Source organism: Rosa chinensis, chromosome 5 (assembly GCF_002994745.2).
Source record: "Rosa chinensis cultivar Old Blush chromosome 5, RchiOBHm-V2, whole genome shotgun sequence".
Lineage (NCBI taxonomy): Eukaryota > Viridiplantae > Streptophyta > Magnoliopsida > Rosales > Rosaceae > Rosa > Rosa chinensis.
Genome location: NC_037092.1, coordinates 22,366,133 through 22,646,806, shown reverse-complemented (window position 1 = coordinate 22,646,806; position 280,674 = coordinate 22,366,133). Strand labels below are relative to the sequence as shown.

The following is a 280,674-nucleotide window of genomic DNA, read 5'->3' as shown; positions in this document are numbered from 1 at the left end:
TAACTACTGTGAAGTAGAGGTCATAAAGCCCTATATCACTTTAACGCTCTGGATGAGGTTATGAGTAAAAGATCCATATTCTCTAAATAAGTTCATCCATGCGATATGACTGCCCTGTAAGAGATACAAGTCTATTGAGAAATGATGAAAACCCCATAAGAGGAATGGGTACCTAATTAATATTAATAAGCTATATGGATAGCTAATGCATGCATATGAGAATAGTGGGATCACAAAATGGATGATCATCGATGATTGATATTATCTATGGTAGCTACCAAATTATCAAGGGCTATGATGACATTGAATCACGTTCTTATACAAAATTTGACATTATTCTTGGCCAAACTGGAAAGAGGCAATTCCAATGAATTTGAAACGTGATGAAATACTTGGACCTTTAACCCTACATGGTACAAAAGGGTATTTATCAAAAGTGAAGATAAATCACTATGACACAATGTCTATTTATAGAGATATGAGATTATGAATATCTTTCCCTATACGAATGACAATTTTCTATAAGTACAGTGTTACATATAGCTGTTATATTGACGAGAGATTTATGGCACGTTGTCATTGTATATTATGAAGATTTTAAAGACACATTGCTAAAAGCAAAATCTCAAAAGTAAAGTGTCATTATAAGCGTATTGCTTATCAAATCCTCAAGGGATTCAAATACATAAATGATTCAAATGCAAGTCCATGAAAGGTTGAAAGAGCCTGAAGCTCACTCATGAAATCAAAGAGTCTAAAGCTAGCTCATATGTATTCATTTCGTTCTAGTCAACGAGATCTAAATTGCCTTAATGAGTACTATGACGAGACTATTATTGAATTCAAATTATGATTATAATGTTGCAACATATTCTAACTTTCGCAAAGTTATGAATTATTTAGAGCTCTTGAAGAGCTTATATGAGACATATCAATACACAAAGATATTGATGTGTATGGCTAGGTATGGCTTGATGATTTTTCAATGTTTTAAACTATACAAAGTTAAATGTATCAATTTCTTTATATTGTCTAGCTTTGTTAGTATTGCTTTAACTTTGCAGGTATGAAAATTTATGATGAGCCCCTATATGCAAAGCACACATGGTCTCACTTCAGTGATAGACACATCAAACTACTATACATGGTACATGTAGCTTATCGCATACATAATTAAGTCTTGCAACAATCAGAGGGAGATTTTCATCAAGGGGAGCATCCGGAAGTATGCTACCTGAGACATATGCGCGTTGTGCTCTTTTTGTCCTTCGACTAGGGTTATTTTTGTCCCACTGGGTTTTTGTTACCTGGCAAGTTTTTAACGAGGCAACAATAAGCGCGTCCAATACCATTATTCATTAGTGGACATCCAAGGGGGAGTGTTGTAAATATTATTATCTATATGGCTGTCCACGTAAATACTCATTAGTTGTGTACTTTGATGTAAACCCTACCTCTATTTAAAGGAGGCTAATGAGACTGAATGAGAACACTTCTACTTCCTCCCTACTATGCTCGCTCCATATTCTCTCTACTTTATAACACTTTAAGCCTTTTAATTGTACTGCAGGATAAAAATGAGCTCTGGTTTCATAGTGCTAAGCCTATCATCCGAGAATTCCAGGACCACCAAGTATGGGTGATACGCCCAAAATAGACGCTCAACTTAACCATGCAAAATGTAGTCGTTAGCAATATAGAGTAAGCAGGGATCGTTCAAGCCGGGGATTGAGGGTAACTTTATAATTCACACAAAAGAAAACAAAACAAAACTAACACTAAAGAAAACGTCACACACAAAAAGAAAAGAGAAAAAGATGGAGGGACAGAGAGGAGGATTGCAGAGGCGTTGCAATCCTGAAACACACTAAACTGGGGGTTTTTGGGTTTTTAACGAAAATAAACAGAAAATAAAGAAAAGAACACAATTTTGAATTTAAGGTTTGAAAGATATGGATGAAGATATTAGGAACTCGGAAATCCACCACCAAAATATGCTTGAGACAAATTTATCATTCTAGTTTCAATTACTAAGTAGTGAAAAAGGTTTCAATCAAGAACAAACCATGAAGCATGCGTAAGTTCTTATTACTTCCCTAGATTACTTAAGCAAGATGAACGCACCATTACTAAGCCTTTAGAATAAACAATCAAGGTATAGAACGCTATCCTATCAACAATTTATTCTAAGCATTAATCACATATGGAAGTTTGATTGAACAAGTATGCAAAACTAGTGTGGAACGCCTACCTAGCATGCAATCCTTTTTATTTGGTTTCACCTATTGTCCTATAGATTTTACTACCATTGAAACAAGCATTATTAACCGTTTAGGAGATTAAAATACCTATTTCTAGCCCCACTCACGTGATCATAATATTTTATGTGCGCATTCATAAAACATAAACATGCAAGAGTTATCTGTAAACCAAAACCAAATAAACAATTTCACCACAAAGCAATCACGAAACTAGGAATGACAAAACACATCTTAGGGGCTTCAAACCTCGCCCCTAACAAAAGTAGATTAGCCACACATTGTCTCAAAATTCACAACTAGAAACATATAAGTTCGAATTACAAGAAAATAAAAACCGTAAAGGGCAGAAGATGAGAGCCACAAATTCACTTTTAGGCAGCCTTGAACGCAAGAACCCCCCTCAAGATGGTACACGGCAAGGCTTGATGAAGATGGATGATGGTGTGCACGGTTTTTGCTCTTGGAGGACTTGGGAATTTCAAGACTTTGTGTGCTAGGGTTCATGGCAGAAGATGGCGCTGTAGGGTTGTAATTTTCAACGTTTGCAGAAGCCCTATGTGTATGTGGAGCACCCTCAAGTTTCCTTTTCCAATTATGCTTTGAAAACCTCCCCTAGTTGCTTGAGGATTACTCTAATTGGTGCACAATTAAATGATTTCCAAGCCTTAATAATCTTCTAAAAATCTTGAGGAATCCTTATAGGACTCTCCTTCATATTTGTAGCAGCAATAACCTTCCAAAAATGCACCCAAAATTCGTCCACAAAAGATTTCTGCCAAACAGTCCTGTTTCGACTAGGATTCGATTTCTGACTCTGAAGCTTCCTTCTTGGACAAGAAACGACTTCGTCTTGACAAGTTTCTGGATGGTTCTTGACTCCCACGTGTTCTATGACATCATACATTCTATATTGATCAACAACCTTCTGGAAAAACTCCATGTAAATCGCCGGAAAAGATCTCCCAAATAGCTTCGTGAAAACCTGACAGTTTCTGCCTTGTCGGGAAGCCTACTTTGCATTTGATTTCCTGCTGCCTCGTTGACACTTCTGACCAGTTCTTTGGCTCTTGTTTAAGTATAACATCATGTCTTCAAGGATCACTGGCCCTTTATTCGAAGGTACATCTGGAAGGGTGCAAGAATTTCTCCTCAAAACCGTTCCCAGAAAGCTGATTCTGAAACTGCAGTTTTCTGCTTTGCAGCAACTGTTTTGCACAATGAATTCCGTGGACTTCCCTAGTAATTTCTGGCCAAAAGGTTTATCAAACTTGGTCCTTTGCATCAGTACTTCATTATCCATGGATTCTTTGCTCCCTTTCAGCTCTTATTTCTCTTGAGCTACTTCACGAACTACCTAAAAGAAAAACAAAGTTAAAACAGACTTTTTAAAGGAAATAGCTAAGAAAAGTGTAGTGGATTGCACATTATATTCGTCGCATTTATGCTCCTATCAATGGGTTTATTATGCGGAGCAAACATAGACCCCAAAATTTCAACCACAAACCCCAAATGGCCAAACCCATAAATCCAAAATCCAGCAACAATTTAGCAACGACAAACAAAACCCACAACAATCCGAGCAGTATCGAACCAAGGCTCAAATAAGTTTCATATTTTTCATTCATTAACTTACAGCAGGCCTCTACCTAGTCGAGCCCAAAGCGCCTTTACCACAGCCTTACAACTCAAGCACCCATCGATTTCAACGTGAAACTGAAAGAACTCGAAACAAGAATATATTGTCATGCATAGGGATGCCACTTGGTTTGATAATTACCAAACTGACCGAATACCAATCGATATTTTAGGTTTGGTAAACCGACTTTTTGGTAACCGAGACCGATAAAACTGAAATCGAAAATTACCGAAAAAGTTAGTTTGGTTTTGGTAAATACCGAATCTACCGATTGTCTAAATATTAGCTTTATATACTACTAGCCTCTTAACACACGCTAACGCGTGTGTCAATTTGCCTTTTCTTTTTGTTATATATTTATATAATATTAATCTGATTTTTTTTTTTTCAAATAAGAATACTCTTTTCAAACTGCAATTGCAGTTCTAATGTAGTTGGGAAAAAACTACTCCCAGCCTCTCACGTTATTATTATTTTTTTTTTCATTTTCTGTTTTTTATTCTTATCAAGTTACTATTATAGCCTATATACATTAAACTACAAGTTTTAAAATTTAATAAAAGAAGGACAATTTCAGGTATTTTGAAAATTTAACCTTAAGGGTTGTTTGCTTAATTAATACTGATGGTTCTCAATACACATACATGTATATTAAGAAATAAACATAAAAGTTTTCATAATAGTATGAACATTACTCAATATACTACATAATTAATAGTATATGTATTTTGAGTAACCTAGTCCAAGATGGTTAACTAACCTAGTTTTATTGAAAATAGATAAAATTTGATGTCATATATACAAAAGGAAGCTATGAGTAGTAGATGAATATGAAGTTTACGGTTATAAAATTGAAAAACCTAATTTTGTTCATTCGAATTTATATTACAAAGAATTAGTTATTTTAAAGTTGGTAATACCGAAAACTGAAATACTAAATTTGGTACATATGATTAAAAACCGAAAATTTTGGTTGGTAATTGGTAGCTCAATTTTGAAACCAAAAGCTTTGGTTTTGAAGTTGGTAATACCTATAACCGATTCGAACTTACCGAGTGACAGCCCTAGTCATGCACCTATACTGGAATGTAAATACTTTGCAGGGTATTCGTTGCATGTATATACCATTTGCTCTTTTAGGTGTTCAAAGTCTCAAAAGTATATATCCAACCTCTTTTTTTTTTTTTTTTTTTATAACTATTATCTAAAATAGAAAATTTAAGGAAAAAAAAATTTATATTTTAAGTTTATTTATTTAGAGCATCCCGTAAAAATCATGTTTTATCAATGGTTAGATCTTGACACAACAAAGTTTAAAGGTTTTAACATGGTTTGGCACTTACGACATGCCATAGTGGCACCCAAAGCATGTCATGACAAATCTAAAACATACAACCCTTTTTGTTAAAATTTTCATGTGCCATAGGTGAAACATGATTTTAAGAGATTTTCCAAGTGACGGACCGCAAAGATCTCGACCAAATTTATTTTTATGATTTTCTCGATTGTTTGACATTGAAAAATCATAAATAAAAAAATTGGGTTGGGATTTTGAGTTCTTTTAGTTATAGAATTCTTAAAAAATAATGATTTATACATAAAAATATTATGGTGAGAAAATAAAAACATGATATTTTGACAAGAAAAAAATGTGTGCTATAATTCACAATTTTTGGTAAGAACTGTGGTCTAGGATTTTTTTTTTCTTGAGAAAAAAAAAATCTACAGTTAAAAAAGCACGTGACATCTTTTGATGTATGTAGAGTAGTTTGAGGAGGGACTGTTAACCTCTTTTACAGAAGTACGTCAGCATAAATCACCGTTAGCCTCAAACACCGCTTAGTCATGAACATATATTTACTTGGTGCAAAAGCGGTCACTTAATAGTTAAGATTTTGGGTCCTTGACCCAATGCACAAAAATTGACCAAAATTAACTCACTTAGCTCAACAACAGATTATTATTTAACAAATTACATTTAAGTTATTGACAAAAGATGACTTAAGAAATACATCTATTAAAGATTGAATTAAACATATAAGGATTAAATCTTACAAATAAAAACAATGTGCCCTCCACTTGTCATATGTCATGAGTTAATTTACTTTTTTACCCTTAACTACTTTTTTTGACTTATAATCTCTTTACAATGATTAAATCTTACAAATAAGGACAATCTGCTCTCCACTTGTCGTATGTCATGATTTAATTTATTTTTTTTATCTTTAACTACTTTTTTTGACTTTTAATCCCTTTATGTTACTTTTTTTTTCTCTGAATAATTCCTTTATGTTACTTTTTTTTTCTTCCCGAGAACAATCCGTTTATGTTACTTTTTTTTTTCTCTGAATAATTCCTTTATGTTACTTTTTTTTTCTTCCCGAGAACAATCCGTTTATGTTACTTTTTTTCTTCTTCTAAGAATAATCCCTTTATGTTACTTTTTTTTTTCTTCTCAGATCAATCCGTTTATGTTACTCTTTTTTTTTTTTTTTTTCTTGAGAATAATTCTTTTGTTACTTCACAAAACCTCACTCTCCTACTACTCTCATCTCATTGCATAATCCTGCTACTGCACTACTCCAATCTTGCTACTGCAATCACTGCACTCATACTCGTCCAGTTTTGCTACTGCACTTGTACTCGTGTTCTGCTATTGCACTTGTGACCGCTTAATCCTGCTATTGCACTCGTCCAATCTTGCTACTGCACTCGCTGCACTCATACTCGTCTAGTTCTGCTACTCTTGTTTTGCTACTGCACTCATCATCGTCTAATCCTGCTACTACACTCGTCCAATCCTGCTACTGTACTTGTCCAATCCTACTACTGCACTCGCTGCACTCATACTCGTCCAGTTCTGCTACTGCACTCGTCATTGCCTAATCCTGCTACTGCATTAGTCCAATCCTACTACTGCACTCGCTGCACTCATACTCGTCCAGTTCTGTTACTGCACTTGTACTCGTGTTCTGCTACTGCACTCCTCATCGCTTAATCCTGCTACTTCACTCATACTCATCCAGTTCTGCTACTGCACTTGTACTCATGTTCTGCTACATTTTCTTTTTCTTAATAACAGTTCTGCATGTGGTATCCAAGAGCTTAATAATAGTTTTTAGTTTGCCAAATGAAGTAGCAATGGGATATTGGGTGCAGACACGCACAATGATACATAAAAACTCGGTTCACCAAACAAAAGCTAGTCATAGATCTTATGTAATATCCAGCTATGATTTTCGCAACGGAAATAAATCCACCATAGTTACTAATACTAGGACAAATTACGGCTACGAAATCACGAATTGAAAATCTCAAACAAGCACAAAGCCAAATCACTAACTACTAAAATCACCTACCTAATCATCAACATCAGAGAACCCAACAACCATCAAGACCTCTACAAATTTAGCAATGCTAACAAAACTTCAAATCAATCAAAACCTAACAAGCAAATAAATCCAAAATAAAATAAAATGAAATCAAGATAAGGCAGTGGAGAATCAGAGCCAGAGCACTCCCTCTCTCCCTCCCTGACGGATCGCTGATTTCTGTTGATGACTTGTTCCAGGACGGCCAGATCCGGCCAATATATCCGATTTTCAACTGAGACCTCCTCTTCGCCGACGCCTACGACGGATATTCTTCCCGCCAAAAATAGGCTTTTTCTTCTTTGTCTCTAAGGCCACCACTAAAGAAGCTCTTCTTCAAAGACCGCAATGCACCGTCGATGTTGGCCTCTAAATTCGATAGGGATAATGACCATTTATACAATTTTTGGGTTAATTAACCCTACTTACCCAAACACTCTAAGAGATTGCCCACTTACACAATATTATATATATATATATATTTTGCCCTAATACCCAATTTAAGTTATTTTTTTATGCTTTTTTGTTTATTTTTAGGACAATTTTGCCCTCTCTACCTTTGTCACTTAGAGAGAGACTTTGCCGGACTCCCGTAGGCTGTCCTGGGATTCCGGTGATCGGCCGCCGGACTCTGGTGATCGGACCTGTGAACGGAATCAGGCGTCCAACTTTATTGCCCCTCAATAATCTTATTATTACCCAACAATAATCTTTTTATTGGCCCCCAATAATCTTATTATTGCCTTCCAATAATTGTTTTTTTGCCCCCTCCCCAAATAATCTTATTATTATCCCCCAATAATCGTTTTTTCTCCCCCCAATAATATTATTATTGCCCAACCAAATCATAAAAAAAATCACTACTAGCAAAATCCCATATTGAAATCGGGGGGAGGGAGAACAAAAAAAAAAAAAAAGAAGATGAAGAAGAAGAAGAGAAGTGGGATGATGACGAAGCCCGACTGACGCAATAGGGGGATGATTTTCTATATTGATCACCAACCCACCTCTACAGCTCAGCCGTAAAGTTCCCGATAAAATCCAACCCTAGAACAGCTACGGGTCCTGGAAGCCCGTGCTTGTGGTAACGCGCCGCCGTTTCGAGGCGTGCTGCTTCTTGATCAATATGCCTTTATGGATCTGGTGCGGGGAAGCCGAAATCTCCATCCCCGACCACCTCATGCGTCAATCATCGTCCATTCCTCATCCTGCATATTCGAGGCTGACGGAGGTTGGTGAACTTTGCATCTTCGTGGCTGACGGTGGTCACTGAGTCGACTCTGTCGGGAGGGAAGAGAGAGAGTCTGAGACGAGTTGAGAGAAAGGGAGAGAGAAATCAATGAGGGGGGAGGAGGGAGAGAATAGATCGAAGAGAGGAGGGGAGAGAGAGAGATGAGTGTAATTTATTAATTAAAATGAGGGCAATACTATTAATAGATGTTAGATTGAGTAAATGGGAGTAAAAAACTCTTAGTGGAGTAAGTGGGCAATTTTAGGCTAAAATTGTGTAAATGGTCATTATCCTAATTCGATAAGCACGAAGCTCCCGGAGGAACCTAATGTGAGTGGTCCAAAAGCGCCAAGGAGGGAAATTATGATTTTACAACAACAGGGATTTGAAGAAGGAGAAGGGTGCTTCTGGGTCTAGGTCAAAGTCTTCTTCTTGGGATCTGGCTGATCCTGAGTTATAGAGGAAGAAGAAAAGGCCCGTAAATAGGAGTCAATGGCAATGTCTGCAAATTGTGATGAAACTCGAGCATTTTGGTCATTTTGTATTAAATTTGGGAGTCAGGCTTGCATCATTTGGCTTTTGGGCCTGGGCTCCTGTCCTTATTTGTATAAATCTATTTGAAGGTGGGTTTTTTGTATTTACATCTTTGGTCATGTGTTACTATGTAATTTTCTATTTTTTATTCTCACTAATCCAATTTAAAGTAAAATGTCATTTTTAGGCACAAAAGCATTATAAAATTACACACTGCCACACACACACACACACTCTCTCTCTCTCTCTCTCTCTCTCCCTCCCTCCCTCCCTCTCTCCCCTACCTTCATGGCGACACAGTACGTCATCTCTCTCTCGCTGCAAGGACGTCGAGGATCTCAGCTTCCTCGAAGAGCTGACCATGATCTCGATCCAGAGCAACCGGTAGGAGAATTTATTGTGCCGGCGAAGGTAAAATCAGTGTCCGTCAATGTCATCACTGTGCCGGCGAACCCTGACCCAATCATTCCCGCGATTGAAAGTTCTATTGGGGGGCAATAAAAGTCTATTGAGGGGTAATAAACCTTTCTGGCAACCTATGAAATCTTCGACGACCTTTGAGGACATTCGGCGAGGTTTTTAGAGAAGTTTGGTGGTGGCGACCGGTGACCAAATATCCGGCGACCGGTGACCGAACTCTGGCAAAGTCTCTTATAGTTTCTCTCTCGTCCATACTCTCTCTCTCTCTTTCTTTATGTAACAAAGGAGTGAGAGTAAAATAGTCTCAAAAAAAAAAAAACATAATTGGGTATTAGGGAATACTTTATTAGAGTCTTCACGGGTAAGGGAGAATTAAATAATAGAAAATTACATACAAGTAACAGACCAAATTTACAAAAACAAAAACCCCATCTTGTATTAGATTTATACAATTAAGGATACAAAGCCCAAACCCAAAGAGAATGGAGTAAACTTAACCTCTGAAATTTCATGCGTAATTATGAATTAATACAATTTTTCGTTAAAATTACTGCAATGCCATTATCAGACCAAAACTTCTCTCATCTCTCATAAGATTTTCTTTGATTTTTAATGGAAGACATGAATATCAAGAAGCAAGTTGGGAGCTACGAGTTCGACTAGGAGACTCGGTCGAAGTTAAGCGACTTAGAGAAAACCTATTGGACTTCCTCGACGATTCTGATCGCATTCCGGCAACATACTCGTTCTTGAAAGGCTTTGAGGAAGAGATCTCCAATTCTTGTTCAATGTTGCCTTGTCCAACTCCGGAAACTGCCACAGCTCCGGTGCCAGTGGTCGATCTCACGTCAGATTTCACGTCCAACTCGAAGCTCTGGAAAATGCAAAACCCGTCGGAGCAGCTATACTCTTTCTGGTGTTCGATTCTCTGTCCATGGTGCACAATCAGACGAAGCGCATCTACAGGCGTGACGATGACGGTGTGAAGAACCGAACGCGACAGGTTTCTAGGCCGGAGGTGGTCGGAGCGAAGAATTCCGGTCGGATCTTGATTCTGGCCGTCGATCGGGGTCGAAGAAGGTTGAAGCTTCTGGTAAAATCTGGTGTGCTCGGTCTTATTCCAGCCATTATATTCTTGATCTCAATAGTTGATATCAAGCGATGGAGATAATGCATGGACCAGATTGGGCCACAATTTTTTTTTATTTTCTGAAATAATTTCTTTAATACCAAAACTGGTAAAATTTAAAAAAAATTAGTTTGGGTATTAGAAAAATTCCCCGAAAATTCCCACAAACTCGTCTTGTCGCGTCCTTTATTAGCGAACTCTTAAATCAAGGTCAGTTTGAGTGCAATAGCAGAACTAGACAAGTATGAGTGCAATAGCAGGATTAGATGATGAAGAGTGTAGTAGCAGGATTACACGACGACGAGTGTAGTAGTAGAACATAAGTACAAGTGCCGTAAAAGAACTGGACGAGTATGAGTTAGCGAGTGCAGTAGCGGGATTGGACAAGTGCAGTAGCAAGATTAGGTGATGATGAGTGCAGTAGAAAAACAAGAGTACAAGTGCAGTAGCAGAATTAGATGAGTATGAGTGCAGCGAGTGTAATAGCAGGATTAGACGATGACAAGTGCAGTAGCAGAACACGAGTTCAAGTATAATAGCAAAACTGGACGAGTATGAGTGCAATAGCAGGATTGGACGAGTGCAGTAGCAAGATTTAGAAGATGACGAGTGCAGTAGCATAACATGAGTAGCAAAACTAGACGAGTATCAGTGCAGTAGCATAATTAGACGAGTGTAGTAGCAGGATTAGACGATGAGATAAGAGTAGTAGGAGAGTGAGGTTTTGTGAAGTAACATAAATGGATTATTCTCAAGGAAGAAAAAAAGAGTAGCATAAACAGATTATTCTCAGAAAAAAAAAAAAAAAAAAAAAGTAATATCCAACCAAGTTAATGAAATTCTACTTTACAATAAAAAAAAAGTAACATAAAAGGATTATTCTTAAAAAAAAAAAAGTAACATAAAGAATTATTCTTAGAAAAAAAAAAGTAACATAAGAGGATTAGAAGTCAAAAGAAGTAGTTAAGGGTAAAAAAGTAAATTAACTTATGACATGTGGCAAGTGGAGAGCAGATTGTCCTTATTTATAAGATTTGATCATTATAAAGGGATTAGAAGTCAAAAGAAGTAGTTAAAAGTAAAAAAGTAAATTAACTCATAACATGTGGCAAGTGGAGAGCACATTGTCCTATTTGTCCTTATGGCCGCGTTTGGTACATATGACAAGATTGGATTGGTTAACATATCTGAATATGATTGGATTTCAATAGGTTAAGATAACTAATCTTAATCTTATCAATTGTTTGATGCAAGATTGGATAACAAACTGGATAGTGATAAAATTTTAAAAAATTAAAATTAGATAGAGATCGGCCACAGACATCACCACCAGCAGTCCTAGTCGCCACTGCTCTCTCATCGTCCGTCAACAACCCAGACCCATACAATCTCTCTGTCTCTCTTTCTGTCTCTGTCTCTGTCTCTGTCTCTCTCTCTCTGTCTCTGTATCTCTCTCTCTCTCTGTCTCTCTCTCTCTCTGTCTCTCTCTCTGTCTCTCTCTCTCTCTCTCTCTCTCTCTCTCTCTCTCTCTCTCTCTCTCTGTGTTCTTAGAGAAAATGCCCGCCATCGCACTTGGCCTCCACAGCTCACCGGTGCCTAACCATCGTTTTCGTTCATCGTCGGCCATCTCCATTCCTCTTCAAGTCCGAGAACTTGAAGATCTATCCAGTGGGCACGACCCATTAGATAGATCAATATGAAGCTTTGACAGAATTGGATCTAGAGCAACCATTCACATTGAGTGGTGAATCCAAACTCATCAGCTGCACAAATTCAATGATTCCGATGATCGGAATAAGTTGCATAACGGCGGTGGAATACATCGGAGACTGGATAAATCGGTGGAGGGCTACAAGAGAAGAAGAAAAAGAAGAAGAAGAAGAAGAGAATTGGAAACCGAGTTCAGTTTATCATGGTTGATGCTAGAGATGCAGAATTGGCAGCTTTCTTTGAAAAATCAGGCTGCAAATTATCTCGGCTTTCAAACATGATTAGTTCCGAGATTAGATTTAAATTTTCCTATCCAACTTGTATATCCGATGAAACAAACGAGGCCCATATGTTTAATTCAAACTTTAGAGGATGTATTTGTTAAGTCATCTTTTGTCAATAACTTATATGTAATTTGTTAATTAAATAAATTTAATAGGGTAAGTGGGAAAAAAATTCATAAAATTAGGGTAAATGGACAAAAACCCTAAGATTTTCTCCTCACAAGTTGATGTTGAGCTGAACCAAATTAAAGCCCAAAAGAGCACCGGACATCTAGTACAATCGCCATAATTCCCCTAATGATATGGATTAATGCACTCCTCGGTCCTATGCCCAAACTCTGGTGGGATCTGACGTTGGGATCCATAAAAAGTAGGGGCCGTGACCACTTATCCAATTTCAGCTTAAAAATTGTCCACTTACTCCACTAAGAGTTTTTTAACCCTATTTACCCACTTTAACATCTGCTGACAGTTTTGCCCCTATTAATTAAATTGAAACTCATCTCTTAGACTCTCTCTCTCTCTCTCTCTCTCTCTCTCTCTCTCTCTCTCTACCTCTGGCCGACTGCCAGACTCTCTCTCTCTCTCTTTCCTCTCAGAAAAGGCTCCTCCAAGTAGTCTTGCCACCTCCAGGCACGGTCAATCCGGACCAGTCCGAAATCCGTTGGGTAATCCTTGGCTAGATTTTTCCTATCGATCCAATCTGATCCCTCCGCCGACACACTCGATTTCAGATCCTCCCACTTCTTGTACTCGACAAATTGGACGACATAGTTTTGGGGACGAGGATCTAGGGTCGTGTTGGGCTCTAGGGTTGGGGGATTCTGGTGGGGTTTGAAAATGGAAGAGAGAGAGACATGGAGACGGAGATGTTGATGGAGACGATGATGAAGAGGAAGGAGAATGATGATGTGGCGGTCAGAGGAGTAGTCATAGTGGTCATAACAACTATACAAGTATTATTTTCATGGCTCTCTTTCTATCCATTGTGGCAACTATTATTTTATTTTTTTGGTAAATTTGGTAAAAGGCTTATAAGGAAAGAAGAAAGAAGAATGAAAAAAAAAAAAAAAAAGTTTTATTGAGTATACTTGTCTATTGCTGGGCAATAATAAGATTATTGGGAGGCAATAATATGAGTACTGGGGGCAATAATATGCATATAAATTGATCAATTGTGCCTGTAGTGTATTCATTTTGGTTTTGGAAGTTTATGCAATTCACTGGAGGGCAATAATATGATTATGGGAGGCAAAATTATGATTACTGGGGGGCAATAATATGGTTACTGGGTATTATTAGGGGACAATAAATTCAGACGCCGGAATCCGGTCACCAGTCCTGTAGCCGGATTCCGGTCACTGGTCACCGGTCGCCGGAGTCCGCGGCTGGCCACTGGTCACCGGAGCATAGCAAGGTGGATGATGACTTTTCTCTCTAAGTGAGAAAGAAGGAGAGGGCAAAAAAGTCCCAAAAATAAATAAAAAGAATTTAAAAAAATTAATTGGGTAGTAGGAAAATAATCCCTTAGAGTGTTTTGGGTAAATGAGGTTAAAAAACTGTTAATGGAGTAAGTGGGCAATTTTATTGTTGAAATTAGGTAAATGATCATTTCCCCTAAAAAGTAAAGATCTCGATGACTATGAGAATGACTATGCCTATCGACTAACTAGTTGGCATTATTTACTGCAAATCAACAAAACTTTAATAAAATTGAGCAAAGTAACAAACTTTTTGAGAAATATCGTACTACAAACGTTAAGTACATACTTTGAAAGTAAGATGCGTTGTTTGATACCATTTTGATTACAGTACTTTCCTCAACGTTTATGTAACATGATAGAAGCACCATACTGTGGTTGAAGGGTTATGATGTTAGAAGGAGCATGAACATAAGATGGAGAAAGCTCAAATGTGAAGTGTTGCAAGATCAATGCCAAGGCCAGTTTTGCTTCCGTCATAGCAAAATTTTGTCCAATGCAAATCCGAGGACCTCCTCCGAAAGGGAAGAATGAGAGCTGGCTCTTTGTTGCCTTGGAAACTCCTTCTGAAAACCTCTCGGGCTTGAACTCTTTTGCATCATCACCCCACATTTCCTTGTCATGATGAATTAGCAATGTTGGTAACCCGATTTCGACTCCAGCTGGTAGTGTGAATTTTCCAAGTTGTATTTTCTTATGAGTGGTTCGAGATAGCACAACTACTGCTGGGTATAATCGTAAAACTTCAAGTAAAATCATGGTTACCTGAGGCATCATACACAGGTGAGGTTAACTCATATCACAGAATACTTTACCCATTTGAAGTTCATCAACAATATATTCATTAAGAAACTAAAGTAATCAAGAACAATCATTGAAGCAGTAGAAATTTTTCAGAAGCGATAAAGCTCATGAATTACTGAAAGACACAATGCAAAGGTTAACTCGGTTTTGTATTTCTTATTCGCATGTCCATGTCTTGACCTAAACTGATTCTTTACTTTTTTTTATATGGTTCTCTTTTGGATAGAAGGAGGCTTAGCAAAAGAAAGAACTAGCCCACAGAGCTGACACAATTGAACTTAGCAACTTCACTCAACCTTATTCTAATCCTTAGTTCTTCACTACTCCAAAGTCATTTGTTATAAAATGTAAAATGATAAGCCCTAAGTGATGGTAAAATTGGTTTAGAGTAAAAGTAATATATTATATATACTTACAACTTTTAGGTGAGTTAGACCATCGAAGTCTGGCTTGTTCATTCCAAAGACTTGCAAAACCTCTTCTCTTGCTTGATCTTGCCAATTTTGATTTTGACAAAGTAGTACCATTGTCCAAACCAATAACACTGAAGTGGTCTCTTGCCCAGCAAAGTAAAAAAGCTTACATTCTTCAATTACATCTTCGATACTCATCCCAACATTTTTGTTGTTCTTCCCATGATCCTGAATGTCCTTCAGGTTCGATTCCATAAGTGCACCTAATAAGTCATCTTTGGTTGCTTCACCTGCCATAATGGCTTGCTCTCTTTTATTTATAATACCCTTGAGTAAACCTCTTATTTCTTCGTCAATTTGTTTCATCCTCTTGTTCATCTTAGTTGGTACAAACCTACAGAATAAAACAGCTTTAATGAGAAAGCGACCTTAAGGAATTTTGATGTATCTAAAGGAAGTCTAACTTTTACCTCCATCCTGGAATGTAAACACTTTGTAAGGTTTTTATTGCATATATTGCTTGCTCTTTTAGGAGTTCAAATATTTTTCTTCCTTCATGATAACTACTTCCAAATGCCGTCCTAGAAATCACATCAGCTGTTAAATTTTGGAGAGAAGGCCAAACATCAAATGCAGATGATGAACTCTGGTTGGACACCGCTGTCTCCCATTCCTTAATCATGTCATTACAACTTTGGTAAAATGCTGGCAACATACGCTGTTGCAAAAACCACAATTAATCAATATTAATTGAATAAGTAGAGAGTCGTAACTTCCTGACAAAAAGTCTTTATGCATTCCTTATCACTTTTTTCACGATTCCTAGTAAGATTTTGTTACAATTGTAAATGATTTCTGAAGAGATAAATTGAAACATATGGACTATATATTAAAGTATATATTTGTAAATGATTTCAACAAGGAAAAAGAGAAGAAGTAAATTTAATGAATATTACTGATAATTAGTATACAGTACAATTATATATACGTAATACCTTTAGCTTCTCAGAATGGAACGTTGGATTGATAATCCGTCTGTGTTTAGCCCACTTCTCCCCTTCATAGTTTGCAAGGCCTGTTGCTAGCAACTTCGTAAGTGGGTTTAATGCTGGCTTTTGAAAATCAGTATGTTTTGCGAAGATATCTTTCAAATCTTCTGGATTCATAATGTTCACCCTTGGCACGGGCCCAATCCACACAAAAGAGTTCTTACCTGAAAAAGTTGTAAGTTATCACCCTTATACGGCCTTAAGTAGGCACAAGTACAACTATAAGATATTTTTTTTTCCTTTTTAATTTTCTGGTTCAAGAGTAAAACAATTAAGTTTACAACTCATCTCATAATATCAAGTATGTGTATATAAAATCTCTTCTGTCGGTTCAGTTAAAGTTTCCATTCATTTATGTCAAGCTATCCATCGATCATATATATATCCTTATTGGCTAAAGACATCCTTACCTAAGTTTAGGTACGGATTTCCATTTTTTGACAACTTTTCGATCAAATATTCACATCTTAACCGTTCAGTCTTTAGGTCTTAATGTATAAATCATCTCTGCAAAATTTCAGCCAAATTGATGATCGTTAAGGCATTTAAAACTACAATTTACAACAATGAACACGAACAGTTCTGGTTTGACAGATTAGGTTCGGTTGTGTAAATTGCAGTTTTGAATGCCTTAACGATTATCAATTTGGTTGAAAATTTACAGAAGTGATCTATACATTAGGACCTAAAAACTAAACGATTAAGATTTGAATATGTGATAAAAAAAAGTGGCAAAAAACTGGAAATCCGTTTCATAAGCTTAGATAAGGATATCCTTACCTAAGAAAAATCCTATATATACATGGACTGCTAAGGACATCCTTACCTAATCTTAGGTACGGATTTCCAATTTTTGGCTACTTTTCAATCACATATTCACATCTTAACCGTTCAGTTTTTAGGTCCTAATGTATAGATCATCTCTACAAAATTTCAGCCAAATTGATGATCGTTAAGGCATTCAAAACTGCGATTTACAATAATATACACCAAAGGTTCATGTTCGACAGATTCGGTTCATACGTGTAAGTTGCAGTTTTGGATGCTTTAACGATCATCAATTTGGCTGAAATTTTGCAGAAGTGATCTATACGTTAGGACCTAAAAATTGAATGGTTAAGATATGAATATATGATCGAAAAATGGTAAAAAACTGGAAATCAGTTCCATAAGGTTAGGTAAAGATATCCTTACCTGAGAAGGCCTCTATATATATAAACATAACTCTCGTAAAAGATCTAAACATATATATGCACAAATTAATTACTCGCAAACTATATGTAAAGCTGTGAGTTTACAATGCTTCATGCCAAGTTGCTAACTCTGTTTAATCACAAATATAGCGAACGTACTTATAGCTGTCAATTATATTAAGCATGTGCATACCGTAAGTTTTCACAGTTTTATCCAGAAGAGGAGTGACTCGGGGTGCTATGTCATGGGAGGTTGAGAGGTTCATGGGTTTGGATTTTGCTTGTTTGAGCATGATAGCGTTCTCCTTCATGTCCCCATACAAAAGCCTGTAAGAATTGCCTTTAAAGCCTTGCTGCCTCAAACATCTTTCGAGCTTCTTCGGCTTAAGCCACACCCAATCCAGAAGACTCCATACCCATCTTACTATTATGCTAACAAAGACAAGGCTCAGGGCTACTCTAGTAGCCACTGTTACTTCCATATTTGATGTCTGTAGACTGTATCTTTAGAGCTCGAGCTAAGCTTTGAAACAAAAGAGAGAGAGAGAGAGGTTACGAGTTGTACAGTACTGAGTTTGAAGAACCAACTTTGGTTGAAAAAGGGGGAGGAGCAAAATGCCTTAAATAATGTGTGAAATTCGTCTCCCGTCCAGATGCGTCGAATTTTGCCTGTAACTTCAAAGTCTCATAAATAAAAGAAGTTGGAAATTTATTAAAAATCGACACCTAGAAATTTCTCATAAATGAAAATATAATTGTTTTCTTTTCCTTAAAAGCTAGGGTTTAAAATTACCAACTGAAGAAAAAGAAAAGCAAAAGAAATAAAAGGGCACATAAAACCGGGACCCTTGTCAGAATACATTGTAATTACGTGTGTCAATTGGTAACCCAAGTTACAAGAAATAAAAGAACTTTGACCATTTCAATAATTGATCTTTATGGGGAAAAAAAGTATGTTTGTCTAAAAGTTGTACAAGCCATGAAGATTACACGGCAAGTCCAGGAATTTCTTGACCACTTCTATTATTGATTTCGGTTTTCGTTGATTTAATTTTCACCATGATAATTTTAATAAATAGTTTGAATTATGAAATTACTATACGTCATTGAAAAAGAAAAAAATAGTTTGGAGACACCCATCTATTATATTATATTATAAGTGATTTTTTTAGAGGTAAATATATATAACCCTTCTAATGAGGGATTCATTTTTTGGCTATTTTAAGAGATCGCTTATTAGACCAACTTTTCTGTAACATATTAGGATCTCGACAATTCCATTTTTAAGTCTCTATGAGTAGATCACTTATGCAAATTTTTAGCTAAATTGATTATTATTAAGATACAGAGCCGGCCTTGGGATTTCTGGGGCTCTAGGCGAAAAAAAAAAATTGGGGCTCCCTCAGTCTCATTCTCATTCACATTCACATTCTCATGTACTCGTTCACTATGTGCATTAAAGTACTTGCGTAGAGACCCAGCTTGAAGCTTGACTAATGCATCTCTTTTTTGTTTCTCTTTTTTGTTTTTTAGCCCTAGAAGGATACTCACTGATTGGAGTCATGATAACAACCTGCAAAAGATAAAACACGTAGAATTTTTAATTGAAGCATATTGCCATATAATACAATCACCAATGTATCAAACCGACAAAACCATTTTCAATTCAAACTTACTACCATACAAATGATACAATACAATATTTGGAATATTAAACCCAAATGATGGTCAACAAAGTAGAACAATTTTCAATTGATACAACTATAAAAGACCATTATTATCTGATTATCCTAATATTAAACCCACTTTCAGTTGATAGTCAGCAAAGCAAAACAATTTTCAATTTGTTGATTAGTTCATTGTTTTGTAGTCTCAGTAGCACGGTAGCACAAATAATCAATTTGAGATTAAAGAATAAAAGAGAACCAAAGACTTGTGTTCTTCCTCTCCTATAGTCCTACCCGAACACAAATTAAAGAGCTCATCTCCCTTTCCTAGTGAACCTCAGACCCAGATACGAAAATTAAAGAAGAACCGAAGAACAAGATTAAGTCTTAACATAAAATTATCATTACCCAGAATCTCAGATACAGAAGATAAAATAAGACTGCAATAATGGATGAAGAACAAAAGGCCTTCAACCTTTTGTTTCTACCCAATTCAAGAAGAACTCGTTTCCTTCTTCCTCCTCGACAAGAGGAAAAGTCGAAGAGGCATGAAATTTGAGAAAGAGAGAATTACTTGGACAAGTTTTGTTTGAAAAGTGAGAAGGAGAGAGACCTTGAGACGGCAGTTCGGGGCAAGCCATGCGTCGTTGTTAAGGTAAATATATATAACCCTTCTAATGAGGGATTCATTTTTTGGCTATTTTAAGAGATCGCTTATTAGACCAACTTTTCGGTAACATATTAGGATCTCGACAATTCCATTTTTAAGTCTCTATGAGTAGATCACTTATGCAAATTTTTAGCTAAATTGATTATTATTAAGATACAGAGTCGGCCTTGGGATTTCTGGGGCTCTAGGCGAAGAAAAAAAATTGGGGCTCCCTCAGTCTCATTCTCATTCACATTCACATTCTCATGTACTCGTTCACTATGTGCATTAAAGTACTTGCGTAGAGACCTAGCTTGAAGCTTGACTAACGCATCTCTTTTTTGTTTCTCTTTTCTGTTTTTTAGCCCTAGAAGGATACTCACTAATTGGAGTCATGATAACAACCTGCAAAAGATAAAACACATAGAATTTTTAATTGAAGCATATTGCCATATAATACAATTACCAATGTATCAAACCGACAAAACCATTTTCAATTCAAACTTACTACCATAAAAATGATACAATACAATATTAGGAATATTAAACCCAAATGATGGTCAACAAAGTAGAACAATTTTCAATTGATACAACTATAAAAGACCATTATTATCTGATTATCCTAATATTAAACCCACTTTCAGTTGATAGTCAGCAAAGCAAAACAATTTTCAATTTGTTGATTAGTTCATTGTTTTGTAGTCTCAGTAGCACGGTAGCACAAATAATCTATTTGAGATTAAAGAATAAAAGAGAACCAAAGACTTGTGTTCTTCCTCTCCTATAGTCCTACCCGAACACAAATTAAAGAGCTCATCTCCCTTTCCTAGTGAACCTCAGACCCAGATACGAAAATTAAAGAAGAACCGAAGAACAAGATTAAGTCTTAACATAAAATTATCATCACCCAGAATCTCAGATACAGAAGATAAAATAAGACTGCAATAATGGATGAAGAACAAAAGGCCTTCAACCTTTTGTTTCTACCCAATTCAAGAAGAACTCGTTTCCTTCTTCCTCCTCGACAAGAGGAAAAGTCGAAGAGGCATGAAATTTGAGAAAGAGAGAATTACTTGGACAAGTTTTGTTTGAAAAGTGAGAAGGAGAGAGATCTTGAGACGGCAGTTCGGGGCAAGCCATGCGTCGTTGTTAAGGTGAGAAGAACTGAAGAACAGAAGTCGTTTAGAGACGATCAAACAATCAAATAAGTATCAGATATATATATATATATATATATATATATTTTTTTTTTACATATATATAAAAGGATTTTTTTTTTTTGGGGCCTATGAAACTGGGGGCCCTAGGCATAGGCCCAGGGCCGGCTCTATTAAGATACCAAATTAGATCAAATTAATGGACGAACCGAATCTGTCAAACCTAAACCGGTTATACTTATAATTATAAATCACGATTATAAATATCTAAACAATCATCAATTTAACTGAAAAATTTACATAAGTGATATACTTATGGAGACCTAAAAACTGAATTATCGAGATATTGAAAAGTTAGTCACACAAAAAATTCTTTAAAAACGGCAAAAAAAAAAAAAAAAAATCTCTTCCTAGAAGAACCATTTGTATGTGTGCATTAGACCAAAAAAAACAAGTATGTGTGTGTATATAATTATGCGATACATTTGTGTAATTAATGAAATGGCTTGTGTTTACTTCTGGGTGCATCAAATTTGCTGTCATTTGTTTGGAGTTTGTGATTGAATTGTGTCCATGTCACACGTGATACGCGACTTATCTGTTAGCGGCTGCAATTGTTGTGTAGTGTAAGCATGTTCACATCTGCAGCGATAAGAACTTTATCAAACAAGTGATCGAGTTCCGCTCTGAGCGTCTGACGTCTGGCAGCATCTGGATCACTATCTTCGTGGTGTTTTTGGTGCCATAAAAATATGCGGTTTTCGTGACATTTCTCCAGTTGTTTGTTCTCATACGTACTCATGGGCGGTCTTGTGATGGCCTCTATTGGGACATTTATTAAACCAAAAACAAACACAAACACAAACACAAACACGTGAGGGGGACCAGGGGTTGCAAAATAAGAGCAGCACAAAGATGAAACTAAAGGAAGCGGATTCTCGCCTGAGCAATAAAACTTCTTAAGCTTTCAATCGTATAATGATACGCGTAAAAACAACATCTAATGGTTTGAAATAGGCTACATAGTGGCTGACTTAAATTTTTTTTATTTTTTATCCTAGAAACCTGATTCTTCAAGATCGTGCTTGGAGTCTCTCTTTCTCTCACACGAAAATGTTCACCTGGTCAGTTATTGACCAAGAAAATAATGTTCAACAACCCTTGGATGTAAATCCAAGAGCAGAGAGAATTATTATTAAGTTAAGGTGTTTTGTTTTCTACCTTTGGATGTAAATCTAAGGGTTGTTGAGTATAAATTTTTTAATGCGAGAGAATTCTCGTCGACAGTAGCAGATCCACGCAAATAATACTCTCTCTCTCAAGTTCTTGACTCGTCCTTATGCAAGTTTTTCTTCTTTTTTTGTCATTTTTGCCCCTATCATTTCTTCTTCCCAGATCCCCTTCCTCTCTCTTCGTAAAAATAGCTTCGTTTTCTTCTCCTCTCTCATCAGTCTCATGTTTTTTGGGTAAATGATATAGAGAAATAGAATTGAAAGCGTGAAGAAATTAATGCAAGGGTTATCATAAGCCTCATATCAATTTTGTGAAATTTGAATAGTTGATTTTTAATCCAGTTTATAGTCCGATTGAGATTTTAGATTCTGGATTTCTATTGGATTGGAATTTTACCTCAGAAAATTCAGCAGCTTTTGAATTAATTGAACCAACGAGAATAAGGAGATGGGTGAAGTGACGGCAGCTAAGTCTTTTTCGTCGTCTTTAATCTTCACCAATGATCCTCTTCTCTCTGCTCAAATAGCTTTCGCTGTCGCCCAATTCATCAGGCTCTTCACCACCTGCTACTTATCTCTCTTTGTCGTTTGAACCCAGTTATGATCAATATCGGATCTGACCCATTTCATAGCTTTCAATTTGTAAAGTCATGTTTGATTGTTTAATAGACACGTGGTGGCGTGGTGTTTCACTCAGACACACTGTGCGTGTGTATCTAGCATTCCCCATAATCGGGAAATGGTTGATAGCTGAAAGGTGAGGAGCAGCTGGTGTAAAGTGCGCTCTTAGTCTCAGAGATTTCAATTGATGAGTTTGATTTTTTGAGGCTGGGTGTTTCACTGATAGGTTTCGTTCCCTATAAAATTTCATTAATTAATACTAGAGTTATGGGTCAACCTGCTTCCTCTCTTCAAGGACTATGGGATTCAACAACACCCATTAATTTGGGTTCTCTCTTCAAATTTCAAAAGTCAAATTTGTTCCATATCAAATTTCATTGAAACCCACTTGATTAGTTGTTGTATGCATTGGTGCTGAGTGAAGTAAAAGAAGAACAGAGAGAGAGAGAGAGAGAGAGTCCATGAATGATGCGATATCTTCATCTTTGTATATTCAAGCTACTGAGAGAGAGAGAGAGAGAGAGTCCATGAATGATGCGATATCTTCATCTTTGTATATTCAAGCTACTTCTCTCTTCTGGATAATTGGGAAAAGAAGAACATAAAGGGGAAGAGAGACGTGAACGATGAGAAGAAAAATACAGGGAAGAGAGAAGAAAAATAGAAAAAGACATAGACCGTTGGATTCATTATTTCCACGTGTCACTATCTAGTCAAAAGCTTACGTAGGTTAGGCAATTTTATAGCTTAGGAGAGGATTCTTTCCCACCTAAAAAATGTAACAAGGCAAAGAAATAAGAACAAGCGTGAACTAAGAGCAAGTGCAACGGTTGCTTCTTGACTGGTCACCAGCTAGGAAAAGCTGATGTGGTGACCATGGAGGAGAAAAACAAGTTTGCAGCGGTGGGTTTATGACCAGGCAAGAATCTGTCTTTCTTGACCGAAGCCAAGAAAAAAGGCAACGGGCTGACATTTTTCTTGACCCAGCCAAACCATCTGCCAGCTCGACATGATGACGTCACTCACGTTATCTACAGGAATGGAAGGAAGGCAATGGAGGACGAGACGCAGACCTCATCTGCCCCAGTCCCCGACAGGATGCCGGAAAACTGGAATTCTGGCCCGGTCATGTTGCACGGTTGTGGGAGGCCTTCGATCTCCTTCTGGGCTGCGTGGTGAGGACGAGCGAGCCGAGGCGAGCTGGTATGGCCCGGGTCCGCGGCCGGAGGACGCACGAAGGTGCCGGAAAACTCGGGTTGGGTCGATCAGGACCCGGCGGGTCTGAGGAGAAGCGGAGGAGAGAGAAGAGAGAGTTTTAGGGGTGAAAGTGAAGAAAAGAGGAAAAATCTGTCCTTAAGAAAAAGGACCAGAAATTTTTGCAATTTATAGAAAATTTTCAAATTTTCAAAAATTCATAACTAATTAATATGAACTCCGATTTTTGTGTTCCACACATGCACGAACTCGTATCGACTATCTCTATAACTTTCATGAAGGAAGTTTTCCCAAATTATGTATGTATAAAAAGTCAATTTTCGAGACCCCCCTAAATAAACAGTCTTGACTGGTCAAGAAAAAAAACTGGTGGAAACACATGTCCAGTGGCAGTGAACAGTAACTTGACTGGTCGACGCCTCGACTTTTCGGCCTTGACATTTCTTGACTACGGGTGCATTTGCTCTAAGAGAAGCGATAATTAACTCCAGAAGCCAAGTCTCTACCATACTCCGCAAGAAAGGAAAAAAGGAGTTTTCCTTCACCAAACTGCCTCAACATTCAAAGCATATAGCGAGCAAATATTTATCAGCCGATGCATTCCTTTCTCTGACAATATGCTCTATACGGAAGGTAATATGATTAATATTGTGTAAACAATCCATCCATGGGATACGCAATCTCCAAGGAATCAAACCAAGTTTATTGAAGTACCGCATAGCAAAGTCAATTTCCAACCAGATATGAGTCTAGCGTCTAACCATTGCAACATTAGTTCCTTCAATAATTGCTAGTACCTCGACATCAATAGCACTTGGCACCGAAGCACTATAAGAAAATCCACCCAAGAATAGAACATCTGCATCTCTAAACACACCTCCAAGACCAGCTTTTGTAGGGTCCAAAAGTGACTCATCAGTGTTCACCTTTATCCAGCCTGAAGGAGGTGACTCCCAAACCACTGGGGAAAATATAGGGCCAATGCTTTAAGAGGTGAAACTCCCAGCAAGGAATAAACCGGAGCTGCAGACCCAATTCTAGCACAAGGAACAAAATAGCACAATGCCGATTCCTTAAAGGAATTAATAAAGAACCATTTAAATCTCCAGGAGACATCAACCCTTCCATCAAACCTTATTTTGCTTCTTTCAGTCTAAATACACCAAAATAGATTGAAATGCCAAACAACCATGTCCATAAATCACCAAGCGCAAGACAATTAAGAAAAAGATGAGTGACAAATTTCACATCAGAACAACAGAAAGAGGAGCATTGGGAGCAAATGAACTTACCTCTCCACTACATTACCTCGTCAACCGAGATTTTAAGATGGAAAACCTCCCAACAGACAATGCTTTTCCGATGCTGCAAAGCTTTAAGTTTTTCATATTTATGATAATTTTGTTGTTTATTAATATTAAGTTCATTTATAAAAATTTCGGAGGCATGTTTAAAATCTTTGAGCTACCTATACAAAATAATTAACATTTTGTATATTTAAATTTTATTTCTTGACCCTCGCCTCTCCTAGTGCGCCAAACTTCAAACTCTGTGTTCTGCCTCTGTACTCATAAGAATTGCAAGTAAAATCATGGTTACCTAGGGGACACTCAAGGTTAATTCATACCATAGAAATTAATCTCTCATGTAAATGCAATTCATCTACAATGTAAGTACAAGCATCAAGTAACTATTACAATCAACAAAAAAGTGATCGAGATCAAGAGACCATCAGACCATTTTAATGTTCAGAATGGAGGCTTCCTGATGTTGTCTCTTAACTTTGTTCTCTTTGAGTTGGTTAATTTGCAACTCGGATTCCTACCCACGGTTTGTTTTGAGGCCTTTGCTTCTTTTTCTGCACTAAACGAATGTGACCGTTAATAGCTCCGCTTTGAAATTAAGGTGTGAAGTTCGAGTTTTCGTCACTTTTCGGTTGCATATCCACATCTCGACCGTTCAGTTTTTAGGTACTATTGTATAGATCATCTCTACAAATTTTCAGTCAAATTGATGATCGTTAAGGTATCTAACTTGCTTAAACCAATGGACGGACTGAATCTGTCAACTGAACCGTACTAGCTTTAAAGCAGTTATCAATGGCGTAACGATCATCAATTTGGCTGAAAATTTGTAGAGATGATCTATACACTAGTATCTAAAAACTGAACGGTCGAGATGTGGATATGCGACCGAAAAGTGACCCAAAACTCGAACTTCACATATTAATTTCAAAGCGGAACTCCGTTCTCGATAAGATCTATATATATATATATATATATATATATATATATATATATAAAACCAATAAGGGATTAGACGATATTATCCTCAGAGGTAGACGATGTAGGGAAAAATTCCCACCATCAATCTCAAAGGAGAATGGTCTACCATACTCTTGGAACCCACCACCCGTCCCTTTATCGAAAAATTTTATTAATGAAAAAGCTAAACATACATAAACATGGGACAAAAATGTACCCCCAAGTACAATGCAGAAAAATAAAAGAAGATGGAAAAACCGAATTCCACCGAGTAAAAAGGTTACAACACAACCATAAAAAATAGCTCATTTACCATAAACGTATGGTGCTGCAGTAGATCCTTTCTTCAATGGAACCATAAGTCCACCAACTTTTAGCTTGATGAAATAGATCCATAATTAGCATCAATACAGGAACCACCAGGCAGGTGTTTGTAATATAAATTAATAGGCATATTCCGGAGCAAAAACAATTATCCTTCACAATAATTATAATAGAAGACCAAAGCAATAGGCACACTAGCAACGTTGACATTACCTATCACGTTGATAAGGAAAACCCAAGTCATCAATTCGAAGAAAAAGAGAGAGAGAGAGAGAGCAAGTGGTGGAGCTTCATAACAGACCAATAAAGAAGAAGCCAAATCCGAGTTTGTCATTCTCTCTGCAACAATATTCCCTTCACGAAAAACATGAGAGCAATAAAAGGACATCGATTGGATGCATGATAAGCAATTTAACCATGCATTACGAAGAGGCCATGGTGGAGAAAAGAAAGAAGCAGAGATAATGCATGCAAGAACACTAGTAGAATCACTCTCAAGCCAAATGTAGTGCCAATCAAACTTAAAAGCATAGTCAATCCTAAGACTAACTCCCATTAATTCGGCTAAGAAAGCAGTTTGGTTACTGATTACGTGCATTTTTATATACATAATCGCTACTTAAACACTAGAAATAAGTGAATACTCAAGTTAATTAATATGTGATTAATATATTTTTATTTATGTGTAGGAAATAGGCGGAATTGGGGAAATCAAGATAAAATGGTGTAAAAGTGGAGTAAATTGGAGTCCCGACAAAGAGACGAAATGGTCAAGACCGGTCATCGACAAAAGTATGTTATCCAACATCATGACGGGTGCAAGGAATAATTACGGCTTATGGAAAAGAAAAGAAAAAAAAGGGTAAAAGAAGGAGAAGTAAAAAGTGATTGTTTGATTAATTAATCAATATTGATTGATTAATTAAACATGGTGCTGCACGTTTAGCCTAGTTAATGGGCTTAATTAAGATTCAATTTGTTATTGTGGTTTGGTTAAGATGGAACCCACGTGCCAACAACTATATCACTTTCTCTTCTTTCCCTTTTTCTCTCTAGCCAATCACACGCTGACACCTCACCATACCCTATCTATCATAGTATCATTCGCTCCTTTGCTGTATGCATATAAAAACAGACCATCCCATTCTGGGAAGGGGAAAGGTACACCACCAACAGTGCCGCACACCACAAAAACAGGGCAGCACTTTGGGCTGCTCTCCTCCTCCTCCTCCTCCATTTTCTACATTTTTTCTAATTTTATTTTAGGAATTTAAAAAATGACTCACTCAAGCCTCAAGGAATCATCATCAAGAGCACCACACCTCCATTTTGGGTAGTTGGGTGAAGAAGCTTGGTTTATACTAGCTCATAGCTAGAAGTGACCAAGCTAACTCTCCATTCTCTTCCTTACTATCTATTCCATAATTTTATTTGTTATTGATGATGTATTTGACTATGGATAGTGAGTAGTTTAATTTTGGGAGTTAAGGTTGTGAAGCTCTAACTCATCTTGTGTAAATATTGATGCTTTAAATGAAATAAATGCAATTTCCCTTGTGTATGCTTTAAATCCGAATTTATTGGTCCTTATAAGCATGTTTGTAGGCTTTGTCACCCTTTGAAATTATGTTGTGGGCAATTGTGATGAATAGATTGATAAATTGACAACTTATTAGTCTTGTGGCATCTAGGATTTAAGTGTGGTGATCATTAGCTAGCTTAATTGTAGCTAAGCTTACTTGAGTCTCTATTATCTTGCTCTCTAGGCCTTTAATTTTGGATATTACGGCCTTGACCGGCGTAATACCCAAATTAGAGAGTTGATTGTGGCCCTAACCGGCATAATCGATACATCAAAAGGATAATTGGTTTAGTAGCCTTAACCGGTACTAGATACAGGACTCGACACATATGGGAAATGCATGCATTTGTGAAGTTAGCATCGATATTTGACAGATAGTTAGTGTGAATCATCCGACATTCCCATGTTTCCATTAATTTGAAATCCGAATTTAATTTTCTTGTTCGTTAATTAGTTGTTTAGGTTACTTTTCGGTTGCGTTTAATTTAGTTAATTCACAATTCAAAACTTCCTAAAATTTTCGACTCATTTGTGCATATCCACCACTAGGCTCTTAGTTTTGATTAGGCTTTGGTGAAAACCAAAGCCGAGCATTGCTAAGGCTTGGTGCCTTAGAATATCATTTTTATTTATTTTCTTTTACTTTTTTCTTTATTTGCTTAGTGACTCTAGTTCCTACTATCCAAGGATTGTGGGTTAGCCACTAATCCTCGTGATACTATAATTTTGGAGTTAATACTTCCCTTACTTGACAACGATTCGTACGCTTGCGAGAATTTATGAGTCAAGTCAATTACCTAGTCCAAAATAGAAACCACCAATGTAATGGCCATTACTATCTCTAAACATACCACCACAAGCTGCAAGCCCAAGATTACCCTTAGCCTAGCTATCAATATTAAGCTTAATTAACCCATGTAAAGACTTAAATATAAGTTTGAACATGATATTTGCACCTTTTTTTTTTTTTTTTGGTAAGCTGGGCATTATTTGAAAAAGGAAGGAAATATGTATCATAAACAATATTTTCTTGCGCAAACCATAAACCTAGAGTACAAAAGGAAAGAAATCAAATATATGTAACCAAAAAAGAAGGAAAAAAAATCAAATATATGTGAATCTAAAGTAATTAACCAACCAGACTTCTATTATTTGTCAAAGAAATGGTTTGCTGTTTTTTATAGTATCTTACTAGAAATCTTGCCCACGCTTTGCCGCGGGATTTAGTGTCATCAATGAATTAGAAGCCTTGATTGAGCTAAAGAAGATCTTAGTACCATTAGTTTGAACTCCATTAAAATTAAAACTTACAACCAACTTATTTTCATTCACATGTTAATATACTAATACACAAAAGTTTGAAAGAAAAAACTCACTAAGGGCAGAATTTTAGATAACTGAATGAAACAGTTTTGGATCAAAACTTTAGCAGCCACTTCTTAAACAAAGCTAAACCTTCTTCCAAAAATTGACCAAAATCTTGGATCTTCCTAAGGTTTAGTGCATTATTGCCATTCTGAAGTTCTATCAATTTCAGTCCCTGCAAGGTAAAATGGTTGATCATTAAATTCCACAATGCATATTTGACAATTTTTTCTTAATCTAATATGGAATTATAGCAAGAGCTAGACTTCTAGAGAAGTTGATATTAAACACCAGAACTACTTCGAATTGATTTAATGCTACTACAAAATTACAAAGCGAGGGTATGAGATGAAGCAGTACATTACCATAAGTGGAATCCATGCACTACAGGTATCAACTTTTCTCGTCTTCTTACCAAAAATTAGGGATGACATTTGTACCCATTGAGTATTACCCACCCAATAATAATTCTCGGATAATACCCATCAAATAATTAGTGGGTGTGGGTATTTACCTACCCATTTCTAAATGGGTAAAATCCATACCCACCCATTTACCCATTTTTAATATGGGCAGTTTTTTTTTTTTTTTTTTTAAATACTTGCTACTAATTTTTTTTTTGACCAATACTTATTACTACTTTATTTTTTTTCTTTAATCTTAATATTTCTAATTTTCTACCACAACAAACATTCACCCTTTTTCAATATGGGCAATATTTTTTCTTTATACTTGCTACAAATATCTACCACTACATTATTGTTTTTTTTTTATCTGAATATTTTTATCTCATGGATAGCCTTTTGAATCGTCTTTTAACAATTATATGATGATCAAACGGTCGGATCACAGGTGATATTACAATCAATATATCAAATCTACAAGTCGATCGGACGGCTTGATCCTTACAGATCAAACCCCATTTATGCCAATATATCGAAACTACATTTCGTAACAATTGAAACTACATATTGAAATCCACCACGTTCTCAACCCTCTAGCCAGATTGCTGGGTAGAAAGGAGAGAGAAGAATCAGAGAGAGAGCAGAGAAGAATCGGAGAGAGAAGAGAAGTGAATAGAGTTTGGGTATTGGGTAAATTTTATATACCCGTGGGTATACTTATACCCACCCGTTTCTATAATGGGTATTTTATAAAATTCCCATACCCACCCAAACTTCATAAATGGGTACCCATACCCATAAAAAAAAATACCCATATGGAATAAATACCCACGGGTACCCATACCCATGGGTTAAAATGCCATCCCTACCAAAAATGATATAGAGAGAGAAAGGGAGATAGCCAAGAATAAATATGTTGTGTTTTAAATTAACGCAACACTACATGTGCACTGAGGTATATAAGACGTAATCTTGATACAAATAAGAGGCCCTTTTTGAATCAAAGGGTGTTATAAGAGTCTGCCTTTTGGCTGAAGTGGGGAAGCTAATATAAGAAATTTCTGCGAGTGACTCCTGACTTTGAAAATTCATAATTAATTCCAGAAAATTCTATTTTGGGTGATTCCAGTTCTACATGACTCTTTAAGATGTTTACTAAAACTCTTTAAAAGGAACAGACTTCAAATTCACAATAGATCAGTACAGTTTTGCAAAACTAAGTAACTAGGTCAAAATTTCAGAAAATTTGAAAATGGCTCAAATCCATTTCCTTCACCAAAACTTTTGCTCACCTAATGAAGCCACAACAAACAAAAGTACCATACAAAAACCCCAATATAAAAACAACAATCATCTTAGCAGCAGTTACTTTTGTAATTTATGAAAGCCATGCTTATATTCATTATTAGTAAATGAAAATGACATAAGTTGATCAATAAAACAAACATTGCTTACACTTGTTTTACAAAGTTTAGTTTCTATATGAGCATCACTTTCAGTTTTCAAGAGATTTGGACTTTTTATCTAAAGAATGTATTTCTTTGTTTTGTTTCTGAGTTTGGCATGACAACTTGAACATAACATTGATTGCTAACCCCCTTAATATATATTTAACTTTAAATCTATCAAATATACATCAACATGATGCTAATAAACATGTCAGTCAAGCTCTCAAATTCCCAATTAAAGAACAAATGCAAGCAATTGCAAGATAATGAAATATATAAGCTTGTAATATCCAGATAATATCTACCCCTATCATATGCAAAAATAGTTTGATAAATGTAGGCTAGAGTCGACCATCTCATTTTTTACTCATCCTATTCAAAATCAACATCTCCTATTTGTTTTCAGCCCAACCTTTGTATCTGAGAGTTTGATGGCTGCGAAATAGTGAAGATGGATATCGATCGAGGCTTCACGAAGAGGCTAAAATTCTACCTGAGAGTTCAAGGCTGCAAAACAGTTGGATGAACGTCCATAGAGGCTTCCGGAAGACACTGAAAATTTCTATAACCTTCTAATCCAGATTCACAATGGCAGACCGTAAATCACTAAAACTAAAGGGCAAAACCGTCCTTTCACTCAAATAGTGCTAAGAACAATGCTAGCTGTAGTGGCTTTAGTATATGTATAATTTGTTTACTATCTCATGTGGGCCAAGTTAAAGTGGTTAAGTGGTTCAGTAAGTGGGTTGAGAAGTCTAGACATTGTATTAAACATTTTGTAGGTTAATTGCATGGTCTTTTAACTACAAAAAATAGCTTCAACAAAAGATCCCCCAAAGGGGGGGGGGGGTCTGGACCCCTTCAAACCCAAACACTGGTATGCCCTTGATAGAACTAATCTTGAAGCAGTGCGAGACCTTGCGTAGGCTGAATACCCAAACCAATTAGGGCTTAGTTTGGGATTAATTTTGGAGCTGCTTTTGGGTTTACAGAATTGTGTTTGGTAAAGTTTTCTAAAAGTTGCTTTTGGGCCAAATAGCTTCTGCCAGAAACTGATATATCCTAGCTTTTAAAGATGCTTCTGTGAAAAACACGGAGCCACAGTGCATCTTTAATGAATTATACCAAGTTACCAATTCTGTCCATATCCTTTTTCTAAAAATTACATTCAGCCAGATAAAGTTAGCTTAGACAACAGACGCATCCATTCAGCCTCATTCTGTATTGCCGTCAAAAACATTTCGCACCTCTCCTTCTTCTTCCCTCTCCATGATAATTGACTGGTTCAAGCATCAATCATCCTCATCATAAAGTTGAAAGAGCAGCGTCTTCTCCAGATTGTAAAGGTAAAATCTCAATTTGTTTGGTAGATTTTGCGCAAGATTCACAAAGGGGTTCAATTGATAGATAATTTTTTGTTTCTGAAAATCCTATGGAAGATTTGGATTCCACGAACTAGAATCCTCCAAAGCAGAGCTCAATCCATTCTCACTTTTCCTAATCGCTATGCATTACTCCAAATCTCCATTATGCTACTGAACTGAACTTTAGTATCATCCCTACAAAAGATTGACATGTGTGCATCTTTGCGATAATTCGAGAGCTGAGGAATGAAATGGGCACCTTTGACTTCCTGAATTCTTCTCCTATTACCTCCAGTATATTTTTTCCCGGAATCTGAACCCCAATAGTTCGGAACTTTGATCAAACTAGTTTGATTGTAACAGTTCCCGTTTGCATATTGATGATGATTGTTGGAAACTGGTATTGGATGAAAGCAAGCACGTTTCTTGAGTTGGGTCGTAGTATGTGTCTTTAGATTTTGTCAATCATTATGAGCAAATTTGTTTTTCTTTTTGTTAATTTTGAAGCTAAATAGCCTTATGGGTATGTTCAGTACAATCTTCTGGGTAATCTTTTTCTGGTCTCTGCCTAGTATGTCCCTCCTATCAGTCCAGTTGGCCGTGGCACGTACGGGATTGTTTGGTAAATTTATCTTCTCTTTCTTTCTCTGTGTAATGTGTTTTTGTGTTCAAGAAATTGTGGACTTTTCTGGGTCAGAAATGGTATGTCAAATGAAAAGCTCATTTTGAAATGAATTTGGTAGGCTTTGCTTTTGTTTAGTGGGGTTTGGATTATCTGGGTAATGTCAAATTAGGGAATATGAGATGCAAAACCCTTTACTTCATTTTTTTAATTATGTCTATATCAGTTTTGGTTTTCGGAGTTAGGGAAGTTGTTTCTATAACAGTGGCATGCATAAATGCGAGTTCTTGCTGATACAATAATGTTCAAATTTTTTGTGGAGATAGTTGATACAAGTATTGCTTCTCACTGGTTTGATGAAAAATGAGAAATCTCTTGGTGAATATGTGTTTCTGTATATGGTGATTTTTACAAAAATTTGAGTAAAGGTGGTTGATATTTTCTTGCGGCAGCTGTGCAACAGACTCTAAGACAAAAGAAGAGGTTGCAATCAAGAAGATTGGGAATGCATTTGACAATAGGATTGATGCCAAGAGGACGTTCCGAGAGATAAAGCTCCTTTCCCATATGGCTCATGACAATGTAAAGTCTAAACCTTTTGCTTTCATCCACATATCTGATGTTACTTCCTTTGCCAAAGTTGGAAATATCCAGCTACTTGCCTCTTGAAAATAGTGATCCCTCTTGCTTGAATATGATTGATATTCTTTATATTTACAATCAGAGATATTATAGGTGCACTGAGTGAGAGGAACCAATCTAGCTGGTAGGGCACTCTGTGGGGTTAATATGATATTGAAATGTGATATGGTTTATTTAAGACCACCATATGTCCATATGACCATGATGTGTATGGCGTTGATGAAATCCTCAAATCTCAAAACCACTCCTCGCCTCATGCAGCAACATGATCACTGTTGCTTCATATTGTTTATTTTTTTAAATCAGGAGACTTTTATGTTTATTATATTGAGAGAAATCAATCTAGCTTGTAGGCTCCGTTGCTTAATATACATTTATATGTGATGTGTATTTAGGGCCATGATGGCATGACGTATGCCATTTGCGATCTTGTCTAATGCATGAAACCATTCAATGAAAAGTTGCTTTGTTTACATAGTAAATTTATACACAAATATAGGCTCATATGCAGGCAGAACAAATATCCAATGTGTTAATTCCTTTGGTTAATTGGTAATCAAAACTTTACTGCTTCCATCTAGTTCTTTCTCTTCTGATCCTCCGAAGACTGTGTGCTAGTCATGTTGCAGCAGCAGCATATGTGGTCAAGTTGTAGTATGAATTATGTAACCATGTAAACTTTGATGAGATCAAAGCGTAGATCACTTTAAGTAACACATAATGTTTTTTTGCAGTATTTTCTGTATCAATTGCTGCAGGGATTGAAGTACATACACTGCACATGTTTTACACCATGATCTGAAACCAAGCAATTAATATGCTTCTCAATGCAAATTATGACCTTAAGATTTATGACTCTGGGCTTGCAAGAAATACACCTGAGACAGATTTCATGACAGAATATGTTGTCACTCGTTGGTACCGAGCCCCAGAATTACTACTCAACCGTTCCGAATATACTGCGGCTATTGATATTTGGTCAAATGAACATGAAGGAGATGGTCCGGGAAGGCAAGAAATGGAGGTGTTAAGAAGTGCAATTGCACAAAGTCTAATGAATGCATCTACTTAGCGTTTAGTTGCAAATTTCAAGTAACTTTAGTATCTTTTGTGTAATGATTCCCGTTGAACTATGGTCGGGAAATTAATCCAAATATTCTAGACTTATTTTGTGTAATAGTAAAACATAATATGCATATTGAACAAGGTTCTAAAAAACGCTAGGCGCTAATCGGGCGGTGGGCTGGGGAGGAGCGCCCAGGCGGTTAGGTGGGTGCCTAGGCAGCGCCTAGGCGGTTTTGTATTTTTTAATTTTTAATTTAATTTTTAAAAAATATATAAACTTATAAAGACACAAAGTGTAATAAAATTGCACCTAGAATATTCAAATTTTAAATTTTTAAGAGAGTCCTAAATAAGCATACATAAAGAGTAGAAAGACTAAAGTGAAGATGCCATCAAGGAAGCCCTGTTAATAAACAAACAATGATTTAAGTTATTTAACAATACTACAAATCTTGAAATCTACAATAGTGGCACTGTGGCAACTCATGCCATTATGATTTGATTTCTTTCCTCACACTGCTATGACCTCAGGAAATGTTCAACTCAAAAGAAGAAAAAGATTAAAAATAACCTGTCCTGACTCCACCCTTATCTAATCGTACAATCGTTCACCTAAAAAAAAAGGGTGAAGTGTAAGGGCATTGTGATGAGGTGAAACAATAAGACATGGTCACAGAAACTCAAGTTGCTCATGCAAAGATGTTCCAGAAAATCTAGAATAGATTCCGGCAGGCCTCAATATCAGATGCTTGTGAATCCAGCATAGCTTGCCCGGAAGGTCTAGAACTAATAACCTGGAGTCCTGCATTGAATATGGCTTTCTGATAGTAGTCGTCATCCACCTCCTTCAAAACGTCTTCCACCACCTTAAAATCCAAAGCTCCAAATAAAATTAATTTTCCCATAACTTCACCAAAATAACTCGGTGCTTTAGGATAATCAATGCTGATATCACTCAGCAAAGATGCATAGAGCAAACATCCACTCCTTATGTCACTCGCTGTAATGACTTTCTTAGAGAATAAATGCTCGAGAAGCTTAAAAAGTGGTTCAACACAGGATGTACTCTTCTCCAGCACAAGGGAGATAGCTTCTTTGACAACCTTAGGGTGGTAAGCTGGAGATCTTAGCTCCTCCACACACAATAATGCTTCATCTAAAATTCACACACTGAAATATACCTCCAAAAGAGAGACTGTTTTTTTCCTAAGTTGATTGCTCTGTATTGCTCTCTATTGTAACCAACAAGAACAAGATTACAAGAAGTGAAGAAGATTATCAATTTCAGAATTGTAACTTTCCAGCAACAACTCAACAAGATGATTATCACTTTCCAGCAACAACTTAACTCAACAATTCGATTATCAATTCCAGCAACAAGAACAATAACTCAATAAGATTATCAATTTCCATTTTCCAGCAACAAGCCATCAACTCAAGTACTTAACAAGAACAAAGATTATCAATCTCCAGATTATGATTATCAATTCAAGAAAAGATTATCAATTTCTCAGAACTTACCGTGGAGAAGCTGAGGGGAGGAGTTGTGGAGCGGAGGGGCAAAGAAGCTTCTGATCTGCTTCAGAGTTCAGCCGCGCGCGCAGAGAGAAAGACCCAGAGAGACGAAGAAGCTTCTGATCCGATCTGCTTCAGAGTTTCGATCTGGTTCCGACCTCGTTCCAGAGTTCAGCCGCGTGCAGAGCCACAGAGAGAAAGACCCAGAGTGACGAAGAAGCTTCCGATCTGATCTGCTTCATAGTTCTGATCGGGTTCAGCCGTGCGCAGAGCCGCAGAGAGAAATACAGAGTGACAACAATGACGGAAAGAAGGTCTTAATCGTGAACTAAATAAAAAAAGATTGAAACGCCCGCCCAGCCGCCTAGGCCGCCTAGGCGCCCGCCTAAAATCCCAACGCCCAGAAGCTCCGATTATACATTACTCGCAGCGGAGAGGTGCTGCCCAACGCCTAGGCGCCGCCTAGGAGGGCTGGGCGGCCGCGTTTTAGAACAATGATATTGAAGGATTTAAAGTAAATTTTTTATTCGGTCCAAGCAAGGGAATAAAGATAATACATGAGAAAAAATTTTATTTGGTATGGTTACATAATCAAAAAACAAAATTATGTATTTTAGTAGCATATCTTAGAATGTATGACCATTTTGGTAATTATATCAAGCCAAAGTACTTTTGTCTTGCAACTTACCAAACATTTAGAAAGTGCTTTTCGTTCTCACAGCACTTTTAAAAACAGTTTATCAAACACCTTAGCTGCTTCTTCTCACAGCAAGTTCGGAAGTGCTTATTCTCACAGCACAGTAATCCCAAACTAAGCCTAGGTTTATTGACTGTTAATATATATATATATATATATATATATATATATATATTAACAAAATGTAATGAAATGTAAAGCAATAAAAAAAAAATGAAATGTAAACAATAAAAATGAGAATGTTAGGTGTTAGGGAGGTTCCTTCATCCAAATCTCATGTGTCGGAAGCTAATCTAATATAGATGCATGTTTCCTATTTTGGCGGTAGTCGTATCCAAGGCGGTTCAAGGCTCAAGGACCGAAATTCCCTTTCATGGTATTCCTACTCCGGTTCAAGGGCCGTAGGGACTCACTTGACATGAATTAGAGCCGGTTCAATGGTCACTAATTCACATCAAGAGGCGTAGAGATCGAGGAATTAGACTACTAAGCGACCCGCCCGCACAATCACGCAACGGGTGTAAATCACCATTCTTATAACCCCTCGAATACGAAATTGAAGGTTTCTAGCTTAGGAATTAGAGGGAGTCAAGCCCCTAACTCCATCCTAGACATGCTCAAAATACATACCCTAGAGTTGACTAGGCTCCTAGACATGCATTTTAACCCAACAAAAATAGATATAAGCATCCATCATATGAAAATTGCATCATTACATTAAATTAAACATCTTTTACACAAAATTTGGGTTAGGGACACAACCCTAAAACCCAACAAGAAAATTACTCACAACCCATAATCATAGACATCAAAATTACAAAATTCAAATAGAAAAGAGTAGAGAAGTGTAGGAGAAAACAAAAATAATCACAAATAGCTAAAAAGCTAGCATGACTAGTCTTGAATTACAACTCCCACAAAATACCCAAATATTGAATCTTGTAGAGGTTGAGCCCTTTTGATAGATCCTTGAAGCTTTGTGTGAGTAGTCCTTCAAATCTCAAAATAAAATAGAAAGAAATTAAAGAGGAAAAATGGAGGAGAAGGATGGAGAGGAGAGGGCAGCAGCCCTCCCCTTAGTTTGTTGTGCGGCGCTGTTGGTCTTCTCCGGTTCTCCGTTCCTTCTCTCATAAATATATATATATATAGTAGATATATATCAGTATATCACCATCTGAGGCTGAGATCGATTGGCCAAAGTGAAGGGAGTGGGGTTGCCACGTGTCAGTATGGGAGTGGACAAGAAGAAAGGAAGAAATGGTTTGGGCACGTGATGGCGGCAGACTTCTCAATTGAAACCAAAGCTTAATTAAGTGTAAAGCTTAATTAAACTAAGGTCTACTGCTGCATGTTAATGGCTGGAGGTATTAAATAATCAAGCTAATGATCAATTAATACAAAACCTTTTCTTTATTTTCTGTAATTTTCTTCTTCTTCTTTTCTATGTTTCTTTCTTCTCCACTTCCACAATCTTGAATATTTCCATATATATTCTCAAGAGACTAGTCAGGTTTCGCTCTCAAACTTGCATTGACCATGGTTGACAATTTTGTCGTTTTGTCGGAAAATTTCAATTTACTCCAATTTTGCACCACTTCTTCTGAAATTCACAACTCCGCTTATTTACTACAAGATAAATTAAAATGGATTAATTACAAAATAATTGACTTGAGGATTATCTTCATTATAGTGTTTTAGATACAATTACATGCATAAAAATGCGCGTAATCACCGATCAAGGTCGACTTCAAACTCTTCATCGACGAGTCCAGTGGCAAGCAAAGACTCGACATTGAGGCCTGATTCGGCATCGGCAACCGCAGCGCCCCGCCAACAATGCCTAAGGATGGACGTCCACACTTTTTCTCTTTTGCAGACGTCCACTTCTGAATGGATATATATATATATATATATATATATATATACAGATCTTATCCAGAGAGAGCCATCGCTTTGAAATTTCAGAGCAAGGTTAGGGTTTAGGGTCACTTTTCGGTCGCATATCCACATCTCAACCGTTCAGTTTTTAGGTACTAATGTATAGATCATCTCTGCAAAATTTCAACGAAATTGATGGTCTTTAAGGTATCTAATTCGCTTAAACCAATGGACGAACTGAATCTGTCCAACCTGAACCGTACTAGCTTTAAGGTAGTTATCAATGCCTTAATGACCATCAATTTAGCTGAAATTTTGCAGAGATGATCTATACATTAGTACCTAGAAACTGAACGGTTGAGATGTGGATATGCGACCGAAAAGTGACCCTAAACCCTAACCTCGCTCTGAAATTTCAAAGCAATGCCTCGCTCTGGATAGGATCTGTGTGTATATATATATATATATATACACACAGATCCTATCCAGAGCGGAGCTCCGCTTTGAAAATTAACGTGTGAAGTTTGAGCTTTGGGTCACTTTTCAGTTACACATCCACATCTCGACCGTTCAGTTTTTAGGTACTAGTATATAGATCGTCTCTGCAAATTTTCAGCCAAAATGATGATCGTTAAGGCATTCATAATAGGCTTAAAGATAGTACGGTTCAGGTTGATAGATTCAGTCCGTCCATTGGTTTAAGCGAGTTAGATACCTTAACGATCATCAATTTGGCTGAAAATTTGCAGAGATGATCTATACACTAGTACCTAAAAACTGAAAGGTCAAGATGTGGATATGCGACCAAAAAGTGACCCAAAACTCGAACTTCACACGTTAATTTCAAAGCGGAGCTCCGCTCTGGATGAAATCTGTATATATATATATATATATATATATATATATATATATATAGGCATCCCTCATCGGAAGGGGGCTATATATATATATATATATAAATAGCCCCCTTCCGATGAGGGATGCCTATTTTTTGCCAACTTGAGGGATAGGCTCGCAGCCCTTGGATATGTTCTAAAAAGGTTCGACGGCTGAGATTAAATCAAGATTCTGATCCCGTTCTGACCCCAATTCGCGAGCTCCCCAATTCTTTCTGCCTCTCTGGCGAGCATGGAACGCTCAGAGAATTCACTCAATTCGCATCTAATACACGTCTATTTCTTCAAATTCTCTAGAAATTAGGTGGGTTTTCTCTTTGTAGTGAGTATATGATTTTTTTAGGGAAATAATCCACTGCTGCCTCAGATTTCAATTCAATTGCAGCAATTGCAGAAATAGTCCTCTCTGCGCTTCTTTACCAATCCCCGAAAGCCTATGATTCTTGCCCAATGCAGGTAATCTTGTAGGTTACAATTCTTGTGGTATCTTCTTTTATGTATAATTTATCTGCGTTTTATCTGACTTGTTTAATTGGCTTTTTGCTGATTCCATTACTTGACCTCTTCCTTTTTCTCTCTACCGTGCAGACATTAATTATGGGTAATCGAGATGGAATTGATGACTTCTCCAGCACAAATGCTTCTGTTCTTCTTTCAGTTCTCAAGCTTATTGACGAACATGATTTGTACGGGCAAGTTGCATACCCCAAACACCACAAGCAGTCTGATGTTCCTGATATATATTGTTTTGCAGCAAAGACAAAGGTATTCATTATAGTTTATATGAGTAAAGACAAAGTTATTCATTATATAAGAAAAAGTGAAACCCTGTGGAAATCTTTCACTAAGATTATTTTGTGTAGCTTCAATTTATGTAATTACTTTTTCTGGTTGTGTATTCTTTCGCATGCAAGTGTTTTTCGACTTTGCTTATTTCTTTCTATTGCAAAGCATTTTCTTTTCCCCCTAAGCTGCCATTTCCACTGATGTCACTTTTGTTTTCTAGTGTTCCAACATTGTTTACATTCAGTCCTATTTTGTCCTATTGCATTAAACCCTGGTAAAAGTAATCCTCCTTTGGTTCTTACCTGAGCTAATGATGGGGAATTTCTAATAGCATATTTTTGATAACTGCTCCTGGTATTTAATTATATGAAACTATGGCTTTGGTTCGTTTAACGTCGAAGACTACATGATCGTGGTACCTGTCTTGGAAATGGGTTTTGTGAATAATGTTCCTTCTGATATCTCTGCCATAAGAAAGTTAACTTCTCACTTTAATGCAACTTTTGGAAAAAATGATCTATGTGTTTGCAGAAAGTTAAAATGTGTATGGGAGAACAAATGCTTTATTTCTAATCAAAGTTAGAAAGAAAGAAAATCTGTTGTTGCAATTGCAGATTTACATCATGTTGAAGGTATTCGTATATAAGAACTTGAAGGTATTTGTTTCATCATGTTGCTGTAGTTTGTTTCAATTTTCTTTTTTGAGGTTACCTTGTGGTGTATAATCAATATAGTCTTGTATAGTGTAAATTAAAATTCTGATTATACACCATTAATTGCATGGGAATTCATTGTTGATGCACTACCACTGATTTTGCTTTTTCAATTTTTATATATTCAAGTTATGGGGCAAGCTTTTTCAAAGATGACCAACTTTTGAGACACCAGCTCATGATAAGATGACCAACCTTGATAATAAATACAATTTATGTTATGTTGAGCAATGAGGAGAGATATGTTGGATGCCTGCTCAAGAGGATGGTGAAGCCAGGCCGAAGGAACGTGACCCTAGAGCCCTTACCATTGATGTGATCATTTTTCCTATTTGTTGTATAAATACAAGTCATGTTTCTTTATTGTGCAATGATAGTCTTTTGTTGGCCTCAGAATGGCCATTGATGCTCATTATCAAATGTTACTGTCTATTTGAGATTGTAAAGTAATGTTCTGTATGTATTCTATAGAACAAGTCTGAAAGAAAGAGCTCCAATTAAAAAGAGGCTCAAACATAGACAGGAGCTCCAATTAAAAAGAGGCACAAACATAGACAGAAGCAAATTACTCTGTCAATCAGACACAACTCCAGAATAATAACAATCAATTCTCATGCCATGTTGTATCAAATTAACAACGCATAATTCATACTTGATCAAACTTCATATCAAACTGCATTTAAATTGGTAGATAGTACACTTTACCAGAAGCACTAGAACAAGCTATATGTCTGAGCCATACTAGGCAACACCAGACTTGGATTCAAAACTAACAAAGTTAACCAAAGCAGGATTCAAAACTAACAAAGTTAACCAAAGCAGATAAGAAAACAAAGTATCGTTGGCAGCATCTAGAGGCAGCCAAATTTCGATAGTGCTTTGCCGACTACCAATCCATTGAAAAGGTGCTTTGCAGACAAGTTTTCAATAGCACGTCTCAGCAAAAGGATGATCCACATTGATAAATTTCAAGCCTTCATACTATGCCATCTCCACTAAAATTTTCATTTGTATCAACATCAGCAGATCTAAAAGGGCAAAATAACATATATGTAGTGACACACATTAGTTTCATTTTCCATGGGGACTACTAACATCCCATTAGGTACCATATCTTCAACTCCTCTAAGAACTATGTAATCTGTAATAGATGTTGATAATATCAATAACAAAATCCCACAAATCTCATCCTTAAAATAACAAGGCTGACAATAGTGCCGTGAGAGCAATGACCATTAGTTCTCACTTTTTTTAAATGAATGAATGCAAAGCCGTTAAACTAAACACATACAGCAAAACTGAAAAGCAGTCACTTACTTTATATGATGATCGGATCTAGGCTTAGTTAGCTCATCACCTTTTTATTCCTTGCTTATATAAAAAATTTATGCAATGAAATGTCTTGTTTCAAATTCTTCATTTCTACAAAGATTCCGAGTGCAAGTAATCAAAACTTTAGAAGGCTTTTTCCCCACATTACGCTAATAGCAAAGAATTTGACCCAAGACAGGAGCCTAAGAGTTGAAAGAATTTACAACTTTCAGGTCCTCCATATTAATCAAATCAAATTCCCATATAAACTCCAAAAGTATAATTCTTTCCAAAAAGACAAACAAACACAAAGAGTGAACAACCCAAAGAAATAGATGACATAAATTAGAACAACACAATAACAAATACGGATAAACCCATAGAATTGGGCGTCAAACATGTTTCAGAACAAAGGTCTCTCGTACACAAAATTGAAAAGACATACCATAAGAGAAGAAGCAACCTGCCTAATTTGAGGTCTCTGAGAGTTCCATACTCGCCAGAGAGGCAGAAAGAATTGGGGAGCTCGCGAATTGGGTTAGAAAGGGTTTGAGAATTGAGATCGCGAATTGGAAAGAAATACCATAAGAGAAGAAGAGCCATACCTGATTTGAGGTCTCTAAGCGTTCCATGCTCGCCAGAGAGGTAGAAAGAATTGGGGAGCTCGCGAATTGGGGTCAGAACGGGATCAGAATCTTGATTTAATCTCAGCTGTCGAACCTCATTAGAACATATCCAAGGATTGCGAGCCTATCCCTCAAGTTGGCAAAAAATAGGTATCCCTCATTGGAAGGGGGCTGTATGTGTGTGTGTGTATATATATATATATATATATATATATATATATTTTAGGGAAACGGTAATTGAGAAGAATTTGATGTATATTCTCATTGATAATAGGGGTATCTTTATATAGGAGATTACAATGCATAGAATCCAAATCATACAAGGAAAGTAATCATACATTGAATAGGAATCTAGATCCTTCTAATGTAACCCTATTACCACTAGGTCAAGTAACCTAGAGTTTGGGCCAAACACAGAATATAGATTTCCTTGAACACTCCCCATTGTGTTTCCCAAACGCGGTGCTTCTCTCGTTGCCTCGTTAAAAACCTTGCTGAGTAACAAAAACCCAGTGGGATAAAAATAACCTCGGTCGAAGGGGAAAAAGAGCACAACACACCTTCATGTTTCGAGATGAACATGTAGACATCCCCCCTGATGTCTGTGTCTCCTCCTGATGACTACGATCATGGGAGTTCAGATAATTTTCGCAAACGATGCTACTAACATGTTTCTCGAAAGTGGAATTTAGGCAATGACTTAGTGATTAAGTTTTCCATACTATCCTCAGATTTGAACCTAGTTCACTTTGATCTTGAGGAGAGTCTGTTATTGCTGATTATGCTTGGTGTTGTTGCTTTTGATGTAGCCTTGGTTCATTTGTTCAAAACAAGCAGCATTATCCTAAATGCTCGTAGGCTCATCTGTGGTAGACTTCAAACCACAATTGTTCGAACATGTGTAATTATGGATCCAATACATATACATTCACGAACCACTTCATGAAGAGAAATAATCTCTGCATTGTTCGAAGATATAGTGACTAGGGTCTGTTTTGTAGACCTCCAAGATATCATGGTCTTTTCCGATGGTGAACACTTAACCATTTTGGAAATGACCTTTGTGTGGGTCAGAGAGATACCCAACATCAGCAAAACCTTCCAAAAACATGTTGTTTTGGGATGGGGATAGAGGACGCAGGCCAATGTTGGCAGCGTTCCTGGTATGTGATGAGTCCGAATCTATCATCTCTCTGTAGGGATAAAGCATGCCCATATTAGTCGTACATCTAGTATCGAAAGATATCTTTTACACCAATCCAATGGCATCGCGTTGGCGCAGAGCTATACCTTAGCTAACAAGTTCATGAAAAATGAGATATCCGGTCTTGTGCATTGAGCTAAGTACAATAATGCGCCTATTGTACTTATGTGGGGCACTTTTGCCTCTAGCACATCTTCTCCATCATCCTCTGGACGAAGAAGATCCTTTTCAGGATCAAGACTACAAACTATCATGGGGGTGCTTGAAGGCTTGACCTTGTCAAAATACCTAAGCATCTATCAACACAATGCTCAAGTTCCAAACTGAGACATAATCGTGTTCTCCAAAATCCTTCATCTCAAACTCGGATTTCAATTGTTCAGCGGTTTCCCTTAACTCTTGAAGGGCTTCTAATGAAGATCATGCCCAACATGAACCGCGATAGAATCCGAAACTTGTTATGGAAACGCGTGCGCATGTCTCTTCCCAATCAAGTAGTCACTTTTAGCGAGCGTTTTAACCTCTTTGTAAAACGCGCTCCGTGGTCTAGAGCCACTTGACTTGGGTAAATGAAGTTCACTATAAACCTTCATGTATATTTCGTATCTAGATCCTCATAGAGATACGTAGTGACCACATTTGTAAGCTGCATAATCAGTTATTCGGAAACTACCAAACTGACAGGATAGTGGAGTGCAATGACATCCATTACGAGAGAATATGTTTTATCGTAGTCAATTCCAGGGCGTTTTGTGAGAAGCCTTGCGCCATAACCCGAGATTGCCATATCTTTTTCTCATCACGTTTTCTAACGAAGACCCATTTAGTCAACAGGTTTTATGATAGGAGGTGTTGGCATCACTGGCTTGAAAACCTTCCTCTTCGTTAGAGAATCCATCTTAACCTGGATCGCATCTTTCCATTTAGGCCAAATCTCTCTATGTTGGCATTCATTCATCAACGGAGCGTGGTTTGATATCATCTGACTCAACAAACTCATGCGCAACTACATCATCAATTATGATGGAGTTTCTATCCCACGTCTCATGTACACTAGTGCAATTTTCAAAGAGCTCTATATTCTTAGGAATAGGTTCTGACATTGAGGTGTTGCCCAACGATAACCATAACCCGGAAGATTCTCATGAGACAGATTTTGAGTCTTGATGATCAAAGGATTGGAATGTGCCAAAGTATCCTTCGAACGCACGGGCCTCCCATGCATCCTTGCTAGGGCCATGGCCTGTAACGCCAGAGTGCCACTTTCTTTGGTGTTGGCGCCATGCTTACCTCCATGTAGGGTGGCGCTACGTCCTCTTATAGGGACGTTCATCCTTGCAGGCATATTTGCAGCAGATATGTGTGATCTAGTCACTTTAGTGGGAATCGAGATGAGACATAGTGGGGACAGACCACGACATATCCTGTCATTTCTGTTGAACATCTGTGTTCTTATCTCCCCTTAACGACGGAAAGACTGTCTCATCAAAGTGACATTCGCAAATCTAGCGGTAAGGAGATCGCCTAGCAAGGGAATTAAGTGGCGGACAATTGTTGGAATCTCAAATCCAACGCAGTTGCCCAGTCGTTTATAAGGACCTATCATAGGGCGCTGTGGTGGCGCAATTGGCACATAAATAGCTCACTAAAATATGTGTAAGTACGATACTTGTACCCAATCACTAGCTGTAACGCAGAGGTAAATTGAGTGGCGGTGGGTTGTAGACAAACTAGCATAGCTGCATGCGATATTGCATCACCCCAAGCGGATATAAGGAGATTGGTGCGCATTACCAATGAACGGATTACCATCGTAGTCGTTTTCGCGAGACCATTTAGGTGTGTTCATGGGAATATGATGTCCAACATTAGTCCCAATGCAATAACCATCGAAAGTCTTCGATGTAAACTCTCTAGCATCGTCAAGTCCAATTAACGGAATAGGATGATCCGGGGAGTGAGCCCGTTGTTGTATGATATCTTCTAGGAGTGTAGCATAAGCAGCATTACAAGTGGACAATGGCACAACACGTGACCAGCGTGTTTGCGTGTCAACCAACATCATGAGATATTTAAACGTCCGCAAGTTGGTTGGATCAGTCCACAAAATTCCCACAGATTCTATGTAAGAACATAATGAATATTTTTATATCCTTTGCATAGGACGGTCTCAGTCCTAATTTCCCTAAGGAACGGGCTTTGCAAAATGAGCGAGGTGCCTTAGAAGCAACCAATGAGGAGTTTGGTTAGGCATGAGCGTCTGTAGCGCTATTAGAAGCAAAATATGTGACTACATCACCCATCATGGCCATGGTAAGGAACATTCATGGTGGAATGGCCATGGTTGGTGCCGTTTATGGCGTTGTCACAAAGGACTTTCGCTACCTTACGGCAGCAAAGGACAGAGGCAGCGCCGAATACGGAGGTAGCGGCAGTCACGCTAAGTCCGGAAATCAATTTTCGATTCTTGCTTGTTCTCACTCTGAAGAATGGATGTCTGTGTGAAGTCTTTAGTAGATGGATCATCATATTATAACTAGGATGATCTATCCTGTCGTTACGAAGCCAATATGTGTCTAAATCCAAGAGATCTTCTCTCATAACTTCATTGGATTTAATAGCACGAATAATGACATAGAGTCCACTAGAGGGACTCATAAACTTCTCTAAGATGCGCCTTTGTTCGCAATCGTTAGAGGTATTGCAAATGAACTCATTTCAATTCTCTACATGTGGTTTCGCACGGAATCCGTTGGCTATTCATAGGTGCGATTTTCCCTATGAGAGTAGAGAGTTTATGTGACAGTAATCAAGGTGCCATTTGGCAAGGGGAACTTGGGCTATTCCATGTCCTTGAATTAATACTAATGGCCAAACCATCGTAGTCACAAAGAATTATGCTCAAAATCAAAATGGAGTTATAATGAAAGGAACTCGAAATTGTATTCATAAGCCAACAGAGTACATCATTGTCTCTTAACCATTAGGGGAATCTAATCCAAATGCTAGCTAATGCAAAATGGCATTTTCCTATTACATCTCTTGGAAAAATAAAGACTTAAACAGAATTGGCGATCTATTGATCCCAGCCAAATTTGTTGTCTTCAACCCTTCACTCTAGATCATCTCTTTGATCTTCTTGTTCCACATAGTGAGCTTCTTTTGCTTCACAATATGCTTTGTAGGTAGTGACAATTTCTTCACGAGCTCTACAAATGTGTGCCCAATGATCAGATACTCCACATCGAGAACATACATCTCTGCACTCAGACTCCATTGATTGAGGCGCTTTGAAAGCGTCATTTAGGTGGCTCTTAGTGTTGGTGGCGCCACCAACATAGCCAGAGGCGTTGCCTCCCTCTCTCTTTCCACATTGACCTCTTCAGTTCCGTGTTCGCCTATTTTGGCTGTTACCTTCCCAAGTATAGCCATTATATGGACCAGTACGTCCAGAAGTATCCCGAAGATTAGGGTTTCGCTCTTGGCGCCCTCTCTTAGGGGAGTGACTATAATTGGATTCCGGAATAAGCTCTGTTTCTACGGATCTCGAATTATAGTTCTTCACAAGGATGTTGTCATGTTTTTCAGCGACATTCATAGCTCCAATAAGCTCATGAAACCTTGTGATCCATCCTACAGTAACATCGATTCGATAATTCTTAGCAACCATCAGTGCAGAGACGGGGAAGGTAGAGAGAGTCTTCTCAATCAACATCGCATATGTGTTCTCTTTACCATAGAATTCCATTAAGGATTTAATGTGAAGTGCTTTTGAGTTGTAATCAAGAACTAACTTGAAATCACAGAAGCGGAGGCTATGCCATCTCACTTCTAGGTCAGGAAGCAGGGAGTCACGGACGTTGCCAAATCTTTCTTCGAGTGAGACCCACAGCCTTCTGGGGTCTTCTTCATTCATACACTCGTACTGGAGCGAATCATCCATATGATGCGTCAGTAGGATGGTGGCTTTCGCCTTATTTGCCTCTAAGGCTACTCTATTTGCTTCCAAAGCTTGAGCTTGCTCAATAGTTAGCACGTCCTGTCTAGGCTCGAGAATCATATCCAAGATTCCATCGGCCTTGAGATGCTGGCAAACATCACGAACCCACCTATGATATCCAGAGCCAGTTATTCCCAATGGAGCGAAGTCTAGTTTGTTCAGGTTATTCATCCTGAAAGAGAACAAGAAATTAGGGTTAGTTTTGGAGCGAAAAGGCTACCACGAAAACAATAGAAATTTGTGAGCGTAGTCGCTTCCAAGAAATTTAGGGATTTTTGAGTGTAGTCGCTTCCAAGAAATCCGATTCCAAGAGGAATTGGATTAGATCGAAACAAAGATATGTTTGTGGTCGATCATAACATCTCAATAAACTCTAAGTTTGGAGGATTCTACATGCTCCAATCTTGGAGTGAGCATGAACCCCCATAGTTTGGCTATTGGTCTCCCCTATGAAGAAGAAAGGGGGGGAGGGGGGGGGGGGGGGGGGTAGAAAAAGGGAGTTTACAAGTCCCCGAGAAAAGAAGAGAAAAAGGAGAAAAACTCAAAAACGGGAACTTTAATCTCAAAGACTTACTTGTTGATTCAGGGCTTAAGAACACGCGCATGTTGGAAAACAGGCTGCGGGGATAGGCTGCTGGTGCTGCAGGGCCGCGGGGCAAGCAGATGCAGTGCGCGCAGGCGGGAGCAGCAAGCGTAGGGGCTTGTAGGAGCTGCTGGGGCAGCGGGTGAGCGTAGGGCTGCGGGGGAAGTAGATGCAGGGCGTGCTCACGGGGACAGCAAGCACAGGGGCGCGTAGGAGCTGCGGTGGTCGCACGGTCGCGGGTAAGTCAAGGGAATGCGGAGTCGCGGGGGTCGCTGCAGGTATGCTGCGGGAATGCCGAGAGACCGTTGTGGAGATGTCGCGGGGTCACAAGGAAGCTGCGGGGATGCCGCGAGGACGCTGCAGAGATGCCGCGGGGTGACTGGTGAGTGGCGGTGGAGAGAGCAGGCGAGCGCGCGCGAAGGTAGAAGGCAAGCAGGGCTTGTGGGCGCTACAGGGGCAGCGAGGCTAACCTGGTAGGGTTAGCGTTGAGTTGCGACGCGGGGCTGTGAGGGCAGTAGTAGCGCAGGCAAGGCTAATTCGGTGGAGCTTGATCAATTTCTGGGGTTTTGGTTTCTAAAGCTAGGGTTAGGGCTCGTGCTGATAACGTGTTTTAGGGAAACGGTAATTAAGAAGAATTTGATGTATATTCTCATTGATAATAGGGGTCTCTTTATATAGTGGATTACAATGCATAGAATCCAAATCATACAAGGAAAGTAATCATACATTGAATAGAAATCTAGATCCTTCTAATGTAACCCTATTACCACTAGGTCAAGTAACTTAGAGTTTGGGTCAAACACAGAATAGAGATTTCCTTGAACAAAATATATATATATATATATATATATATATATATTTTGTATATGAGCCTCAGTTTTTGAAGCTTTGGATCAAAACATAAATGAGGTGGCCAGCTATGGTAATAAATCGAGCACATCATGGTATGACAAATTCTAGTAGAGAATCCATGTACGATGAAGAAATACCACAAGATTCAACGTTCAAGAAGCATGTTGATGACTATGAATACGATTATGTCTATTCAACTTGGTAGTTGGAATTTATTACATATCAAATAAAAGCTAAATGAAATCGAGAGAAGAATAAAATGTGCTAGCTACAAGCTAGCTTATTATTAGTGCAAAATCGTTGATATTATTATTTTGGTACACAACTGCTTAACGTCGATGTAAAATAATAGGAGCACCATACTGTGGTTGAAGGGTTATAAGATTCGAAGGAGCGTGAGTATAAGATGGAGAAAGCTCAAACGTAAAGTGTTGCAAAATCAATGCTAAGGCCAATTTTGCTTCCGTCATAGCAAAGTTTTGTCCAATGCAAATTCTAGGACCGGCTCCGAAAGGGAAGAATGAGAGTTGGCTCTTAGTTGCCTGGGAAACTCCTTCTGAAAACCTATCTGGCTTGAACTCGTCTGCGTCATCACCCCATAGTTCCTTGTCGTGGTGAATGAGCAGTGTTGGTAAGCGGACTTCGACTCCTGCGGGTAGTGAGTACTTCCCAAGTTGAGTTTTCATGGGAATGGTTCGATTAAGTTCAACAACTGCTGGGTATAGTCGAAGAACTTCGTGTAAAATCATGGTTACCTGTAGGGGATTATAAAGTCAAGATTAATTAATTCATATCATCATAGAAATCCATTTCCCAAGTAAAACTTAATCTACAAAGAAAATACATCAAGCAACTATTAGAATCAGCAATGTGAAATCAAGAATTTTCGTGAAAATTAAATTTAAATTCAAATAGAACTATTTATATCCTGTATGTATACTCACAACTTTTAGGTGAGTTAGGCCGTTAAAGTCTGGCTTGTTGCTCCCAAAGACTTGCAAAACCTCTTCTCTTGCTCGATCTTGCCACTCCTGATTTTGACTAAGCAAAACCATTGTCCAAACCAGCAACACTGAAGTGGTCTCTTGCCCAGCAAAGTAAAATAACTTACACTCCTCAATTACATCATTAATACTCATCCCAAAATTTTTATTGTTCTTCCTATGACCCTGAATGTCCTTCAAGCTTGACTCCAGAAGTGCCCCTAATAGGTCATCTTTAGTGGCATCACCTGCTTTCATGGCCCGCTCTCTGTTCTCAATAATACCCTTGAGTATACCTTTTATTTCTTTGTTAATCTCGTTCATCCTCCTGTTCATCTTAGTTGGTAGAAACCTACAAAAATGGTTCTTAATGAGAAAACATAGGCATGAAGAAGATCCTGGAATGTAATGATCAAGTAAGTTTTTATGTAACATATATCTAAAGGGAACTTAAATTCTAAATTACCTCCATCCTGGAATGTAAATGCTTTGTGTGGCTTTTGTTACATGTACTGCTTGCTCCCTCAAGAGTTCAAATATTTTTCTTCCTTCTTTAGAACTACTTCCAAATGCTGTTCTAGAGATCGCATCTGCCGTCATATTTTCAAGAGAAGGCCAGACATCCAACTCAGCAGATGAACCCTCTTTTGACACTGAGCTCTCCCAGTCCTTGATCATCTCATCAAAACTTTGGTGGAACGCCGGTATCATAAGCTATTGTAAACACCAAAATATAAATCAATATTACTTTGACCAAGTATGAGGGAGAGACATGCATGTTTCCTGACGCTCCGTGGTGAGCCAGTAACATGTCCGTACGTAAACATAATCGCAAATTATCTCCATCAGAGAAAATGAAAAATATCAACAATATATAATTAGAGTATAATTATGTCATTATGTGTATTACCTTGAGCTTCTCGAAATGAAATGCTGGGTTGATAATCCTTCTGTGTTTTGCCCATTTATCACCTTCATAGAATACAAGACCTTTTGCTAGCAACATAAGAAGTGGGTTTGATACTGGCTTACAGAAATCATCTTTTCTTGTGAAGACATCTCTCAAATCTTCTGGATTCATTACGTTCACTCTTGGTATGGGGCCGATCCAAACAAAAGAGTTCTTTCCTGTAAAAGGTCAAAACGGATCCTGTGAGGGTTTGGTACAATTAAAATCCAAAACCTCATTTCATAATGGTACGTATGTACAATTCTTAAACGTCCCATGTCAGTTCGATCGGTTAATGTTTACCTTCAGTAAATTCAAAATTTTGATTGATCTGAAGTATTTAGAACAACACCGACCTGGCCTTGTCAAAAGTCTTCAGATATATGCACAAATTACTCATAAACCATATGTATGCATATGTATTACGTAGGCATACTTGCGTGCATATGCTTTTGCGTGTATGAACGAACTTAGAAATATCTTAATTAATTTACAATTTGGCTGTGCTCGTCTAAATTTACAATAATATTTGGGTGCATATATATATGCTTTTGCCTAGGGTGCTAAATTAATATCATCAAATTAATATTATGTCAATTGTACATACACATGCATACACATGCTACAAATTATATCATGAAAATCATCACAAAGTATTGTCATACCGTAAGTTTTCACTGTTTGATCAACGAAAGGGTCGACTTGCGGTGCTATGTCATGGGAGGTGGAGAGATTCATGGGTTTTGATTTTGCTTGGTTGAGCATGATAGAGTTCTCCTTCATGTCTCCATTAAGAAGTTTGTAGGAGTTGCCTTTGAGGCCTTGCTCCCTCAAACATCTTTCCAGCTTCTTCGGCTTCAGCCACACCCAATCCAATATATTCCATGCCCATCTTACTATTATGCTAACAAAAACAAGGCTCAGTGCTACCCAACTCGCCACCGTCACTTCCATATTTGACGATTGTATATGTCCAGCTAGCTAAGCTATGTAAGAAAGAAAGAAATGGAGGTTATGGCTTATGGGTTGTGTACTACAAAAAGTGAAGAACTAACTCGTTTAAATATATGCATACGATGATAAGCAGAAAAAGTTTTTTTTTTCAAGCAAATTTTCCATTCATTGGTGTTAAGGCATAGATGAAAGCTAGTCAACAAAGCCTACAAATCAAACTTTGCAAGCATCTCTACTGCCAAGACTTGCAGTAACACAGCTGCGCGCTCAAATAGTCAGTTTTTTCTTGTTGACCACGGATGCATGTATACTTGCTCATCACGCGAGGAATCAAGTAGTATTTTTGCCAATGAGGGTAATTAACCACCCGATGATCTCAGCTCAATGCCAGCACTCGTATAGATTCAACACGTGAAAAGAATCTAGAAGAAAACTGATGCAAAAGAAAAATAAAAATAAATAACGTATCGACAAGAAAGTTGGTCTATTTTCGTCTAGTGGGCGCAAATGTTGCATACATGTCACAAAGGAAAAGTAGAGCAAATGTTGCATACATGAATACGTTTGATTTCAAGGAAACTTTCCATCGATTGGATTTGTGGATTGTTTTTCTTTCTTTGAATACGTAGTACCTTGACAAGTCGTAGTCAGAGTTTCAAACTGCACCTCAACATTTTTCCATCTGCTTACGTATACGCTTAGCCTTAACTTAATTTATGACTGGTTTGTTTGTTGTTAATATCATGTATCAACCGTTACATGTAAATATAAATTAAAAAATTACATATCACTACCAAATCAAACATTTAAAAACAAAAAAATCATATGTGATAAGATTTAGACATAGAAGGACATGAAGCCCAGGCCCAGAATGAATTGGAGCAGGCTTGGCTCTGCATTTCAAGAGAAATTGACCAAAAGCCTCCATTTTTTGAAAATATTACAGCACTACCACTGAGTGGATCAAATAACCCCAAAACAGAGGCTTATCGTCGCCAAACATGAACACTGATACCAAAATGTTGAATATGAGAGATTCAGAAATCCTAATTGTCTTAATCTGATTAAATTCGATCATCGGCAGCTGAGGAAGTCGGGTCCATGGTGACGGCTCTGGAAAATGCAACTCGCAACTCCGGAAAATGCAAAACCCGCCGAAGTTGCTATAGGCTTTCCGGAGTTAGATTTTCTGTCCACGGTGCACAATTAGACGAACCAAAACCACAGGCATGACGACTATGGTGTGAAGGACCGAACCTAACAGGTTTCGCGGCCGGAGGTGGTCGGAGTGAAGAATTTCGGTCGGATCTTGATTCAGGTCAGCAGGTCGTTGATCCGGGTCGAAGAAGCTCGAAGCTACTGGAGAAATCTGTTATGCTTGGTCCTATTCCAGCCATTATATTTGATCTCAACGATTGATATCAAGCGATGGAGATAGTGCACGAACCAGATCGGACCAGGAAATTTCTATTTAATTTTCTGACTAATTGCTAGGAGAGTTAGGGTTTTTGCTTTTGATGATGATTGGGTGATTGATTTGACTAATTGCCACTGGGTTGGTAATTTTGCTGTGGGAATAATGTTATTTTCTATGTTTTAAATTGGGCTAAATACAAATTACTACCTTGTGGTTTAGATCCAAAATCAATTCAGTCCCTGAACTTCTAATTTCATCAAAAACACCCATGCACTTTCAATTTTGATCTAATAGGTCCAATTTGTTAGTTTTCCGATAATTGAGTTATTTAACTTGTTAATGTGGCTCATATATGGCCTATATTTTATGATGTGGTGTCAAGGTGGTCTGCATAGTCAATTTAGGAGTGAGTTCTACTATTAAAAATAAATAGTTTTTCAACAAATAATCCAACTATAACTTGAACCCATAATAGAATATTAACGAATTGGACCTATTAGATCAAAATTGAAAGTGCAGGGGTGTTTTTGATGAAATTAGAAGTCCAGGGACTGAATTGATTTTGGACCTAAACCACAGGGTACTAACTGGTATTTAGCCCTTTTAAATTTCATTCATGGATTGACAGATCTAATTGCTACTGCTCCTACTCCTGCTACTGCTATTACTCTTGCTCTTACTACTGCTACTGTTACTGCTACTACTACTACTGCTCCTAATACTGCTACTATTACTGCAAATGAAGCTACTACTGAACCAAGGACACGTTTAGCAATAAAGAAGAAAAAGAAGTTTGAAGAAGAGCTCTGAGATTCTCTCTCTTAGCAACATGTAAAATGAAGAGATTTTTTTTTTTTTTTTGCTTTTGAGAAGTAACATAAAGGGATCATTCTCAGGAAAAAAAAAAGTAACATAAAGGGATAAGAAGTCAAAATAAGTAGTTAATGGTAAAAAAATAAATTAATTCATGACATGTGGCAAGTGGAGAGCAGATTGTTCTTATTTGTAAGATTTAGTCTTTATAAAAGGATTAGAAGTCAAAAGAAGTAGTTAAGGGTAACAAAAGTAAATTAACTCATGACATGTGGCAAGTGGAGAGCAAATTGTCCTTATTTGTAAGATTTAGTCCTTATATGTTTAATTCAATCTTTAAAGGATGTATTTGTTAACTCATCTTTTGTCAATAACTTATATGTAATTTATTAAATAAAAATTGTCATATACTGTCTGTTTAAGGAAATAAGATGCAAGAGAAGATTGTAGAGAGAATGATTGTGTCTATTCATTGATAATAGGAGCCCTATATATAGGGATTACATAGTACAATTACTTGGAGTACAAGGATTCCTAATCTAACTTGATTTGGGAATCTAGAATCTTCTCTCCTATTACAACAATATAACTAACCCTAGTTTGACCGGCACACCAATAGGCAATAGTCAATATTCTTCAACACTGTCCTATATTTTAGGTTTATCCACATTTTCATTTATCATAAGCTACAAGTAGGGTTTTGAATAAGTTGATTAAATAACTAGACAAAATTGGTATTGGGAACGCGCCTGCACGCCCTTGAGAATAGAAATTAGGGTTTTCTTCCTGTCCGGTGGTGTGTTCTTTCACAGTTGTCGGACAGGTCACTACACCAATTTTTCAATCAGACGACAGTTTTTCATTGTCATCTGATTATAGGGGCTGCTGTTGTCTATCTCAATGTCGTCTGATACATGAATCAGACAATACCATAAAACTGTCGTCTGATAATATTTAGTACAACAACAGTTACTATCCTGTCTGTTGTCTGAACACCAAGAAGAACAACAGCGGCTTATATACTTACTATTGTCTTAAGGTGTTCCAGACAATAGGGGCTTATATGCTTGCTGTTGTCTGAAGGCTTGATCAGACACCAGGGACTTATATGATTGCTGTTGTCTGAAGGCTTAGTCAGACAACAGGGGCTTATATGCTTGCTGTTGTCTGAAGGCTTGGCAGACAATATGTACTTGCAAATCCCATTGTCCATCCATTATTGATACTATAGATTTCTCTAAAAAATTGTTGTTTGTTGTTTTGCTGGACAATGACTTTCTCGTTCTTTTAGTCCTTATAGTATTATAGTTAGATGACTCATACAAATGTTTTTGTTAGGCATTTTGTGATGATCAATTATTGGACAATAGTTTTTAGCTGGATTAAATGGTCTGATAGACATTCAAAATGACATCACGTCCAAAACACATTCATTTATATAAAAATCCAATACATTCATCCATATATCCAACAAAGTGATTACATCAACAGAACTAGTTTTCTAACAAACAATATTTAATAAAATGTTGAAGAAGAACACACTTTGTGATGACAACGAAGATGCCAGCAAAAGTTGCATCAACAACAGCCTTTACTTTCGCTATCACTCCCCTATGCCTTGATGCCTCTCCTTTATGTATGTATGAATGATGAGAAGTTAGATAAGCACTTTTTTCACCCTACATGGAAAGTCTCTTCTAGCATAACACTGCAAGATCCTTAGTACCTGGTTTGAATCCAATAGAATAGGACAGTGATATGAAGTAACCCTTGTAAGAGCTATTTGCTTGACAGGGAATTCCTCTTCCGATTTAGTTATACAGAATCATTACTTTGCTAGCACTCTCTACAAAACCATTACTCCATTTTCATTTTACAATAGATCATCCAACTATATTACAACTAGGTCAGTCCACTACAACAAATCAGCAGAAAAAGAAAAAATTAGCAGTGAACAATAGAACAAAGAATCAGTAAATGCGAGAATTGACGAATATGAGGTGAATACTATTTGGAAGCATTGACAATAAGTAGAACATTCCCCTTGTACACACTAAGATCCACATTGTTGCCATTAGCATCTTGCATTAACAAATTAACAAGTCAACCATCAAAGGGACTGCAAACTGATTGAATATGAAGCTTTACTTTGACAGTGAGATCATAAATTGAATATCACTAGTCACATCATTCCTCATTGTTTGATCCTAGAGTGGTCGCCGATCTTTCAGGTTCTCTCCTGCTCACAATTTGAGGAAAGTAAATAAATCAGATCAATTCGGGAATAAGAACCTAGTCTAAAAGAAACAAGCATAACTCGATAAAATGTCGCATCTAGACTTTTCTAACTCGATAAAAAACAGCGAAAAAAATAGAGATAATTGCGGTAGAGAGAGAGAGAGAGAGAGAAACGTGGTAGAAGCACTAATTACATCAGATGAGGCCTACATCCTAAGCTGATGATGCCATTATCCCATGAACAATAAAAATTTTGAATCCCAGATTCCCACGATTTTATAACCACTCTTACACACATGTTATTTAAGAGGAAAAGAGTGGTTGATCAACGGGGATAGAACAAAAGAAAGAAAGTTGGAGATGGAAAAGAGAGACACAGAAGCAAAAGGAGAAGGCATAAAGGGTGGTTGATTAACGGGGATAAAACAAATGAAAGAAAGTTGGAGATGGAAAAGAGAGACACATAAGCAAAAGGAGTAGGCATAAATTATGCAATTTTGTCAACCAAATGCTCATCACACGAATTATGACTTCTTCATACAACCAATTTAACCACGAGGTTAGCATTAGAGATCCAAGCACAATGAAGAGCTTAATATAAATAATAGACTATAATAAAGTGTTAGCATTAGAGTCTTCCCTAATAACCTAAACCTTATCACAAATAATGGACTACTAATGGCATGTGTTCTGACATACGAATAGCAGGGAGATGAATGTAGGTTTTTACAAATTGGGTGGGACTCAATGTCTTCATTACTTGGTACCCAATAAGATCTACAACTTCCCTAGCCCAACCCAATGCCACCTAGTTGACTAAGAGTTCATTTTAAAACAAGCTGACAGAAAATTAATACAAATCTCTTAACTTACGGTTATCACAAAGTTTACCACTTTCAATCTTTTGATGATGCTATCGAATTGAGTTATATAAAATTCCCTCTGGTTAGGCTTCTCTACACCAACACCTACACCAGATAATGATAATTTTATTGAGCTAGTAAACTGTAGGATGCTGTTTAAAGAAGACCCAAGAGACAAAACATGAACAACTTGGGCATAAAATTATTTCAGTTACCAAAATGGGATATAAGATGTTAAAGAAGTCTAATAGGAAATTTCAGCTATGCATTCAACAAACACCTTAGGCACAAGAAACCCAGTGTTCTATTTTCCAAGAAACTAAGATAGTTTAACACCCATAAAATATTTAATGTTTGTAGAAAATTATGCTGCAAGAATCCTAATGCATAGAGCTAACTTCGTGATGACATAAATCATTCGTACGAACTCCAAAAAGAGCAAGACTGATTTCATTTGAAGGATGGGAGTGGCTACTTTTCAAGTACTGGTGCTTTCAAGAAAGACTGGACGTAGAAAACTACTAAAGAGACCGAAATAAAAAGACAGTATTGTTGTGTACAGAAATTCCTGCAGCAGACCTGCAAATTTGAAAAATCATAAGTAATTCTAGAAAAATTGTTTTTAGGAGATTCAATTCTGAAACAATCTTTAAGATGTCTATTGCAATTTGGAAGAACATAATAATTTCAAGTTCCCAACTGAACTGTATAGTTTTCAGTAAAAGTTCAACTGGGTCAGAAACTCAGAAACACAAATTCAGATTTGCAGAACCTCTTTTCTACCTTCAGTTTTAACCAATGAATCCTAAATAGAAGAGCTGGAACTTAACAAAAACAAACCAAAAGACTCAAAATCAATTGAAAGATATCACCAGTTAGACAAACATAGCAAGGACTTTGGAAAAGAAGGAACTTATGGATCTCTCTTCCTTGCTCTACCAAACCATCCACCTTCATTCCCATATCAATCGATCTCTCTCCAACTTTCAACACCACAGAACACAAACTAGAATTGAAAACAAGATTGTTGTAACTGAATCCTTCTAAAAGCAAGGTAAATTAACAATTAATGGAAGTGCTTCCTAACTGAGGAGATGTCATTTGTGACTAGAGAAACTAGAGAAGAAGTTCAATTATAAAGCACGCACCTAGAGAAACAAGAAACCCCCAGAAGTGAAGACGACGCTACAGCTCCACCAAAAGCACACACCAGCTAAAACCAAAACACAACAAACCCAATTCTGATTTCAGCATAGTCAAAACAAGATGAACACCCAACACATAATTGAATATCCAAAACAAATAAAGGTAAACCTTCTCAATGTTCATAATCAATTCTCACTGTATTAATAACCTAACTTAGACGAAAGTGTAATCGCTGTCAAACACAACAATGAATGAGAACAAAGAGAGTGGATAGTTTGAAGGAGAAGGAAGACGAACCTTTGTATCTTATGAATTGGAGTTGACACCCGAAATTGGTTCTGAAGGTTTAGAGTTATTGCTTAGGCGGCGGCAGCGAAATTTGCATATTACCAAAACCGGCACATACTCTTAATAACATATTACAGATAGAGAAACAAAGCAGCATACCAAAAGTCCAAAACTGGCAGCACGCCAGCATACCAAAACATATGCTTGATTGATATTATTTTCATACCAAAACAGATGCAAATTTCATCTCAATTTATACAATGAACCATTTGTCAATTCTGTCAAACACTTAAACAACAAATAATATGTTCTGGGGCTTTGAATGCAACCATGATTTCAAATCAACTACTGATACACAGTTACACACACTCACACACAGATAGCAATAACAACATGAAGAAAACTGGAAAAAGCATAAATTATCGCCGCTTTAGAGCTCTGACATTGCAGAAAAGATATGAGATGGAGGTAGTAAAATAATGGTCATGTGGGATGCAAATCATGCAATTTGAATCAAGCTTGAAGAAAGCCGAAACAAGTAAGTGAGTAACCAAGCAAGTTACCGAGAAATCCCGAAATTGAACCTAGCTTGAAGAATTTGAAATCAAAAACTGAAATCGAAGTATCGAACCCACAAATCTGCTTGAGCCTTGAGGACATCTGCTTTGCTACTTGAATTCGAGGCTATTGAAGAATTGAAGACTGAAAATTGAAAATCCAGAAAGTATTCAAAGTAAGAAACCTATCAATTGATGGATTGAAGAGTGAAAAACAGAAACCCATAAACTCAAAGTAAGGGACCAGTAGCATCGCGGCTTAGAGGGTCACGTGCAGAGGCAAGAGTCGGTGCATGGCAGTGCTGGGCTTGAGTTTTGATCCTATTAAGGTGCTGGTTCGATTGGTATGTGGCAGTGTCGTGAATTGATGGCTAGAAATGGTGGTCTCCAGTGATGGTAGGGAGAAACGGAAGGGAGAGATAATAGAGAATTGGGCGTGCGGCCGAGTAAGAGAGAGTGTGTTGGGTTTCTAGGGTTAGTCACTATCAAAGTAAAATTTTGTTGAACTAATGGAGGGAAAGAGTGAAAATTAAAAATTTGGCCAAGTGTTCAATATAACTAGGGCGCGCAAACACATTTGAACTTTAAAACTCAGACACCAGCAATTTCAGTATATTGTCTGAAAGAGAGTTGCACAATAGACAACTGAAAAACTGTTGTGTGAATCAAAACAATCAGACGACATCTTTTTCAACCATTGTATAATGGTAATTGCACAACAGAGAAGTAATAATTGTTGTCTGATTAAAAACAATCAGACAACATCTTTTATCAACCATTGTATAAATGAACTTTGGACAACATCACGTAATAACTGTTGTCTGAATTGACTCATTCAGACAACATCAAAAAAATCAACCATTGTCTGAAATACTTTTGCACAAGAGCCAATAGGGGTGGGCTCGTGAAACCGAAAACCGAAAAAAACCGCACCGAAGCCGAACAAAACTGAACTGAAAAAAAACTGAACCGAACCGATTATATTCGATTAGGTTTTCGGTTTCAGCTAGGTGAAAACCGAACCAAACTTGAACCGAACCGAACCGAACCGAAATATTGTGAAATTTTATATCATAACTACCGTTGACCAATCCGATCGGGTTTGAAACTATTGTGAAATTTGTTAAATTTTTTACCACACGCATAATTTATTGTAATAATCGCATCCAACGGTCGGTTTTTTCATTTTCTTTGAATTTATAGAGATTTCTCTTTGGAGTGTTTATATATAAATATTGGTTTATAACAGTAACTAAGTTTGACCTAGTTGATCGAATTCGAAACGAGAACCAAATTGGCCCCATTTTTTACAACCATCATAAAACATTACAATCTCTTCATCGAGCGGTTGGTTCCTCCAAATTCATTTTCCACTTCATGGTTGCTTTAGAATGAACCTCAACAATTTAAATACAATATATAAGTCATACAACTTTAGGAGGTAAATTGGTATAGGCTAATATATTGGTAATTAAAATTGAAATTTTTATCTTATGTCAACGCCCATCCATCGATGAAATATTTACAAACATGATGTAAAAAAATAAGCACGTTTCGCGGTCGTCATGTCATTGGTCAACCAAGAAAACATACAAGTAATTATGGTTGACCAATCCGATCGGATTCAAAATTATTGTGAAATTGCCCTAATTTTTAAACACACTCATAATTTATTGTAATAATCGCATCCAACGGTAGGTTTTTTAATTTTCTTTGAATTTATAGAGGTTTCTTTTTGGAGTGTATGATATATAAATATAAGTTTATAAGAGTAACTAAATTTGACCTAGTTGATCGAATTCGAAACGAGAACCAAAGCCAACCATTTCATATAATGAAGCTTTGAAGTTTGATTATGATCTATGGAGTCTAGATTATTGTCTATTGAAGTATAAAGCATGAATTAGTGAATTTGTAAACTCAATTGTATCTTGTATGAATTATTATCCGCAATCTCACGCTCCGAGGCCTCAACTTCTTTTTGTCTAAAATAGTGATAAAAGTTACATTGTAAGGGATAACAGTACCTCACCAAATTAATATCCAGTATTGCAAGACAACTACAATTCAAAATTAAAATTTTCATAAGCGTGAAGACTCGCTCCTCCTTCTTGATCTTGATGGTAAAACCAGCCCTCGCCTTTCTCCTCTGCTTGGTCGTCTTCCTCCTTGTCGGAGCCATATCCTTTGATTCTAGTGCGAACAAACCCTAGATCTTGGCGGTACACAGTGGGAATATATTTAGAGTTTGTTTTTTATTGATAATTTTTGTTCTTATCTTTTAATACCTCAAAAAAAAAGAGAGAAAAAAAGAACTTCAAAAACAGTTTGAGAGAAATTCTTCCACGTTCAAGGAAGAACAACTCCCATGTTCATTGCTTTATTTTTTAAATTATGATTTTATCCTTTATATATGAAATTAATTATTTTTAGAGCCTTAATAAATTAAGGGCAATTACGAGGTTTTTGAAAATTTAACCATAAACACTATTTACTTAATTAATACTGATTAGGTTTGAAGTGAAAAAAACCGAACTAGTTAAAACTACGTCGTTTTGACTTTAGAAACCCTAAGGGTCCACGACTTCTATGCCTCTCGCGGCCTCGCCTCTCATTTTTCTCTCACCCTTTCATTTCTGTTTCTCTGTCTTCTCTGGCCTCTCGCCGTCTCTTTCTTCTCTTCATTAATCCTCTTGGTTTCCTCGTTGTTTGTCAAGAACTCGAGATCGCCAAGGAGTGGAAGGATCGCCAAGAACTCGAGATCTCTCAGTTTTCTCTTCGTCTTTGGTTTCCATTGCCGCTTTGACTGCATCCTTCTGCTTCTTCATACTCTATAGATCCAGAGCCTCTTTCTCTCTCTATCTCTTTTTGTATATGTATATATCTGTAGATCTCTCTCTCTCTGATTCTTATCGATATTGACAGTTTTGTATTTCGTGAAAACATAGATGAAGGTGAGAGTGTGAGACCTCAAGAACATCCTTGGCGCTGGTACGTTTTTGCTTTCTGTGATTTATTTGCTTATTGTTTGGTTAAACATAGGCCCAAAGTTTGGGCCTTTATGGTCGATTAGTGCTATTGATTTGTAAATTCATGCTCTGTATTCCTACTTTACCATGTGGGTTTTGAATTTTGAGTCTCTTTCTTCTTGATCTATGGATTTACATTATTATGTAGTGGTTATTTGCAACTGATGATATTATTTTGTGGGTTGTTGATAATGGTAGAAAAGATGGAGCTGCTGCTGCTCTGTCTACACTCTTCTTCTTCTTCTTCATAATCCGCAGATCCAAAGCCGTTCTCTCAAGTACTCTCTCTATTTCTCTCTATATTTGTATATATCTATAGATCTCTCTCTCTGTTGATTATGATTGATGTTAACAGTTTTGTGCAGTACCAAAATTGTCTGAGGATCAAATTGTTCAATTACTTGTGCGATCTAACTGAATTGATTGATCAGGTGATGTGGGCTTTTTCCATATATTTGGAAGCAGTCGTCAGTCGTCACACTTCCTCAACTGGTGCTGTTGTGAAGGACAAGAAATATTGACAACTTAACAGGGCAATATGTAGTCCTCCTCGGGTAATTACTCCGTTAAAATTTTTGTTTTTTGAATTCAAGAAGTATTGACAACTTAACAATCCAAAATCATTTTGCTAAAGACTAATCTAAGTTGGTAATTTGACAGCATAGAAGTAAATTGCTATTTCCCATTGTTTATCATATTGTATAAAATAAATCTCTACAAAAAATCTCTTCCCATTTGGTCGAGGAGCCTTCCCCTCCCGAGTACCACCCTTGGACCTTTTGACCTTGAAATCAATCTAGGAATAGCTGAATTGCCAGTGCTGGAAAGTGGGCTGATGAGCAGCAAAGCAGTTTAATAATCAGAAACTGGGTTTATATATTTATAATCATTTAGTTGCCATTCATGATCACCATTCCAACTTGATCTTAAAATGAGCTGTGTTGTGTTCAATCTAAAAGAGGTTCAGTGTGAAGTTACGTGATCTTTCTGACCTCTTTGATACTATAGTTAAAGATTGGAGTTCAACTTAATATCTAAGTATAGCTAAAAGAATCCTATTTAAATCTTCTTTTGAGGAAACAGACCTAATTAAAGAAAAAGATGTTTTGCTCTTCCATTGCCTTGGCTGTTTATCTATTGCATAAGTTGATCAATTTGTTGTACTTTGGACTTTGTCACAGCTTTTGGTACTTCTTGCGAGTGCTTTCCGTTAGGAAGGAGATGAATGTTACACACTTACAGTGGCAAAAAGAGAGCACTAGGCCAAAAAAGCTAACAGACAACGGACCAAATTCGTTGTGTGATTTGGACGATCTCCGTTGTGTATCGGAGAGTTGTGTGATGAAAAATGGCACAACAATGGAAACCCGTTATGTGAATCACAAACAGTAAACACTTATTTGGTTAAAACTGTTGTGCCTTCTCTCGGCAGATGACAGCCACAGTTGCCGCGCAGTCATGCTACACATGTCATTAGCATCATTCACACAACGAAAGTTGTTTCCGAGCCGTTGTATGAAAGGCGAATCAGACAACAGCATTTTATTATCTCTGTTGTATGAGTTATCTTCACACTTCACTTTTGGAAATTTTGTTGTTGTGCGTTAGTTTTTAGATAACGTATTCTAGTTATTACAGTTGTGTAATTGTAAATAAGACAACGTATGTTTGTTAGAACCGTTGCATGGTTATATAAGGATTCATTGTGTGAACATCCAAATTGTTACTTCAGACAACATTATTAACATTAGAAATTTTGTTGTGTGATAATCGTCTTTTCTAGATTTTGTGCATTGATAATAAAGCTCCATTTTACCTAATGAACAGTGACTAATTGTAAAGAAAAGACACTAGAATCTATGAAATGAGTAATCCAACTCATATTATTTGAAGAAAAGCATTCAAATGTTAAAAGGGAGGATTTCCCATTCATCCAAGCCAACATTGAAAGAAGAAAAGCATTCAACTGCATGCCCATCTATTTGGGACATCAAAAGCTGATATAAATACAAATTATTTGTTACAAAACATGCCACACAGTGCATGAATATTGTACCAGCAGAGAAGCACAAAAATGATGCTTTCCTTCAGCAACAACCTACTTCCTCTTATGCTTTCCTTTAGCTCCTACACATACGCCTTCACGACATACTTTGCCCATTCATTTCGCATCATGTCTATGTCTGCTTTGGTATATTGACTGTTGCCTCTCCTCTCCTACTGAATAAACAACTCATAATATCAGCAAATGCATTCCAGCTTCAACAAATGCATTCAACAAAACAGAGGCAAAGAGTAGCAGTCAAGCAACACTCACCAGTCAAGCTAGCTCCTTACAACTCCAGCAATAGCAGCACAGCCAACAATAACAGCTCTCCAACAAGAAAACTCTGTCTAACAATAGTCAGCTCCTTTAATATGTACTCCTAAACACAAGCCCATAAAGGTAATTAGAATTTAACATAGGAAAATTTACTTGTATGTACATATCCATCAGGACCATCACCATCTTCATTCAATCCACAAAAGAAAACCAAATACCAAACCCACAAGTAGTTAATTTTGGGAAGAAGCGAGGTGCTTGGGACTAATTTTTATAGCTTTGGGAGATATATATAGATGTGTCCCAGACCTGCCATACTTATTTCCCACTACATGAAAAGCACCATAGCTATAACCTAAATTTATAATATTTCAGATTTGAGTTTATTAATTGGTTAATGGAACCCCTGAAAGCTTAAGAATTAAGGTTCTATAATTTTGGTGGAAAAACTTGCCCAGTAAAGGTAGAGATCTGTAATACCGAGTAGAAGTTTCTCTTATCAATTTCAAGATACTATCAAATTTATAATGGCTGGAAAAGCTGCTATCCCTAATAAGAACTCTTCTCCAATATTCCATGTGACAACATGATGGTACATGCATCATTGAAAAACATATGAACCGGTAACATAAACCAAAGTCTATCATAAAAAAAACAGAAACCAAAGTCAAAAGCATATTTTGCTTATAAAGCTGCAACCATACAAAAGAATCATTCACAAGTAAAGCTATGTTTTCTGCATTTCACAAATTATGGTTGCAAAACATAGATGAAAGTCTTAACAGAGAAACTGAAAAGCAAAGTACATTTATAGAATACAATAAGAAACTAAAACAGAAATAGAAACGTAGGCCTTAGAGGAAAGAAGAAATGAGTTCTTACATCTTCTGCTTTTAATTTCAATCCCTAGATTTTTTGCTCAACTACCATTGCTTGGGCTTCCAGTTGGTCTTTTTTCTTATTCAGAAATATAATGATTTCCTCAACAACCTACCAGGAAACAGAAACATTACACATGCAAGAAGATAGAATATATAATTAAGACAATTGACAATCTATAAACGCAATGTGATCAAACATAGAATCCAAACTCCAATGCTCTTGCATTTAACTCTTTTACTTGAACACCCAATAACTGCTCACCCAACACAAGTGTGAATACTCTCCCCAAAGTTCTAGTACAATCATCATGAGTTTCCAAGGAAACAGATTACCATTACAAAAGGACAACAATATATCAACTTAAACCCAAAATCCATCACATCACAGCAAGACTTGTCATGTTTTATAAATGCATCAGATTTCATGGCACATATATTCTGAGAATTATGCATAGAATTATGCATTTAGTTGAAAGAAACTTTAATCAAAGAATTGCATATGTAGCATCACCAACAATGAACATAAAAGGGTTTCGGTTCTATTACATAAGCATTGTTTATGAACCCAAATCAGAAGCAAAACCAAAATAGAGATAGAAATTCTTCACCTCCTTTGCAAAAGCTCAACTCGTCCAAGCACCAAAGAGCATTAATAGAACACTGCAAAAATCACAAAGAGGGTCAATTTATTATAGCAATGTAACCCTGTTTCATCAAAAACAAAAATCCAAAAACTAACTTAACTACTATATCGTTTTTGGGATACAAAGTTGATAACAGCAACAAATCCCGCAGCAATGCGCGGGTGTCATTTCTAGTTATACATTTACTATATACTAAAGTAGCGTTGGTGTTCATTTCTCCTATTCCTCTACAATTTCATCTAAAATCTCTTATCAATGTTTTCAATCTGGTGGACTGAATCACCAGTTCCTGCTCAACCTGAAAATAGAGCTGCAAGGGAGATCTACACATAACTGACATAAGAGATAAAGAGAAAGAAGGCACGTTTGAATGGAAAACCAAAAAAGTAAATAATTACTACTATTGATTAATTACCTCAATCACCGAATTTATTTCAGATTTATTCTTGAAACTGGCATCTCTAATGAGGTGAGCAGAAATATATTTGAAAGCCTAATTGCTTCTTTTTTTGACATCTTTCCATGACAAAGGTCTTCAATATATAGTTGTGCACAGAGGCTGATGCTGAAGAAAGAAATTTCTTTTTGTGACAAAACAGCTTATTTTCAATTATCCATGGCTTTCTTTGTAACTGAACTAACAACTAACAGAAATATAATGAAGTCCTCATTTTCATAATTGTTTTACATATTCACCCATCCAAGCATAAATCTTTCAGAAATTCTGAAACTCAGTTTCATAATTATAACGCTCATCTCCATGTTCTTATGGAAGCCAAAAACAAAACAATCTAATAACCATCGATGCAAGTGCCCATATTCTAAATGTACAGTACAATGAGATATAAGCAAATGACTAACTATCATCTTATCAGAGACAGCACCTTATTTTGAATTCCAATATACAATGATATAGCATATAGCAACTATACAATTACATAGGCAAATAGCAGTTTACCAAATAGCAAGTTTCAGAAATTTTCAGAAAACTGGTAGCAAAAAAGAAAAATTCACCAACAATCATCCTTGTAGTGCTTTCAAGCACAACTCTCCAGATTTGAACTAGACATGTAAAGGCACAATTTCAGAAAATTTCAAGTTATTCGGAGTTCAAATGGATGGTCAAACAGAGATCCAAATTGATAGAAAATGTTGATTTCTGCAGAAATCCTGAAACACTGTGTTAACTTCAAAATATCATCAGTATCTCATTTCAAGTTCATTTTGCGTGAAACCAAGTTTAAAACGATCATTGAAAAATCTATTTTAAGATACCAAAAACTGAGATTAAAAGAAGAAGTACAGGTCTTTCGAAAACAACAGAACAACCCACTAGTTCGATCAGCTTGGTGGTTGTCTTTGAGGCATACTATCAAACACATGGTGTGCAATATTTGAACCTTAATCTATTTCAGTTCTAAGCATTCTAATGGAGTTACCAAAGCTAAGTAATGGTCAAAAGTGTATTCCATAACAACTTTGAACAGATGGACAGAAATTTTAACACATATAGGTCTCACTATAACACTCATATGGAAGAACAAAATCAATGATAAAATTATACATACAAGCTTACTGTCTTGCTGAGCTCACACTTTGATGGTGGGCTGATTTGAATCTTCCAACCAAGACACAATTTTGATCAACCCCAATGAAATTATTAAATGAAAGAAGAAGCAAAGAGAGTACTTACAAGACCACAATTTTTCCATCTAAGCATTCAACCCCAAACCAAGAGCAAGGGTCAATATCTCTGTCTTCATCATTCCAATTCGACAAACCACTAAATGGGTCAGTCACTACTCTCTCTAAAACTCCAAAGCTAAACCTGCACAAGATACAACCTTTAAGCATTTTCCTTCACTTGGTAAGGGAGGACTTGGAGGCGGCAGATCTGGCTTGGGCTAGGAGCTGGGAGCTTCGATAGTTTGAATGGATAGCAGATTTACTTGTGAGTGGGACGCGGAGGTTGGCGTGGACCCATGGACTTTATATTTCGGGGAGAGAAGAAGACTGAGAAAATTGTGTAACCAAGAGCAAGGGTCAATATCTCCGTCTTCATCATTCCAATTCGACAAAGAGCATTAATAGAACACTGCAAAAATCACAAAGAGGGTCAATTTCTTATAGCAATGTAACCCAGTTTCATCAAAAACAAAAACCCAAAAACCAACTTAATTACTATATCATTTATGGATTGATGAAATCACAAAGGGTTTCGGTTCTTCTTCTCACCTTCTGAACAACTGACGAAATCTATTATCAAACCTAATATTCAATAACTCAGAGGTATCCCAAGATATAAAGTACAAATAACCTTAACTGAAGAAGGCGAAAACCAACATACCAAATCAATTGCTTCGAGAAAGCCCTAAATCGAGTTGCTCAGAAATCCCCAAAATGAAGAACCCTAATCAAAACCCCTTTCTCCTCCACCTTCTTCCCAATACAAACTAAGCTGAACTCTAATCAAACTGAGGAGAATCGAACCCAAACCAATGAGTAGAATCGAACCGACATCGATGGGTAGAATCGAACCGTCCATACGCAAACTGAGGAGAGGTTGCAGGATGCCAGTGATGGTGTTTTGATGAGAGAATACGGTGGTGAGTTGAAAATGGTGACAGTTTACGGTGAGAGCTTGCGGGGCTAGTGAGAGATTGTGAGTTTTTGGTTTTGGTAGAGATTGTGAGTTCTTGGTTTTGGTAGAAGTTATTTCTCTCTGTGTCAGAAAAGGGTGTGTTATTCATTTGTCCAAGTCAAAACCCAACACTCCTTTTATTTTTTATTAATGCATCACACAACAAACACATCCCAATATGTTGTCTGATCGTCTACAACTTAAATTTCAGCTTAGGTTCCAAGGAGGGAAAGTTCCCGCGCAGCCGCGCTATGTACAATGGTTTTGGTGCTACGATAAACAAGTTTCATTCAGACAACAGAAATAAGGTTTTTACGTTGTAGGATCCTCAAACCATGACCTATATAAGTTCTCCAAAATTGTACGTTTTGGGGGAGAAGGAGTAGCATTTGGGGGCACATCCAGAATTGTCAATAATATATAATTTAATCATACAACACAAGTCTAAAACTGTTGTATGATAAATTGCAACCTAGTATCACACAACAGGTATAACCATGATGTTGTGCAATGTAGTACATATTTGGACCCAAATTTGTGTCAATCTAGGCGGGAATTCTACCACTCTTTTTTTAATCATTCACACAACAAAATATTCCTGCCAGTGTTGTGCAATCACCTTCTCCATGAAAACATCAAAATTTTTATGGCCTTATACAACGTATGGTTCTTAGTCATGTTGTGTGATTGACTTTCCATCATCACACAGCAATTTTTTTTTTTTCGTTGTGTAAAAAGTGTTGTATATTGAGGTTATTGGCCTAGTGGAGGTTGACACTTCATGAGAAAATCAAGGACAAACACAACAATGATGAAGAGCTCATCAAGATCTTCACTACCTAGAGTGAATATTTTTGTTTTTTGGGTCTTTTAATTGTTAATGGTTTGTTCTTTTTATTTTTATTTATTTTTATATCAGAAAGGCTCCAATGGCCTTCATTCCTAATTTCCTATTGATCAAGGGGCTTAAAAGGCCAACAAAAAGAGAGAGACTTAATTATTAAACAGGCCTAAGGAAAAAAACCGTTATTAAATAATTTTTGTATTTAAAAAAAAAAACTGGCCTAGGAAAAAAAATTATTAAAAAAAATTAATTATAAATTATTTTTAAATTATTAAGAATTATTTAATAATTTTTAATTAAAAAAAACCGAACTGGACCAGACCGAACCGAACCGAAGGGTCGGTTCGGTTTTCCGTTTTGAATTCTGAAAAATGGAAAACCGAACCAAGTACAAATTCGGTTCGGTTTTCGGTTTTGGCTCAAAACCGAACCGAAGTAAACCGAATCCACCCCTAAGAGCCAAGAAAAAGCTATTGTTGGATTCGAAAACTTAGACGACAGAATATTTCTTGCTGTCATTTGATTATTTCAGACGACAGTTAAAATGTTTGCTGTCTTCTGATATGTGTTGTCTGATTCCGAAATTGGTGTAGTGGGTCATTGTCGTCTCTGTTTTGAGGCTGGTGCGAGGTCGGATTCCTCAATCGACATTCTCATTTCAATCGAGGAGTTTGCTATGGATATCTGGGAGGTGAAGGAGGGGGAGTTCCCGACAGTTGGCTACAATTGGTTTGCTCCTCGATGGCTTGTTCGGTGGTTTGTATTGCAGGTTTAGAGGCCGCTGGGCAATGACGTTTTGGGGGTGGTGCGGCCTGGGTATGATTGGAATGACTCGATCTGCTTTTGATCGGACAATTCCGATCTAGGATCGGTGTTCTCCACGACACCTCTCTTTGGCTCGACGAAGCTTGTGCTTATCCATGGTTTGAATGCGATCTGCGTTACCGTTTCTCCAGAGTGCGAATGCTATGGCGGGTCGACTAAGGCGGTGTGGTGGAGAGGGCAGAGCGACGCGACGCGACGCGACGCGACGAAGGGTTTGGCGACGGGTGTAGTGGTAGGGCTAGGGCCAAGCATGGCTAGCTAGCAGTTGATGGGCCTTCTCTCTCCTAGTTTACTACTTGGGTTTGGGCCTTTTTGTTCAGCCTGGCCTGGGCTAGATGTTTTATTTATGTTTATTGTTTTATTTACCTTAGTTGCTTATTTTTGTCGCTTCTTTGGCGTGTAATAAGTCCCTGCATAGTTCTAATAGGGCTAGTAAGGCTGAATGTCTATGTGTGCACTCTAAGTGCGAGGCGGCGTTTGTCGGCGGCAACATAGTTGGAAAGCTATGTTTTTGGTAATTATGCTTCGTTGTAATCGAGTTATCTTTTCGGTATGCAACCACTATGTCAAAGCAAATGGAGTAACCAATAGTGCACTTTTTGCTAATTGGTGCTTATTTGAATACTTGTATTGTGTAGGGACTCATAATAACATTTCAGGATGTACTCTAGATGCTTATTGTAATCAGAGGTTCAGGCTCAATGTCCCCCCCTGTATTCAGTAGTTTAATTAATAGAGGCTTGAGGGCAGTGGCGGCACCAGCCCTTCTTTAAAAAAAAAAAAAAAAAACTACAAGTAGGATTGTGCCAAACAACTCTTTTTTTTTTTATAAAATCAAATCTTTTTCTTTTTGGCTGGAGATTGAGGAGGGTGTATTGTATTTGGATTTGTGCAAACTTTTTTTTAAATGACATACTTTTTAAAAAGTCCATAGACTCTTTAAAAAGTTGATAGACTGTTATGGATTTCTTAAAACCATTGATTTTAGCAACAGACTTTTATTGATTCATGGAAATCTATATACTTTATTATGAATGACTTCTACAAATTTCCTAAGATGTACAAAATATAAAAAAATAAAAATAAAACAAAAAAATAAAAATAAAACAAATGCAGCCCAAACACAAAACAAAATAATAACTTGTTCTCTCTTCAATGCTCTAGTATCTTCTAATAAAAATTGACTCAAATAAATGATTGTTAGTCTGTCTAGGAGTTTGTTCTCATTCCTAATCTCCCAACAACATAAATATACAATATAGATCACTTGATGTTTATGGTTAATTATTCTCATCAATTTTGTTTTCGCCGATTAACATATATTGTAGCAATATTGGTCAATGTCTTGATCTATAATCAATCAATTGAAATTCAATTGTTCAACCTTTTTTTGAACCATAATATAAATTTAAATTAATGAGAATAATTAATTAATAAGATAAAATTTAGTATGGTTCAAGGTCTTAGGGTTAGACCACAATATTTGAGTTTTAGGGTTTCATAAATCATTTTTATTTCTATTAGGGTTCGAAGTATCTCAATTGAAAACAAAAAAAACAAAAACAAAAATCACATTCTACAACTACAATGAACATGTTGGGTATCAAAAAAGGTTGATATCATAAAAGATTAGACAAAAGACAAAAAATTAAGAAAGAGATATGATGAGGGACAAACTTATTCGTGCGTAGAGAGAAGAACTTTGATAGACTTTTTTTTTTTTTTGAAGAGGAAACTTTGATAGATTTTTTGAAATTTTTGGTCTGGAGGCTGGAAAATTATTGGAGTTTGGTATGTATAGTTAACACTACAAAGTCCATGATTTTCTAATTCCATAAGTATGAATGATATTTTGAATACCTCTGTACTTTTATTCATTTTTAAAAGTCCTAATTGAATACTCTTAGATTTTGGTGGAATTCATGAAGTCTTTAAAAATCATAATTGAATACCTCAAGACTTTCATGGACTGTTAAAAGTCTATATTGAATACACTCAGACTTTTAAATTTCATAGATTTCTTAAAAGTTCCACTAATTCTATATACAATACTGAGTGTGGCAAAAAGCTCCTTAATTCAAAATTTGGAAAAAAAATTGCTAAATTAAAGAGGGTTCCAAACCAAACCTCCCAAGCAAAAAGCCAAAAACTAAACCAATCAACACCAACTACCGAAAACAAAATTTTGGTAGTCCTAGTCGATCGCTATCACAATGAGCATGAATAAAAGAGGGAGTCAAGTCCCATCAAATGAAACCAACAGATGAAGAACCCAACAATTTGCTAAAGCACTAGCAACTCGATTACTTTCTCGAAAAATATGAGGAGATCGGAATTGCATCTGCAAAATATAATGCAAACAATTTTTCCATTGAAATGTTAGTGATTGAAACGATGAAAGAGGCAAAATATAGGGACTAAACAGATTTTAACCCTGTATAAAATCGACAGAATTAAGAAATTTTTGACAAGATTTCGTGTAGACTTATAAGTATTATGGATAAATATGCTTACAATTACACACTTATGGATAAATTAGTACGCTTACAAGTAGAAACTTATAGGTGTGGATAATTAATAATTTTACAGGTGGAAACTTATAGTATGGATAAATATGTTGTTTAATATCATTTTCTTATAAGCAACTCGTTAACGCTTCTGTAGAATGATAGGAACACCATACTGTGGTTTAATCATAGGTGCAGAAGGAGCATGAGCATAAGATGGAGAAAGCACAAAGGTAAAGTGTTGCAAGATCAATGCTATGGCCAATTTTGCCTCTGTCAGCGCAAAGTTTTGTCCAATGCAAATTCGAGGACCGCCTCCGAAAGGGATGAATGAGAATGGGCTGTTTGTTGCCTTAGAAACTCCTTTTGAAAACCTCTCTGGCTTGAACTCATTTGCATCATCACCCCACAGTTCCTTGTCACGGTGAATGAGCAGTGTTGATAAGCCCACTTCGACTCCAGCTGGTAGTGAGAATTTCCCGAGTTGTATGGTCTTGTTAGTGGTTCGAGAAAGCACAACCAGTGCTGGGTACAATCGAAGAACTTCAAGTAAAATCATGGTTACCTAGGGGATTATGAAGTCAAGGTTAAACTATATCATACGTACAAATTCATTCCTCAAGTAAATTTCATGTAACATACATCAAGCAACCATATAATAAACAAAAATGCGAGATTATCAATCCTTTTTAGTTCAGAAAAATGTCCTCCCTTGTAGAGGATATGTATTTGATGTAATTTAGAGGAAAAATTGAATTGAATTATAGAAGCTAGTATACGTGTACTTACAACTTTAAGGTGAGTTAGGCCATCAAAGTCTGGCTTGTTGGTTCCAAAGACTTGCAGAACCTCTTGTCTTGCTCGATCTTGCCAAATCTGATTTTGACCAAGTAAAACCACTGTCCAAACCAGCAATACTGAAGTGGTCTCTTGCCCAGCATAGTAAAAGAGCTTACACTCCCCAATCACGTCTTCAGTACTCATCCCAGCATCTTTGTTGTTCTTCCCATGTTCCTGAATGTCGTTCAAGTTTGATTCCATAAGTGCACCTAATAAGTCATCTTTGGTTGCTTCACCTGCCTTAATGGCCTGCTCTCTTTTATTTATAATACCCTTGAGTAAACCTGTTATTTCTTTGTCAACTTGTGTCATCCTGTTGTTCATCTTAGTTGGTAGAAACCTATAAACAAAGACAATTGTAATGAGAAAGTGAAAGCATGAAGGAGACGAGTAAATTTTTGTGCTACTTCTAAAGAATTTGAAACTTTTACCTCCATCCTGGAATGTAAACACTTTGCAAGCTTTTTATTGTATATGCTGTTTGCTCTTTTAGGAGTTTAAATATTTTTCTACCTTCTTCATAGCTACTTCCAAACGCTGTTCGAGAAATCGCATCAGCCGTTAAATTTTGAAGAGAAGGCCAGACATCCAACTCCCATGATGAACCCTGTTTTGAGACCCAGCTCTCCCACTCCTTAATCATCTGATCACAACTTTGGTGAAATGCCGGTAACATACGCTATTGCGAACACCACAACAGAGATTAATACTAATTAGATGAGTGTAAGAGATAGCTGCACATTCCTGTCACTATTAGAAAGTTATTCAAAGATATAATCATAAATGTTACAATTGACACTTATGGCTCGGTTAAAGATTTGGGTATGCGAAGAAGGACGAGTAGGGGCGACGAGGTAGGTTGGGAGATTGGAGCTGTTGGTTTTCCACTCTTTAGTTTTTTCTTTTTTTCCTTTTCTCCTAGTGGCATTTCCATTAAATTGAATCAAGTAATGTCAAATGAGCAGATAACGGACATATCAGTGATTCATGTCATCGAACCAAAAAACCTATTCATGTCATGGGTATGAAATTGAAGCACCACCATAATTCGGGGGGTGAACTATAATTAATCCTATTTATATTTAGTAATCAGTACCTTTAGCTTCTCTGCATGGAACGTTGGGTTGATGATTCTTCTATGTTTAGCCCATTTCTTATCTTCATAGCTTGCAATACCTGTTATTAGCAACTTCATAAGTGGATTTGTTGCTGGCCTCCGGAAATCATCTAATTTTGTGAAGACATCTTTCACATCTTCAGGATCCATAATGTTCACCCTTGGTATGGGGCCAATCCAAACAAAAGAGTTTTTACCTATAAAAAATATATATATATAATTCATGTAACTCACATCACTGTAAATAAAGTTATATCATTTTTCTTTTTCGTTCAGAAAGATCTAATAAATCTAGTCCAAAACTTGAGTTTCTAACTACACTCATAATAATTTTACAAGTCGATGAAGTTCCCGTAACTTTTATCCTAAACAATATCTGGCATACCGTAAGTTTTCACAGTTTGATCGAGAAAAGGGATGAATCGTGATGCTATGTCATGGGAGCTTGAGAGGTTCATGGGTTTGGATTTTGCTTGTGCGAGCATGACAGAGTTTTCCTTCATGTCTCCATAAAAGAGCCTGTAGGAATTGCCTTTAAGGCCTTGCTCCCTCAAATATCTTTCAAGCTTCTTCGGCTTCAGCCATAACCAATCCAGCACACCCCATGCCCATCTTACTACTATGCTAACAAAAACAAGGCTCAGTGCTACCCAACTAGCCACTGCTACTTCCATATTTGACTGTCTAGCTAGCAAAGCTATATGAGAAAGACAGATGGACAGACAGAGGTTCTGGATTGTATAGTAGTAAAGCACCGAAATCGAACAGTTAATTGACCTTTTCCAAAGGAGGAAAATACCTTGCTCCTTCCTCTATCTCCATCTCTATCTCTAATTAACGCAACCAGCACAGAATTATGCACGTGTGTTAATAGATAATAGACAATTCATCCTTTTTCTTTTCGTTTTGACCAAATAAATAGACAAGTTTAAAAAAGTTCGAAATTACTTAAATATTCAATTATAAAATTGATTGTTTCAAATTTCGTCTGTTTAGTATAAAGAATCACAGGAACATCAAAGATGAGGTCTCCCTTTCAAAGTTCAAACTTATCACACTAGTCTACTTTTTTTAACAATTAGAAGCACACAATCGAAATGACTTAAATAGACCTTGTCTATTTTCATATTTTATAATTGGTATTTGCTGGGATTGAGTTGGCTATGGCGTTGAAGAATATAAATTGAAACGCAGCACAAGCCCAAAGAGCATCGGATACTATTCGCCCAATGATCCGCAACTATGAAATTACTGCTGTGACTCGCGGCTGCTATCGTGTAGTGCGGCATTTGTGATGGGGAGATCGGATATTGGGATCAATAGTAGATAGAAGACATCCACCATGAGAGTGATTGTGCGTATTCGACCTCGTTTTTGACGTTTACCACATATCCGCAAAAGATAAATATATAAAAGCGAGATGACAGAAGCAACATATTTCTGAGAAAACTTCATGCAGCATGCTTACAACTTAATTACAAGCACATACATAGGTGCCATTTTCGTAACATATCTCGTTAGCGCTTCTGTAAAATGATAGGAGCTCCATACTGTGGTCTAATCATAGGTGCAGAAGGAGCATGAGCATAAGATGGAGCGAGCTCAAAGTCAAAGTGTAGCAAGATCAATGACAAGGCCAACTTCGCTTCTATCATAGCAAAGTTTTGTCCAATGCAAATCCGAGGACCACCTCCGAAAGGGATAAATGAGAGTTGGCTCTTTGTCGCCTTGGAAACTCCTTCCGAAAACCTCTCAGGATTGAACTCGTTTGCATCATCACCCCACAGTTCTTTGTCACGGTGAATGAGCACTGTTGGTAAATGGACTTGGACTCCAGCTGGTAGTGAGAATTTCCCGAGTTGTGTTTTCTTGTGAGTGGTTCGAGAGATAAAATCCACAGGTGGGTACAATCGAAGAACTTCATATAAAATCATGGTTACCTACAGGATCATACAGTCAAGGTTAAGTCAATCACACAAATTCATTCCCCTGCCCAAGTAAATCATAAAGAGCATACATCAACTATTATAACCAACAAAAATGTAAGAACATCAATCCCTTTTCTTCCAGAAAAATTTCCTTATTTCTTGTAGTGGGTATTTCATGTAATTATAATTTAAAGATACTTGAAGTAGAAGTTAGAAGTATATATGTATTGTGTACTTACTACTTTTAGGTGAGATAGTCCATCAAAGTCTGGCTTGTTGCTTCCAAAGACATGAAAAACCTCTTGTCTTGCTCGATCTTGCCAATTCTGATTTTGACCAAGTAATATCATTGTCCAAACCAGCAATACTGAAGTGGTCTCTTGCCCAGCAAGGTAAAACAGTTTACATTCCTCAATTACATCTCCAGTACTCATCCCAACCTTCCCATCTCCCTGGATGTCCTTGAATTTTGACTCCATAAGTGTACCTAATAAGTCATGTTTAGAGGCTTCACCAGCCCCAGTGGCCCTCTCTCTTTATTTATTATACCCTTAAGTAAACCTTTTACCTCTTTGTCAATTTTCTTCATCCTCGTGTTCATCTTCGTTGGTAGAAACCTAGAAATAAAAACAGTTATGATGAGAAAGTAAAGGCATGAAGAAGATGAATAAATTTTCAAGTAACTTCTAAGGGAAATTTTGACTTTTACCTCCATCCTGGTATGTACACACTTTGTATGGCATTTCCTACAAGCATTACTTGCTCTTTGAGGAGTTCAAACATTTTCCTTCCTTCCTGATAGCTACTTCCAAATGCTGTTCAAGAAATGACGTCAGCCGTCAACTGTTGTAGAGATGGTCAAACATCCAACAGACATGATGAGCCCTCTTTGGAAGCCAAGCTCTCCCATTCCTTAATCATCTCATCACAACTTTTGTGAAAGGCGGGTGACATTTGCTGTTGCAAACACCACACGTACTAATTAACAGAATATTGGAAAGGCATAAAGAAGTTGTTACATTCCCAGAAAATATAATGATTCTGCACTACCAACCGGCTTAGATAAGAGCAACATGTACCTTATACAAATGAAACTCATGTCTTATTTTTCCTTCCTTTGTTTTCTCTACATGTAGCTCTTAATGAGGTTGATATGATTATTTCCACCGAAAAAATGAAAACTACGAAGTATAATTATCTGTACTACCTTTAGTTTCTCTACATGGAATGTTGGGTTGATGATCCTCCTGTGTTTAGCCCATTTTTCACCTTCATAGTTTGTAACACCCGTTGCTAGCAACTTGAAAAGTGGGTTTGAAACTGGCTTAAGAAAATCATCAAGTTTTGTGAAGACATCTTTCACATCTTCAGGATTCATAATGGTCACGGTTGGTACGGGGCCACTCCAAACAAAAGAGTTCTTACCTGTCGAAGATAGAACTTAAATGGATCAATATACTGTCTAATAGTTATGGATGTATCGCACCTAGATAAACAAAACCTTGTAAAACATCTTCAAATATGCACAAATTACAAGTACGTAGTACTACTCATGTACTTCTGCCTGTGACTGAAAACATTTGAGCTCAGGTCTAAGTTTACAAATCGCTCGTCTTCTTTATGGCAAGCATGCATATGGTACTGAACATCGTTAACTGTATTACACACATATATCACCATGCATATATTCATATATAAAAGGTAATGTGGCATACCATAAGTTTTTACGGTTTGATCGAGAAAAGGGATGAGTCGTGGTGCTATGTCATGGCAGGTGGAGAGGTTCATGGGTTTGGATTTTGCATGTTTTAGCAGGATAGAGTTCTCCTCCACATCCCCATACAAGAACTTGTAGGAATTTCCTTGAAGGCCTTGCTCCCTCAAACATCTTTCTAGTTTCTTCGGATTCAGCCAAACCCAATCCAGCACACTCCATGCCCATCTCAGTATTATGCTAACCAAAACAAGGCTCAGCGATACCCAACTAGCCAGTGTTACTTCCATATCTGACGCTCGTATATCTCAAAGTTAGCTAAGCTATGAAACAAGGCTGTGAGAGCGAGAGAGAGAGAGAGAGAGAGAGTTGCTTGGAAGGGAGGAAAATGTCTTGCTCCTCACCCCGTCTCCATCGATACTTACAGGAATATATGGCTAGGTTTTTTTCTTCGATGATAGACCTCATGTCTCAAGTCTTATCTCCGAGGCCATATGTATCCACAAAATATCTAATGTCTAATGTTGTCATGTCCTTTCTCTTCATAGGCGTTAATTCTGCACTACCCATTATCCCCAAGATAAAAAAATAAAAATACAAATTCTGTAGTGCCCCAGCGTAAAAGTGTGTTCCACAAACAATTGAAACTAATGACATATGGGATGACGGTGTTACATAAGCATCCAAAATAAGCACTGCATATCTGGGACAGAGTTCTCAACTTTTCAGTTAGAATCTCCCCCAGTGTACTAACCATGCTTTGTCTATTTATATTTTTCAAAAAATTGCTACTGTAACCAATGTCTGAACAAAAATGTATTACATTTCTATTCTGATAAGTAGACATTGACAATAAATTGCTATATCATTTTCTTACGATTTGGCCAACTGCAGTTGTAACAACAGCAGGTATGTTTTTGTAACATAGTCCAGGGGCTTCAACTACTCCTGACTACTTGATCCCCTGAAGATAATTTGCCAAAAAGAAGAAAAATATTAATCACAATTCACTGCAGACCTCCCTAGACCATAGGTATCAACTTTAACAAATAGCCATTATTTGGTCAATGTTTTGTGCAGACACTATTTTCAAGCCCATGATATGAAATTTCAAATGGAAAGAGAAAGCCTTACCAACAATCTTTGAAGACATCAATTATAATATAAGGCTATACCTGCTTGAAGATAGTGCTTGTTCCAGACCCTACAAACCCAAATTAATCCGAAATGCCCAACATATGACCCAAGGCAATTTAAGCTTCCAAATCCTTTGTAAGTCAAGCAACTGCTCTCAGATACCCAGAGATAATAGTTTGGGTGCTGAAAACACGTATACCTGCAATGAAGATGGTACCCTTGCCTGAACATAGATTTGAAACACCCAGAGATAATAAAACGTTTTGTAATGACAACAAAATTAAGGGATAGGATATATTACTGCTTTACAACATAACATTTCAACGAACAAAATTTCAATCAAAGAATGTCCTTTAAACAAACTGAGATTATGAAACTAAAACAAAAATCCGTTTATAGGAGTGTACACCATAACAATTGGTAACATATTAAATTAAAAATGTTGGTCTATGCTGGAATTCTATAATATAAACCGATATATATCATCTGAACACTAATGGTCATTCATTAGCTTTTAGTCAATTTGCATGTAAAATCATATTAAGTACTTATAGTATAATATTAATTGAGCAACAACATACCTCACCAAAAACACTCAAAGAAGTACCAGTTGGTAATACCCTCTCAATTCGTTTGACTCCAAGCATCTAACAGAAGTAGACACCACTTGATCAATACACCAACTGAAATACAATCAATTACTCACATGTTCAAAATATGATGGCTTGCTTCGATTACAGTAATGGATACATTATCAAATTGGTTCAAACAGAACTAAAGCACATGAAAATTCATAAAACAACAGCAGAAAAAGGTGAAAATTGAAGTGGAATGAGTGGGGAATACATGCATTCAACATGTAGAAGAATTCAGAATTAATCTTATCTTAAATGTATGTTAAATTGAATCTGAATTATGTAATCTAAATGTATGTTTAAATTCAATCTGAAATATGTAATTGAATGATTAAACCATAGGTATCCACTACTGAATATTTACAGATATGTATTGAACAATTTACTATCATGACGCACAGCAACTCACCTGAATCCCAATTCATTCAAAAAACAAATAAGCTGCTTCCTTTAAGAACATACTGACTGACCTGCAAAATCACAATTGAGAGCATCAATATAAATTTCACCACAAATTTCTTTGAGATTAAGTATATAAACACTTGGATTCAATTTTCTGCAAAAACCAAAATCACATACGGATAGATATGAAAATAAGAAATAGAAAGAAAGTCAAACCAAGTTGTACTTTTGATCTCTGCCTGTAAGTTATGATCAACTCAGGTGTATTCAAACAGAGATTGCAAAAACTAAGAAAAGAATAGTGTATAAGCAAAATGTATCTGGATCAAATCCCCCTCACTACCGTTTTTTACATTTGAATAGGTATAGTCAATTTAAAGATGATCAACGCTATTGGCATCCAGCATCAACAAAACCCCTAATAAATCAAAAACCCCAATCCGTTCAAAAGCAATAGAAACAGAAAGCAAAATCAAAGCCAACTCATTTGTTATTATAGCTCGAAGTCGGAACCGACAGATGGTAGCAAAACACAATAGTCACATTCATACTGAATCACTCCATGCTCAATTAGTAGCACCACAACATTTGACATTTACAAAAACCCCTAAATCAAAACAAAAAAACATAGAAATCTGGGAAACAATACCTTCAGCCCTCTTCTCTTGTTCTTTCTTGCCGATCTCTCTCCCACACACAGATGTGCCAAGGTCTGCAGCCTGTGGTGGTGATGGTCATGGTGCTTCTAAGATTTGGTAGCAGTTGAATCTCGACGGCGACCTGAAACTTCCTCCCCGGTCTTGGCATAATTAAGGCAACCTTGTTGCTATTGACGACGGCGTGGCAGAAGTGCGGCACTGCCAGGCTTGGGTGTCCAGATCAAATCTGCCCCAAGTCTTTGGGCCCAAATCAGAATCCATTTGTTGGGTTTACCTTCTCCCACCCTCGACTGATGGGCAAGGCAGATGTGTAGTTAATTTCTTGTGTAGGTGCTATGCCTATATGCTGTGTCTTAGAATTTTCGTAGTTGGAGGCTTGTTTTAATAAGTAAGCGATTAGTTCGAATAATAATAATAGTTATCCTATTAGGTGGTCTAGTCCTATGTATCATAATAGTTACCTACTGCAACTTCTTGATTTGTCTAGTTTGAAGGCAGCAGAATGATATATAATAGTCATCTTGGCATGTGTTTAATGAAATCCACATTTACTGAAAATAAAAAACAAAAAACAAAAACAACAAAACAAAAGCTAAATTCAATCCAGAGAAGCAACAAACAAGTTAAGAAATTATTGTACAACGTCTGTCCTATTGAATAAGGTGTTGTTATAAACATGCATGTCATGACAATTGGCAAACATTTTTTAAGCGTTATTTAGATAGGTAAACACTCTAAGCCCCAGATCATGTCACTAAAAAACTTCATGAAATGTTATTTGAGAATATTCGCCAAATCAGACTCTAGATTCATTTACGACACGCATGTATATTATCTACCAGAATGCATTGGCAAAATTCACCACATTAATCCCTGCATATAGTTTAGTTCAGGAAACTACATTAAAATCAATAAATAGAAATTATAGTAATCCCTGCATATAGCTTAGTTCATAAGATTATGTAAAAATCAATAATAGAAGTGAACAGGAAAGATAAATAAAGAAATCAAACAATAGAAATGGAAATGGAAAATAAATAAGGAAATCAGACAATAGAAATGAAAAAGGAAATTAATTTAAAAAAATCAACAATTCGTGCTAATGAATCCTTCCAAAACTCAACACATTTTACCAAAAAAACAATTACAAGTCACCCCGTAACAAAATCATAGGAAATGTTAACCTAACAAATCAATATGAAAATCCGTTCCAACCTGGACACGTTGGCAGATAGACTAGAGCTCTAACCAATCGTAACCACTCACCCAGCCAAAGTCGTGATTTCTGATATATTGCCTGAGGTCACAACCTGCGACTCCAGATCCGTAGATCAACCTGACCCTTAGATCAAAACATTTAAACGAGTCACACTTGACCCAAAATGTCACCCAAATCACAAAAAAAAAAAAAAAAAAAAAAAAAAATCACAACCTGTGATTCCCAATCTTCAAACACTTTTCAAAACAAAAGAAAATATCATTTCCCACAATATTTTGTTTTCCGAAAGTTATACCTCAAAATAAGAACGAACTCACTCGCAGACATTGCTTGTGTCACCACAAAAATCACCAATATATGTTGTATTTCCGCAAAAAATAAATGCTCGAAATAATAATCCAAATAAAATCACCATTATATTACTTTACTCAATGCCACACCATCCAGATATATATTTCACGTAAATATATATATATATATATATATATATATACGCAGTCATTCATTCAGGAATGCCTACTAATACCAACTATAGTTCACACATCACGAAAATCGAGAAATTTATTTTTATAATTAAAATCTCATTTTACTTACCCATGAACCATAGTCGAACAAGTTCATATAAATTTAAAACAAATATCTATTTTCATAAAATAATTTTCACAATTTAGTGATTAAATGTACGATAATGAAATTTGGTTCGTAAATTTACTCACCTCTAATTCCAGCTGCATCTTCTCTAACAATCAAGATCACACAATCAAAAAATGTTCGCCCAATATAATTCAGTCAAGCACCTAATCACATACGATCTAAACTTAGCACACAAATCACAAAAACACAATTATATGACGATCCAACGATCGGATCCTCACGAATCGAAAATTGAAACCATCGAAACGTAAAAATCGTAACATAATCATATGATCTCTAAAAAGTACGTACACTACAAGAGAAAATAGCAAAAGCGAGGAATTTCATTGTGACAACCCAAAATTAGTCGCAAAAGCTTGGCAAATATGAGGAAATTTCAGTTGTCGCACATGATCCCATTGGCGACAACCAATTTGTCGCATAAAGTAGGAATTTGCAAGAAATTGACAGTTGTCGCCCATATGACATTATGCGACATCCAATTCCTCGCAAAATGTTAATTAGGCGACAATTTCTACCAATTGTTGGTTAATGTTTATGTGACAACTTTAACTTCCTTGCAAAAGATTAATTAGGCGATGACTTCTGTGAATTGTTGCTTAATGTTTATGTGACAACTAGATTTTTGTCACTGAAGACTGATTTAGTGACCACTTATGTAACTTGTTAGTTAATAATTATGTGACAACTTTACCTTCCTTGTTGAAAATCAATGTGGCGACAACTTTATCAGGTTGTCACTTAATGTTTATGTTACAATTTGAATTTCCTCGCTGAAATTCAATTTGGCGACAACTTTATCGAGCTGTTGCTTAATGTTTATGTGACAATTTGAATTTCCTCACTGAAAACTAATTAAGCGAGGACTTGTACTAGTTGTCGGTTAATGTTTATGTGTCAACTTCAATTTCCTCACTGAAAACTAATTAAGCGATGACTTCTACTAGCTGTCAGTTAATGTTTATGTGACAACTTCAATTTCCTCGTAAAAGACCAATTAAACGACGACTTTTACAGGTTGTCGCTTGATGACTATGTGACAACCTGAACTTCCTCACTGAAAACTAATTAGGCCACAATTTCTACGAGTTGTCGGTTAATGTTAATATGACAACTTTAATTTTCTAGCAAAAGGCCAATTAGGCGACGAGCTCAATGGGTTGTTGCTTAATGTTTATGACAGGACCCGCCCCGAATTTCACCCTGAAACCCGATTACCAACAACTCCACTTTCACAAAACACAAAACTCAAAAATACTAATCCCAAAGGTTAATCAGAGCAATACTACTATACACAGGGATATAAAAAAAGAGTAAAGGATCAAGCGATCCTACACTGCGGAAGTAGTGACAACTATGCCATTTTTGGCAGAGTTACCTCTAAAATGGACCCCACAGGGCCACATCGGGTTTCAGGGTGAAATTCGGGGCGGGTCCTGTCAGTTTATGTGACAATTGAAATTCATCGCTAAAAACCAATTAGGCGACGACTTCTATCAATGGTCGATTAATGTTTATGTGACAACTTTAATTTTCTTGCAAACGATCAATTAAGTGACAACTTGTACAGGTTGTCGCTTAATATTTGTGTGGCAACTTGAACTTCCTCGCTGAAAATCAATTAGAGAACGACTTGTATGTGTTGTCAGTTAATTCTTATGTGATAACCTCTCACAAAAAAATAATTAGGCGACGACTTCTACAGATTGTTACTTAATAATTATGTGGCAGATTTGGGTGAGGTAGAATTCTCTTAAGGTGAATCTGAGTGAGGTGAAACCTCTCAAAGCGGATTTAGGTGAGGCGAAATCTCCTCAATGCGAATATGGGTGAAGTGAAACCTCTCAAAGAGCATTTGGGTGTGGCAAAATCTCCTGAAGGCGAATCTGAGTGAGGTGAAACCTCTCAAAGCGGATTTAGGTGAGGTGAAATCTCCTCAAGGCAAATCTGAGTGAGGTAAAACCTCTCAAGGTGGATTCGGGTAAGGCAAAATTCCCTTAAGGTGAATCTGTGTAAGTAGAAATCCCTACAAGATCAACATGGGAGAGGAATAATCCCCTCAAGGGGAAAATTTGGGTGAAGAAAATTCCCCTTGAGGCAATCTCAGTAAAGAGAAATCTCTTCAAGGCAAATCTGAGTTAGGCTAATAAATTAAATATTTCAAACGAAAATTCTTTTCTAAAATATTTTCAATATATCCCCGTATAAACTGATACTTTAATTCTTTGTATGAAATCCAATTGAGGAGAAATCCCTCAATTATATGAAGATTTCAAAGAAAAAAAAATATTTCATTTCCCCAAGCTGCTACTGCTTTTCATGATGATCTTTGTGAAGTTTCTATATCCAAATCTTTTGTTAGGTTTGTAAGCTGTAACTTAGTTTTTGCTTTTTGTTGTTTGATTCGTTTTAAGACCTCCTTGTAACTTAAAAAAAAGAAAAAGAATATGTAATACCAAGTCAAACAAAGAGACTAGTCCGTGGTTGATCAAACAGAGAGAGATAAAGTGTTGCTTCTATAAATTTTCATGGTAATGAAAAAGTGCCAGATCAAAATTTTAACCATAAGGAGGGGCGAACGAGCAAGTGAGCATAGTTAGATTTTTATTATTCACTATTTAATTTAGATCTAGTAGAGATTAACTACAATTGAGTAGGGAATCAAATGAATAGCGTAAGTAACAATCCATAACATAAACTGACCAAGAGACAAAGAAAATAGGTCGATCACATCACATCTTCTAATAGTTACAGTTCCCCATAAGTACACTTTTATTTCAATCTCTCAGATTTCTAAATGCTTTGACTATACTTATGAATTAATTTTGAGAACGCAGCCACATATGGCGGTGCTAAATTGGTGTGTTGCTCTTTAATGAAATTTGCTACATGATGCCTTGCCGTGGCAGTGTGTTTCCAGAGTCTAAAATTTTAAATTATTTTTTATATGCATTGGAGGGAAATTGAACCTTGAGCTAACCTAAGTAAAAAAATGAGTGGGCTTCTATCCCAAAATCAGCGGGATTCTATCCCAAAATCAAAGTGAAAAATCAAAATAAAAACCTAATCACTTCTGCCTCTTCCCATCCCCTTGCATCCTCAATTCCTCATCATAGCCGCTCAGGCTCACTTCTCTCTCGTCACCACCAAGCTTACCTCCACTCCCAACCTCACGCCGTCCATGACCGCCATCATGCTCCTCGCCATATGAAATGGCGTCCCGGGCGTCCCGGGCGTCTTCGCCTCCGTCACCACCGTCTACCGCAGCAACTACCGGACGTGGTTCTGCACGATCCTCTCTGGCTCTCTGCCGGGATGTTCGTCGCGGTCTACGGGGCCGGTTTCGCTCAACTTGGTGAGGAATGTCATGTTCTATTTGATTTCAGTTCTTGTTCTATAGGACCGGGTAATTTTTCTAGCCATCGCCTTCCGTGCATCACATCTCGAAGAAAAACAAAGGTGAGTTTCCTGCTTCCGGTATGGTTATAGCTTTCTATTGTTTAATTATACTCTTCATTGATTGATTCTATTTTGTAGGGTTTTTATCGAAGCAATCTGAGGCCGTCCCAGATAGACTTTTGAAATTGCGTAGAACTAAGAATGAGCAAACGGGGGATTCCCCCACCCCTGCCCCCGCCTCAAGTTTCCCCCGAGCTCCTGTTCCCCGTCTAGGGATATTTTCAAATGGGGGATTCCCCGCCCCCACCCCGCATTTGTCATTTTTTCTCTATATGAACTTTTTTGGTTTTCTATTTTGAAATTTTTTATTTTCTATCTTTTAAGATTTTTTTCCTTTCCTTTTTTTACAAAAAATAATTCACAAATCACAATTATAAGACGATCCAACAGTCAGATCCTCACAGATCACCTAGAGGATCATCTTTACGGATTTATACGATGATCCAACGATCGGATCCTCACGGATCGCTCTTAGGTTCATCCTCTCAAAATTATATAAAGATCCAACGGTTAGATCCTCACCGATCGCCCTTAGGTTTATCCTCTCAAAAATATACGAAGATCCAACGGTTGAATCGTCTCGGATCGCCCTTATAATCATCCTCACAAAATTATATGACGATCCAACAGGTAATGGATGGTAATTTCAGGTTGGGTCATGAGGCATGTGGTGGGCTCAAAGAGATCTTGTTGAGCAATGATCTGTGTTGGAAATAGAGGTTAGGGTTCTGAACGTTTTTGTGCTTCTTATGATAATTGGTTATGTTCCAAGGTTGGTTGTTGATGATTATGACAATGCATGAGTTTCTATGTTTCAAGATGTATCTGCGGGGAGCTGTGTTTGGTTATACTCTCCTCCCTTATAATTTATTTGAACTGTAATTATGAAGGTCTCTTTGGGGTAGGTAACAATATTTCTACTTTTCAGTTAGAGTGAATATGAAATTGTTTATTCTGAAATTTGTGACTTTAGTGATACAATTGGTCAAATGAAGCTTTTTGATGCACAATAGTCCACTTCTAGTGCTTTGGTTGGCACTGGAACTGAGGTGATTGTTTCTTGGCCAATTCATCATGTAATTTGGTCTATTTTCTATTTACTTAATAAAAAAAATTCAATTTTGGGGAGAATACTGAGTTAGTTGGAATTTGGGATTAGATTGAGCAACTTGCATACTTGCTGTTCTGATTATGCAGGCATGATGGAAAAGCTGTCTGGGCTGCAACGGAGTTTGGTGACTCCTAGGTTGGTAGATGCATTGAAGCTATCATTCAAATTACTTCTTGATCAGGAGAACTTGGTATCATAGTGGAGGTTAGTTTGCACTATGATCTTCTTTTTAAGCGAAGTTAGTCATTCATAGTCATGCACTTGTCATTTCTTAGAACTGAGTTATTGTTTTGCCCTGCAGGTGCCACAGGCCTTTACAAAACCTCTAAATAAGAACTTTTAGCGCTGCAGATGTGTCTCCACTCTATAGTGATGAGTTCAAAGTGCAAGAGCGAGTAGACAATAATTAAAGATTTGGGGAACTGATCAGGAGCATGCCAAAAAGATGAGGAGTTCATTGCAACACTTTCCAGCAAACCAACAACTAATAATTTGTTTACTAGTATGTTGGATTTAGTATACAAGTATCTCTAGACTGTTTTGAATTATTATTGATCTAAGTATTTTGAATTGGTATTGATTGTAACTTGTAAAGAATACTTTCGGTTGATATATTCTTATTTTGTCTGCTCATCTTTACTTTCTATCAATGCTAGGGCTGGGCGCGGTTCGGTGCGGATCGGTGTTAGGCTAAAACCGCAACCAAACCACTTCATTCGGTTGTGCTGTATTTAAAACCGCAACTGCATTTTAAAAACCTACACCGCTTACTTCGGTTACACCGTTTTGCGGTGCGGTGCGGATCGGTTTCGGTTATGTTCGACTTTCTTTTCTTTTTGGCATATTTTCAACCAAAGTCGACAAATTTAACTGTCCTAAAATGAGTAACCATTACTATCAAAATATCAACAAAATAAAGTATAAACCACTCATAATCTGTTCACTAAATCAAGTAATGAACATTACAAGTAACCTGTTCATGACATCAACATCTCAAGTTCTCAACTACACAAATAAGTAATAACATTAACCATCTGTCAAACCTGCAGATCAACTATCAAATTATTCAAATATCAACAATCTGCTCCAGCTGTTCCACATTTATAACCAAAAAGCAATTTCCAAAACTAAATCAAAGTTCCAACAGTCTAACAATCTGTTTACAAACCAAATATCTAACATGCAGCACAAACATAAATTAAAGTTCCAACTTCCAAGTTCCAGCAGTAAATCAAAGTTCCAGCAGCACAAACATAAAGTTCAAACTTCAAAGTACGAAACATTAAATTTAAAGTTATTACAAACTATAGTTAAAGAACTTAAAGGCTGCAACATCAAGTTCCAAGTACCAAACAGAAGTTAAAGTTATTAGTAACCAAAGTTAAAGCAGTTCATACTTGAATGAAACCGGAAAGGAAGAATAAAAAACAGAAAGTTGGGTCACGGAGAACTTGCTCCAGCAGTACAACAATTTATTTCAAAAAGTTGTTCCATTAGTCCGATTTCCAGCAGCTGCAACCTACTTCATCCCTCAGAGTCAGACACTTGGGTCACAACAGAGTCTAATAAAAAGTTAAAAACCAAAAACAACAATCACAAACCAACAACTTACCAATTAATTTATTCAAATTAACAATTAGTGTAAAGTCAAAAAATGTTAAAATACCTGATTCAAGCTTCTCAAGCTCACCATAAAGCTCCAACTCGATCTTCGTCGGCTCTTTGTACTCATTAAAAGCACCACCTCTTAACCAATCATTGAGACAAACCAGCCCTTCAACCATTGTCGATCGTCGGAGTCAATGAAGCTCTAAATGGGTCAACAACCCTTTTTCCTAGGCTAAAAGCAGCCTCCGAAGCCACCGTTGAAGCTGGAACAGCAAAGACATCCTTTGCAATTTTAGACAAAACTGGAAACCTAGGAGAATTCTCTTTCCACCAATCTAAAACATGAAATTTTGTATTGGCAGGGTCTTCGGCAGCTTCAAGCAAGTACTTGTCGACTTCATTCCTTATCTCAACCACATCTTTTTGCTTCCTAAGCCTCAAGAACTTGTTCATTGATGCAGCATGACTATCCTCCTCTCCGGCATTAGAAATTGATTGAGTAGGTGGCTGTGTAGCTTCAAATGACGCTTGTGCAGCCACAGGGTCAGAATTAACATACTCATGATAAAGCTGCATCAATTGACCCTTAACATCATCCATCATCTCCGAGACCAAGGACATGTCTTGCTGCAGCAGAGGGAAAAAGAACTCGAGATACAATATCTTGTATCTTGGATCTAATACCACAGCAAGCAGCAAAATAGGGTTCAAGTCCTCCAACTTCAACCAATACTTGTCGAATTTTTTCTTCATTGATGCCCCAATGTTTACCATCAAAGGATCGACACTTTGGCTGCATTTTTCCAATTCTTCAATGATGGTACACATCCACACAACAGGCTGGTTTGCAGTTACCACTTTAGTGCTGCTAAATGCCAAAGTTGCATCATAAAAAATCTTGAGAAATTTCACCAACCTAGCAGCCTTCTCCCAATCCTCTTTCTTAGGTGGCCCGACCCTTTTTCCTCCCCCAACCCTTTCCTGAAAGTAGTTTTCGTACTGCTGGTCCTCATCTTCCAACCTCACGAAGGCCTGCCTATACTTCACAGCTATGTCTAACATGAAATAGGTGGAGTTCCACCTTGTGCACACATCTAAAGGCACAATACCCCCCTTATGATCAACCTTCTCTCTAGATGCACACTTCCTAAATTTATCTAGCCTTGTAGGTGAACTCCTAATAAACTTAACAGCATTCCTAATTGCATCGATGGAGGAATCAAGCTCCTCCATCCCATCCCTCACAATAAGATTCAAAACATGGCAGCAACACCTAACATGCAGAAAACTCCCACCTAACACTAACTGCTTCCAATTCCCAATCTTCTCCTTCATATACTCTATTGCAACCTGATTACTCGATGCAGTGTCAACTACAATGCTGAAAACTCTCTCAATACCCCAATTAATGCAGCATGACTCCACCAATTTCCCTATTGTCTTACCCTTGTGATTCAGAATAACAGTGAAGTTTATTATTCTCTTATGTAGTGCCCAAGTCTCATCTATGAAATGAGCTGTCAAGACAAGGTAATTGATATTCTGGACCGAGGTCCAGGTATCGGTGGTAAGAGAAACCCTCAGATTGTTCCTAGCTAAAAACTCTCGAATATTTTCCTTCTCAAATTGGTAGATATCCCTGATATCTCTACCAATTGTCCTCCGAGAGGGAGGATCAAACCTTGGTGATGCTTTCATAAAGTGCCCCTCTACATGACTAAATGGCAGCTCATCCCTCACAATCATTTTAGCTAAAGCCCTTCTACATTCATTTGGGTCCCAACCCTAGCAAGTAACTTACCACCACTATCAGCAGAATCAAATGAAAGAAATTTTTGCTTCTTAGCTGGTTCGTATGCCGGACACTTCTTGCATTGGTAGAGCATATGAGTCCTCATGGATGTCATCCCATTTGATCTTGAGTCGCAAGCATACGTGGTGGGACAGTACTTGTACTTAGCTCTTGGTTTCGCCATCGGAGTACCATCCGGATTCTTCATCTTCTCAAAATGATCCCATGCTATAGACTGGTTCTTCCTCTTCACATAATCAGCTTCATTAATTGGAGCAGCAGCTGCAGAAGGTGGTGGGGGAGGAAGCATAAGCGGTGCAGCAGCTTCACTTGTAGCAGTTGGTGTTGTTCCGGTGCTTGACCCAGCTAGTGTCGCATTGGGAGTTTGCGAAGCTCCACTTCCCTGATAAGAAAGTAAGAAAAAATCAAATCAGACAATTACAAACAGAAACAATTTGGGATGCAAACAAAATAGATTACCATATTCCCAAAGAACTTAAAAACTCAATCTTTGACCAACTAAACCAGTTGGGATGAAAACGTAACAGATTATCATATTCCTAAACAACTTAAAAACTCAATCTTTGACCAACTAAACATAAACTTCCGATCAAAAATAACAACTTTCAACACAGTTCACACATTCAGAACTCATTCATCAACTCACAACAACATACCCACAAACCACAGAAAGAACCAAGCCTTGACTTGGGTATTGACAATCAAATTGATTCAAATCAAACAAAAGCGAAATCGAAATCTTTGACCAACTAAACATAAACTTCCCCCGATCAAAACTTTCAACTCACAACAACATACCGAGAAGTCCAGAACAACATTCAACTCAAAACAGTGAAAACACAACATTCAGAACTCAAAACACACCTAGAACAAACATACCCAGAACAACATTCAACTCAAAACACAACATTCAGAACTCAATCATCAACTCACAACAACATACCCAGAAACGAACAGAAAGAACCAAGCTTTGACTTGGGTATGCCCAATCAAATCAAACAAAATCGAAATTGAAATGAAAATCAAGCTGAACCCATATCGATTCCATCCAGAGATGAGTGGAGATGACGTCCTCGGTCGGCGTTAGTCCGAGTCGGTGTCTTCGGTCGGCGTTCGAAGGCTGTGAGTTGAGAGAGAGAAGCAGAGTCGTGAGTCGAGAGAGAGAAGTGGAGTCGTGAGTCGAGAGAGAAAACCGGAGTTCGAAGGCTGTGAGTCGAGAGAGAGAAGCAGCGTCGTGAGTAGAGAGAGAGAACCGGCGTTCGACGGCTGTGACTCTGTGAGTCGAGAGAGAGAAGCTGAGACTGAGAGTTGAGATAGAAAAGAGAGAGGCGGATTCAAAATGAGGGAATGAGATCCGGTCAAAACTAGGGTTTTCGTATATGAGAGGCTGAGACTGAGAGCAATCAGGTGCAACGCAATGTATGTGTAACCTCATGTAGACCAATCAAAATTCGACAACTATTAAAAATAATTTTTATATAAATAAAAATTATATTAATTAAATAATATTATTATCCGGGCCGGTTCGGTTTTTTTCGGCCGGTTCACTGGCTAAACCCGGTCCAGACCCGAAGCAATCCAGTCCGGTTCGGTCTACTCATTTTTTCCCGCCATTTTCATCCTGTTCCGTCACCAACCCGGTTTTCCGGCCCGGTTCGGTTTCTGCCCAGCCCTAATCAATGCTACGGAAATGAATTCTCTTGCTATAGATTAGAGAATCAAGAATGACAAAGTAACTTCCTCTTCACTTGGTACCTTTAGGGATAGCTGGTTTTCTCGCTAAAAGAACACATAGTGAAAATGCTACAGCGATGAAATGTTGTTTTTGATAGGGGTAATTCCCGCATACCCAAAAATCCTTGGTATTTTTCCCAACTGCCCAACACTTTGGTATTTTACTATTGACAAAAGACAAAGACTAACATGGATAGTTTTAACAAACGAATGCCCTCTGTATCCTATGTTGACCTTAGATTCTTCTACCGTTCTATTCAGTCAAAAGGAAACAATAAAAAAACATTAAAACAAAAACAAGACTAGCCTTCAACATGCCACATTTCGCCTAACGACTTCCTGTCTAAACGGCTACTCACAGGGCGGAATCACTGCTGCTTGTCCTAATTTTTCTGTTTTAAAACTGATTCTTTTGGCTGAACAGTAAAGCTTTAGAACTTTAGCTTTCCATGGGATGCATGCATTCGAATATTAAACTTTGACATAGTAACTTATGCATGATACGAAATGTAAAGATAATGACATAGATATTTTATAAGTTAAAGAAGTGGGTGAACATCCATCTGAATTTATTTATTCAAATCTACATACAAACTTTGAACAGTCAGAGCCTCATTCTCAGGTAAACAGCAAAAGCTGTTTAGCTATTCATAAGAATGAGACCAGTTACTTACTTGTAATGGGAGCACACTACTTCACACCTGGATAGGAAAGGAAGCACACTGCTATTCTACTATTTTTATTATCAGAGGAGTTTTTTCTGATCTAAACTTCCAATGCCTTCTAAGAGAAGCTGAAGCTCCTTATATAGGGAGCGGAACTCAAACTAGAATTCAAAATACAAAAATGTACAGGACAACTCCGTGACTTCTGCTTTTCGTAGTGCTCCTGCTGGTGGAGGTCGGTCAGGGAAAAGCAAAAGGAAAAAGTGAAATGTTTTTCACTTAACCTTTTCTTTTTGAAAAGGAAAAAGCAAAAGTAGCTTTAGAAAAGTCTAAAGTTCTACAGTTGCTATTTTGGTGCTGATTCTTCACCTGTAGCTTCACATGTTCTCATCCGTTTCAGAATGGTGGCCAAAGACAAAGGAGTTGTTGTCTGCCTGGGCCATGCGAGTTGTTGTTGCATTATCCTCGACGTCTGTATCAACATACATCTTGTAGTGGTTGTCATTTTCAAGCTTTTCCACCCAACGCATGCATGCCATTGTCGAGTCTATCTCTTTTCTGGTTAGAGATAGGAATATATCGCTGCTGACTACGTCAGGATGATCGTAAGCAGTGATAATTGTCTTTTCTCCTGCTGCCAGGAATGTGTTGTTGATGTCTTCAGAGATGATCTTTTTGATGTAGTCAAGAGCCATGGCCTTCATCCAGGGAATGCTAGAATTCGGTTGGCCGTTGTATGCTACACAGGCTGGTTGAAGATATCTTCTTTGAATAATTCTCACATAATGATACGGAGGAATATATTCAACTTCACCATCTGTCTTCTGGATCCATTCAGGAGGTGTGGATCTGAACTTCAGACGAAGCATACAGTTGTCTTTTCTGATGTTCTTGACCGTGTTGACAATAATAGGCGGCAAGCCTCTCAGATCATCATTAGTTTTAGTCCATAAATTATGGACAAAACCATTTTCAACAAGCCATAGCTTGTGTTCTTGAGGATGTTCACTCTGAACATTTACCAGGTATCTTCCAACATATGGTCCTGAGACAATAAAGAGGGTTGGAGGAACTAGGTTTTCAGGATTGTGCCTTCCTATCAGATTATGGAATTCATACCAGTCTGATTCATTGAGTGCTATGATAGGGACCCTAGCACTTTCTGGACTTTCAAGGAAGGATAGTTTTTCTTTCCTTACAGCACTCTGCTGTGTATGAAGTTCTTCACTTTGTGGTCTACCATTCTCGTAGAGTTCTTCAGCTAATGCAAACAGAGCTGGGAACATTAATCCACTGCTTCTTTCTTGAAAGGCAAATAAGAGATTGTCCAGGATTGCCTTCTGGTGATACGCTAGTCTCCTGCCAGTTCTGAACACAGGAGTATCAAAAGTTCTTAATTCGTAATTAAAAACATTTATAACTCCACTAGGAGTTGGTCTGCTTTTTGGCAAAGCAGCAGCCGTCAACGGTCTTGATGTGCCTTTACCGTCTGCCGTTTGAGACGGGCTAGCCAATCCTTTACCCTGGGATTGATCAGTTGGAGCCAAGCCTTTTGAGCTTAGCAGAAACCTTTTAAGGATTTTCTCCTTGGTTTCTTTTGGATCTTCTTCAGATTCCTGTTCTTTCCCAGTCCTTCTGCTTCTGGGATTACGACCTTCGTCGTCTTCTCTTTGGCTGAACATTGCCAGTTCTCTGGTCAATGCGTCTGGAAGATAGTTCTTGTTTCCTGCAATTAATTCAACAGTATAATCATATTGGTTAAGAAACAATTGCCAGTTGGCTAATCTTCCTCTATCAGCAGCTTTGTCAAGTTTAAAATTTTTAAAATTCTTTACTCTGGCACAATCGGTGCGGACAGTAAAGGTTTTTCCAAGATATGCTGGAGAATTTAAAATCGTTTTCTTGACAGCTAAAATTTCTTTTTCCCCTGTGGGATAATTCAGTTCTGCAGGGCTGAACTTGCCACTACAAAATTTGCAGATCTTTTCAATGTTAGTTCCAGGCGCTCTCGCCAGAACAACACCGGACCAGTAATTATCACTCGCATCTGTCTGGAGGATAATTTCATCATTCTCTTCTGGTTGTTGAAGAGGAGGGAGGTTCTTACAGAGGTCTTTTATCTGCTTCACGATCTTTTCATCATCTTCTGTGAAGTTCCATTTTCTTTTGGAACTTGTCTTAGGAGATAACATTGCTGTTAACCCTGAGATTCTAGGGATGAAATCTCTCCCATAATTTATGACACCAAGGAATCTCTCTAGACTCTTAGCATCAGGGATTTTGTCTGGGAACTTCCAGATCTTTTCAAGGATGTGAGGTTGGAGCTTTATGACTCCATTCTTGATGTTTATTCCTAGGAAATCAACTTCATCGAGGATAAAGAAGATTTTCTTCTCACCTAGGATAATTCCATGCTGGACTATCAGCTTTGTTACCTCGTGGAGGTGCTTCATGTGTTCTTCTCTGTTTTTGGAGAAGACCAGGATGTCATCTATGTAGACGACGCAGAACTCCGCTACATGCTTGAAGATGTTGTCCATCTTTCTTTGAAAGATTGAGGGAGCTTGCTTGAGACCAAAAGGCATTACTAGCCACTCGTAATGACCTTGTGGTGTTCCAAATGCAGTGAGAGGTACACTCTCAGGATGCATCTTGACCTGCCAGAAACCCGACTTTGCATCGAATTTCGAAAAGACTTTAGCTCCTCTGAGCTGGTTGATCAGGACTCTGACTTGAGCGATCTGATATCCGTCTTTGACAGTCTTCTTATTGACATCTCTATAGTCAATAACCATTCTAGCTTTTCCTCTTAGATTCTCTGCATGATTTCTCACGTAGAATGCTGGAGCATGATGAGGGCTAGTGGAAGGTTGAATTAATCTCTTCTTCAGGAGATCTTCAATATCACTTCTGAATTCTTTCTGATCTTCCTCTTTGTACTGAGGAATAGCTTTGACATGGCAGATAGCGTTCATGTCATGCAATCTTAATTCACAGACCACTGGGTCTTTTTCCCAAAACTTCTGAGGATTTGTATCCACATTCTGCTCGAGTAGTTTCTTGATTTTGTCAAGAGTGGGAGTTTGTTGAGACTCAAGCTTGTTCTGAAAGTGCTTGAGGTTGTGCTCATGGATGAAACTAGCTTCTTCTTCTTCTTCTGAAGATTCTTCAACAAGCAGTTCTTCTTGTTGTTTGATTTGGAGTATGGGTTGAAATTTGGGTTTGTAGGGGGTAAGATCACCACTATTCTGTTGCGATCTCTGATACTGAGTAGTAAAACCGGGACCGACTACACTGAATGCATGTGTGAGGCGGTCAGCCCAGAACACCCGTTCTCCTTTTCTGAAGCCTATCACTTCTTCATCCTGAATGAATCGTTGTTGGAGAATAAAATCATTGCCCAACAAGAAATCAGATCCTTGGCCTTCAGATTGCCAAACATTCTGGATGATAAATGTTCCTCCACCAATGGTGATATGAACATTTTTTGCTACTTTCTTCATGGTGAGATGGCTTCCATCGAATGTAACACCAGTAGCTGACTTTTTCTTGTCTTCGTTCCAGAGTTCTTCTGGAATTGCAAATCTCTTTGCAACAGTAAAGCCTGATCCATTATCTACAAAAGCATGTAGATGATATTTCTGGTGATCAGGGAACTTGAGTCCGACCTCTATGTAGTTGCTGTATCTACTTGTAGAGACGACTTTCGATTGGTGAAGCTCATTTTCTTGAGCTTGTTCCGTTGGAATGAATGGTTTACATTCTTCTGGAACATTTTCCTGAGTGGGTGATTTGTCATCATCATCCCAATCTGTAGGAGTTATCTCTTTGCTGTCTGGATTACTGAACCAGGGGGGAGGATCATATCTGACTTTGTAATCAAACTTGCCGGAAGGTTGGCCAAGTAGATCCCATGTATCAGTATCCGCAGCTATCTCTTGTCTTTCTAAGAGATGAACATTTTCTGGTATTTCAACCAGTTCAATATCTTCATCGATTGTTTCTTCACCGATGATTTCTTCCTTTATTTCTGAGGAAGAAGGTTGTTCAATAGTCGTTTCTTGGACTACAGTTGCTGCAACATTCTTTGCTTGTTCCATGGTTTCCTGGAACAGAGTTTCAACTTCTTTCGCCTTTTTCTCAGCAAAATACTCTGCATATTCTTGCTCAACCCATTGGCTGACAAGACCATTCTTGGTTTTTCTTCTTGCTTCAGCTATGAAGCATTCTTTGTGATAAGTCTTCTTAGACTCTTCGCAGAACATAGGGAGACCATTCTTCTCGTGACATAAACAGTAGTCACAGACGAATGAACCAGGGTTCACCTGATAAGAAGACATGAAGGATTCTGTCTTGCTTTCTTCCCAGTTTTTGACTTTCAAAACGTTCATTTGTCTGGATTCGAAGTACTCTACTTCAGAATCTATCTCAGACTCTTCTGATGAACTTTCTTCTTCTTCAGACCAGGCAGAATAGACTGACCTGTCGTCATCTTCATCATCAGAATAGGCTATTTCGTAGCCTTTCATGTTTGCTACCTCTACTATTTGCTCATATTCTTCAAAGAGAGCTTTAGTAGATCTGTTTCCCTTTTCCGGGCATTCATTGGCATAGTGCCCTTCAGCTTTACACAACCAACATCTGCAAGCTTTCTTGCTAGGTTGTTTATGCTGCTGAGTATTCTTCTTTTTCTTGAAGAATTTCTTTTTTGGATCTTCATCCTGTTGCTTCTTGTAATTGGAGCTCTTCTTGAATCTCCAATTCTTTCTCTGATTACTCTTTTTGAATTTTTTAGAGTAATATTTTTCTTTTTTCTTCTTTCTGTGGAATTTGGATTCATGACATCCCCAGTTTGTGGGCATATCCAGAATTCCGTAACAGAAATTTTCAACTCCTTTGAGTTGCTTCTTGGCCATCTTAGCTCTAAGATTGGCTTTGCATTGCTCTTTCAGTAGTTGCCGGATTCTGTCGGCAATTCCTCCAACTGAAAATCGTTCAATTGGTTTCTCAGCTATGCTTTCTCTCACAGCTGTTCTCCATGGTTCAGGGAGCTTTCTGTGCAACAGATTAACTAGATCGGTATTCTCTAGTTCACCAATTGTACAGTAATATTCCTGAAATTCATTCAGGTATTCTTCGAAATATCTCATGTCACAGATCTTGAGAGCATAGATATTCGACTTTGCCGTTTCTTTGGCTTTCTCACTCAGATTTGAGAGATCTCCACAGAATTGATCGTACAGGGGTACTGCAAAATCATACGGAGACTTTGAATTTTTTATCTCTTCAAGCCAGTCTCTTCCTCTGGTGGTTTCCTTGAAAGATAGGTAGTACTTTTTTGCTACTCCAGTGAGAGTGGTTTCATAGTACACCTGCAAATCTGGTGCTTCAAATTTTCCAAGGGTAAGTGCAGAAGCCATCATCAGGCTATCTACCCATTGGTCAATGGTTTTTCTTTTGTCTAGACTCTTGTCTAGATTCAACCAGATGCCATAGTTCGTGATCGGAACTCTTGGCAGATTGTCCTCGGGGACGAATCTTTGAGAATTTCTTTCTCCTTTTTTACCCGTGGGGGCTTTCTGAACTGGGAGTTTTATTTCCCTTGTTTCTTTTTTTATGAAAGTTCTGGAGCTTCCTCCTTCTTCCATTTCAACATCTTGGTAAGGAAAGACTTTTCTTGTCTTTCTGCATTTGAATTCTTTCATTTCCTCGATTAGTTTTTCTAATCGTTCAGGACTTTCACAATTCTCAGCTTCTTTGTAAAGATCATAGAGCTTCTCAGCTCTGAGCATATGGACTGGTCTGCATAGATCAGCTTCCAGATCTTCTTCTGATATTGGTTCTTCAACAGTGGGTTTTGTTCCACTGACACCGGCTTCTCTGGTGCTGTAGCTTCTTCTCAGAAGACTGCTGTTTATCCTGATGTTTTCAGGACAGACATCACTTTTCCTGTGATCTTCAAAGTTGAGGCTGATTTCTCCAATGCGTCTACTCTCGTAGATCTTTGCTTTTGCTCTTTCCGGCAGCTTTTTTGGACCGGACAGTTTCCATTCAAGAGGAAAAGTTACTTCATTCCAAGCAACCTTGTGAATCTGCTGTGAATGGTTCTTCTGGTTGGTGAGGAATCCAGTAGTGAGACCAGGGATGTTGGAGATCCTTGTCTTTGGTTCCACTGTGGTGCTCATCAGTTTATAGTACACTCTGTATACTATTGCCAATTCTTGCATTTCTTCTTTCATTGAGATCCCGTCTGTCTTGACTCTCAGTCTGAGGCAGTGGGCTGCATCTTTCAAGCTGGTTGAAAAGTTGGGGAAGCAGTTGAAATATGCTACCTGGTTGCATAATGATGCTTCTAAAGTCCCAAACAGACTAGCTTGGAAGTCTGTCAGTCTGTTGTCTTGCAGGACACATAGGACTGAACAGTTGATGCCTTCTCTTGCCAATAGTTTTATGCCCACTTGGACTGCTCCAATGTGCATAAATTGGTATTGCTTTGCTTGTGCTCTGGCAACTTCAGCAGGGGTGATCATCAAGAGATCTGTTTCTCCTGTTGTTGAGGGGGTTGTGAATTCAAGTATTTTGAAATGATGGCTGTCCATCAGGTCAAATGTTCCCCGTCGGTAGATCTGTTTGAAATCTAGCTTTGGAATTGAGGAGTTTTTTACCTCATGCTCGATTTCATTGTATTCAAATTCTTCAGAATTTAGGAGTTGAACTCCTTTCTTTTTTCCAAAGATGCTTAACATCTTCATTTCTCTTTTTTCTGTATTCTCCGGATTTTCATACCGGATACTAGTCTGACTAGTAGATGGTTCCAGAAAAATCATGTTAGGAACACGATTTGAGTCTGGTTTCTCTAATGGTTTGAACCCATTAGTCTTCTTTTTTACTGTAGGCAATTTCTTGTCCTTCAGTATAGATTCCAGCGTTTTTTGCTGTTCTTTGATTTTTCTACTGACACTTGTCAGTCTTTCTTCTTCCGTTTTTGGAAGATCTTTGATATAATCCAGTTTGTTTTCCAATCTTTCTAATTGGTGGATTATAGCAGGTATTGTTTCTAGTGTCGACTGACATCTAGATATTTCTAGTAACATCTTCTGATATTTCTCATCAGAAGCTTTTAGTAGAGAATTTATTTTCTCTAGTAACAATTCTGACATTGTCCCCATTAAGGAGGGGTTCTCCTTTGAGCCTTTTACAAGCTCTGATACCAGTAAGGTGCGGATCTAACCAATGCTCAAATAATTCAGAGGTTTTTGTTCCTCTTCCAGAACATATAGGAGATTTTCTATCTCTTCTTCTATCTTATAGATTCTAGTCTGAAGTCTATAAATAATATCCCAGTAATTGGGAGATTCTCTATCAAGGCTGTCCCGATAGGTTTTTAATTTTCTCAGTTTTTCTCTCTCTTTATGCAGTTCTTTAGTAGTATGTTTGCATATAGCAACAAGCTCAAGTCTGTCTACAATTGAAATTATGAATAGTAAATTGTACTGTTTACCTTTCGAATTAGAGGATGACTGTCAGCTTCATACATATATTCAAATGAAACAAACTCTGATGGGCCCACCACGTTTCTAAAACGACATATATAAATTTATGAAAGAGACATATGCAGATGCAGACTCTAACAAACCAAAACAACAAAGGGGTACTAATGGTAGGGATTTTGAAAAGACGGGTAGGTAGGAAAGAAAGTGAGAAAAAGTTGTGTAAAAGAGAACAAAAATAATACACTGGGGTGTATGAGAAGTATTTTCCCAAATTTGGGGTGTATGAGCATTAACCCTTTTTGATAACTATACCAATGTTGCATATCTTTATACGCGACAAACAAGAAGTCTCGCGTATAATTTTCTACAACAAATATTTAATCTTGTATTTTATATTTTCAACTACTATATCTTTATAAAGTCGTCGTAAAAAGTCTAAATTTCTCGTTTAGTTGAAAAGGCGATAACTTTGAGTTGTCGCAATCAGTTGTCGCCTAATGTGTTTTACTGATTGTCAAAAGCGATGAAATTACATGGTTGTCTCTCTTTCAATATGCAACACAGTTAGTTACTCGATGAAATTATAGGGGACAAACAAGAAGTCTCACATATAATTTTCTACAACCAATATATATGTGTCATATATTAACTTATATATGCAACAAAAATAAAACCTCACAGTTATTTGTTGCAACAAAAAAAAAGTCTCCCATATAAATTTTTGATCAAACATATAAGCCTTGTATACATTAGGAGATTTCTCTTTTTACGTATTGTATATCGAAATGCTCATATCGACGAGTATACGGTGGCCGGACGGCAGAGAAATCTCCTAATGAAGGGGAGGAGGCGATTCCGGATCGGGGAGAGAGCAAATAGGTCTGGTTTCCAAATTTGGAAATTTGGCTTTTTTGTAATTTTCAGAAAATTTCGTCATTTATACAAAAATGAAAAGTTTTTCTGAATATCATAAATTCTTCATACGAACTCCGATTTTCGTGTTCCATATATGCATGAACTTGTATCGACACACTTTACAACTTTCATGAAGGAAACTTTCACATAATCCTAACGTATAAAAGTCAACATTTGAATCGACGCATTTTGAGTGAAAATAATTGTTCGAAATTAATTTATATTTCTCGATTACTCAAAGAATACATTAACGAAACGTAAATTTTACCAAATGGGACTTTTATTAATTTACCATAAAATACACGAAATTAATATGAGAATTCGGGTTATTACAAGAATATTCGCCAAATCAGACGCTAGATTCATTTTATGACACGTATGTATATTATCTACCAGAATGCATTGGTAAAATTCACCACAGAGAAAGCTCCCCCCTTGAGGATTGAATTTAGATGTCAAGAAAGTACGACCATTACCATATCAAGGTCCGGGATTGCACAAGCTCATGTGCATGCAATCTTGAAAATGCCCCGCACGCCCAAGGTTTGGGTATGCGAGGAAGGAGGAGTAGGGGCAACGAGGCGGGTTGGGCCATTGGAGGATTTGGGTTTTTTTTTTTTTTTTCCTTAGGGAAATGGAAGACTGATCCATTGATATAAAATCATACGACCTCACTCGGTCAAGCTTGAAAGGTCGGAAGACCCTCGTATTACAAATCTATGCTCAGATAACACGCCTACAATCCAAAATGGAAACTTTAGAAAGACTAAAATTATAAAGGAACTGCAGAAAAAGAATATATAGAATTTGAAAAAAACTTCCTAACCCTACACTGTTGTAAAATGGAACCAATTTCCCAAACATCTTGATGCCTAAGACCTTCTTTGTATACGTCACAACATTAAACACCCACAGTAACATTCGAGGTACAGGTGCAGGACAGACTACCCCAAAAAATCCAAACTCGACCAAAGTGTGAGAGAATAGGGGAATTGGGCATTTAGGCCCAATTCACTAGACTACATCACTGCTGCCATAAATACAGAGACCTAAAGGCCTACTGCCTAAACCCTACGTCTCCCACACCTAGCAACTAAATCTGGCTCTTCCGAGGAGTCGTCGCCGACCACTGCCTAATTAATTCGGCGGCCTCCCCAGGCAGGAAGCCATGGCGACCAGCCCGCTGCCCACCAAACTTGTGCTTGACGTCATAACACTTTTCCAGATCACCCGTCATTCAGACCATGTCAAGTCATGTCGCTGAAGTCGCAAGTTGCGTTCCTGATGGTGACGACGCAAGCTTTCTACCCTTCGTTCTTTGCACGTCTCCTTCTTGCCTTTCGGTTGCCAATCGTCTAGTACTGTAGAGAATATCCTCCCTTACTACAGTTTACGTTGAACTTGACTTATATGGATAAGCAACCAAAAACAATGCTCAAAACTTCGTTTTGCAAATTTCCTAAGAAAAAGGAATTTGAGTTCTAGGAAATTCCAAATGATTTCCAATACCACAACTGTAAACTTCCAAGAAGGGAAGAGAAAGGAAGTGAAAATTTTTACCAAAACAACTTGCAACAGAGTTTCCAAGTTTTCCTTTCTCGTAAAGCAAATTTGGAAATATTGCCACGACTTCATGTCCAGTCGAAAAGAAGTGAAATTTTCCAGATCATTGGCAAAGATGCCAAACATTGTTGTGTTAAAATTTCAAAATTTCAGAGCTCTAGAAGTCATTAGAAATTGATTCCAAAGTTGCAATAACGGGGAAATCAGCAGAGCCTGAGGTTAAAAATCTCAGCTTTGAGACTGATTCGGAGGGTTAAAATTTATCACCTTTGGGTGAAATTTATTGGAATTGCAAACAATTCTAAAAATAACTTGAAATACTTTTGAACCCGAAAAACCTTTTCAAACACAAGATTTTCTAAACCTTGGACACAACTCAAATGGAGAAGTCTAAATGTTGAACTAGCATGATTACAACCACAACCAGAACGTCAGAGAATTGATAAACAAAATCAACCAAAGGAAGAAAATAAAAGTCAACGTAACTATTTACAAGGAAGAAATACTCGCAGTCCTTCTAGGATCCTTACCGGTAACACGTGTTGTTGTAAATGGCCAGAATCCCAGATAGTCGCCTGCCCTTCCTTGAAATACGTTTGACTTGATGACCTTTCACCTAGAGTCGAGCGGTTTGGTCCACGAAAGTAGCCTTATTTCCTCGTACGTACGCGAATCTCGACGTCCAAAAACTCGAGTCAACTATAGCCATAAGTGACATGGAGTTTCTCTTTTCCTTCTTTCCATGCTGAATATGCATTAACTTGCTAAAGCATTTCCGAGGAGGTCTACACACTACATAGGGTGACCTTAGTCAACCTATAAATTTTCTAATCGCGTAGCTTCCCCGACTATCCCTAAGCAACGCCTTATATGGTACCACTAGCCGAACCCCTGCTTTCATATTTTACAATCCTAAAATTTCACAAGCAAAGTCAAATGGCGAGTACTAAAGCACAATTAAATCCCTCTTACTTAATTTCAAAGTCGACAGGTCTAAGCGAGGAATTTCATTATGCTGTTTAGTAGATTAAGTAGTTGAAGATCCACTTTCCTTGACTCATACACCTGAGGCATAAGAAACGTCAACGAGTTGCACTCGACAGGATCTTCCCGAAATAATGATTCGAATTCCTCCAGAGTTGTCAAATGACATTTCAAGTCAAGTCTAACATGAAAGCAACAATCAACATCACTCAGACAACTAAAAGAAATTCACAAGACAGTTGTCCAAACATCCACTATGCTTATAGGGACCCAAAGTTTGTCGTTCACGTACCTTTCCCTTTTTACTTTTACCTCATACTAGGCCCACGTAATCTTTCTGGCGGTCTGTGCACTGTGAAGGAGCTTTGGGTGGCAATACTCATTCAGATTCAAAGAACAAATAAAAAGATGAACAGTAACTGGACTCGATAAAGATTACAAGACAGATGCAACATCGAGTCTTACCAACAATATTTCCATGAATAGGATTCACGTGACTATGCACAATTTGGAAGTGAATCCATAAACCAATTCAACACAGCGTATGAGCATACAACAGTTGGACTTGAAAAGATGATGAGACAAATCACGCAACCACAATTTCAATTTTAAAGACAAGTCGGAACATAAGTCAACCTTTCGAAGAAGGGATAACGATTTTCGGATTAAGGAATCCAAAAAGAAAACAAACAATAGTTCCGACTGACAACACGTCGAAGTTTCAGAGAATAACTATAGAGTCATTTATTTATCGCAAGTTGTATTCAGTAATTAACAACTTTCAACCGCGATATACATTAGGGGGATCCGGTGGCCAGTCGGGCCCTAAACCGCGTGAAGAGTTGTAATCATATGAACACACACTAGCAACAATCAGTTCTCACTACGAAGGAGTGAACCGGAATTTCATGGTAAAGAAATTCCTAAAATCTCCCACGTTAAGCTAAAACTTCCCTTATTCAGTCAAAAGCGTCTTTCCGACAAAACAAATTTCAAAGTCAGTACGGGTTTAAGCACGTAAATAGTAAACACCGAAAACCAACACTTTTGAACAGTAACGGGAAGTCAAACCTTTTTACCAAATCGCTTTTCAAAGCACTTTCGCTTTTGGCCCCTTTCTCGAAATCTCTTTTGGGAAACACCTTTAAAACCCGCCAGTGAACCGTTTTCAAAATCCTTTTTCCAACAACTTCGTCGAACGTTTTTGAAACTCGGTCTTAAGAACCGAAGTCAACCTTTTCAAACGTTAGGTAGAAATTCTAACAACTTTTCAAGTCAAAGGTTCCGACTTCCGCAACACGTTCTTGAACAACCATTTCTCAAGTCAAATTTTTACCAGAACTTGGAAATTTTCACGAGCCGACAGAAACTTTTTCGAGTATCAGAGGTTTTTAAATTGTTGAAATCGAAAACTCAGAAGCATTGCTCTGATACCACTTTCTGTAACGCCCCAAGCTGCACCTCACCAGCTTAAGCACGTCACATTGCCGCGAGCCTCTAAAACATAAACCGAACGCTCGATTTACATTCTAGAGAATCGCTAGGCATTTTGTTTGAAAACTTTTTGTATAAACACAGCGGAAGCTACATATATTTTTGAGGTGAAAAATCCTTGAGTTGCTAAAATTTATTTCATTCGTCGAGAACTTGAAATGAATTCTCACACACAAGGTATGAACTTCAAAAGAAACGAGAACTCAACCAAAATTTACACACGACTAACTATCAACAAGTCTCGGAATATGAAGTTCGAGAAATATAATTCAGAACAAGGTCTAAACAACAAAATTTACCGAACTTGTTCTGCACACCCAGCTCCTTCCACTATTGTCCCGTCACCAGTGCACAGTACCTGCATCCACACTGTTGTAGGGGTGAGCTTTCGTCATTGCTGCTCTTACAGGAACTCTACCACGACTAGGTTTGAAACCACTAAATATATATTTGGGATCCCAGTATGAAAACATGCTTAAATCAAACATTTTAAAGGAACGACAAACTTTAATGTTTTTCAACTTGAAAACCGATGCATGATGCTTAAATAAATACGGCACCAAAACCAAGTATTACCTGATGGCCGGTCCCATAGACCCACTACACGACCTTACCTCAAATTAAGTTATCACCAGGTAAGCGTAGCGAGAGCGTCCACTACCTAGCTACACACACGTACCGGGCCCGTTATTACTATCGGAATACCCGGACGACCGGCGTAACTAACCCTCCGGAGGTTAAGGGGATCGAACCCAAGGAAGTCAGAGCCACCCTTCGTTCTCAAGCCATCACACATTTTCTCACAGATTGGTTAGTATGCATTGCATTTTACATAACCAACCCATACCACTTATCATGCATCACATTAATAAAATATAAAAGAAAATCACAAACCGAGGAGAGTCCTGAATTCCCTACCTGGTTCCGATGCTTTCTCTCACGTATTCCGAGAGTCGCGAACCTTCCGTTCCTCGGGTAACTGGAGTCCTAGATTCCGACATTTCGACTGTTAATATCATATTAAACAATTATATGAAATATCGACGATTAATAAATCGTCTAAACCAACTGTTCCTGGTTGGACCAGGAGTTAACCAAGGTTTGACCAACCTTTCCTGGTTTGACCAGGATTGACCGTTTTGACCATTGTTTGACCAACGTTTGACCAATTGTAATAGATTCGATAATTAACCCAAATTACCGAACCTTTTACTTAAATCACGATATCGACCATATATATTAGGTGCACCCAAATTTTATCAAGGCCACCCGATATATACACATTTCTTTTCTCTACTCACTATCATTTTTTACAAAATGCTTAACAATTTTTCGAGTATCCTTAACAATTTCGTCACATAGTAATCGGAATTACTATGGACACCCAACCAAGCTTATTCCATTCTCAATTAAGGTGTGCCCAAAATACTAAGGACACCCAAGCTTCATAACTTGACCATTTTTTTTATTATTCCACAATCAATTCATAACTTCTGTACTTTTACTTCTTAATTAACAAAAGCCAAAATTCCGACCTAACAGCACAATTCAATTAACCCCTACATCACCAGTCAACCATCTCACAGTAAGCATACAACAAAGCAATCAACCCCAATCCAAAATTTCAATACCAGTAGCAGATTCATCAACACAAAATAAGAGGTTTCCCAATTTCACAAACACTTATTCTGAACATGCAAACCATACCGCACATCCAACCCAAATCTTCACTTTCAGGGATTAACATCTGATTATCACCAAGTACCAAACTTTGATTCAAGATCAGGATTATACCTTGGAAAATCAATTCCAACCAAATCAACTCACTGCCGAAACTCAACTGATGATGAACTAATGCTTCTGATGCAATTGACCCAGCAAGCTTCCCAGTTTCACTTCAATAGACGCAGTCAAGACGGAAACCGAGCCCAGAAGTGTCGGAGAAGTCGCCGACGGCAACCATGACGTCGAACCCGAAACAACCCAGAAACCAATTTGTCAAAACTTGATCGAATTGAAAAAACTAATTACACAGGCATGTAGACCATGACGAGGAGATGAAGTTTCATACCAACTACAGCCCATATGGTGGCTGGAATCGCCGGAGGAGTCTCCGAGCTTCCAATCGTTGTTTCTCCGTTCATCGTCGATGCATGGACAATCTGAGGATGCAGGGAGGTAGGCGACACAGAGGCGAAGGGAAAGGTAGCTGTGCGCTGTCGTGGGGTGGCCGGACGTCGTCCCTCCGGTCAGGTTTCTCTCTCGGGCCGTGCTGCGTCTCGAGCCGTGCTGCGTCTCGGGTCAGAGCACCAAGCTCTATCTCTCTCTCTCTCTCTCTCTCTCTCTCTTTCTGGTTTAATGTCACTGTTCACAGGCCTATAAAGTTGTCTAATAAATAATGGATGGCTAGGATCAAGAGGTGGAGGCGGTGGATGGCTGGGATGAAACGGTGGTGAGATCAACGGCTACGATTGCATCGCGGAAATCCTTTTTATTTAAATGAATTTCCATAATTTCCAAACTTCGGAAATTCATTATAAACACTTCGGGTGTCCGAAAAATACAACGAAAATTTCCACGAACTCGTCGTGTACTTTATCAACCAAACCCTCAAATTGAGGTTCTCATTTTTTGAAAATTTCTTAAAATTCCTCGAGCATCTTGACATTTATCGAGATCGTTGAATAATTTTGCGTACGATCTCCATTAAGCTCGATACATTTTTCCGGGGCTCACAAAAGAGTTCTTACCTATAAATAAAAATATAACTTATGTAACTCACATCACTATAAATAAGGTTGCACTATTTTTCTTTTTCGTTCAGAAAGATCCAACCATTCAAGTCAAAAACTTGAGTTTCTAACTACTCTCATAATAATTTTTACAAGTTCGATCAAGTTCCCATGTGGCCTGATTACATAAAGATAAACTGAATCCTCATAAAATACCTTTAGAAATGCAAAAGTTACTTTCAAACAGATTATACAGATCGAAACACATATACATACACAAATCTGCTTCAAACTTTATCAAAAAAAAGTATTTGTCATACCGTAAGTTTTCACGGTTTGATTGACAAAAGGGATTAATCATGATGCTATGTCATGGGAGCTCAAGAGGTTCATGGGTTTGGATTTTGCTTGTGAGGGCATGACAAAGTTTTCCTTCATGTCTCCATAAAAGAGCCTGTACGAATTGCCTTTAAGGCCTTGCTCCCTCAAACATCTTTCTACTTCGGCTTCAGCCATAACCAATCCAATACACTCCATGCCCATCTTACTACTATGCTAACAAAAACAAGGCTTAGTACTACCCAACTAGTCACTGTTACTTCCATATTTAACTATTTAGCTAGCAAAGCTACGTGAGCAAGATAGACAGATCTGGATTGTACAGTAGTTAATCCCCTCAGGCGAATATGGATGAGGAATAATCCTCTCAAAGTGAATTTAGGTATGACTATAGACAATCTTCTATAGATGGAGGATTGAATCAATTTACCTGTGAAAGAAATTTTGATCATGTCACCCAAGATAAAGACCATAGAGCTAGAACAGCTAGTCATGGTGCTCAAGAGAAGATTGTTTATGGGAGGAGGACTAGAGGTGCAACTGATGATCAAAGTATCTCAACTGATGTTGCTTTAGTTACCTTACGTTTTGATCTTTTAGTTTAGGGCACAGAGTGCAGTGAGATCTCAAATAAATCTCGTGAAGGCAACAATCAATCTGGCTATGATGCTTATGAATATAATTAATATGGAGAAATACATAATCAGTCATCTAGTTGGATTCATCATTATTATTCCCTTTATGAGAGAAACAGTTAGCAGCTATAAAGAAATCTATGATTATCATGTTCATTACTACAATTCGTACTATATAGGTCATATGTCTTGGTCTAATTATTGTACTTTTGTTGACCACCGAGTGAATTTTCAATCACCTAGATTTTCTTTTTGGATATAGATGAAGTTTACATTCATATTATGTATATGTAAATTCAATAAATTGACAAAATTTCTTTTCCAGAATATATTCGATAAAATGCCCGATATTTATGATAACTTTTTTTTTTCAAAATTTCGATAGATATGTAAAAGCTGGTATTTTAATCTGTGGCAACCTGAAGACCGAACTACCACAGTGCCACCTCCCCAAGGAACCCTACACCCGTGACACTTAGGGAGTAAGTGCTTTGTGCTTCAAATCCCTTAGAGAGACAAGGCCTTTAGGTTGAAACACAAGAAATCTATAAGCCCAAAATTCTTAGTGGGCTTGGCTCGTAACCACAAGGTTATGAGCGAGGCAAGGAAGAGAAAAGGAAGGTGTGAATTTAGAACCTATGTCATTTTTAATTCTTAGCCCAAGTTTACATTAGGTTCATTGAATAGAATTTAATGTGAGTCTTCTAAGTCTAGCCCACTATGACCTAAATTCAATAGGAGGTTCTAACCCTAATGTTCCACTTTGGTGGTAAGCAATCACACGCATCATCAACCTTACATGTTTTAACAAAATTTTAAGGAGATCAACATCTCAAATAAAGAGAGAAATAAACTTTAGAAAAAAAAATTTGTGGCCTCAAAAAATAATCCTCCTTACCCAAGCTTCAACAGCAACAGCAACAGCCTGCAAAACAAACTGAAGTATGGGTTAGGCTCCTATATCCAGTCATTGCCCATGCCCGCTCCCATATCTAAGTTTGAAAACAGAAGTTATATTTTTGATAAAAATGTAGTAGATAAAACTGGTTTGCAATCCCACGTGATTGTCACCACGTAAATAAAAATCCACAGCAATTGATCTCTTTCCACAACTTCCATTATAACCGTCAATCTAGCCAATCACTTTCCAGAATTCAATCATTATCACAAGGCTAGAGACAAAGGGGAAAATCAATAACAAGGATAGCATAGACGCATGACTCACTGTAGGTGCCCATCATACATTACCAGGATGTACCGGTGCCTTACACAACATATGTCAGCCGCGGGCCGTGCACGCCGCCCACCACCGGTGGTTTGGGATTTCCAACCCCAAGGAGGGTCAAACCGTCTCCATACATCCCCATCAATTGCCAACACAACATTCCAACCACACAAACCATTTCAAGTGTAAAAACAGATAATTTTTAAAACATGCAAGAGGCCTCATATAAAACAAGGTATATGCAAGAAAAGCATAGATAAAGTTATAGGTATCCTCTACCTGGAATCCGAGCTTTCTCTTGTAGTACTTGGCATCAATGCAACCTTGTAGTAGCCACCAACCTCACAAGATCCAACCAAGATGCCGAGCCTAGATCAAATAAGCGACACAAACAACGATAAATAAGGCTGGCAATTCATTTTAATACTCTCCTAAGGAAACCCCTCCTCTAATCTAATCCACTAGCTAATGAACCAGACTATTTGGGTTTCAAGAAGAAGTTTGTTGTAAACAAAAAGTGGTAAGGCCACTTTTAAAAGACAAGTTGCTAAAAGCTGAAAACAAAGCTTAAAAAGTTCAAGGGTCAAGGAAAATTGTTCACAATACTAGAGGTAAATTCTTGAGAAATTTTTTGAAAAGGATGGTTTAACAACCAACTCAGTAGGATTGAAATGGTTATTGAATTTCAAGTTAAGCCATTCAAAGAGTAAAGGACTTAAAGGCTAAAGTAAGACAATGTGCAGATCTTTCTAGAAATATAAGTTTCTGTATACATATTTCAAAATTCCAAAACTAATTCTGGAAAAATTCTTTTGGAGTGATTCAAATTCTAAAACGTTCATTTTTGTGTCTACCATCTTTGTCTAGAAGAAACTGATCCAAATTTCCAGCGGTTTAGCAACAGTTTTGAAATAAATAAAACTGGATCAGAATATATTGAAAACTGAAAAACTGCAGAAAGTTGTTCTTTTGTTCAAAGTTCTTTTGGTACTCAATATGGCCAGTCAAAAGGAACCCAAGGCACTTAAGAGATATATCTAATGCTTCTAAAGACCAAAAGCTTGAGTCATTTTCTGATACTAAATGGACAGGTGTTGTAGCTTAATGATATGATGTATTGAAACATGATGTTTGGAAAGCTATAAATACAAATAAACCTTTGAACCAAGTACGATTGTAATAGTCATGATATGGCCATGATCTAGAAAAATTCCTAGACATTAGGGTGAATGAGAAATCAAAGTTAAAGTAGCAAGATACCAACAATAGCAGTGACAAGTTTGTAATCTTCAAGAATTCGTAACAACAACCAAATTAAACATAGTGTTAAGGAAAGCATGATACTCACCAATGACCAACAAAAAAGGTGAGTTTTCCTAAGGGCTTCAACTGGAAAGAGAACTGAGAGAATTTGATTTGATCAAGCCCAGTTGCTAGCCAAGAAGTTTACTTGATCCAAACATGCAAAGTGAAACAGAAATTTCTCAATCTGTAGGAAAGGTGTTTAAATGTGTTGAGCCTAAAAATTAAGGAATGAGATAGGAACTTGATAGCACAATGCTCTTACCAATTATTGGAATCAATCTCAAACAAGATTTGGGGGATTCCGGTAGAATAAGAGGTGGAATACAACTAGAAGTCTGGAGCACACTACTACACAAAAGGCTTCACACGACGGTTTAAAACTGTCGTCTCACGTTTTACATTTCCGTGGTCTATCAAGGCGTCGTCTGATGAAATGCTGTCAGACGACGGTTTTCAACCGTCGTATACTGATCATTGGGTTGACGGTTTTCAGCTGACTCTGTCGTCTGATGGATCGGCAGATCTGCCAACATGCTATCAACAAGCTATCAACAGAAATATGTCGTGGTGTGACTTCTACTCATACCACGGTTTTTAGGATTCCACCCTTGTCTCTTTGTTGTTCAGAAGTCAATTTTTATTTTTAAGACGTGTGAATTGTATACACACGACAGTTCTTCCAGCATAAAATGTGGTGTGATGACCTAAAAGTTCAGTGTATGTGTGTCTTCACAAGACAGATATAACTCAAACCGTTGTATTGTGACATTTGAGACAATGGTTTTTGCTAATACTTGTTGTCTTTGTGTGCATCCAACAATGATATCGGTAAGAACCGTCGTGTAAATTGTTGAAAATTTGTTTGATTCAACCCTATAATCCTCATCAGACGACGTATTTTCCTTTTTTCCTACTGTTGTTTGATCTGGTAATGGCAAGATTTAGATTTAGCTTGAACCAAAAATTGACCAAATGAACAATAATTTTCTTATAATAAATAGCTGTTATAATCCCATAAATGGATCCGATAATGCTAATTGTATCCAAAAAATAGAAAAGATCACATCTATGGATCTCTCATACAAAAAAAAAAAAAAAAAAAAAAAACATCTACAAATGTGGCTACAATAGTCTTATCCGTACATGATCACATCTATAGAAGAAATGCAATTCAGGCCAACCCAAAAAGGACCAACATCTTGCCTAATGCACTTTAGACCTTGCATATACCCAAAAAGACCAACAATGATTCATCCCAGCACACTTCCCAACTTTAGCAGATTCTTCACCTCATAATTTGCGAGTTCATTACGCAGTTCATCAACTTCAGCGTTTGTTGCGAACTAAAGAGAGGTGGTGGATGAGCAGCCCACAGTTATCCTCATTGATGATTGAATGTGTGCCAGGCAAGTCTGCATAATGCAGATTCCCCCTAAAAATAAAAAGATGGAAACATCATATGCTGCTAAGGCTGTATGAGATATTACAGTAAACATGCTAACCTCAGGAACTATCCTATTGAGGAACGTCTCTGTATCAGTACGAACATAAGAGTCAGAGTTCTCATTGATCGAAAGAGGAGCACTTATGTGCGGTGCTCAAAGAATAATCCAAATAAAAAACCTCATGACCAATTTACCTGTCTAATTTTCTCAGTACCAGTTGCAGCAATGAAATCAGGTAGTTGAAACGGTTGTTTCTCGATACCATGTTTACCCTGCAAAATCAATCAAGTCTCGATGACATACCAGTAATGGTATAGTTCTTTACTCAAATCAGCAGTCTACTATATTAAAATTATAAATGAAGTCCAGAGCACTAAGCATTATGGGATGGCCTCTGAAAGTTCAAAGCAGATACATTGGTACCTTTAAAATGAATAAAATGTGTACAATATTCTAAGTATATCCCCAAATATGGCCTTAGTTATGCTTATATCCCCCAATCAACACTAGCAGATACATATGAAGATAAATCAATCAAGGGTGACTTTTGCCAAACCCCTATTACTAGTAAGAAATTCTTGGCTTTTCAATTTGTTTCACAGAATACCTAGAACTGCAGGTGAGCAGGTTTATGTTCTTTTGTTAAATAAAACTGGAAGAAAGTTAGTAGTAGAGGACGACCACGGCTTAGAGAAAGTGTTAAATGAGCATTCCTATATTCCCATATTATTTTACATTTTTAATTCTATACACTACATTTCGATGACTTCATGAACATGTTATGCACTCAGAATCTCATAATTCATGAACCACTGATTAATCTAAACCAGAGTAGAATTAGAAAAGCTAGGTGATCTAATTACCAGATTCAGTGTGTAAGAAATTCCTGTACGATTTCAAAAAGACCAGCAATTTAGGATCAGCGGTAGTTGCATCCCACACCTGGAAACATATTAATAGTTAAACAATCTTAATATCAAAGCTGTAGAAATGAGAGAAAAAAAAAAAACAACAGAGAGAAACATACATGAGCTATTTATCTTGCAGATAGTCCAAGTATTTACCAGGTCCCAATTATGCCTATATCCCCCAATCAACATACATATAGTCCAAGATTGTATTGAAACCATTTGAATTAGTTACACTACTACGTACTCACTACAACAAAACTGAGCTATAAATACCATTGTGAATGGTGTGGATTGAAGTAAAAGACAACCATGATTGGTGTGTAATGGCAATAGCTACCATCTTAGACACCAATTAAGGAAGGGTTGCCATTGCAGGCGTGACAAAGACTCAAAAAGTCACTATCACTTTTTTGGTGACTTTCAATCTGTGGGCCCCATCACCAGAAAACACACTTTTATTGCAATGGTGACTGCAATATTTCAAATTAAAAAAAAATAAAATTAATATACAAATTCAATAATTCTTATCAAAATATCAAATCACTTCTGTGAAAAGATAATTGGCAGCCTTAATTCTAGGCATCATATATGCAATTTCCTCTTCTCCTCCATGGATTACTACATAAGCAAGAAACATAAACATATATCACATTTGCAATTCATAAATCATACAGTTTTGACTGCAAGTGATATTCTCCAAGACTGAAAAAGATCAAGAGAAAGATGTTACCTTCAACCTGCCCAGAGGATTGCCATGTAGAATATCAGTTCCAGCATTATAGACCATCAACTCAAGAGCAAAATTATGAGCAGCAACCCAACATTCATATCAGGTTCTTGAGTCCACATGGAAGTACTTCTAATCAAATAAGTTATGCAACTACACAGTGTTTAGAAGAAAAACTATTGCTAAAGATTGTCAGATAGAACACGGCAGTACATGACTTCTAAGTATATACCTCAAGAGCTTCATCTTTCTCAAGTACTCGGTTGTTGTAGTGCCACTCTGTTTAAATTAAAAAAAAAAAAAAATAGGGATTATGTTACAGAAAGCCATGGACAAAACAACTACAATCTGATATGATGATGGGATAATGAAGGCTCACCGGCTCACCGCTACTTCAACCCTCTGATCAATAAATCTCCTTGCTTCATAATCCTAAAGAAGAGACCATTAAGGAAGAAAAGGCGTGATGATGAGGCCAATAGCATAATTGAAAACTTCAATAAGAAAACACTATAGATTGAGGCTGATCAATCAAAAAGAGCAAGAAGTAAATATGTAGTGAAACGGCAATAACGGGAGATAGTAGGGAAAGTTTGCCTTCTCTCTACCACAATGTCTAAAAAAGCCTGTCCTTACTAGCAGCAATCAAACTACTTAGCTATTAACAACTTGCATCTCAACACACACCATTGCATTAAGCAATAAAGTCTGCATTTTCTTAGGGAATACCCATTGCATGATGATGAGGTTTAAAACTTACAAATGGATATATTCCAGGGTTGTACATATCCAGGATATAGACTTGACATGTTATAAAAAAAAATAGAATTTAAGTACTTGTAAGAGATTAAGAGATGGTGATCAAGTCAAACAACGTTCTCAGGACAAAAAGGTAAACATACTATCATTGGCAAAATCTGTTTCATGGCCATTTCCTTGATGTGCATCAAGATTAATAATCATTACCCTACTTATACAGATAATGAGTGAAAGTTAGCTTTTGTACTAAATTCCAAACTTAACTTATAATGCAGCTATTCATCTGATGTGCAATAGTTAGTACCTTGAGTATGTTTAACGGCACTTGCAGAAAATGTATGCAAAGAGAAATATGAGTATAAGCACATAATCCACCTCCTTTCCCCTACAACAATTATAAAACCCAGTCCTCCCACATTGATGGCCCATCCTCGCTCTTTTGCAAGCTTTGTAGCCAAGATAGTTCCCCCACCTGCAGTATAATACAAGCACAGTAAATCCTTGTTCTCTTTTCTTCCCTTTTTAGTAGAAGAAAGCACTAAAAAAAAAATGTAAGATGGATGACGAATTGCCTGGTTGTGAAATGGAGGACTGAGAACTTTCTGTTGCACAAGGCAATTTGGAAACAGGGCAACATGAGGTACCTTAATCAAAGCAAATGAAACAAATAGGTCATGATCTTCATAGCATAATTCGAAACTAACAAATATCATCAGAAACCATTGATCCTTATCCTGAAGCTGTAAGTTATAAGTACAACTAAGAATGCATTGCCATAGTCTATTTGAAGGCATTTACCTGAATTATCATAGCCACACCTGCACTTTCCTTTAGATATTCAAGTATGCTTCTGTATGCAAATGCTCAAAGTTACCAATAGTAAGTAAATCTAGCTAAAGTTATTAATAAGCATCCACACACAAATCACAAATCAAAATTCACATGAATATATACCACAAGATCTTCCTTTGTAGCTTCCTTTGGCTCTACAATGCAATTCTTGTCCACAACATCATCCATGGACAAGAATCTACATACCCGATCCCATTTAGCCGAATCGAACGGATGCCTATATCGGTATCGAAGTCAATACCAATTCCATTCAAAAAATTCAATTCAAATTAAATTACGATCACTTACAGCTTCTCAATGCCGAGATGTAAACTTGGCGAAATGCTTATATTCCGAAATGTAAACTTGAAAGCACAGACGAATTTAGATACTGGTTTTACCTTGAAGCTCGGGACATCAAAGTAGAGCTTGCTGGAGAGAATACGGCTGCGCCTGAGAGATTTGGCTGGGCTCCTTTATCATCAAATTCTCCTCCTCCGCCTAAAACGCAAACAAACCAATCAAAAGACAAATTCAAGACAAAATTCAAGAACACCATTTCCTAAAGATTGAATTTTGAAATCGAACTGATTAGGGGAAATCGAAATTTGAGAAAGAGATGAAGGAGATAATTGAGTCCCCAACCCCCAAATTCAAATGCTTCTTCGCTCCATGTCCCTTCCTCAAGCTCGATCCCACTCCCAATCCCATCCCCAAGCTCCGTCTCTCTCTCTCCGCCAACGCCTCTGTACCTTAACCCTAAACCAACCCCAATCTCATCCCCCTCTTCCGCCATCGCTCTTTGATACCCCAACTCGCTCTCTCACCACCCTCTACGCGTAACCTAGCCGCCCCCACCGCCAGCCCACTCTTCTTCATGACCCTCGTAACGTGAGGCCCGAGTTCATTTTGGGATTGAATTGGGAAGAGATGGGAATGGAAGAACCCTAAAAGTGATGGGATGGGAAGGGAAGAGATCTTCAAGTTCGGTCGAAAAAGGGTTTCTTGCAGAGATAGTTGACACAGCAGCGGGCTAATGAGTTTTGCAAATGGGGTATATGCGTTGGCGCTGATGTTCCCCTGGTCAGCTGCTGACCAGGGATTATTTGCTCAACTACCGTCCGATTTCAATCGGTCGGTTGACAGGTATCTAGATTTTTAAGAGATGAGATCTGCCAACCATCCGATTTCAATCGAATGGTAGTTGAGCAAATAATCCCTTGTCAACTGCTGACCAGGGGAACATCATGCGTTGGTTGCCTCTCTCTTCTAGGGTTATTTTTTTTCCAAGTGTTTTTTTTTTCTCACTGCTTTAATTATATTGGGCTCATTTGGACAGCGTTCAGCTCCCTCATTTGCTTTATGGACAAGGCCCTCAGACAATGGTTTTTCATATTTACGTAGTCTGAATGCCTAATTTTAAATTTTCAGTTTGCCTCCTGTTGTTATCTGGGTGGAGGGAAATGGATTTGGGGGGAGCGAATGGGCGGAAATATTTGGGGAGAATGTTGGTGGACATGTTCCACTTGCAAACCTATGGATTCATACCACAGTTTTAAACAGACCGTCGTATAACCACTACGTGTTGTGAAAATTTAAGTGCTACCAAATGGTGGAAAACTTGGCACCCTATTTCCATTTTAACCTCACACCACGCTTCTATTTATAAACGTCTTCTGAAACAATTCGTAAGTTTAGCATGAAAAACACCCATTGGTTGAATTCATATTAGAAGATGGAAATTTTACAACCGTCGTCTCAAAAATGAGAAATGATTCACACCACAGAAAATAGTATGGCGTCGTACGAGAGGTGTCGTGTGATTCATTTTCTGTAGTAGTGGTAGAATCCTTTATGAGCAGCTCCCACTTCGATTGGTGTACAGGTCTCAAAACAACTCCAATAGGACTGAAATTTTGATCTTAGATAGAAGAGACGAAGAGAATAACTTTGATGAAGAAGACATCTTGATCAGAGGTCCCGAACTAGGCGTTTTGGGGCATGCAAACAGACTGATATGCACAGGAACGAGAGGAAGGGTGAGAAGAGAAGGGTGAATGACAACCTTTGGCTTGGATACTTCCTTTTGAAGGCCTGGGATGATTGTCTAGGAGACGTTGCCATATGCATGGAGGCAACATGGAACAGAATAGATGATCGAGGTTTCCTTTCCCTCTACCCAATTTGACGGGCATAAGAAAGTGAAAGACTTGGGCCTTGCATAGATAGAAGCAGGTTCAACTTGTGGGCAATAAAAGTGTTTGAATCAGATAAGTCATAGGGTAAGAAAACAAGTTGTAAAACTAAAATTATGGGGAGATAAAAGTAGAATAGATAAGTACAAGAAAAGCACAAAATTAAAATGTTGACAAGACTAAATAAGAATTTGGTTTTACTAGTATGTGTCCTGGAGGGATAACTAGTGTCGTGCAGGGATAACTAATGTAGGCATGGACTCTGCTGATCAGCGGAGGCGATGGTCTGATGGTCCGAGCGTGTATGGTTATGCGTAGCGATGCCGAGAAGTCTGTGGGATCTAGCAGCTGCTTGTTGGCTGGAGTGTTTGCGCGGCGGTGGTGTCTACTAGATCTGGCCAACGAGGTTTGGGGCATAGATCAACGGGAAAAGGTGACATGGCTAGCTGCAGTGGAGGAGGGTGCTACACGGATCGCGTACGGTGGACTGGAGTGTGGGCTTGGCCAGCTGTCCTGCTAGGCCTTGAGTTTGGGCTTCTTTTTTTGAGCTACTGGGCCTTTAACTTGGACTAGGGTTTTGGCCCTTGGTCCAACACTATGTTTTTAGCTTTTGTCTAATCACAATAAATTTCCTTATATTAGGAACCTAGTTTTTTAGCGTCTCTGGAGTAGTACTGAAGGAGGATATCCGCTATTTCTACGTATTTGAATATACAATGAGTAGGACTATATGTACGTACCACTTGTAGGTACTACCACTAGCTTCTTGTCTGTCTAGAAATGACAGCGGAATGGTATGTAATGGCCTATTCTGGCTTGTGATGAATATATTATTTCGCCCCCATGGCATTACTCAAAAAAAGAATTTGGTTTTACCAAACTTGCATGTATTTAGACATAAAAAATGGCAAGATAAGTTTTGTCAAACTTTTGCTAGAGTTTGAAAAATATATTGAGTAAATAAATAGTATTTTTGAAAGTCGACGGAGGGATGGTTAATTAGTAAGCGTTGGGTAAGGCGAATAGAAATTCCACCAATTGTTAAGAAATAAAGTAAAATAAGAAAATCGTAAATGCATGCACAAGTAGATTTCAAGATTTTGCAAGGATGTTATCATGAGCTACAAGAACCTTATTGGGTCAAGGGTGATGTTCGGGTTGAAGGTCAACTAATTTATTAGGCTAGGTTCATTGGCATACTTGTTTGTTGGGTGTCCAAAACAGATTCTAACCTTAAGCTATTTCTGGGCCTAAGGCCTAAGCTCAAGCTATTCCCAAAAGTCTTTAGCCAAATAGAGGTCGCGAAAAATTATCCCGTCTAAAAGTGACGTTCAGAATTTCACGGGCCTACATAATCCTTAATCAAGTCAATAACAATATAGTGCTTCATGATCTTTCGCGTTAGTTTCTTTTCTTTCATTTTTCCTTCTTCTTCTACCTCTAAACTATACCAAAAATTCCAGCACACATATCCACAAAAGATAAATATCAAGGTTCTAAAAATCGGTCAGGCGTTGAGTCATCGTTGCGATTATAGGCTAGGCAATGGCTATAGGCGTTTGGTCTCTTGGCGGCCGCCTAGGCGGTGTTTAGGCGGTCTAGGTGGAGCTGGAATGAACACACACACACACACACACACATCTTCTAGTGAGGGATCTCTTTTTTAGGGATAGGTCATTAGACCAACTTTTCGATCATATTTTAGCATCTCAACCATTCAGTTTTTAGGTCCTAATATGTAGATCACTTCTGAAAATTTTCAGCCAAATTGATTATCGTCAAGGCATTCAAAACGGCGATTTAAAATTATAAGTATGAATGGTTCAAGTTTGACCGATTTGGTTCGTCCATTGATTTAATCTAGTTTGATACCTTAGCGATCACCAATTTGGCTAAAAATTTGAGTGAAAAGGCTATATATATATATATATAAACAGAGAGAGACAGGGAGTTTGGGGAAGAAGAAGTAGGACAAAGAGTTTGTTCGAAGGTGGTTCGAGAGAGAGAGGAAGTGAGCAGTTTTTTGTTATGTATGTGGGTTGGCCACGTTAACATGATAAGGTTTGGGATTTGAGATAAAAGCACGTGAACAATTTAAAGTGATTTTAGTGTTTGAATATATTACTCAATCAAATTATTAAGTGATTTTAGTATTTCAATATCATTATCCACTTAAAAAATACCAAGAGTTATGTGAAAAATTTAATCCATTTATATTTATTATTAAAAAAAAAAAAAAACGCCTAGGACTCCAAGCTTTGGGCTACCGCCCGACTAACGCCTAACGTTTTTTAAAACTTTGATAAATATATAAAAATGAGACAACTAAAGCAACATATATCTGAGAAAACTTCATGCAGCATGCTTACAACTTACAAGTACATACATATATTGGTGCCATTTTCCTAACATATCTCGTTAACGTTTCTGTAAAATGATAGGAGCTCCATATTGTGGTCGAATCATAGGTGCGGAAGGCGCATGAGCATAAGATGGAGAAAGCTTGAAGTCAAAGTGTAGCAAGATCAATGATAAGGCCAACTTCGCTTCCATCATAGCAAAGTTTTGTCCGATGCAAATCCGGGGACCGCCTCCAAAAGGGAAGAATGAGAGTTGGCTCTTTGTTGCCTTGGAAACTCCTTCCGAAAATCTCTCAGGATTGAACTCGTTTGCATCATCACCCCACAGTTCCTTGTCACGGTGAATGAGCAGTGTTGGTAAGCCGACTTGGACTCCAGCTGGTAGTGAGTATTTCCCGAGTTGTGTTTTCTTGTGGGTGATTCGAGAGATCACAACCACTGCAGGGTACAATCGAAGAACTTCAAGTAAAATCATTGTTACCTAGGGGATCATACAGTGAAGGTAAGTTATACCATACAGATTCAATCCCTTGCCCAAGTAAATTTCATCAAGAGCATACATCAACTATTACAATCAACAAAAATGTAAATCATGCATCAATCCCTTTTCGTCTAGAATTTTTTCCTTATTTCTTGTAGTGGGTATCCCGATCCATTTCATGCAATTATAATTGAAAGATAACTTTGAAGTAGAAGTATATATGCATTGTGTACTTACTACTTTTAGATGAGATAGTCCATCAAAGTCTGGCTTGTTGCTTCCAAAGACTTGCAAAACCTCTTGTCTTGCTCGATCTTGCCAATTCTGACTTTGACCAAGTAATATCATAGTCCAAACCAGCAATACTGAAGTAGTCTCTTGCCCAGCAAAGTAAAACAGCTTACATTCCTCAATTACATCTTCAATACTCATCCCAACCTTCCCATCTCCTTGGATGTCCTTGAATTTTGACTCCATAAGTGCACCTAATAAGTCATCTTTAGAGGCTTCACCTGCCCCAATAGCCTTCTCTCTTTTATTTATTATACCCTTAAGTAAACCTTTTACCTCTTTGTCAATTTTCTTCATCCTCTTGTTCATCTTAGTTGGTAGAAACCTAGAAATAAAATAGTTATGATGAGAAAGTAATTAAAGGCGTGAAGGAGATGAATAAATTTTCAAGTATCTTCTAAGGGAAATTTTGACTTTTACCTCCATCCTGGTATGTAAACACTTTGGAATGTATTTATTACAAGCACTACTTGCTCTTTGAGGAGTTCAAATATTTTTCGTCCTTCTTGATAGCTACTTCCAAATGCTGCTCGAGAAATCACATCGGCCGTCAAGTGTTGTAGAGATGGCCAAACATCCAACAGACATGACGAGCCCTCTTGGGACGCCAAGCTTTCCCATTCCTTAATCATCTCATCACAACTTTTGTGAAAGGCGGGTAACATTTGCTGTTGCAAACACCACAACGTACTCACAGAACATATTATTAACTTGGAAAGGCATAAAGAAGTTGTTACATTCCCAGAAAATGCTTCTACACTACCAACCGGCTTAGATAGGTGCAACATGTACCTTGTACATATGAAATTCATGTCTTATTTTTATTATTTAAGTATATTTTAGTTTTTTTTTTATTAAATGAAAAAGACCAAAAATCCAAAATCATGTGTTATTTTACCTTTGCTTGTTTTCTCTACATATAGCTCTTAATGAGGTTGATATAATGATTTCAACCAAAACAAATGAAAAATTAGGACAATTGTATAATTATCTGTAATACCTTTAGTTTCTCTACATGGAATGATGGGTTGATGATCCTCCTGTGTTTAGCCCATTTTTCACCTTCATAGACTAAAATACCCGTTGCTAGCAACCTGGAAAGTGGGTTTGATGCTGGCTTCTGAAAATCATCAAGTTTTGTGAAGACATCTTTCATATCTTCAGGATTCATAATGTTCACCCTTGGTACGGGGCCCATCCAAACAAAAGAGTTCTTACCTATTGAAGATAGAATTTAGATGGATCAAAATATTTCCTAATAGTTATGGATCAATCGCACCTAGATAAACAAAACAATGTATAACATCTCAAAATATGACAAACTACTCGCAAACCACATTCAAGTACGTAGATAAACAAAACCCTGTATAACATCTCAAAATGCACAAACTACTCATGTACTTCTTCCTGTGACTATGAACATTTGAGCTTCGGTCTAATTGGTTTACAACACGCTCGTCTTCTTTATGGCAAGCATGGATATGGTACTGAATCTCGTTAACTGTATTAAACACATATATCATCATATATTCATATATAAAAGGTGATTTGGCATACCATAAGTTTTTACGGTTTGATCGAAAAAAGGGATGAGCCGTGGTGCTATGTCATGGGAGGTGGAGAGGTTCATGGGTTTGGATTTTGCATGTTTGAGCAGGATAGAGTTCTCCTTCAAGTCTCCATAAAAGAACCTGTAGGAATTGCCCTGAAGGCCTTGCTCCCTCAAACATCTTTCTAGCTTCTTCGGCTTCAGCCAAAGCCAATCCAGCACACTCCATGCCCATCTTACTATTATGCTAATAAACACAAGGCTCAGCGCTACCCAACTAGCCAATGTTACTTCCATATTTGACGTTTGTATATCTAAGCTAGCTAAGCTATGAAACAAGATTGAGAGAGAGAGAGAGAGAGAGAGAGAGAGAGAGAGAGAGAGAGAATGCCTTGCTCCTTACTCTGTCTCCTTCGATATTTATCTAGCTGGACCGTTTTTTCGATGATAGACTTCCATGTCTCAAGTCTTGACTATCTCCTCGGCCGTATGTATCCGTTTTTTCGATGATAGACTTCCATGTCTCAAGTCTTCACTATCCCCTCGGCCGTCTTGACTATCTCCTTGGCCGTATGTATCCACAAAACATCTAGTGCTTTCGTGTCCTTTTCTTCATAACCAGTAATATGTACCCCAGTGGAAAAGTGTGATCCACTAGTGACATATGGGATGACGCTTTTACACAAGCATCCAACAAGCATTGTTTCTTCACTTAGAAAAATTGCCAAAAAAATAATTTATAAACAAACAAACAATTTCTGCCCAGTTGACCCAGTTGATGAGAAAATGGCTTGGAATAAATCAATTAGGTAATTTCTGGAATGCGCCCTGCGTATGGTGAGCCACAAACGAACTGTTCACGGAGGGGCAAAATGGTCATTAAATTTTTCGCAAATGACAAGGTAGTTGCAGTGGGTAAAAAACTCTCTACTGTGGCGTCAATCAGTCGTGGTCTGCCTAATCGAAGAGGAAGGCACTGAGTGCAGACTGACACCCACACATCGGTTGAAGTTGAATGAGAACTCGGAGGTGAGAGAACAATCGATCGGTGGAGGAATGACAAACCCAGAAGCTAAGCTATATATGTGTTTGATTCTTGGACAGATAGCTCTAAAGGTTATTACCGTATTAACTCAATCACCTCCCTGAAAGGGTCTCATGACTCATCTTCCTCCAAACCTTCGAATATACTCTGAAACTTTGGCCGCTTTCGTGTGTCTTCTCCCTTTGTTCTCATTTCCAAACTTAACGAATTCAACCACACAACTCACAGCACAAATCAAAATTAAGAAAACCAAAGAAGATCGATCAAAACTGCCACCACGACAGCGGCACCGCGACTATTGAACTTACCCAAGATCATCAACTCAGTTCGGCCAACCATCTGGTTTGACCTATCATCCTTCCCAGTTCTGGAACCAAGATATATAAAGCTACCAGAAAAGAGTCAGAAGTCCAGAATTGCTACCGGAAACCGTAATCACAGTAAAAATCTGAAGCACCCAAAATACAATTTCTCCAAAACTTAATCGAATCGAAGCACTACTTGCATAGACGTGTGGAGCACGACGAGTAGACCAACTTCCGTACAACATGCAAGCTGCACCGCTGCCGGAGTCGCCGGAAATTGCTAGAAAGCTAGCGCAGTTGCAGCAGCTTCTCGCGTCGTACCGCCGCTGATTGGATGATCTGAGGTCACTGCTCGTACCACGCCGCCAAGAGGGTTCATTCGCCATTGGTCTGTTGATCTGAGATGGCCAAAATCGAGACATGAGGTTGGGTCACGTTTCAGTGTCGCCGGGTAGTGAGAACGGTTTCGAGACGCTTGAAGGTTCTTTAAAACCCCCTTCTAAATGAATTTTGATGGTTAAGATCAAGCATTGAATAATTTCAATGGCTCAGATTGCACCGCGATATTTTCTATTTCTCTTAAATGATTTTCCATAATTCCAAAACTTCAAAAAAAAACTATAAATATAGCTCGAGTATCTGAAAAATTTCCCGAAAATTCCCACAAACTCATATTTTTGTGTACTTTATTATCCAACTTTTAAATCAAGGATTTCACTTATGAAAATTTCTGAAAATATTCTCGAGTACCTTTTATAATTACCTAGATCGTAAACTCAGTCTCGACTAATTGTATTTTCACTTCTTAAATATTTTTTGGGGTTCACAGTATACTATATGATACAATTGGTAAACAACTTAAACCCTATTAGTAGACATATAAAGATTTTGTGCGATCCAAATAATCGAAATTAAACATCAATAAATTTGACATTACCCATCATCCTATAAGTGGTTATGTGGATATTAGTTTTATGTGTATTTAGAGTTTATTGTTAACCACGTGGATCGAGACCAAAACTACGACGAAAAAAATTGAAATTTTGACCATAACAATTTATGTCTGTCATGATAATATCTAACGGTCGAATTTGATAAATGCATACCTTGTTTGTCATGGAAGGTATATATTTACATAGAACTAATAACTTAGACTACATTAGTAGGCATATGAGCATTTTGTGCGATCCAAATAATCGAAACTGGAAATCAATCAATTTGACATTACCCGTCTATTTATAGTGTATTATTAGATACTGTGTAAAAAAATTAACCTGATCCATCATCATTTCGACATTAAATAAAGCGGTCAATTCTTTATACGCTTCTACTTCCTTAAGGGGAGCTGAATCACAAAGAGATAAACTTACCAATATTTTTAATTAGGTTATATAGCTCATACTCACGAGAGTGTGAGAGCTTACAGATAGAAAAAGTAAGTTGCGAGTAAGCGGTTATGAACATTTTAGTTTTATGTGGTATTTTAGGTTTAAGGTTGACCTAGTAAATCGAGATCCAAATAATGACAAAAATAGTTAAAATTTTGACCATGATCATTTCTTCTTATTATGATAATATCCAACAGTCGATTTTGATAAAATCTATTTCCTCCACATTGTTCCTCATGGAATGCATACTATTTGATACAACTACAAAACAAGTTGAGCCACATTAGTAGACATATAAGGATTTTGTGCGATCCAAATAATCAAAATTGAAAAGCAATAAATTTGACATTACTCATCTATTTATAGGATATTAATAGGTACTATGTAAAAAAAATTAACCAGTTCTGTCATCATTTCGACATCAAACAAAACGGTCAACCCTTTATACGTTTATATTTATCTAAGGGAAGTGAAACCACGAGAAGATAAAATTTCTAAAATTTTTGCATTTATTGATATACTTTATGTCCATGCGAGTGTGAGAGCTGACACCTCGAAAAAAGAAGTTGTGTATAAGTGGTTATGTGGATATTAGTTTTATGTGTATTTAGGTTTATAGTTGACCAAGTGGATCGAGACCCAAACTATGACAAAAAAAATTGAAATTTTGACCATAACCATATCTTTCTATCATGATAGTATCTAACGGTTGAATTTGATAAATTCTATTTCCTCCGCCTTGTTTGTCATAAAAGATATACATTTATATAGAACTAATAAATTAGACTACATTAATAGGAATGTAAGCATTTTGTGCAATCCAAATAATCGAAATTGGAAATAAATTAGTTTGACATTACCCATCTATTTATAGTGCATTATTAGTTACTGTGTAAAAAAATTAACCCGATCCGTCGTCATTTTGACATTAAATAAAGCGATCAACCCTCTATACACTTCTACTTCCCTAAGGGGAGCTAAATTATGAAGAGATAAACTTTCTGAAATTTTTATATTAAGTTATATAGATCATACCCACGAGAGTGTGAGAGCTGACAGATCGAAAAAATAAGTTGCGAGTAAGTGGTCATGAGCATTTTAGTTTTATGTGTTATTTTAGGTTTAGGGTGACCTAGTAGATTGAGAACCAAATAACGACGAAAATGGCTGAAATTTTGATCATGGTCATTTTTTCTTATTATGATAACATCCAACGGTCGATTTTGATAAAGTCTATTTCCTCCACATTGTTCCTCATGGAATGCATACTATTTGATATAAGAAGTTAAACCATATTAGTAGATATATAAAGATTTTGTGTGATATGTTCAAGTAAATCCAGAAAATGTGTCTGGCCCAAACTTTAGGTTACTTGACCTAGTGGTAATAGGGTTTAATTAGAAGAATCTAGAGATTCCTATTCAATGTAATCCTCGGTATGATTCAGATTCTATGCACTGTAATCCTCTATATAAAGAGGCCCCTATTATCGATGAGAACACACAACGATTTTCTCTCAATTCTTGTTTCTCTAAACTTGGAGCTTGTAGAGTCCTCCAAACTTAGAGTTTGTTGAGAATAAAACGATCGACCACATACATCGTTGTTTCGATCTAATCCAAAATCCCTCATGGAATTAAATTTCTTGGAAGCGATTACGCTCAGAAATCCCTAATTTCTTAGAAGCGATTACGCTCAGAAATTTTATATGTTTTCGTGGTAGCTTTTTTCACTCCGAAACTAACCCTTTTTTCTTGTTCTCTTTCAGGATAAGTAAGCCGAACAAATTGGATTTTGCTCCATTGGAAACAACTGGCTCTGGATATCACAGGTAGGTTCGTGATGTCCGCCAGCATCTCAAGGCCGATGGAATCCTGGATACGATTCTCGAGCCTAGCCAGGCTGTGCTAACTGTTGAGCAAGCTTAAGCTTTGGAAGCAAATAGAGCAGCTTTAGAGGCAAATAAGGCAAAAGCCATCATCCTAATAACTCGTCATATGGATGATTCACTCCAGTACGAGTGTATGAATGAAGAAGACCCCAGAAGGCTGTGGGTCTCACTCGAAGAAAGATTTGGCAACGTCCGTGACTCCCTACTTCCTGACCTAGAAGTGAGATGACATAGCCTCCACTTCTGTGATTTCAAGTCAGTTCTTGACTACAACTCGGAAGCACTTCGCTTTAAATCCTTAATAGAATTTTGTGGTAAAGAGATCACAGATGTGATGTTGATTGAGAAGAGTCTCTCTACCTTCCCCGTCTCTGCATTGATGGTTACTAAAGACTATCGAATCAATGTTACTGCAGGACGGATCACAAGGTTTCGTGAGCTCATTAGAGCTATGAATGTTGTTTTTTATTTTTTATTTTTTTTAAAGAGGATCAAAGGATTTCACTCCTACTCCCATGGTGACTCGAACCCATGACTTCGTACATAGGTAGTGGGTGCTCTAAGAGCTATGAATGTTGCTGAAAAGCATGATAACATCCTTATGAAGAACTATAATTCGAGATCCGTGGAAACAGAGCATATTTCGGTATCCAATTATAGTCGCGCCCCTAAGAGAGGGCACCAAGAGCGAAACCCTAATCTTAATATAGAGCATATTCCGGTATCCAATTATAGCTCTTAATGAGGTTGATATAATTATTTCCACCAAAACAAATGAAAAATTAGGACAATTGTATAATTATCTGTAATACCTTTAGTTTCTCTACATGGAATGATGGGTTGATGATCCTCCTGTGTTTGGCCCATTTTTCACCTTCATAGCTTGCAAGACCCGTTGCTAGCAACTTCACAGGCTTCGGAAAATCATCGAGTTTTGTGAAGACATCTTTCATATCTTCAGGATTCATAATGTTCACCCTTGGTACGGGGCCCATCCAAACAAAAGAGTTCTTACCTATTGAAGATAGAATTTAGATGGATCAAGATATTTCCTAATAGTTATGGATCGATCACACCTAGATAAACAAAACCTTGTATAACATCTCAAAATATGCACAGAGTACTCACAAACCACATTCAAGTACGTAGATAAACAAAACCCTGTATAACATCTCAAATATGCACAGACTACTCATGTACTTCTTCCTGTGACTATGAACATTTGAGCTTCGGTCTAATTAGTTTACAGCTCGCTCGTCTTCTTTATGGCAAGCATGGATATGGTACTGAATATCGTTAACTGTATTAAACACATATATCATCATATATGTTAGGATGTGATGAGAATTAATTAGGAAAGGCAAGTCCTAGTTGGACTTGGTTAGTCTTCCTAATTGGACATGGTTGATGTCAAAGTTTATTCCTATCAGGAATAGGATCTTTTCTCCTGTACAAGAAGGTTTGGTTTTCCTACTACCAATTGGATTATAATTGGGGTGCCTATATATAGAGGGCATGGGTAGTACACCAAGGTATGGTCGGTGCATGCGATCATCAATAAGAGAGTGTATATCTCTTGGGTAAGGGAGCAGAGATGTCAAGAGTGAATACAGCTCTTGGGTAAGAGTGAGTTCTTGGGAAATTCTATGAGTGTGGGTGTACAAGGGTTATGGGTTTGGGTTATGGTGATTTAGTTCAATGTATCTTGTACTGTAATTATTCTCATAGTGAAGAACATGTATCTCTCGGGAGGACGTAGGCATAGATTTATGCTGAACCTCGTTAAATCTCGGTGTTCTCTTGTTGCTTGTCTTGTGGTTTGTTACTTTTCTATCAGTCTACTCTGTGAGCCTTGACGGGAAGGATTCTAATTTCCTTAACAAGTGGTATTAGAGCCGAAGGTTTGGCTGGGACACCTCATCATTCAAGGTAGAGTCAGTTAGATGGTTAAGGTGTTAACTCAAAAGTGCATTAGGTGTAGCTAGCTCGAGGAAAATTCCTAGCAACGTGGAACGGGTCAGATTCTCAAGAAAGTCCTAATCGAAGGTAGTCGATAGGTGAAGTGACTCGGAGGCTAGGTGGTGCGAGCCAGACTCAGGAAAAATCCTAATCAAAGGTGGAGTTGCAAGAGACCAGGATATGACTCAAGGGAATGATGGTTGGTGAGAGTGTATATCTCACTAAGGTGGTTCATGGTGTCAGCGATCATGCTTGTTTGTCATTCGTGGTTTTCGTTCGCCGAAGGTTTGCATGTTGATCGTGGTTGTTCGTCATGGTTTCAGGTATTGCCTCATAAATTGAGGTGGAGTAGTTTGACAGAAAAGGAAGTTTCACTCTTTGGGTATAAGTGAGTGAAAGACATCCTAGTTCAACGGGGCTTAGTTAAGTGTTGAAGGGAAAGGATGTGAAACCAGAGAAGACAGCGGATAATGCACGGAAAACTGTTGAGGATTTAGTGATCATAGCAGGTCTAAATCCAGAGGCAAGGATGTTACAAGCGTTGTGACTAGGGTCATATGAAGCAAAAGGCTTGGATGACATTGCTGTAGCAGAAACCAATTTTCATATGGAGATGCTCTCACAATCTCCATAGGTGACACATGTTCTTTGACTGGATATTAGGTTTGGGATTGGCTTACTTTGGGTGGTGTGACGATGTCCCAAAGTTATAGAGGAATTTGATATTCAGGAGCTAGTTGGTTTCCAAGGGCTATAAGTGTTTATAGCAGGTGGAGCCGGAAAAAAATCACACATGGCTGTACGGTCCTCATACAGGGAGAACAGTGTGGTAGGTATCATCTGGTATGTCAGACCTCGATGGATAATGGGAAACAAGAGTGCGCATAGGCGAGTCTCGTTTGCGGGTACAGCAGAGACGTCGTTGACAAGTTTCTGAGTTCAAATGATAGTGAGAAGGAAATCCTGCTAGGGAAGGGGTTGTTTTGAGGTCCCTCTTCAGATTCAGTTGTTGATTGTTGACTCGGTGCAGTTACACATAGGATTGGCCATTGCGAATCAGGGAGGACCACAATTGATTCAGGCTATGTGTTGCTGGTACAAAAAAGGCCAATGGTTAAAGATGATGCAAGGTAATTTTGCATGGCATTCTCATCAAGGTGGAGATTGTTAGGATGTGATGAGAATTAATTAGGAAAGGCAAGTCCTAGTTGGACTTGGTTAGTCTTCCTAATTGGACATGGTTGATGTCAAAGTTTATTCCTATCAGGAATATGATCTTTTCTCCTGTACAAGAAGGTTTGGTTTTCCTACTACCAATTGGATTATAATTGGGGTGCCTATATATAGAGGGCATGGGTAGTAAACCAAGGTATGGTCGGTGCATGCGATCATCAACAAGAGAGTGTATATCTCTTGGGTAAGGGAGCAGAGATGTCAAGAGTGAATACAGCTCTTGGGTGAGAGTGAGTTCTTGGGAAATTCTATGAGTGTGGGTGTACAAGGGTTTTGGGTTTGGGTTATGGTGATTTAGCTCAATGTATCTTGTACTGTAATTATTCTCATAGTGAAGAACATGTATCTCTCGGGAGGACGTAGGCATAGATTTATGCTGAACCTCGTTAAATCTCGGTGTTCTCTTGTTGCTTGTCTTGTGATTTGTTACTTTTTTATCAGTCTACTCTGTGAGCCTTGACGGGAAGGATCCTAATTTCCTCAACAATATATTCATATATAAAAGGTGATTTGGCATATCATAAGTTTTTACGGTTTGATCGAGAAAAGGGATGAGTCGTGGTGCTATGTCATGGGAGGTGGAGAGGTTCATGGGTTTGGATTTTGCATGTTTGAGCAGGATAGAGTTCTCCTTCAAGTCTCCATCAAAAAACCTGTAGGAATTGCCCTGAAGGCCTTGCTCCCTCAAACATCTTTCTAGCTTCTTCGGCTTCAGCCAAAGCCAATCCAGCACACACCATGCCCATCTTACTATTATGCTAATAAACACAAGGCTCAGCGCTACCCAACTAGCCAATGTTACTTCCATATTTGACGCTTGTATATCTAAGCTAGCTAAGCTATGGGACAAAGAAAGAAAGAAAGAAAGAAATAGAGGTGTTACGGCTTATGGGTTGTGTACTACTAATAGTGAAGAACTAACTCGTTTAAATACATGTATACCATGACGAGCAGAAAAAGTTTTTTCTTCAAGTAAATTTTCCATTCATTGGTGTGAAGGCATAGACGAAAGCTAGTCAACAAAGCCTACAAATCGGACTTTGCAAGCATCTCTACTGCCAAGACAAGACTTGTAGTGTAACACAGCCGCTGAAATAGTCAGCTTACTTGTTGACCACGGATGCTTGCTCATCACGCAAGGAATATATTTTTGCCAACGAGGGGAATTAACCACCCGATGATCTCACCTCAATGCCAGCAGATTCAACAAGTGTAAAGAATCTAGAAGAAAACTGATGCAAACGACAAATAAAAATAAAGAAGAGGTGCATGTACCCGACAATTAATAATGATAGGTATGAAGTATGCCTCTTCTTTGTCTCTATTTTTGTTTTCGGCTAAACAAATTCGCGAGAGTGTTACCCAAGTGAACTCGCGTCTGAGCACAAGGTAATTGAGCTTCCTCGAAGAAAGACAAAGCACAGGCTTTTCTGGACGTGGCGATGTTCTTGATTTTAAGAGGTATTTACTTTATTTTTGCTCTTCTCGATCAATTGGCTTCTTGCTCTTTTCCACCATTGATTTTGTATTTTAAGACAATTAGGGACATCAATTGTTACTTATTGTGTTGTTTTGAATTGGGTTTGTGTGTGATATGAATGAATTTGATGAAATTCGTTTCCGTTGTCAATACATTAACTTGGGTTTGAAATTTTATAAACAGGGTGCGATTGGATTCAACAATGTGGACTTTCCAGTCTATGATATATGAACACTCAAACACACATGGTATATAATTATATAGACCTAATAATTTTAACTTCTTGCTTTGCATAATTCTTCAAGCAAGATGGATGTTGCTTTCAGTAACTCTCAAGTTGTTTAAGGGAAGAGGATGCATGGTAGAAAGATCTAGTGAGAAACCCAGTGAGGTGTTTCCTTTCAAATGTAGAGATTGTGATACTAGTGTAAAACTTTTGCATATTTCCTCTTTAAACAAAGCGACCATCAAAAAACTATCGGAGAGAAATTAACCGGGTGCGATTGTATTCATATTGGAGAGGAATTTGACATCCGAAATCTGAGTGATAGTGATTTTTTAGTTTTGATTAGTGGATTGCTGGGTTTCAAGTTTTGTGTGGTGTTGGATATAAGAGGTTTAAGGTGTAAGTAGATATGAGATTACATTAGCAGCTAAATGAGATTTGATGTCACGATGGTTTACAGTTGCTTTATTATGCTCAATTGTTGCTGGAAAAAAAAGAATGACTTGCACCTTTAGATCCAACCTTAATCTGAGGTGTGTTTTTGCCCTATGTTTTGTTATTTTCAAGTTTTTCTGTTTAAGTTCCTGCTGATTAGTTCTCTTGCTTCATTTGGGTTTATATTTGAATCTGTTTGACTTTATTTTTTCTTTGTGTTTATGTGAATGTGAATGAGCTTACAAATGAAGAAAAAGTGAACAGCACTTGATGTGAATTTGGAAGAAATAAACATGAGAATTTGCTAGAGGTGGTATATGTTCTGAATTATATGATTGTCATTGTAACAAAGCCTTTGTTTATTTACAGCTAGACTACATGGTATTCTGCTAATTTCATATAGCTTAAAATATATTTGTTCTGTGAATGAAAGACTGAACTTCAAACTTTAAAATATCTGTTCTTATTTTGTGATTGACTTATGATGCAGCTTGCGTTGGGTGAGTTTTTTGGTGTACACCAGCTGACTGCATTGTAACTACTGGGTTCTCAAAAGCATTGGAGTTGAATGAGGTTTTGCATTGTGTTGGGGTAGTCACTCAGAGGCTTTGATGAGTATTGGTTTTGTTGGATCATATTATTGTTAACTGGACTGAGTTGAGAGCAGGTATAGTTTCTCGGACTGCAACTTATATATTCTTTGACTTCATTTAACTTAGCTTTTATGAATATTAAGTAGTATATTAAATGTGAACAATAGTTGAATATGTGGTTGAGCACAAGTGCTTTTTTCTTTACCCTAAACTCTGCCAAAGGTGTTCAGGTTAACAACTGCAGCTTCTAGCATTTCAGCCCTCACATTGTTGAATTAGATGTTAATCCCATCAGGACAGTACCATTGATGAGAATGAAAGTTAGCATTTACCTTTTGGAGAGCTGACTCTAAATCAGCTTCTTCTTTGTCCTTGAATGCAGTGCTACCTATAACGAGTTTAAATTCAGTTTAGGTAGTGCCTTGCTTCCTGCACATCTACTAACCTAGGAACCAAAAACCTTAGCATATTACCAAATTCCCAACCGATCAGAAGTTGCAGGGACAGATACTTTCTCTCCCTTCTTTAGTTTGCATATTTTGACAAAGATCATTATATGCCGTGAGTTCAGTGAACCTGCAAAAGCAAATAAGCACAATAATGCATCGTTATGAAAACAAGTATTTTTTGTAAATTGTCATGGTTAAAATTGGCACTTAAGTTTGTTCTTCTCTAACCTCATGCCAGTCTATTCTACAAACTTCATAGAGATTTTCTTCTCTTTTTTAATGCAGGCTAAAATCTTCTTATGCTCAATTGAAAATATTAAAACTAATGGTTTCCAAAATACTATTTTCCTTTGTCTGATACCAGTAGAAGAATATAAACATGGCACAGATACGAATTATTTCAATTTTTTTTTTCTGAATGATGTGGCCGTCCATGTTTTATGAATGAGAAGGGATGATTCAACACCACAGATCTTAAGAGTTACTATTTATCACTTAACAACAGTTCGGTCATTGAAAATATTATGAAAGATCAAGAGAGTCAAAGTTCAAAATATGAATTCAACTAAAGATAATTGGCAAACGAATGCAGGCAGTTCCATACTATGTATCGAGACCTAGGTAACTGATAGGCTGCTTTTTAGGCAATTACCTGATCATCTCATTTTAAGAACTTCGAGCTTTTAATGCTCACTTACTGCTTAGAGAATGATATGTTTTTTGCTGCTGTTGCTTTGTTCAAATGTCAGCAAGTTCCTATGGTTAAAGATGCTTTCAAAAATATATCTAATGGCAAAATAATACCTTTTCTCCCTCTGAGTCTAAATAAAATGTGTTGTGAATTTCATTGTTGTTTTCTTTGGCTTTTAGACCTTCCCTTTAAAAATAAAAATAAAAAACTCATGTTTTTTGCCACTGTTGCTTTTTTTCTGAGTTTTGAAGAGCTCAGCTTCTTATTTTCAGTCAGGTATGCATCCTTTATTATTTTTTAGTCAATTTTGATATGAAGCTGGTGTCTTTATGCTTCTTGAGTTACTGTTGTGATGAAGTAGCTAGCTTTATGCTTAATTTCAGGATTTCATTTTTGTGTTGTTTGGCCTTTTCAGTTCCCATCCAAAACAGAGGAAAGCTCATTCTTCTGCTGCTGCTTTGTTAGTTATTTTGCACTATCTGAATCTCTTATTTTTATTCAGGTATGTACTAGAGAGACTTAAAGAGGGTCTACATTGAAGGATTTTATAAAAACTGGTTGCAGGTAAAACCCTCCTTTGATGCTCTTAGATATTATGGTGTTGGCTTCTCCGGTTCCAAAATCTGTTATTGGATATTCATGTACAATTCTATTTTATCCTCAATGAAGATATGCAGGCTCTTTATTGTTTTTGGACCTTGGTTCATATATTATTTTCACAATGTATTGCTCATACGTGGTATTTTGTTATTCTATGCAGTTCTCTTTATTCTTTGTAGCATTTACACTGTTTTGTTTTGTTTTGTTTTGTTTCTTTTCTTTTGGCAAACTACAGCTCCTACATTTTGATTGTTAGTCCCCCAACAATTTGTTCAAGTCGGATTCGATGCCAAGTTCAAAGTCCTGTCTCCCTTTCTTTATTTACATTTCAGCTGGGGTTGTGGGATTCATTTTATTGAGTAGAGAAAAAAGTGACCTTTGAGCATGTTCATAAATTTTTTGGATCTGTGAAAATTTTCCTTTTTTTTTTTTTTGGTGTGAATTTATTTTGCTGACTTTTGTTTCGATTTTGAATAGGGAGGAGTTTAGAGAGAAGTACAAGAAGGAACATCCCAACAACAGATCAGTCACTACTGTAAGTGAATCTCATTTCCCAGATCTACATGCTCAATTCTCTCAACTTCTCCTTGCTGTGATTTTTTGGGTCAAATTTTGAATGATTTTAATTTTTATATATTTACTTTTACGGTATTGACGAGGTTGGTAAAACTGGTGGTGAGTTTTTAGCCTTTTCTTTTTGGAATCATTTGTTAATTGCTGGAATATTCTCCAATAACTTTTTAATTGCGCTTTTTGGATAAAAATTATACAGAAGAGAGCGCCCTACCACTCTACCAGGCCAAGGCAGAGAAGAGGAAGGTTGAATAGAACAATAAAGTGGAAGTTTATAGCAAGAAACAAGTAAGTGTTTCTGTTTTAATTGTTAATCTCTGGGAAATATTGGTATGATCACTGAACAGTTCTCATAGCAAATTGGTTTTGTAGAGCTCATAGATATACTGTAATTTTATTAACATAATACAGGTTCTCTAGCTCAACGTCAAATGCATCTGTATGCTGAGAGTTGGAATGTTTCTGCATGGTCTGATGGCTGAATTTGTTAGTTGTTAGAAATCAGAACAAGCTTCAGGTTTGTATATAGGAGTTTCACTAAGACCATAGTTTGAAAACACATTATCTAGATTTATTTAGCTTATCTTTCAATATGGTTAATCAGTAAATGAAGCTACTTCTTCATTTAGTAATTTGGTGTCCATATACATACGTAATTGTTAATGAATATTTGACATGACTTTTGAAAACACATTGCCTAGATTTTTTTAACTTATTTTTCAATAATCATCTGGTTGTCAGGACCATTGTCTATGTTTTTTGTAATGCTAATGGTCCCTGAAACAGCAGACATTTTGTACATCTACTGATCAATGTACGTACAAGCTTTTTGGCTATTCTTCTTTGTTTTCTCATTCAGTGTTTTTTACAACAATACACAAATTATTATTGCGACTAAAAAACCTGCAGCATCACGCGGGCCTTTCTACCTAGTTCTCTACTCTAAAGCTCCAACTCCTAATGAACAATATCATTCCTTATGAATAGTGTGCTTTCAATTTTGCCCCCTTAACGTCCGGAGTTTTTGCCCCTCAGTTTTATGCTGTCTGTATCTCGCCATCGTTTGGTTGCCACCACATCCATGGAGATGGACACGAAGAGAGAGAGAGAGAGAGAGTTTGATTCTTTTTATTTTTTATTTTTTTGAGAATAGAGAGAGTTTGATTCACAGAGACGGAAAGAGAGAAATAGAGAGAGAGAGAGAGAGAGAGAGAGAGAGGGCGAGGAGTTTTCATGATATGTATCTGCTAATTATATGTAGAGAGAAAGTGATGGTGGTAGCCACTCATTGTTCTTCAATTTGAGGCCTCCAGCAGCAATTGCAACAGCTGCAATCCAAGCCACCATATTGTAAGTGGCTACTCTCATTGTTGTTCAATTTGAAATCTTTGCTTGCTCGCTCGCTCTTTTCTGGAATCTCATCTGGGTTAATTTATCTGTTTTGGGTGTTTGGGGCTTTAATTTGGGATTGGGTATCTGGGTTTTGTTCTTTGCTGGTTTCCAAATTTGGTTATTGGGTTTTGATCTTGATAGTTTCTGCACGGAGATTTTCTATGGATTACAAAAAGGTCGGAATTGGGTTTCTTTGTTTGTATGCATTCCTGTATTGTTTTTTGTTTCCCCCAAATGCATATGCAGTGAAAAATGAAATCGTTAATTGATTGTAGGATTGGGAGTTGAACACCTCAGAAATAGTAGATTTTCATTAAAGCTCAACCCTAACTGGTTATATTTTTCTGGAAATACTTTCCCTGCCAACCAAACAAAATCAAGGAGTGATATTATGATGAGAGTAATCCATCCTTACCATTCTCGTTAGCAATTAGGCCCATCTCTAACTCTGCCCATGACCACAGCATATTAGTCACTAGAGTTTATCCTTTGTGATCCTTATCATGACAGCTAGCTAATTTTGTCTGTTTGCTATTCCAAATGCTTATGTACTGTGAACCAAGCCATTTGATTGGCATCGAAGAAATGAAGTAGTTTTAAATTTTCTTTCCTTTTCATTCTCTCTGTTCATTTGTTCTTACTGCAAATTACATCCCAACATATTATTCCCGGGGGATGTTGGGGCCAAGGTTTCTATTACATTTACATACATGCAAACAACTTTAGAAACCCAGATGAACTGTAGGCAAAATATATAGTACTATGTTTTCTGAATTGCTGATCTCATTAAGGATCAAAACAGTTTTAAGGAAATAGAAGTTCATATACTCCAGTATTAGATATTAGCATATAGAGAATATGAACTTGGGCAGCTTCCTCTTATTGCTGGACTCTATGTCCTAGCAACTAGCTATTTTGGTCTTTTCTCTTGAAAAGGTTATCCGTTAGTTAGAGTTTCCTTTTATGATCTGTTTTACTGCCACTTTCATACATCTTTGTTGGTTAGTGTGATGATTTTTGCATTGCAAGTTGAAGTTTTAGCACAAAATTCAAATAAATGCAACCTGTTTCTACTGTTCTCCCTTTTTTATTGTTCTGTAGTTGAGAACTATCTATTTTAATCATGTTTGTGATCCAACCCTTCATCATGATAATAAACGTGATTATATAATCCTATGTTATGTGAGTTGATACTGTAGGTGTAAGTTTATTGCAGGAAATTTGTACAATAAAACATATTGTTTTTGTGGAATTTGTAGATTAAGGGCAGTTTGGTGAAAGGGGTCTATGCAGTTATAATTTTTGAAAAATCATATATAATTTTGTTCACATTTATATCGAGGGACTGCCTTTATGTTCTTTTTCTAGCACTTCTGTATGCATACTGCTAAACTTCATGTCACTATATACAGCTTTTAGAGCATTATGACCAAGTAGTTGGAAGTGACATAAGTGAAGCACTTACTCTGCAATCTTATGTTAAAGGGCAATTGATTTGACGTAGCTGTTTATTCTCACTGAATTCTGGAGGGAGTGAGTGTGTGTGTGTGTGTGTGTTATGGCCTTACAAATGTTGGCGAGAAAGAACAAAAGAGATTAGGAATGCATGGGCTTTCTTCAAGGTAAATGCAAGAAAAAGATTAGGAAGCAGATAGCTGAAAAAGGAAACAAACTCCTTGGAGCAAATCTGAACTCTAGACAATTGGTTCACTACTACTTTTTTACCTCTCTTGGATTTTGTTGCAGCAAGTAGATACACTCGGTACTACTTACTTTGATGCACTGTCTAGCAACAATAAGGAAACTTTTACTAATTCAATTCAATTGCTTCTTTATGAAAATTTCCAGGCATCAAATTTCCCAGGTTTTTACTGGAACAAATTCTTAAGCCTGGAGTTTACTTCAAATTTGAAATATGTTGGAGTAGTCATGATTAAGTACTGTAAATACAGAAATCAATGACAACAAATGAATGTGAATTTGGTGCATTTCTAATTGGCAATAACCATAGTCTACCACCCCCTGATTGCATCGGATTACCTTACAAAACTAAATAAACTTCAGTTCTACTATAAATATCAAGTTCTTTCCAAAACATTGGAATACATATTTTTTAGATAAGAAATTATAAGTGTATACTGAATTTTAATTGATCTGATTTGGGTTAGCATCTTATGCCTACAAACGAACAGCAATTCCAATTTTGATATGGTTTTTTAAATTTTGTTCTTTTTTTGGCATCTTTTCGTTTCGGTAGCAGCAATTCTTTAGCTTTTATGGGGAAGTTAACAAATTTTATTTTTGTTACCGTTTTCAGTTTGTTATTCTGGAGTTCTGGTGTTGTTAAATGAATACTATGTAAATGACACGGCTGTTGAACATTTAAATTTGAATTCATTGTCATTTATTTATGTGGTTATCTATGGCATCAGATACGTTGCATGTTCTGTTTGATTTTGCATTCAATCTTATGAATATTCTTTTTATGTCCAATTTATTCTGGATTCATTCTTCTTCCAAATTTACAGTTGGGGAGTAACATCCTTCCAATTCTGAAAGTCCTCCATATACATACTGAAACGAGAAGATTTTGCCTTTTTCCATTTGGAGAAGAGCATGACGGGAGAGCCTGGAGATGTATAATGGCTATTTTTCAGCCTTTCACCTCCTTTCATATGGAAGACAGTCACACTAGGCTTTTGCTTATTTTATGTTTAAATTACTCATCCTCTACTTTTCATTTTCTTCTTTTTTAGATGAGAAATTTAGAAAAATAACCTCTTTTTAAACAGGAAATTGAAAAAAGAGGAAATTGATTATTGACCTCTTTGTAGAAAAAATTGAAATCTAACCATTTTAGAGTGTGAAAAGACATGAGTACCCAAAATTTAGAGTTTTACTTTTTTGGGATCGTAAATCAGACCAAAACCAGTGGATTTACCTCTCCAAAATGGGAGCGGAACTTGAAAACAAAGATGGAATTTGGAGACGCTTGGTCTTCCTAGATGCAGAACATCAATGACGACGAATTGCTTTCTGGAGAGAAGTTGTTTTAGACTTTTATCTTGAACTTCCTGGTTTGGATAGTAACCGCCTTGTTATCGGCCATTGCTCTCCTTGTTTCTTTCTGGTTGTGCCTCTGCTCCTGTAAATTATAAAAAGATATGAAGATTGTAAACAGTGATCTAGTTGGTTTAGTACTAGATAACCCTTAGAGCAACAACCGAAAACATGACGAGGTTTTCAACACCACTTATCAATCTAGGCTGCAAAAACTCATCCTTGCTACAGGGCACGGCTATTGCCACCCTATAATTTTCTTTGTTCACCCTGCAAATATTTAAATTATTGAAAGACAATATTACCCAAATGCAAAATGACTAATAAGTATATTAATTTTCTAAAATTTAAATTTTTAAGAAAAACTAAATACAGAACTAATTAAATACAAAACTACTTACTTTCTCTTCTGATAACATTAATCTTCATCTTCTCTATCCAATTTTCAATTTATTACAATTTTCTTTTTTATCTTTTTGTTGTGTCCTCATCGTTAATTCGTTATTCAATTCACAAAACCATTACTGTTAACTTCATCAAAATATTTATAATACCTTTATAAACACCGAAAGTAAAAAATTTAAAACACTAAAAAAATCAATCTTTTTTTCATTGCTCATATATAGTAGCACTTACTAATTTTTTGTTTTTTGAAACAAGCACTTACTAATTTTTTAATATGGATTGGAATAATTGAACAGTGAAACTGAATGGAAAAAATAAAAAAATGGAAGTAAATCAAATTATGATTTTATTAGGAAACTTTAATATATTTTAGGACGTTTTTTTAATTGATATAAATAAAATGAGAAATTTTCGTTAAAAAAAATTTCTTTTTTAATTTGATATGTCATATGATGGAGGATATTCCCGGAAAGAGAAATGAGTTGGATAAGTAAATCTAATAATTGAAATTAAAATGTAGAGTGTAATGAGCAAGTAGGGTGAACAAAGAAAATTATAGGATGGCAATAGCCTCACCCCTTGCTATAACGATGATGCAATTTGTCATAGGAACAATTGAGACCCATCGAAAAAGTCCTCATTGAACCTCTAAATTGTCAGTTTTTTTGTTTAACAATTCCAAAATAAACAAATCATCAATGGATGATCGAAATTCCTTGGCCTGAATCTCATTTTTTGTTTATTCACATATCTCATTGATGAGAATAACAAGAGCGACAATCAAGTGAATCGATTGAGATTTAAGAAACTTTAGGAAGCATTTGGGCCTGGGTTTAGTGTTGAACACCATGATGGGAGGTAGGTAAGTTTGCTGGTGATCGATGGTGGTGGTGAGGGGACCTAAGAGAGAAAAAGAGAAGATGTCCAGTGATCATGAGAAATCTTAATTGGATTCATAGAATAATGTAAATAACTTAAGCCAACAAGGACATTCAAGTATTTTTCACCTTTATTTAGGTTAGATTTCTACATATTTAGAAAATAAGGTTAAAAGTGTTCAAGTAAACCCTAGTTTGTGTTTGGCCCAAACTCTAGGTTACTTGCTGTAGTGGTAATAGGGTTAAATTAGAATGATTTACATTCCTATTCAATGTACGATTACTTTCCTTGTATGATTGAGATTCTATGCATTGTAATCCTCTATATAAAGAGGCCCCTATTATCAATGAGAATACACAGCAATTTCCTCTCAATTTCTGATTCCCTACAACACGTTATCAGCACGAAGCCCTAACCCTGAAACCTTAAAATCGTAACCTTTAAATCCCAGAAACCTCCGCCGCCCTCCTTGAAGCCACAGACTCCAAGAACTCAAAACCGGCGGCGCCACCCCAGAACCGGTCGGAATCCACCTGAAAACCGGCCCCAAGAAGAATCCTTTGGCTCCCTGCTTGGTTCACATCTTTTCAGTCCACTTTTCACAGCCATCCTCTGTCAGAAGTTGCAGCGCCACCCCAGTTTTCGGGAACCGGAAAAATCCTTCCCGGAACCGGCCGGAAAGTACCCGAACCGCCCACCGAATACCACTGCACCGTGAACCGCTACCTGCAAATTCCATCTGCAGGTTCTCTCTGTCCCAAGAAGCCCAGCCCAGAAGTAGAAGAGAAGCCTCAGCCCAGCCCAAAATCAACAGATCAGCCTTCGGCCCAGAAATAGAAAGGATAGGCCTGAAGCCCAGTACCGAAGCCCACTGACACCAGCCCAACGTCAGCGTCCACGTCACCGCCACGTCAACATCATGTCTGCTTTCCGCGTCAGCGCCTCGTCAGCTCCAGACAGTGCCACATCAGCACGGACCCACTGCCACGTCAGCACCAGTCAACCCCCGGTCAACAATTCCGGCGACTTTCTGACCACTATTCGGGCCATTTTCTGGGCACTTTTTCCGGCGACTTTTTCCAGCCAAATTTTCTGGTGACCTATTTCAAGGTATTTTTTACTAAACGTTCCTGTTTTTTTTTTTTTGAGTTTTTTTAATTCAATTTCTCTTTTTTTTCGGGGACTTGTAACCTCCCTTCTTCTACCCCCTTTCTTCATTATAAGGGAGACCAAATTAAGCCGAACTGTGGGGGTTCGTGCTCACTCCAAGCTTAGAGCTTGTTGAGATCTCCAAACTTAGAGTTTGTAGAGAATTTATGATCGACCACTTACATCATTGTTTCGATCTAATCCAATATCTCTTGGAATCAAATTTCTTGGAAGCGACTACGCTCGGAAATTCCTAATTTCTTGGAAGCGATTACGCTCAGAAATTTCATATGTTTTCGTGATAGACTATTTCGCTCCGAAACTAACCCTAATTTCTTGTTCTCTTTCAGGATGAGTAACCTGAACAAATTGGACTTTGCTCCATTGGGAACAACTGGCTCTGGATATCACAGGTGGGTTCGTGATATCCGCTAGCATCTCAAGGCTGATGGAATCCTGGATATGATTCTCGAGCCTAGCCAGGATGTGCTAACTGTTGAGCAGGCTCAAACTTTGGAAGCAAATAGAGCAGCCTTAGAGGCAAATAAGGTGAAAGCCATCATCTTAATGACTCGTCATATGGATGATTCGCTCCAGTACGAGTGTATGAATGAAGAAGACCCAAGAAGGCTGTGGGTCTCACTCGAAGAAAGATTTGGTAACGTCCGTAACTCCTTGCTTCCTAACCTAGAAGTGAGATGGCATAGTCTTCGCTTCTGTGATTTCAAGTCAGTTCTTGACTATAACTCGGAAGCACTTCGCATTAAATACTTAATGGAATTCTGTGGTAAAGAGATCACAGATGCAATGTTGATTGAGAAAACTCTCTCTACCTTCCCCGTTTCTGCATTGATGGTTGCTAAGAACTATCGAATCGATGTTAATGCAAGACTGATCATAAGGTTTCATGAGCTCATTGGAGATATGAATGTCGCTGAAAAACATGACAATATCCTTATGAAGAACTACAATTCGAGATCCGTGGGAACAGAGCATATTCCGGAATCTAATTATAGTCGCGCCCCAAAGAGGGGGCGCCAAGAGCGAAACCCTAATCTTAGGAATACATTTGGACGTTCTGGTGCATATAATCGCTCTACTTGGGAAGGTAATCGCCAAAATAGGCGAACACGGAACCGAAGAGGTAAACGTGGAATGAGAGAGGGAGGCAATGCCTCTGGCCATGTTGGTGGCGCCACCAACACTAAGAGCCATCTACATGAAGCTTTCAAAGCGCCTCAATCAATGGAGTTCGAGCAAAGAGATGTATGTTCTCGATGTGGAGTGTCTGATCATTGGGCACACATTTGTAGAGCTCGTGAAGAACTTGTCACCGCTTACAAAGCATATTGTGAAGTAAGAGAAGCTCACTATGTAGAACAAGAAGATCAACAAGATAATCTAGAGTGAAGGGTTAAAGACTACAAATCTGGCTGGGATCAATAGATTGCCAATTCTGTTTAAGTCTTTATTTTTCCAAGAGATGTAATAGGCAATTGCCATATACTTTGTAGCAAATGCCAATGGTTTTGTCTTTCTTCAAAGTAGGCTCACCCAAAGTAAGTGTGACGTCTAGGAAGGTTATGAGATTAGTGGTACTTAAGCGAGCCTTGCTCCACCGACATCTCTCTACTCACCTGGTCACATTTATTTTGGAATTACCGAAAGAAGTTAGACGACTACCATTGTTTTGCATTAGCTAGCATTTGGATTAGATTCTCCTAATGGTTAAGAGACAATGATGTACTTTGTTGGCTTATGAATAAAATTTCGAGTTCTTTTCATTATGACTCCATTTTGATCCTGAGCATATGACTTTGTGACTACGATGGTTGAGCCATCAGTATTAATTCAAGGACATGGAATAGCCCAAGTTCCACTTGCCAAATGGCACCTTGATTACAGCTGTCACAGAAACTCTCTACACTCTTAGGGCAAATCGTACCCTATGAATAGCCAATGAATTCCATGCGAAAATGCATGTCGAGAACGGAAATGAGTTCCTTTGCAAATACCTTTAATGATTACGAACAAAGACGTTTCTTAGAGAAGTTTATATATCTCTCTAGTGGACTCTATGTCACTATTCGAGCTATTAATCCAATAAAAATTATGAGAGAATATCTCTTGGATTTAGAAGATCTCTTGGATTTAGACACATATTGGCTTTGTCACAACATGATAGATCATCCTAGTCATGATATGATGATCCGTCTACAAAAGACTTCACACGGACATCTTTTCTCTTGAGCGAAATGAAGCATGAATCAAAAGTTGATTCCTAGACTAAGTGTGACTGACGCTGCTGCCTAGGGCACCGCCTTCGTCCACCATCAGCTTAGGGCTGGCGTAGTCCCTATCCATGACACCATGGATGGCGTCCATCATGGTGATGGCGCCCCAGGTGATGCTGCAATCTCCAACTTGCTTCAAATAGCGTTTTAGACGTTCAGGCCCAACCAAAATCCTCATTGGTTGCTTCTAAAGCCTCTCGCTCGTTTTTATAAAGCCCGTTTCTTAGGGAAATTAGGACTGAGATCGTCCTATGCAAAGGATATGAAAATACTCATTATGTTCTTACATAGAATCCTTAGAGATTCTGTGGACTAATTCAACCAGCTTGTGGACGTTTAAATATCTCATGATGTTGGTTGACACGCAAACACGCTGGTCACGTGTTGTGCCATTGTCCACTTGAAATGCTGCTTATGCTACACTCCTAGCACATATCATATGACAATGAGCTCACTCCCCAGATTATCCTATTCAGTCAATTGGATTTGACTATGCTAGAGCGTTTACATCGAAAACTTTCGATGGTTATTGCATTAGGACTAATGTTGGACATTATATTCCCATGAACACACCCACTTGGTCTCGCAGAAACGACTACGATGGTAGTCTGAACATTGGCCATGCGCACCAATCTTCTTACATCCGCTTGGGGAGATGCAATATCACATGTAGCTATGTTAATTCGTCTACGACCTACCACCACTGAATATACCTTTGCGTTACAGCTAGTGACTGGGTACACGTATTTTGTACTTACGCACATTTGAGTGAGCAGTTTATGTGCCCATTGCGCAGCCACAGTGCCTTATGATAGGTCCTTACAGACGAATGGGCCACTCAGTTGGATTTAAGGCTCCAACAATCGTCCGCTATTTAATGCCCTTGCATGGCGATCTCATTACCGCTAGATTTGCGGGTTCTCACTTTGATGAGACAGTCTTCCTGTCGTTAGGGGGAGATAAGAACACGGATGTTTAGCAGGAACGACAGGAATTGTCGTGGCCTGTCCCCACTATGTCTCATCTCGATCCCTATTAAAGTGACGAGATCACACAAATATGCTACAAACATGCCTGCCAGGAAGGACGTCCCTAAGAGAGGACATAGCGCCACCCTACATGGAGGTAGGCATGGCGCCAACACCAAAGAGAGTGGCACTCTGGCGTTACAGGTCATGGCGCCAGCTAGGATGTGTGGGAAGCCCGTGGGTTCGAAGGATACCTTGGCACAAACTAATCCTTGGATCATCAGCACTCAAAAAAATCCGTCTCATGAGTATCTTCCAGGTTATGGTTATCGTTGGGGGACGCCTCAACGTCAGAACCTATTCCTGAGAATATAGAGCTCTATGAAACTTACACTAGTGTACATGAGACGTGGGATAGAAACTCCATCATAATTGATGATGTAGTTGCTCATTTCATTGCGCATGAGTTTGTTGAGTCAGATGATATCAAACCACGCTCCGTTGATGAATGAATGCCAACGTAAAGAGATTTGGCCTAAAGGGAAAGATGTGATCCAGTTAAGATGGATTCTCTAATGAAGAGGAACGTTTTCGAGCTAGTGATGCTAACACCTCCTAACATAAAACCTGTTGACTAAGGGGTCTTCGTTAGAAAGCGTAGTGAGAAAAAGAGATGGTAATCTCGCCTTATGGCTCAAGGCTTCTCATAAAACGCTCTGAAATCGACTACGATGAGACAGATTCTCTCGTATTGGATGTCATTGCACTTCACTACCCTATCAGTTTAGTAGTTTCCGAATAACTGATGATGCAGCTTACAAATGTGGTCATTACGTATCTCGATAGGGATCTAGATACGGAATATACATGAAGGTTCATAGTGAACTTCATTTACCCAAGTCAAGTGGCTCTAGACCATGAAGTGCATTTATAAAGAGGTTGAAACGCTCACTAAAATGACTACTTGATTGGGAGGGGATATGCCCACACGTTTCTATAACAAGTTTCGGATTCCATCGCGGTTTATGTTGGACATGATCTTCATTAGAAGCCCTTAAAGAGTTAAGGGAAACCGCTGAACACTTGAAATCCGATTTTGAGATTAAGGATTATGGGAGAACACAATTATGTCTCAGTTTGGAACTTGAGCATAGTGTCGATAGATGCTTAGACATTTTGACAAAGTCAAACCTTCAAGCACCCCCATGATCATCCGTAGTCTTGATCCTGAAAATGATCCTCTTCATCTAAAGGATGATGACGAAGATGTGCTAGAGGCAAAAGTGTCTTACTTGAGTACAATAGGCGCATTATTGTACTTAGCTCAATGCACAAGACCGGACATCTCATTTGCAGTGAACTTGTTAGCTAAGGTATAGCTTTGCACCAACGCGACGCCATTTTGATTGGTGTAAAAGATATCTTTCAGTACTTGAGATGTACGATTGATATGGGTTTGTTCTATCCCTACAGAGAGATGATGGATTCGGATCCATCACACACCAAAAATGCCGCCAACGCTGGCCTGCGTTCTCTCTCTCCATCCTAAAACGATATAAGTGTTTTGGAAGGTTTTGCTGATGCTGGGTACCTTTCTGACCCAGTCAATGGTCGCTCCCAAACTGGTCAAGTGTTCACCATGGGAAAAAACCATGATATCTTGGAGGTCTACAGAACAGACTGTCACTATATCTTCAAACCATGCAGAGATTATTGCTCTTCACGAAGTGGTTCGTGAATGTTTATGGATTGGATCCATAATCAAGCATGTTCGAACAATTGTGGTTTGAAGTCTACCACAAGATGAGCCTACGAGCATTTAGGATAATTCTATTCGTTTTGAACAAATGAAGCTAGGCTACATCAAAAGCGACAACACCAAGCATAATTAGCAACAGCAGACTCTCCTCAAGATCAAAGTGAATTAGGTTCAATCTGACGAAAATATGGCAGACTTGTTTACTAAGTCATTGCCCAAATCCACGCTCGAGAAACATGTGGCAAAAATTGGCTTGCAGAAATTATCTGAACTCCCATGATGGTAATCATCAGGGGGAAACGCCGACATCAGGGGGAGATGTCTACATGTTCACCTCGAAACGTGAAGGGTGTGTTGTGCTCTTTTTCCCCTTCGACCGAGGTTTTTTTTGTCCCACTGGGTTTTTGTTACTCGGCAAGGTTTTTAACAAGGCAACGAGAGAAGCACTGCGTTTGGGCAATACAAGGGGGAGTGTTCAAGTAAAACCCTAGTTTGTGTTTGGCCCAAACTCTAGGTTACTTGCTCTAGTGGTAATAGGGTTAAATTAGAAGGATTTAGATTCCTATTCAATGTACGATTACTTTCCTTGTATGATTGAGATTCTATGCATTGTAATCCTCTATATAAAGAGGCCCCTATTATCAATGAGAATACACAGCAATTTCCTCTCAATTTCTAATTCCCTACAACAAAAAGTCAATTTCATGTCTCAAAAAAGGTTATTTTTATAAATTTCTCTTTTTAAGGTCAGTGCTCATTGCTCCTTCCAAAAACAGAACATGGGGTTGAAGGCTAGTTACTATTTTAATAGTTTAGTTAGCAGCAAATCTATAATTTAGAGTTGTGATTTGTTGGAGGGTGGAGTAGCATAGAGGCACAGAGTGTTGAAGTTACAGAGAAACTTTAATCTCATTTGGTCTAATTACATAGGTATCTACACTTTGGCTAAGTGCTTAGGCTTAGATTGTAGGGACTCTTTGACATTTGTGTGTGAGGGAAGAAATTATCTCTAGCTTGCAGAGAAATTGAAACGCATACAAAGCATATAACTATCATTATAGGGGTCGATATTTTTTTCTTCCTACAAGCAAGAAAATGCAACAGAGATATAGAAACAACAAAGCATGTGAAGTTGTTGGATACTCAATCTTCAGAAGAAGAATGAATCAAAATCACATGATATTGTACTCTTATGAGTAGGTCTCTCTTCCACCAAAATTAATTAGAGGGTAGGTTCTTAGTCTTGATGTTGCTAGAATCCCTTTGAATTTGCTAGCTAAAAGAAGGATTCCAAGGGTTTTTGGTTGGATGATCGAGTAATAACTATGTCATAATATTCAATGAATTTAGTTTAAGGAAATTTTCAAATCATATTATTTTGAATTTGATTATGTATTCAATAATTATCATTTTTTAGTTAATTGTTTTAGGTAAATTATAAAAGGAATTATATAGGCAATATAAGGAAATTTTGGAAAAAAAAAATTTAATTGAATGTTATATTCTGGGAGGTAAGAAGAGTGTTTTTTTTTTTCATTTTTATCTCTTTGTCCTTATTTGTCTTTTTATATGGCTTGACAAAATCTATTAATAATTGAAAAAGATTAGATATCCAGCTAGAACCATCATTTCATTTAACATAAGCTACAAGTAGGATTGTGCCATTCAACTCCTTTTCTTTTTGGCTGGAGATTGAGTGTGGCCAAAAGCTCCTTAATTCAAAATTAAAAAAAAAAAAAAATACAAAATAAAAGAAGGTTCCAAACCAAATCTCCCAAGCAAAAGGCCAAAAACTAAACCAATTAACACCATCTATCGAAAACGAAAATTTGGTAGTCCTAATCGATCGCTATCACAAATGAATAAAAGAGGGAGTCAAGTCCCACCAAATGAAACCAACAAAAGAAGAACTCAACAACTCGCTAAAGCACTGGCAACTTGATTATTTTCTAAAAAATATGAGGATATCGGAATTGCATCTGCAAAATATAATGCAAACAATTTTTACATTGAAATGTTAGTGACTGAAACGATAAAAGAGGCAAAATATAAGGACTAAACAAATTTTAACCCTGTATAAAATCGACAGAATTAAGAAACTTTTGACAAGATTTCGTGCAGACTTAGAAGTATTATGGATAAATATGCTTTCAATTACACACTTATGGATAAATTAGTACGCTTACAAGTACAAACTTATAGGTGTGGATAATTAATATGCTTACAGGTAAAAACTTATAGTAGGGATAAATATGTTGTTTAATATCATTTTTCTTATAAGCAACTCATTAACGCTTCTGTAGAATGATAGGAACACCATACTGTGGTTTAATCATAGGTGCAGAAGGAGCATGAGCATAAGATGGAGAAAGCACAAAGGTAAAGTGTTGCAAGATCAATGCTATGGCCAATTTTGCCTCTGTCAGAGCAAAGTTTTGCCCAATGCAAATTCGAGGACCGCCTCCGAAAGGGATGAATGAGTATGGGCTCTTTGTTGCCTTAGAAACTCCTTTTAAAAACCTCTCAGGCTTGAACTCGTTTGCATCATCACCCCACAGTTCCTTGTCACGGTGAATGAGCAGTGTTGATAAGCCCACTTCGACTCCAGCTGGTAGTGAGAATTTCCCGAGTTGTATGGTCTTGTTAGTGGTTCGAAAAAGCACAACCAGTGCTGGGTACAATCGAAGAACTTCAAGTAAAATCATGGTTACCTAGGGGATTATGAAGTCAAGGTTAAACTATATCATATGTACAAATTCATTCCTCAAGTAAATTTCATGTAACATACATCAAGCAACCATTATAATCAACAAAAATGCAAGATTATCAACCCTTTTTAGTTCAGAAAAATGTCCTCCCTTGTAGCGGATATGTATTTGATGTCATTTAGAGGAAAAATTGAATTGAATTATAGAAGCTAGTATACGTGTACTTACAACTTTAAGGTGACTTAGGCCATCAAAGTCTGGCTTGTTGCTTCCAAAGACTTGCAGAACCTCTTGTCTTGCTTGATCTTGCCAAATCTGATTTTGACCAAGTAAAACGACTGTCCAAACCAGCAATACTGAAGTGGACTCTTGCCCAGCAAAGTAAAAGAGCTTACACTCCCCAATCACGTCTTCAATACTCATCCCAACATCTTTGTTGTTCTTCCCATGTTCCTGAATGTCGTTCAAGTTTGATTCCATAAGTGCACCTAATAAGTCATCTTTGGTTGCTTCACCTGCCTTAATGGCCTGCTCTCTTTTATTTATAATACCCTTGAGTAAACCTGTTATTTCTTTGTCAACTTGCTTCATCCTGTTGTTCATCTTAGTTGGTAGAAACCTATAAACAAAAACAATTGTAATGAGAAAGTGAAAGCATGAAGGAGACGAGTAAATTTTTGTGCAACTTCTAAAGAATTTGGAACTTTTACCTCCATCCTGGAATGTAGACACTTTGCATGCTTTTTACTACATATGATATCTGTTCTTTTAGGAGTTTAAATATTTTTCTACCTTCTTCATAGCTACTTCCAAACGCTGTTCGAGAAATCGCATCAGCCGTTAAATTTTGAAAAGAAGGCCAGACATCCAACTCACATGATGAACCCTGTTTTGAGACCCAGCTCTCCCACTCCTTAATCATCTGATCACAACTTTGGTGAAATGCCGGTAACATACGCTATTGCGAACACCACAACAGAGATTAATACTAATTAGATGAATGAGAGATAGCTGCACATTCCTGTCACTATTAGAAAGTTATTCGAAGATATAAACATAAATGTTACAATTGACACTTATGGCTTGGTTAATGATTTGGGTATGCGAGGAAGGACGAGTAGGGGCGATGAGGTGGGTTGGGAGATCTGGGTTGTTTTTTTTCACTCTTTAGAGCATCTCCAACCACTTAGTCAAAAGCCAAAGCCATATGCAAAATATGACCCCCTCTAATGTCATCACTATTCATTCAATTTTTGCATCTCCAACCATCTTTAGTCAAAAGCCAAAGTCATTTAATAAATTAATCATTTTCGAGAATTAATTAACTACAATTGCATCACATGCAGCGGGGCCCACCATTTTTTCAGCCAAAGAAATTTGGCTTTCGTTCTACAAACTTGAGTCAAAATGACTCCAGTTATGGCTCAAGAGTCAAAATAGCTAAAGCAAGAGCATAGTTGGAGATCCCTCTATAAAAAAGCCAAAGTCAAAATGACTTATAGCTAAATGGTTGGAGATGCTCTTAGGTTTCTCCTTTTTTTCTTTTCTCCTAGTGGCATTTCCATTAAATTGGATAAAGTAATGTCACATGAGCAAATAAGGGACATGTTAGTGATTAATTGTCCATGTCATCGAACAAAAGAAATAAATTGTCCACGTCAACAGTTAATATATTTTTTTACTGAAATTTTTCAAAGGACCTCAAATCATTCAATATAAATAAGTTGAGATATGCTAATGCTTCTCTGATACTTGGGTATGGAATTGAAACACCATAATTCCCCGGGGGGGGGGGGGGGGGGGGGGGGGGCGCATGTAGTCAGTACCTTTAGCTTCTCTACATGGAATGTTGGGTTGATAATTCTTCTGTGTTTAGCCCATTTCTCATCTTCATAGCTTGCAACACCTGTTATTAGCATCTTCATAAGTGGGTTTAATGGCTTCCGGAAATCATCTAGCTTTGTCAAGACATCTTTCACATCTTCAGGATCCATAATGTTCACCCTTGGTATGGGGCCAATCCAAACAAAAGAGTTCTTACCTATAAAAAAAAAATATAACTTATGTAACTCAAATTACTGTAAATAAAATTGTATCATTTTTCTTTTTCATTCAGAAAGATCCAACAAATCAAGTTCAAAACTTGAATTTTTAACCACCCTCATAATAAGTTATACAAGTCACGGGAATTTGATCGTGGCCGGATTGACATTCATCTTTAGTTCTCGATCGATTACATAAAGATAAACAGAACCCTCATAAAATATCTTTAGAAATGCAAAAGTTACTTTCAATCAGATTATAGATCAAAACACATATACATACAAAAAAATGCTACAAACTTTATCATAAACAATATCTGGCATACCGTAAGTTTTCACGGTTCGATCGAGAAAAGGGATGAATCTTGATGCTATGTCATGGGAGCTTGAGAGGTTCATGGGTTTGGATTTTGCTTGTGTGAGCATGACGGAGTTTTCCTTCATGTCTCCATAAAAGAGCCTGTAGGAATTGCCTTTAAGGCCTTGCCCCCTCAAACATCTTTCCAGCTTCTTCGGCTTCAGCCATAACCAATTGAGCACACCCCATGCCCATCTTATTAGTATGCTAACAAAAACAAGGCTCAGTGCTACCCAACTGCTCACTGCTACTTCCATATTTGACTGTCTAGCTCGCAAAGCTATGTGAGAAAAACAGAGAGAGAGAGAGAGATACAGAGGTTCTGGATTGTATGGTAGTAGAGTACCGAAATCGAACAGTTAATTGACCTTTTCCAAAGGAGGAAAATATCTTGCTCCTTCCTCTATCTCCATCTCTAATTAACGCAACCAGCATAGAATTATGCACGTGTACCTTGCTCCTTCCTCTATCTCCATCTCTAATTAACGCAACCAGCATAGAATTATGCACGTGTGTTAATAGATAATAGACAATTGATCCTTTTTCGTTTTGTCTGATCAAATAAATAGATAAGTTTAAAAAAGTTCGAAATTACTTAAATATTCAATTATAAAATTGATTGTTTCAAATTTAGTCTGTTTAATATAAAGAATCACAGGAACATCAAAGATGAGGTCCCCCTTTCAAAGTTCAAACTTATCACACTTGTCTACTTTTTTAACGATTACAAGTACACAATCGAAATGACTTAAATAGACCTTGTCTATTTTCATATTTTATAATTGGTTTTTGCTGGGATTGAGTTGGCTAATGGCTATGCCGTTGAAGAATATAAATTGAAACGCAGCACAAGCCCAAACAGCATCGGACCACTATTCGCCCAATGATCCGCAACTATGAAATTACTGCTGTGACTCGCGGATGCTATCGTGAAGTGCGGCATTTGTGATGAGGAGATCGGAGATTGGGATCAATAGTAAATAGAAGAGATCCACCATGAGTATGATTGTGCCTATTCGACTTGGTTTTTATGTGGTAAACGTCATCCACAAAAGATAAATATATAAAAGCGAGATGACTGAAGCAACATATTTCGGAGAAAACTTCATGCAGCTTGCTTACAGCATACAAGCACATACATAGGTGCCATTTTCGTAACATATCTCGTTAGCGCTTCTGTAAAATGATAGGAGCTCCATACTGTGGTCTAATCATAGGTGCAGAAGGAGCATGAGCATAAGATGGAGAAAGCTCGAAGTCAAAGTGTAGCAAGATCAATGACAAGGCCAACTTCGCTTCTATCATAGCAAAGTTTTGTCCAATGCAAATCCGGGGACCACCTCCGAAAGGGATAAATGAGAGTTGGCTCTTTGTTGCCTTAGAAACTCCTTCCGAAAACCTCTCAGGATTGAACTCGTTTGCATCATCACCCCACAGTTCTTTGTCACGGTGAATGAGCACTGTTGGTAAGTCGACTTGGACTCCAGCTGGTAGTGAGAATTTCCCGAGTTGTGTTTTCTTGTGAGTGGTTCGAGAGATAATATGCACAGGTGGGTACAATCGAAGAACTTCATATAAAATCATGGTTACCTGGAGGATCATACAATCAAGGTTAAGTTAATCACACAAATTCATTCCCCAGCCCAAGTAATTCATAAAGAGCATACATCAACTATTATAACCAACAAAAATGTAAGATCATCATTCCCTTTTCTTCCGGAAAAATTTCCTAATTTCTTGTAGTGGGTATTTCATGTAATTATAATTTAAAGATACTTGAAGTATAAGTATATATGTATTGTGTACTTACTACTTTTAGGTGAGATAGTCCATCAAAGTCTGGCTTGTTGCTTCCAAAGACATGAAAAACCTCTTGTCTTGCTCGATCTTGCCAATTCTGATTTTGACCAAGTAATATCATTGTCCAAACCAGCAACACTGAAGTGGTCTCTTGCCCAGCAAGGTAAAACAGCTTACATTCCTCAATTACATCTTCAATACTCATCCGAACCTTCCCATCTCCCTGGATGTCCTTGAATTTTGACTCTATAAGTGTACCTAATAAGTCATGTTTAGAGGCTTCACCTGCCCCAGTGGCCCTCTCTCTTTTATTTATTATACCCTTAAGTAAACCTTTTACCTCTCTGTCAATTTTCTTCATCCTCTTGTTCATCTTCGTTGGTAGAAACCTAGAAATAAAAACAGTTATGATGAGAAAGTTAAGGCATGAAGAAGATGAATAAATTTTCAAGTAACTTCTAAGGGAAATCTTGACTTTTACCTCCATCCTGGTATGTACACACTTTGTATGGCATTTGCTACAAGCATTAATTGCTCTTTGAGGAGTTCAAACATTTTCCTTCCTTCCTGATAGCTACTTCCAAATGCTGTTCGAGAAATTACGTCAGCCGTCAACTGTTGTAGAGATGGCCAAACATCCAACAGACATGATGAGCCATCTTTGGAAGCCAAGCTCTCCCATTCCTTAATCATCTCATCACAACTTTTGTGAAAGGCGGGTAACATTTGCTGTTGCAAACACCACAACGTACTAATTAATATTAACTTGGAAAGGCATAAAGAAGTTGTTACATTCCCAGAAAATGATTCTGCACTACCAACCGGCTTAGATAGGAGCAACATGTACCTTATGCATATGAAATTCATGTCTTATTTTTCCTTCCTTTGTTTTCTCTAGATGTAGCTCTTAATGAGGTTGATATGATTATTTCCACCGAAAAAATGAAAACTACGACGGTTGAAGTATAATTATCTGTACTACCTTTAGTTTCTCTACATGGAATGTTGGGTTGATAATCCTCCTACGCTTTGCCCATTTCTCACCTTCATAGCTTATAAGACCCGTTATTAGGAAATTAAGAAATGGGTTTGATACTGGCTTAAGAAAATCATCAAGTTTTGTGAAGACATCTTTCACATCTTCAGGATTCATAATGGTCACGGTTGGTACGGGGCCACTCCAAACAAAAGAGTTCTTACCTGTCCAAGATAGAATTTAAATGGATCAATATACACCTAGATAAACAAAACCTTGTAAAACATCTTCAAATATGCACAAATTACAAGTACGTAGTACTACTCATGTACTTCTGCCTGTGACTGAAAACATTTGAGCTCAGGGCTAAGTTTACAAATCGCTCGTCATCTTTATGGCAAGCATGCATATGGTACTGAATATCGTTAACTGTATTACACACATATATCACCATGCATATATTCATATATAAAAGGTAATGTGGCATACCATAAGTTTTTACGGTTTGATCGAGAAGAGGGATGAGTCGTGGTGCTATGTCATGGCAGGTGGAGAGGTTCATGGGTTTGGATTTTGCATGTTTTAGCAGGATAGAGTTCTCCTCCACATCCCCATACAAGAACTTGTAGGAATTGCCTTGAAGGCCTTGCTCCCTCAAACATCTTTCTAGTTTCTTCGGCTTCAGCCAAACCCAATCCAGCACACTCCATGCCCATCTCAGTATTATGCTAACCAAAACAAGGCTCAGCGATACCCAACTAGCCAGTGTTACTTCCATATTGACGCTCGTATATCTCTAAGTTAGCTAAGCTATGAAACAAGGCTGTGAGAGCGCGCGAGAGAGAGAGAGAGAGAGAGAGTGAGTTGCTTGGAAGGGAGGAAAATGTCTTGCTCCTCACCCCGTCTCCATCGACACTTACATGAATATATGGCTAGGTTTTTTTCTTCGATGATAGACTTCATGTCTCAAGTCTTATCTCCGAGGCCATATGTATCCACAAAATATCTAATGTCTAATGTTGTCATGTCCTTTCTCTTCATAGGCGTTAATTCTGCACTAGCCATTATCCCCAAAATAAAAAAATTAAATTAAATTAAAATTAAAATTCTGTACTGCCCCAGCGTAAAAGTGTGATCCACAAACAATTGAAACTAATGACATATGGGATGACGCTGTTACATAAACATCCAAAATAAGCACTGAATATCTGGGACAGAGTTCTCAATTTTTCAGTTAGAATCTCCCCCAGTGTACTATAACCATGCTGTCTATTTATATTTTTCAAAAAATTGCTACTGTAACCAATGTCTGAACAAAAATGTATTACATTTCTATTCTGATTCAACAGTTTTTACCAAATGTTCAAAAACACAGCAAACAGATTGCAGCTGGACCAATCACGGCTTTTGAACATAGTCCCAATCTTTTGGAATATGTGACGGCAGGGGGACATAAATACGTAATAGCATTTCCAGCAGTGCCTTCCCACAATTCAGATGGGTATCCGTCTATATAATCATACATAGGACACAAAAATAATCAGAGGTAACATTATTTATCACCAATAGCATTGAAAAGAGTAATTTGCAATATATAAATAACACAAAGCAAGGAAAAAAATTAGTAGACATTGGCAATAAATTGCTATATCATTTTCTTACGATTTGGCCAACTAGTCCAGCATATGGCCCAAGGCAATTTAAGCTTCCAAATCCTTTCTAGGTCAAGCAACTGCTCTCAGATACCCAGAGATAATAGTTTGGGTGCTGAAAACACGTATATCTGCAATGAAGATGGTACCCCTTGCCTGAATATAGATTTGAAACACCCTGAGATAATAAAACGTTTTGTAATGACAAACAAAATTAAGGGATATATAGGATGTATTACTGCTTTACATCATAACATTTCAACAAACAAAATTTCAATCAAAGAATGTCCTTTAAACACACTGAGATTATGAAACTAAAACAAAAATCCGTTTATAGGAGTGTACACCATAACAATTGGTAACATATTAAATTTAAAATGTTGGTCTGTGCTGGAATTCTACAATATAAACCGATATATATCATCTGAACACTAATGGTCATTCATTAGCTTTTAGTCAATTTGCATGTAAAATCACATTAAGTACTTATAATATAATATTAATTGAGCAACAACATACCTCACCAAAAACACTCAATGAAGTACCAGTTGGTAATACCCTCTCAATTCGTTCGACTCCAAGCATCTAACAAAAGTGGCTTGATCAATACACCAACTGAAATACAATCAATTACTCACATGTTCAAAATATGATGGCTTGCTTCGATTACAGTAATGCATACATCATCAAATTGGTTCAAACAGGACTAAGGCTTAGTTTGGCACTGCTTCCCAGGGTGCTTTTGGGGCTGCTTCTGCTTTTGGGCCAAGAGTATGGTGTTTGGTAAAATCTTTGAAAGCTGCTTTTGGTTGAAATGGCTTCTCTGTAAAGCTGAAATTGGGAAGCCATAATTTGTAGCTTTTAAGAATTGCTTTGGGAAAACACGGAGCTCCAACAGTAAACAGTTTAATGAAATCATTCTTACTGCCAATTCTGTCCTCCTCCTTTTCTGAAAATTACATCGAACCCGGTAAAACCTATCGTTTTCTTCATCGCGAGGCAGACATCTCCTCCTTCCTCTTCTTCAATTCGTGGATTTTCGCCGGCCTCGCCTCCATCCTCTGCTCTGCGCAGACTTTGAGTCTTCTGGGTCATACTTCTTCTCTGCAGATAGAATCAAACGGAACCCAATTTCTCTTATTCCTCCATATCTGCACAAAAAGGAGTAAGGTATGTGAGCTTTACAATACATTACTGGATCGCGTAAGCAGAGTGAGAGCAACCAACCACTCTCACACTCAAGCTTCTCTCTCTCTGTAATACATACATAGATATAGATCTCCATCTCATTCTCTGTGTGGTGATCATGAAAATTTGCACATGGTTGTTGGTATAGATCGAGCTCCAACATGGCCAACTATCTCGCTCAGTTCCAGACCATCAAGAATTCACTCGATCATCTCGTTATTGCTGGTATATCTCACCATTTCATATTCCTATTTGAGCTTCATTTGAATTTTCGCGAACCATGGAGCTTCTGATCTTCGTGATTGTTAGTAACCTCTCTCACTTTTAGGTTCGAAATTGAGATTTGAGTAATTATGAGCCCTCATTTCGGGCAATTTGATTGTAGAAGTAAAACTGCAGATTCTCTGAGCATGATTAAAGTTTGCTTTATTGTATTTCGAAAAGAATTGGTAGTTACTACTTCAAGTATGCACAATTTTTGTGCTTGGAGTTTCAGAACATATAAAAATGTTTAGAGTGTACTATCATGCATGTGATGCTTAATTTAGCTGAAGAACAAATGCGGTGATCGTTCTTTGTTTAGTGACAAGCTAGATCAAGTTATTTCTGGTCATACATTGTCAACAATGCTTGTAATGTTACATATGCATGAAACAAATAGCTGCTAATACTGTAGCCGTGCTGTTAGTGTGGTGTTGAATTCAACTAACAGAAACGAATAGCTAAGTGTGTTTGTGCTCATCTTATGTCCTTGCTAATCTTATGTCCTTGAAGCTAAGGAATTGCCTTGTGTGCGTATTATCTGTCTGTGATTGGATGATGTTCATGTTCCTATCTGGACCAGATGGAAAAGGACTTGTCCCATGTTTGAATTTGCTAGTTAGTGCATATGAGAAACAATTGATCCCTGTTATATCTATAACTGAGTATTTTTGCTCAAAATGTACTGCAGTCAGCTTGAGCTAGAACTAATGCTCTGTTTTATGGCTATTATCTCCTGTAGATCTGATATACTTGTATTTCATTTGTGGCTGGAAATTGCCTTCGTTTTTTCTGTTTAAATGTGTTGTTGCTAGTCTACTAGTTCAATAACTTTTGTTTCTTTTTTAATTTTGTAGGATCTTGATGAGTTCAAGACCATTCTCAAACCACGGCTAAAACTAATTGTCCAAAATGATGAACAGGAATGGTTTATTGTTTTTGTATCCAAGGCACATCCAAACAATGATCAAGCCACCAAATTGGCAAATAAAGTTTATGCCAAACTTGAAGTTGATTTTAGCTCCAAGAAGAGAGAGAGGTGAGCTAACTGTTTGTATAATTAGTGGATTTAGTAATATTGAGAAATTTGCACGTACTAATAATCACTGTGTATGATACCTTGCTAAAATTTTCTGCACGTGAAGCATATCTAAGTCCCCCCCCAGTTTGATGGTTTTCAAGAGCAATTGTTCTCAAGTGCTCACCAATTTAGTTATATTGAGAAATTTGCACATTTGAATGATCACTGTGTATGATAGCTTGCTAAAATTTAACTGCACCTTATATATAAGTATCTTACAAGAAAAAAACATGTGGCTTCCTCAGGTGCTGCAAATTCGACCTATATAGTGCTGAAGAAACCTTTTGGGAAGACTTGGAATCCAAGATAATGGAGTGCATCAGAAATACATTGGATAAACCACATGAGTTTTCTATCTAAAATCTAAATCAATTGTACCAAAAAGCTACCCAAAGAACTGGATATGCTCAACGAGATATTGATTTTGATGAAAGTGGAAATTACTCAAGTGAAGAGACTAGTGAAGAAATGGAGGATAATGAACATGATGGAGATGGTCCGGGAAGACAAGAAATGGAGGTGTTAAGAAATGCAATTGCACAAAGTCTAATGAATGCATCTACTTAGCATTTAATTGCAAATTTCAAGTGACTTTAATATATTTTGTGTAATGGTTCCCGTTGACCTTTGGTTGGGAAATTAATCCAAATATTCTAGACTTATTTTGTGTAATAGTAAAACATAATATGCATATTGAAGGGTTTAAAGTAAATCTTTTATTCGGTCCAAGCAAGGTTACAAGAATAATACATGAGAAATTTTTTTAATTGGTATGATTAAATAATCAAAAAAACAAAATTATGTATTTTAGTAGCATATCTTAGCATGTATGACCATTTTGGTAATTATACTCAGCCAAAACACTTTTGTCTTGCAACTTACCAAACACCTTGTTTGGACCCAAAATGAATATTTTGACCTGACAAGGCACGTCTTGGAGAAATTGAGCCAATATCAGTGGCTCAAGATATATATTGTCGACAAGCTCGAAATATATATTTAGAGGCTAAATAAAGCCTACTATGGAAGCATGGAAGCATGAAAAGTCAACTTTAGCACATTTTCCTACTTCGACTAGGAGAAACCGAGCTAAACAAGGAAGGAGGGGAGGCAGACTAACCAAATGAAATCTAAATGAGCTAAAACTTTCTAGATTAATACTAGACATCCCAAGGATCATTTATTATGAATAGTGCCAGAGATATTTTTTAGTGGAAAGCCTTCAAACAATCAGCCCAATTTTCTACAGAAGCAAAACTGGAAAACTGAACCTGTAAGAGGTCCAGCAGCATTTCCGGCCCAACCACATGAAAATAAATTCTGAAATTTTACCACAGTAATCTACACTCATGGTGGATAATTTCATATGAAGAAGTCGAAAGTTTATACTGAAGTCTTGTTGGAGAAATAATTGAAGGAATAAAGGGGCAGAAACTGACCTAAAAACAGCTCAATATTCACATGTTCATGTTTCCTATCCACATGAAGAAAGCTAGATGCTTTTCTCTTTTTCCTTGGATATATTTTTCTTCTACAATCTCTTTAATAGATCATCATCACTTCCATTTTTCTGCACCTTCATAATTTGCTTTCATTTCATCATTTCTCTATCTTTTCCATATTTTACAAATCACTTTCATACTCCACTTTCATTATTTTTCTTCCACTCATCATTTCACTCTTCTTTTTCTTCCCTATATAAACACCTTCTCCTCTCATTCTAAAACACACATTCACAACACAACAACATCTCTAAGATGATCTAAGTTCTCTCTAGAGCAAACCTCTCTAAGAGCAACTCCTCTCCTTCTCTTTCTCTTATCGGTGATCACACTCTAAGTCCTAGTCTCCTCAGGAGCCGACTATTAGTGCCACCAAACCCTCTGTCAACGTACTTCGGTCCTACTCTCCTCGGGAGCCGACCGTAGTGCCGCGACCACAACGGTTATAGAACCAGCCAAGCAAGGGTAACGCCCTAGCAACCCAGCCAAGCTAAAGTCACGCTTTAGCAAGTTCTCCTCATTTCCCAGTGGTTCTCGCTCTGCTCGATCTACAACATCGAGTATCGATTTGGTGATTTTCAAGAAGCTCAGCAAAAATCCTCACCACGAGGAAAAAAGAATCCCACGACGAGGTTGGTGCTTTCCTTGTCCACAATCGCTTGAAAGAAGTCAGGTCAAGGGACACCCCCGACGACCGCACCCGAACGGTGCTAGCATGCCCACACAGAAAAGAGACTGTTGACCAGCTCAAACAAAACTGGAGCCAAACATTTTGGCACGCCCAGTGGGACTATATTAGAGTCTTTTTGCATTTGTTCGCCATCATTGAGATGCCAGGGGAAAATCTTTACCAAAAAAAATTTCTAAAGTGAATGATGGTCAATGTTGCCACCACTGGCGATACTGCCATTAATGATGAGTTTATGCCTATTCCCATCCCAGAGGGGGCAAGCATTGAGGAACAGCTCGCGATCATCATGGCCAACATCGAGAGGCATAAAGAAAAGCGAGTCAGGGACATGGCCAGTTTGATCTCAAAAACAAAGCAGAGGTTTCGCGATTGGGACCTACAAATTGAGCAGAACGCTCGAGAAGAGGTCATTTCTAAGACTGACTTGCCTATAGGTGGCAATCAACCTAATGGCCTCACTGGTGAATCACAGCCTTACATAGAGGCTACTTATGGAGAAGGTCATCAACAAGATTGTTCTTCTGACAATACAATTGTCTCTGAACAAATATCTGATTTCTCCACTGATCAAGCCAAATATGTGGCTACTGATCAAATGCATGAGGGGCAAGATATGACCCATGATCATCCCTTTGATCAAGAGAAGTTCGCAATAGTTCCCAAATTACAATTAAAGATCATGCCTCGTCAACCAACAAAGATACTTGGGGGGCAAGATTACCCCTCTCACGAGCCAAATTCCTCCAAATTCTTTAACGAGAAGTATCTTTGTTCTTTTCCTACAAGCTCTCACAGGAGGGATTTTTACCCTACAAATTTTGATACATCGGAGCTTGGAGTGAAGCATAGATGGCCTCCCCCGTGGCCTTCTGGAGGTTAGCCAAACATAATGCTGCTAACTTCTTTCTTTGTTTTTAAATTTCCTGTCAATTTTCAGTTTTCATTTTTATTTTCGTCATTTGTGAATCATAACGGAATAGGTGAAGTCTCTTTTGTTACTATTGGCCTAAACTCCTTATTGGTGCCTAGTTCAGGTCCCTTAAGGTTAAGGGAGGCTTTTATTAACACTTGTTGAACTGTCTTCACACTTATGACATTTCTTATCTTAGTACGTATAGCCTATGTGAAATGGTGTCTAGAAAGGGGACAACGTTCATGACAGGTTCTTGAATCCAGAAGTGCATGCAAATGGGCCTAAACCACTATGTGGGAGTAGCTCATGCCAAAATGGATTCTGCCTCTCTTGTTCGCCCTCCCCCATCTGGCCATTTCAGTAAGGTTGCCCAAAGGATTTGAAAGAAAATTTGTGTCTAGACGACTATACTTGGGCCGCATGTCTAAACCTTGATTCACAATGTCTTATTAAAAAAAAAAATACAAAAATACAAAAAGAGTTTCAAATTTGTGCGTCGCGGAGGATGCCAAAAATTGTGTTCTTGCCTAACAGTGGCTAGAACTTGCTAATATACTTAAGAGGCCATTAGTATTGGTCTGGGCACATATACAAGAGGCATTTAATATGCCTAGTATGGTATTAGCAGTGGAGGAGGTCAAATCAATATTTTTGCCAATAATTGTGGCGAAAGCTGGGTTATGAATTGTTGGCAGCGAAGTGGTTTTAATTACATGGCCTCGCAAAGGATGGTTCTCGAAGGAAGACTGGCGATTAATATATGTATGCTCACTATATATAATAAAGAGGGAGAGAGGCCACTATTCAAGTAATTTTAGTCAAGCCAATACAAGTGGCTTTGGAGCAACGACTATAATACCCCGAAAAATCCAAATTAATTTCCGAGGACATTTTAGAATGATTTCGTAGTCATGGAAGGAAGTACGAAGTTTTGAGGAGTTGTGGATTTAGCTCGAACAATTTTATTTCGAAATCGTACGTCATTTAGGGGCGTCTCAAAAAGTGACTTTTTATACGTACCGAATTTGGGAAAATTTCCTTCATGAAAGTTGTAGAGCTCGTCGATACGATCACGTGCATATGTGGAACGCAAAAATCGGAGTTCGTATGAATTAGTTATGATTTTTTGAAAACATTTCCAATTTGGTATAAAACTTCCATTTTTGGAAGTTTCCAAAAAAAAATGGCCGGCCTTCCATTTCTGGAAAGGCCCCCCCCCCATTCTCTCTCTTCCTCCCGAGCTCGACCGGTGACACTGCATTTTCTTCTCCGGCCTTGTTCTTGCTCCACAGGCTACCAAATCACTCCAAACTTCTTCCATTGGCTTTGCCTCGTCCTTACACACCCGTATGTGGTGGCCTTGCACGGCGGCACTTCCTGTAGCGGCGGCGGTGAGCTTGTTTCGATTTAAGCTCGATTTTAGTCAACGCCGGTTTTCTCCTAGCTCCGGCCACCAAAACTTCCGATCCTTGGCTCCATGAACTCACCTCAACCTGCTGATCATCATACTAGGAGGATTGCACCTAGAGTGACCGGTTTCACTTTCGTCGGAGCTCGGTCGGTTTTCGATCCGAAACGAAAATCTTTCGATCGGAATATCTCGAGCTGTAGTGCATCGTTTTGATTGATTCTTAATCCAGTAGGTTCGCCTTGATGTTCTTAAAAACTCTCTAGAAGGAATCGAGGCCTGAAATTGAAGTTTTTACGTCGAAAATCGAGCTCGCCGGTTTCTGCAAATTCGCGCCGGTTTCTGGAAATTTTCCGGCCACCTTCATACTGTTCAAGGTAATTTTCGACCCCTTCCGATCATTTTCAGACTTCGTGCTAGTTATGAAAATTATTGGGCTTGATGAGAGGAAGAGGAACAGCCAGGCCCCGACACCATTGGCGGTGGTCGGCGGGAGATCTGCCCTTTTTCCGGCGATCCTTTTCCGGCCACCTCCGGGGGTCAAAAATGTGATTTCTTTACAGTTTTAGATTCTACGTTTCGATACGATCGTTTGCATATATAATTCATAATTTTTGGATATCGTATGATTTAGTTATGAATTTTTACGGTTTCGATCGATTTCGATAATTCAATTAATGTTTTTCAAAGATCGGACCGTCCGATGGACTTGTAGTTTTGATATGTTGATCGTATGACTGTCCTGGTGACTTTGTGAGGTCACGGACGAAGATCCGACCGTTGGATCTTCGTATAATTGTGAATTAGGGTTTTGGAAGGCGATTCGTGAGAATCCGACCGTCGGATTTTCATGAAATTTTGTGGAGATGTTGATAAGTATGATTCAGGAAGATCCGACCGTTGGATCTTCGTGATAATTTTGGGGGATGATCCTATGGGCGATCCGTGAGGATCCGACCGTTGGATCATCATATAATTTCGATCCGACCGTTGGATCGTCTTTATTTTTATTTATGAGTTGTTGACTAAGTTATGATCATATTGGATTTAGGTGATTGACGGTCTTCCTTGGTGAGCGGTTTTGGCGTGTTTTGTGAAATTGAAGACGCAGCGGGATTAGAGGTGAGTAAACCTCACGCGGTTCATATTACGAACCGAGTACCTTTAATTAATTTAATTGTCGTAATTGTGTGAAAAATATTTATGGAATAAATATTTGTTTTTAATCACATGGACTTGATCAACTACGGTCCATAGGTAAGTAAAATGATTTTAAACTTATACAAAATGAATTTCCTGTTTTTCTTGCGTGAACTATAGTTGGTATTAGTAATTATCCCTGAGCGGATGATTATGTATATATATATTTACGTGGATATATATTTGGAATGGTGTGACATTGAAGAGTGTGGAATTGTGATGATTTATTTATTATGGTTTGAGATGTGGCTTTATACGTGACTTACTGTATTTATACGTGAATTACCATATTTATATGCGATGATTATGATCACTGAGTCATGTGGATTTTATGATGGACATTGGGGGATGTATAGAGTGTTGGAATGTAGTGCTCTGAGGACAGGGATTCCGAAGAACGCCGGTTAAATAATAACCGAGATGTAGTGCTCTGAGGACGGGGAGTCCGAAAAACGCCGGTTAAATAATAACCGAGATGTAGTGCTCTGAGGACTGGGAGTTTGAAGAACGCCGGTTAAATAATAACCGAGATGTAGTGCTCTGAGGACTGGGAGTCCGAAGAACGCCGGTTAAATAATAACCGAGATGTAGTGCTCTGAGGACAGGGAGTCCGAAGACCGCCGGTTAAATAATAACCGAGATGACAGGTAACAAGGTAGTTAGAACTCTAACGTGTTGTTGGTGTTGGGTCCAAACAGTTGGGATGGACCAAAGTGGTAGTATTGTGGGTAGAGATTTGCAGAAATGTATTCGTTGGGGATTTTCCGTGTTTTGTTTTGATGTTTCCTTGTAGATGTTGAAATTGTTGATTTTTACTTGAGATAAAATAAATGTGTTATAAAATCAACATTCCTTTCTTGTTTACTCATACGAGCTTTGCAAAAAGCTTACCGGGTTTTGTGTTGTTGCAACTCCCGGTACACTATTCAAATTGTGTAGCGGGAAATCTTGCAGGTTAGGAGAATCAGGGCAGTGATCGTGCGGGTTAGAGTAATTGTTGTAGTTATACGGCGATTGTAATAGTGATGTGAGTGATGCTCAATTTGAGCTTTACATATTTACTTTGTATAAGTGAGTTGTAATATTTAATTTGAGGTTTGAAATTTGAGTGGTTTGCGTTGTAGTTGTATATTCATGTTCCGGATTTGAATTGTTTATTCAAAATTCGGGGCGTGACAACGACATTATAAGAGCAGTGCTGATTCAAGACCTCTTCAGTCAAGACGAAGACCTTTGACTTTGAGGTCTAGGGGGCAATGTTTGGACCCAAAATGAATATTTTGGCCTGACAAGGCACGTTTTGGAGAAATTGAGCCAATATCAGTGGCTCAAGATATATATTGTCGACAAGCTCGAAATATATATTTAGAGGCTAAATAAAGCCTACTATGGAAGCATGGAAGCATGGAAGCATGGAAAGTCAACTTTAGCACATTTTCCTACTTCGACTAGGAGAAACCGAGCTAAACAAGGAAGGAGGGGAGGCAGACTAACCAAATGAAATCTAAATGAGCTAAAACTTTCCAGATTAATACTAGACATCCCAAGGATAATTTATTATGAAGAGTGCCAGAGATATTTTTGAGTGGAAAGCCTTCAAACAATCAGCCTAATTTTCTACAGAAGCAAAACTGAAAAACTGGACCTGTAAGAGGTCCAGCAGCATTTCCGGCCCAACCACATGGAAATAAATTCTGAAATTTTACCACAGTAATCTACACTCATGGTGGATAATTTCATATGAAGAAGTCGAAGGCTTATACTGAAGTCTTGTTGGAGAAATAATTGAAGGAATAAAGGGGCAGAAACTGACCTAAAAACAGCTCAATATTCACATGTTCATGTTTCCTACCCACATGAAGAAAGCTAGATGCTTTTCTCTTTTTCCTTGGATATATTTTTCTTCTACAATCTCTTTAATAGATCATCATCACTTCCATGTTTCTGCACCTTCATGCTTTGCTTTCATTTCATCATTTCTCTATCTTTTCCATATTTTACAAATCACTTTCATACTCCACTTTCATTATTTTTCTTCCACTCATCATTTCACTCTTCTTTTTCTTCCCTATATAAACACCTTCTCCTCTCATTCTAAAACACACATTCATAACACAACAACATCTCTAAGATGATCTAAGTTCTCTCTAGAGCAAACCTCTCTAAGAGCAACTCCTCTCCTTCTCTTTCTCTTATCGGTGATCACACTCTAAGTCCTAGTCTCCTCAGGAGCCGACTATTAGTGCCACCAAACCCTCTGTCAACGTACTTCGGTCCTAGTCTCCTTGGGAGTCGACGGTAGTGCTGCGACCACAACGGTTACAGAACCAGCCAAGCAAGAGTAACGCCCTAGCAACCCAGCCAAGCTAAAGTCACGCTTTAGCAAGTTCTCATTTCCCAGTGGTTCTCGCTCTGCTCGATCTACAACATCGAGTATCGATTTGGTGATTTTCAAGAAGCTCATCAAAAGTCCTCACCACGAGGCACAAAGAATCCCACGACGAGGTTGGTGCTCTCCTCGTCCACAATCGCTTGAAAGAAGTCAGGTCAAGGGACACCCCAGACGACCGCACCCGAACGGTGCTGGCACGCCAGCGCAGAAAAGAGACTGTTGACCAGTTGCAACAAAACTGGAGCCAAACACACCTAGAAATTGCTTTCGTTCTCACAACACTTTTATAAACAGTTTACCAAACACCTCAGTTGCTTCCTCTCACAGCAAGTTCGGAAGTGCTTCCTCTCAAAGCAAGTTCGGAAGTGCTTCCCCTCACAGCACAGCAATCCCAAACTAAGCCTAAAGAACATGAGAATTCATAAAACAACAGCAGAAAAAGGTGAAAATTGAAGTGGAATGAGTGGGGAACAATTGCTACATGCATTCAATGTGTAGAAGAATTCAGAATTAATCTTATCTTAAATGTATGTTTAAATTCAATCTGAATTATGTAATCTAAATGTATGTTTAAATTCAATCTGAAATATGTAATTGAATGATTAAACCATAGGTATCCACTACAGAATATTTACCGATAAGTATTTAATAATTTACTATCATGACTGACCTGCAAAATCAAAATTGAGAGCATCAGTATAAATCTCACCACAAATTTCTTTGAGATTAAGTATCTAAACACTTGGATTCAATTTTCTGCAAAAACCGAAATCACATACGGAGATATGAAAATAAGAAATAGAAAGAAAGTTAAACCAAGTTGTAGTTTTGATCTCTGCCTGTAAGTTATGATCAACTCAGGTTTATTCAAACAGAGATTGCAACAACTAAAATCACAATAGTCTGAGTAATATTTTTTTATATTGAAAAACAAAAAGAAAAAAAGGACATGGTATCAAAATATGGCTGAAGCTGTATACAAATATATGGGAACAAAAAAAAAAAAAAGTTAACAATATGAAGATTATTCAAAATAGGGAAAACTGCAAAAAAATACCCGAACTTTGGAGGTCATTTCAAATAAGTACCTCATCTATCAAATCTTTCAAATAAATACCTGAGCTATTTTTAATCCTACAAAGTCTCAATTCCGTCAGACTTTCCGTTAAAACAACCGTTAACTGTCTACGTGGCATGTTTGACATTTTCAATTCTTATTGACTGGACCCACCAACGTGTGTATTTACCTGAACACCCTTTTCTTCCAATCGTTTGTTCTCCGTATAATTATCAAACCCAATAATTAGTGTATGAATCCCAAAACAATATTAGACCTCCAGCAAACCCCAAATCACCATAGAATTGAACTTTTTCCTTAGAATTTAAACGCATGTCCTTTTCTTCTCCAATGGGCTCTTCAAGATATGTACATAGGTTGCATGATTGGTGTCGTTGGCGAGGCCAGTGGTTAATACCGAGTCCTCAACCCAAAATATACTTTGGCAACCAAAATTACATAGAGTTATGCAATTCGGTTTTTGAGGGAGCAAATAGAGAAGGTGAGGTTGATTTTGATTGCGAGCTCCACATAGGCAGTTAACGGTTGTTTTAACGGAAAATCTAACGGAATTGAGACTTTGTATGATTAAAAATAGCTCAGGTATTTATTTGAGAGATTTTATAGATGGGGTATTTATTTAAAATTACCTCCAAAGTTCGGGTATTATTTTGTAGTTTTCCCTTCAAAATACTGCTATAGATAAAGAACTTGAAACATCCAATCGATTTGAGAAGAGAACTGATTTCTATCCCACAGATCGAGGCTTTTACCTGAAACTTTACTTAGCTTTGGCAGACAGCAGATAAAGTGATTTTTTTGCTTCTCTGTTGCTGCTAAGCAATTTGCACTTTTGAAACAGAGCTGAGGCTGCATACAAATAAATGAAAAGAGGTCTTGAGTAAAAAAGAAAAGAATAGTGTATAAGCAAAATGTATCTGGATTAAATCCCCCTCACTACTGTTTTTTACATTTGAATAGGTATAGTCAATTTGAAGATGATCAACTCTATTGGTATCCAGCATCAACAAAACCCCTAACAAATCAAAAACCCCAATCTGTTCAAAAGCAATAGAAACAGAAAGCAAAATAGAAGCCAAACCTTGATCAGTTAGAAACATCTAGATCTCAAAAATTGGATTAGTAATCATTAATCACCTAGATCTCAAATCAGAAACATCTAGATCAACTTCCCTAATTTAATTGTCTTGAATCTTAAAGATCTATTAAGGGTCGTAGCAATCAGCAAAAAAAAAAAAAAAATTATCACATTAACTTTTCTCAATTGATCACATTGAAGCTCCAAAAGCTGCGACAACTCATTAGTCTGATCTATCCAAACAGTTCAGCTGCAAAAACTGTCTACTATACTACATTTAGTTGGCCCCAAGGTGTTTTTGCTCTTTAATTATGCGACTCATTTGTAACTCTTTTTTTTTTGCTGCACCTTTTAAATCTTCCATCAAATGAAATTCAACAATCGATCCAATGAAAGAATTTAATCCATGGCTCTAATGTGACACTTGTTTTCTAATTAGGATGTCTGCTATATATACACGTACGCTTCACACAAGGTGTTTACACACACACACACACACACATGTACATGGACAAACATTCATCACCAAGTATGATATTTTCACAACAGCCAATGACCAAGTTCCTATTCCTGAAATTCACACATAGCTATACCACACTATGCCAAAAGTGGTATCAGACGACAGACAGAAACTGTTGTCTGATTTGGAGTGCTACCGTTGTAAAGGTAACCGCTGTCTGATGAAAAATCAGACAACGGTGGAACACAGTTGTCTGAGAAACATACAGACAACGTGTATGTGTTAAACATGTTGTGTGATACTCGGCAGATGGCTCGGCAGATGCCAAGCGCAGCTGCGCGGCAGTTGCGGCGCTGCCTTCAGACAACAGTGCTAGTGTTGAAGCTGTTGTATGTTAAGCTTCTCAGACAACAGACTTTTATTTTGTGTGTTGTCTGACTGATATTCAAACTTCAGTTCTTGGACTATATCTGTTGTCTGATTAACTTTGGGACAACATAATTCAATTTATTCCGTTGTCTGATTAACTTTGCGACAACAGAGTTTAATTGCTTCTGTTGTGTGAGTGTAGATTAGAAGACAGTGATTTGTTAAAAACCGATGTGTGATATGAATGATTGCAGTGTGATTTGTCCTCATTTTTGGCCATTCAGACAACAGGCAGTTATCACTATATATGTTCTGTTGTCTGATTATTTGAACATATCCCATTCCTGAATTAAATTGTGCATTTGATCCATTTACATACCAAATATAAACATTGCAAACCATCAAATATAAACATTGCAAACCACTAATCATTGAACCTAACATTTTAAACAAGAAAAACATTCTAGTGCATGCCCATCTACTTGGGACATAAAAAAGCTAATACATATATATCGATTGTTCCAAAACATGCAACACATTGTGCTTTCCTCAGCAAAAATGGACCAGCAACAGGCGCGCTACTTCATGGCTCATGCACATATTTGTTGACAACAAACTTCCCCCACTCATTTCGCACTTGATCAATATCCGCTTGGGTGTATTGGTTGCTGCCTCTCCTCTTCCACTGAAATCAGTTTATTATATCAAAAGAATTAGTTAATCTTTTTGCGAATAACAAGGGGCATGATCAGGGAGTAAAATTTGATCTCAAGTAAATAATCCGTATAAAATTTAATGAAAAGCTAAATCAGTAAACATATATATAAACCTTGTACATTGAAGTAATGGTTGGTTTTCACTTTTCATAGGCATAGCTAGACTTTCGACAGCATACAAATTCAAGTTCACAAACCATGAGTAAAAGAGTAATCAGATAAAAGAATTAGATTTAAAACAAATGAAAAGTTTACCCATACTTTGATTCGAAAGTATGAGAGATCAGCTTTTTCATTAGCAAAACTGAAATTGGCATCAACTTAACATGTAAAGTCTCTTTACTGTAAGCAAACTCTTGTAGGAAAAAAAAGGGAAATTTGACCAACTGTGCACAGCTAAAAGATTTTGTTCAGATCAGAAAGTCATTGCCAAAGGCTTTTGGTAAATGGCGAAGGCTAAAACGTCATAAGTACTTAAAAGCCAAGAGCATCTATTAGTTCTTAATACAGGCAGACCTTCATTGAGTGATCTATTTTTGAGTTCGTAAACTCGTAACTTCAATGTAGCTGTAGTCAAAGAACGAAGCTTTACTTCGAGTGAATTCAACAATTGAGAAGCTTTGTTTCAAAACGTAGTGCAGGGTAAATCAAAAATCAGTTCTTTTTTTTTCTTTCTGCAAGGCAGGAAAGAAGTCAGCAAGTATGTTGAACATGTATATCAGCAGTCGTAAAGACCCAAACTCTAGAAAATACTAGAAAATTGTTGCTCTTATGAAAGTTTTTGAAAAATGTAATTAATAGTCTGCTACACTCAAGTACTTAGGCATTGCTATTTAGATTTGGCTTGGAATGTAATCTAGTCTATTGAATAATAGAAACCAAGTTTCCAATCTCATACCAAAAAAAAAAAAGTAATAACAACAATACCATTTGTGCACCTGGATACTTGTAAGATGTTACTGTTGAAATGTAAAATCCCATGATTTCAATTAGTTGAGCTGTTTACTTGTGGGAAAATGCATTTATCACCACTCACTCAAACCCTAAATATCATGCAAAATATCTCAATTAGGATGAGACTTACTTTGATACCAGAAGCATGACAGAAAAAAGCTTCAGGAGATTGTGAGTGGTAATGTCCACCATGGCCTACAACACCCTAGGGCACTATTATGGTTAAGCCTAAGAAGTTATACAAGGAACTGCAAAGTGAGTAAGCTTCAAAGCAATGAAACAAGTGAAGTTTTCACCTCCACAGTTAAATTGGTTTCCACTTGGGTATCTGAATTTTGTAGCTTCATTGACAATCTGCAAAGTTTGAGTCCCTCAATTAGTCATCAATGTGAGTGTATATGATAAAACCTAGTATAGGAACTTAGGAAGTGATTCATGACTAATCAAAAGCAGGAAAAATATAATCTGCAAATTGGATTTCTACAACAGCTCGATTGCCCTATCGAAATGAAACCAAGAATTCATGAGGCTTGTAGGTATCAAGACATTAAAACTGAAGTAAAATCTAAATCTACTCAATAATCCCAAATTTCCAATACTAATCATTTGTAATAACAGAAAGCTAATTGCATAGAAAAGCGATGAAAGAATCCCAAAACTGTGCAGATTAAAGTAGATATTGCAATACTCACAAACAATCAAAGCTAAATTGGAACAAACATGACAAAAATTTAAGCAAGGAATGACTAAAAAGGAAAAGAAAATAATACCTTATCATTGACCTTGGCTCCTTTGAGGCGCTGTGTATAGATATATTGTCAAGGTATATCAATGTATTGGCGCCCTCCAATCTAAACACACAATTATAGTCGGCTTATAAGTAATGAAGAACAGATTTCCCAAATTTAAAAGCTCACTGAAAAAATAGAGATATACGAAGCTGCAATCTAAAAATCAGTTCTTTTGTGATTTGTGAAGAACCCGAAATCCTCCGGTTAATCAAAACCAGAAATCAAAAGTGAAGAATCAGAAATCAAGACCGTGATTTGTGATTTGTGATTTGTGAAATCAAAAATCGTGCATAGTGAGGACGAGAAGACGAGAAACCAGAAATCAATTCCTATCCAAAACTGCCAAATTTTATTAATTCAAAACAGATGCAGTTCTATTAATCAAGATAGGCAAAAATGAAAACGGTACCCTTCAAAAACTTTAGCAAGATATGGTAAATGCATTTCCATGCTATGTTCAGCCTCATCAACACGAATATCCATGGTTTCGAATTTTCCAGTAGCTTTTAGCTCATCAATCACTGAAAAGTGGTAACAAATAAATTATAGAAAACCCCCCTCAAAAGTGAACAGAAATGTAGTAAACTCCTACACTGAAGCATTGACTAATTCAACAAGAAGTTAATGATAGGTTATCTTCTGAAAATTTCCTCAACAGGAACAATTAAAAAAAAGAATCCACTTAAACTGAGATGCAAGTCATGCCCCAAGTTACTATACACACAATCTCCACTATATTATGAGAAACTACAGTGCATTCATCATCAAGGCTTATCTAACACAGGAATGCTAAACCACGAACACACTGTAATCCACGAACACAGGAATGCTAAACCACGAACACACTGTAATCCAACTACAGTGCATTCATCATCAAGGCTTATCTAACACAGGAATGCTATACCATCAAGGCTTATCTAACACAGGAATGCCCAGCAACAGCAAGGCAGCAACTTAAACATTCTAAGTTTCTAACATTCATAGTTTCAAACTTTCAATTGAAGAATCAGCGAGTCAGCGACTCACCGAGCTTGAGCCTTGAAGAATCAGCGACTCACCGAGCTTGAGCCTTGAAGAATCAGCGACTAACTGAGCTTGAAGAGTCGAACCCAGAATCTACTTTGTTGCTTGACGGCTTCAGGAAGAGACCGAAGAGTCGAAGAGAGCAAACTGCAAACCAAGAGTGAAAAGTGAAAACCCAGAAATTCGTGAGAAAGAGAAACTGAGATTTATGAGAAATTCGACTCACTTGCTCAGTCGATGTGTGACCGTGCTGGAGCCTGGAGAGGGAGAGAGCCAGAGAGGACAATGGCGATGGTGACTTCGTCGTTTTGAAATTTGAACCCAGACTGAAGATAGGCGATGGTGATGGCGACTTCTGCGTTTTGAAATTTGAACCCAGACTGAAGAGAGGCGATGGCGATGGCGAGCGACGGAAGGAGAGCCCTAATCTTCGAGACAGCGACTCACCAATTTGGGTATTTGACCAAAAGAAAAGAAAAAAAATGCAGCCTGAACACCTAATCGGCGCCCAGCCAGGACCGCCCAGCTACGCCTAGGACCGCCTAGGCGGCCGACTTCAGCCAGACGCCTAGATCAATCGATTAGGCAAGAATCGGAACGGTGGAGTAGCGCCTAGCGCCTATGCCGATTTTTAGAACCCTGCCAGATTTGAAGACAAATCTCGGATTTAGGGCTTCAGATTGGTACCAGAGAGTTGGGGTTCAAGGCTTGAGGGCTTCGGAGGCAGTGGATTTAAGGTCGAGGGCTTCGGAGGCGGAGGATTTAGGGTCGAGGGCTTCAGTGTCGGAGAGAGTTGGGGTCGGGCTGGTAGTCGTAGTGGAGTTTTGGAAAGAGAGAGTCGGGGTCTGAGTCTGATCGTGAAGTTTTGGAGTGAGTGTGTCTGGGGCTGGTAGTTGTGAGGTGAATGATTTTGTGGGCTTTTTTTTTTTTTTCCAAATTGGTCGGAATGTGTAGTGGTCCAGGACACATGGCTAGATAAGCCATTAGTTGATGGATGCACGTACGAGGCATCAGACCATGGTTTTTCACTTATGTGTTGTCTGAATGCAACTTTTAAATTTTCAATTTGCCTCCTCTTGTTGCCTGGATGGGAGGGAAATGGGAGAATGGAGGGAAATATTTTGCAACTTACTCTCATACAACAGATATAACTATACTGTTGTACAAGGTCAGTTCAAATTTCGACCCAAATTTGAGCTAGGTGAGGGGGAAATTTTTTTTACATTCAGACAACAGAAAAATCCTTAAAACTGTTGTACAATAATCTTGGACCCAAAAAAATTGATGTACGACCTCCTTATACAACGCCAATCTCATTAAACCTGTTGTGTGAAGCAGTTTCAGTGATCACACAACGGAAATTTTTTTTTCGTTGTCTAAAAAGGGTAGTGTGATGCAGTTTTTGGCATAGTGCCATGTATCTTGTTATAACTTATGAGGACCAATTGTAAAAAACATAAAGTTTTTGCTATATGTTTCTGATTATCTAAGTAGCTAAATCTGATTAGCTTCTACAGCTTTGATAATTATTGTTCCCTTTCTCCCCAAATCAAAACTGAATAATATCTCAATAAGTTTTTGTCAAATTAGAACTCCAGCTACTTCCAACAACAACAATGAAATAAAAAACCAAAGCAAGACCATCCTGGAAAGTATTGGGATACTTTCAAAAGTTATTTGATAAAGAACACGGTACATCATATATGAATTGTGTTTAATAATTTCATTTATGATCAATTGCTGCATCTATCTCTTTTTATCAATAGTGTAAAAATAAAACACCAATACGTAATATACGTTATTATAGCTCGAAGTCGGAACCGACAGATCTTAATGAACACGGTAGCAAAACACAATAGTCACATTCATATTGAATCACTCCATGCTCATTTAGTAGCACCATCACATTTTGCATTTACAAAAATTCAGTACTTGTAACTTATGTAAAACATGTGAAACCAAAAACCCTAATGCTTACATGACTTGGACTAAACCCTAATATCAAAATGACAATGAAACTCAACACTGTGCTGTAATAGATTGAAATTAATAGAGAATTGGAGAGAGGGAAAAAGAAGCAATCATCATTCATCATAGGATTCAAAGAAAGAACAATCCGGGCACCCTTTTGCATGCAACCTAACAAATCCATTAAGTGTTTAAGTGCTCAAACCTAACCCATTATGATTTGTTTAAAGGCCAAATAGTGTTGCTTGGAAGCCTATAAATAGAGGCTAAGAGAACAAAGAAAGACACCAATTCATTCAACAACAAACATCTCTAAGATGATCTAAGTTCTCTCTAGAGCAACCTCTCTAAGAGCAACTCCTCTCCTTCTCTTTCTCTTATCGGTGATCACACTCTAAGTCCTAGTCTCCTCAGGAGCCGACTATTAGTGCCACCAAACCCTCTGTCAACGTACTTCGGTCCTAGTCTCCTCGGGAGCCGACGATAGTGCCGAGACCACAACGGTTACAGAACCAGCCAAGCAAGGGTAACGCCCTAGCAACCCAGCCAAGCTAAAGTCACGCTTTAGCAAGATCTCAACACTTCCCGGTAATTTCGCTCTGCTCAATCTACAATATTGAGTATCGATTGTGTGAACAAGAAGAAACTACATCAAAGTCCTCACCACGAGGCACAAAGAATCCCACGACGAGGTTGGTGCTCTCCTCGTCCACAATTGCTTGAAAGAAGTCAGGTCAAGGGACACCCCCGACGACCGCACCCGAACGGTGCTGGCACCCCCGCGCAGAAAAGAGACTGTTGACCAGCTGCAACAAATTCTGGAGCCAAACACATGACTTGGACTAAACCCTAATATCAAAATGACAATGAAACTCAACACTGTGCTGTAATAGATTGAAATTAATAGAGAATTGGAGAGAGGGAAAAAGAAGCGATCATCATTCATCACAGGATTCAAAGAAAGAACAATCCGGGCACCCTTCTGCATGCAACCTACAAAATCGAAAGAAAACAACCATCACTAACGGCAGCGGCTGGATGCTAGGCTACTTAGGGCTTAGTTGGGTCGGAGGCAGTGAGGCGACTTTGTTGCTATAAACGACGGCGTGGCAGAAGCGATCAGCACTAAAGGCACAGCCAGGTCTGGGTATCTAGATCAAATCTGCGCCAAGTCTTTGGGCCCAAATCAGAATCCATTTGTTGGGTTTACCTTCTCCCAGCCCTAGACTGATGGGCAAGGCAAATAAGTAGTTAATTTCTTGTGTAGGTGGTATGCCTATATGCTACGTCTTAGAGTTTTCATAGTTGTAGGCTTGGTTTAATAAAGTAAGCGATTAGTTTGAATATAGGTGGTTTAGCCCTATGTATCATAAGAGTTCTTCTACTACAACTTCTTGATTTATTTAGTTCGAAGGCAGCAGAATGATATATTTGAGTAGATGAAGATTGCATTGATAATCGCTTGCCAGAACGGCACTTACAAATTTCTCAAAAAATGGGAATTCATGCACCATTCGCTTAAGACATTGAAGCTCCCATAAATAAGGAGCCTAACAAACTACAATATTACCCTACAAAGAGATAATTTTGTGTGAAAACTTCCTTGCCAATGCGCTCAATTGCGGTGCTCCAGAAGCTTCCATTATCAAGATGTAAAAGAAACATCATAATCTGCAGGCTAAAAAACCACCTAAGCATAGTTATTTGGAATAATTGCTCTGCTAAAAATAGCACGCAATTTAAAACCCTTTTTGTTGTCAAGCTGTAGTAGTGAAAGTAAGGGATCATTCTACGCCAAGGATCAAGGGTTCACCTTCAATTTATGTAACCTAGAAAACAAAGAAAACTGGAAACTATAATAAAACAAATTTAAAAACACAATTGGGGGGAAATTATTGATTAATTATGCTGAAAATAAAGTAAGAACAAAAGATGAATCTAAAGTAAAGTTTGTGAATATGATGATGAGCAGTTAGGAGTTCGTTATCCACCACTAAACACAATCCAAGTTCCAATTTTTCTTCCTATGTTTATTACTAAGTCATGAGAGAGAGATTGACCAAGTTACAAAGCTAGAAGCAAGCTAAGTACCTTATATTACTTCCCTATATTGTTCTAACAAGATCAAGCGCCGTTATTAGAACCTTTTGAAAACATGCAACATAGAGATCACAAGCAGCTCCTACATTTAGCAAGCTCTAAAGCATTAAGCACATGTGGAAGGATGTCAATCTAAGTGTACAAACTAGTACAACAAGCGTGTCTAGTTGCATTCCTCATCTTTGGTACACACCTAGGCGAGAGGTTTGACTACTTCGGTTAAAATCACAAAACTATTAGGTGAATTGCTATTTAACCTAGCACCAATTACATGCATATCCTATATGTTTGCAACCACATAAAACATACATATAAAAGATTCATCTAATCTAGGACCAAAGAACAATCCCATCGACAAAGTAACTAAAACATAGAAATTTATTATGAAACTTGAACCTAGTTTAGGGCTTCAAACTAGCCCCTAACAAAAAAGTATTTAGCTACCCATTGTTCTAAGATAAACACACAGTAACATATTGAAAATAAAAGGGCAAAGTCGCAGAAAAAGAGAGTGAAGATGCACAGTGGATGTTGCTTGAAGATGGATGGTCACGGTGGCGGCAGATGGCGACTTTGGTGGCTTCTTTTCCTTATGCTTGTATAGTGCTTCAAAAACTAGAGAGCTAGCGTTATTTTGAGGCATGAAATCTGTATGATATGGTCTCCAATGACGCCAAGTAGTCTCCTATTTTATTGTTTACAAACCCCTAACTTTTCTCTTCAAAACCGGTTTGAGTTCTCCTTATTCTTCTCCAATTCCACTTGCTTGGCTGCCCCACAATCTTCTGAACCTTCCTTAAGTCTTTCTAATAGTCTCTTGATAAGTATAATGCGGCAAAAATCCAATAAAATTTTTCCCAAAATCTGCGAAGAATATCTTCAGAAAATATAGCCTTTAATTCACTTTCCTTTCTCAAGTAGGACTGATTTCCCTCTCCATGTTTGACAAGGATTCCCAACAGATTCGAAAGTGATATTATGCCACATAATACTTCTGATGTCACCCTTCAAAACCGTGCAAAAACCTTCTAGAAAGCTTCTTGAAACGTGGCCCAACAACGGTCTTCAAAATGCTTCACATAAAAACTTGTCAGAAATTCCAGATTTTCCTTATCCTCTGCTCATCTATGCAGCATCGTAACTTCTGCATTACACCACCTTTATGGATGATTCTTGATTCAAAACTGCTCTGAAACATATATTATTCAATTATGGGTGGAGAACTTCATGATTTCCATCCCATAAGTTCAGTATAAAAGTCCTTGAAAAAGCTTCCTGAAAAGCTGATGGAAACAGTCTTCTTGGGGAACCAACTTTGAGCACAGTCTCCGGCTTCCTCTTTATCATTCTGGACCAACTCTTTGCCTTCAGTTATAGTAGAACATGTGATCTTCAAATATTGCCAGGCCTTTCTTCATAATTCCACTCGAAGTTTCTTCAAAACAGCTTCCCAAAACAGAAGAAAATAAGGCAGACTCAAGTACTCTGTTTTCTGCTTCTCTGCAACTGTTTTTCACGCCAACTCTCTCCATCTTCTCTTGAGTTTTATGACCAAATGAATGATCAGACTCCATCCTTTGCATCATTACTTCATGTGAAGTCCTGGATTTTCCCACAATAGCTCTCTTTTCTCCTTAACTGCTTCTCAAAGTACCTAAGAAAATAACAAAGTTAAATTGATATTTTTAAGGAATAAACTAAGCAAAAGTATAAAGGTTTGAACTATAAATTCGATGCATTTTATGCTCCTATCAATAATCCTCTGGGATCCCAAATACGAAACCCTAGAGAACTCGAGGCCAACAGTTGGGTCCCAACCTGGGCAATAACCCCCATATCCTTCCCAATTTCTTTGGACACCCAATCCACACCAGGTAACCCAACAGATTTGGGCCTCCAAGTTGGTATGGGCCACCCAACTAATAGCTGCACCCGATCTGGGTTTGTCCTCCACTGAGACTTGGGCCACCCAAGTGATCTGGGCACCCACCGAGAGGGGAGCACCCCTCCACCTTTGCCATTGAAGGAGGCTGCTGCAGACATCCCCGCCGCCATTCGCTGCAACAGATATGCAGAGCGTTTTGTCTCCAACTCCACCGACGGACACATCAGCCCTTTAAACCAATCCGGTCTCGTCACCAGATTCCCATACCCGATCGCACCTTCCGCTTCCTCTTCTGCATTCCAGATTAAAGCTCCCACCTGGGTACAGAAAGCAAGCCACAACGCCGGGTCCTCATATTGCTTCCCCACCTGTAGCGACCAACCAGTGCCGCCCAACTTACTTAGATCACGCCATTCATCACCACCGGCACGATCATTGTTCAAACTTCGATCACAATCAGGTCGACTGACCTTGAGGCATCCCCTAGGTGGTCTGAGCCACCCATAGTCTAGAGAGATGTCCCCTGTTACAGGCGTAGATCGATGGTGAGCCAAGAAACTGGCCATCCACCGCCACCCCGAGAGGTCACAGGAGGTGGGAGAGGGAGCAGATTGAAGACGCGATCCATTTGAGGGGCAACGCACAATGCTTGTTCTTGGAGACCAAAACTTGACGTCAACCGGGCGGTGCACCATCTTTCCTTCAATAGAGGAAGAGATAGCGTCGTTAGAAGGGTTGATTTGTGATAAAAATCGCCATGGAATTCCTTGCCAGCGGCGGCTTGGGTTTAGAGAGAGATTCGTTAAAGCTCTCATTGTATTGGAGTCAGCAGAATGATATATTATAGTCATCTTAGCATGTGTTTAATGAAATCCACATTTACTCAAAAAAAAAACTCAAAAAAACTAAATTCAATCCAGAGAAGCAACAAACAAGTTAAGAAATTATTGTACAACATCTGTCCTACTGAATAAGGTGTTGTTTATAAACATGCATGTCATGACAACTGGCAAACATTTTTTAAGTGTTATTTAGATAGGTAAACACTCTAAGCCCCAGATTATGTCACTAAAAAACTTCATGAAATGTTATATGAGAATATTCACCAAATCAGACGCTAGAATCATTTATGACACGTATGTATATTAACTACCAGAATGTATAGGCAAAGTTAACCCCAGAGAAAGGTCACTCCTTTGAGGATTGAATTTAGTGTCAAGAAAGTATGACAATTACCATATCAGGGATGGGGTTTGCACAAGCTTATGTGTGTGCAACCTTGAAAATGCCCCGCACCCGCCCAAGGTTTGGGTATGCGAGGAAGGAGATGTAGGAGCGATGAGGTGGGTTGGGCCGTTGGGAGATTTGGGTTGTTGGTTTTTCACTTTTATGTTTTTCCTTTTTACTTTTTCACTTAGTGGCATTTCGAGACCTTTCTATTTCACGAAATGTCAATTATAGATGTATGAATAGAAGTTCTATTCTACTAAATTTGATCAAGAAATGTTATGAGCAGACGGACATATCAGTGATCAATTTTCCATGTCATCGAATAGGAAAAAAACTGTCCATGTCTTTGGTTAAAATATTTTTCTAATGAAAATTTTCATAAGGATTTGAAATCATTTCACGGAAATAAGTTGAGGTATGTTAATGCAAAACTCCGATAACTTGGTATGAAATTGAAACACAACCATAATTCAAGGGTGAACTGTAATTAATTCTAATTATATTCAGTAGTCAGTACGTTTAGCTTCTCTACATGGAATGTCGGGTTGATAATTCTTCTATATTTAGCCCACTCCTCATCTTCATAGCTTGAAATACCTGTTATTAGCAACTTGATAGGTGGGTTTGATGCTGGCCTCCGAAAATCATCTAGTTTTGTGAAGACATCTTTCACATCTTCAGGATCCATAATGGTCACCATTAGTATGGGGCCAATTCAAATAAAAGAGTTCTTACCTAAAAAAAAATATAACTTATGTATCTCACATCACTGTAAATAAGGTTGTACTAATTTTCTTTTTCGTTCAGAAAGATCCAACAATTCAGGTCAAAAACTTGAGTTTCTAACTACTCTCATAATAATTTTTACAAGTTCGATCAAGTTCCCCATGCGGCCTGATTACATAAAGATAAACCGTATCCTCAATTCCTCATAAAATATCTTTAGAAATGAAAAAGATACTTTCAAACAGATTATATAGATTGAAACACATATACATACACAAATCTGCTTCAAACTTTATCAAAAACAGTATTTGGCATACCATAAATTTTCACAGTTTGATTGACGAAAGGGATTAATCATGATGCTATGCCATGGGAGCTCGATAGGTTCATGGGTTTGGATTTTGCTTGTGCGAGCATGACAGAGTTTTCCTTCATGTCTCCATAAAAGACCCTGTAGGAATTGCCTTTAAGGCCTTGCTTCCTCAAACATCTTTCAAGCTTCTTCGGCTTCAGCCATAACCAATCTAGCACCAAGGTTCTAAAAAACGCTAGGTGCTAGTTGGGCGGTGGTCCAAAGCCTAGCGCCTAGAGGTCTAGGCGGGAGCCTAGGCGGGGACTAGGCGGTTTTTTTGTTTTTAATTTTATTTTTATTTTTATAATATATAATTATATAAATAATATATAAAACCATATTGTAATTGCATTTCAATGTATTTTTTAATTTAATTAATTAATTGAAATGTTATTATTACATTAATATATAAATGAAATATTAATGTAAGAGGAGCCACGTGCAAGAGGATTATTGGAGATTGGAGAGATACTCCAGAGCCACATGAAATATTAATGTAACATTAATAAATTGAAATGTTACTTCAATTTGGATGATTGGAGAGACAATCAATGGAGCAGCCACGTGCAAGAGGATTAGTGGAGAGATACTCCAAAATTGGCTGGACACTTCAAGTCACCTGACTAAGATGGTCTTCCACGACAGCACGACATCATTTAATTGTTATCAGAATTGAAAACTCACGAAACGGTGTCGTAAAAAAGGATAAGTTTATAAAACATAAAAGCAACCTCTTTACTCATCGAGTCATTGTCTTCTTCCTCCTGCAGTTTGTCTTCTTCCTCTGCAGTTCTGCTCCTTCCTTCACAATCGTTTTAATCAACACAAAATTTCCAAGCTTTGAAGTCTCATAGCTTATGTAAAATATCGAGGTAGCTACCCACGCTTGCTCTCCTGTGAATTTGCTCCTAGCGGTGGGTTCCAGAGACAGAGAGAGAGAGGAGATTGGGTGGCAGAGAAAACCGCCTAGGCACGCCAAGACCCGCCCAGCCCCGCCTAATACCCGCCTAACATCCTAACGCCTAGTACCAACGATTTTCATGAAATCGAATCGGTCCCTTGCCGCCCACCTCGTAGGCGCCGCCTAGGCCGATTTTTAGAATGTTGTCTAGCACACCCCATGCCCATCTTACTACTATGCTAACAAAAACAAGGCTCAGTGTTACCCAACTAGACACTACTACTTCCATATTTGACTGTTTAGCTAGAAAATCTACGTGAGAAAGACAGACAGATCAAGAGAAAGAAATAGATACGAAGGTTCTAGATTGTACAGTAGTTTTTCTCCTCAAGGCAAATATGGATGAGGAATAATCATCTCAAAGCGAATCTAGGTATGAATATAGACAATCTTCTATAGGTGGAGGATTGAACCAATTTACCTGTGAAATAAATTTTGATCATGTCACCCAAGATGAGGATCAACCATAGAGCTAGAACAGCTAGTCATGGTGCTCAAGAAAAGATTGTTTATGGGAGGAGGACTAGAGGTGCAACTGATGATCAAAGTATCTCAGTTGATGTTGCTTCAGTTACCTTACGTTTTGATCTATCAGTTTAGGAACATAGCGCAGTGAGATCTCAAATAAATCTCGTGAAGGCAACAATCAATCTGGCTATAATGCTTATGAATATAATCAATATGGAGAAATACATAACTACTCATTTGTTAGAATCAACATGGACTTGTCACACATTAACATATAGTAAATTGATAATTAGCTTAATGTCAAAAATAGTTCAACATGGACACAAACTATAAATCAATACTAGTAGCTTAATGAAGTAGTCTATCAATTCATTAAGGATAATAATCCATTGCTTAGTCTATAAGAAAAGCTACAAGATGTGATACATTAAAAATCTAACTAGGAAACCTAATCCGATAAGGAATGTTTTAATGGGAAGCTCCTTGAGGGTTAAGTCACCTATATATACCGACATTATTTGCATAAGTTCTGTCCTTTGAGAAGCAAGTTGGTAAGTAACAGAAGGCCATATTCAGTGATCAGAGTTTGCAGCTGCATAAGATGGAATCCATGCCTGTTATTGCAGAAGGTAAGTTTTAGTTCTTTTGTGATTGTTGTCAAGTTGATGTGCATATGTTGTGAGCATGTATATGATTTTTACAATTGGTATCAGAGCATAGGCTCACAAATATCAAAATCGTTTTAGGGTTTTGCAAAACAAACACAAAAAAAAGAAGAAGAGGGTTTTTGCTTTACAGGTCAAATAACTAATTAGGTAACTGACCAAGTAACTGGTTAAGTAACTGATCAGGTACCTGACCAAGTAAGTAACTAACCAAGTAACTGGTCAGGTACCTAATCAAAGTAAGTTACTTAATCTCTTGAACCAGTAGCTGTAAACATAAGAGCCAGGCCCAAAACCCGACCCGAAGCCTTAAGAACAAAGGACCGTTGTAGAACAACGGTCAGTTTAGATCAAGAAGAGGGTATGGGACTGGATTCGGAAGTGTTTTAGGTGTTTTCATCTCAGAAGGGATTAAAACCCGTTTGCTGTGAATCAAGATACCAAGAGAATTGTTTTGCTGCATCTGGATAACAAATTCACGCTTCCGCTAAGATTTTTTGCAGTAAATTGGGGAAAAAGCAAAAATAGGTTTTTCGGTGAAAATTGTTTTCGATTCATAGCATAATTATTAAGTTTTTTGATTGTGCTCAAGAACCCTAGTAGCATTCCCGGCGTGCATTAGGCTAGAGTAGATGATGACCGGATGAAATTTACAATTTCTTGATTATTCTATGGTTTCTTGGAATCGAAACAATTGTTTGTGCTTGAATATGCATGATGAATTGGTTGCTTATATGGTACTGTATTTGTGATTGTGTGACAATGTATGAAGAATAAGAATCTCCCAAAAGCTTTACACATTGTAGAAATTGATAGATGCAAGAGCTTAATTTTCTTATAAAGACAATCATCTGGATAGAATATAAAGTTAAAAGCTCATGAGTTTTGTAGTTTTCTGTTGGCATAAGTGATTATGATGCACAAAGCATTCTTCATTGATGTTGGCAGAGAACATTGATCAGGTACCTGACCAAGTAACTGATCAAGTACCTGGTCAAGTAACTGATCAAGTACCTGGTCAAGTAACTGATCAAGTACCTGGTCAAGTAACTGACCAAGTAACTGATCAGGTACCTGGTCAAGTAACTGACCAAGTACCTGGTCAAGTAACTGACCAAGTAACTGGTCAAGTAACTGACCAAGTAACTGACCAAGTAATTGATCAAGCAACTATACATGATCGAGTAACAAAACTGAAATTGTGTTTTGTGTTTTAAAACTATGCTTCAGTTTTATGTTCCAAAGAAGTGGTCAAGTATGGTTTAGAATACAAAACAGCAGTATGCATGCTTGATGAAAATAAATATGGATACTTAGAAATTTTTCTTCTGTCTAAAGATGTGGATAAATTTCTTTGGATAACTTGTTTTCATTGAACATGGTATATTGATAAAGAACTCCAGGATGTTATGCTTCTGCTCAAAAGTGTTGCTTAACATTGTTTTTGTTATGGACTGACATGAATGCAAGTATGGATTATTTAGGTTTTCTGTATGTTTTTGTTTTGGTTGCTTAAAGCTTAATAAAACACAGAAAACTTAAAGTTATTTTCTTTACAAATTGAGAACTCGCATGAATTTTATTTTGCTCCTTAGGTAACTCTTATATGAACTTGAACAGTGTTTTGATGCTAACTAGAACCAACTATAGAGCTTGGCTAGATTCTGTAGAGAACTATATGGGAATGCATGAAAACATAGACTATTGCTTTACTGAAGATAAGCCTGAAGAGTTGAATGAAAAGAGCACCAAGAAACTGACCTTTACAAGAAGCGGCATAGATCCAATAGAATGGCTAAGAACCTCATTCGTGCCTCCATGTCTAAAACTGTCAGGGGAAGTATAGAGGAGCCTGAGCTAGCATTAGATTTTTTGGAACTCATAGGTGCTAAGTTTAAAGAAAGTGAAAAAGCAGAAGCAGCTAGGCTAACCATGGAATTTCATGATTTGAAGTACATGGGTCCCGGGGGGAGTTAGAAAGCATATTATGAAGATGATCAATATAAATGGCAGACTCAGGGAACTCTTGATGGGGGTTAGGGATGATCAGGTAATGTATTATGCACTACATTCCTTGCCTAATAGTTTTAGTCATCTTAGGACCAATTACAACTCTCAAAAGGGAAATTGGACTCTAAATGAACCTAGATCCATCTGTGTGGATGAGGAATCTAGGATTAAGGAAGAAAAGGAACCTGCTACAACCACTAACCTCATTGAGAAGCCTAAAAGGAAAAAGCCCCAGAATAAGCTCAAGCCTACCAAAACCATAACTAAGAGTTCAACAGCTGCAGTGGCCAAGGAAAACAGGCCATTCAGGTTCAAGTGCTATTTTTGCAAAAGAGTAGGACACATGAAAAAGGACTGCACTGGCTATAAGAACTAGTTAGCCGAAAAGGGTAAGATTTTTTCTAATACAGTTTTTTCCTTAGAAATTAATCTTATAAATGTAGAACCAGAGTCTTGGTGGATAGATTCAGGCTCACCTATTCATATTACTAATTCCTTGCAGGGATTCATAAGGAGGAGAATCCAAAAAGTGATGAAGTGAACCTGTGTGTGGGCAATGGCATGAGAGTGGCAGTCAAGGCTATTGAAACCTTAAAGCTCGATTTAGGATTAGGAAAATTGTTAGTTCTGGACAATGTTTTTTATGTACCTTCCATGAGAAGGAATTTGGTTTCAGTTTCTCTTTTAGTAAAATCTGGTTGTAGACATGTTATGGATAGTAATGAAATTCTTATTTCTAAAAATTTTGTTCAATTGGTTTTGGTGTTATCTCGAATGATTTTTTACAGTTAAATTGTTCAATGGCTCAACAAGAAATTTTACTTGTTGAAAATAACACAAACAGTACTAGCACTTTAACATGTGTTAAAAGAACCAAACTAAATCAAAAGTCTGCATTTTTATGGCATAAAAGACTCGACCATGTTTCAAAAGAGAGACTGAAAATTTTGGTGAAAAATAACATCCTAAATGAAATTGATTCTTCTCATCTAACAGACTGTGTGGAATGCTTTAAGGGAAAATAACTAATACTAGAAAGAAGAGTGCATATAGAAGCCAAAATTTATTAGAACTCATACACACTGATATATGTGGACCATTTAGGCATCAAAGTATCTGTGGGAATGTGTATTTTATCACATTCATTGATGACTTTTCTAGATACAGTTATATTTATTTACTTTCAGAAAAGACACAAGCATTGAAAGCCTTTCAAATCTTTAAGTCTGAGGTAGAAAATCAACTAGAAAAGAAAATCAAACCAGTGGGATCAGATAGAAGTGGTGAGTTCTATGGCAAGTACACTGAATCCGGCCAACAAAAGGGTCCATTTGCCTTGTTTTTGCAAGACAGTGGAATTAAATCTCAATATACAACACCCTATAACCCACAACCAAATGGTGTTGCAGAAAGAAAGAATAGGACTCTTTTGAACATGGTTAGATGTATGATGTGTACAACTGGTTTGCCTAAATTTTTGTGGGGTGAGGTATTAAAAACTGCAAATTATATTTGCAACAGAACACCTAGCAAAGCTATAGAAAAGACTGCTTTTGAGCTTTGGTGTGACAGGAAACCCAGTCTTCATCACTGCCATGTTTGGGGATGTCATGTAGAAGCTAGGATTTACAATCCAAGCTTGAATAAACTTGACCCCAAAACTGTTAGTTGTTATTTTATAGGTTATCCAGATAAATCTAAAAGCTATAAATTATATTCTGCTCATCATTCACCTAGAATTTTTGAAACACATCAAGTATAGTTTCTAAGTGAAAAAGTTCACAATACAAACCTTGAGGATTTAACCTCAGATTTTGAGGAAATTGTGTCAGATGAGAATATAAGTGTAGCATTGCCTTTAGAATAAGATGTAACTGATCAAGTCACTGGTCGAGTAACTGACCAAGTAACTGATCAAGTAGCTGTATCTGGTCAAGTAATTGATCAAGTAACTGACCAAGTACCTGTAACTGGTCAAGTAACTGATCAAGTACCTGTAACTGGTCAAGTAACTGATCAAGTAACTAGTCAAGTAACTGACCAAGTAACTGATCAAGTACCTATAGCTCAACCTAATCCTGAACATCCTCAGCCTAGAAGATCACAGAAAGCAAGAAAACCAACTTATGGGGGGGAAGAGAGTGACTACATTGTGTGTAAGCTAAGAAAATCAATTTATGGCCTAAAAACAAGCTTCTAGACAGTGGTACAAGAAATTTGATTCTGTTATTTCTACTTTTGGAGTTACAGAAAACCTTGTTGATGAGTGTGTTTATTTGAAGACAGTTGGGAACAATTTTATTTTCCTAGTTCTCTATGTGGATGATATTCTTTTGGCTAGTAGTCACCTAAAACTGCTCAAAGACATTAAGAATTTTTTGTCAAAGAATTTTGACATGAAAGATTTAGGAGAAGCATCCTATGTACTAGGTATTAAGATTAAAAGAGATAGGGCACAGAGACTACTTGGTTTGTCTCAACAGAATTATGTTACCAAAATTTTAAAGAGATTTGGTATGGAGAAGTGTGTAGCTGGAGAAGTTCTCATGCCCAAAGGAGATAAGTTAACCAAGAAGCAAAGTCCCAATAGTGATGTTAAAAAGGAAAATATTGAGTCAAAGCCTTATGCCAGACTTGTAGGAAGTCTCATGTATGCACAAGTCTGCACTAGACCAGACTAGTCTTTTGCAGTAGGGATTTTGTCAAGATTCCAGTCTAATCCAGGCCATGAGCATTGGGTAGTTGGGAAGAAAGTGTTGAGATACCTGCAGAGAACTAAAAGCCACATGCTAGTTTATAGGCAAGTGGAGGATCTGAAACTCATTGGATTCTCAGACTCGGATTTTGCAGGGAATTATCCAGACTCCAAGAAGTCGACTAGTGGATATGTGTTCATGCTTGCAGGAGGTGCTATTGCTTGGAAAACCATGAAACAAACACTTGTTTCAACTTCTACTATGCAAGCTGAATTTATTGCAGTATATGAAACTGTGTGTGAAGGACTTTGGATTAGGAATTTTCTCATGCAGGCCAAAGTATTGAGTCACACTGTGGCAGACACACTTATGATTTATTGTGACAATGAGGCTGCAGTTTTCTTTAGCAAGAACAGTAAAAGATCAAATAATTCTAAACACATTGATTTAAAGTATTACAGTGTTAGAGAAAGAGTAAAACATGGTGAAATAGCTATTTTGAGTATTGACACAAATTCACAGCTAACAGATCCTTTCACCAAGGCATTGTCAGTGGCTGCATTCCAGAAGCATACAGTAAGCATTGGAATTTTAGCTAATTTATATGCTTAGGTTCAGTAGAGAGTTAGTCCAGTTGGAGCAATTTAAATTTCTAAGGTTTTTGAGTTCTTGTATTTTTAGTTGTGATCTTTTAGTTTTGTTTATCACAACTTGTTTGTAATGACAGATTTTACTATTAGTAAGTTTTGAGGTATTTTCAGATTTTGGTTATTGCTGCAGCTTTTATTAAATGTTCTGAAAATTGTCGATTTTGTACTTAAAGTTATACTTGCTATCAGGTGGCTTAAATCATGTTTAGCATGATGTTAAGGTTCAAGCAATAATTTTAAGCCATCAGTGTTTAGTAAATTTGCTTGAGTTTCTGGTTTTAGAAACATAAAGTAGGACCTAATATATGTTTTCTTGTTGATACACATTAACATATATTGTATCACTTCTGGTTGAACATATGTGGATTGCAGAAGCTTGGGTTAGTGGTTTTGAAACTCTGCATTTTTGTTAAAATGTATACTGTTTCTTGCTCTGCATAAGTAACTGTGATCTGACCATTTTGGAATGGATTTTTGGTTTGATTTTGTTGTCGCGCACTACAGTAAGTTGAGTAGTATCTGACATTTTCTGGTGCAAATTATCAAGCTTAATATGTGTCAGTCCAAGGGGGAGATTGTTAGAATCAACATGGATTTGTCACACATTAACATATAGTAAATTGATAATTAGCTTAATGTCAAAACTAGTTCAACATGGACACAAGCTATAAATCAATACTAGTAGCTTAGTGAAGCAGTGTATCAATTCATTAAGGATAGTAATCCATTGCTTAGTCTACAAGAAAGGCTAGAAGATGTGATACATTAAGAATCTAACTAGGAAACCTAATCCGATAAGGAATGCTTTAATGGAAAGCTCCTTGAGGGTTAAGTCACCTATATATATATATATATATATATATATATATATATATATATATATATATATATGGATGAATTGGTCCCTATTACCACCGACATTATTTGCATAAGTTATGTCCATTGAGAAGCAAGTTGGTAAGTAACAGAATGTCATATTCAGTGATCAGAGTTTGCAGCTGCATAAGATGGAATCCATGCCTGTTATTGCTGAAGGTAAGTTTTAGTTCTTTTGTGATTGTTGTCAAGTTGATGTGCATATGTTGTGAGCATGTATATGGTTTTTACATCATTAAGTTGGATTCATCATTATTATTCCCTTTATAAGAGAAATAGTTAGCAGCTATAAAGAAATCTATGACTATCATGTTCATCCCTCCAATTCGTACTATATGGGTCATATGTCTTGGTCTAATTATTGTACTTTTGTAGACCACCAAGCGAATTTTCAACCACCTAGATGAAGTTCACATTCATATCTATGTATATGTAAATTCAATAAATTGACAAAATTTCTTTTCCAGAATATCTTCAATAAAATGCCCGATATTTGTGATATCTTCTTTTTTCAAAATTTCGATAGATATGTAAAAGCTGATATTTTAATCCTTAATCAAGTCAGTAACAATATAGTCCTTCATGATCTTTCGCGTTAGTTTCTTTTCTTTCTTTTTTCCTTCTTCTTCTACCTCTAACCTATACCTAAAATTCCAGCACACGTATCCACAAAAGATAAATATCAAGGTTCTAAAAATTGGCCGAACGTTGAGTTACCGTTGCGATTATAGGCTAGGTGATGGCTGTAGGCCTTTGGTCCCTCGGCGACGGTCTAGGCGGAGCTACTCGGTGCTGGAATGAATATATATATATATATATAAACATTCTAAAGGTTCTGTTACAAAAAGTTTTGCAATCGATATTTCATAGATGGTACCTAAAACCGGCTCTCTCTAGTGCTTAAAACCAGTTCTAAAAAGCCTAACAATCACCACTTGTTTAAATGGCTATGTAGGGATATGAGCTTCGAGACAGTATGAGTTTGACTATGAAATATGTATGTCAAATCTTTTTATAACAAGATTTAAGCTCTAGTAGATGAACAAAGAGGTATGATAATAAGATAACAATCGAAAAGTAATTTACATAGTAAGAACACTTACTAGATGGATATGTACAAGGATGAAAACTTGTTGCTTGAGTTTGTTTGGACCCAAAATGAGCATTTTGGCCTGACAAGGCACGTCTTGGAGAAATTGAGCCAATGTCAGTGGCTCAAGCTATATATTGTCAACAAGTTCAAAATATATATTTAGAGGCTAAATAAAGCCTACTGTGGAAGCATGGAAATGGAAAGTCAACTTTAGCACATTTTTCTACGGCTAGGAGAAACCGAGCTAAACAGAAGGAGCGGCCGCCTAACCAAATGAACTCTAAATGGGTTGAAACTCTGCAGATCCATTCTAGAAATCCTAAGAAACATTTCTTATGAAGAGTGCAAGATCCAGATAGAAGTGGAAGGCCTTCAAAAGATCAGTCCAATGTTCTGCAGAAGCAAAATTGGAAAACTGGACCTGTAAGGGGTCCAACAGCATTTCCGGCCCAACCACTATACTAAAAGCTCTGAAATTTTACCAGCATGATCTACACTCATAGTGGAACATTTGTTATGAAGACTTCGAGGCCAAAATATGAGTTCCTGATGGAGATATGCATGAAGGAATAAAGGAGCCGAAAGTGCTTCCTTATCTCCCAAATTCAACATTCCTTATCTCCTTATCTCCGAAATTCATCATTTCTATCTCCATTAATGCTCCATCTCCACCTCCCTTATCTCTAATTAGTGCTCCACTTTCATTTGTTTAATGCCAAAGTAGTTGGCATGGTAGCCTATAAATAGAGGTTACAAATTCATCACAAAACACACATTCACAGCAACAACATCTCTAAGATGATCTAAGTTCTCTCTAGAGCAACCTCTCTAAGAGCAACTCCTCTCCTTCTCTTTCTCTTATCGGTGATCACACTCCTAGTCCTAGTCTTCCCAGAAGCCGACTTTCAGTGCCACCAAATCCTCTGTCAACGTACTTCGGTCCTAGTCTCCTCGGGAGCCGACGGTAGTGCCGCTACCACAACGGTTACAGAACCAGCCAAGCAAGGGTAACGCCCTAGCAACCGAGCCACGCTAAAGTCATGCTTTAGCAAGTTCTCCTCACTTCCTAGTGGTTCTCGCTCTGCTCGATCTACAACATCGAGTATCGATTGTGATTTTCAAGAAGCTCAGCAAAAGTCCTCGTCACGAGGCACAAAGAATCCCACGACGAGGTTGGTGCTCTCCTCGTCCACAATTGCTTGAAAGAAGTCAGGTCAAGGGACACCCCCGACGACCGCACCCAAACGGTGCTGGCACGCCCGCGCAGAAAAGAGACTGTTGACCAGCTGCAACAAAACTAGAGCCAAACATTTTGGCACACCCGGTGGGACTACACCAGAGTCTTTTTGTGTTCACCATCATTGGGATGCCAGAGGAAAATCTTTACCAAAAGAAATTCCTGAAGTCATGCCTATTTTTCTTAAGAAGAAGAAGTGCAAATTCCTAAACTTCTCAAAGCACAAAGCCTCCAGTTACAAGCCGCGTAAAACTGATGGTGACGCTGCTGCTGCAGATGACGAAGCGAAGATAGAAGGCTATGTGCCCATTCCCATTCCAGAGAATGCGAGCATAGAAGAGCGGCTTGATATCCTTCAAAAGAATTCCACCACATACTATGAGAATCTGAGAAAAGCTCTTGCGGAGGACCGTCGACGGCTCGATGAGTTCATGATTTCGTTCGAGAGGCTCGAGTTGGGGGCACAACAAGCAAAAGGCGAATTGGAACGTCAAGAACCTGCTCGCGAAGAGGTCGTTTTTGAGACTAACTTGCCTATAAGTGGCAATCAACCTAAGGGTCTCACTGGTGAGTCACAACCTTACACAGAGGTTGTGCATGGAGAAGACGGTCCACAAGAATGTTCTTCTGACAATAAAATTGTCTCGGAACAATTAGCTGATTTCTCTACTGATTAAGCCAAATACGTGGCTACTGATCAAATGCATGGGGGGCAAGATATGGCCCATGATCATCCTTTTGATCAACAGAAGCAAGTTCATGATCAATTTAATTGTGACTCTGCGGCTGGACGTGATCATGATCATGATCATGCAGAGGACCAATTAAGGCATAGCCAACTTAATTATAAATTAAGTCGTGATCTTAAGAAGCTAATTTGTGGCTTTATTAATAAAGTCAACTTGAAGTTCTTCAAGTATGCTTCAAGGCCAGGCGGTGGCTTTGATATATGTGGAGGGCACATCTACAACCCACGTTGTAAAAATGTCCAGAATAATTATTCTAGTGGCCAAGTTGTCCTTCACGACTGTAAATTTGAGTATCATCAATACAAGTTAACTCTTGTTTACAATTATCCAGCAAGTGAAGCTCTTGATGTGGAGAATTCAGACCACCAAGTGGTCGTCTATAATGGCCAATCTGTGGCTAATCCTGAAGACACCATGTTCTATGACATGGTAGTTGGCGACAAAGCCAATCTTGGAACATCTTCATCTCCAAAAGTGCAATTGAAGATCATGCCTTGTCAACCAACAAAGATACTTGGGGGGCAAGAATACCCCTCTCACGAGCCAAATTCCTCCAAATTCTTCAACGAGAAGTATCTTTGTTCTTTTCCTACAAGCTCTCACAGGAGGAATTTTTACCCTACAAATTTTGATACATCGGAGCTTGGAATGAAGCATAGATGGCCTCCCCCGTGGTCTTCTAGAGGTTAGCCAAACATGGTGTTGCTAGCTTCTTTCTTTCTTTGCTTTTAATTTTCTGTTAATTTTTCGTTTCTAGTTTTCTTTTCATAAAAAAAAAAAAAAAGAGTTGAATTTGGTAAGGGGTTGTGAATCATAACAGAATAGGTGAAGTCTCTTTTATTAATATTGGTCTAAACTCCTTATTGGTGCCTAGTTCGATCAGGTCCCTTAAGGTCAAGGGCGGCTTTTATTAACACTTGTTGAAATGTCTTCACACTTATGACCTTTCTCATCTTAGTAAGTATAGCCTATGTGAAATGGTGTCTAGAAAGGGGACAACGTTCATGACAGGTTCTTGAATCCAGAAGTGCGTGCAAATAAGCCTAAACCACTATATGTGGGAGTAGCTCATGCCAAAATGGATTCTGCCTCTCTTGTTCGCCCTCCCCTACCTGGCCATTTCAGTAAGGTTGCCCAAAGGATTTGAAAAGAAAATTTGTGTCTAGGCGACTATACTTGGGCCGCATGTCTAAACCTTGATTCACATTGTCTTATTGAATTTAGCTACTTATAAAAAAAAATTTAAAAAAAAAAAGAGAGTCAGAAATACAACTCTTCGGGGACAATTCTAAGTGTCTCTACACTTGCGAAGGTACTAAGCCGAGTCAGCGGCTCCAGAAATTTTTATTTCCAGCTTTGCCCTCGCAGGAAAGGCTGAGCTCAAGGGAAATGTAAGAGCCACCACCGTGACCACCACCTCCGTCGGAAGTAGTCTTCATGTTGCCAAAGATGTCCTCACTGTGTATGGGAAACAATGGAAGGGTTTTAACCTCCTGGTGATCTTCTCCTCGTTGTTCCATGATGGATCCACCAACATCAGCAGAACTAGTTGACCCAAAATTGAGATTAATGGATCCACCAACAAGCCCTGATCTTTGCATGGGCACATGAACATCCGAAGTGGACGTCTTCTTCTGCTTCTCCCGAGCCCTTTGGTTCACGAACCAAAAATAGACGTTCTTGAACTCGATCTTGCTGTACCATTTCAGCTGGAGATAGATCCTCTGAACCTGCTCTACAGTTGGGGACCTAACTCCCTTATTGTAAAAAAGCTCCTTAAGGATTCTTATCTGATCTGTAGTGGGAGTCCACTTGCTCCGCCTACAAAGCATGTTAGCACTACTCCTGGCTGATTTGTTGCTTCCTCCATCCTCGGTTGGTTGCTGGGTTTGTGGTTCCATTGGTGAAGGGTTGAGAGAGTGCGAGAATTGAAGAATGGTGATGATAAGTAATTAAGAAAGATTGTTGTTGATGAATTGGTTTTGGGATTGGAAATTTGAGTTTATAATATGGAGGAAGATATAGGCATGCAAATATCCACCCTTGGATGAAGCTCAATTTCAAAACTGATGTCAGTAAATCGAGATTAGTGATTCCAAATCTCGGGGAAAAAGGGACTAGCAGCATGTGAGGAGCGGTTTTTGAGGAGTTAGCTATTATTAGAGGATTAATAGCATGTGAGGAGACCGAACGATTTTCGAGGAGGTAACTGTTCTATTCATGAGATTATTTTTCACGACCGTTGTTTTTCAACGAGTGATTAGTGCCTTAAAGCTCGGAAAAGAAGGAATTATTGGCGCTAAGAGTTTTGAGTTGGGACCAGCAAGTGGATCCAAAAGATAAATATTTTCTCAAAACCCTCGTCGCGAGGCTCTTTTTGACGCGGAGCATATTTTAGAAGTTCATATTATTTTTAATATGCAACTAGGGGGGCCTATATTTGGGGCCTTGCGAGACACAATTATTGGCTTCTCACGGATATTTGAATATCAGGATAAGAAAATATTATTGTATTCATAAAGTTGTTGTGCGGCCAAAAGCAGTACATTCATTACAAAGCAAAAGCGGCTAGAATACAAAAAAGGAATCTTCAGATATCTTCTGAATCTTTTCTCAAGTGGAAGCAGCTATGGAATCCAACGTCGGGTTGAGCCGCGCCATTATCTCAAGGAGGGCAGACTTCAGGGAAGGAAAAAGAGGAGTAACGAAGCCCCCGCGCCCCCTTTACATGGAAACGGCAGAGGAATACAACATAGGCTTGGCCAACGCCAGTATCCATGAGAAGGGGAGACACCTGTAAAAGAAAATGGAGCCTCCAAACCCCTCAATTGGAAGCATCTATGGAATCCAACGTCGGGTTGAGCCGCGCCATTATCTCCTGGAGGGGCAGAAAGTGAAGGAACCGAATATCAGCTTAAGTCTCTGCACCCCCTCTAGCCTTGGTAACCACCATTAGCTGGACGTGAAGTACAGGAACAGCCATTCTCTAGCATGAACCCATTCTTTCAAAGAGTCCATCCCTTCTCATCCCTCCAAGATTCTATCAATAAGAGAAAGGGGAGAAGGAGGTGAGAACCAAAGCCCCTTCCATCTAGAGGGCACAACACAGGCCGGGTCCAGAAGGAAGGAAACAGAGGAGGAAAGACGAACCTCAATTTGGCTTCCCTCCCTTCCCCGATTTGCTCCAAGTGGGGGATCCTAATAAAGATGGTCTCGCACTGTACATGCATGTACATTTGCAAGCATAATTAGCTATAATAGACCACGCTCATTGTACCGCCAAAGGTACTAATTCCAACTAAAGGAATGACATGCAGACACACCGCCAGGCGGGCTACAGCCTCAGCGTCGGACCACTTCCATATCACCGCCGACGCGCCGCCACGCGCCACGCCAAGATGGCATCAGAAGCTTCTGAAACTGGGAACTGAAGCATATCAGTCCCACATCGAAAACAAAGAGAAGATCAACCTCTTCCTCACCTATAAAAGGTTCTCTCCTCTCTCCTCATTAAATTACGCATTCAATACTTACCTACTGTTACTTTGTCAATATAAATACATTGACTAACTTAGGCATCGGAGAGTTGAAGACCGCCCGGCGCGGTCTCCCTCTGACGCCCATTGTATTTTACTTGACAGGCAACGGGAGCTTCGAGAATACCACAAGTACCGATCCGCCCACCGGATCAACGTTAGCTAAGATCCAGCTACCGCTGGACTTGCGGACATCAACATTGGCGCCGTCTGTGGGAACCCTTGAACAAAAGACCATCCCACCACACTCACCATGACTAACGGCAGCGGGGGAAACGCTGAAGAGCAGGCAGACCATCCCTCCATCCCCCAACCCTCCGACCCAGCGGTGGGCGTTAACCGCGCACTATTCACAACCCCGGTCAACCCCGGCGGTGAGGTAAATCCAAACAGCAGTCGCCCGCCGGGCCAAGACCTCGTCACTATGTACGAGCTAGCACTAGCGGATCTCCATAAGGCAAACAGAGAACGTGAGGAGAAGCGCAAGGAAAAGGCTGAAGCCCAAAGACAGGTGGCTACGCTTATGGAACGTTTTGAGGAACCAAAAAAGACGCTGGCGGCCACCGCCCGCCCAGCACAGAGCGAGCAGTCACATAGCACCAGGCATAGTCGACCCAGCACCGGCACATTGGTACCAGGGCCGGCCATACAGATGCAAGTACCGTTGAACCCACCTGAGTTGTTGGGAATGGGACCACCGCCCATACCTCAACTAATGCTGGAGCAGGTGGCGGAATCACTCCCTCACAACAACCGCTCGGGAGCCAGGGCAAGGACTGAAGGTAATCTGCCTGTGCCAAGGCGCAGGCCATCCCAGCGGGACATTCAGGCTGATTCCGCCGACGATGCAACCGCACAGATATTGGAAAGGATGCACCAACTGGAGCAGAGGTTGATCCGGGCGGAATCGGGCGGAATCGGGCGTCCCAGCACCAACTCGGAATCCGCTCTTCACTTCCAGTCCTGGGCCCTTCTCCGCTGCAATTCTGCGAGCTGTCAGACCGGCACATGCAAAAACCCCAAAGATGTCGCATTACGGCGGAATGTCCGATCCCTTCGTCCACATGGACACCTTCAAGAAAGTCACCAACAACAAGGGGTTCGACGACGCCACCTTATGCCACTTGTTTAGTGAAACGTTGGATGGCGAGGCAATGAACTGGTTCTTTGAGTGTCCACCGGGGTCTGTCAGCTCATTCCATGCACTATCACACGCTTTCCTCTCCCGTTTCATCTTATTGTCCGCCGGGCATCACAACACAAGTCAGCTGTTCAGCGTTAAGTAGGGGGAGGACGAATCACTGAAGGCCTTCGTCACAAGGTGGCGAGCGGAAGCATCTCAGTGCCGTGACCTAGACAAAACGATGGCATCAGCGGCCTTCAGGAAGGGACTTCTCAAGGGACCGTTCCTCTATCACCTCAACTACAGTCATCCAAATGCGACGTATGACCACGTCATGAGTGAGGTGGTCATTCACGCCCAGGCGGAATTCATCACATATGGAGAAACCCCACCACCACCAGCAACGCCAACAAAGCCAACACAGCCATCCTCCAGTCACCAGGAAACCGCTAACAAGACCCCCTCAGCACCGCCAACTGACAAGAAAAGGGAGTGGCAGCAGTGCCACCACCAGAACAAGCGGCAGAAGGACCAGCATTACAACAGGGGAAACCGCCCAACCCATGGGGATAACCGCAACAAGCAGGCGGAGTCCTCGCAGCGGTATGCAGTTTTCACGGTCCTAACGACCTCGTATGAAGACATCTACAATCAGTGCAAGGATCAGATCCCACCGCCACCCCCTCCAAAGTACCCAAAAACGGGCAAACCCAGGAACACCGGCAGGTGGTGCAAGTACCACGAAGACAGCGGCCACAATACCAACAGCTGCAATGCTCTCAAAACGGCCGTTGAGACCTTGTACCGTGACGGCAAGTTGGAACAGTTCAGGGTGCGCCAACCACCACCAGTAATTGCCAACGTCGAGACCTTGGGCCGCATCAACACCATCGAGGGCGGTGCTCCAATCACCAGCATGTCTCACAGGGCAAGAAAGCGCTATGCGCGCGCTAATCATCAGAAGGAAGTCTGCAACATCCGCTACGAAAGGTCTGCCAAACTCCCAAGATCAGGTTGGGAACCTATTACCTTCTCATAGGAGGAGGAGCGCGGAGTCCATTTACCCCATGACGACCCATTCTTGGTCGATGCCATTCTTGGCAAATTCTCGGTGGGGAGAATCTTGGTGGATAGCGGGTCCGCTGTCAACGTCATCTTCAGCGGCTGCGACGACCATCTCAAGCGGAACAAAAAACTACTCCAGGATCACGAGCCACTGCTCAGCTTTTCCGGTGACGTCACACAACCGCTAGGGTCGGATTACATGCGCTTGGTTATTGGCACTAGTCCGTGCATGGCGGAGGTGCATACGGAGTTCATTATTGTCGACTGTTTCAGTTCATACAACGCCATCATTAGTCGACCAGCGCTTAACAAGCTCAAGTGCATCATTGCCGGGTACATGCTTCTCATGAAGTTCCCCACGCCCAACGGCACGGGCTCTGTCAGGGGAAGCCAGCAGCTGGCACGAGAATGTTATTCAACTACTATAGCGCGGTCAACACGCCGCCATGAAATTCTGACGGTGGGTAATGAGGCACCACCACCAAACATCTTTGAGGATCCTAGAGATGAGGAGAAGAAATATGTAAAGAAGGAGCCGGTCAACCCGGACACGTCGTTGAAGGTTGTCTGCATCTCAGACGAGCACCCTGAGCGGACAGTCCGCATAGGCGCCCAACTAGATCCAGAGGTGGAGGCAGAACTCACTCAATTCCTACGTGATAACGCCGCCGTCTTTGCATGGTCCTACGCGGACATGCCAGGTATCTCCCCTGAAATTATCACTCATAAACTGACCATCAAACCCTCTTGTTATCCTATCAAGCAGAAGCGGAGGGCCTTTGATGAGGAAAAATACCGGGCAATCGGGGAAGAGGTTACCAAACTACGGAACATTGGGTTCATTCGCCAAGTCATCTATCCCCAGTGGATCTCAAATTTGGTAATGGTCAAAAAGCCCAGCAGCAAGTGGCGGATGTGCGTCGACTTCAAAAATCTCAACAAGGCATGCCCAAAGGATAGCTTCCCGCTACCTCGTATCGATCAGCTAGTTGATTCAACTGCCGGACATGTTAGCATTAAAGCCACCCTCAAGTGCAAGAGGTACAAGTTATAGAATAGGGGGATTAAGTAAGGATGTCGAACCCACGAGGATTGGTAAATCCTTTCCTAGCTAGGGAAAACCTAAGGAAAAACTAGAAGTATATGCAAATATACAATCACAAACAAAGGCTCACAAGTGAACCAAAGTTCATGGTGAGTATGTGCAAGATGGTGTGTAGAGATTTGATTTTGATTTTGAGATTGGTTTCTATTCAAATTGAAACAATGAAAGCAAGTAATATAAACTAAGTTAAACAAAACAAGTTGTTATCAAATGGATGGGAGTTAGGGCATCGGGTTTCACCTTTTGCCTCCCTTGCAAGCATTAAAGCAATTGAATATGAATGATGCAAAGCTAATTGTCCAACTACCCTCTTAGTATCCGGATAGGACTACTAAGGCTTAAACCCCTTTCATTTTATTAACTCTAACCGGATAAGTCTAGAGCTAACTACCTAGAGACAAATTCAATTACCGGATAGGTCTCAATCCTTTGCCCCTAAATGCATAAAGCTTAGAGTTTAGGTAACCAAGCAAGCAAACCAATCCTATCTCTAGGTGATTTTAGCTCACTACCCTCACATGCACACATGGTGTGCTTTCATGCTCCCTTTTTGCCTAAAGGTAATCAATCTCTAGGAAAAACTTCATGTCATGGCAAACACATAACTCAAATTGATTAGGTCTAAGTAATGCATTCAACTATTGACTTAGCATGTGAGAATGACAACATGAATTTGCATCAATTTATAAACAAAAGCATCAATCCAAGCAAGTTTGGCTAGGGCTTTCAACCCTAGCCCCAACTAGTTCACTACTCACACATAGCTAGATACACAAGCTTCAACATTCTATTAAACATCAAATACATAAAGAGATAGGGAGTAAAGGGTGACTATTGATGATGCCGGAAGAGGTGGTGGAGATGGGTCTCCAAGAACATGATGTGGTGGTAGTCACCTCCTTCTCCTTGCTCCAAGCTCTTGATATTGGTGAGAATAGTGAAATTTGGGATCTATAAGATGAGTTGTGGTGTTGAGTGGTGAAGGAAATGGAGGATGTAGTGGTGGAAATTGAGGTTTTAGAGGTGGAGATGGTGGTTTTTGTGGTGGAGATGGTGGTCTCTTCTCTAGAGAGAAAAATGGATCTTGGATAGGATGAAGATAATTGAATGGAGTCAAGAATGCTGAATAAATCCCCTTTGGCATCTCTTTGATCAGCTATGTATGTTCTCTTTGGTCCCAAAGTGTGCAAGAGATGCTCTTACACCATTGTCCCCCAAATGGTCCCAAATTGGCAAGGTGACAAAAGGACAAGGTGTAGGGAGATATTTGAATTTCAAGTGATGGGATATTCTCACAACCATGGTCCTCCTTTGCTGGAGAAAAGACCCTCCATGAGTGGCGGCTCGCCGGAAAAGTCACCGGAAAAATCGCCGGAAAAGTCGATTTGCAATTTTCTTCCAATCTCCGTGTCTTCTTCCTCTACCTTCAAATCTCCGCATTTCAAGCCTCAAATAGTCATTTTATTCTCAATGCAAGGTTTCCTACAAATAAAAGGAAATGGATTAAAAAGGGTAAAATAGCATGGAAGACAAATCAATTTTCATAATTATGGGGCACAATTGCATAAGTAATTTGTGACTCAACAGGACACGAGCTCCTCAGCATGATGGACGCTTTCTCCGGATACAATCAGATCAAGATGCACCCCAGCGACCAGGAATGCACTACCTTCACCACCGATAAAGGCCTCTACTGCTACAATGTCATGCCTTTCGGTCTGAAGAATGCCGGCGCAACTTACCAGCGGTTGATGAACGCCATGTTCGCTGAGCATCTGGGAAAAATCATCGAGGTCTACGTGGACGACATGCTAGTTAAGAGCATAAAGGCCAGTGGACATGTGGAAAACCTCAGGATCATAGTAACCATCCTCCTGGCCTATGATATGCGCCTCAACCCAGAAAAATGTTTCTTTGCAGTCACCGCTAGCAAATTTCTCGGTTACATCGACAGCGAGCGAGGTATCGAGGCTAACCCGGATAAGGTACAGGCCATCCTTGACCTGGCGAACCCCGCGTATAAGGTGGACGTCCAGTGCCTCCAGGGCAAGTTAACCGCCCTTTCTCGATTCATCTCTCGACTCACTGATAAGTGTGCCCCATTCTTCAAACTCCTCAAAACAACTCACAAGAAGGTCATTGACTGGAACCCAGAGTGTCAGGCGGCGTTCCAGGGCCTAAAGGAATACCTGGCGGCAGTCCCTCTCCTTTCTGTCCCTGTGCAAGGAGAAACACTATTCATATATCTAGCGGTCTCGGCAACGGCGGTAAGTTGCGCCATTGTCCGGCGGGAAGGCCTGGATGAGCTCCCAGTATTCTACGCCGGCAGAGGCATGAACGGAGCAGAAACAAGATATTCACCGTTGGAACAACTGGCCCTCGCACTTATCGTTGCCGCCAGACGGCTCCGGCAATACTTCCAGGCTCACACGATCCATGTGTTAACCAATCAACCGCTGAGGCAAGTGATGCAGAACCCTGAGCACTCAGGGCGCCTCAGTAAGTAGGCCATTGAGCTCAGCGAATTCGACATAGAGTACAAGCCAAGAACCGCCATGAAGGGCCAGGCAGTGGCGGACTTCATCGCTGAACTTACTGAGCGTCAGCCGGAACCCGGTACTCAAACAGAGCCCGGAGCAGAAATAGTAAACGGTGAAGAGGCAACTCCCCCACAGTCAGATTGGAACCTGCATGTGGACGGCTCCGCCTGCCCAAGGCCAGCGGCTCCGGAGTCATCTTAACAGGACCCGGGGGACTGAACGCGGAGTACGCATTGAAATTCAACTTCAAAGCTTCAAACAATATGGCGGAGTACGAGGCACTTATCGCCGGTCTACTCCTCGCCATTGACTCAGGAGCTGACAGCGTCAATATATTCAGTGACTCGCAACTAGTCGTTAACCAGGTCAACGACAGCTTCCAAGCCAAGGACCAGCAGTTAGCGGCATATTTGGGGTACGTCAAAACGTTGCTAAAAAAGTTCAAATTTCACACCATCACACAGATCCCCAGGGAAAAGAACGCTAAGGCTGATTCACTGGCGAGACTGGCAACCGCCCAACCACATCAGAGTCCAGCGGACACAAGGGTGGAGTACCTTGACAGGCCAAGTATCACAAAGACCCTGGCGGAGATTTTCAACATTCAGGTCAACCCCAGCTGGATGGACGAGATCATGGCATATAAGCGCAACGGCACATTGCCAGAAGATAAGGTCCACGCAAGGCAGCTCAAGCGCAGAGCAACCCGCTACAACATCCAGGATGGCAAGCTTTACCGCCAGGGATTCACCCACCCCAACCTCCGCTGTCTAACCCCAGAGGAAGGAAAGGTCGTCCTAGCAGAAATCCATGGCGGAGAATGTGGAAACCACTCGGGCGCCAGATCCTTGGCCAACCGCACAATGCGACAAGGCTACTTCTGGCCCACGCTCGGTGATGACGCCCGGCGGATTTCGAGGTCTTGCCACAAATGCCAACAGTTTGCAGATCTCCCACACGCACCGGCGGAACCACTGTCAGTCATCATCGGCCCATGGATTCATTCCACGTGGGGCCTTGACTTGATGGGAAAGTTCCAAACCGCCAAGGGTCAGTTCAAATACATCATTGTTGCCATCGATTACAACAGTAAGTGGATAGAGGCGGATCCACTGACGGCAATAACTACCGCAGAGGTAATTCACTTCCTTTGGAAGAATATCTACTGCCGCTATGGTGTCCCACATACAATCATTACAGACAACGGCACACAGTTCAACAACAAGGAACTCATCTCCTTTACCGCCAACTTGGGCACTAAGTTGAGTTTTGCATCTGTCGCCCATCCCCAAACCAACGGCCAGGTCGAAGCAGCAAACAAGATAATCAAGAAGCTGCTACAAAAGAAGCTCGACGACGCCAAGGGTTTATGGGCGGAAAAGCTGCCAGAAGTCCTATGGGCCATCCGGACAACTCCAACTACCGCCACCGGCGAAACTCCTTTTTGTATGATGTTCGGCATAGAGGTTGTCCTTCCTATTGAGGTAACTCAGCCTACGGCTAGGGTCGAAGGCTACGGCCCAGAGACTAACAACGACGGCGTCAACTTGGACAGGGACCTCCTAGAAGAAAAAAGATACAAGGCCCATCTGCACAACTTGCAAAACAAGCAACGGGTATCGCGTTTCTACAACGCCAGAGTCAAGGCCTGGAACCTCCAACTGGGGGACTGGGTAATGAAGGAAGTCATCCCGCCACCAACAAAACTCCGCCCAACTTGGGAAGGCCCATACAAAATTGTGGAAGTCGTTAGCTCAGGCACCTTCTACTTAATGGACAAGGACGGCGTCACGTCGACCCACCCTTGGAATACCGAACACCTTCGGTATTACTACAAATAGTCAGACCGCTACCCAGGAGCATCTTGACTTAGCTAAATTTTTGTTCAATATTTAGCTAAGGGAAGCTACCCAACGGGTACTACCCCACTTTTGTACATTGATCAGTCAGCTATCAATGACACGAGGAATTATTCAAACCATTGTTACCAAGTCTAGCACTGAGGGCAACTGGCAACGCCAGCAATCGTCGGCGGACCTCGTCCGCTACGTGGTGCACTTGGACCAATCTTAATTCCTTTAATGTTTCATTGATCAACAGAAGAAAAATATAACTCAAAGCACTAGCACTACAAACACATCATGGCAAACCAATTCAGAAATTTATTTCATTTCGCAACATTCTTTACAAACTGTTGTGCCTCAGCGGCTACAAAACAAAAATAAAAGAGTAGCAAAATCTCTGGCGATCTCAGCTGGCTTCAGGGGTTGCCTTCCACACCTTCGGCTTCAGCAGGCGGCGGCACGATCGATCCGCTTGGTCGGACCCTCGCGCTGTGGGACTGGGGGTCTCTATGGTACCATCCGCCCGGGTGTGCGCCTCCAGAAATCCAGCACGTGACACCTCCGACGGGGTGGGGTGGGGAGTCTGCTGGGACCCTTCCGTGGGATGTATGCCACTTTCTCCGCTGCCCGAGCGGGCACCTCCAGCTGGGGCAGGCACTTCTGTCTCCGGCGGGATACTCCCAGCCGGTGGCGGGTCAGGCTGTGACGCTTTGGAGAAGTCAATGGCGCCCTTCCGCTTCAGCATGTCTATGTTTGCTTGGGCCCCAGCCTTTGCCGACTCGGTCATCGCCTTCTTAAACTCCGCCGACTGCTTGAACGCTTCAACAGCGGCGGCGGCAGCGGTACTCTCTTCAGCCATCAGGCGGGTAACCTCACCCTCCAACCGCTTCACCTCAGTCGTTCTGGCGGCAGACTCCCGCTGCACGATAATGAGTTTTTTGTCCTTGGCGGCTATCCGCTCCTGCAGCAGGGCGATCTCTTGCTCCAACTTGGAGACGTGTTCATTCCTCTCCAAGTCCCGCTCAATGGCCACGTTGAGCTTACCGCGGACGTCAGCATAGTCACATTCCTCCTTGGCCAGCCCCCGCTCTACCGCCGCCAGTTTCTCCTTCGCCTCCGCCAACTCCCTCTGGAGACCTTGGATTTCCTCCCTCAGCTCCCCCTCGACCTGGGGCTGCTTCGATGCCGCCACAAACATGTCGTGCAGTCCCGCCGATATTTGGCCAAACGCCGAGCTGAATGGCGATTGGTCAATTGCCGTGGGGCGCGAGATACCCGCTAGGCCGCCGAACCCTAGCCGTTCGCATAGATGGAAGAGGAACCCCCGCTCACCATCTGTCATGAACGCGGCATACTCGGCAAACTAGTCCAGCTCACTAACGGCGGGCGCCTCTCCCTCCACCGCAACAGTTTTCGAAGGAGCTTGTCGGGCCTTCTTTTGTCGGCGGGCCCCGATCACCTCCACCTCCTCTCCCTCTTCCTCGTCAGGAGAATCAACCTGCTGGCGCTTTCTCTCCAGAGCCCTTTGGTTCCCGGCGGCGGTCCTCGTCACCCTCACTGGCGGCTCCTCCCTTGTCACAATGACACTCTCCGCCGGTTGCACCACCTTCCCCTTTTAAGGGCCACGCCTGTGAGCAGGCATCCCCTCCTTCTGTTGCCCAGCTGCAACGCTTCACCTCTCCCCGCCAGCCGCTTGGGTGCCCGCCTGCACTACCGGCAGACCATCCTCACCAAGATGGGAGTGGTGCGGCATAGGCAGCACCACTGGAACCTCGGACTGACTCAGCGCCAGCGTCTCGGGGTTCACCAGCGTCTGCTGGGCCGCTAGCCCCTCGGCGTACATGGCCTCCAGAAAGTTGTCTATCTCCGCGCGGTCCATGGCCTTTTCAAAAGCGTCGCTACTCGATTTATTGCCCGGCGGGGTTTCTAAAAAAAAAAAATAATAAAAAACCACCAGTCAGTCCGGATCACACTTACCAAAAAAAAAAAAAACGGTCTGGCGGAGATTTTTCACCAATGGAGCGCGTTAGCCACTGGTCGACCAGCAACTCCCAACCAGTCAGAAGTCGGAAATCCAGCAAGTTGCGGTTCCGCCAGCAACCTCTGATCCTCGCTACGCGACACTCTTCTTCGCGCGTTAGCATGTACCGCAGTCCCGCTGCACAAAAACAGTAATCGTCAGTAAGAATACAAGTGCAAATACGTGAACCCGCCAACTACGTACAGCGGAAACCGGTTACCAACCTCGGATGGGTTGGAACTCCGACTTAATCCTAAATGTCGGCCCTTCCTCGTTCGACCTGGCATGACACTCCCAACCCTCTGTGGCGACGCAGAAGGTCCCCCGCCAGTAGGACATTGAGTCCCTTAGATTCTCGATCAGCTTGGGCGCTCCCTGCCGGCGGCTCAAGTTCACTTGCCCTTTGCAACCTCGGCGCTTCACGTACACCAGCTCGTAGAAGTGAAGCACTTCCGCCACAGTAGGCCCCTCGCACCAGGACAACCGCCAAAGTGAATTCATGGCCAACATCAACCGCCACATGTTGGGGCAAATTTGACCAAGGGCAAGGCCAAATTCGCACACCAGGATTTGGAGATTTGGCACCAGCGGGAGTGTCACTCCTTGGCGGAATATCGCCTCATGAACGGCAGCAAATCCCGCTGGGAGAATCGAGGCCTTCTCATCCGCTGTTGGCGGGCGCAGCTTCACCGAGCCCGGCAACTGGAACGTCTGCTTCATTCGGTTAACAGCGGCGGCGTCCATCCGCCCTCCTGCCTCGTCGACGGCGGTGCCATCAGAGAGGAACCACGCCGACTCAGCATTCTGCCCCGCTACTTCTTCTTCTCCAGCGGAGCCGCTAGCAGCACTATTGCTCGCCAAACGCTCATCGCGCCTAGCTGTGGCAGTGGTACGCCTGAATTAAGCGCACAAAATTACCCTGCAAAAGACAATTGTTAGTATAGGATAAGCAGGGATCGTTCAGTCCGGGGATTGAGGGTACTTTCACAAATTGCACTAATTGAACAAAACTATCAAAAACTAAAGAAAGAAAAGGAAAATAAAGTTGACACAAAAACTAAATGAAAGGGGGGTTTAGGTTTTGAAAATGCAAGCAATAATAAAGGAAAGAAAATATTGTAATTTTTAGGGATTCTAAATCAGATGTATGGATGTTGAGAACTTCGTAATCCACCACTAGTTATGATCAGAGAAAGACAATTTAACCTAATCTTCAATTACTAAGGCATGTGAATGAAACCAATCAAGAACTTTAGGATCGCCGCTAAAGCCTTATTTTTCCCAAAATTACTTAGAACCGTGAACGCACTGCATCCTAAGCTTGCTTATATGCAATCAAGGTGTAGAACGCTACCCTATCAAATTAACTCATTAAGCACACATAAACACATTAAGCTCTTTGGAAAGATTGATTTTAGAGTACAAAACTAGTGAGGAACGCCATCCTAGCTTGCATTCTATTTGTTTGATTTCACCTAACATGTAGGCTTTACTACTTTAGTGTTTTAAGATCGTGAACGCACTGCACCTTAAAACTAGCTCCATTTACATGCTCATATTTTAGATGATCAATCTAAGACATAAACATATAAAAGAATTTATAAAAAAAAACCAAACAAAGCATTCACAAAACCTTGTAATCGAAAAAGAGATTCAAAAGCTAAATATCCATCACATAACTAGGGTTTCATACTAGTTCTCAACAAGAAAATTACTCACTTATAGTTTGGAAATCCAAAAACATATACATATTGAAATTGAAAAGTACAAAAGGAATAAACCGTAGAGGGACGATCTCACTTTGATTATTCTTCAAGAAAGCTTGAGGAGTCTTCAAAGCAGGAGTACGACACGATGATGGAAGATGATTTGATGGAAGAGATGTGTGAGAGAATGAGAGGAGAGGAAATGGTGAGACAAGGAGATGAAATGGGTGAAGGAAATGTGTATAGGAAAATGGAAAGGAAATGGAGAGACAAAGAAGATGGAATGGATGAAGGAATGTGTCTTAGAATGAGAGGAGAAGGTGTTTATATAGGGAAGAAAAAGAAGAGTGAAATGATGAGTGGAAGAAAAATAATGAAAGTGGATCTAAGTTCACTTGTAAAATATGGAAAAGATAGAGAAATGATGAAATGAAAGCAAAGCATGAAGGTGCAGCAACATGGAAGTGATGATGATCTATTAAAGAGATTGTAGAAGAAAAATATATCCAAGGAAAAAGAGAAAAGCATCTAGCTTTCTTCATGTGGGTAGGAAACATGAACATGTGAATATTGAGCTGTTTTTAGGTCAGTTTCTGCCCCTTTATTCCTTCAATTATTTCTCCAACAAGACTTCATTATATGCCTTCGACTTCTTCATATGAAATGTTCCACTATGAGTGTAGATCATCCTGACAAATTTTCAGAGCTTTATTCCATGCGGTTGGGCCGAAAATTCTGCTGGACCTCTTACAGGTCCAGTTTTCCAGTTTTGCTTCTGTAGAAAATTGGACTGATTGTTTGAAGGCCTTCCACTCATAGTTTGCTCTGGTACTCTTCATAAGAAATGATCCTTGGGCTTTCTAGAGTGAATCTGGAAAGTTTCAACTCATTTGGAGTTCGGATGGTTAGTCTGCCACTCCTCATTTCTTGTCTAGCTCGCTTTCTCATTGGCTCAATTTCTCCAAGACATGCTTTGTCAGGCCAAAATGCTCATTTTGGGGCCAAACAGCTCATTTCATCATCATCTACTCCAATGTACCTAAAAAAATAGAAATTGAGTTAAAAATCGATTCGTTAAGGAATTAACTAAGCAAAATGAGAGGAATTAACTATTAAAATACCACATTAAAATGCTCCTATCAGGCAGCAGCGGACTCACCAGCCCTAGACCTCTCTGGACGCGAACCACAACCCATAGCTACTTCCCAGGGGATGGTCTGTAGCGGCTCAACCTCTAGCGGTTCTGGCAGTGAGGTTCCTGCATGGGCAGACGGACGCAACGAATCAATAAAAATCCTATCCGCCGCACTGAACGACACGTCAGACCCGGAATCCTCACTGCTCGAAATCTCTATGACGTTAGCCATCCCAAACCCTAAAACCCACATCAGTTAGCACAAACACAGATCTAGCCTATTCTCACATCAGTTTTAGCCAAGGGCATCAAGAACAAAACCCAGAAAATGCCAAAATACGAACAAACGCACTCAACCCAGATTCGGCCATCTAAATCCCTAAGCACTAACGCTTTGCCAACCATAATTCAACCCCCCCCCCCCCCCCCCCCCAAAAAAACAAAAAAAATCTCATTTCACATCTCAGAACACACCCAACAAAACCAGCAATCATCCCAGAAAGACAAACCACAAAACCCAGAAAATAGCAGATCCAGTGAAACAGGAAAAAGGAAATCCAGTTACCAACCTCGGTGGTGAAGCCTACGATACGATAATGCACAGTAATCTTAGGGGGGTGCTATTGTCGTTTCTCCGGGAACGATATCTCCAAAGCTCCGGCAACCTCTTTCTTCAGTCTCGGACAACTAGAACGAGAAGAACACGACTGTGGGTTTGAAGCTTTTACCAAAGTGTCAAATCTCGCTAGCTTCCCCCCCCCCCCTTTTATGTCAACATCAGCGCGTTCTCCGCCGTCCGCTACAAAACGACATCACACGACAGCCGTACACGTGTCACAGACCTCCACTTACTACCCGGATTAACCGAGGCGTCGCTTCGATTGCGAAACCCATAATTACTATCATTTATGGTGAGAAGACGGCCAGGCTTAGGGGACAGGCCTCCGCACGCTAACCCCCTGCGGGTTGGACACGTGTCTACTACCACCAGACGAAGCGTCTGGTGGAAATAACCACTGGGATGACTTCACCAACCGTCCGAAGTCTCCGCTGAGCGAAACCCCGCCAGCGAAACTTCTCCCTTGTCATCTTCCAGGTGATGAAGTCTCCGCTGAGCGAAACCCCGCCAACGGAACTTCTCCCTTGTCATCTTCCAAGTGATGAAGTCTCCGCTGAGCGAAACCCCGCCAGTGGAACTTCTCCCTTGTCATCTTCCAACTGACGAAGTCTCCGCTGAGCGAAACCCCGCCAGCGGAACTTCTCCCTTGTCATCTTCCAAGTGATGAAGTCTCCGCTGAGCGAAACCCCGCTAGCAGGAACTCCTCCCTTGTCATCCTCCAAGTGATGAAGTCTCCGCTGAGCGATACCTCGCCGGCGGAACTTCTCCCTAGACATCCTGCAAGCGGGGTATCTTTCGCTATACACCTCTGGCGGAACCCCCTTCTTGCAAACTGCGTGCTTTGTTCAAACGCAATATCGTTCAACAAAATACAGCCAGCCACGTCTCCCGGACGCCGCTTCCTGCTGCATTCAGCGGGGGGATATCCGCCAAACGGCGAATCCCGAGGCCACGCCTCTCTGACAACGACCGCCACGCGGCGTTACCGTCAGACCGTCCCTACGGGACACGGGGACTAGTCAACAGTTTACGAAGGCCCTGATCAGGCACGTTGACCCCCGTCATTTGGGTGCCAAACATTGGGCTCGCTACCCACCACCCTCTGCTCCGTGCAGCTCCCCCTCACCAAACAATTTGCTGACCATCCGGAGGTCTATCTTCGCCGGGGAGTGGGGGACTCCCTGGGGGGCCCAGCAGGGGCCCACCCGAAAGGGTATAAAGCGTTTGCTCAGTAAAACCAACGGTTGACGACGCACTGACGCTAATTATGCTCTTGCAAGTCTAGCGGAAGAAAACGCTTCAAACCGCCGAGCAACTCCCCAACCAAGATTGCCCTCCTTGACTGGGGAATTGGGGGACTTGTACATGCATGTACATTTGCAAGCATAATTAGCTATAATAGACCACGCTCATTGTACCGCCAAAGGTACTAATTCCAACTAAAGGAACGACATGTAGACACACCGCCAGGCGGGCTACAGCCTCAGCGTCGGACCACTTCCATATCACCGCCGACGCGCCGCCACGCACCACTCCAAGATGGCATCAGAAGCTTCTGAAACTGGGAACTGAAGCATATCAGTCCCACATCGAAAACAAAGAGAAGATCAACCTCTTCCTCACCTATAAAAGGTTCTCTCCTCTCTCCTCATTAAATTACGCATTCAATACTTACCTACTGTTACTTTGTCAATATAAATACATTGACTAACTTAGGCATCGGAGAGTTGAAGACCGCCCGGCGCGGTCTCCCTCTGACGCCCATTGTATTTTACTTGACAGGCAACGGGAGCTTCGAGAATACCACAAGTACCGATCCGCCCACCGGATCAACGTTAGCTAAGATCCAGCTACCGCTGGACTTGCGGACATCAACACGCACGATCGTGGATCTCACACTCGGAGCCCCCTCGTGTTTCTAAACCAATCTGAAGCCTGGCATTGTTGTTGCAAAATTCCAGAAAGGCGAAACAAGGGGTTGCCTAAGATTACGCCATAAGGCCTAATCCAGGCTTAAGATTACGCCATAAAGCCTAAAATTTAGAGGCTAAAGGTCATTTCATGAGGGGAAGATTTGTGAAGAAGGAGAAAAAGAAGCAAGGACTGAAAGGCCATTTCTTGAATATTTCATAAAAGTTGTTGTGAGTATTCCATTCCCGAAATACAACTATTTATACGGACTTCAGGAAAATCCCCACCCTTGGATGAAGCTCAATTTCAAAACTGATGTCAGTAAATCGAGATTAGTGATTCCAAATCTCAGGAAAAAAAGGGACTAATAGCATGTGAAGAGACCGAACTGTTTTCGAGGTAACTGTTTTTTTCACAAGATTATTTTCACGACCGTTGTTTTTCAACGAGTGATTAATGCCTTAAATCTCGGAAAAAAAAGGGATTAACAGCATGTAAGGAGACTGAACGGTTTTCGAGGGGGCCTACAGAGATTGGCCCGCAAAGCTCAATTTCAAACAAAGTTCCTCCACGTGGCGTTTCACCGCAATGGCACCAGCTTCGGCCTGAATGGCCCGATCTCTGATACGGGCCAGGTTGCGGCCCATTTCTTCAGAAACAGCCAAAGGTTCATCGAGTTGAGCTTCTTCTGCAACAATCGCCTTCTCAACAAAGGCTAAATGGGCTTGGAGATCCTGGATCCGAAGTTTGAAGTCGGACCTTTGGATTTGTAGTTCCCGCAGGCAGATGGCTCGCTCATTTAAAATACCGCGGGGGATGTCCATTTCTTGGGAAAGGTTATTCAAAGCCTCTCGAGCGTTGTGAGACTGGACGTTCGGGCTAATTGATGGCGGCGAGCCCTACCGAGTTCATTCAATAGATCGTCAATAGCACTAAATTGTTGCAGGGTCAATACCTTCTCCTGGCGAAGATACCTTAGAGCTTCCAAGACTCGCGGAAGGATGTCAGTCTCCAATACCCGAGGACCCAGATGTTCGTGAAGCACCATCTTAGCCTCATCCACAGCAGAAGGAGGAGTTACCTCCAACACCCTCATCAATCTCACGAATCTGGTAGGAGGAGGAGGTGGCGGATACGCCACAGGATCACGAACCACCAATGCAAAAGGGTGGACAGCCTCTTCAGTTTCTTCATCTTCAATAGGTTGGTCTATCCCTTCATCCGCAGGGGAATCTGGAAACTCAACTCGCGGTTTACCATGGGCATGTGGAGCAGATTCAAGCACAGGGCCCTCGGCTTCGACAGTTGTCTCATTTATTTGCGAGACTTGGGAGGAACCACCACCGTCAGTATCATTTTCCATCTCTGGGGCGACTGTCCCGCCGATAGGACCCTCAGTGTTTGTTACCACCTTCTCGATACAAACAGAATCCTGATCAGGTTCAGAAATGTCAGAAAGCAGGGTTGGATCTAAAGGGAAATGGAAAGTATTGGTCAAACAGTGGCTTACCTCTCGAGCTGTCGGGTCAATATCTGGTACGTAGTCACCAAGAGGAAGAGGCCCCGCCTCATTCACCTCTTGAACCTCTAGTACCGCGAGAATCTCTGTCGTCATCAGTTCCTCATAAGCGGCAGAAGTCTCAGAGTGACTTTCCAAGCTTTCATCCTCTGAGGAGTCGTCATCAGAGATCGTTATTAGAATGGTAGGACCTTGTAGATGCTTTGTAGTGGGAGATGGGAGAGGTGCCACAGGGTTAGTTGATGCTTGAACTAGCGAGAGAATTGGCTCTTCTGCAGTGGCTGAGGGTCCAGCCTCGCTCAGGCGAGAGGGATCAGTGGTCCTTTGACGGACCTGTCAAAAGATACATAGTGAAAATTCTGCCCAGATTTTAAAATTTAAATAGGATAAGACGGGGTCGGAGTTTACTAGTCGCATTCCCAGAGGTTCATCATCTTCAAAACTCTCTGTTTGGACCCAAAATGAGCATTTTGGCCTGACAAGGCACGTCTTGGAGAAACTGAGCCAATGTCAGTGGCTCAAGCTATATATTTTCGACAAGTTCGAAATATATATTTAAAGGCTAAATAAAGCCTACTATGGAAGCATGAAAAGTCAACTTTAGCACATTTTCCTACTTCAGTTAGGAGAAACCGAGCTAAACAAGGAAGGAGGGGCGGCAGACTAACCAAATGAAATCTAAATGAGCTGAAACTTTCCAGATTAATACTAGACATCCCAAGGATAATTTCTTATGAAGAGTGCCAGAGTTAGTTTTAAGTGGAAAGCCTTCAACCAATCAGCCCAATTTTCTACAGAAGCAAAACTGGAAAACTGGACCTGTAAGAGGTCCAGCAGCATTTCCGGCCCAACCACATGGAAATAAATTCTGAAATTTTACCACAGTAATCTACACTCATGGTGGATAATTTCATATGAAGAAGTCGAAGGCTTATACTGAAGTCTTGTTGGAGAAACAATTGAAGGAATAAAGGGGCAGAAACTGACCTAAAACCAGCTCAATATTCACATGTTCATGTTTCCTACCCACATGAAGAAAGCTAGATGCTTTTCTCTTTTTCCTTGGATATATTTTTCTTCTACAATCTCTTTAATAGATCATCATCACTTCCATGTTTCTGCACCTTCATGCTTTGCTTTCATTTCATCATTTCTCTATCTTTTCCATATTTTACAAATCACTTTCATACTCCACTTTCATTATTTTTCTTCCACTCATCATTTCACTCTTCTTTTTCTTCCCTATATAAACACCTTCTCCTCTCATTCTAAGACACACATTCACAACATCAAAACATCTCTAAGATGATCTAAGTTCTCTCTAGAGCAACTCTCCTCTCCTTCTCTTTCTCTTAGCGGTGATCACACTCTTAGTCCTAGTCTTCTCAGAAGCCGACTTTCAGTGCCACCAAACCCTCCGTCAACGTACTTCAGTCCTAGTCTCCTCGGGAGCCGATTGTAGTACCACGACCAAACACCAACACATACACACATTCACATTCAACAACATCTCTAAGATGATCTAAGTTCTCTCTAGAGCAACCTCTCTAAGAGCAACTCCTCTCCTTCTCTTTCTCTTAGCGGTGATCACACTTCTAGTCCTAGTCTTCTCAGAAGCCGACTTTCAGTGCCACCAAACCCTCTGTCAAAGTGCTTAAATCCTAGTCTCCTTGGGAGCCGATTGTAGTACCACGACCAAACACCAACACCAAGACACATTCACAACAACAACATCTCTAAGATGATCTAAGTTCTCTAGAGCAAACCTCTCTAAGATCAACTCCTCTCCTTCTCTTTCTCTTACCGGTGATCACACTCCTAGTCCTAGTCTTCTCAGAAGCCGACTTTCAGTGCCACAAAATCCTCTGTCAACGTACTTCGGTCCTAGTCTCCTCTGGAGCCGACGGTAGTGCCGCGACCACAACGGTTACAGAACCAGCCAAGCAAGGGTAACGCCCTAGCAACCCAGCCAAGCTAAAGTCACGCTTTAGCAAGTTCTCCCCACTTCCCGGTGATTTCGCTCTGCTCAATCTACAATATTGAGTATCGATTGTGTGAACAAGAAGAAACTACAGCAAAGTCCTCGCCACGAGGCACAAAGAATCCTGCGACGAGGTTGGTGCTCTCCTCGTCAACAATCGCTGAAAAGAAGTCAGGTCAAGGGACACCCCGACGACCGCACCCGAACGGTGCTGGCACGCCCGCGTAGAAAAGAGACTGTTGACCAACTACAACAAAACTGGAGACAAACATTTTGGCACGCCCAGTGGGACAAGGTTAGAAGTTTTTTCTCTTGACGACATTCAACCACCGGGCTACAAAATTCAAAACAAACATTTTGGCACGCCCAGTGGGACAAGGTTAGAATTTTTTTTTTTTTTCTTGAAGACATTCAACCACCGGGCTTCAAAACAAACATTTTGGCACGCCCAGTGGGACAAGGTTAGAATTTTTTTTCTTTTCTTGAAGACATTCAACTACCAGGCTTCAAAACAAACATTTTGGCACACCTGGTGGGACAAGGTTAGAATTTTTTTCTTTTCTTGAAGACATTCAACCACCGGGCTTCAAAACAAACATTTTGGCACGCCCAGTGGGACTACATTAGAGTCTTTTTGCATTTGTTCACCATCATTGAGATGCCAGGGGAAAATCTTTACCAAAAGAAATTCCTAAATTGAATAGATGGTCAATGTTGCCACCATTGGCGATACTGCCATTAATGATGAGTTTATGCCTATTCCCATCCCAGAGGGGGCAAGCATTGAGGAACAGCTCGCAATCATCATGGCCAACAGCGAGAGGCATAAAGAAAAGCGAGCCAGGGACATGGCCAGTTTGATCGCAAAAACAAAGCAGAGGTTTCGCGATTGGGACCTACAAATTGAGCAGAACGCTCGAGAAGCTGGAGAACAATTCCATAAGCCTTTCTTGAGCAGCGACAAACAGACCCGCCGCGAACATCACATCTGAGTTCACAACCTTACGCGAGGAAGGTTCCAGCTTGGCTAATTCGCAGCAAGGCGAATTGGAACGTCAAAAACCTGCTCGCGAAGAGGTCATTTCTGAGACTAACTTGCCTATAGGTGGCAATCAATTTAAGGGTCTCACTGGTGAGTCACAACCTTACACAGAGGCTGTGCATGGAAAAGGTCATCAACAAGATTGTTCTTCTGACAATACAATTGTCTCTAAACAAATATCTGATTTCTCCACTGATCAAGCCAAATACGTGGCTACTGATCAGATGCATGGGGGGCAAGATATGACCCATGATCATCCCTTTGATCAAAAGAAGCAAGTTCATGATCATTTTAATTGTGACTCTGCTACTGGACGTCTTGGTGAAGGTGATCAAAATCAGAGCCAACTTAATTATCAATTAAGTTGTGGTCTACAGAAGCCAATTTGTGGCTTTATTAATCAATTTAACTTGAAGTTCTTCAAGTATGCTTCAAGGCCAGGCGGTGGCTTTGATATATGTGGAGGACACATCTATAACCCACGTTTAAGTGAAGCTCTTGATGTGGAGAATTCAAACCAGCAAGTGGTCGTCTTTAATGGCCAATCTGTGGCTAATCCTGAAGACACCATGTTCTATGACATGGTAATTGTCGACAAAGCCGATCTTGGAACATCTTCATCTCCAAAAGTGCAATTGAAGATCATGTTTCGCCAACCAACAAGGATACTTGGAGGGCAAGATTACCCCTTTCACGAGCCAAATTCCTTCAAATTCTTCAACACGAAGTATCTTTGTTTCTTTCCTACAAGCTCTCACAAGGGGGGTTTTCATGCTATAAATTTATACGCATCGGAGCTTGGAGTGAAGCATAGATGGCCTCCCCCGTGGCCTTTTGGAGGTTAGCCAAACATAGTGCTACTAACTTCTTTCTTTGTTTTTAAATTTCCTGTCAATTTTCAGTTTTCATTTTTGTTTTCGTCATTTGTGAATCATAACGGAATAGGTGAAGTCTCTTTTGTTACTATTGGCCTAAACTCCTTATTGGTGCCTAGTTCAGGTCCCTTAAGGTTAAGGGAGGCTTTTATTAACACTTGTTGAACTGTCTTCACACTTATGACCTTTCTCATCTTAGTAAGTATAGCCTATGTGAAATGGTGTCTAGAAAGGGGACAACGTTCATGACAGGTTCTTGAATCCAGAAGTACGTGCAAATGGGCTTAAACCACTATGTGGGAGTAGCTCATGCCAAAATGGATTCTGCCTCTCTTGTTCGCCCTCCCCCATCTGGCCATTTCAGTAAGGTTGCCCAAAGGATTTGAAAGAAAATTTGTGTCTAGACGACAATACTTGGGCCGCATGTCTAAACCTTGATTCACAATGTCTTATTAAAAAAAAAATACAAAAATACAAAAAGAGTTTCAAATTTGTGCGTCGCGGAGGATGCAAAAAATTGTGTTCTTGCCTAATAGTGGCTGGAACTTGCTAATATACTTAAGAGGCCATTGGTATTGGTTTGGGCACATATACAAGAGGCATTTAATATACCTAGTATGGTATTAGCAGTGGAGGAGGTCAAATCAATATTTTTGCCAATAATTGTGGCGAAAGCTGGGTTACGAATTGTTGGCAGCGAAGTGGTTTTAATTACATGGCCTAGCAAAGGATGGTTCGCGAAGGAAGACTGGCGATTAATATATGTATGCTCACTGTTCATATATATATAATTAAGAGGGAGAGAGGCCACTGTTCAAGTAATTTCAGTCAAGCCAATACAAGTGGCTTTGGAGCAACAACATTATAAGAGTAGTGCTGATTCAAGACCTCTTCAGTCAAGACGAAGACCTTTGACTTCGAGGTCTGGGGGGCAATGTTTGGACCCAAAATGAGCATTTTGGCCTGACAAGGCACGTCTTGGAGAAACTGAGCCAATGTCAGTGGCTCAAGCTATATATTGTCGACAAGTTCGAAATATATATTTAAAGGCTAAATAAAGCCTACTATGGAAGCATGAAAAGTCAACTTTAGCACATTTTCCTACTTCAGTTAGGAGAAACCGAGCTAAACAAGGAAGGAGGGGCGGCAGACTAACCAAATGAAATCTAAATGAGCTGAAATTTTCCAGATTAATACTAGACATCCCAAAGATAATTTCTTATGAAGAGTGCCAGAGTTAGTTTTAAGTGGAAAGCCTTCAAACAATCAGCCCAATTTTCTACAGAAGCAAAACTGGAAAACTGGACCTGTAAGAGGTCCAGCAGCATTTCCGGCCCAACCACATGGAAATAAATTCTGAAATTTTACCACAGTAATATACACTCATGGTGGATAATTTCATATGAAGAAATCGAAGGCTTATACTGAAGTCTTGTTAGAGAAATAATTGAAGGAATAAAGGGGCAGAAACTGACCTAAAACCAGCTCAATATTCACATGTTCATGTTTCCTACCCACATGAAGAAAGCTAGATGCTTTTCTCTTTTTCCTTGGATATATTTTTCTTCTACAATATCTTTAATAGATCATCATCACTTCCATGTTTCTGCACCTTCATGCTTTGCTTTCATTTCATCATTTCTCTATCTTTTCCATATTTTACAAATCACTTTCATACTCCACTTTCATTATTTTTCTTCCACTCATCATTTCACTCTTCTTTTTCTTCCCTATATAAACACCTTCTCCTCTCATTCTAAGACACACATTCACAACATCAAAACATCTCTAAGATGATCTAAGTTCTCTCTAGAGCAACTCTCCTCTCCTTCTCTTTCTCTTAGCGGTGATCACACTCTTAGTCCTAGTCTTCTCAGAAGCCGACTTTCAGTGCCACCAAACCCTCTGTCAACGTACTTCTGTCCTAGTCTCCTCGGGAGCCGATTGTAGTACCACGACCAAACACCAACACATACACACATTCACATTCAACAACAACATCTCTAAGATGATCTAAGTTCTCTCTAGAGCAACCTCTCTAAGAGCAACTCCTCTCCTTCTCTTTCTCTTAGCGGTGATCACACTTCTAGTCCTAGTCTTCTCAGAAGCCAACTTTCAGTGCCACCAAACCCTCTGTCAAAGTGCTTAAATCCTAGTCTCCTTGGGAGCCGATTGTAATACCACGACCAAACACCAACACCAAGACACATTCACAACAACAACATCTCTAAGATGATCTAAGTTCTCTCTAGAGCAAACCTCTCTAAGAGCAACTCCTCTCCTTCTCTTTCTCTTACTGGTGATCACACTCCTAGTCCTAGTCTTTGCAGAAGCCGATTTTCAGTGCCACCAAATCCTTTGTCAACGTACTTCGGTCCTAGTCTCCTCGGGAGCCGACGATAGTGTCGCGACCACAACGGTTACAGAACCAGCCAAGCAAGGGTAACGCCCTAGCAACCCAGCCAAGCTAAAGTCACGCTTTAGCAAGTTCTCCCCACTTCCCGGTAATTTCGCTCTGCTCAATCTACAATATTGAGTATCGATTGTGTGAACAAGAAGAAACTACAGCAAAGTCCTCGCCACGAGGCACAAAGAATCCTGCGACGAGGTTGGTGCTCTCCTCGTCAACAATCGCTGAAAAGAAGTCAGGTCAAGGGACACCCCCGACGACCGCACCCGAACGGTGCTGGCACGCCCGTGCAAGAAAAGAGACTGTTGACCAGCAGCAGCAAAATTCTGGAGCCAAACACTCTCTTCGACTAATTGAGCTCGGTCGCGTTTGCAAGCAAAGACAGCAGTGGCCTGTACGAGAAAAGAGTCATAACTCAAAAAGGGGGGAAGCACCAAATATACAAGTTTGGGATCGTTCTTAACCAAATTACCTCAGCAGGATCTTCATCATTCGAAGACTCTCCCTCAGAAGTCTCCTCTGCTATTGCCTTTTGTTTCTCGGCCTGAACAGAGGTTGTCCTGCTCCGGGTAGTTTGCTGTAAAACACACTCAGGAATAAGAGCGGGAAAATCAACACAAGGAAATGGAATGGTGAAGAAAGACAAAAATTTACTATTGCCCTAGGCTCGTGGATTTGTATCCCTGGACGCAATGAGCGAGAAGGTAGAATAGGTCACGGGGGTTGTTCTGTAGGTTTGGAGAAGCGCTCAAGAATCTCGCGGTCCTTCGGACCAGGGCTACTCATGCCACGAAAGATCAGGACGAAGAGTTCGTCATGTGGTAGGTCCCAACAGTTCACTGACACTTCTTTCCACCAATCAGCATAGTCATCATCGACATCGTTGAGGGGGTATAGCGCTCTGACCCAAGGGGGAATCACTATCAAAGTAAACTGACTCTGAAAGGGGGCAGACCCAGGTGGGGCTAATCTCCGCCAAGAGGTGTAGTAATTGGCAGAATCAACCAGAGGCCAGGGTACCAACTGGGCCAACCCAAATTGGCGAGCAAAGTGGTTAGGGGCGTAGAGCTCGTAACTTACGCGATCAGTGGCAAGACAAATATCCAAGCAGGAGATGGCGCGAAGAAAGGCGAGGAGGGCTCTTTCACTATGATCCCGTCCACTGGGCAGAAATCCATCATCAAGGGGAGGAGGGAATCACCTAGAAAGGACTATTTTTGGGTCCGGCATCTCTCCCAGCAAGTACAAGTAAATAAAACACTCGGAGTAGGGTAGAGCTCGATACCTTACATTGTGGCAAAGCCAGTTCCCCAAAAGGGAATCAACTGGAGGTTCCTTTGGAATATCATCGCGACGGAAGCGAGGGAAATAAATCTGCAGCCAAAAGGCAAGAATCCAGAAAGGGCCACTAATGTCGATATCAAATGGGCGCATTACGGCTCTATAAAGGGAGCGATATAACGCACCCAATACAGGTTGCCCAAGGCCAACGCAAATACCATTGTAGAGAGCAGTGGCCAGAGAATTCCAAGGCCCAGTAGGTTTGTTGGAAGAAGTGCAAAAGATAAATTTGCAAAGCCAGAATTCCAGGAATGCGATACCTCCTGTATGGTCTCGCTGGGTGCAGTAATAGTCGCGCCAGAATGGGTAGGATTTGCTGTAATGCCCTCGACCAGCCATATCCATTCTCAAAGAAAATTGAATGCCATCAAATTGACCATGCACATAGGGGTCAAAGTCAATGGGCAACCCGTGATGGTAAGAACATCCAGCAGAGTTATGCTCATCTGCCCAAACCGGAAATCGAATGTATTGCTGGAGGTGTTCCAGAAGCAAAGAGCGGCGGCTAGAGGTGCAGGGCTAGTATTATGGGGAAGACAGAAGCATAGATCGATGGTTTGGGTGATACCCACCGCGTCCCATCAGGCCAAATCTCTCGCTCGGACCTCCTGATACCAAACCTTTTCCTCGGGAGTGACAGTAGGCCAGAAGCCCACTTTCCTTCTTGGTCCCCAACTGCTAAAATCACCAGGCACCTGCCGAAGAGCCGCTATGGGACGGCGGATGGGAAGCCCATAATAGGCCATAGCATCATCTGGAAAACGATCGCGAGGTGTGGGACCCAGACTCGCTTGACTATCACCGCCACCAAAGCCCATCAGTCGGCTTCTCTCCTCTCTGGTCTGACGTCTACATCGAATACTCATGTTAGTCCGCCAATTGAATGCGGCTTTCTCAGTGATTTCATCTGCCTGATCGATAACGAATGGTTTCTTGGATGCCATTTATAGGTCGCAAGGATTACTTCTCCATTACACCTCGATTTATAGCTCAAATATTTTGGAGATTAATTTATTAGTTGGGCCAGTGAGTGGCCCTGGTTGATAATTAATGAACCATTATTCCATCTTGAGAATCGCATCTAAGGCGACAGTGAAAATACTTCTCCATTACACCTCGATTTATAGCTCAGATATTTTGGAGATTAATTATTAGTTGGGCCAGTGAGTGGCCCTGGTTGATAATTAATGAATCATTATTCCATCTTAAGGATCGCATCTAAGGCGACAGTGAAGATATTCCACCTTTTCTTACCACCGCAGGGCCAGCATAGTGGCCTGATGTTTTTTTTAATTAAAACATGATTAAAACCGATGCGGTTTTAGATGCTAAAGTTGCAGCAAGTATGGTGGTTTCACTTGGTCACACGTCATGATGTCGATAGCCATGATCCAATCATCCTCTTCGGCATAAGACTCGCTAAGGATTAAATGACAGCAAACAGTTTGTTATTTTGCATCTTATGTCGCCAAGTACTATAGGCCTTGATCAAGCCAGGAAAGCGGCTCCAACCCCTACATTCGAGAAAATCAATAGAGAGCCAGCGAACAAGGCATATACTTGTTGCTATACACATGGCGAAGCAACCACCAAGGAAGAGAAGGATCCTCATTCGCGATCAAAAGCAGTCTCCTTCGCATGAGGGGCACGCTAAAGTTCTGATCTCCTACAAGATGTCTAACTTTCATCAATTCACTGCATACCAGACATTAGATCCATGTGGGGGCAATAAAGTTGGCAAAGGAAGCGTCAGTTCATGACAAAGGCAATTCAGTAGTGGCATTCAAGCTTTATGGCCTATTTAGAGGCCTACATGAAAACAGTCAAGCCAATACAAGTGGCGTTGGAGCAACAACATTATAAGAGTAGTGCTAATTCAAGACCTCTTCAATCAAGACGAAGACCTTTGACTTCGAGGTCTGGGGGGCAATGTTTGGACCCAAAATGAGCATTTTGGCCTGACAAGGCACGTCTTGGAGAAATTGAGCCAATGTCAGTGGCTCAAGCTATATATTGTTGACAAGTTCGAAATATATATTTAGAGGCTAAATAAAGCCTACTGTGGAAGCATGGAAATGGAAAGTCAACTTTAGCACATTTTCCTACGGCTAGGAGAAACCGAGCTAAACAGAAGGAGCGGCCGCCTGACCAAATGAACTCTAAATGGGCTGAAACTCTGCAGATCCATTCTAGACATCCTAAGAAACATTTCTTATGAAGAGTGCAAGATCCAGATAGAAGTGGAAGGCCTTCAAAAGATCAGTCCAATGTTCTGCAGAAGCAAAATTGGAAAACTGGACCTGTAAGGGGTCCAACAGCATTTCCGGCCCAAGCACTATACTAAAAGCTCTGAAATTTTACCAGTATGATCTACACTCATAGTGGAACATTTGTTATGAAGACGTCACGGCCAAAATATGAGTTCCTAATGGAGATATACATGATGGAATAAAGGAGCCGAAAGTGCTTCCTTATCTCCCAAATTCAACATTCCTTATCTCCTTATCTCCGAAATTCATCATTTCTATCTCCATTAATGCTCCATCTTCACCTCCCTTATCTCCAATTAGTGCTCCACTTTCATTTGTTTAATGCCAAAGTAGTTGGCATGGTAGCCTATAAATAGAGGTTACAAATTCATCACAAAACACACATTCACAACAACAACATCTCTAAGATGATCTAAGTTCTCTCTAGAGCAACCTCTCTAAGAGCAACTCCTCTCCTTCTCTTTCTCTTACTGGTGATCACACTCCTAGTCCTAGTCTTCCCAGAAGCCGACTTTCAGTGCCACCAAATCCTCTGTCAACTTACTTCAGTCCTAGTCTCCTCGGGAGCCGACGGTTGTGCCGCGACCACAACGGTTACAGAACCAGCCAAGCAAGGGTAACGCCCTAGCAACCCAGCCAAGCTAAAGTCACGCTTTAGCAAGTTCTCCTCACTTCCTAGTGGTTCTCGCTCTGCTCGATCTACAACATCGAGTATCGATTGTGATTTTCAAGAAGCTCAGCAAAAGTCCTCGCCACGAGGCACAAAGAATCCCACGACGAGGTTGGTGCTCTCCTCGTCCACAATTGCTTGAAAGAAGTCAGGTCAAGGGACACCCCCGACGACCGCACCCGAACGGTGCTGGCACGCCCGCGCAGAAAAGAGACTGTTGACCAGCTGCAACAAAACTGGAGCCAAACAGAGTTTCCTCAAGCTTTAGCCTTGAAGGCTATATACGGTGCCACCTTAACATAACCAAAGTTAGTGACTTGATAATTTGTAATCCTAGTTAGGTTATTTTTGTAACCATATTTAGTTAACTCAAGTTACTTTTTGTTAACCATAGTTACTTCTCAATTGTATATATAGGAGTAATGTTTTAAGTTGAGGGACGCGGTCCCTTCACGTCCATACTTTTCTTTGTAGCTAGTTGCTCTTTTTCTTTCTTTGTCCAAACTCTTGTAAAAGTTTCCGCTATATCAATAAAATTTCCCTTGAATTTTCCTATTTGTGTTACTGATATTAGAGCTAGACCTAAACAAAATCTAGTTTGTATATAGCCTTCAAGACTCAAGCTTGAGGAAGCTCAATCAACAAGGTTTCATCCTTGTACATATCCATCTAGTAAGTGTTCTTACGATGTAAATTACATCTCAATTGTTATCTTATTATCATATATCTTTGTTCATCTATGAGAGCTTAAATTTTGTTATAAGAAGATTTGACATACATATTTCATAGTAAAACCCATACTCTCTCGAAGCTCATATCTTTACATAGCCATTTAAATCAAGTTGTTAGGCTTTTGGGAATTGGTTTTAAGTATCAGAGAGAACCGGATTTAGGTACCATCTATAAAATATTAATGGAAAAACTTTTTGTAACATAACCTTTAGAATGTTTATATGATGAACAAAATTATGATCATACTTTACATATTCCTAAAAATTATAATAAAGCTATTTCTGTTCTTAGTAGTACTGTGAATTTTATCTGTAATATGTTATGTATGCTATTAAAAAATTAAAAAACACATAATGAAAATGTTGAACAACAACTTTCTAATCTTAGTCCTATAACAAGCAAGATTGAACAAAAAATTCAATCTTAGGCTCAAATTGTAGACATAGATCTCAAAACATAAACTAAAGAACAGATACAAGAATAAACTAAAACAGCTAATATTATTATCTTATAACAAGATGAGATGAATTACCCTGGAGATAACCAAATCCCCAGATTGTTCTGTGGAACAGAAGATATAATGGTTATTCAAAACAAATAACCAAATCAAGATGAATATAATAATATAGTGTGTGCGTGTGTGTGTGTGTGTAAAATCTTGAAGGATATATATATATATATATATATATATATATATATATATAGGGCCCTTTTATTGAGGGATCCCTTTTTTTGGTCTTTTTTAGGGATAGGGCATTAGACCAAATTTTCAATCATATTTTGGCATCTCAACCGTCCAGTTTTTAGGTCCTAATGTGTAGATCATCTCTGCAAATTTTCAGCCAAATTGATTATCGTTAAGGTATTCAAAACTGCAATTTACAATTATATGTATGAACGGTTCAGGTTGAATAGATTTGGTTCGTCCATTGATTTAATCTAGCTTGATACCTTAACGATCACCGATTTGACTGAAAATTTGCAGAGGTAATTTACACATTAGGACCTAAAAACTGAACGGTTGAGATTGCAAAATGTAATCGAAAAGTTTGTCTAATGCCTCTATTCCTATAAAAGAAAAAAAAACTCCCTTAGTGGAAGGGCCCTACACACACCTTCTAGCAAGGGATCCCTTTTTTTAGTCTTTTCAAGGGATAGGTCATTAGACTAACTTTTCGATCATATTTTTGCATTTCAACCGTTCAGTTTTTAGGTCCTAATGTGTGGATAACTTCTGAAAATTTTCAACCAAATTGATTATCGTTAATGCATTCAAAATGGAGATTTAAAATTGTAAGTGTGAACGGTTTAGGTTTGACAGATTTGGTTCGTTCATTAATTTAATCTAGTTTGATACCTTAATGATCACCAATTTTACTGAAAATTTGCAGAAATGATCTACAGATTTTGACCTAAAAACTGCACGGTTGAGATGCCGAAATGTGATCGAAAAGGGCCCTACCCCTAGAAAAGACCAAAAAATGAATCTCATAGTGGAACGCCCCTATATATATATATATATTTTCAATTTCTCAAGTTGTTGGAGACAGTTACGGCGGCGGCTAGGAAGGATCGGGTTTCGAAGTGGAGGGCATCTTGGTTAAGGCGGAGGTGGAATAGCTGGGTGGAAAGTGAAAGTGATGGTAAAGAAGAGATGGTTTTCCTTCTTCTCCATTTTTTGGTAGTGTGAAGAGAGAGAGAGAGTTTGAGGAAGAAGAAGTGTTTGTTCGCAGATGGTTCAAGACAGAGAGAGGAAGTGAGCAGTTTTTTGTTATGTACGTGGGTTGGCCACGTTAACATGATACGGTTTGAGAATTGAGATAAAAGTACATGAACAATTTAAAGTGATTTTGGTGTTTGAATATATTACTCAATCAAATTATTAATGATTTTAGTATATCAATATCATTATCCAACTAAAAAATATCAAGAGTTAGGTGAACAATTTAATCTATTTATATTTATTATAAAAGAAAAACTTAAAAAAATAAAATAAAATAAATAAAATAAAATAAACGCCTAGGACTCTAGGCTTCGGGATACCGCCCGACTAGCGCCTTAGAACCTTGATAAATACATAGAAGTGAGAGAACTGAAGCAACATATATCTGAGAAAACTTCATGCAGCATGCTTACAACTTACAAGTACATACATAGGTGGCATTTTCCTAACATATATATCTCGTTAACGTTTCTGTAAAATGATAGGAGCTCCATATTGTGGTCGAATCATAGGTGCGGAAGGCGCATGAGCATAAGATGGAGAAAGCTTAAAGTCAAAGTGTAGCAAGATCAATGATAAGGCCAACTTCGCTTCCATCATAGCAAAGTTTTGTCCGATGCAAATCCGGGGACCGCCTCCAAAAGGGAAGAATGAGAGTTGGCTCTTTGTTGCCTTGGAAACTCCTTCCGAAAATCTCTCAGGATTGAACTCATTTGCATCATCACCCCACAGTTCCTTGTCACGGTGAATAAGCAGTGTTGGTAAGCCGACTTGGACTCCAGCTGGTAGTGAGAATTTTCCGAGTTGTGTTTTCTTGTGGGTGGTTCGAGAGATCACAACCAAAGCAGGGAACAATCGAAGAACTTCAAGTAAAATCATTGTTACCTAGGGGATCATAGAGTGAAGGTAGGTTATACCATACAAATTCATTCCCCTACCTAAGTAAATTTCATCTAGAGCATACATCAACCATTACCATCAACAAAAAGGTAAGATCATGCATCAATCCCTTTTTGTCTATAAATTGTTCCTTATTTCTTATAGTGGGTATCCCGATCCATTTCATGCAATTATAATTGAAAGATAACTTTGAAGAAGTATATATGTATTGTGTACTTACTACTTTTAGATGAGATAGTCCATCAAAGTCTGGCTTGTTGCTTCCAAAGACTTGCAATACTTCTTGTCTTGCTCGATCTTGCCAATTCTGACTTTGACCAAGTAATATCATTGTCCAAACCAGCAATACTGAAGTAGTCTCTTGCCCAGCAAAGTAAAACAGCTTACATTCCTCAATTACATCTTCAATACTCATCCCAACCTTCCCATCTCCTTGGATGTCCTTGAATTTTGACTCCATAAGTGCACCTAATAAGTCATCTTTAGAGGCTTCACCTGCCCCAATGGCCTTCTCTCTTTTATTTATTATACCCTTAAGTAAACCTTTTACCTCTTTGTCAATTTTCCTCATCCTCTTGTTCATTTTAGTTGGTAGAAACCTAGACATAAAATAGTACGTTATGATGAGCAAGTAATTAAAGGCATGAAGGAGATTAATAAATTTTCAAGTATCTTCTAATGGAAATTTTGACTTTTACCTCCATCCTGGTATGTAAACACTTTGTAATGCATTTATTACAAGCATTGCTTGCTCTTTGAGGAGTTCAAATATTTTCCTTCCTTCCTGATAGCTACTTCCAAATGCTGTTCGAGAAATCACATCGGCCGTCAGGTGTTGTAGAGATGGCCAAACATCCAACAGATATGACGAGCCCTCTTTGGACGCCAAGCTTTCCCATTCCTTAATCATCTCATCACAACTTTTGTGAAAGGCGGGTAACATTTGCTGTTGCAAACACCACAACGTATAGAACATATTATTAACTCGGAAAGGCATAAACAAGTTGTTACATTCCCAGAAAATGATTCTACACTACCAACCGGCTTAGATAGGTGCAACATGTACCTTGTACATATGTAATTCATGTCTTTTTTTATTATTTAAGTATATTTTAGTTTTTTTTTTTAAATGAAAAATTCAAAAAAATCCAAAATCATGTCTTATTTTTCCTTTGTTTGTTTTTTCTACATATAGCTCTCAATGAGGTTGATATAATTATTTCCACCAAAACAATGAAAAATTAGGCCAATTAAAGTATAATTATCTGTAATACCTTTAGTTTCTCTACATGGAATGATGGGTTGATGATCCTCCTGTGTTTAGCCCATTTTTCACCTTCATAGCTTGCAACACCCGTTGCTAGCAACTTGAAAAGTGGGTTTGAAACTGGCTTAGGAAAATCATCAAGTTTTGTGAAGACATCTTTCATATCTTCAGGATTCATAATGTTCACCCTTGGTACGGGGCCCATCCAAACAAAAGAGTTCTTACCTATTGAAGATAGAATTTGGATGGATCAATATATGTCCTAATAGTTATGGATCGATCGCACCTAGATTAACAAAACCCTGTATAACATCTCAAATATGCACAAACTACTCATGTACTTCTGCCTGTGACTATGAACATTTGAGGTTAGGTCTAATTAGTATACAACTCGCTCGTCTTCTTTATGGCAAGCACGGATATGGTACTGAATATCGGTAACTGTATTAAACACATATATCATCATATATTCATATATAAAAAAAGGTGATTTGGCATACCATAAGTTTTTACGGTTTGATCGAGAAAAGGGATGAGTCGAGGTGCTATGTCATGGGAGGTGGAGAGGTTCATGGGTTTGGATTTCGCATGTTTGAGCAGGATAGAGTTCTCCTTCAAGTCTCCATAAAAGAACCTGTAGGAATTGCCTTGAAGGCCTTGCTCCCTCAAACATCTTTCTAGCTTCTTCGGCTTCAGCCAAACCCAATCCAGTACACTCCATGCCCATCTTACTATTATGCTAATAAACACAAGGCTCAGCGCTACCCAACTAGGCAATGTTACTTCCATAATTGACGCTTGTATATCTAAGCTAGCTAAGCTATGAAACGAGGTTGAGAGAGAGAGAGAGAGAGAGAGAGAGAGAGAGAGTTTGGAAGGGAGAAAATGCCTTGCTCCTTACTCTTTCTCCATCGATATCTATCTAGCTGGATCGTTTTTTCGATGATAGCATAAAGACTTCCTTGTCCTCAAGTCTTGACCATCTCCTCGGCCGTCTGTATCCACAAAACATCTATTGCTTTTGTGATCCACTAGTGACATATGGGATGACGCTTTTACATAAGCATCCAACAAGATTGTTTCTTCACTTAGAAAAATTCCCAAAAAAAATCATTTATGAACAAACAAACACAAGCAAACAATTTCGGCCCAGTTGACCCAGTTTAAGAGAAAATGCCTTGGAATAAATTATCCCTTATTATTGTCCATATTTTCCTAGAAAGTGTGATAATAAATAATACTAATTTAATTAATGTTCAAGTATATCTAAATTGTGTGTTTGGTAAAAGAAATAGAGTTCAAAACGTTGAAAGAGAGAAAAACAGATCCGGTTAGTGCGATCTCTCCCGGCCGGACGCCGCCGGCACCCCTGCCAGTACGCTCCGGTCCGAGAGAGGATGTCGATCTGGGTTTGCAGTGCGTTTCCTTGGCAGCAACGTGGTTGTTATCGGTTGGAGTCAAATGGGTTGTTCTTGGGGTGGGCAAATCGATTCCAATCTGTCCTTCTTAGATCATGGTGGAGGGTCAGTGAGATACAGAACTGGAGCGAGGCTTGCCGGCAGCGAAATCTAGCGTCACTGCTGCTGTGGCGATCGGAGCAGCGGTGGAGAACTTGGCTGTTGATTGGGTTCTGGGGTGGTCTGCGTTGGGTGGCGATGTTGCCTTTAGCGCGGCGGCGTTGTGAACCACGGAGGTGGCCTATTGCTGGGTTTTGGCATTGGTGGAGCTTCTCTGATGGGTTGTGTTGGATGGTGAAGATTGAAGGAATCGGGTCGCGTTGTGGTCACTATTTTGTGAGTGGCTTGTCAAACCTTCCGTGGAATTGATGTTTGGAAGGCGGTGGCTACTACTTGAAGTGTTAACTAAGCGATTCCGGTTTGGCCTCGTGACGGCAAGTTGTTGGCGGTGGTGCGTCTTCCACTGGGGGGCCCATCTTCATTTCGAGTTGTTGCAGAACGGATGTATGGAATTGTGCTCCAGAAGGCTGGGATTGGGCTCCCTTTGCCTGTTTCACTGCGTTTTTATGCTTTGGTTGCTGCATACTCTTTTGTTGGTGTTGTTTTTAGTTGCTTTTGTTTGTTAGTTGTCGAATAAGTCTATACTCTATGGAGTTATGGTTGTCGTCATGGATTCCGGTGATCGGATCGATTTGGGTTACTGGCTCATTGTCATCAGGATCCAGTCCTACCCAGTCTGTGTGCTGGGTTTTCATTATCAGCCTGTGTTGAGGAGAAAGGGAGATTCTGGGATAGCCCGCCCAATAGTATTCTATTGGTTTGTTCCTATTCTAGTAATTGCTACTTTTTTTGGTCCAATTTGCGCGAGCAGCGGCTCAATTCGATCTTGGTTGTTGAATCCATTGACGCGACATTCTCTCTTTGTTGGAGTGAGGAGTGTGGTGTTAGTCTTTAGTTGTTTGTTCTTTGGTGTAAACCCTGGTGGGTGCTGTGATTCGGTGTAATTACAGTTTGAATGAATGAAGTTATTACATTAATCCAAAAAAAAAAAAAATTTGTGTGTTTGGTCCAAACTTTAGTTACTTGTCTGAGTTGTAATAGGAATAATCTTAGAGATATTCTCGGAGATATCTTCATAGATATCCATTCATTGTACGATTATGTTTCCATATATAACTCTGATTCTATGCTTGTAATCCTCTATATAAAAATGCCTATATATAGGGATTACAAAGTACATGTTCTAATGATACAAGAAAAACTATTCCGAATAGGACTGGGAATTCTATAACCTTCTCTCCTATTACAATCATAGAACTAATCCTAGTTTGATAAGGCACACAAAAGTCAATTTCCATCAACACTCCCCCTTGTGCCGCTCAAACTTGGTGGTGACGCTCTGTTGCCTCGTTAAAAACCTTGCTCGAATAAAAAATCATGTGGGACAAAAACAAGCTCGAGGAGGAGAAAAAGAGTACAACACGTCCTTACTCTTCGAGATCAAACATGTAGACATCATACCTCCCCCTGATTACTACAATTATGGGAGTTCGGATAACTTTCTTAATCTGATACTCTTCACATGTTTCTTGAAGGTGGATTTAGGTAACGACTTAGTGAATAAGTCCGCTACATTATCCTCTGATCGGATTTGATTCACTTCAATCTTCAGAAGCGATTGTTGTTGCTGATTAAAAAAGAATTTAGGCCATATATGCTTGGTGTTGTCGCCCTTGATGAATCCTAACTTCATTTGCTCAATACAAGTTGCATTATCCTCATAAATGCATGTAGGTTCATCCGTGGTAGACTTCATACCACAAGTTCCTCGAATATGTCTAATTACCGACCTTAGCCATATGCATTCAAGCACGGCCTCATGTAGAGCAATGATCTCTGCATGATTCGAGGAAGTAGCAACAAGGGTCTGTTTTGCAGACTTCCAAGATATCACAGTGCTTCATATGGTAAAAATAACCCGTTTGGGAGCGACCTTAGTGAGGGTTAGAGAGGTACCCTACATCAGCGAAACGCATCAAAACATCACTATCATTTTGATGGAGGGGAGGAGGAGAACCCCGGCCACCGTTGGAAGCGCTGGCAACATGGCCAGCGGCCGAACCTTAGACGGTGGCGACTTGCCTTCTGGGGTCCGATCCCAATTTTCCGTCATTCCTCTTCTTTTTGTAGGGATAAAATAAGCTCATATCAATCGTACCTTTTAAGTATCAAAAGATTGTCTTTACACCAATCCAATGGAGGCGTGTTAGCGCAAAACTATGTCGAACTAACAAGTTCACTGCGAATGAGATGTCCAGTCTTGTGCATTGAGCTAAATACAATGATGCGCCTATTGCACTTAGATAGGGCACTTCGGCCTCTAATAACTCTTCGTCCTCATTCTTTGGACGAAACGGATCTTTTCCGGGCTCAAGAGTAAGGCCAATCATGGAAGTACTCACAGGCTTTGCTTTATTTTCATTAAAGCGCCTTAGAATTTTCTGAGTATATGCAGACTGATGGATCAAAATCCCATCACTATGGTGCTCGAGTTCTAAACCGAGATAAAACTGTGTTTTCCCAAGATCTTTCATCTCAAATTCGGATTTCAAGTACTTAGCAGTTTTTTTTAACTCATCTAGAGTCCCAATTAGGTTCATATCATCGACATAAACTGCTATAATTGCAAATCCGAAACTTGTACGTTCTTTTAATAAACATGGATACGCAAATTTCATTGTTAATATATCCCTTCCCAATCAAGTAGTCACTTAGACGGTTATACCACATCTGCCCGGATTGTTTTAATCCATATAGTGAGCGTTTTAATCTTATTGAAAATGCGCTCCGTGGTTTAGAGCCACTTGATTTGGGTAATTGAAGTCCATCTGGAACCTTCATATATATATATATATATATATATATATATATCTGAATCTAGATCCTCATAGAGATATGCTATAACCACATCCATAAGTTGCATGTCAAGTTTTTAGGAAACTACCAAACTGACAAGGTAACGGAACGTTATGACGTCCATTACGGGAGAATATGTCTCCTCGTAGTCGATTCCAGGGCGTTGCGAGAAACCTCGCCCCACAAGGTAAGCTTTATATTTAACCACCTCATTTTTCTCATTATGCTTTGTAACAAAGATCCATTTATGGCCAACAGGCTTTACATATGGGGGTGTCTGCATTATAGGCCCAAATACATGTCTCTTTGCTAGTGAATCTAATTCAGCCTGGATCACATCTTTTCATTTAGGCCAATCCGCTCTTCGTTGACATTCTTCGACAGAGCGAGGTTTGATATCATCATATTCTATAATTCATTTTGCAACATGATATGCAAAAAGGCATCATCAATAGCAATATAATTTTCATCCATAATCTCATGTACACTAGTGTAATTCGTGGAGATCTCTCTATTCTCTAGAATTGGTTCTGACATTGGGGTGTCTCCCAATGATGTCTCTTGGACATAACCATAATCCGGAATATTCTCATGAGATGGATTATTCACATCGATGATTAATGGATTATTTAGTGTCAAACTCACTTTCTTTCTTGGGCTAGAATCCATCGAACTTTTGGGCCTCCCACACTTCCTGCTAGAGCCATGGGACTAGCCACAATGTCACCATAGGGTGGGATGTTGGCGCCATGCTCAGGTTCCCTTGAGATGGCGTCATGTCCTCTAATTTTAGGGACATCAATCCTGGCAGGTATGTGTGTTCTCGTCACTTTAGCGATATCAGAAAACAAATCAGGCATCGATTCTGCTACTTTCTGAAGATCGAGAATTCGAATTCTCTACAATTCAATTTCGGACTGTGCGGTTCAGGGATCAAGATGAGATAAGGTTGGGACAGACCACGACAATTCCTGTCGTTTATGTTGAACATTTAGTTCTTATCTCCCCTTATGATGGGAAGATTGTCTCATCAAAGTGACAATCTGCAAATCTAGCGGTAAAGAGATCACATGTCAAGGGTTCTAAGTAGAGGGTAATAGTTGGAGAACCATATCCAACATAAATGCCTAATTGTCTCTGAATACCCATTTTGGTGCTCTGTGGTGGCGCAATTGGCACATCAATTGCACACCCAAATATGGGTAAATGTGAGACATCAGGCTTATACCCAGCCACCATCTGGGACGTAGAAAATGGTTGAGTGACAGTGGGCCTCAGACGAATAAGCATAGCTACATGCAATATTGCATAGCCCCAAGCAGAAATAGGGAGACTAGTGCGCATTACCAATGCTCTAGCAACCATTTGCAGTTGTTTAATGGCTGCTTCTACGAGACCATTTTGGGTGTGAACATGAGAAACTGGTTATTCAACTTTAATCTCAATGGACATGCAATAATCATCAAAAGTTTTTTATGTAAACTCCCCAATATTGTCTAGTCTTATAGACTTAATAGGATGATCAAGGTGGTGGGCCCTTAACTTAATAATTTGAGCTAGGAGTTTAGCAAATACAGCCTTCCTTGTGGACAAAAGCATAACATGTGACCAGCATGTCAATGCATCAACCAACATTATAAAGTATCTAAATGGTCCGCAAGATAGTTGAATAGGTCCACAAATATCACCTTGGATTCGTTGCAAGAATAGTATCTTTTATTTAGTGTTCTTTGCATAGGATGGTCTCGATCCTAATTTTCCTAAAGAGCAGGCTTTGCATAATGAATGATGGGCTTTAGAAACAACCAATGAGATTTTGGTTGAGCCATGAAGTCACAATTGACTTTAGAGTTAGAATTTGGAGTTAAGGGAGCATAGGTGGCATCAAGGCCACTCTTGGGCCGCAAGGGGACCACAGCGCCGGCCTATGATGGCCGATCATGCAAAGGGACAGCGTCACAGGTGCTCCTTCATGGTCCAAAACCCAATTTTTACTTCTTTTCGTTCTAAAGAATGGATGTCCGTGTGAAGTCTTAATATACAGATCATCATATCACGACTTGGATGTCCCAAACTGTCATACCAAAGCCTATATGTGTCAAAATCCCATAAATCATCTCTCATAACATGATTGGATTCAATGATTCAAATAGTGGTTGCATACAAGTGATACAATCCACTGATCAACACATAAGTTTCTCTAAGACTCTTTTATGTCTGTAGTCATTAGAGGTGATGCAAAGGAACTCTTATCCATTCTCACAATGTGGTTGGCTCTTATATCTTTGAAGCTCAATAGGGTTCTTCTAGCCCTAGGAGCATATAGAGCTTCGGTGACATTAATATTTGTGTCATTTGGCAACATAAATTGGGCTGGTCCTCTACCATGAATCAATTGAGATGATCCAACCATTGTAGTCACTAAAGATCGAGTAGGCGTCATCCATAGGAACAATTGACTATTTCGAAGTATGGTATGTGTAGTTGCACTATCCATGAGGCATTCTAGCTCGCTGGGAAACATACTGAAAAATAATAAAGTTCAAAATTAAAATATGTCCAAGAAATTGAATAAAATAAATAGAGACTTTATTAATAATAGCTGATAATTACATCAAAGTTTCTTGACCAAAATCTAATCCAAAATCAAAATCAAAATTTAGACAAATTGTAGTCACTCAATCCGTTTGGTAACTCCAATTTGGTTGTGACCAGGTAAGGTAAGGCGAGATTTTGGTGGAGCAATACTCACTTTTAAACCCGTTCTCTCAGTTCAAACCTTCCCTAGACATCACAATTACTCTTGGATGAGCCTAGTGAGAAAGAGTTAATACAAAAAGTCATTTTATTGATTAAGGCATAATTTCCATTACATAATTCTTGGGAAAAAAAAAAAAAAAAAGGACTACACTAATCAAAATTTGCGGAATCCTTGTGGACTACTTTGTCAGATTTGAAGTCCGCTATGGTGAGATTAACGTTGGCATCATCACCATCATCTTCTTCTTCTTTGGTAAAGTATGCCTCTTGCTCTCTTGCTTCTCTATATGCTTTATAATGTGCAGCCAATTTGTTGCTTGCATTGCATTGTTTGAACCAATGTTCAATAGATCCACATCTACGGCATGCATCATTGTGATTTCGTCCCTTGAATTGAGATGCTTCTTGCGCACGAGGACGGGATTGGCGTCCATGTTAGATGATGGCGCCACCTCTATGGTCGGCGGCTTTGTGTCCTTCTCTCCCACGTTGGCTTTTATTGCCACGTGTTCCCGCTCCATTTTGGCGGTTACCTTCCTTTGTAGGGCGGTTATATGGACCAAAACGTCCGTTGAACACTCTTAGTACCGATAGGCCTTGAATTATAGTTTTTCACGAGGATGTTATCATGTTTCTCAACTTCAGACATGACATTAATTAGTTGATAAAACCTCATGATCCGTCCAACATTGTACTCTCCTCTGTATTGCTTTGGTACCAAAATTGCTGAGACGGGGAAGGTGGAGAGAGTTTATCTGAATTAGCTCTTGCTCTGTGACGGGCTGTCCATAGAACCCCAACATGGTTTTGAGGCATAGAGCTTCTGAATTATATTCAGCGACGGACTTGAAGTTGTCAAATCGTAGATTGCTCCATTGAACCTTCAAGTCAGGGAGGAGGGAATCCTGGACATTACCAAAGCGCTCTTCTAGCGCAACTCAAAAGTCTCTAGCATCCTTGATCACCAGGTATTCCAATCGGAGTGATTTGTCTATGTGGCGTCTCATCAAGATGAGGGCGGTGGCATTATTCTAGTTGTACTCTCAAATATGAGCTCAGGGTTTGGTGCCTGAATTAAGGGTAGGATCCCTTTTGAAGTGAGATGGTTCTCAATATCCGTGACTCAACTGTGGTATTCTGAGCCAATTGATTCAAGCATAGGAAAGTCGAGCTTTGGTTTCAACATCCTGAAAGCAAGAAGAAGAAGTAGATTAGTTTCGAATTCAAAGCTTCAACGACAACTAATAAATAATAATATTTCCGAGCTATGCTACCAAGAAATTGATTTCCAAGAATTTTGGATTAGACAGAGACAATGATGTTTATATGTTCATAAATCGATGCTTACAGACGCTCTTAGGCCGAAGTCTTATGAATGCTCTTAGTTCGTTTATAGCCTGAATCCCCACGATTCCGCTTTTCAAATAATCGAACCCACGTTATAAGAAAGGTGGGATGTAGAAGAAGGGAGGTTGTAGGTCCCCAAGAAAAGAAAAGAAATTTAAATTGTGGAAAGCAGGAACTTTAATTTAAATACTTACTTGTTATTTCGTAGCTTGAAAACTTGAGTTCTTGAATTCTTGAAGTTGGAAGACGACGTAGGTCGAGTTGATGTGGATGGAGGGTCTTGGGGAGCACATGAGTGTGTGGTAGATAAGGATGAGGCCGAGAGAAGTTCAAGGTGGAGTAGGGGAGGTGTGCAGCAAGTCGTGGCCGGGTTGCGTCCAAGGTGAGGTGCGGCCAAGAGTATGGCTGAGCTAGTCAGGTAGCAGGGATGGTTGAGATAACTGCAGGGCAGGCGGGCTAGCAAGGGGCTAGGTGCTTGGCGAGGGTTTTTCTCTCAGGGTTAGGGCTCGTGTTGATAACATGTTTAAGAATAAGAGAATTCAAGAGAGATTGATGAGAGAATTGTGTGTTTCATTATTGAGAATAGGAGCCCTATATATAGGATTACAAAGTACATGTTCTATTGATACAAAGAAAACTTATCTGAATAGGACTAGGAATTCTAGAATCTTCTATGCTATTACAATCACAAAAGTCAATTTCCTTGAACAGACACAACACTTTCTCTGCCAAATTTCGATTCCCTTAAACACGTTATCAGCATGAAGCCCTAACCCTAAAACCCTAAAATTGTAACCTTCAAACCCTAACAACCACCACCGCACACATCGAAGCCCTCGATCCCAGAAGCCCAGAACCGGCAGCGAAACTACCAGAACCTGCCGGAATCCCCCCGAACAGGCCGTCGGAAGTTCGTGAACCGGCCCCATTATCCTCGCCAAGTTAGCGGCTCAGGATGACCAGTCCTAGGATTCCACTTTCCTTAAAACTCTCACTTAACGTCATCACTTCCACCCTTTTTTACTTACCACTATTAGTGACCCGAGTCACAAGAAAACATGGAAATTAGTTGTAACAACCAAGAACTTATCTTCTCCACCCTCCATAGTTGAAAGCTACGAGAATAGGGACAAATTGGATACCAGAGAGTGATCTGTACACTACGCCATCATAAGGTGTCCAAATAGAGGAATTTCCAATTCCAGATTTCTTTGTGAATTGCAAAGTATTGTTCCAAAATGATGCTTGCAAGACCAACTACGTCACATGACACATCACCCAAAATTCAATTCAAAGTCAAAACCACTATTACTATTAGTCCCACTTCAACAACAATCCAGATTCCAAAACAATTATAGTAGCCAAAGACAGCCCAAAGCTACACAGACACTCAATCACGAAATCGAATTCCGGTCTCGCTCCCTAAACCCTACCCCAACAATCTTGTTGGCATCCAGGAAAAGATATCCACAACATTCTCTCGAATCTCATTTCATAGCACAACACAAACCTGTAGAGTAGTCGTACTCTACCATCACCAGGAAAAAAGTGCAAGACATGTAAACAATCTAATAAGTAGTGAAATCCCTATGAGGTCGGAGTACAAGAGGCATAACACCTAAAGAAAAACCAACTAGAGATGTAGCTTACACACTTGATTAGTACATCAGCACCAAAGAGTAAACGATGGGGAACCGCTGCAGTCGGGCCATCACTCGGGAGGTACTAAGTAACATTAAGCATACAAGGTAACAGGATAGAAACAAGTCTACAGAATCTAACAACCTAATGCTCTGATACCAAGTTGATAGGACCCGCCCCGGATTTCACCCTGAAATCTGAAGTGGCCCTGCAGGGCCCACCTTGGAAGAAATTCTACAAAAAATTTGGCGGAACTTCCCCTAAAAGTGGACTACCCAAAACCTGTAGAAACACATTCACACTTCTAAGCAATCCATCATTTTCTCCTGGAGCCACCTTGCTCCCCAAATCACAACATCTTCCAATTCACAATACACAAATCTCAACTTAATAATATTGATCCCACAGGTTATCAGAGCAATTCTAAAACAAAAGATATAATAGAAATAAAAGTAAAGAGGGTGAAGGATCGATAGATCCTACAATGCGGAAGCAGTGACAACTATGCCTCAACTCCATGTACACCCAACCTCAACTAGCCTAGCCTGCAAACTGGACATTTGAAACCAAAAAGGGCCCAGGGGAAAGTATTGAAAAACACGTTAGTGTGAATGAACAAAAATAAATAATCAAGATAATTTAAAAGAAGCAAAAACTTGAATACTTTCCCACGTATTTAAACTTATAAAATCTCGATGCATGCAACGTTTATAAAAACAAATTTCTTTAAATTCTAAATCTCGTGAAAACATACCAGCCCCGTTGGTTAAGAGAAAATCGGACTAGCCCCACTAGTCAAGTAATAATAGGATATGAGGAAGAAGAAATCACCGTACGGGTAAAGGAGCCCCTTAGGCTCTACCTACCCTCGACTGCCACTCACACATAGATTATGTGAGGAGGAGAATTAATAACCTCGACTACCACTCACTTGAGGAGGAGAATAAATCACCTCAACTGCCACTCACAAACACAAATTAAGTGAGAAGGAGACTCTAACAGAAAGACCCGAGTATGGTGAGGAAAAAAATTCAAAATCAATAATTCCATAAGGCTTCCCCACATTTCTCATGAGAAAATAAATATATGGGTTAATTACAGTTTACCCCCCTAAGGTTTGTGGGTGTCATCATTTCACCCCTCTACTTTTAATTTTGACTTTTTATCCCCTAAACTTTCTAATTTCAATCAGCCGTGTCCAATTTCTCCTATTCCGTCCAAATTGGACGTTAAATCTGACCCTTGAGGGCTAAAATGGCAATTTCAACATAAAAAAATAATAAAAAATTAAATTAAATTTAAAAAAAAAAATTCTGTTTTTTTTTTTTTTTGTCTTTAACCTATACACCACAAGTTATAATAGGTTTATAAAAACAAAAAAAATACTCCAGGTGGTTGAAAGTCGCTCGTTGGTCTACGATATTTGTGATATATCTTCGATAAAGTGAAAATTTTAGGATATATCTCTAATAAAGTGAAGAAATATCTGTAAAAAATAATTTTACACTTTATCTGTAAATAAATATCTGTAAAAAATGATTTTACATAGATGTTTCTTCACTTTATTGGGGATGTACAAATATTTCTTCACTTTATTGGGGATATATCCTAAAATTCTTCAATTTATTGGAGATATATCACAAATATGTAGACCAAAAATGATTTCACACAGATATTTTTTCACTTTATTGGGGATATACAAATATTTATTTATAGATAAAGTGTAAAATTATTTTTTACAAATATTTCTTCACTTTATTGGGGATATATTCTAAAATTATTCACTTTATCGGAGATATATCACAAATATCGTAGACCAGCGAGTGGCTTTCAACCACCTAGAGTATTTTTTTGTTTTTATAAACCCATTATAACTTGTGATGTATAGGTTGAAGACAAAAAAAAAAAAAACAAAAAAAAATACTCTTTATAAAAAACAATAATAAAATAATAATAATAATATTTTTTATGTTGAAATGACCATTTTAGCCCTCAAGGGTCAAACTTAACGTCCAATTTAGACGGAATATGAGAAATTGGACACGGCTTATTGAAATTGGAAAGTTTAGGGGGTAAAAAGTCAAAATTAAAAGTCGAGGGGGTGAAATGATAACACCCCCAAACCTCAGGAGGTAAACTGTAATTAACCCTAAATATATTCCAGTGACGTGACCCCGCACGCCAAAATATTCTCGAGAACATAATCAAATAGGCGAGAAATAATAAATATAACAATCCTTCCAAAAACCTCAAGTCCGATAACATGGCAAAAATCTCAAAATCGACTAATAGAATATAATGCTAAATTCCAGAAATCATTTTCGGAAAATAATTCTTCGAGAATCACATAAATCATGATATGTTTTCAATTGAAATATCAGAGATAAACTATCGAAGGCTCAAAGTCCTTTTCCAAAACATAATTGAAATAAATCATAATTAATCTCCGAAAATTTAATCATATTCCCAAAAAAATAAATCATAACTCCAAATCCAAGCATAATAAAATTCGTATTCAAAATTCATAAGGAAAAACAACGCCAAAATCATAATTCTAAGTAAAATCTTATGCTCGAAAAAGTAAAAAGATAACAAATTATTATTTCGGAAAAACAAATAAATGCATGCATCATTCTTTGAAAATAAAAGTCCACTCACAGTATTATTGAGGCGATCACGCATACGAGTTCGTTCATAGAGCAATAGCTCGGTACGTCGCCCTGTACCCATTTATATTCCGTGAATAACTATTCAACAATTAAATACGATTCCCAAAATCAAATCCTCATAAATCATCTCTCCACTTCTTCTCAGATTCAACCCACTTTTTACCACTAATGCCAATTCGTTCATTTAAAGGTTCCAAGGCAGAACTGAGAGATATCCGACGGTCGGATTCTCGTGAGTCGATAATTGAATTCTAAATTCCGGAAATTGATAATCAATACAAAACTTCTCCAATTTTCAACCAAATTCACATCTACAAGTTCTACAACAATTATAGGATTTTAATGGGCTAAAACAGGAATTAAAAACCTGCCCTACGCTCCTCCAAGAGCCATCTACAGTGGCAGCGCGTGGGCCCCACGCGCCACCAGCCACCACCTCTAATGGCCACCAAATTTTGGCAACACCACCTACTCAACAAACCCAACATTTTTCCAAACCACAACAAGTTCCAATTTTACCTTGAAGGCCTCCAATTTGGCCGGTGAACACAAGCCCAGAAATTTCAAAACCCTAGTTTCAAAATTTCTTTGATTCTCACTCCACACTGCAAATCGAGGCAAGAGGCTCGGGGAAAAACGATCCATGGCTCAAGGTGCTCCGATTAGACCCAGTTTCATCTCCGGAGATGGCCGGAATCTAGAGATACCGATGTTGACTCAAAACTACTACAGTAAGGTTCTTGAGCCTGGTTCTTCTTTTTCCGGCTAAGACTCAGCGAGCTACCACCGCAGGTGAGTCCAGGAAGAGAAGAGGAAGAGAATGATGGCCGTAACTCATCCCAGGTGGCCGGACTTGGGATAAAGCCGGAATTGCAGATGAAAGAGAGAGAGAGAGCTCGGGAATGAAGAGAGAGAGAGCTACCGAGTGGGTAGGTTTCCGGAAATGGAAACCTACCACAGTAACTTTCCATATAGAAACTTACCATGAACAGTAACTTTGCATATTTCATCCATAACTTTTGCATACGAACTTTGATTTTTACGTACCACATATGCACGGACTCGGTTTAACGTCCTCTACGGCTTTCCAGAAAGAAAAAAAAAATTCCTCAAATTTTGACCCGAACAAAAAGTCAACATTTAGGGCCACTAAAAGTATGGAAACAAAGTAAAAAGTGAAAGTAATTGCTGTTTACCGTCCAAATGACTAATAAACCGGTAAATTGAGATACGGGACGTAACAAGGTGAGAAGGGAGAGAAGTCCCCAAATTCGGCCAAAAGGCCTAGGGTGAAGAAAAATGAGTATTAAGCTTGTGCAGTGTGTGTGCAAAGGTGTTTAAATACCCCATTGGTTCTAGGATCAAGATTGGACTTGTACTCTAGATCAAATGGCTCAAAAACAAGTAGAAAATGGATAAAATGAAAAGACTAAAAAAAACAACCTAATAAAAATGTAGAGAATTAGAAGATTAGAAAATATTTTGGAAAATAAAAAGAAAACTGGAGGGTAAAAGTGTAAGTGGGTGTGTGACTAGTGTGAACACAAATAAATATCTCAATCCACATGTGTGATATGTGTGAGGTGTGGTCCACTAATTATTATTGTCATTACATCAATATTATTGTCATTACATCAATTTTGAATTTGAAATTTGAATACAAAAATGTAATACAAATGGGCTTGAGTCTCAGACTTCTTGCTATTGGGCCAAGTTGACTTGGTTGACCAAATGGTCAACCAGTTCATCCGTTGGAGTTGACTTTTTGCTCGAATTCGCTACTTTTTTCGTCTTTTTCCTCTCTTGACCATAATTTCCTATAAATGAAAAAAAAACAAAGTAATACTATGAAATAATGCTTGGGTATTCGCTAATTTTAAGGTAATTAGGGCTACAAACACATGTAAATCACATGTGAATCATCTGCTAACAAAAACAAGGCTCAGCACTACCCAACTGGCCACTCCTACTTCCATATTTGACTGTCTAGCTAGCAAAGCTATGTGAGAAAGATAGATAGAGAAATAGATACAGAGGTTCTGGACTGTATAGTAGTATAGTACTGAAATCGAATAGCTAATTGACCTTTTCGAAAGGAGGAAAATGCCTTCCTCCTTACTCTATCTCCATCTCTAATTATCGCAACCAGAATAGAATTATGGATAATAGACAATCCATTCTTTTTCATTTTGTTTGATAAAATCAATGGATAAGTTTAAAAAGTTCGAAATTACTTAAATATTCAATTTTATAATTGTTGTTTCATATTTAGTCTGTTGAGTATAAGAATCTGGAACATCAAGATGAGGTCTCCCTTTCAAACTTATCAAACTTATCTACTTCCTTTTACGATTATAAGCACACAATCAAAACAAGGCCCTTCTAGTGAGAGATCCTTTTTTTTGGCTATTTTAAGGGATCGCTCATTAGATCTACTTTTCGATCACATATTCATATCTTAACCGTTCAGTTTTTAAGTATATATGAGTAGATCATCTCTGTAGATTTCAGCTAAATTGATAATCATTAAGGCATTCATAACTGCAATTTATAATTATGAACACGAACGGTTCAGGTTGGACAGATTCAGTTTGTCCATTGATTTAATATAGTTTGATACCTTAACGATCATCAATTTGGCTGAAAATTTGTAGAAATGATCTATATATTATGACCTAAAAACTGAACGATAGAGATGCTGAAATACGATAAAAAAGTGGGTCCCATAAGAAATCCTTTAAAATGGCCAAAAAATGAATCCCTTAGTTGAAGGGCCCTCCACAATCAAAATGACTTGAATAGACCTCATCTATTTTCATATTTTATATTTGGCATTGAATAATATAAATTGAAACGCAGCAAAAGCCCAAAGAGCATCATACCAGTGATACCACTATTTGCCCAATGATCCGCAACTATGAAATTACTGCCATGACTCGAGGATGCTATAGCTAAGTGCAGCATTTCTAACGAGGAGATCGGATATTGGGATCCACAGTAAATAGAAGTGATCCACCATGAGTATGATTGTGCCTATTCGACTTAATTTTTCACCTTTACCAAATACCACAAAAGTAAAATATATAAAAGTTGTATGAATTAATTATAAAATATCCCCCCTCCTCCGAATTATACGGCTATTTTCATGTTCATACCCAACTATCAAATTTTTACCATTGCATGCCCTAAGTTTCATTTCGTTAGCATTTTGATGTGACAAAAATGCCCTTAAATGTTAACTGTGTTAGTGGTCAAGGTATCAAAATGTTAACGGGATGAAATTTAACGTATACAAATGCAAAAAATTGATGGTTGTTGGGTATGAAAGTGAAAATAGCTTCATATTTCGGAAAATATTTTGTAATTATTTCATATATAAAAGTGAGAAAATTGAAGCAACATATTTCTAAGAAAACTTCATGCAGCATGCTTATAACTTACAAGTACAGACTTAAGTGCCATTTCGTAACATATCTCATTAACGTCTGTGTAAAATGATCAGAGCTCCATACTGTGGTCGAATCATAGGTGCGGAAGGAGCATGAGCATAAGATGGAGAAAGCTCAAAGTCAAAGTGTAGCAAAATCAATGATAAGGCCATCTTCGCTTCCATCATAGCAAAGTTTTGTCCAATGCAAATCCGGGGACCGCCTCCAAAAGGGAAGAATGAGAGTTGGCTCTTTGTTGCCTTGGAAACTCCTTCTGAAAACCTCTCAGGATTGAACTCGTTTGCATCATCACCCCCACAGTTCCTTGTCACGGTGAATGAGCAGTGTTGGTAAGCCGACTTGGACTCCAGCTGGTATTGAGAATTTCCCGAGTTGTGTTTTCTTATGAGTGGTTCGAGAGATCACAACCAATGCTGGGTACAATCGAAGAACTTCAAGTAAAATCATTGTTACCTAGGGATCATACAGTGAAGGTTAAGTTATATCATACAGATTCATTCCCTTGCCCAAGTAAATTTCATATAGAGCATACATCAACTATTACAATCAACAAAAATGTAAGATCATCAATCCCTTTTCGTCGAGAAAATTTTCTTTATTTCTTGTAGTGGGTATTTCATGCAATTATAATTTAAAGATAACTTTGAAGTAGAAGTATATATGAATTGTATACTTACTACTTTTAGGTGAGATAGTACATCAAAGTCTGGCTTGTTGCTCCCAAAGACTTGCAAAACCTCTTGTCTTGCTCGATCTTGCCAATTCTGACTTTGACCAAGTAATATCATTGTCCAAACCAGAAATACTGAAGTAGTCTCTTGCCCAGCAAAGTAAAACAGCTTACATTCCTCAATTACATCTTCAACTCATCCCAACCTTCCCATCACCCTGGATGTCCTTGAATTTTGACTCCATAAGTGCACCTAATAAGTCATCTTTAGAGGCTTCTCCTGCCCCAATGGCCTTCTCTCTTTTATTTATTATACTCTTGAGTAAACCTTTTACCTCTTTGTCAATTTTCTTCATCCTCTTGTTCACCTTAGTTGGTAGAAACCTAGAAATAAAATAGTTATGATGAGAAAGTAATTAAAGGCATGAAGGAGATGAATAAATTTTCAAGTATCTTCTAAGGGAAGTTTTGACTTTTACCTCCATCCTGGTATGTAAACACTTTGTAATGCATTTATTACAAGCGTTGCTTGCTCTTTAAGGAGTTCAAATATTTTCCTTCCTTCCTGATAACTACTTCCAAATGATGTTCGAGAAATCACATCAGCCATCAAGTGTTGTAGAGATGGCCAAACATCCAATAGACATGGTGAGCCCTCTTTGGACGCCAAGCTCTCCCATTCCTTAATCATCTCATCACAACTTTTGTGAAAGGCGGGGTAACATTTGCTGTTGCAAACACCACAACATACTAACAGAACATATTATTAACTTGGAAAGGCATGCATAAAGAAGTTGTTACATTCCCAGAAAATGATTCTTCACTACCTACCGGCTTAGATAGGTGCAACATGTACCTTACACATGAAATTCATGTCTTATTTTTCCTTCATTTGTTTTCTTTACATGTAGCTCTTAATGAGGTTGATATAATTATTTCCACCAAAACAAATGAAAAATAGGACAATTGAAGTATAACTATCTGTAATACCTTTAATTTCTCTACATGGAATGATGGGTTGACAATCCTCCTGTGTTTAGCCCATTTTTCACCTTCATAGCTTGCAAGACCCGTTACTAGCAACTTGGAAAGTGGGTTTAATACTGGCCTACGAAAATCATGCATCAAGTCTTGTGAAGACATCTTTCATATCTTCAGGATTCATAATATTCACCCTTGGTACGGGGCCATTCCAAAAAAAAGAGTTCTTACCTATATATTGAAGATTGATTTAGTTGGGTCAATATATTTTCTAATAGTTATGGACTGATCGCACCTAGATAAACAAACCCTGTAAAACATCTGCAAACATGCACAAACTCGCAAACCACGTTCAATTACGTAGTACTACTCATGCATCCCGACTTTTTAGAGGCCTCGGCAAATATTCATATGAAAAATTTTTTCTAAAATAAATTAAATATAAAAACACTAACAGCAATTAAAAACAAAAAATCTATATTGTACTCTTAAATAGTTAAATTAGAAATGCCATTAGTAGCAATGAAAAAAAAATGAAAGGTGTTTAATACTAGAAGAAACCAAAAACAAAAAGGGCAATGATATGGGGCCTCAATGAGGCCTAAGATTTGTGGCCTCAAATCCTAGGTGTCATGCCATGTAAGTAAATACAAATTTTATTCTCAATTCCACATAATATATCTTGTCACATCATACTATTGCAACACCAACTTTACCCTTTTACATTTCCTTTTAGATGTTAGGGATGAATCAATAACATTAATGAATTTAATTAGGTGATGAAAAAAATATCAGCTATTAATTATGTATTAATTTAAGAGATATGTCTATAGATTCTTTGACCAATATTTTTCTTCATTTAGTTAAATTTTTTCCTTTAATTTTTCTTTCCTTCCAAATGGTATTAATATATTGAATTATGTGCCAAGAAATAGACGTTTAACTTTTCTTTCTAAATATTGATTAATTTCATCCATAAAAAAATAGCATTAATAAATTGAATTTGAAAAATACTTATGTCTAAATTAAGTGGTAAGAAAAAAATTCCCACATTAGCAGCTATGAATTAATATCTACAATCTAGATATAAGGGAAAAACAAACAAAAAATAATGAATTCAAATCTAACGTTTAAACCCTACATACATAAAGAGAAAACAATGAACAAAAGAATATATACAATCATATGAATATGTATTTTTCATATTATATTTCTAAAATTTGCAGGAACCCAACAAAGGTTGAACTCATATACATGTGTTATGCAAATCTATTAATCGAACATATGTGCAAATCTATTGACTGAATTACATGAATTTTTTTGTACTCTCGATTGATGTTATTTAAATCTAAACATGAGTGTAATGAAACAAAAAAAAAATGAAAGAAAGCCAAATTTTTTTTTCTTTAGAAAAAATCCAAAATAATTTAGAGTCATTAGATTTTGGAAGGATAAGATTGTCTTTTTCTCAAGAATTACATAGCATGATTTGACAAATAGTTGATGTGTGTGGATGACATGACATGACACCTAAGATTGAGGCCACAAATCTTAGGCCTCATTGAGGCCACAAATCATTTTCCAAACAAAAAAACAAAAAGGGGGAATATAATATGAAACTTACTGGCCTCGAACCTGGGTGCAGTTAGAAGGCCACACTAGAGACTTAACACTATGCTAAAGTAGCATCATGGATATATATAAACATTCGTTGGACTACAAATATATATACGAAGAAAAAATTGTCGGAGGCCCGCAGAAGACCAGTGGCCTGAGGCGGCAGCCCTCAAAGCCGGCTCTGTATAACTCATGTACTTCTGCCTGTGACTAAGAACATTTGAGCTCAGGTCAAAGTTTACAACTCGCTCGTCTTCTATATGGCAAGCATGCATATGGTATTGAATATAGTAAACTGTATTAAACACATATATCATCATATATTCATATATAAAAGGTGATTTGGCATACCATAAGTTTTTACGGTTTGATCGAGAAAAGGGATGAGTCGTGGGTGCTATGCATGTCATGGGAGGTGGAGAGGTTCATGGGTTTGGATTTTGCATGTTTGAGCAGGATAGAGTTCTCCTTCAAGTCTCCATAAAAGAACCTGTAGAAATTGCCCTGAAGGCCTTGCTCCCTCAAACATCTTTCTAGCTTCTTCGGCTTCAGCCAAACCTAATCCAGCACACTCCATGCCCATCTTACTATTATGCTAATAAACACAAGGCTCAGCGCTCCCCAACTAGGCAATGTTACTTCCATAATTGACGCTTGTATATCTAAGCTAGCTAAGCTATGAAACAAGGTTGAGAAAGAGAGAGAGAGAGAGAGTTTGGAAGGGAGAAAATGCCTTGCTCCTTACCCTGTCTCCATCGATATCTATCTAGCTGTCTTTTTTTATGATAGACTTCCATGAGTGTTGACTTATCTCCTCGGCCCTATGTATCCACAGAATATCTAATGCTTTCGTGTCCTTTAATGCATAGCCATTAATCTGTACCACACTCCACAGTGTAAAACTGTGATCCACTACTACAGTTGAAACTAATGACAAATGGGATGACGCTTTTACATAAGCAGCAACAAGCCAACAAGCATTCTTCAAATAAGCATAGAATGTATATGACACAGTGCTCACTTAGAATCCCCCCTCCCCATTGATTTATAAACAAATAAACAAAAACTTAGGTTTGCCCATTTGACCCTGTTTATGAGAAAATGCCTCGGAATAAATTATGTCTTATTATTGTCCATATTTTTCGTAGAAAATGCGAATGTTAAGTAAATCAACGTATTTTTCAAAATAATTTCTATACTTCATCTCGTTAGAGTATTATTCACCTATTATATATAACTTTTACATTTCTTTTTTATATCTTACATATATTATGAAATAAATATAAAAATAAATTAATATTTTAAAATTAAAATAATAATTTAATTAAAAATATATTATTGAATTTTTTAGCAAACTATTACATGAAATTTACAAATAATACACTTAATATTTTTTTAGTATTATACATGTCTCGTTTTTTTACTAACAGAGTTATTACCCATGTATTTTTATGAGAAATTTCCCACTCGTGAGTCGCAACCATGAAACTTAACCACCTTTGGAGGTGGTGAACAAAGGATATCCATGGCCTTTACTACATATCAACAAAAGCTAAATTCAATTCAGAGAATCAAGAAACATGTTAAGAAATTATTGTGCTACTAGCTTACAATCACATATTTATTTTTTCTTCATGCGAAAAAGATTAAATGTACATACTTTAAAGTGAGGATACATCGACCATACATTGTTTGAAATCATTTTTGTTACACAACTCATTTAACGCTTATGTAAAATGATAGGAGCACCATATTGTGGTTGAAGAATTATAAGTGAGGAAGGAGCATGAGTATAAGATGGAGAAAGCTCAAAAGTGAAGTGTTGCAAGATCAATGATAAGGCCAGTTTTGCTTCTATCATGGCAAAGTTCTGTCCAACACAGATCCGAGGACCGGCTCCGAATGGGAAGAATGAGAGTTGGTTCTTTGTTGCCTTAGAAACTCCTTCAGAAAACCTCTCTGGCTTGAACTCGTTTGCATCATCACCCCACAGTTCCTTATCATGGTGAATGAGCAGTGTAGGTAAGCTGACTTCAACTCCAGCTGGTAATGAGAATTTCTTAAGTTGTGTTTTCTTGTGAACGGTTCGAGACATCATAACCAATGGTGGGTATAGTCGAAGAACTTCAAGTAAAATCATTGTTACCTGGGGGGTAATGCATTCAAGGTTAATATATATCATAATAACCGATCCATCCCCAAAGCAAAATTCATGCACAAAATGCAACAAGCAACTATTATAATCAACAAAAATGTGAGTTTATTCCATCGTGTGTACTTACAACTTTCAGGTGGGTTAGGCCATCAAAGTCTGGCTTGTTGCTTCCAAAGACTTGCAGAACCTCTTGTCTTGCTCGTTCTTGCCAATTCTGATTTTGACTAAGTAAAATCATTGTCCAAACCAACAACACTGAAGTGGTCTCTTGCCCAGCAAAGTAAAACAGTTTACACTCCTCAATTACATCTTCAATACTCATCCCAACACTTTTGTTGTTCTTCCCACGTTCCTGGATGTCATTCAAGCTTGACTCCAGAAGTGCACCTAATAAGTCATCTTTAGTCGCTTCACCGGCTTTAATGGCCTGCTCTCTTTTAATTATAATACCCTTGAGTAAACCCCTTATTTCTTTGTCAATTTGCTTCATCCTCTTGTTCATCTTAGTTGGTACAAACCTATACACCACAAGACATTTAGTTTTATTGAGAAAGTAAGGCATCTATGAAGGAAATCCAATTACAATTTTGTATTATCTATAGGAAATTTTAAATTTATACCTCCATCCTGGAATGTAAATAGTATGTACGGCTTTTAATGCATATCCTGTTTGTTCTTTTAAGAGTTCAAATATTTTCCTCCCTTCTTGATAGCTACTTCCAAATGCTGTTCGAGAAATCACATCAGCCGTCAAATGTTGAAGAGAAGGGAAGACATCCAACTCACATGATGAATCCCTTTTGGACACTGAGCTCTCCCATTCCTTAATCATATCATCACAACTTTCGTGGAATGCCGGAAACATACGCTGTTGCAAACAATGCAACATAAATTAAAATAAATTTGAATAGGAACAGCTATATATTCTTGACACCTTCAGAATATCATATGTACTCCTCTTCACCTTTCTGTGAGTGTATGTAAGTAATAAAACAATAACTTTGGAGCACTAAAAATGAATGTTTGGACTTCGGATGTGGTAATAACACTTCCCTGAAAATTTCAAAATATTGACAATTACATGCATGTCATACCTTTAGCTTCTCCACATGGAATGTAGGGTTGATAATCCTTCTGTGCTTAACCCATTTCTCACCTTCATAGGCTGCAATACCTTGGGCTAGCAACTTAATAAGTGGGCTTGCTTCTGGTTTCGGAAAATTATCCATTTTTGTGAGGACAGCTTTCACATCTTCTGGATTCATTATATTCACCATTGGTGAAGTGCCAATCCAAACAAAAGAGTCCTTACCTGTAAAAGATACAACTCCATGTAATTCCTTGTTTTGTGTATATATATATATATATATATATATATATATATATATATATATATGCAACAAACTATACATCATCATAAAGAGTTTGGCATGCATACCATAAGTTTTCAGGGCTTGATCGTCGAAAGGGGTGACTCGTGGTACTATGTCGTGGGAGGTTGAGAGGTTCATGGGTTTGGATGATGCTTGTTCGAGCAGGTTAGCGTTCTCCTTCAAGTCTCCATACATAAACCTGTAGGAGTTTCCTTTAAGGCCTAGCTCTCTCAGCGATCTTTCTAGCTTCTTTGGCTTAAACCACAACCAATCCAGCACACCCCACACCCATCTTGCTATTATGCTAACAAAAACAAGGCTCAGAGCTGCCCAGGAAGCCACTGTTACTTCCATGTTTGAAGTCTGTGTATGTCTAGCTGGCTATAAGCTAGGAGAGAGAGGAGAGAAAGAATTGAAAGACAGAGATGGAAAGAATTGAAAGACAGAGATGGTATAGTAATGAACTGAAGAACCGTACAACTGATGACTTCTATGGAAGGAGGAAAGTGCCTTTAAATTTGTGAAACTCGAGGACTTTTCAACAAATGGGAAAGAATCCCTTTCAGAAATGTCAGCATGAATGACTATTTTGTGATTAAATTGTACTCAAATTGAGAACCGCTCACGACTAGTTTATCCATCCGCAGCAGTGTTTCGTGCAAAAGAAGCTATTGGGGTGGGAGTTTTTTGGTAAGAAACAATATTGGAGAGGGAAATTCCACAAGAAAGAAGCTAATCTTTGTGATCTCTCTTTTTGTCCAATCATGCAGCCACATATTTGGAATCTTCTTATATTAAGAACCTTACTAGAAACACACCACAAAATCCCAACGGGTCGTCTGGAGGCTATTGACTGTTGACTCTCTGCGCGTGTATCTTTTCGCTCACGCCTATTGACTATTAGTCTTCTGTTTTCTTTTTGGTGTGTATATAAATAACAATTGAAACATTGTTACTGTTTCCTTGATCTCCATGCAAAACTACTTGGAGAATAATTCTTAAATTAACCCTTACTTATTTCCCTGGTGATTAGCGAATTTGCACATTACACAATTTAGGTGATTATCCAAAGAAATATGTCACAATTTATGTGAACAAACAGGTTAGAATTGTCAGAGAAGAAAAGTCTGGGTTTTGTATAGGATACCTTCTAGTGTTACCGTTGGTATTAGTTTCGTTAGTTCAGATACTGGAAATTCCAAGGGGAAAAGGAAGATGAACACTAAATAACACAAATGAATTTTGTCAAGTGCTGGTTTACATATCTTTTCTGTGATGTAAATATTAATATACAGCTCATTACATACGGAAAATGGGATACAAAACGTTACAGAAAAGACAAAATGGCCTCCCGCCTAAACTTGGGAATAATAAGCACATTATAAAACATACTGTTAATAGTGTCACTAGGATCAGCAACACATTTGTATGAATTTGCCGGACTTTAATAAACTAATCTATTTCAACTCTTCGGATCCAAAACCTTGCTCGGATATTGTTCAAGAATAATGTTACAGTTGTTCATACTGCGTGCATCCAGGAGACCATGATTCCACAACTTGATCATAAATAATCTCCAACACCTGACAAATCATTTATATTTGAGACTTCACAAATTCTCATTAAAAGCAAAACATGATATTAACATTTTTCCTCAGAATACACAACATGTGTCAGTAAATGTGTAGCTTGCTTTAGGAAAACTTATACTAAATGTGCAGACACCACTCATCTTTCGTACTGAATAAGGTGTTGTTTATAAACATGCATATCATGACAACTGGTAAACCAATTTTTAAGTGTTATTTAGATGGGTATACACTCTTAAGCCTGGAGCATCGCACGATCATGTCACTAAAAAACTTCGTGAAAAGTTATATGAGAATATTCACCAAATCAGACGCTAGATTCATTTATGGCACGCACGCATACATATATATATATATATATATATATATATATATCAACTACCAGAATGCATAGGCAAAGTTCACCGCAGAGAAAGAAGTGAACTTTGAGGATTGAATTTAGATGTGCACAACTACAATTGGGAATCGACAAGTACGACAATTACCATATCAAGGCCGGGGATTGCACAAGCTCATGTGCATGCAATCTTGAAAATGCCTCACACGCCCAAGGAATGTGGCCATCAGCCAACACCCTGCCATTATTAAGACAAAATGTTTCAGAAGAGGAATTGATATAAAATCAATATTGTTTCAGACATCTGCCAAAAAGTTATCTAATGCAAAAGAGATCTGCCAAAAAGTACCATGACATCCAACAGCATCAGTGTTTTCTATCTCAGATAATTAAATTATAACCAAGGCACAGGAAGGAATGTTTAGACTCAAGCCACGTTAAAACTTAGTATTACATCAGTCAAGTTGGCGAGATATGATTTTGAAGGTTATACCAGTAGACACAGCTAACTTTGAAAAGATTGTTGTAACTGACCTGACCTAATCAGCTTATCAGCCTTGAGGTTTTCTTTAACCAATTATCATACAATATAGACTGCTACATCCAGGGAAGGGTCATGGCGTGTGTATATCAAATAGAAATACTAGATTAATACTCGATATGTATCAAAATTTTGATAACTTACTATTCTTATAGACATGGCTGATAAACAAATTTCTGTGAAAACAAACAGCTAGGCCTTTTTTCTAAAGCATAATCTTGACACATACTATTTCAATAATAAAAACTCCAGGAGTTCATCACTTGAAATTTAGACTGCACGTGCCTCAGTGCAACAGTAAAACTGTGTGTGTAGGAATTGATGGTTTATAAACTTGTACTACAAGGCGCCACACAAGAGAAATAAATACCCTCATGAAGCCAAAAACCAAAAAGCAAAGTGAAGAGAAAATTACTGTTGCTTTCTCACGAAGGAGTTCCACATATGCATCATTTGCTTCTCATCTTTGGTTACATCAACGAAATCATCAAGCATCTACAATAAAGAGTATAATAGTAGTTATGCATTTGCTTTCAGTACAAAATCTCAAGTTGCCAATAAAACACAAGATGCTGCTAATTTAAGCATAGATTTCATGAGAGCAACAACTGATTTAAAAAAGGTTGGATTGGACAAAACTTAGATAAAACAAAAACAGCAATGAAAGTGACGTCCTGCTAACATATTGCCCAATTTAAAATGAAAGAAATCAACAAATGGTGGCAAATCACTGATTGGACAAAACTCAACAGAGAGAGAGACAGTTGGATTAAAGTTAAAATTAAGTTTTTTCAAAGAACATATTCTACTGTATGAAAGAGAGAGAGAGAGAGAGAGAGAGAGAGAGAGAGGGAGGGAGGGAGAGGGGATGAAAATAAGTATACCCTGCGATCTTCAAAATCAGCAACATCATCATCAACCTCATCCTCACTATCTTGATCGGACAAAACTTGTTCCAACGTCATTGGCTTCAAACAAAAAAAATAAAAATAAACTAAACATAAAATTCAAAATTTGAACCACAGTGCTGAACAGAATTGACATCCAAATATGAGCCAAAAGGAAAACCAGATTGCTATAAGACTGAAAATCACAGAACTTCAATTTTAAAATTAGTAATATACCAAACCTAATAAGTAGAAGATGTAACTATTGAAAAGCTATCCGGTTTTCTCTACCAGAGAAATTCTACAATGTGTTAACATATGACATGCATACAATTGCCTTAAAGTGGTAAAATGAGTCCTCAAAATAGTAATATTAGTACTCAAAATTGTAAAATGAGTCCTTAAAATGGTAAATTTTTTTAGGTACCACGTGAGTCCTCAAGTGATAAAATGAGTCCTTAAAGTGATAAAATGAGTCCTTAAAATAGTAACAAAAGTTGATGTATGAGAAACATTAACATACCATAGCCTTACCCTTCTCTTCCATTGCATTTTAAGGCTTTATAGTTCACCCACTTACCAGTATCAAACACACACCCAAATCGGACATAAACAGGAAAAATTGCACACCTATGATAATCTTATTTGATAATCACATTAATTTTGTTCCCCTATAGAGAGAATGACCTAGTCTGCCACTGTTATGATATAACAATCCAAGTGTATAGTTAGGTTACAACAGTTTCTTTCTGGTTGACATTTCAAGTATGATATGCAAGTGCAAGCATACAGTTAGTTCTTTTTTGGTCAGTATTTCATCAGACCCACCCAAAAATCAGAACGGACTGATCATCTTGTTCACACACCATGGAACAATAACTGGCCCATTCAGGCGTAAATTGCCCAATTAACGATAATTGAAGTATTCACGTGGGATAACAAAGAACTTAATAGCTGTCAGGAGATAAAACAGAGTCATTCATCAGCCATCAATTGAAGTAAACCTGGGCTCTATGTGAGTGAAAGAATTGTCGCTTCCGCAGGAGGGCACAGCTGAAAATGTAGAGAAAACTTCTTGATAAAAACCATATTAACATATGAGGATATAAACAGGAAGTATATAACACTTTAAAAGATATATAGACGATATCATGGTATTTGATAAAAGATAATATATAACATCATCAGATACTAACAAACACATAAAAAATAGCAAATGGGAAAAATGGACTCTGTACATAGCATTTTTCAACTACTTCAGCTGACTGATTTTTTGTCTTATTGATATAATTTTCTAAATGCTACGTTCCGTTTGACGTATTTCTCCACTGAAACTTCAACCACTCAAAAGGCCAAAGGTCCGAGACCAACCAGTTTTTTTTTTTTTTGGTAAAGGTGAGATCATGCCAATTGACAAGCCTTCTTGAGCCATTTCAAATTTTCTTATAAACATAAATTTTCTTGAACTATATAAATAAGAAAGAAAGCCCAAACAAGCACTACACTTATAAGGAGTGCCCACTGACACTTCCTATAAGTGCAAGGAAAAGATACATCTTTAGTCCTTGTCAATGTAAGATTTGGTTTTGACAGTGATACTGATGTTCTCAAAGAGTGAATTAATACAACACAACATCAAAGCGGCTTAGAGCAATGGTTAACATCCGTCTTTTATAACCTCAATGTCTAAGGTTCAAATCCTCATGCATGCATAGCCTTAAAAATTTTAGATTTACGCACAAACACATCAGATCAAGTTGGTTTACAGAGTTTCTTAGTACACAACCCAATCCCTGAACCGATCCTTTTGGTTTCAGAAACAAGGAGCCAAGCCAGATAACAAGTTGAAATCACCAGTTTCAGGTAGTTTGGCTTCAGTTTCTTCGGCTGGTTCAGGTTCATCAGGTTGGTGAACAGACCAACCTGATTTTGGTTGATTTACGCAAGTTTATATGGTGGTGAATTAAGAATGAATGAGTAGCCATGTGTCCAAGCAACAAACAATGGAACTTAATAAGCACATAGACCAAGTAAAACTGCGTACAGTTAACCTTGATGAACTATATCAACAAAATTAATACTGCATTTCTTCATGATCAATAAGTAGAAAGGGAGAGTGCAACATACTTTCTAGGGTCTGAGCGTTCAACTGACAATTTTCTTGTCTTTGCAAACAGTAGCATTTGAGAAGGTGCAAAATTGTTTCCAGATATTGATTGAACACAACCTGGATCAGCATATGACTGTGGTATCGAACTTGAAACCCCTGCAAGATAAAAGAAAAAAAAAAATAAGGTGAAACAAATTGCAGAGACTGTAGCATCAACCAATCATACTAAATTACAGCAAATCATTTCACCTGATATCCTGGCCTTATCACCCTTACTAGAATGAGCATCTGAGCAAAAGCATTCAGTGTAAGATGGCAGTATCCCAGAAAAGGAGCACAAATGGAGATATTAATTCAGTCTGCTTAAGCGAATAACATATTACAAAATTTAATTTCAAAATCAGGATAATTCAAAATTTGCAATGCAATAATTGAATGTATTGAAGACATCTGGCAGGGTTATTGCTATACTATAAAGTATTGAAACAACTGGCTGGCCCTACCTTTTCAATCTGCATCCAAACTCATGGAAAAAGAATAGCTATTCATCATTTCACTCCAAAGCAAGTCCTTATAACAGAAACATTTCTCAATTGTTCAGGCCTAATTTAAGTGAATTTTTCGTAAAAGCAGTATTTGGAGGATGCTTTGTAGGCACCTGAAGGAGGTTATTACATAGGTCTCCAGGAGGCTCCAGGAGATCAATCATATCTCATCTGCAGTCTGCAGTCTGGAAATTTCATGTTGCAGGACATTTGCAATTCATTATGTCAGGAACATTGAGTTCCTAACTAAAATCCAATCAACTAGATAAACATGACAGAGGATTGGTTGATTTCCATAGTTCATGCTCCAAACACTTATCCTTCAAGAAATTACTCAAGTAATTTATTCATGCTAAGTTTTCTTTAGTACTAAGATATATCCATGTGATTTAAGAGAAAATAATTTTAAGCTAAAAGACAATTGTTTGGTAGAGTTCAAAAGCCCTATTCCTTCTATCCTATTTTGTCTCTCTTACCCTCTTCTTTCAATATAGACAAACACAAAACCCCCAGTATATGTATGCATATATTAAGAGGTGTGGGGGACCAAAAAAAATAGAAGTGAAGTGAAGCTTCAGTTTTCTAAATAAGTGATCAGAGCTAAGGTGTCCTGAGAGTTCTGGGCTTGATCTCTTCATGTGATATATGCTGATTGGAATACTGTTGTATAGTATTTCTCTTGTCCTTGTATTCCTCTATTTCTTTTATTCTCAATAAAATTTTGTTTTTCATACCAAACAGAACCAATTCAACTGTTTACCAATCAAGAAATAAGAAATCGTACCATCGGCCTTGTCCAAAAGCACACAGAGTCCTGAAGGTAAGCTCGAGTGTAAGACGTGTGGATGTACATGCTTTGAATTTTGATTTAGGCTCTTGGGTCTTCTTCGTCTAAGTGGCTTTGAGCTGGACATGGTATGACTTTCCTTATTCAGTTAAAGGCATTCATAAATCTCAATACAAAGACAAAAGGTTACTGAAACTGATTGGGTCAAACTCCAGCCCAAGAAAGAACAGAAACTTACCAAAAGAAGAATACTTGTAGCTTCGGATCAACACCATCAGCAACAATCTGAACAGAACATTTAAAATTTAAATTATTAGATCTAGATATCTAGACTGGTGTATTTTGTTTGTACCATTCAGCTAGATATATAGACTGGTGTATTTTGATAACAAATTTTCAAAATTGACAATCTTTTATCAGACAGCAATTGTTTCTTTTTTCTTGGTGAAGTCAGCAACTGATAAATGATAGAAATAGCAGTAGTTTCATCTGCCATCTACTCATCTTCAACAGCCATGAGTCAACATTCACTTTACCATTTCCACATATATTTCCAGAAAATAACAGAAAAATTAAGTCATATCATGATGATCCCCCCATCTAATTCCAAATTTCATGCAGTAGAAAGTAGTGCATTAGGACAGCTTCCATCCCTGGAATTCTACTTGATAGTGAAAAATATATAGATAATGTATATTAAGGGGATATGAGATGTTGTTAATATGGAACTTGATCATGGAAAATGTCACTTCTGCTCTATCATGCACACGTGTGAAATCGTGAGTAAATACCTCAGATGTCCAATTGTCAGTTTTCACAGACACGTTTACAGCTTGACACTCTTCAGTTACCTACAAGAATATCCATCAGTTTGGTAGCGATGGTCTAGCATATCAATATCAGTATATCACACTAGGATTAAAGATAACCCACCCAAAATTCAAAGTTGAAGAGATCATGTGATGAGAGCAGATGATATTTCAGACCCTGTAGAAAAAAGATTGAACAAAGTCTTAGCATAAGACAACAAGATTGGCTTTACAGATTGCTAATTCCTAAGGTATTAGGACTTAGAGATTCTATTCATTTCAATAACCACCCCTCTCTTTCTCCCTCTCCCCATCATGAGTGGGCCAAGACTTCAACTCACTTACTCACAAGTGTCCACATATTTTTAAGTGTGAACCAGGGGGTGCGGTCACGGTTTGAACACATACTTCTAGCTTTGGGAATAAATTAATTTGCTAGTTTTCCTAGTAGTTTAAGCTGTTAGGATCAGAACATAGTACATGATAATAAACTACAATAGAAAAGAAAATAAATAAAAAATGTGAGAGAGTTCAGACCTTAAAGCTTGCACATTTAACCAAACAAAACGGACAGGAAAAATCTTCAGTCACTGTGAGATAAAATAAGGATTATTAGTAGGCAAGGATATGATGCATTTCAGGATACAAACAAAGGATAAATTTCAGAGGAAAAGGCCTCAATAACAAAATGTGACAAAGAAAAAGAAGCCAGAAATTGTTATGCTAGAAAGTTTGTTAATATGATTGACAATTAAATGAAAGTAGGCTAAAAAATTAATACTTTCATTGCAACTTTAAGATGTCAAATTGCCTTAGAACAAAGCTATTATAATTGGGTCACTAAGGATTATTAATAAGTCATTAATACCTTCTGTCCTTTGCAACGTATTGTTGTAGTATCTATAATTAAAAATCACATTTCCTGCCCTTAACCTGGACAAACAAGCAGCAAATATCTTTTAAGTGGCTTTTCCAGGATGATACAGATAAGGGAAAGTAATTTCATACAAGCAAAAGATATAAATAAATGATTAATATAGACGATGACTTTACAGACACTTTTACTTAGTCAGAGACGTTGATTACCGAATGATATGAGCTAACGATGAAGAAGGAATGTCATTACGTATGTATGTATTATAAGGAGATTTTTCCCTGGCACCAAGCTCCTCTGCAGAAATATTGACCTGCACTTGCTGGGATATGATCTTTGAAAGCCCAAAGCACCAAAAATAACAGATACCCATCAGAAACAGCTGCCTAGCAGTGAAATACCAAGAGAGAGAAAGGTTTAAATACATTGAATGGAACGATAAAACTGAGAGTAGAGCATACAGCAGTTTCTGGATTATAGGGAATTGCAATCATAAGGCACTTGTCCTCATTTGAACAACTTAACTGCAACAGGAAAAAAAAAGATGTAATCAGCTGCTTCAAAGTCATAGTTAAAGAAAGAAGATCTAAACTGTTACTTTTGGTCCAATCAGGAACAAGAGAATATAATAGAGAATATGAAATTTGTTTGAGAACTATAATGCTTAAAGCCTTAAGTATACTTGCAACCATTAAATATGTCAAGAAAGAAGATATCAACATTCAGTCGTCATCGAATGACGCCTACCTTCAAAAAGCAAGATTGCATGTCAATAGTCGACATCAACTCAGCTCTCTGTCCCAAACCAAAATTAGGAGAACTCTCCCACGATATATAAAGTAATTCCAGTGGTATCTTGCTCCATAGGCAATACCCTCCTACATTTGCTGTCACGTTAAGAAAAATTAATTTGGAAAAAATACTCTCTTAAGCAAAGACAAAAGTGCTGGTAAAATAAACTTGGGAAAAACCATTAATGACTACAGGTAAAAAATTATGTTTCACCTTTTACAATTAGAGATTAATAAAAGGGCATGATATTTTATGTTATACTCTTTATATTATCTCACTTTAAGTTTTGGGTCAAATATGTTAAGAACTAAGATGTTATAAATTCTCATGTTTCTACTAACTTGTTCTCCCAGGTGTTTCTTACTTTGTGATTTTGGTTTTAAATATTGAGCTTCACAGGGGGTCAGTATATTCTTCTTGCTATACATTTAATTCCCCGTCTTCTTCTGTTATGGATTTTCCGAGCAATACCAACTTCTTTGTTGCCGACTTAATCAAAACAGTTCTCTTTCTTTTAGAAAACCAAAAATAAAAGACCCACTTTTGATGACAAACATGCACCTGAGGGATATATAGTATAAAGTTATGTGAATCTTTCTAAAGAAAACCAAATTGCAAGAGACTGTCCGAGCTGACACACTTTTGACTCATAATATAGCCAAAACTTGTGAGCAAACATGTCAAGAGAAAGTGAAGTTTGTCTTACCAGGAGAGGATGCCATATCCATTGGACCCTTGGACAAATTGATTCCACGCAGTGGATTTTGTGCACCCACTGCAAGGAAATAGTATAACGACCCTGATTATTGAAATGACATACACATAAAACTACTTCAATATCAATCAATTTTCACATAAGAATCCATACCAAAGCTAACAAGCAAAATGGCAAGTGAGCCCGATTTAGCCTCCAATGCGAGCTTGTTGATGTCAGGCAGAATAAAATTTGCTTGATGTTGACCACTCCCATCAACCCCAGTTGAATTGCTTAACATGCAAGCTCGACTGAATCGATATGTAGCATTATACTAGGTTTTTCATCAAAGACAATTTTCGTCAGATATATATATATATATAGATGGAAACCGCAAAAGAAACATCCAAAAACAGCTGCCACACAACTTTAAAACATTAGTATGATGAGATTTAGAAAGACACATTATGCATACCTCTGGAGCCACAACATCAGGAACTAGCCTCGCCAAAAACACATACAAAGGAAAGAGCTTCTGAGTTTGTACACCTTCTCGCTCATTCCTTGAAACTGAAACTGTCATCTGTATTCTGAAGTTCATCCGAAACCACCCAAGTCAGTATAAACTAAACTATCCACACATACATGCTTACTATATCTAAAACAAACACACAAAATTTAACTCAAAACGACCGAAATTTCGAAACCCGTATCACTATTAGTACCTCTTTTTGTGCTTGGCCTCTCTTTTGTAGCTCAAACATCTTTGAAGAAAAGCCGGCTACAAATTGCAAACCAGAGATTGAGTAACAAAGGGCAACATTTTGAATTCCATGGCGTATATGAAGAGAACGAAAAGCAAATGATGATTACATTTCTTATAGCACGGCGTTGGAGGATGTTATAGAACTCAACAGGCTTGCAATAGATAGAGAGGCTCTCCTCGGCGGCGATTTCTTCCTCCGACGACATTCGCACGTGCGATTGCGATTCTTGCCGGCACATGTTACTCCCGACGGTTCGAGCGTACCTGCAAATATTGGGGAAAAAAAAAGGTCATAAAACCTCACCACGCTTCTTTTCAGATTCAAATTTCTCAAATTTTTGTCGCACGCATCGAAAATCAAAGCTAAGGAGAAAGCGAAAGAGAACAGACGGAGCCAGGAGGTGGAATTGAAGCTGAAGCTGAAGATGAAGATGAGAAAGTTGGGTGGATTGGGGTTTGTGCTTCTTCTGCGTCTTTGGTTCGGAGAGGCTTCTTCTTCATCGATATTTGAGCCTCCTGTATCGGAATCTCTGCTGCGATTCACCCTCAGTGATTCTTCTACTGTAAAGCTGCCAATTTTAGCTCTGCTTTGGCAGCTGGGAAAGAAGAAAAGAGAGAGAGAGAGAGCTTGGATTTTTGTTTGTTTGTTTCAGGTGTGGTATTTTTGGGTTTACTATTTGGGACTTATTATTTATCCTCTTAGTTCACTTTCAAGCTATATATTTCCGGTTTTTTTTTCCTTCTTATTTTGGTAACAAAAGAAGAAGAACTTGGAGGAGACAGAAAACTGAGGATGGAGAGAACATGAGTGAAGTAAAATAAGTCTTTTCAAGTTTTTCACCTACTAGTCATGAGTTTAAGTGGGACTTTATGTTTTGGTCCTTTGTTTTTTCCTGTTTTGTTTTTTCGGTGTTAATAAGTTAATTCGTTATGGTCGTGTTGACATCTCACGATATCACATGAGCGATTATGGTGACGATGATTTGACTCGATCTTATCACAATGTCTATCAATGAAAATTTAGTTGATGATTGAAAGGTTTTTCCTTTATAGTCAAAATTTTAAAACAAATTTTCTATTTTTAGTTCCCTTCATAAACTTTCATTAACTAACCTCACTCCCTTCTTGACTTTCAATTTTTAATACATTAATGTAACGATTAGATTAGTTCGATTCCAAAGTAGGTTGGCTCCATTAATTGGTATACTAGTTTGAAACTATTATACATTTACGTCCAATCAGTCAACATATGTATCAAATTAGTCTACATTTGTATCAATTGAACTAAGTACCCCTGATGTATCGGTATAGCATAAACGAACCGTTTTCTTCTATTTTTATAATTATCTCGCTGTAGCTTGAAATTTGGTGGTTAAGCTAAAAGGAATATGCCTTTGTTACCTATTTTTAGTTGGCTCTTATGAAATGATACCTTAAATCCTCAATTTAGTTTTAGTAGACAAAAGTTACTTTTGAGCGCTTGTATTGTGTCTTACTTTCAAATTTTGAAGTAAATTATTTTACTATATAGTAAAAACTGATTAAATGATTTTAGATATAGATTAATCTTTTGTAGAATTAATATTAGTCTGCAATCACATGCTCTGCATGTGTATGAAAAATTTTCGTTGTTAACAAAAATAGAAAAGTGGGTAGTTATTGCAGAAAAAATAAATTCAGTGGTAGTTATTGCATAGAGAAAATATTGTGACAGAAAGGTGGGGGTTGTGGAATCATTTCTTTTTAATTTTCTTAATAAAAATTTATTTTATAATTGTCTTATTTATCCTTGTGATTTAATTTATTCTCAAAGTTTTTAATCTTTCAAGGTTAAATCTGTCAAAAATTTTAGTTTTAGCTAATAAAGCCTATTCTCTTAATAATAGTATAGATATCTCTAAAATGTGTTGCATGATATCATCAATAATCGAGTGGGACAATAATTATTGCAAAATATATATATATATATATATATATATATATATATACAGATCCTATCCAGAGCGAGGCATCGCTTTGAAATTTCAGAGCGAGGTTAGGGTTTAGGGTCACTTTTTGGTCGCATATCCACATCTCAACCGTTCAGTTTTTAGGTACTAATGTATAGATCATCTCTGCAAAATTTCAACGAAATTGATGGTCTTTAAGGTATCTAACTCGCTTAAACCAATAGACGAACTGAATCTGTCCAACCTGAACCGTACTAGCTTTAAGGCAGTTATCAATGCCTTAACGACCATCAATTTGGCTGAAATTTTGGAGAGATGATCTATACATTAGTACCTAGAAACTGAACGGTTGAGATGTGGATATGCGACCAAAAAGTTACCCTAAACCCTAACCTCGCTCTGAAATTTCAAAGCGATGTCTCGCTCTGGATAGGATCTGTATATATATATATATATATATATATATAGTAAAAAGCAAGACATTATGGAATTTTCGTCCAATTTGGTAAGTCTATAATTATTGCGAAAAAAATATTAGAAAGAAAAAAAATAAGACATTAAATGAAAATGAAGAATTCATAATTAAAAAAATTACCTCGTTAGCATTTTAAACTTGAAAATTATGAATTTATTTGTGGAAATAAGAAATGAAGAAATATTGATTGTCCAAATTCCTTACAAGTTGTCATTACAAGATGTCATGTATGCACCTCAATTTCCATCAGAATAGGTGTCATTTCAAATTTCTTACAAAAGTTTCTTTTTATTACTTTATTAGTTTCCAAAACAAGGTCTTTTTTGTTTCTAATATTTTAATTTGTTTTAAGTTTTCTTAATGTATTATATATTCCAAATTCTAAATATATACAACCAAATAATGAAAATTCTAATTGACGGAGTTGATTTCAAAATTTCTCAAGTATTTATAATTATCTCATCTAAAAGCAGCAAAGTCAGTTTTTAGAAGGAAAAAAAAAAAGGATCAGAGTATGGATTTTTGTACTTTATTGGTTTCCAAAACAAGGTCTTTTTAGTTTTTAATTTCTTAATTTGTTTGAAATAAAATTTATTATATCTTCCAAATTCGAAATAAATACAACTAACAATGGAAATTGCAATGAAAATAATGGAAATTGCAACTCAGCTGAAAAGATTTTTAACCTTAACTTAAAATATAGCCATTGTAGTAAAATCAACATCAACAAATTCATATGCCACGGTAAATTTCACTCTCAAAAGGTGAAATGTGTACTCTCTATCTAGTGCTAGCATGTATGGTGTATACCACACTATTATTAACATCTTGCGTTTGACTGTTTATCGGTGTCATTGTTGTTGAGTAATTTCAGTTTACTTACTTTAACTTTATGTCAATCTTCATGTTAGTCCCTCTTCTTCTAATTTCATCAAGATTTCCGTTGCACTCTCAATTTTAATCATCCTTGTCCAATTCTTGAAGCTCCATCCAAATCTTTCGTTAAGTAATGACGTGGCAAGAGACAAATGGCTAAATTCTGATAGTACCCTTGTGAACATTTTCCTACATTTGTTTTTTTTTAATATTTCATACTTATAACCATTACTTAAATTCATTAAAGAATGAAAATGAATACATCATATTCTTGTTAGCCAACAAGAGACCTTCTCCATCACTGCCCAGCAAAGAAACCAAAGTCTAAACCCATCAACAGAAACGAAAAGAAATCTTACTCCATAACAAGAGTTATGGCTCCCCGATACTAAATTTCAAAACAAAAATTACCAATTGAAATGCAAGTTGGTATATACCAAATTCTCCATGATTCAACTTATTCCTCTTCTGCAAAACTCATAGCTCTCTCTATATTTACATGAGAGCAGTCTGCAAAGCCATTGATCTTATTTCCAGTAACACAACCTGCTTCACACAATCTCATCAACGGCTTCAAGCACTGCCAAAGCATTACTAACAAATTGAATTAGGCCATGTCACCGTCCTCCCCTTCACGACACTCACATCCTTCTCAAACACTTGTAGTACTTCAAATCCTATGTGCTGTGCTCCTAACGCCATAACTAGCCCCCATTGTACTACAATCAAAATTTTTAGCTTCTTACTTTTGTTACATTTCTCTTCATCATCGAGTTATCTCCTTCTCGATTTCCTCAATCTCTAAATCGATCTTCCCTAAGTCTTGACCTTTCTCTTCTTCAATTTCAAAACTCATCTTCTTCGACGCTGAACCCATTGATTAAAACTTCAAAATGGTATTACAGGGACACCGCAAAAGAAACCCTATTATTGCAATTTATACGTTCACACACAACACAAAACACAATATCATCAATCACAAACACACCATAACCGTCGTCGCATATCGGTTATAAAAACCAAAAAAGGAAAAGTACCTCTCCACGAACGTCGTCGCATACATCATTTGTCTTCTTCGAACTGTGTAATACCCATCAGACATGATTTAAAACCTACCTCATCTCAAAACCAAAATGGCAATGGACAGAGATTAAGAAAAGGGAATTGCCAAATACACCCCTTTCTGTTCTTCCTCGACCCTCTTCTTTTTTATTCGTCTTTAACATATTCTGAAACACCCAGATCTTCTTTTCCCGTTCATTAAAAAAAAATTAAAAACCCAAAAAGGCCAAACTTTCTATGCTTCAAAATTTGGCAAAGAACTTTTGAAGCCGTTCCCGAGATGATCGAGGCTCAGGAATTTGGCGTTTGGAGACGGCGTCAAGGATTAGAAGATTCGAAGCTGTTTCTAACCCAGCACAGTTCAGATCTTCGACTCTAGAAGATTGAGGACGGTCCTCAAGGAGTAGATGAAATGTTATTCTAAAAAAATAAAAATAAAAGGGCACAGCTATTGCCACCCTACAATTTTCTTTGTTCACCCTACAAATATTTGAATTATTGAAAGACTATATTACCCAAATGCAAAATGACTAATAAGTATACTAATTTTCTAAAATTTAAATCTTTAAGGAAAACTAAATACATAACTAATTAAATACAAAAATACTTAATTTCTCTTCTGATAATATTAATCTTCATCTTCTCCATCCAATTTTCAATTTATTACAATTTTCTTTTTTATCTTTTTGTTGCGTCCTCATCGTTAATTCGTTATTCAATTCACAAAACCATTAGTGTTAACTTCATCAAAATATTTATAATACCTTTATAAATACCGAAAGTAAAAAATTTAAAACACTAAAAAAAAAAAAAAATCAATCTTTTTTTCATTGCTCATAGGAGCACGTACTAATTTTTTAATATGGATTGGAATAAATGAACATTGAAACTGAATGGAAAAAATAAAAAAATGGAAGTAAATCAAATTATGATTTTATTAGGAAACTTTAATATATTTTAGGACGTTTTTTTAATTGATATAAATTAAATGAGAAATTTTCGTTAAAAAAAAATTCTTTTTTAATTTGATATGTCATATGATGGAGGATATTCCTGGAAAGAGAAATGGGTTGGATAAGTAAATCTAATAATTGAAATTAAAATGTAGGGTGTAATGAACAAGTAGGGTGAACAAAGAAAATTATAGAGTGGCAATAGCCTCACCCAAATAAAAAGAGCAGATAAAATGTAAATTGTCTATTTTAGCCCTTTTTGTGAGCCTAATGCAAAATCTTATGCATTCTATCAACTGCCACGTTAGCACTTGACGGAATTTTGGATGGAGTACGTTTGTCGTGTTTGGTAATTGACACCCGTTGTTGATTAAAATTTAAAATTGCGAGTGCAGAGGTAATTTTGATTAAATTAAAAAATCAGGGACTAATATGAAGTTAGACTTAAAATTGAAATGGGTCAATTGAAATTAATCATAATATTCAGTAACAATGGTAAAGTTGATATCAAAGAATACGTATTGCAACTTAAATTATTCATCTCAAACATGAACGACTCACCCACACAAAAAATAATTAACTTTATATTCTTCTCATGTTTTTTTTTACCAGATAGATTATCCTTTTGTTAATAGTTGAGGAGAATTTTATAAATAATTAACAAAACAAATATCAAGTTCAAAATATCACTGACATATGTAAAGGTCATGAGTTCAGTTCTCACTAGCAGAGTGGGATGGACTAAGAATTTTTTTTAAATAAATAAATAATATATATATAAAGTTCAAAATAATAAATAAATACCTCATATTGTAATCCAATAATTAAAAATTAAGAGGATTTAGCATTAACACTTCTCTCCATTAAGCGATGAGCCATGCCTGCTCTCCATGCATGATTTGGATATGTTCCAGCTCTGACCTCATTATTGATGAAAAGTGTCATGTGCTTCCATGTTTGAGTGACTTCTATGTTGTAACCACACTTTGTTGAAAATACATGGTCAGTTATCAGTGTAAATTTCTCTGATCTATCTAAGCTTAAAAATGTAAAATGTAGGGAACTTGAGAAGATGAAAAGCTTGATGTGTTTCCATGTTTGATCGGCTTCCTTAGAGTAACCACTAGGGGTGGGCAGAAACCGAACCGGAGGTCCAAAACCGGCCGAACAGGCCCGAAAAACCGGCTTGGGGACCGAACCGGATGAAATAAGGGGGAAAAAATGACTTGACCGAACCGGACCGGATTTCTCCGGTTTGGAAGCAGGTTTAGTGAGTAAACCGGCCGAAAAAAACCGAACCGGTCCGAATAATTAATATTTATTTAAATTAATATTTTTATTTATATTAATATTATTTTGATAGTTGTCGAATTCTAATTGGTGGAAATCAAGTTGCACATACTTCTCATTACACCTGATTGCTCTCATAGAAGAAAACCTTAAGTCAAGCCACTCAGCCCCTCATTTCGACTCTGCCTCCGTCATCTCTCTCAACAGAGGACATGGACCAACTAATCCAATCAACACACTACAACTTAATGATAATGTTGCCGGCTTGGATGAAAAGAGAACAGGATAATTCTATAATGAGAATAGGTTATTTGACTCTCATTTAATGAACATATTATACGAAAGCCGAACACAACCGAAACCGATCCGCACCGCACCTGAAAACGGTGTAACAGAAGTAAGCGGTGTGGCTTTTGAAAATGCGGTTGCGGTTTTGAATATTGCACAACCGAATGAAGCGGTTTGGTTGCGGTTTTGGCCTAACACCGATCCGCACCGAACCGCGCCCACCCCTAGTAACCACACTTTGTTAAGAGTATATGGTGGGTTATCGGCGTAAATTTCTCTAGTGTATCTGAGGCTTTTTTTTTTTTTTTTTTTTTTTTGAGTATGAAGTGTATCTGAGGCTTAAAAACGTAAAAATGTAGAGAGCTTAAGAAAACAAGAAAATCTAAAACAATAAATAAATAAATTACAACCAAAGTTATTCTAAAAAAAAAAAAAAAATTACGATCAAAGTTGGAAGTACTGAACGTATTCGCTGGTTGTGATTCTCGATATACTGTGAATGGAAATACACACACACATATGTTGGTTCTGGTGGTTCTAAGTATAAGGCTAAACCAACATCTAGAATTATGGAGAAGTTGTTGCTTCCCCTACTGCTCAAGATTTTTATTTTTATCGCTGAACAAGGCAAAGGTATCAGAATGGGCAAAATAGTAAAATTATATGATGGCGGCTCAATCTCAATTCCCTTCTAGAGAGGACCTCCTTCAATTTGAAATTTGAGGATTTTTACTGTATTTCACTAGTATATGACATAATTCAACGATTTCAACAGTTGACCTTTTAGATTTTTATGCAGGAATTGTGTCTTTACTAAATCAACCAAATTCATATTAATTTGGTCATTAAAAATATATAAACAAATGTAGTCCGTTTCTTTTAGCAAACCAGACATATTAAGATGAATGTAAAAGATAGTAGACTTGTATTTCGTTATACAAACTCAGTAAAAATAAACCGAATTCCTATTCATTTGGTCATCATTTGGTCATTAAAGAAACCAGACTATATTAAGATAACAAACTCTGGAAACAAATACCAAAATACAAAAAAAAACCCTATGAGCGAGAACCCTCTCGCTTGGCTAACATTGCCAGCGGCATATCTCAGCCATGGAAGCACTCGAGGCTTCCCCAACACCGAGCGCTCAAGCTCTCGATTCCAGCAAAGCCCGCTGTGACTGCGACAAAGGGTAGCGCGCTGCCCTTATATCATCAATTCGACAGACGATCAGATGGATCTATTTTCTTTCACCGGGATCAAGCGAGCGTTGATCGCTGTTTGGGCAGGTTTGTCAGCTCAAGGGATCTAATATGGCACTGGGTCCGGGTCCTAGATGGTGGTTTCGCTGTTTCCTTGCAGCTCTGTCATTGATGGTGATGGTAGTGGTGTGGGGCTGTGCACGCGTGAGGCTGACGACGGAGCTGTGCGTCGTGATGGGGTTTGGTGGTCTGCTAGAGTGGTGGTTGACCATGGCGCCGTTCAGTGCGGCTACGTCGGAGATGCTGACGTGGTTAGTGCTGATGGCCGCGCGGAGATGGCGTGATTGGATGTCAAACAAAAGTTGGGTGTCCAGGTCAAATCTGGCAAAGGCTTTGGGCTGCTGTTGGGTTCAGATTAGAATCCATTCAACAAGCTTAACCTCTCCAGAGGGGTGGATTTGGGACCCAGGAGATGTGATGATGTTGTTCAATTCTCCTATTTTCTTTTCGCTGGGGATGTTGGTTTTACTTTTCGGTAGACTGTTCGTTTCTACATTCTACAAAGAGTCTCAGTACATTCAGCTGTGAGTACCACAATTGCGTGCCTTGGCGAGCAGTGTGTTTTAGGCTGGGACGAGTCTAGATGTACCTACATGTGCATTTGCAAGCATAATTAGCTATAATGAGCCACGCTCATTGTACCGCCAAAAGTACCAACTCCCACCAGAGGAGTGACTGACCAAAGCACGGCCAGACGGGCTACCGCCTGAGCCTCGAATCACCCCAGGTCACTGTTGACGCACCGCCACGCGCCGCGCCAAGATAGCATCAGAAGCTCAAGACGCTGGGAATCAAAGCGCATCAGTCCCACATCGAAAACAAGAAGAAGATCAGTCTTCTCCTCACCTATAAAAGCTCTTCTCTTCTGTCCTCATTAATTACGCATTTACTACTCATTTATTGCTATGCTGCTTGTGTGCATTGACTGACTCAGGCATCGGAGAAGTGAAGACCGCCCAACGCGGTCTCCCTCTGACGTCTTGTCTCTCGTGTGACAGCTAGTGAATGCCATCAAGTCCTCAGAGTAGCGGTCCGCCCACCGGACCCTCGTTAAACGAAAGATCGGCTACCGCCGGACTTTGACCATTAACACTAGATTTGATTGGTTGACCGATTTCTTGCATCCTCAGATTGCAGATTCTGATGGTTTGATCTACAAATCTCAAGTCCTCAGAGTAGCGGTCCGCCCACCGGACCCGCGTTAAACGAAAGATCGGCTACCGCCAGACTTTGACCATTAACACTAGATTTGATTGGTTGACCGATTTCTTGCATCCTCAGATTGCAGATTCTGATGGTTTGATCTACAAATCTCAAGGTCGTGACAATAGTTATATTGTTAATAATTATCTTGAGGAGGCTGAGGATTTACCTTTAGTTTCTGCTAGGTTTCCTACAAATGTTTTAGAGCAATGTTCTATTGTACATGGATAAGTTATTGGTGTTGTACACCTTCTAATTTGTTCTACTTTAGCTCTAGGGTTAAGTCTTTCTTGGCCTTTGTATGCTCCCCATTGGGATGCCCTCATGAGCGATTTCTATCGCTAGTTTAATGAATTTTCCTTTCCTAAAAAAAAAAAAAAAAAAAAAAAACCAAAATACAAGTCTGCTAAAGTAATCACCGCGAACGAATTGAACTGTGGTCCTCTGAAATAAAGCAAAGATGAAAAGAAGGAAAACTAATGAAATGATTGTCACAGATGGGAAGCCACTAAACTTTGAGAAGATGCTTCAGAAGTTTAGTGGCCTTTAATCACAGAATCACTCTACTCCCCATAAAACATCTTCTCAATAATTTCAACTTGAACAACCTTAGAACTCCATTCAATCATAGAAGTTTCGTTGAAGATATCCTCTTTTGTATCTCGAAATGCACCAGGAGTATAAATAATCATCTTCTCCAAAACTCGACCATTCTTTAACAGATACTTGGTCAATTCCATCTCGTCTAGATATCCATTGCAACCCTTTCCCCTGAATCCCCTTATGGAGATGGTCTTTAAGTGCGACAGCAAACAGTTGGGAACAGAGTTTGGTGGAATCCAGTTCAGCACTTTTGTGTACTTTGTAACTTCAATCAATGACACTTCATATCCAGTATGTTCAATCACCTCCTCTTCTTTCTCAGGATCAAGTTCAATCACCTCCACTTCCACCTGTCTTCGGGTTGGATGGATCTGGTGGTCTATTACAAGACATTCTAGATTAGGTGATCTCTCGAGCAACTTCATTAGTGTTTTCCACCAGTGAGAGCCGCCAAAATGAACCAGCCTCAGTTTGATCAAATTATCAAATGCAGGCACAGAGCAAGCCTTCATCAAAAGAAAAAAAAAATTAATCAAACAGCAACTGGAGAAATTTATTGAAGACTACTTATGCATAATATACTAATTTGTATCATCAATTTCCAGGAGAAAGTGGCTTTCAGTCTAAACACTATACTTGGTACAAAAGAAGGAAACGTAATAAGAATACACATGATATACAAAAACTTGCATGATGGAAGGGACGAAATCCTCAAATGCACTTCCAACTCTATGTCTTGCTCAATTCCATACCGAGTATCTATTTTCTTTCTACCACCCCTTTCTTTCCTTATCCTCTCCACTAAACATGATATATAACGTAAGGAACAAGATAGTTGGGACGATAAACTTAGTAACTTACCTCATAGATACTCCCGGAAAGAGACAGATATTTAACAATAGAAATTGCTGCCAGAAACTCAGTATCACGCCTAACAGAGTCCTCTTGTACATAATCTTCATTGGGATGGAAACAGAGTTTAATATCGGCTTCAACTAGCGACTTTGTATCCGTCAAACTAAAATTTGACAGAGAACCCACCTTGAGATCAAGTTTCTCAAGATCCGGGGCATCAATATCAATATTGTAATACTTATGCATATCATTTGAACTGGAAAATTCTATCCTTAATGTCTTCAATTCAGGAGCAAAGATGTTGAGATCCAATAAACTTGGTCCAGGATCTCCATCTATAGTAAAATGTTCAAGCACAGAGAAATAAAACAACCTCATCGCGGTGTAATTAGCATAGTTATCTGTAAAATGGAGATGGAAGCACTTCAGGCTTGGGAAACACCCTGATGTAGGCACATTATTGATGATAAACAATGACATCATCAGCCTCAAAACCTCAAGTGTTTTGCAAGTCACAAGGCTTAGAGGCAACTCAAACATCGCTTGTCCACCTGAACCGATAGAAAGGACTAGTTCCACAACATTACACCTTACGGCAGTGCTAATCCAACTATCAACACGAGAAAAATCCTCAGCACAATAACGATTGAAATGAAGATGGAACTTTTGAATGGCTGATGAACCACGATGGAGAAGCACACGATCAACGAAGGCTATGAAATCAGCAGAAGAGGAGAACTCTTCATCACGGAAGTATAGATTGGGAATAGAGGCCCATATGTCCTTCCACCTTTTAGACAAAATGCAGGTTCTCACAACACATTTGGTTGTTGGAACAAAGGAAAGTATGTGACGAAGAACAGCATCTGGTAATTGACTGATCCTATCCTCACCCCTGATGATTTTTCAGACAAATTGTAAAGTCCCAAATTTTATTGGCTCGTTTCAATCATTTTAATCAGTTAATTTCAAAGAGACATTTTCATATACGTTCTATTTTAAATACAGAGACACTGGACCAGGGAACAACGCATTTTCAAAGACTTTTGAAATTTCTATGAAAAATGCAAATGAAATAACAATTACACATAAACCAAGTAAAGGTCTATCCTTTTTTTGTTTCTGAGAATGAACCAAAGATCCGTCCTTGAATAAAGCCTCAAGATCCATATAATAGCAAAGATTAAATCTTTTTATTTTTTCCTTCAAAATAAAATTCTTAAACAGATGGTAATTAAAGAACTGTAATTGTAAGTGAAAAGATGGCTAGAAAGAACAGTACCTGAAAGATCGGATTTGTTGCCGAAAAACAAAGGGATAATCATCTGAGAACGACATCCGCAGAGACATTTTCATTGTGTGTGTGAGTCAAGTATAAAAGTGAACCCTCCACGCACTCTCAGACATTTATTTAATTTCTTCTATGGGCATCTTTGCCTGACTCCCATTCACGATAGTAGAAAGATTTGAACACGTCACTTGTTCTAATCAATGTACCACAGCTAGGACATTTATTCATTTATTTAATTTTATTTATCAGCATCACTGCCGAACTCTATCCACGATATTAGTGAGCTAGAATACGTCACTTGTTCCAACCAACTTGCCACAGCTCGGATATTTATTTATTTAATTAATTTTTTAACAGCATTCTCCTCCCGATTCTTAGGTAGGGCTGACGCTCTACGTGACGGTACGTTCAGCCAATCATTGTCTATGTAGGACGATGTTTTGAGTATTTCATTATAATTAAACATGAGTTGTTTTGGAATATAATTAAAAAATAGAGAGACGTGATTGGCTAGGCGTACCACGTGGCTGGTACGTTTGCACTACCTAAGAATTTCTCTCCACAATATTAGTGAGATTTGAACACAGTCACTTTTTACAATCAATGTACTACAACTCAGACATTTATATAGCACTATTTTCAATTTACTAGAGTAAGTTATCTCGTTATATCCCAAATTCCCAATAGGCTAGCACTAGTGATGAAGAAATGACTAATAGTTCTCATGAGAATTATAAGCAGCTTAACGTCAAGATTAGACATCTAATTCGGATCTATGATCAAACGTATCAAATTAAGCTAATAAAATTTGGTAAAACTGAAGATTTTTGCACCGGAAGACTATAAAATAAGGGGAGTGAAATTCACATTCCTCATTTTACAATCCACACTCCACACTCCACATATGTTTCATTTTTTGGTATTTTAACATCTCATATTTTACAATTCACACTACAAAAAGACAAAACCTATAATCTAACGTATAGAATTAAGCTAACAAAATTTGGTAAAATTGACGATTTTTGCACTAGAGGACTATAAAATAAAGGAAGTAAAATTTACACTCCCCATTCTACAATTCACACTCCATGTTTCCTTTTTTAATTAGTACCTTAAGTTTTGTCTTTTTGTAGTGTAGATTGTAAAATATGTGATATTAAGATACTGAAGAAGAAAATATGAAGTGTGGATTTTAAAATTAGAAGTGTGAATTTCATTCCCCTAAAATAAATGCTACAATGAGAAACACTCTAGGGCAGCCAATAATATTGAAGGGTCGAACAATATATGGGTTGAAAGACTCCTAAGGAGCGAGGCATCCACTATGGCAAAAAGGCCTTTAGACGACACGCATCAGACGACATAAGTTTTGTTTTATGTCGTCTGAGTTTTTCAGACGACATAATTTTCTTTTCTGTGGTCTGAAAATACACTAAAACCATACTGGTTTAATTTGGAAAAATGGTGAGCATTCAGATAATAGATTTGTGTAGTTGTAAAAAGTGGTGATTTCCTATCTCAAATTTAGATAAATGGTGAGCATTCAGACAACACTTATATGTTGTTTGAAAAGATGGGAAAAAACCCTAGCAGAAATTTTAGATTTCCCTCCAACAAGTTGAGTCTTTTCCCTCTTAAGCGCCCAAACCTTATAGTTAACTAATCAATAGGGTGATATTCAGACAACTTATAAGTGTTGTCTGAATAAGGTGAGTTTGACTTTTTTTGTTTTAGGTCTCTTTTGGCATAACATAAACCCTTCATGTTTTTTTCATTCCCACAAATTCTGTCTAAAACTCTCTCTCCTTCAGCAAAACCCCGTCTTCCTCTCCATCTCTCTCATTTCCTTCCCCAAACACCACAACCTCCCCAACAGCCACCGCAATCACTTTCAATCAAAAACCAACATGCCCCAAACTCCGCCTCTTCCTCTTTCGGCTCAACCCTCCGTTCAGATCCAATCCCTAGAAGGCTGCTCTCCCAAAAACAATGGTTTTTTTAATTTGGGCATTTAGGGTTCTTCTGATTTTGGGGTTTGTCTGGTTTCTTACATTTTTCTCATGATTTTTCTTACTGCAGATTGAAATTGATGAAATATCTCTCGCAAAGGCAATGCTTCGAGGCGTGGCTGGAGGAGGTGCGACCTGGCCTGGACACATGGGGCGAAGGGAAGGCAAAGTGGTGAGGAGTGTCGACCACTTTGCTGTTATTCATTTGGGCCTTGCTGACCGTTAAAACTTGTAACTCTCTCTGTAGTCTGGAATTGAAACAAAACCAAAACAGAAAGCCGGAAACGCCGTGCAGAGGCTGTAAGGAGGATCCTTAGCCTCGCCTTCACTTTGCCATGGATTCCCAGCAAGCATCTCTAGGCCGCCAAAAGGTACCGACCTCTTCGCCGTCAACTTTTTTGATTCTCTATTCGTTATTAAACTTTTGATATATGGATTCGAAATATCCTCTCTTCCTTACTTGCATTTGGTTCAATTTTGCAGTTGGAAGAAATTCGTCAAAAGCGACCTGCAGAAAGATTGAGCAAAACTTCTTTGGGACCCGATCTCAGCTAGATCCCACCTATCGGTCCGTTATTTATATTTTCTTCAACTTCTTTGTTAACTTTGGAATTGAATTTTGCCTTCTATTATCGCTCATAATTTTCTGTGCACAGATAATGGAGGAATGAGAAAATCGGAGAGCGCAAATCGACTCTCTGAGGTAGGAGAAAAGAACTTTTTTTTTTTTTTTCAAGTTTATATGATTTGATTAATAATTTGTGATCTTTCAGTTCTAAATTCTTATAAATTTATTAAATGGATTGTGCAGAGCGATGTTAGTACTTTAGTTTCTCAGATAAGAGACTTGGATAGGAAGAATGCAGAACTGGAAGAACAAAACAAAAATTTGGCTTCCATGGTAGGACTCTTGTGTTTGTTGTGCTTGTTTGTTTCTTTTCCGAAAGTTTTTCACTTCAGGAGGGTTTGGTTTGATGTTTGGTTGCCTAATTATATTGTCGACTGCCGATAACAACAACATCGCCGTAGGATCCCGGGGTGGCGTCGTTGATAATCTTTTTGTCGGCAAATCCCTCAATCGAGACTCCGATATCATCTTTGATTATCGATAGAAGGTCACCAGGTACTTCCAGTACCTGCAAGGCGATTATTACATTGCGCCTCTCTTCATGGTATGATGGACTTCGATAACCTTCTCGAGTTCAAGAACGACGACCCACTCCTCAACCCTCTGCTAAGAAAAGGTGGGTCTTCTCTTCTCTTCGATTTGGTATTTAGGTTTTCTTGCTTTCTCACTTTACTTTCTTGATTCATTTAATTTTTTTGTATGAATTTTGCTCTCTTAGAA

At 38.5% G+C, this 280,674-nt stretch overlaps 11 protein-coding genes, 6 long non-coding RNA genes and 3 pseudogenes across 38 annotated transcripts; 7 read left to right on the top strand and 13 right to left on the bottom strand.

The window, feature by feature from the left end:
• Window positions 1–14,279: 14,279 nt before the first annotated feature.
• On the bottom strand, window positions 14,280–18,123 carry LOC112164743 (cytochrome P450 CYP72A219). Its single transcript, XM_024301035.2, has 5 exons — window positions 17,710–18,123; window positions 16,270–16,487; window positions 15,745–15,992; window positions 15,278–15,668; window positions 14,280–14,822 (listed from the first exon to the last, which is right to left on the bottom strand). Exons 1-5 carry the CDS (start codon window positions 17,996–17,998, stop codon window positions 14,397–14,399), a joined length of 1,572 nt encoding a protein of 523 aa, XP_024156803.1. The 5' UTR covers window positions 17,999–18,123; the 3' UTR covers window positions 14,280–14,396.
• Window positions 18,124–29,940: 11,817 nt separating this feature from the next.
• Window positions 29,941–35,252, top strand: LOC112168437 (annotated as a pseudogene).
• A 4,971-nt stretch (window positions 35,253–40,223) lies between these two features.
• LOC112202544 lies at window positions 40,224–42,090 on the top strand. The gene is made up of 3 exons (XR_002937420.2): window positions 40,224–40,579; window positions 40,712–40,888; window positions 41,752–42,090. It is a non-coding gene; the product is annotated as an uncharacterized LOC112202544 (long non-coding RNA).
• An 8,328-nt stretch (window positions 42,091–50,418) lies between these two features.
• On the bottom strand, window positions 50,419–53,197 carry LOC112166257 (cytochrome P450 72A15). The gene is made up of 5 exons (XM_024303051.2): window positions 52,796–53,197; window positions 52,092–52,309; window positions 51,648–51,895; window positions 51,143–51,533; window positions 50,419–50,953 (listed from the first exon to the last, which is right to left on the bottom strand). Exons 1-5 carry the CDS (start codon window positions 53,082–53,084, stop codon window positions 50,528–50,530), a joined length of 1,572 nt encoding a protein of 523 aa, XP_024158819.1. The 5' UTR covers window positions 53,085–53,197; the 3' UTR covers window positions 50,419–50,527.
• A 10,436-nt stretch (window positions 53,198–63,633) lies between these two features.
• On the top strand, window positions 63,634–64,691 carry LOC112167074. Its single transcript, XR_002923586.2, has 3 exons — window positions 63,634–63,713; window positions 63,867–63,989; window positions 64,617–64,691. It is a non-coding gene; the product is annotated as an uncharacterized LOC112167074 (long non-coding RNA).
• A 664-nt stretch (window positions 64,692–65,355) lies between these two features.
• LOC112167075 lies at window positions 65,356–69,994 on the bottom strand. Of its 2 annotated transcripts, XR_005800533.1 has the most exons (8): window positions 69,631–69,994; window positions 68,977–69,378; window positions 68,852–68,901; window positions 67,699–67,848; window positions 67,248–67,299; window positions 66,641–66,748; window positions 65,753–65,861; window positions 65,356–65,655 (listed from the first exon to the last, which is right to left on the bottom strand). It is a non-coding gene; the product is annotated as an uncharacterized LOC112167075 (long non-coding RNA). The 2 variants fall into 2 exon arrangements; XR_002923587.2 differs by lacking the exons at window positions 67,699–67,848; window positions 68,852–68,901.
• Window positions 69,995–74,100: 4,106 nt separating this feature from the next.
• On the bottom strand, window positions 74,101–110,311 carry LOC112166880 (cytochrome P450 CYP72A219). 3 transcript variants are annotated; one of them, XM_024303802.2, is made up of 5 exons: window positions 110,297–110,311; window positions 76,037–76,254; window positions 75,372–75,619; window positions 74,890–75,280; window positions 74,101–74,665 (listed from the first exon to the last, which is right to left on the bottom strand). In XM_024303802.2, the coding sequence occupies exons 2-5, from the start codon at window positions 76,205–76,207 to the stop codon at window positions 74,243–74,245; spliced, it is 1,233 nt and encodes a 410-aa protein (XP_024159570.1). In that variant the 5' UTR covers window positions 76,208–76,254; window positions 110,297–110,311; the 3' UTR covers window positions 74,101–74,242. The 3 variants fall into 3 exon arrangements, with proteins under 3 accessions (XP_024159570.1, XP_024159569.1, XP_024159571.1); XM_024303801.2 differs by lacking the exon at window positions 110,297–110,311 and adding an exon at window positions 76,443–76,859; XM_024303803.2 differs by lacking the exon at window positions 110,297–110,311 and having other exon boundaries at window positions 75,372–75,690; window positions 76,037–76,157.
• On the bottom strand, window positions 77,449–82,850 carry LOC112166884 (annotated as a pseudogene).
• A 12,312-nt stretch (window positions 110,312–122,623) lies between the features above and the next one.
• On the bottom strand, window positions 122,624–133,658 carry LOC112166883 (cytochrome P450 72A15). Of its 3 annotated transcripts, none has more exons than XM_024303812.2 (5): window positions 125,433–125,565; window positions 124,481–124,698; window positions 123,901–124,148; window positions 123,427–123,805; window positions 122,624–123,189 (listed from the first exon to the last, which is right to left on the bottom strand). In XM_024303812.2, the coding sequence occupies exons 2-5, from the start codon at window positions 124,676–124,678 to the stop codon at window positions 122,767–122,769; spliced, it is 1,248 nt and encodes a 415-aa protein (XP_024159580.1). In that variant the 5' UTR covers window positions 124,679–124,698; window positions 125,433–125,565; the 3' UTR covers window positions 122,624–122,766. The 3 variants fall into 3 exon arrangements, with proteins under 3 accessions (XP_024159580.1, XP_024159579.1, XP_024159581.1); XM_024303811.2 differs by lacking the exon at window positions 125,433–125,565 and adding an exon at window positions 125,038–125,417; XM_024303813.2 differs by lacking the exons at window positions 124,481–124,698; window positions 125,433–125,565 and adding an exon at window positions 133,370–133,658.
• Window positions 133,659–134,072: 414 nt separating this feature from the next.
• LOC112166886 lies at window positions 134,073–145,192 on the top strand. 8 transcript variants are annotated; one of them, XR_005799853.1, is made up of 10 exons: window positions 134,073–134,311; window positions 134,514–134,578; window positions 135,482–135,658; window positions 137,227–137,288; window positions 137,802–137,859; window positions 138,097–138,185; window positions 138,309–138,414; window positions 138,639–138,711; window positions 138,933–139,247; window positions 141,818–142,687. It is a non-coding gene; the product is annotated as an uncharacterized LOC112166886 (long non-coding RNA). The 8 variants fall into 8 exon arrangements; XR_005799855.1 differs by lacking the exons at window positions 138,639–138,711; window positions 138,933–139,247; window positions 141,818–142,687 and adding exons at window positions 144,085–144,743; window positions 145,133–145,192; XR_005799852.1 differs by lacking the exon at window positions 138,639–138,711.
• A 6,727-nt stretch (window positions 145,193–151,919) lies between these two features.
• LOC112166881 (cytochrome P450 CYP72A219) lies at window positions 151,920–155,370 on the bottom strand. Of its 2 annotated transcripts, XM_024303805.2 has the most exons (5): window positions 154,880–155,370; window positions 154,338–154,552; window positions 153,222–153,469; window positions 152,740–153,130; window positions 151,920–152,514 (listed from the first exon to the last, which is right to left on the bottom strand). In XM_024303805.2, the coding sequence occupies exons 1-5, from the start codon at window positions 155,166–155,168 to the stop codon at window positions 152,092–152,094; spliced, it is 1,566 nt and encodes a 521-aa protein (XP_024159573.1). In that variant the 5' UTR covers window positions 155,169–155,370; the 3' UTR covers window positions 151,920–152,091. The 2 variants fall into 2 exon arrangements, with proteins under 2 accessions (XP_024159573.1, XP_040362337.1); XM_040506403.1 differs by lacking the exon at window positions 154,880–155,370 and having other exon boundaries at window positions 153,222–153,538; window positions 154,338–154,457.
• Window positions 155,371–155,948: 578 nt separating this feature from the next.
• Window positions 155,949–158,631, bottom strand: LOC112166882 (cytochrome P450 72A14). 5 transcript variants are annotated; one of them, XM_040506404.1, is made up of 6 exons: window positions 158,177–158,300; window positions 157,904–157,911; window positions 157,694–157,850; window positions 157,193–157,440; window positions 156,722–157,100; window positions 155,949–156,501 (listed from the first exon to the last, which is right to left on the bottom strand). In XM_040506404.1, the coding sequence occupies exons 1-6, from the start codon at window positions 158,177–158,179 to the stop codon at window positions 156,079–156,081; spliced, it is 1,218 nt and encodes a 405-aa protein (XP_040362338.1). In that variant the 5' UTR covers window positions 158,180–158,300; the 3' UTR covers window positions 155,949–156,078. The 5 variants fall into 5 exon arrangements, with proteins under 5 accessions (XP_040362338.1, XP_024159576.1, XP_024159575.1 ...); XM_024303808.2 differs by lacking the exon at window positions 157,904–157,911 and having other exon boundaries at window positions 157,694–157,773; window positions 158,177–158,631; XM_024303807.2 differs by having other exon boundaries at window positions 157,694–157,911; window positions 158,177–158,628.
• A 1,995-nt stretch (window positions 158,632–160,626) lies between these two features.
• On the top strand, window positions 160,627–162,229 carry LOC112166885 (trafficking protein particle complex II-specific subunit 130 homolog). The gene is made up of 3 exons (XM_024303816.2): window positions 160,627–160,752; window positions 161,646–161,827; window positions 162,115–162,229. Exons 1-3 carry the CDS (start codon window positions 160,660–160,662, stop codon window positions 162,227–162,229), a joined length of 390 nt encoding a protein of 129 aa, XP_024159584.1. The 5' UTR covers window positions 160,627–160,659.
• A 3,942-nt stretch (window positions 162,230–166,171) lies between these two features.
• Window positions 166,172–168,686, top strand: LOC112166887. The gene is made up of 4 exons (XR_005799857.1): window positions 166,172–166,532; window positions 166,616–166,760; window positions 167,435–167,505; window positions 168,523–168,686. It is a non-coding gene; the product is annotated as an uncharacterized LOC112166887 (long non-coding RNA).
• A 60,894-nt stretch (window positions 168,687–229,580) lies between these two features.
• LOC112203515 (cytochrome P450 CYP72A219) lies at window positions 229,581–251,329 on the bottom strand. 3 transcript variants are annotated; one of them, XM_040507006.1, is made up of 5 exons: window positions 251,303–251,329; window positions 231,452–231,669; window positions 230,876–231,123; window positions 230,398–230,776; window positions 229,581–230,162 (listed from the first exon to the last, which is right to left on the bottom strand). In XM_040507006.1, the coding sequence occupies exons 2-5, from the start codon at window positions 231,647–231,649 to the stop codon at window positions 229,740–229,742; spliced, it is 1,248 nt and encodes a 415-aa protein (XP_040362940.1). In that variant the 5' UTR covers window positions 231,650–231,669; window positions 251,303–251,329; the 3' UTR covers window positions 229,581–229,739. The 3 variants fall into 3 exon arrangements, with proteins under 3 accessions (XP_040362940.1, XP_024200243.1, XP_024200244.1); XM_024344475.2 differs by lacking the exon at window positions 251,303–251,329 and adding an exon at window positions 231,945–232,355; XM_024344476.2 differs by lacking the exons at window positions 231,452–231,669; window positions 251,303–251,329 and adding an exon at window positions 231,945–232,083.
• On the bottom strand, window positions 247,607–251,718 carry LOC112203516 (annotated as a pseudogene).
• An 816-nt stretch (window positions 251,719–252,534) lies between these two features.
• LOC112201748 (cytochrome P450 CYP72A219) lies at window positions 252,535–255,135 on the bottom strand. Its single transcript, XM_024342668.2, has 5 exons — window positions 254,545–255,135; window positions 254,201–254,418; window positions 253,727–253,974; window positions 253,234–253,624; window positions 252,535–253,097 (listed from the first exon to the last, which is right to left on the bottom strand). The coding sequence occupies exons 1-5, from the start codon at window positions 254,831–254,833 to the stop codon at window positions 252,672–252,674; spliced, it is 1,572 nt and encodes a 523-aa protein (XP_024198436.1). The 5' UTR covers window positions 254,834–255,135; the 3' UTR covers window positions 252,535–252,671.
• Window positions 255,136–255,685: 550 nt separating this feature from the next.
• On the bottom strand, window positions 255,686–265,902 carry LOC112201747 (polycomb group protein EMBRYONIC FLOWER 2). 3 transcript variants are annotated; one of them, XM_024342664.2, is made up of 22 exons: window positions 265,601–265,902; window positions 265,318–265,474; window positions 265,170–265,225; window positions 264,920–265,034; window positions 264,619–264,778; window positions 264,457–264,525; window positions 263,706–263,836; window positions 263,420–263,482; window positions 263,171–263,292; window positions 262,953–263,017; window positions 262,622–262,674; window positions 262,209–262,262; window positions 262,067–262,126; window positions 261,514–261,560; window positions 261,273–261,409; window positions 260,193–260,231; window positions 259,961–260,099; window positions 258,838–258,886; window positions 257,831–257,914; window positions 257,362–257,441; window positions 256,554–256,643; window positions 255,686–256,062 (listed from the first exon to the last, which is right to left on the bottom strand). In XM_024342664.2, the coding sequence occupies exons 2-22, from the start codon at window positions 265,447–265,449 to the stop codon at window positions 255,942–255,944; spliced, it is 1,866 nt and encodes a 621-aa protein (XP_024198432.1). In that variant the 5' UTR covers window positions 265,450–265,474; window positions 265,601–265,902; the 3' UTR covers window positions 255,686–255,941. The 3 variants fall into 3 exon arrangements, with proteins under 3 accessions (XP_024198432.1, XP_024198431.1, XP_024198433.1); XM_024342663.2 differs by having other exon boundaries at window positions 263,706–263,845; window positions 265,601–265,901; XM_024342665.2 differs by having other exon boundaries at window positions 261,273–261,394; window positions 263,706–263,845; window positions 265,601–265,900.
• A 9,116-nt stretch (window positions 265,903–275,018) lies between these two features.
• Window positions 275,019–277,469, bottom strand: LOC112167463 (F-box/LRR-repeat protein At4g14103). The gene is made up of 3 exons (XM_024304494.2): window positions 277,309–277,469; window positions 276,033–276,921; window positions 275,019–275,677 (listed from the first exon to the last, which is right to left on the bottom strand). Exons 1-3 carry the CDS (start codon window positions 277,380–277,382, stop codon window positions 275,132–275,134), a joined length of 1,509 nt encoding a protein of 502 aa, XP_024160262.1. The 5' UTR covers window positions 277,383–277,469; the 3' UTR covers window positions 275,019–275,131.
• Window positions 277,470–279,861: 2,392 nt separating this feature from the next.
• On the top strand, window positions 279,862–280,262 carry LOC112202823. The gene is made up of 3 exons (XR_002937588.2): window positions 279,862–279,894; window positions 279,983–280,029; window positions 280,138–280,262. It is a non-coding gene; the product is annotated as an uncharacterized LOC112202823 (long non-coding RNA).
• Window positions 280,263–280,674: the final 412 nt, after the last annotated feature.

Excerpts from the sequence above, each read along its gene's own strand:
- LOC112166885 (XM_024303816.2), top strand. The coding sequence starts at position 160,660 with ATGGTTGTTGGTATAGATCGAGCTCCAACATGGCCAACTATCTCGCTC. Across the intron at positions 160,753-161,645 it reads CGATCATCTCGTTATTGCTG|GATCTTGATGAGTTCAAGAC; the intron begins GTATATCTCACC and ends TTAATTTTGTAG. Across the intron at positions 161,828-162,114 it reads AGCTCCAAGAAGAGAGAGAG|GTGCTGCAAATTCGACCTAT; the intron begins GTGAGCTAACTG and ends TGGCTTCCTCAG.
- LOC112166880 (XM_024303801.2), bottom strand. The coding sequence starts at position 76,731 with ATGGAAGTAGCAGTGGCTAGTTGGGTAGCACTGAGCCTTGTTTTTGTT. Across the intron at positions 76,255-76,442 it reads TCAAACTGTGAAAACTTACG|GTAAAAACTCTTTTGTTTGG; the intron begins GTATGCCAGATA and ends TATTTTTTATAG. Across the intron at positions 75,620-76,036 it reads TCCATGCAGAGAAGCTAAAG|CGTATGTTACCGGCATTTCA; the intron begins GTACTGATTACT and ends TGTTCGCAATAG.
- LOC112166883 (XM_024303811.2), bottom strand. The coding sequence starts at position 125,326 with ATGGAAGTAACATTGGCTAGTTGGGTAGCGCTGAGCCTTGTGTTTATT. Across the intron at positions 124,699-125,037 it reads TCAAACCGTAAAAACTTATG|GTAAGAACTCTTTTGTTTGG; the intron begins GTATGCCAAATC and ends TATCTTCAATAG. Across the intron at positions 123,806-123,900 it reads GTTTACATACCAGGATGGAG|GTTTCTACCAACTAAGATGA; the intron begins GTAAAAGTCAAA and ends TTTTATTTCTAG.
- LOC112166882 (XM_024303807.2), bottom strand. The coding sequence starts at position 158,465 with ATGGAAGTAACACTGGCTAGTTGGGTATCGCTGAGCCTTGTTTTGGTT. Across the intron at positions 157,441-157,693 it reads TCCATGTAGAGAAACTAAAG|CAAATGTTACCCGCCTTTCA; the intron begins GTAGTACAGATA and ends TGTTTGCAACAG. Across the intron at positions 156,502-156,721 it reads GACTATCTCACCTAAAAGTA|GTAACCATGATTTTATATGA; the intron begins GTAAGTACACAA and ends ATGATCCTCCAG.
- LOC112201748 (XM_024342668.2), bottom strand. The coding sequence starts at position 254,833 with ATGGAAGTAACAGTGGCTTCCTGGGCAGCTCTGAGCCTTGTTTTTGTT. Across the intron at positions 253,975-254,200 it reads TCCATGTGGAGAAGCTAAAG|CGTATGTTTCCGGCATTCCA; the intron begins GTATGACATGCA and ends TGTTTGCAACAG. Across the intron at positions 253,098-253,233 it reads GCCTAACCCACCTGAAAGTT|GTAACAATGATTTTACTTGA; the intron begins GTAAGTACACAC and ends ATTACCCCCCAG.
- LOC112203515 (XM_024344475.2), bottom strand. The coding sequence starts at position 232,233 with ATGGAAGTAACATTGCCTAGTTGGGTAGCGCTGAGCCTTGTGTTTATT. Across the intron at positions 230,777-230,875 it reads GTTTACATACCAGGATGGAG|GTTTCTACCAACTAAAATGA; the intron begins GTAAAAGTCAAA and ends TTTTATGTCTAG. Across the intron at positions 230,163-230,397 it reads GACTATCTCATCTAAAAGTA|GTAACAATGATTTTACTTGA; the intron begins GTAAGTACACAA and ends ATGATCCCCTAG.
- LOC112166257 (XM_024303051.2), bottom strand. The coding sequence starts at position 53,084 with ATGGAAGTGACGGTGGCGAGTTGGGTAGCACTGAGCCTTGTTTTTGTT. Across the intron at positions 51,896-52,091 it reads TTCATTTCGAGAAGCTCAAG|CTTATGATACCGGCGTTCCA; the intron begins GTAATACACATA and ends TGTTTACAATAG. Across the intron at positions 51,534-51,647 it reads ATTTACATTCCAGGATGGAG|GTTTCTACCAACTAAGATGA; the intron begins GTAATTTAGAAT and ends CCATTTTTGTAG.
- LOC112164743 (XM_024301035.2), bottom strand. The coding sequence starts at position 17,998 with ATGGAAGTAACAGTGGCTACTAGAGTAGCCCTGAGCCTTGTCTTTGTT. Across the intron at positions 15,993-16,269 it reads TCCATTCTGAGAAGCTAAAG|CGTATGTTGCCAGCATTTTA; the intron begins GTATTACGTATA and ends TTTTTGCAACAG. Across the intron at positions 14,823-15,277 it reads GTCTAACTCACCTAAAAGTT|GTAACCATGATTTTACTTGA; the intron begins GTAAGTATATAT and ends ATGATGCCTCAG.
- LOC112167463 (XM_024304494.2), bottom strand. The coding sequence starts at position 277,382 with ATGAAAATGTCTCTGCGGATGTCGTTCTCAGATGATTATCCCTTTGTT. Across the intron at positions 276,922-277,308 it reads CAACAAATCCGATCTTTCAG|GGGTGAGGATAGGATCAGTC; the intron begins GTACTGTTCTTT and ends AAAAATCATCAG. Across the intron at positions 275,678-276,032 it reads TTTCCGGGAGTATCTATGAG|GCTTGCTCTGTGCCTGCATT; the intron begins GTAAGTTACTAA and ends CTTTTGATGAAG.
- LOC112201747 (XM_024342663.2), bottom strand. The coding sequence starts at position 265,449 with ATGTGCCGGCAAGAATCGCAATCGCACGTGCGAATGTCGTCGGAGGAA. Across the intron at positions 257,442-257,830 it reads CTGATTTTGAAGATCGCAGG|ATGCTTGATGATTTCGTTGA; the intron begins GTATACTTATTT and ends TCTTTATTGTAG. Across the intron at positions 256,644-257,361 it reads TCCTTCGTGAGAAAGCAACA|GGTGTTGGCTGATGGCCACA; the intron begins GTAATTTTCTCT and ends TAATAATGGCAG.
- LOC112166881 (XM_024303805.2), bottom strand. The coding sequence starts at position 155,168 with ATGGAAGTAGCAGTGAGCAGTTGGGTAGCACTGAGCCTTGTTTTTGTT. Across the intron at positions 153,470-154,337 it reads TCCATGTAGAGAAGCTAAAG|CGTATGTTACCGGCATTTCA; the intron begins GTACTGACTACA and ends TGTTCGCAATAG. Across the intron at positions 152,515-152,739 it reads GCCTAAGTCACCTTAAAGTT|GTAACCATGATTTTACTTGA; the intron begins GTAAGTACACGT and ends ATAATCCCCTAG.